Source organism: Orcinus orca, chromosome 7 (assembly GCF_937001465.1).
Source record: "Orcinus orca chromosome 7, mOrcOrc1.1, whole genome shotgun sequence".
Lineage (NCBI taxonomy): Eukaryota > Metazoa > Chordata > Mammalia > Artiodactyla > Delphinidae > Orcinus > Orcinus orca.
Window position 1 is genome coordinate 24,903,667 of NC_064565.1, and position 288,358 is coordinate 25,192,024.

The 288,358-nt window shown below is 43.6% G+C and overlaps 2 long non-coding RNA genes across 5 annotated transcripts; one reads left to right on the forward strand and one right to left on the reverse strand.

Moving 5' to 3' along the window:
- Positions 1-36,242: 36,242 nt before the first annotated feature.
- Positions 36,243-208,115, reverse strand: LOC125965018 (uncharacterized). Of its 4 annotated transcripts, none has more exons than XR_007478451.1 (3): positions 207,970-208,115; positions 53,874-53,940; positions 36,243-36,336 (listed from the first exon to the last, which is right to left on the reverse strand). It is a non-coding gene; the product is annotated as an uncharacterized LOC125965018 (long non-coding RNA). The 4 variants fall into 4 exon arrangements; XR_007478450.1 differs by lacking the exon at positions 53,874-53,940 and adding an exon at positions 99,101-99,167; XR_007478449.1 differs by lacking the exon at positions 53,874-53,940 and adding an exon at positions 103,839-103,905.
- LOC125965019 (uncharacterized) lies at positions 44,331-227,674 on the forward strand. Its single transcript, XR_007478453.1, has 3 exons — positions 44,331-44,376; positions 53,853-53,924; positions 227,610-227,674. It is a non-coding gene; the product is annotated as an uncharacterized LOC125965019 (long non-coding RNA).
- Positions 227,675-288,358: the final 60,684 nt, after the last annotated feature.

The following is a 288,358-nucleotide window of genomic DNA, read 5'->3' on the forward strand; positions in this document are numbered from 1 at the left end:
TGTTCATTGCAGTTCTACTTACAATAGCCAGGACATGGAAGCAACCTAAGTGTCCATCGACAGATGAATGGATAAAGAATATCTGGCACATATATAAATGGAATATTACTCAGCCATAAAAAGAAACAAAACTGAGTTATTTGTAGTGAGGGGGATGGACTTAGAGTCTGTCCTACACAGTGAAGTAAGTCAGAAAGAGAAAAATAAATACCGTGTGCTAACAGAGACATATGGAATCTAAAGAAAAAAGTTTATGGAGAACCTAGGGGCAGGACAGGATTAAGGACACAGACATAGAGAAAGGACTTGAGGACACGGGGAGGGGGAAGGGTAAGCTGGGACGAAGTGAGAGAGTGCCATGGACATATATACATTACCAAATGTAACATCGATAGCTACTGGGAAGCAGCCACATAGCACAGGGAGATCAGCTCGGTGCTTTGCGACCACCTAAAGGGGTGGGATGTGGAGGGTGGGAGGGAGATGTAAGAGGGAGGGGATATGGTGATATATGTATATGTATAATTGATTCACTTTGTTATACAGCAGAAACTAACACTCCACTGTAAAGCAATTATACTCCAATAAAGGTGTAAAAGGAAAATAAAAAAGAAAGAAGCCCAGAGATAAACCTACACACCTATGGTCAACTAATCTATGACAAAGTAGGCAAGACTATACAATGGAGAAAAGACAGTGTCTTCAATCAGTGGTGCTGGGAAAAATGGACAGCTACATGTAAAAGAATGAAATTAGAACACCCCCTAACACCATACAAAAAAATAAATTCAAAATGGATTAGAGACCTTAATGTAAGACCGGACAGTATAAAACTCTTAGAGGAAAACATAGGAAGAATACTCTAACATAAATCACAGCAAGATCTTTTTTGATCCACCTCCTAGAGTAATGACATAAAAAAGAAAACTAAACAAATGGGACCTAATGAAACGTAAAAGCTTTTGCAAAGCAATGGAAACTACAAACACAAAAAGACAACCCTCAGAATGGGAGAATATATTTGCAACTGAATCAATGGACAAAGGATTAATCTCCAATATATATAAACAGCTCACAGCTCAATATTAAAAAAACAAACAACCCAATACAAAAATGGGCAGAAGATCTAAATAGACATTTCTTCCAAGAAGATGTAGAGATGGCCAAGGAGCACATGAAAAGCTGCTCTACATCACTAATTATTAGAGAAATGCAAATCAAAACTACAATGAGGTATCACCTCACACCTGTTAGAATGGGCATCATCAGAAAATCTACAAACAACAAATGCTGGAGAGGGTGTGGAGAAAAGGAACCCTCCTCCACGATTGGTGGGAATGTAAATTGATAGTCACTATGGAGAACAGTATGGAGGTTCCTTAAAAAACTAAAAATAGAATTACCATATGATCCAGCAACGCACTACTGGGCATATACCCAGAGAAAACCATAAATCAAAAAGACACATTCACCACAATGTTCATTGCAGCACTATTTACAATAGCCAGGTAATGGAAGCAACCTAAATGCCCACAGACAGACGAATGGATAAAGATGTGGTACATATATAAAATGGATTATTAGCCATAAAAAGGAATGAAATTGGGTCATTTGTAGAGACGTCGATGGATCTAGAGACTGTCATACAGAGTGAAGTAAGTCAGAAAGAGAAAAACAAATATTGTATATTAACTCATATATGTGGAATCTAGAAAAATGGTACAGATGAACCGGTTTGAAGGGCAGAAATAGAGACACAGATGTAGAGAACAAATGTATGGACACAAAGAGGGGAAAGCCATGGGGGGGTGGCGGTGGGAGGAGTTGGGAGATTGGGATTGACATGTATACATTTATATGTATAAAATAGATAACCAATAAGAACCTGCTGTATAAAAAATAAATAAAATAAAAGGAAAAATAAAACTTTTTAAAAAACGGAAAAAAGTTATTCCCTTCACATACATGTATTTATATGAATGAATTATTTCCATGCTTACATCCATAAGTACAAAAAAGAGGAATAAAACCTACCTTGAAACAAAAAAGAAAAAAACAAAACAGAACACACCAGTTATACAGATGAAAACCCTATCAGGGCACTTGCTCCAGTGGTAGACAATTCTGAAGTTGGTCAGAGGTGGGGAATAGTCTCGCATGCAGCCAGCAGCACCCCCGCAAGGACTGTCCTCATTACAAGCCTGGGGGACCGTGCCGAGGCATCTGTGAGTAAACGTGAGATGAGCCCCAGGCCAGCTGCTGCTGAACTGTTCCCAACCTTCCCAGGTAAAACAACTGAATATGTACAAGGACTTGAAAGCCTAGAGGAAGGGCCATGGAGCCACACGAGTGACAGCATGCCAGCCGACTTGGTGCCTGCAGGCCAGCCAGGATGGTCCTGGCCCTGGGTGCTCTTCTGGAAGATTTCCATTTCCCTGCCTGAGATACCCGTTCTGTCCCCGCCCCCACTGCTTTTTTCCTTCCTCACCTCTGCCCAGGGAGAAATTCCAGCAGCAGGTATGGGTGACACATCCTCTTCTTTAGCAGGTGGCAGCCTGGCAACTGCTGCAGAAAGTCCAGCAGAGCCCCATTCACACTGGGCCACCCACAAAGCTGTGGCCTCTCACTCCCTCCCACCAGCCCAGCCCCGAGACTGCTGACAGGGCAGAGAAAATGGCGTCAGGCACAGCTGCAGGGGCTCTTGCTGCCTGGAGTGGTATTTATATTGATCTCAACCCAGGCACACCTGGGGAGGGCTGGCCGGCACGGTAAGGCTGCCCAGGTCAGCCAATCATCACCCCTCAGGGGCTCACAGTTGCAGAAAATGGAACTTGCTGAACCAGCCAGGTCCAAGGAACAGGTGTGGGCTCCTGAGAGTCAGGATAGACAAGGGGCTGCAGCTTTGGCTTGTTTTCTAATCATTTTATCTGGCCCATGAGTGGGAGACAACTTCAAGAAAACCCTCTCCTAATGAGAGGAACCCAGGAGTCAGGGAGAGGAGGGGTGGGTGGTGGTTGGAGACAGAGGCCTGGTGCCCGGGATGCAGTGGAAGTCTCTGGAAGACCAGGTGGAGGGAGGACTCATGGAGTGATGCCCAGGGTCAAAGACCTGTCACAGCTGCTGTTTGTTAGTTCAAGTCCTGCTCTGAGGTGCTCTGTGTCAGCTCTGAGTGACAGGTGAGCTGGGGGTGCTCTGCAATGAGGGCTATGTGCACGGTTCCTGTGTGCCCAGCCCTGCCACTGTACCTGCAAGGGTAGCTCTGTATCCTGGGAGTGGCCTGACCACGAGAGCCCTGTGGGCTGGGGTGGGGGTGGGGTACCTGCCCAGGTGAGCTCCATATTCTGGGATTGGTCTGACCACGAGAGCCCCATGGGCTGCTGGGGACCTGGTAAAGGATGTCAGGACAGTCAGTGAAGCCACCGAGGATATACCTCCAGTTGCTCCTAATTCCTACCCCTGCTGGTCATTCTACCAACCACCAGACATGGTATTCTGTATTAGTCTTCAATGATGCCTTATTTTGTATTCCATTAGTCCCAGAGTCACAAGAAATTTTGGCTTGTGAGTGGCAGGACTCAACATACAACTAAAACAATACTTCCGGGCCGTCTGGCCCCAAGGGTGCAAAAATTCCCACACCATCTTTGGGGAAAGCTTAGCTAAAGACCTAAAAGTTCTACCTCTGGAAAAGGAAACCCTCCTTCAATACGCAGACGACATTCTGATCGCCAGCCCTACTAAGGAGGCCTCTGAACTACCAAGCCAATAAAGGATAGAAGTTGTCCAAGAAAAAGCTCAAATATCACAGACTGCGGTGACCTGCCTGGGCTTCATTCTCACAGAAGGTCGGAGAAGCCCATCCCAGGAAAGGGAAGAAACCATTTTCAGCCTTACCCCTTTCTAAAACTAGAAGACAGCTTAGGGGTTCCTGGGCAGGCCAGGGTTTGCTGCTTCTGGATCCCTAACTACAGTCTACTAGCTGGGCCTCTATATGAAACACTGAAAGGAAAAGATGATGATCCTTTTGAATAGAATCCAGAAGTGGCCTTTCAAGAATGGAAAGAGCAGTCAATTCAGACCCTTGCCCTGGAACTCCCTAATTTAGCTAAACCCTTTGACCTTTACATTCCCGGTGAAAGGTGAATCGCCATTGGAGAATTAGTGCAAAAACTGGGACCACTTGAAATGGAACAATGCAAGAATGCCATCCAGGTAGGATAAACTACGGTCACCAAGGGGCTTGGCCCACTGCCACATCTGGCCAAGATACTGGCGGTATCTAAAAACCTGGAAATCAGCAGCCCAAAAGGCCACCTCCCTCCTAAGGGAAAAGGACCCCACGTGGTGATCCTAACCACCAACCATGCCCTGAAGTTGCAGGGTTCACTCCGACCTCGAGTGAGGAGGCCCTCCAACTCCAACATCCAGAGAGATAACCGGGGGCAACAGGGCACCATGACGACTCGTGTGAACATCACTTGACCTGGAGTTTCTCTCATAAAACAACAAGAGTGTGTCCCAAAAGAGTAGACTACTGCTTGCAGGACTTACTGCACCCAGAGGGGAGCTAATAATCTTGGCGGGGGAACCGTATATCACACTGTCACCATAGAAAAGCCTACAGACACCGTGATGATGGTGGCCAATAAGACCGGCTGGACTCTTGTTCACTTCAAAAGGCTGTTGACTCAGTGGCCATCATGGTCCTTGATCACCACTGACCCTGGACTGTCTGGGAGTTGAGCGGGCAGGGCTCTGACACCTGGTGCTGTTTGTACGTTAATTGAGGGGCCTAACTGAAGAAAGCGCAGATTACTGGTCACAGCATCTAGGCTGGCAGAAACGGTCAGCCTAAGGTGGCCGAACAAATGTGGGGCGGGGTGAAACCGGCCCCCACAGCGTCTCTGCACATCTCTTTCCTGGACCCTTAAAGGTCATTAGAATCTATAACACTTCCAATGCTGGTGCTCAGGTGGACGAGCAGGGAGGCAGGGGGCCTGGGGACAATCAACGTCACCTGGAGGCTGCTGGGGAGAAGCTGTGATCCTCGCCCCCGGGTATGAGGGCTCCCAACTCAGCACTCAGCAGTTACAGAAGAAGGGTCTGCACCCTCAGCACTCCAAGAATGAGGAACGGGACAAAAGGCAGAGGAGGGGTTTGTCCCCAGCAAAGCCCATTAAAAATCCCTGGGAGATAAAAATAGAATCTGGGCAATAAAGTCAAGTCTAACCTTTTTTATCCTTTGTGCTTTGTCTAATTTCACGTGCTCCTAGGGTCCCGCATGCAGAGGTTCCACACCCGGCACTTCAGACCAGATTTCCTAGTGCAGAATGGCTGGGTCGACACCTCAGCTCCTGGGGCCCAGTGCAGACTCCGCGATATAGAGCCTGAGCTACAGCCAACCCGGCCCTCGAGAGCTCCGCCCCCTCCCTCCCACTGACTCTGACAGGATCTCTACACAGCAGCCCAGCCCACAGCCCACGGGGTAGTGCATGCTCTCACCTCTCCATTCTCTGATCAAAATATAAAGTTTCCTTTGCTTGTAAACCAAACTCAGTCTCGATCTGTTGGCCCCAATGACACTGGGCAGGGGGACACTTGTTGGGGTCCACTCTGGAGGATCAGTAACAGAAATTGAGACTATTGTAACCTCAATGAACAGATGTGTGAGCCAAACTGTAGTTAACATAGAACAGTGTATAAGGCTCGGATAAAATAAGATGTTTCTAACACTTCCATTTGATATTTCCATCACTTTATTATAAGCAAGTTCAGTGAAAAGGTTTGTCTTATTTGTCAGGTCAATATTAGAGAAATGAAGTGATTTCTTTCCAAGGATGTACATCTAATAATCTTGGTTAGAACTTCAATCTTGTTTTAAATGCTTTTCCATTGAAAATGATACCTCTCTTTCAGCTCCCCCATTTCTGTGAAGTATAAAATCTTATAATTTATTATTACCAAAGGGGAAAGGTGGGAGGAGGGATAAATTAACAGTTTGGGATTAACACATACACACTGCTATGGATAAAATAGATCATCAACAAGGAACTACTGTATAGCACAGGGAACTACACTCAACATTTTGCAATAACCTATAAGGGGAAATAATCTGAAAAAGAATAGATATTTTTATTGACATCATCTATCAATGACAGTTAAAGTGTAACCGAAGGGAAGCTGGTGGTGAGTGCTTCTGACCCTGAAGACTTCAATCATCTAAAGTTTGGACTCTGCCTACTTCCCAAGGCCCTTAATGAACATATGTGTAGCCGTAGCTTAAAAAATTCCCCAGTTTGGGTTTCGGGGAGACACTGATTTTGAAAAAGCCCTGGTGTTCTCCTTACATGAATGGGACTCTTCCTACTGCTAAAACATGTCTGTCACACCCAGAGGATGGTATACCGTCTGATCGGGAAGTGTTTGGAAAAGGCATCTCATCTCCTCATCTCCTGGTGCTCGGGTTCACCCCTCCAGCGTCTTTACTAACAGTCTCCCCACTTGGAGATGTCAGCACTGTCAACATCCTGTTGCGTACAGTTTGGAATTTGTCCAGAGGATGAAGCGGAAGGATGAGGAACAATGAGAGACAAGTCCTAGGTGTTCAGACAGGCACATGTCACTCTAATTTCCAATCAGGAAGACGAATTGACCAAAGGCTAGGGTTGCCCATGGAAACAGTATAGGGCTTGAGGAAATCCCGCTGCTTTGTGGCCAGTTCCCATAAACACAAGTTGAACAATGGAACTCAGGGGCAGTAAAATTCACGAAACTGCAGAGTTGAAAATATCCATCACTGAAAAATGTCTTGAGGAAAGTCAGAGAAAAGGACTTGTAAGCAAGGGAGAATGGCAGGAAAGGGATTTGAGGAGGTAGAAAGGACTCGCCATTAAGCACAAGAAAAGGAGCTGAACATTGCCAACATTGCAGTTGGCCAAAAAGGGTGTATGCGTTTTTTTCTGTATATATTCAAGAAAAGGGCATACACTTTTTTAGCCAACCAAACAGGTGGGCACTGGAAGTCAATACTACAAAAGATATCACTTCGCATCAGTCAGAAGAGCCATCCTCATAAAGCGCAAACAACAGAAATGCAGGACAGGGCAAGGAGAAGAGGGAGCCCTGTGAGACTTATAGTGGAAATGTATATTGCCAACGGCCATTCTGGAGAAGTGTATTGTGTTTACTAAAGCATCTAAAAAATGAGCTACAGAGCATAGGGCACTTGCACTCATGGGCGTATATCTTGGGAAAAACAAAAATCGAGAGGACACAGGCACCCCAATGTTTACCCCCTCTCTGTTTAAAAGATCCTCGACTAGGATATAACTTAAATGTCTCTGAAGGGATAAAATGGATAGAGATGTGGTACTTAGGTAGAGTGGAATATTATTCAGCCTGGAAATCAATGAAATATGGCCAGTTGTAACAACTCCGGAGGAGTACGTATGATCATTCTATTTATTTATTTTTGGCTGTGTTGGTTCTTCGTTTCTGTGCGAGGGCTTTCTCTAATTGCGGCAAGTGGGAGCCACTCCTCATCGCGGTGCGCGGGCCTCTCACTATCGCGGCCTCTCCCATTGCGGAGCACAGGCTTCAGACGCGCAGGCTCAGTAATTGTGACTCACGGGGCTAGTTGCTCTGCGACATGTGGGATCTTCCCAGACCAGGGCTCGAACCTGTGTCCTCTGCATTGGCAGGTAGATTATTAACCACTGCGCCACCAGGGAAGCCCTACGTATGATCATTCTAAGTGACATAATTCAAAAAGAAAAAGACACATATCATAAGATATCACTTAAAGGTGGAATCCAAAATGGCTACACATGAAATAAATTACAAAACAAAAACATAGTCAAATATGTAGAAAACACGCATAAGGCTGCTAAACGGGAAAGGTGGGGAGGGGTGAGGCATCATCCAGGAGGTTGAAATTAGCAAAGATACCATTCCAAATACCAAACTGATAATCAACAAGGCCTACACGGTAGCTAAAAGAACTGCACTCAGCACACTCAAGTCACCGGAAAAGAATATATACGACTGGTAAGAATCTGAAAAAGAATTTACTGATGTCTCTCTGTACGTGAATCAAGTGGATGTACAGCAGCAAGAAACAGAGCTTTGAAAATCAGCTGTAACCAATATAGTAATAAATTGAAAAAAATAAACGACAGAGAGACAGAGAAAACCTCTTACAACTTTTCCTCAGGGACGGTGATGCAACATGGATTGAACACATCTAGACCCACAGCAGGATGAGACATAAGGCTGGAAACTGTTTGCACTAAGAGAAATGTGAGGTTGGGTGAGGAAATGCACACCCTTTAAAGTAATACTACCTGGTACCCATTCAATGGGTCCCAAATCTGCAGGTTCAAGGGATCTTCCTACAGCTAAAACATGCATGGAAAACCCAGAGGACTGTACACCATGTGATCGGGAGATGTGTCTAAAATGCAGCTCATTTATCCTCTCCTGGTGCTCCTGTTCACCATTCCAGCCACGTTACTTAGAATCTCCCCACTTGGAGAATCAGCACATTTCAACTTCTGTTTCACACATTTTGCAAATTGTGAGGAGGATGAACGGGAAGAGGGGGAACCAATGAGAGAATAGTTGTAGGGGTTTGGACGGGCACATATCACTCTAATTTCCCATTAAGAATAAGAATTGAAAAAAGGCTCAGCCCGCCTCGCCAGAGCCAAAATAGGGCCTGAAGCAATCCTGCGGGTTTGAGGCCAGCTCACAAAAGAGCAACTTAAAAAATGGAGCTCAGGGTCACTGCAATTCACAAACCTGCAGAGTTATAAATGAAAACTAACATCCAAAACTATGTTGAGGTAAGGCAAAGAAGAGGATCTGAATGCAAGACAGAATTGCAAGAAACAGATTTCAAGAGACAGATTGGACTCGTCTTTAAAGCACATGAAAAGCAGCAGAATTTCGACAATGATGCAGTTGGCCCAAAAGGGAGTATGCGTTTTTTCCTGATTATATCCAGGAAAAAACGCATACGCACTTTATGGGCAACGAAGCAAGCAAGCAATGCAAATGTGCACAACAAAGAAGTCTCATTTCCCACTGGTCAAAAGGGCCATCCTAAAAAATTGTAAAAACCAGAAATGCAGGACAGGCCATGGAGAACAGGGAGCCTTTATACGCTGATGGGCAGTGTGCGAACTGCCGAGAGCCACTCTGGAGAAGTGTATGGTGGTTCCTAAATCATCTAAAAAACAGAGCTACAGAGCATAGGACACTTCCAATCATGGGAGTATATCTAGGGAAGTCTAAAAATCAACAAGCACACCACAGTTTAGGGCTACTCTGTTTACAAGAACCTCAACTTCAGTACACCTTAAATATCCCAGGAAAGAGAACAATGGATAAAGAAGATGTGGTACTTATGTACAATGGAATATCTCTTCACCATGAAATCAATGTAATAAGGCTAGTAGAAGGATAAAGAGTGGATTTAGGTCCGATAATACTACTTGAAATAAGTCAAACAGAAAAAGAAACATATCATAAGATATCACTTATAGAGGGAGGGTAAATATGGCTGCACAAGAAATGAATTACAGAACAGAACAGTGTCTCACATTTAGAAAACACACTTATGTCAGCTTAAGGGGAAAGGAGAGGTGGGGTGATGCATAAAACCAGAGTTTGAAATTAGCACAGATACCGTTCAATAAACCAAATAGATATTAGACAAGATCTACACCTTGCTCAATGAACTGGCCTCAACACACCCTATACACCGCAGAGAAATATATCTGAGTAATAAGAATCTTAAAACCCATGTATTGATATATCTCCATAAGGGAATCAAGTGTGTGCAGAGCAGCACAAACACAGCAGTGAAAATGAGCTAAACCCCATTATAGAAATAAATTTTAAAAACAAAATGCAGAAACAATGAAAGAGAGAAAAATTCTTACAAAATTCGCTCAGGGGCTGTGATGCAACCTGGATTGGCCACATATAAACCCACAGCTGGATAAGACATAAGGCTGGACACTTGGGACTGAGAGGATTGGTGAGCTTTGGTGAGCAACTGCCAAAAGTTTAATGCAATACTTCATGCGACTCATTCCAAGGGTCCCAACACTCCAGGTTGAAGGGAATCTTCCTACAGCTAAACCATGCTTGGGAAACCCAGCGACTGGTATACCATATGATCGGGAAAGGTTTCTAAAACGCACCTCATTTTTCCTCTCCTGGGGCTCCGGATCGACATTCCACCCGCTTTACTAACAATATCCCCACATGGAGAGTCAATGCCTTTAAGTTCTGGTATTGCACAGTCTGCAGTTAGTGCGGAGGATGAATGGGAATGGGGGAACCAGTGAGAAACTAGCTGTAGCGGTTTCAATGGGCACATGTCACTCTAATTTCACATCAGTAAGAAGAATAAACCAAAGGCACAGCAAGGTGCCCCAGAAGAAGAATAGGGCCTGAAGGAATCCTGTGGTTATGAGGCAAGATCACAAAAATAAGAGCTGAAAAATGGAGCTAAGGGCCACTGCAATTCAAAAACCTGCAGAGTTATAAAGGCCAACTATTTTCAAAAAATATATTGAGGTAAGGCTATGAAGAGGCATTGAAAGCAATGCAGAATTGCAGGAAACCGATTTCAGGAGGTAGATTGGAATTGCATTTAAAATATACGAAAAGAGGCAGAACGTCGACAATGATGCACTTGGCCAAAAAGGGCGTATGCGTTTTTTCCTGAATATATTCAGGAAAAAACGCATACGCCCTTTTTGGTCAACCAAGCAAGCTTGCAAAGGAAATCTGCACTACAATGAAGTCTCACTTCCCCCCGGTCAAAAGGGCCATCTGAAAAAAGTGTAAAATCCAGAAAGGCAGGACAGGCCATGGAGAACTGGGAGCCTTGTTATGCTGATGGGCGGGATGTAAATTGCCAACAGCCACTCGGGAGAAGTGTATGGTGTTTCCTGAAACATCTAAAAAACAAAGCAACAGAGCCTAGGGCACTTCCACTTATGGTCCTATAGCTTAGGGAAATTAAAATCAGAAAGACACAGCCACCCCAAAGTTTGGGACGGCTCTGTTTACAAGAACCTCGTTTACGGGACAAGTTCAATATCGCAGAAAGTGAAAAATGGATAAAGAAGTTGTGGTACTTACGTACAATGCAATATCACTCAGCAATGACATCTATGTCATCAGGCCTGTAGCAGCATAATGAGTGGATTCAGGTATGATGATTCTAACTGAAATAAGTCACACAGAAAAAGAAACATCATAAGATATCACTAATACACGGAATGTAAACTTGGCTACACAGGAACTGAATTACAAAACAGAACAGGGTCTCAAGTTTAGAAAACCAACTTATGCTTGCTTAAGGGGGAAGGTGAGTTGGGGTGCTGCATAAAACCAGAGGTTGAAATTAGCAGAGATACCGTTCCATAAGCCAAATATGCAATAGACAAGACGTACCCCTTGCTCAACAAAATGGACTCAACAATGAGGTATCACCTCACACCTGATAGAATGGGCATCATCAGAAAATCTACAAACAAAAATTGCTGGAAAGGGTGTGGAGAAAAGGAACCCTCTTCCACTATTGTTGGGAATATAAATTGATACACTCACTATGGAGAACAATATGGAGTTTCTTAAGAAACTAACAATAGAATTACCATATGATACAGCAATCCCAGTACTGGACATATACCCAGACAAAACCATAAATCAAAAAGAGACATTCACCGCAATGTTCATTGCATCACTATTTACAATATCGAGGTAATGGAAGCAACCTAAATGCCCACAGACAGACGAATGCATAAAGCTGTGGTACATATATAAAATGGAATATTACTAAGCCATGAAAAGGAATGAAATTGGGTCATTTGTAGAGACGTCGATGGATCTAGAGACTGTCATACAGAGTGAAGTAAGTCAGAAAGAGAAAAACAAATCTTGTATATTCATGCATATATGTGGAACCTAGAAAAACTGTACAGATTAACCATTTTGCAAGGCATAAATAGAGCAACAGATGTAGACAACAAATGTATGGACAACAAGGGGGGAAAGCTGTTGGGGGGGTGGTGGTGGGAGGAGTTGAGAGACTGGGATTGGCATGTATACATTTATATGTATAAAATAGATAACCAATAAGAACCTGCTGTATAAAAATATGAAATAAAATTCAAAATTAAAAAGAAATAAAATTTAAAAAATAAAACAGAAAAACCAATTATTCCCTTCACATACATGTATTTATATGAATAAATTATTTCCATGCTTATATCTGTAAATACAAAAAAGAGGAATAAAATCTACCTTGAACCAAAAACGAAAAAGAGAAAAAAAACACAGAACCCACCAGTTCCACAGAGGAAAACCGTATCAGGGCACTTGCTCCAGTTGTAAACAATTCTGAAGTTGGTCAGTGGTGGGGAATCGTCTCCCATTCAGCCAGCAGCCCCCACGCAACAAGCGTCCTCATTGCAAAGCTGGGGCACCGTGCCGAGGCATCTGTGAGTAAACGTGAGCTGAGCCCCAGGCCAGTTGCTGCTGAACTATTCCCACCCGTCCCAGGTAAAACACCTGAATATATACAAGGACTTGAAAGCCTAGAGGAAGGGCCATAGAGCCACACGAGTGACAGCATGCCGGCCGACTTGGTGCCTGCAGGCCAGCCAGGATGGTCCTGGCCCTGGGTGCTCTTCTGGAAGATTTCCATTTCCCTGCCTGAGATACCCGTCCTGTCCCTGCCCCCACTGCTTTTTTCCTTCCTCACCTCTGCCCAGGGAGAAATTCCAGCAGCAAGTATGGGTGACACATCCTCTTCTTTAGCAGGTGGCAGCCTGGCAACTGCTGCAGAAAGTCCAGCAGAGCCCCACTCACACTGGGCCACCCACAAAGCCGTGGCCTCTCACTCCCTCCCACCAGCCCAGCCCCGAGACTGCTGGCAGGGCAGAGAAAATGGCGTCAGGCACAGCTGCAGGGGCTCTTGCTGCCTGGAGTGGTATTTATATTGATCTCAACCCAGGCACACCTGGGGAGGGCTGGCCGGCACGGTAAGGCTGCCCAGTTCAGCCAATCATCACCCCTCAGGGGCTCACAGTTGCAGAAAATGGAACTTGCTGAACCGGCCAGGTCCAAGGAACAGGTGTGGGCTCCTGAGAGTCAGGATAGACAAGGGGCTGCAGGTTTGGCTTGTTTTCTAATCATTTTATCTGGCCCATGAGTGGGAGACAACTTCAAGGAAACCCTCTCCTAATGAGAGGAACCCAGGAGTCAGGGAGAGGAAGGGTGGGTGGTGGTTGGAGACAGAGGCCTGGTGCCCCAGGTGCAGTGGAAGTCTCTGGAAGACCAGGTGGAGGGAGGCCGCACAGAGTGATGCCCAGGGTCACAGACCTGTCGCAGCTGCTGTTTGTTAGTTCAAGTCCTGCTCTGAGGTGCTCTGTGTCAGCTCTGAGCGACAGGTGAGCTGGGGGTGCTCTGCAATGAGGGCTATGTGCACGGTTCCTGTGTGCCCAGCCCTGCCACAGTACCTGCAAGGGTAGCTCTGTATCCTGGGAGGGGCCTGACCACGAGAGCCCTGTGGGCTGGGGTGGGGGTGGGGTACCTGCCCAGGTGAGCTCCATATTCTGGGATTGGTCTGACCACGAGAGCCCCATGGGCTGCTGGGGACCTGGTAGAGGATGTCAGGACAGTCAGTGAAGCCACCGAGGATATACCTCCAGTTGCTCCTAATTCCTACACCCTGCTGGTCATTCTACCAACCACCAGGACATGGTATTCTGTATTAGTCTTCAATGATGCCTTCTTGTGTATTCCATTAGTCCCAGAGTCACAAGAAATTTTGGCTTGTGAGTGGCAGGACTCAACATACAACTAAAACAATACTTCCGGGCCGTCTTGCCCCAAGGGTGCAAAAATTCCCACACCATCTTTGGGGAAAGCTTAGCTAAAGACCTAAAAGTTCTACCTCTGGAAAAGGAAACCCTCCTTCAGTACACAGACGACATTCTGATCGCCAGCCCTACTAAGGAGGCCTCTGAACTACCAAGCCAATAAAGGATAGAAGTTGTCCAAGAAAAAGCTCAAATATCACAGACTGCGGTGACCTGCCTGGGCTTCATTCTCACAGAAGGTCGGAGAAGCCCATCCCAGGAAAGGGAAGAAACCATTTGCAGCCTTACCCCTTTCTAAAACTAGAAGACAGCTTAGGGGTTCCTGGGGAGGCCAGGGTTTGCTGCTTCTGGATCCCTAACTACAGTCTACTAGCTGGGCCTCTATATGAAACACTGAAAGGAAAAGATGATGATCCTTTTGAATAGAATCCAGAAGTGGCCTTTCAAGAATGGAAAGAGCAGTCAATTCAGACCCTTGCCCTGGAACTCCCTAATTTAGCTAAACCCTTTGACCTTTACATTCCCGGTGAAAGGTGAATCACCATTGGAGAATTAGTGCAAAAACTGGGACCACTTGAAATGGAACAATGCAAGAATGCCATCCAGGTAGGATAAACTACGGTCACCAAGGGGCTTGGCCCACTGCCACATCTGGCCAAGATACTGGCGGTATCTAAAAACCTGGAAATCAGCAGCCCAAAAGGCCACCTCCCTCCTAAGGGAAAAGGACCCCACGTGGTGATCCTAACCACCAACCATGCCCTGAAGTTGCAGGGTTCGCTCCGTGGGCACACCAACCTCGAGTGAGGAGGCCTTCCAACTCCAACATCCAGAGAGATAACCGGGGGCAACAGGGCACCATGACGACTCGTGTGAACATCACTTGACCTGGAGTTTCTCTCATAAAACAACAAGAGTGTGTCCCAAAAGAGTAGACTACTGCTTGCAGGACTTACTGCACCCAGAGGGGAGCTAATAATCTTGGCGGGGGAACCGTATATCACACTGTCACCATAGAAAAGCCTACAGACACCGTGATGATGGTGGCCAATAAGACCGGCTGGACTCCTGTTTACTTCAAAAGGCTGTTGACTCAGTGGCCATCATGGTCCTTGATCACCACTGACCCTGGACTGTCTGGGAGTTGAGCGGGCAGGGCTCTGACACCTGGTGCTGTTTGTACGTTAATTCAGGGGCCTAATTGAAGAAAGCGCAGACTACTGGTCAGAGCATCTAGGCTGGCAGAAACGGTCAGCCTAAGGTGGCCGAACAAATGTGGGGCGGGGTGAAACCGGCCCCCACAGCGTCTCTGCACATCTCTTTCCTGGACCCTTAAAGGTCATTAGAATCTATAACACTTCCAATGCTGGTGCTCAGGTGGACGAGCAGGGAGGCAGGGGGCCTGGGGACAATCAACGTCACCTGGAGGCTGCTGGGGAGAAGCTCTGACCCTCGACCCCGGGTATGAGGGCTCCCAACTCAGCACTCAGCAGTTACAGAAGAAGGGTCTGCACCCTCAGCACTCCAAGAATGAGGAACGGGACAAAAGGCAGAGGAGGGGTTTGTCCCCAGCAAAGCCCATTAAAAATCCCTGGGAGATAAAAATAGAATCTGGGCAATAAAGTCAAGTCTAACCTTTTTATCCTTTGTGCTTTGTCTACTTTCATGTGCTCCTAGGGTCCCGCATGCAGAGGTTCCACACCCGGCACTTCAGACCAGATTTCCTAGTGCAGAATGGCTGGGATGACACTTCAGCTCCTGGGGCCCAGTGCAGACTCCGCGATATAGAGCCTGAGCTGCAGCCAACCCGGCCCTCGAGAGCTCCGCCCCCTCCCTCCCACTGACTCTGACAGGATCTCTACACAGCAGCCCAGCCCACAGCCCACGGGGTAGTGCATGCTCTCACCTCTCCATTCTCTGATCAAAATATAAAGTTTCCTTTGCTTGTGAACCAAACTCAGTCTCGATCTGTTGGCCCCAATGACACTGGGCAGGGGGACACTTGTTGGGGTCCACTCTGGAGGATCAGTAACAGAAATTGAGACTATTGTAACCTCAATGAACAGATGTGTGAGCCAAACTGTAGTTAACATAGAACAGTGTATAAGGCTCGGGTAAAATAAGATGTTTCTAACACTTCCATTTGATATTTCATCACTTTATTATAAGCAAGTTCAGTAAAAAGGTTTGTCTTATTTGTCAGGTCAATATTAGAGAAACGAGGTGATTTCTTTCCAAGGATGTACATCTAATAATCTTGGTTAAAGCTTCAATCTTGTTTTAAATGCTTTTCCATTGAAAATGATACCTCTCTTTCAGCTCCCCCATTTCTGAGAAGTATAAAATCTTATAATTTATTATTACCAAAGGGGAAAGGTGGGAGGAGGGATAAATTAACAGTTTGGGATTAACACATACACACTGCTATGTATAAAATAGATCATCAACAAGGAACTACTGTATAGCACAGGGAACTACACTCAACATTTTGCAATAACCTATAAGGGGAAATAATCTGAAAAAGAATAGATATTTTTATTGACATCATCTATCAATGACAGTTAAAGTGTAACCTAAGGGAAGCTGGTGGTGAGTGCTTCTGACCCTGAAGACTTCAATCATCTAAAGTTTGGACTCTGCCTACTTCCCAAGGCCCTTAATGAACATATGTGTAGCCGTAGCTTAAAAAATTCCCCAGTTTGGGTTTCGGGGAGACACTGATTTTGAAAAAGCCCTGGTGTTCTCCTTACATGAATGGGACTCTTCCTACTGCTAAAACATGTCTGTCACACCCAGAGGATGGTATACCGTCTGTTTGGGAAGAGTTTGGAAAAGGCATCTCATCTCCTCATCTCCTGGTGCTTGGGTTCACCCCTCCAGCGTCTTTACTAACAGTCTCCCCACTTGGAGATGTCAGCACGTCAACATCCTGTTGCGTACAGTTTGGAATTTGTCCAGAGGATGAAGCGGAAGGATGAGGAACAATGAGAGACAAGTCCTAGGTGTTCAGACAGGCACATGTCACTCTAATTTCCAATCAGGAAGACGAATTGACCAAAGGCTAGGGTTGCCCATGGAAACAGTATAGGGCTTGAGGAAATCCCGCTGCTTTGTGGTCAGTTCCCATAAACACAAGTTGAACAATGGAACTCAGGGGCAGTAAAATTCACGAAACTGCAGAGTTGAAAATATCCATCACTGAAAAATGTCTTGAGGAATGTCAGAGAAAAGGACTTGTAAGCAAGGGAGAATGGCAGGAAAGGGATTTGAGGAGGTAGAAAGGACTCGCCATTAAGCACAAGAAAAGGAGCTGAACATTGCCAACATTGCAGTTGGCCAAAAAGGGTGTATGCGTTTTTTTCCGTATATATTCAAGAAAAGGGCATACACTTTTTTAGCCAACCAATCAGGTGGGCACTGGAAGTCAATACTACAAAAGATATCACTTTGCATCAGTCAGAAGAGCCATCCTCATAAAGCGTAAACAACAGAAATGCAGGACAGGGCAAGGAGAAGAGGGAGCCCTGTGAGACTTATAGTGGAAATGTATATTGCCAACGGCCATTCTGGAGAAGTGTGTTGTGTTTACTAAAGCATCTAAAAAATGAGCTACAGAGCATAGGGCACTTGCACTCATGGGCGTATATCTTGGGAAAAACAAAAATCGAGAGGACACAGGCACCCCAATGTTTACCCCCTCTCTGTTTAAAAGATCCTCGACTAGGATATAACTTAAATGTCTCTGGAGGGAAAAAATGGATAGAGATGTGGTACTTAGGTAGAGTGGAATATTATTCAGCCTGGAAATCAATGAAATATGGCCAGTTGTAACAACTCCGGAGGAGTACGTATGATCATTCTATTTATTTATTTTTGGCTGTGTTGGTTCTTCGTTTCTGTGCGAGGGCTTTCTCTAATTGCGGCAAGTGGGAGCCACTCCTCATCGCGGTGCGCGGGCCTCTCACTATCGCGGCCTCTCCCATTGCGGAGCACAGGCTTCAGACGCGCAGGCTCAGTAATTGTGACTCACGGGGCTAGTTGCTCTGCGACATGTGGGATCTTCCCAGACCAGGGCTCGAACCTGTGTCCTCTGCATTGGCAGGTAGATTATTAACCACTGCGCCACCAGGGAAGCCCTACGTATGATCATTCTAAGTGACATAATTCAAAAAGAAAAAGACACATATCATAAGATATCACTTAAAGGTGGAATCCAAAATGGCTACACATGAAATAAATTACAAAACAAAAACATAGTCAAATATGTAGAAAACACGCATAAGGCTGCTAAACGGGAAAGGTGGGGAGGGGTGAGGCATCATCCAGGAGGTTGAAATTAGCAAAGATACCATTCCAAATACCAAACTGATAATCAACAAGGTCTACACGGTAGCTAAAAGAACTGCACTCAGCACACTCAAGTCACCGGAAAAGAATATATACGACTGGTAAGAATCTGAAAAAGAATTTACTGATGTCTCTCTGTACATGAATCAAGTGGATGTACAGCAGCAAGAAACAGAGCTTTGAAAATCAGCTGTAACCAATATAGTAATAAATTGAAAAAAATAAACGACAGAGAGACAGAGAAAACCTCTTACAACTTTTCCTCAGGGACGGTGATGCAACATGGATTGAACACATCTAGACCCACAGCAGGATGAGACATAAGGCTGGAAACTGTTTGCATTAAGAGAAATGTGAGGTTGGGTGAGGAAATGCACACCCTTTAAAGTAATACTACCTGGTACCCATTCAATGGGTCCCAAATCTGCAGGTTCAAGGGATCTTCCTACAGCTAAAACATGCATGGAAAACCCAGAGGACTGTACACCATGTGATCGGGAGATGTGTCTAAAATGCAGCTCATTTATCCTCTCCTGGTGCTCCTGTTCACCATTCCAGCCACGTTACTTAGAATCTCCCCACTTGGAGAATCAGCACATTTCAACTTCTGTTTCACACATTTTGCAAATTGTGAGGAGGATGAACGGGAAGAGGGGGAACCAATGAGAGAATAGTTGTAGGGGTTTGGACGGGCACATATCACTCTAATTTCCCATTAAGAATAAGAATTGAAAAAAGGCTCAGCCCGCCTCGCCGGAGCCAAAATAGGGCCTGAAGCAATCCTGCGGGTTTGAGGCCAGCTCACAAAAGAGCAACTTAAAAAATGGAGCTCAGGGTCACTGCAATTCACAAACCTGCAGAGTTATAAATGAAAACTAACATCCAAAACTATGTTGAGGTAAGGCAAAGAAGAGGATCTGAATGCAAGACAGAATTGCAAGAAACAGATTTCAAGAGATAGATTGGACTCGTCTTTAAAGCACATGAAAAGCAGCAGAATTTCGACAATGATGCAGTTGGCCCAAAAGGGCGTATGCGTTTTTTCCTGATTATATCCAGGAAAAAACGCATACGCACTTTATGGGCAACAAAGCAAGCAAGCAATGCAAATGTGCACAACAAAGAAGTCTCATTTCCCACTGGTCAAAAGGGCCATCCTAAAAAATTGTAAAAACCAGAAATGCAGGACAGGCCATGGAGAACAGGGAGCCTTTATACGCTGATGGGCAGTGTGCGAACTGCCGAGAGCCACTCTGGAGAAGTGTATGGTGGTTCCTAAATCATCTAAAAAACAGAGCTACAGAGCATAGGACACTTCCAATCATGGGAGTATATCTAGGGAAGTCTAAAAATCAACAAGACACAAGCACACCACAGTTTAGGGCTACTCTGTTTACAAGAACCTCAACTTCAGTACACCTTAAATATCCCAGGAAAGAGAACAATGGATAAAGAAGATGTGGTACTTATGTACAATGGAATATCTCTTCACCATGAAATCAATGTAATAAGGCTAGTAGAAGGATAAAGAGTGGATTTAGGTCCGATAATACTACTTGAAATAAGTCAAACAGAAAAAGAAACATATCATAAGATATCACTTATAGAGGGAGGGTAAATATGGCTGCACAAGAAATGAATTACAGAACAGAACAGTGTCTCACATTTAGAAAACACACTTATGTCAGCTTAAGGGGAAAGGAGAGGTGGGGTGATGCATAAAACCAGAGTTTGAAATTAGCACAGATACCATTCAATAAACCAAATAGATATTAGACAAGATCTACACCTTGCTCAATGAACTGGCCTCAACACACCCTATACACCGCAGAGAAATATATCTGAGTAATAAGAATCTTAAAACCCATGTATTGATATATCTCCATAAGGGAATCAAGTGTGTGCAGAGCAGCACAAACACAGCAGTGAAAATGAGCTAAACCCCATTATAGAAATAAATTTTAAAAACAAAACGCAGAAACAATGAAAGAGAGAAAAATTCTTACAAAATTCGCTCAGGGGCTGTGATGCAACCTGGATTGACCACATATAAACCCACAGCTGGATAAGACATAAGGCTGGACACTTGGGACTGAGAGGATTGGTGAGCTTTGGTGAGCAACTGCCAAAAGTTTAATGCAATACTTCATGCTACTCATTCCAAGGGTCCCAACACTCCAGGTTGAAGGGAATCTTCCTACAGCTAAACCATGCTTGGGAAACCCAGCGACTGGTATACCATATGATCGGGAAAGGTTTCTAAAATGCACCTCATTTTTCCTCTCCTGGGGCTCCGGATCGACATTCCAGCCGCTTTACTAACAACATCCCCACATGGAGAGTCAATGCCTTTAAGTTCTGGTATCACACAGTCTGCAGTTAGTGCGGAGGATGAATGGGAATAGGGGGAACATGTGAGAAACTAGCTGTAGTGGTTTCAATGGGCACATGTCACTCTAATTTCACATCAGTAAGAAGAATAAACCAAAGGCACAGCAAGGTGCCCCAGAAGAAGAATAGGGCCTGAAGGAATCCTGTGGTTATGAGGCAAGATCACAAAAATAAGAGCTGAAAAATGGAGCTAAGGGCCACTGCAATTCAAAAACCTGCAGAGTTATAAAGGCTAACTATTTTCAAAAAATATATTGAGGTAAGGCTATGAAGAGGCAATGAAAGCAAGGCAGAATTGCAGGAAACCGATTTCAGGAGGAAGACTGGAATTGCACTGAAAACATATGAAGAAAGTCAGAACCTCGACAATGATGCACTTGGCCAAAAAGGGCGTATGCGTTTTTTCCTGAATATATTCAGGAAAAAACCCATATGCACTTTTTGGCCAACCAGGCAAGCTTGCAAAGGAAATCTGCACTACAATGAAGTCTCACTTCCCCCCGGTCAAAGGGCCATCTGAAAAAAGTGTAAAATCCAGAAAGGCAGGACAGGCCATGGAGAACTGGGAGCCTTGTTATGCTGATGGGCGGGATATAAATTGCCAACAGCCACTCGGGAGAAGTGTATTGTGTTTCCTGAAACATCTAAAAAACAAAGCAACAGAGCCTAGGGCACTTCCACTTATGGTCCTATAGCTTAGGGAAATTAAAATCAAAAAGACACAGCCACCCCAAAGTCTGGCACGGCTCTGTTTACAAGAACCTCGTCTACGGTACAAGTTCAATATCACAGAAAGTGAAAAATGGATAAAGAAGTTGCGGTACTTACGTACAATGCAATATCACTCAGCAATGAAATCTATGTAATCAGGCCCATAGCAGCATAATGAGTGGATTCAGGTATGATGATTCTAACTGAAATAAGTCACACAGAAAAAGAAACATCATAAGATATCACTAATACACGGAATGTAAACTTGGCTACACAGGAACTGGATTACAACACAGAACAGGGTCTCAAATTTAGAAAACCAACTTATGCTTGCTTAAGGGGAAATGTGAGTTTGGGTGCTGCATAAAACCAGAGATTGAAATGAGCACAGATAAAGTTCCTTAAGCCAAATATGTAATAGAAAAGAGCTACTCCTTGCTCAACAAAAAGGACTCAACAACCCATATTAAACGCCTAAGAATGTACCTGACTAGTAAGTACCTTAAAACCTATGGATCGCTATGCCTCCGAAAGAGAATCAAGCATGTGTAGAGGGACATAAACGCACCAGTGATAGGATTGGAGAGGTTCGGTGAGCAAATGAAGACCCTTTGAAGTCATATTGCATGGTACCCATTCCACGGGTCTCAACTCTCCAGGTTTAAGGGATTCTTCCTTCAGCTAAAACATGCATGTGGAACCCAGAGTATGATCAACCGTGTGATCGGGAGACGTGTTCCAATATGTCTCAGTTCTCGTCCCCTGGTACTCATGTGCAACATTCCAGACGCTTTACTAACACTCTCCCGACTTGGAGAGTCAGTGACTTTAACCTCCTGTTTGGCCCAGTTTGCAATTTCTGCGAAAGATGAACACGAATAGGGAGAACAAATGAGAGACTAGCTGGAGGTGTCTGGACGGGCAAATTTAACTCTCATTTCTCACCAGGAAGAGGAATTAACCAAAGGCTCAGCTTGCCATTCCGGAACCAGATTAGGGCCTGAAGCAACCCTGCGGTGTTGCGGCCAGCTCACAAGAAAGCGAGTTGAAGAAAGGAGCTCAGGGGCACTGTAATTCACAAACCTGCAGAGTTATAAATGACAGCTATCGTCCAAAAATATACTGAAGTAAGGCTGCCAAGAGGACTTGAAAGCGGGGCAGAATTGCAGGACACCGATTTCAGGAGGTAGACTGGAATTGCATTTAAAGCATAGGAAAAGAGGCAGAACGTCGATAATGATGCACTTGGCCAAAAAGGGCGTATGCGTTTTTTCGTGAATATATTCAGGAAAAAACGCATACACACTTTTTGGCCAACCAAGCAAGCTTGCAAAGGAAATCTGCACTACAATGAAGTCTCACTTCCCCCCGGTCAAAAGGGCCATCTGAAAAAAGTGTAAAATCCAGAAAGTCAGGACAGGCCATGGAGAACTGGGAGCCTTGTTATGCTGATGGGCGGGATGTAAACTGCCAACAGCCACTCGGGAGAAGTGTATGGTTTTTCCTGAAACATCTAAAAAACAAAGCAACAGAGCCTAGGGCACTTCCACTTATGGTCCTATAGCTTAGGGAAATTAAAATCAAAAAGACACAGCCACCCCAAAGTTTGGGACGGCTCTGTTTACAAGAACCTCGTTTACGGTACAAGTTCAATATCGCAGAAAGCGAAAAATGGATAAAGAAGTTGTGGTACTTACGTACAATGCAATATCACTCAGCAATGAAATCTATGTCATCAGGCCCGTAGCAGCATAGTGAATGGATTCAGGTATGATGATTCTACCTGAAATAAGTCACACAGACAAAGAAACATCATAAGATACCACTAATACACGGAATGTAAACTTGGCTACACAGGAACTGAATTACAAAACAGAACAAGGTCTCAAATTTAGAAAACCAACTTATGCTTGCTTAAGGGGAAAGGTGAGTTGGGGTGCTGCATAAAACCAGAGATTGAAATGAGCACAGATAAAGTTCCTTAAGCCAAATATGGAATAGACAAGAGCTACTCCTTGCTCAACGAAATGGACTCAACACCCCATATTAAACGCCTAAGAATGTACCTGACTAGTAAGTATCTTAAAACCTATGGATTGCTATGTCTCCAAAAGAGAAGCAAGCGTGTGTACAGGGGCATAAACAGAGCAGTGTTAGGATTGCAGAGGTTCGGTGAACAAATGAAGACCCTTTGAAGTCATATTGCATGTTACCCATTCCACGGGTCTCAACTCTCCAGGTTTAAGGGATACTTCCTTCAGCTAAAACATGCATGTGGAACCCACAGTATGATCAACCGTGTGATCGGGAGACATGTTCCAATATGTCTCAGTTCTCGTCCCCAGGTACTCAGGTGCAACATTTCAGACGCTTTACTAACACTCTCCCGACTTGGAGAGTCAGTGCCTTTAACCTCCTGTTTGGCCCAGTTTGCAATTTCTGCGGAAGATGAACAGGAATAGGGAGAACAAATGAGAGACTAGCTGGAGGTGTCTGGACGGGCAAATTTAACTCTCATTTCCCACCAGGATGAGGAATTAACCAAAGGCTCAGCATGCCGTGCCGGAACCAGATTAGGGCCTGAAGCAATCCTGCGGTGTTGCGGCCAGCTCACAAGAAAGCGAGTTGAAGAAAGGAGCTCAGGGTCACTGTAATTCACAAACCTGCAGAGTTATAAATGACAGCTATCGTCCAAAAATATACTGAAGTAAGGCTGCCAAGAGGACTTGAAAGTGGGGCAGAATTGCAGGAAACCGATTTCAGGAGGTAGACTGGAATTGCATTTAAAGCATAGGAAAAGAGGCAGAACGTCAACAATGATGCACTTGGCCAAAAAGGGCGTATGCGTTTTTTCCTGATTATATCCAGGAAAAAACGCATACGCACTTTATGGGCAACGAAGCAAGCAAGCAATGCAACTGTGCACAACAAGGAAGTCTCATTTCCCACCGGTCAAAAGGGCCATCCTAAAAAATTGTAAAAACCAGAAATGCAGGACAGGCCATGGAGAAGAGGGAGCCTTTATACGCTGATGGGCAGTGTGTGAACTGCCGAGAGCCACTCTGGAGAAGTGTATGGTGGTTCCTAAATCATCTAAAAAACAGAGCTACAGAGCATAGGACACTTCCAATCATGGGAGTATATCTAGGGAAGTCTAAAAATCAACAAGACACAAGCACACCACAGTTTAGGGCTACTCTGTTTACAAGAACCTCAACTTCAGTACACCTTAAATATCCCAGGAAAGAGAACAATGGATAAAGAAGATGTGGTACTTATGTACAATGGAATATCTCTTCACCATGAAATCAATGTAATAAGGCTAGTAGAAGGATAAAGAGTGGATTTAGGTCCGATAATACTACTTGAAATAAGTCAAACAGAAAAAGAAACATATCATAAGATATCACTTATAGAGGGAGGGTAAATATGGCTGCACAAGAAATGAATTACATAACAGAACAGTGTCTCACATTTAGAAAACACACTTATGTCAGCTTAAGGGGAAAGGAGAGGTGGGGTGATGCATAAAACCAGAGTTTGAAATTAGCACAGATACCGTTCAATAAACCAAATAGATATTAGACAATATCTACACCTTGCTCAATGAACTGGCCTCAACACACCCTATACACCACAGAGAAATATATCTGAGTAATAAGAATCTTAAAACCCATGTATTGATATATCTCCATAAGGGAATCAAGTGTGTGCAGAGCGGCACAAACACAGCAGTGAAAATGAGCTAAACCCCATTATAGAAATAAATTTTAAAAACAAAACGCAGAAACAATGAAAGAGAGAAAAATTCTTACAAAATTCGCTCAGGGGCTGTGATGCAACCTGGATTGACCACATATAAACCCACAGCTGGATAAGACATAAGGCTGGACACTTGGGGCTGAGAGGATTGGTGAGCTTTGGTGAGCAACTGCCAAAAGTTTAATGCAATACTTCATGCGACTCATTCCAAGGGTCCCAACACTCCAGGTTGAAGGGAATCTTCCTACAGCTAAACCATGCTTGGGAAACCCAGCGACTGGTATACCATATGATCGGGAAACGTTTCTAAAACGCACCTCATTTTTCCTCTCCTGGGTCTCCGGATCGACATTCCAGCCACTTTACTAACAACATCCCCACATGGAGAGTCAATGCCTTTAAGTTCTGGTATCGCACAGTCTGCAGTTAGTGCGGAGGATGAATGGGAATAGGGGGAACCAGTGAGAAACTAGCAATAGCGGTTTCAATGGGCACATGTCACTCTAATTTCACATCAGTAAGAAGAATTAACCAAAGGCACAGCAAGGTGCCCCAGAAGAAGAATAGGGCCTAAAGAAATCCTGTGGTTATGAGGCAAGATCACAAAAATAAGAGCTGAAAAATGGAGTTAAGTGCCACTGCAATTCAAAAACCTGCAGAGTTATAAACGCCAACTATTTTCAAAAACTATATTGAGGTAAGACTATGAAGAGGCATTGAAAGCAAGGCAGAATTGCAGGAAACCGATTTCAGGAGGTAGACTGGAATTGCATTTAAAGCATAGGAAAAAGGCAGAAGGTCGACAATGATGCACTTGGCCAAAAAGTGCGTATGCGTTTTTTCCTGAATATATTTAGGAAAAAACGCACATGCCATTTTTGGCCAACCAAGCAAGCTTGCAAAGGAAATCTGCACTACAATGAAGTCTCACTTCCCCCCGGTCAAAAGGGTCATCTGAAAAAGTGTAAAATCCAGAAAGGCAGGACAGGCCATGGAGAACTGGGAGCCTTGTTATGCTGATGGGTGGGATGTAAATTGCCCACAGCCACTCGGGAGAAGTGTATGTGTTTCCTGAAACATCTAAAAATCAAAGCAACAGAGCCTAGGGCACTTCCACTTATAGTCCTATAGCTTAGGGAAATTAAAATCAAAAAGACACAGCCACCCCAAAGTTTGGGACTGCTCTGTTTACAAGAACCTCGTTTACGGTACAAGTTCAATATAGCAGAAAGTGAAAAATGGATAAAGAAGTTGTGGAACATACGTACAATGCAATATCACTCAGCAATGAAATCTATGTCATCAGGCCCGTAGCAGCATAATGAATGGATTCAGGTACAATGATTCTAACTGAAATAAGTTACACAGAAAAAGGAACATCATAAGATATCACTAATACACGGAATGTAAACTTGGCTACACAGGAACTGAATTCCAAAACAGAACAGGGTCTCAAATTTAGAAAACCAACTTATGCTTGCTTAAGGAGAAAGGTGAGTTGGTGCGCTGCATAAAACCAGAGATTGAAATGAGCACAGATAAAGTGCCTTAAGCCAAATATTGAATAGACAAGAGCTACTCCTTGCTGAACGATATGAACTCAACACCCCATATTAAACGCCTGAGAATGTACCTGACTAGTAAGTATCTTAAAACCTATGGATTGCTATGTCTCTGAAAGAGAATCAAGCGTGTGTACAGGGGCATAAACGCAGCAGTGATAACATTGGTGAAGTTCGGTGAGCAAATGAAGACCACTTGAAGTCATATTGCATGGTACCCATTCCATGCGTCTCAACTCTCCAGGTTTAAGGTATTCTTCCTTCAGCTAAAACATGCATGTGGAAACCAGAGTATGATCAACCATGTGATTGGGAGACGTGTTCAAATATGTCATTTCTCGGTCCCTGGTACTCGGGTGTAGCATTCCAGTCGTTTTACTAACACTCTCCTGACTTGGAGAGTCAGTGCCTTTAACCTCCTGTTTGCCCCAGTTTGCAATTTCTGCGGAAGATGATCAGGAATAGGGAGAACCAATGAGAGACTAGCTGGAGGTTTCTGGACGGGCAAATTTAACTCTCATTTCCCACCAGGAAGAGGAATTAACCAAAGCCTCAGTGTCCCGTGCCGGAACCAGATTAGGGCCTGAAGCAATCCTGCGGTGTTGCGGCCAGCTCACAAGAAAGCGAGTTGAAGAAAGGAGCTCAGGGGCACTGTAATTCACAAACATGCAGAGTTATAAATGACAGCTATCGTGCAAAAATATACTGAAGTAAGGCTGCCAAGAGGTCTCGAATGCGGGGCAGAATTGCAAGAAACCGATCTCAGGAGGTAGACTGGAATTGCATTTAAAGCATAGGAAAAGAGGCAGAACGTCCACAATGATGCACTTGGCCAAAAAGGGCGTATGCGTTTTTTCCTGAATATATTCAGGGAAAAACGCATACGCCCTTTTTGGCCAACCAAGCAAACTTGCAAAGGAAATCTGCAATACAATGAAGTCTCACTTCCCCCCAGTAAAAGGGCCATCTGAAAAAAGTGTAAAATCCAGAAAGGCAGGACAGGCCATGGAGAACTGGTAGCCTTGTTATGCTGATGGGCAGGATGTAAATTGCCAACAGCCACTCTGGAGAAGTGTATGGTGTTTCCTGAAACATCTAAAAAACAAAGCAACAGAGCCTAGGGCACTTCCACTTATGGTCCTATAGCTTAGGGAAATTAAAATCAAAAAGCACAGTCACCCCAAATGTTGGGACGGCTCTGTTTACAAGAACCTAGTTTACGGTACAAGTTCAATATCGCAGAAAGTGAAAAATGGATAAAGAAGTTGTGGTACTTACGTACAATGTAATATCACTCAGCAATGAAATGTATGTCATCAGGCCCGTAGCAGCATAATGAGTGGATTCAGGTATGATGATTCTAACTGAAAAAAGTCACACAGAAAAAGAAACATCATAAGATATCACTAATACACGGAATGTAAACTTGGCTACACAGGAACTGAATTACAAAACAGAACAGGGTCTCAAATTTAGAAAACCAACTTATGCTTGCTTAAGGGGAAAGGTGAGTTGGGGTGCTGCATAAAACCAGAGATTGAAATGAGCACAGATAAATTTCCTTAAGCCAAATATGGAATAGACAAGAGCTACTCCTTGCTCAACCAAATGGATTAAACACCCCATATTAAATGCCTAAGAATGTACCTGACTAGTAAGTATCTTAAAACCTATGGATTGCTATGTCTCTGAAAGAGAATCAAGCGTGTGTACAGGGGCATAAACGCAGCAGTGATAGGATTGGAGAGGTTCGGTGAGCAAATGAAGACCTTTTGAAGTCATATTGCATGGTACCCATTCCACGGGTCTCAACTCTCCAGGTTTAAGGTATTCTTCCTTCAGCTAAAACATGCATGTGGAACCCAGAGTATGATCAACCGTGTGATCGGGAGACGTGTTCAAATATGTCTCAGTTTTCGTCCCCTGGTACTTGGGTGCAACATTCCAGAAGCTTTACTAACACTCTTCCGACTTGGAGAGTCAGTGCCTTTAACCTCCTGTTTGGCCCAGTTTGCAATTTTTGCGGAAGATGAACAGGAATAGGGAGAACCAATGAGAGACTAGCTGGAGGTGTCTGGACGGGCAAATTTAACTCTCACTTCCCACCAGGAAGAGGAATTAACCAAAGGCTCAGCATGCCGTGTCGGAGCCAGATTAGGGCCTGAAGGAATCCTGCGGTGTTGCGGCCAGCTCTCAAGAAAGCGAGTTGAAGAAAGGAGCTCAGGGGCACTGTAATTCACAAACCTGCAGAGTTATGAATGACAGCTATCGTCCAAAAATATACTGAAGTAAGGCTGCCAAGAGGACTTGAAAGCGGGGCAGAATTGCAGGAAACCGATTTCAGGAGGTAGACTGGAATTGCATTTAAAGCACAGGAAAAGAGGCAGAACGTTGACAATGATGCACTTGGCCAAAAAGGGCGTATGCGTTTTTTCCTGAATATAGTCAGGAAATACGCATACGCCCTTTTTGGCCAACCAAGCAAGCTTGCAAAATATATCTGCACTACATGAAGTGTCACTTCCCCGCGGTCCAAACGACCATCTGAAAAAAGTGTAAAATCCAGAAAGGCAGGACAGGCCATGGAGAACTGGGTGCCCTGTTATGCTGATGGTGGGGATGTAAATTGCCAACAGCCACTTGGGAGAAGTGTATGGTGTTTCCTGAAACATCTAAAAAACAAAGCAACAGAGCCTAGGGACTTCCACTTATGGTCCTATAGCTTAGGGAAATTAAAATCAAAAAGACACAGCCACCCCAAAATTTGGGACGGCTCTGTTTACAAGAACCTCATTTACGGTACAAGTTCAATATCGCGGAAAGTGAAAAATGGATAAAGAAGTTGTGGTACTTACGTACAACGCAATATCACTCAGCAATGAAATCTATGTCATCAGGCCCATAGCAGCATAATGAGTGGATTCAAGTATGATGATTCTAACTGAAATAAGTCACACAGGAAAAGAAACATCATAAGATATCACTAATACACGGAATGTAAACTTGGCTACACAGGAACTGAATTACAAAACAGAACAGGGTCTCAAATTTAGAAAACCAACTTACGCTTGCTTAAGGGGAAAGGTGAGTTGGGGTGCTGCATAAAACAAGAGATTGAAATGCGCACAGATAAAGTTCCTTAAGCCATATATGGAATAGACAAGAGCTACTCCTTGCTCAACGAAATGGACTCAACACCCCATATTAAACGCCTAAGAATGTACCTGACTAGCAAGTATCTAAAAACCTATGGATTGCTATGTCTCTGAAAGAGAATCAAGCGTGTGTACAGGGGCATAAACACAGCAGTGATAACATTGGAGAGGTTCGGTGAGCAAATGAAGAACCTCTGAAGTCATATTGCATGGTACCCATTCCACGGGTCTCAACTCTCCAGGTTTAAGGTATTCTTCCTTCAGCTAAAACATGCATGTGGAACCCAGAGTATGATCAACCATGTGATCGGGAGACGTGTTCAAATATATCTCAGTTCTCGGCCCCTGGTACTCGGGTGCAACATTCCAGACGCTTTACTAACACTCTCCCGACTTGGACAGTCAGTGCCTTTAACCTCATATTTGGTCCAGTTTGCAATCTCTGCGGAAGATGAACAGGAATAGGGAGAACCAATGAGAGACTAGCTGGAGGTTTCTGGACGGGCAAATTTAACTCTCATTTCCCACCAGGAAGAGGAATTAACCAAAGGCTCAGCGTGCCATGCTGGAACCAGATTAGAGCCTGAAGCAACACTGCGGTGATGCGGCCAGCTCACAAGAAAGCGAGTTGAAGAGAGGAGCTCAGGGGCACTGTATTTCACAAACCTGCAGAGTTATAAATGACAGCTTTCGTCCAAAAATATACTGCAGTAAGGCTGCCAAGAGGAATTGAAAGCGGGGCAGAATTGCAGGAAACCGATTTCAGGAGGTAGACTGGAATTGCATTTAAAGCATAGGAAAAGAGGCAGAACGTCCACAATGATGCACTTGGCCAAAAAGGCCGTATGCGTTTTTTCCTGAATATATTCAGGAAAAAACGCATACGGCCTTTTTGGCCAACCAAGCAAGCTTGCAAAGGAAATCTGCACTACAATGAAGTCTCACTTCCCCCAAGTCAAAAGGGCCATCTGAAAAAAGTGTAAAATCCAGAAAGGCAGGACAGGCGATGGAGAACTGGGAGCGTTGTTATGCTGATGGGTGGGATGTAAATTGTCAACAGCCACTGGGGAGAAGTGTATGGTGTTTTCTGAAACATCTAAAAAACAAAGCAACAGAGCCTAGGGCACTTCCACTTATGGTCCTATAGCTTAGGGAAATTAAAATCAAAAAGACACAGCCACCCCAAAGTTTGGGACTGCTCTGTTTACAAGAACCTCGTTTTCGGTACAAGTTCAATATCGCAGAAAGTGAAAAATGGATAAAGAAGTTGTGGAACATACGTACAATGCAATATCACTCAGCAATGAAATCTATGTCATCAGGCCCGTAGCAGCATAATGAGTGGATTCAGGTATAATGACTCTAACTGAAATAAGTTACACAGAAAAAGGAACATCATAAGATATCACTAATACACGGAATGTAAACTTGGCTACACAGGAACTGAATTCCAAAACAGAACAGGGTCTCAAATTTAGAAAACCAACTTATGCTTGCTTAAGGAGAAAGGTGAGTTGGTGCGCTGCATAAAACCAGAGATTGAAATGAGCACAGATAAAGTGCCTTAAGCCAAATATTGAATAGACAAGAGCTACTCCTTGCTGAACGAAATGAACTCAACACCCCATATTAAACGCCTGAGAATGTACCTGACTAGTAAGTATCTTAAAACCTATGGATTGCTATGTCTCTGAAAGAGAATCAAGCATGTGTACAGGGGCATAAACGCAGCAGTGATAACATTGGTGAAGTTCGGTGAGCAAATGAAGACCACTTGAAGTCATATTGCATGGTACCCATTCCATGCGTCTCAACTCTCCAGGTTTAAGGTATTCTTCCTTCAGCTAAAACATGCATGTGGAAACCAGAGTATGATCAACCATGTGATTGGGAGACGTGTTCAAATATGTCATTTCTCGGTCCCTGGTACTCGGGTGTAGCATTCCAGTCGTTTTACTAACACTCTCCTGACTTGGAGAGTCAGTGCCTTTAACCTCCTGTTTGCCCCAGTTTGCAATTTCTGCGGAAGATGAACAGGAATAGGGAGAACCAATGAGAGACTAGCTGGAGGTTTCTGGACGGGCAAATTTAACTCTCATTTCCCACCAGGAAGAGGAATTAACCAAAGCCTCAGTGTCCCGTGCCGGAACCAGATTAGGGCCTGAAGCAATCCTGCGGTGTTGCGGCCAGCTCACAAGAAAGCGAGTTGAAGAAAGGAGCTCAGGGGCACTGTAATTCACAAACCTGCAGAGTTATAAATGACAGCTATCGTCCAAAAATATACTGAAGTAAGGCTGCCAAGAGGTCTCGAATGCGGGGCAGAATTGCAAGAAACCGATCTCAGGAGGTAGAGTGGAATTGCATTTAAAGCATAGGAAAAGAGGCAGAACGTCCACAATGATGCACTTGGCCAAAAAGGGCGTATGCGTTTTTTCCTGAATATATTCAGGGAAAAACGCATACGCCCTTTTTGGCCAACCAAGCAAACTTGCAAAGGAAATCTGCAATACAATGAAGTCTCACTTCCCCCCAGTAAAAGGGCCATCTGAAAAAAGTGTAAAATCCAGAAAGGCAGGACAGGCCATGGAGAACTGGTAGCCTTGTTATGCTGATGGGCAGGATGTAAATTGCCAACAGCCACTCTGGAGAAGTGTATGGTGTTTCCTGAAACATCTAAAAAACAAAGCAACAGAGCCTAGGGCACTTCCACTTATGGTCCTATAGCTTAGGGAAATTAAAATCAAAAAGACACAGTCACCCCAAATGTTGGGACGGCTCTGTTTACAAGAACCTAGTTTACGGTACAAGTTCAATATCGCAGAAAGTGAAAAATGGATAAAGAAGTTGTGGTACTTACGTACAATGCAATATCACTCAGCAATGAAATCTATGTCATCAGGCCCGTAGCAGCATAATGAGTGGATTCAGGTATGATGATTCTAACTGAAAAAAGTCACACAGAAAAAGAAACATCATAAGATATCACTAATACACGGAATGTAAGCTTGGCTACACAGGAACAGAATTACAAAACAGAACAGGGTCTCAAATTTAGAAAACCAACTTATGCTTGCTTAAGGGGAAAGGTGAGTTGGGGTGCTGCATAAAACCAGAGATTGAAATGAGCACAGATAAATTTCCTTAAGCCAAATATGGAATAGACAAGAGCTACTCCTTGCTCAACCAAATGGATTAAACACCCCATATTAAATGCCTAAGAATGTACCTGACTAGTAAGTATCTTAAAACCTATGGATTGCTATGTCTCCGAAAGAGAATCAAGCGTGTGTACAGGGGCATAAACGCAGCAGTGATAGGATTGGAGAGGTTCGGTGAGCAAATGAAGACCTTTTGAAGTCATATTGCATGGTACCCATTCCACGGGTCTCAACTCTCCAGGTTTAAGGTATTCTTCCTTCAGCTAAAACATGCATGTGGAACCCAGAGTATGATCAACCGTGTGATCGGGAGACGTGTTCAAATATGTCTCAGTTTTCGTCCCCTGGTACTTGGGTGCAACATTCCAGAAGCTTTACTAACACTCTGCCAACTTGGAGAGTCAGTGCCTTTAACCTCCTGTTTGGCCCAGTTTGCAATTTTTGCGGAAGATGAACAGGAATAGGGAGAACCAATGAGAGACTAGCTGGAGGTGTCTGGACGGGCAAATTTAACTCTCACTTCCCACCAGGAAGAGGAATTAATCAAAGGCTCAGCATGCCATGTCGGAGCCAGATTAGGGCCTGAAGGAATCCTGCGGTCTTGCGGCCAGCTCTCAAGAAAGCGAGTTGAAGAAAGGAGCTCAGGGGCACTGTAATTCACAAACCTGCAGAGTTATGAATGACAGCTATCGTCCAAAAATATACTGAAGTAAGGCTGCCAAGAGGACTTGAAAGCGGGGCAGAATTGCAGGAAACCGATTTCAGGAGGTAGACTGGAATTGCATTTAAAGCACAGGAAAAGAGGCAGAACGTTGACAATGATGCACTTGGCCAAAAAGGGCGTATGCGTTTTTTCCTGAATATAGTCAAGAAATACGCATACGCCCTTTTTGGCCAACCAAGCAAGCTTGCAAAATATATCTGCACTACATGAAGTCTCACTTCCCCGCGGTCCAAAGGGCCATCTGAAAAAAGTGTAAAATCCAGAAAGGCAGGACAGGCCATGGAGAACTGGGTGCCCTGTTATGCTGATGGTGGGGATGTAAATTGCCAACAGCCACTTGGGAGAAGTGTATGGTGTTTCCTGAAACATCTAAAAAACAAAGCAACAGAGCCTAGGGACTTCCACTTATGGTCCTATAGCTTAGGGAAATTAAAATCAAAAAGACACAGCCACCCCAAAATTTGGGACGGCTCTGTTTACAAGAACCTCATTTACGGTACAAGTTCAATATCGCGGAAAGTGAAAAATGGATAAAGAAGTTGTGGTACTTACGTACAACGCAATATCACTCAGCAATGAAATCTATGTCATCAGGCCCGTAGCAGCATAATGAGTGGATTCAAGTATGATGATTCTAACTGAAATAAGTCACACAGAAAAAGAAACATCATAAGATATCACTAATACACGGAATGTAAACTTGGCTACACAGGAACTGAATTACAAAACAGAACAGGGTCTCAAATTTAGAAAACCAACTTACACTTGCTTAAGGGGAAAGGTGAGTTGGGGTGCTGCATAAAACAAGAGATTGAAATGCGCACAGATAAAGTTCCTTAAGCCATATATGGAATAGACAAGAGCTACTCCTTGCTCAACGAAATGGACTCAACACCCTATATTAAACGCCTAAGAATGTACCTGACTAGCAAGTATCTTAAAACCTATGGATTGCTATGTCTCCGAAAGAGAATCAAGCATGTGTTCAGGGGCATAAATGCAGCAGTGATAGGATTGGAGAGGTTCGGTGAGCAAATGAAGAACCTCTGAAGTCATATTGCATGGTACCCATTCCACGGGTCTCAACTCTCCTGGTTTAAGGTACTCTTCCTTCAGCTAAAACATGCATGTGGAACCTAGAGTATGATCAACCGTTTGATCGCGAGACATGTTCAAATTTGTCTCAGTTTTCGTCCCCTGGTACTCGGGTGCAACATTCCGGATGCTTTACTAAGACTCTCCCGACTTGGAGAGTCAGTGCCTTTAACCTCATATTTGTCCCAGTTTGCAATCTCTGTGGAAGATGAACAGGAATAGGGAGAACCAATGAGAGACTAGCTGGAGATGTCTGGATGGGCAAATTTAACTCTCATTTCCCACCAGGAAGAGGAATTAACCAAAGGCACAGCATGCCGTGCTGGAATCAGATTAGGACCTGAAGCAATCCTGCGGTGTTGCGGCCAGCTCACAGGAAAGCGAGCTGAAGAAAGGAGATCAGGGGCACTGTAATTCACAAACCTGCAGAGTTATAAATGCCAGCTATCGTCCAAAAATATACTGAAGTAAGGCTGCCAAGAGGACTTGAAAGCGGGGCAGAATTGCAGGAAACCAATTTCAGGAGGTAGACTGGAATTGCATTTAAAGCATAGGAAAAGAGGCAGAACGTCCACAATGATGCACTTGGCCAAAAAGGGCGTATGCGTTTCTTCCTGAATATATTCAGGAAAAAACGCATACGCACTTTTTGGCCAACCAAGCAAGCTTGCAAAGGAAATCTGCTCTACAATGAAGTCTCACTTCCCCCCGGTCAAAAGGGCCATCTGAAAAAAGTGTTAAATCCAGAAAGGCAGGACAGGCCATGGAGAACTGGGAGCCTTGTTATACTGATGGGCGGGATATAAATTGCCAACAGCCACTCTGGAGAAGTGTATGGTGTTTCCTGAAACACCTAAAAAACAAAGCAACAGAGCCTAGGGCACTTCCACTTATGGTCCTATAGCTTAGGGAAATTAAAATCAAAAAGACACAGCCACCCCAAAATTTGGGACGGCTCTGTTTACAAGAACCTTGTTTACGGTACAAGTTCAATATCGCAGAAAGTGAAAAATGGATAAAGAAGTTGTGGTACTTATGTACAATGCAATATCACTCAGCAATGAAATCTATGTCATCAGGCCCGTAGCAGCATAAGGAGTGGATTCAGGTATGATGATTCTAACTGAAATAAGTCACACAGAAAAAGAAACATCATAAGATATCACTAATACACGGAATGAAACTTGGCTACACAGGAACTGAATTACAAAACAGAACAGGGTCTCAAATTTAGAAAACCAACTTATGCTTGCTTAAGGGGAAAGGTGAGTTGGGGTGCTGCATAAAACGAGAGATTGAAATGAGCACAGATAAATTTCCCTAAGCCAAATATGGAATAGACAAGAGCTACTCCTTGCTCAACCAAATGGATTAAACACCCCATATTAAAGGCCTAAGAATGTACCTGACTACTAAGTATCTTAAAACCTATGGATTGCTATGTCTCCGAAAGAGAATCAAGCATGTGTACAGGGGCATAAACGCAGCAGTGATAGGATTGGAGAGGTTCGGTGAGCAAATGAAGACCTTTTGAAGTCATATTGCATGGTACCCATTCCACGGGTCTCAACTCTCCAGGTTTAAGGTATTCTTCCTTCAGCTAAAACATGCATGTGGAAACCAGAGTATGATCAACCGTGTGATCGGGAGACGTGTTCAAATATGTCTCAGTTTTCGTCCCCTGGTACTCAGGTGCAACATTCCAGAAGCTTTACTACCACTCTCCCAACTTGGAGAGTCAGTGCCTTTAACCTCCTGTTTGGCCCAGTTTGCAATTTTGGCGGAAGATGAACAGGAATAGGGAGAACCAATGAGAGACTAGCTGGAGGTGTCTGGACGGGCAAATTTAACTCTCATTTCCCACCAGGAAGAGGAAATAACCAAAGGCTCAGCATGCCGTGTCGGAGCCAGATTAGGGCCTGAAGGAATCCTGCGGTGTTGCGGCCAGCTCACAAGAAAGCGAGTTGAAGAAAGGAGCTCAGGGACAATGTAATTCACAAACCTGTAGACTTATAAATGACAGCTATCGTCCAAAAGTATACTGAAGTAAGGCTGCCAAGAGGACTTGAAAGCGGGGCAGAATTGCAGGAAACCGATTTCAGGAGGTAGACTGGAATTGCATTTCAAGCATAGGAAAATAGGCAGAACGTCCACAATGATGCACTTGGCCAAAAAGGGCGTATGCGTTTTTTCCTGAATATATTCAGGAAAAAACGCATACGCCCTTTTTGGCCAACCAAGCAAGCTTGCAAAGGAAATCTGAACTACAATGAAGTCTCACTTCCCCCCGGTCAAAAGGGCCCTTTGAAAAAAGTATAAAATCCAGAAAGGCAGGACAGTCCATGGAGAACTGGGAGTCTGGTTATGCTGATGGGCGGGATGTAAATTGCCAACAGCCACTCTGTAGAAGTGTATGGTGTTTCCTGAAACATCTAAAAAACAAAGCAACAGAGCCTAGGGCACTTCCACTTATGGTCCTATAGCTTAGGGAAATTAAAATCAAAAAGACACAGCCACCCCAAAGTTTGGGATGGCTCTGTATACAAGAACCTCATTTAGGGTACAAGTTCAATACCGCAGAAAGCGAAAAATGGATAAAGAAGTTGTGGTACTTATGTACAATGCAATATCACTCAGCAATGAAATCTATGTACTCAGGCCCGTAGCAGCATAATGAGTGGATTCAGGTATGATGGTTCTAACTGAAATAAGTCACACAGAAACAGAAACATCATAAGATATCACTAATACACGGAATGTAAACTTTGCTACACAGGAACTGAATTACAAAACAGAACAGGGTCTCAAATTTAGAAAACCAACTTATGCTTGCTTAAGGGGAAAGGTGAGTTGGGGTGCTGCATAAAACCAGAGATTGAAATGAGCACAGATAAAATTCCTTAAGCCAAATATGGAATAGACAAGAGCTACTCCTTGCTCAAAGAAATGGAGTCAACATCCCATATTAAACGTCTAAGAATGTACCTCACTAGTAAGTATCTTAAAACCTATGGATGGCTATGTCTGAAAGACAATCAAGCGTGTGTACAGGGGCATAAACACAGCTGTGACAGGATTGGAGAGGTTCAGTGAGCAAATGATGACCCTTTGAAGTCATATTCCATGGTACCCATTCCACGGGTCTCAACTCTCCAGGTTTAAGGTATTCGTCCTTCAGCTAAAACATGCATGTGGAACCCAGAGTATGATCAACCGTGTGATCGGGAGACTTGTTCAAATATTTCTCAGTTTTCGTCCCCTGGTACTAAGGTGCAACATTCCAGACGCTTTACTAACACTCTCCCGACTTGGAGAGTCAGTGCCTTTAACCTCCTGTTTGGCCAAGTTTGCAATTTCTGCGGAAGATGAACAGGAATAGGGAGAACCAATGAGAGACTAGCTGGAGGTGTCTGGACGGGCAAATTTAACTCTCATTTCCCAGCATGAAGAGGAATTAACCAAAGGCTCAGCCTGCTGTGCTTCAACCAGATTAGGGCCTGAAGCAATCCTGCGGTGTTGGGACCAGCTCACAAGAAAGCGAGTTGAAGAAAGGAGCTCAGGGGCACTGTAATTCACAAACCTGCAGAGTTATAAATGAAAACTAACGTCCAAAAATATGTTGAGGTAAGGCAAAGAAGAGGATCTGAATGCAAGATAGAATTGCAAGAAACAGATTTCAAGAGATAGATTGGACTCGTCTTTAACGCACATGAAAAGCGGCAGAATTTCGACAATGATGCAGTTGGCCCAAAAGGGCGTATGCGTTTTTTCCTGATTATATCCAGGAAAAAACGCAGACACACTTTATGGGCAACGAAGCAAGCAAGCAATGCAAATGTGCACAACAAAGAAGTCTCATTTCCCACCGGTCAAAAGGGCCATCCTAAAATATTGTAAAAACCAGAAATGCAGGACAGGCCATGGAGAACAGGGAGCCTTTATACGCTGATGGGCAGTGTGTGAACTGCCGAGAGCCACTCTGGAGAAGTGTATGGTGGTTCCTAAATCATCTAAAAAACAGAGCTACAGAGCATAGGACACTTCCAATCATGGGAGTATATCTAGGGAAGTCTAAAAATCAACAAGACACAAGCACACCACAGTTTAGGGCTACTCTGTTTACAAGAACCTCAACTTCAGTACACCTTAAATATCCCAGGAAAGAGAACAATGGATAAAGAAGATGTGGTACTTATGTACAATGGAATATCTCTTCACCATGAAATCAATGTAATAAGGCTAGTAGAAGGATAAAGAGTGGATTTAGGTCCGATAATACTACTTGAAATAAGTCAAACAGAAAAAGAAACATATCATAAGATATCACTTATAGAGGGAGGGTAAATATGGCTGCACAAGAAATGAATTACAGAACATAACAGTGTCTCACATTTAGAAAACACACTTATGTCAGCTTAAGGGGAAAGGAGAGGTGGGGTGATGCATAAAACCAGAGTTTGAAATTAGCACAGATACCGTTCAATAAACCAAATAGGTATTAGACAAGATCTACACCTTGCTCAATGAACTGGCCTCAACACACCCTATACACCGCAGAGAAATATATCTGAGTAATAAGAATCTTAAAACCCATGTATTGATATATCTCCATAAGGGAATCAAGTGTGTGCAGAGCGGCACAAACACAGCAGTGAAAATGAGCTAAACCCCATTATAGAAATAAATTTTAAAAACAAAACGCAGAAACAATGAAAGAGAGAAAAATTCTTACAAAATTCGCTCAGGGGCTGTGATGCAACCTGGATTGACCACATACAAACCCACAGCTGGATAAGACATAAGGCTGGACACTTGGGGCTGAGAGGATTGGTGAGCTTTGGTGAGCAACTGCCAAAAGTTTAATGCAATACTTCATGCGACTCATTCCAAGGGTCCCAACACTCCAGGTTGAAGGGAATCTTCCTACAGCTAAACCATGCTTGGGAAACCCAGCGACTGGTATACCATATGATCGGGAAACGTTTCTAAAACGCACCTCATTTTTCCTCTCCTGGGTCTCCGGATCGACATTCCAGCCACTTTACTAACAACATCCCCACATGGAGAGTCAATGCCTTTAAGTTCTGGTATCGCACAGTCTGCAGTTAGTGCGGAGGATGAATGGGAATAGGGGGAACCAGTGAGAAACTAGCAATAGCGGTTTCAATGGGCACATGTCACTCTAATTTCACATCAGTAAGAAGAATTAACCAAAGGCACAGCAAGGTGCCCCAGAAGAAGAATAGGGCCTAAAGAAATCCTGTGGTTATGAGGCAAGATCACAAAAATAAGAGCTGAAAAATGGAGTTAAGTGCCACTGCAATTCAAAAACCTGCAGAGTTATAAACGCCAACTATTTTCAAAAACTATATTGAGGTAAGACTATGAAGAGGCATTGAAAGCAAGGCAGAATTGCAGGAAACCGATTTCAGGAGGTAGACTGGAATTGCATTTAAAGCATAGGAAAAAGGCAGAAGGTCGACAATGATGCACTTGGCCAAAAAGTGCGTATGCGTTTTTTCCTGAATATATTTAGGAAAAAACGCACATGCCATTTTTGGCCAACCAAGCAAGCTTGCAAAGGAAATCTGCACTACAATGAAGTCTCACTTCCCCCCGGTCAAAAGGGTCATCTGAAAAAGTGTAAAATCCAGAAAGGCAGGACAGGCCATGGAGAACTGGGAGCCTTGTTATGCTGATGGGTGGGATGTAAATTGCCCACAGCCACTCGGGAGAAGTGTATGTGTTTCCTGAAACATCTAAAAATCAAAGCAACAGAGCCTAGGGCACTTCCACTTATAGTCCTATAGCTTAGGGAAATTAAAATCAAAAAGACACAGCCACCCCAAAGTTTGGGACTGCTCTGTTTACAAGAACCTCGTTTACGGTACAAGTTCAATATAGCAGAAAGTGAAAAATGGATAAAGAAGTTGTGGAACATACGTACAATGCAATATCACTCAGCAATGAAATCTATGTCATCAGGCCCGTAGCAGCATAATGAATGGATTCAGGTACAATGATTCTAACTGAAATAAGTTACACAGAAAAAGGAACATCATAAGATATCACTAATACACGGAATGTAAACTTGGCTACACAGGAACTGAATTCCAAAACAGAACAGGGTCTCAAATTTAGAAAACCAACTTATGCTTGCTTAAGGAGAAAGGTGAGTTGGTGCGCTGCATAAAACCAGAGATTGAAATGAGCACAGATAAAGTGCCTTAAGCCAAATATTGAATAGACAAGAGCTACTCCTTGCTGAACGATATGAACTCAACACCCCATATTAAACGCCTGAGAATGTACCTGACTAGTAAGTATCTTAAAACCTATGGATTGCTATGTCTCTGAAAGAGAATCAAGCGTGTGTACAGGGGCATAAACGCAGCAGTGATAACATTGGTGAAGTTCGGTGAGCAAATGAAGACCACTTGAAGTCATATTGCATGGTACCCATTCCATGCGTCTCAACTCTCCAGGTTTAAGGTATTCTTCCTTCAGCTAAAACATGCATGTGGAAACCAGAGTATGATCAACCATGTGATTGGGAGACGTGTTCAAATATGTCATTTCTCGGTCCCTGGTACTCGGGTGTAGCATTCCAGTCGTTTTACTAACACTCTCCTGACTTGGAGAGTCAGTGCCTTTAACCTCCTGTTTGCCCCAGTTTGCAATTTCTGCGGAAGATGATCAGGAATAGGGAGAACCAATGAGAGACTAGCTGGAGGTTTCTGGACGGGCAAATTTAACTCTCATTTCCCACCAGGAAGAGGAATTAACCAAAGCCTCAGTGTCCCGTGCCGGAACCAGATTAGGGCCTGAAGCAATCCTGCGGTGTTGCGGCCAGCTCACAAGAAAGCGAGTTGAAGAAAGGAGCTCAGGGGCACTGTAATTCACAAACATGCAGAGTTATAAATGACAGCTATCGTCCAAAAATATACTGAAGTAAGGCTGCCAAGAGGTCTCGAATGCGGGGCAGAATTGCAAGAAACCGATCTCAGGAGGTAGACTGGAATTGCATTTAAAGCATAGGAAAAGAGGCAGAACGTCCACAATGATGCACTTGGCCAAAAAGGGCGTATGCGTTTTTTCCTGAATATATTCAGGGAAAAACGCATACGCCCTTTTTGGCCAACCAAGCAAACTTGCAAAGGAAATCTGCAATACAATGAAGTCTCACTTCCCCCCAGTAAAAGGGCCATCTGAAAAAAGTGTAAAATCCAGAAAGGCAGGACAGGCCACGGAGAACTGGTAGCCTTGTTATGCTGATGGGCAGGATGTAAATTGCCAACAGCCACTCTGGAGAAGTGTATGGTGTTTCCTGAAACATCTAAAAAACAAAGCAACAGAGCCTAGGGCACTTCCACTTATGGTCCTATAGCTTAGGGAAATTAAAATCAAAAAGCACAGTCACCCCAAATGTTGGGACGGCTCTGTTTACAAGAACCTAGTTTACGGTACAAGTTCAATATCGCAGAAAGTGAAAAATGGATAAAGAAGTTGTGGTACTTACGTACAATGCAATATCACTCAGCAATGAAATCTATGTCATCAGGCCCGTAGCAGCATAATGAGTGGATTCAGGTATGATGATTCTAACTGAAAAAAGTCACACAGAAAAAGAAACATCATAAGATATCACTAATACACGGAATGTAAACTTGGCTACACAGGAACTGAATTACAAAACAGAACAGGGTCTCAAATTTAGAAAACCAACTTATGCTTGCTTAAGGGGAAATGTGAGTTTGGGTGCTGCATAAAACCAGAGATTGAAATGAGCACAGATAAATTTCCTTAAGCCAAATATGGAATAGACAAGAGCTACTCCTTGCTCAACCAAATGGATTAAACACCCCATATTAAATGCCTAAGAATGTACCTGACTAGTAAGTATCTTAAAACCTATGGATTGCTATGTCTCCGAAAGAGAATCAAGCGTGTGTACAGGGGCATAAACGCAGCAGTGATAGGATTGGAGAGGTTCGGTGAGCAAATGAAGACCTTTTGAAGTCATATTGCATGGTACCCATTCCACGGGTCTCAACTCTCCAGGTTTAAGGTATTCTTCCTTCAGCTAAAACATGCATGTGGAACCCAGAGTATGATCAACCGTGTGATGGGGAGACGTGTTCAAATATGTCTCAGTTTTCGTCCCCTGGTACTCGGGTGCAACATTCCAGAAGCTTTACTAACACTCTTCCGACTTGGAGAGTCAGTGCCTTTAACCTCCTGTTTGGCCCAGTTTGCAATTTTTGCGGAAGATGAACAGGAATAGGGAGAACCAATGAGAGACTAGCTGGAGGTGTCTGGACGGGCAAATTTAACTCTCACTTCCCACCAGGAAGAGGAATTAACCAAAGGCTCAGCATGCCGTGTCGGAGCCAGATTAGGGCCTGAAGGAATCCTGCGGTGTTGCGGCCAGCTCTCAAGAAAGCGAGTTGAAGAAAGGAGCTCAGGGGCACTGTAATTCACAAACCTGCAGAGTTATGAATGACAGCTATCGTCCAAAAATATACTGAAGTAAGGCTGCCAAGAGGACTTGAAAGCGGGGCAGAATTGCAGGAAACCGATTTCAGGAGGTAGACTGGAATTGCATTTAAAGCACAGGAAAAGAGGCAGAACGTTGACAATGATGCACTTGGCCAAAAAGGGCGTATGCGTTTTTTCCTGAATATAGTCAGGAAATACGCATACGCCCTTTTTGGCCAACCAAGCAAGCTTGCAAAATATATCTGCACTACATGAAGTGTCACTTCCCCGCGGTCCAAACGACCATCTGAAAAAAGTGTAAAATCCAGAAAGGCAGGACAGCCCATGGAGAAATGGGAGCCTTGTTATGCTGATGGGCGGGATGTAAATTGCCAACAGCGACTCGGGAGAAGTGTATGGTGTTTCCTGAAACATCTAAAAACCAAAGCAGCAGAGCCTAGTGCACTTCCACTTATGGTCCTATAGCTTAGGGAAATTAAAATCAAAAAGACACAGGCACCCCAAAGTTGGGGACGGCTCTGTTTACAAGAACCTCGTTTATGGTACAAGTTCAATATCGCAGAAAGTAAAAAATGGATAAAGAAGTTGTGGTACTTACGTACAATGCAATATCACTCAGCAATTTAATCTATGTCATCAGGCCCGTAGCAGCATAATGAGTGGATTCAGGTATGATGATTCTAACTGAAATAACTCACACAGAAAAAGAAACATCATAAGATATCACTAATACACAGAATGTAAACTTGGCTATACAGGAACTGAATTACAAAACAGAACAGGGTCTCAAATTTAGAAAACCAACTTTTGCTTGCTTAATGGGAAAGGTGATTTGGGGTGCTGCATAAAACCAGAGATTGAAATGAGCACAGATAAAGTTCCTTAAGCCAAATATGGAATAGACAAGGGTTACTCCTTGCTCAGTGAAATGGACTCAACACCCCATATTAAACGCCTGAGAATGTACCTTACTCGTAAGTATCTTAAAACGTATGGATTGCTATGTCTCCGAAAGAAAATCAAGCATGTGTACAGGGGCATAAACGCAGCAATGATAGGATTGGAGATGTTCGGCGAGCAAATGAAGACCCTTTGTGGTCATATTGCATGGTACCCATTCACGGGCCTCAACTCTCCAGGTTTAAGGTATTCTTCCTTCAGCTAAAACATGCAAGTGGAACACTGATTATGATCAACCGTGTGATAGGGAGACGTGTTCAACTATGTCTCAGTTTTCGTACCCTGGTACTCGGGTGCAACATTCCATACGCTTTACTAACACTCTCCCAACTTGGAGAGTCAGTGCCTTTAACCTCGTGTTTGGCCCAGTTTGCTATTTCTGAGGAAGATGAACAGGAATAGGGTTAACCAATGAGAGACTAGCTGGAGGTGTCTGGACGGGCAAATTTAACTCTCATTTCCCACCAGGAAGAGGAATTTACCAAAGGCTCAGCGTGCCGTGCCGGAACCACATTAGGGCCTGAAGCTATCCTGCCGTGTTGCGGAGAGCTCACAGGAAAGCGAGTTGAAGAAAGGAGCTCAGGGGCACTGTAATTCACAAACCTGCAGATTTATAAATGACAGCTATCGTACAAAAATATACTGAAGTAAGGCTGCCAAGAGGACTTGAAAGCGGAGCAGAATTGCAGGAAACCGATTTCAGGAGGTAGACTGGAATTGTGTTTAAAGCATAGGAAAAGAGGCAGAACGTCCACAATGATGCACTGGCCAAACAGGGCATATGCGTTTTTTCCTGAATATATTCAGGAAAAAACGCATATGCCCTTTTTGGCCAACCAAGCTAGCTTGCAAAGGAAATCTGCACTACAATGAAGTCTCACTTCCCCCCTGGTCAAAAGGGCCATCTGAAAAAAATGTAAAATCCAGAAAGGCAGGACAGGCCATGGAGAACTGGGAGCCTTGTTATGCTGATGGGCGGGATGTAAATTGCCAACAGCAACTCGGGAGAAGTGTATGGTGTTTCCTGAAACATCTAAAAAACAAAGCAACAGAGCCTAGGGCACTTTCAATTATGGTCCTATAGCTTAGGGAAATTAAAATCAAAAAGACACAGCCACCCCAAAGTTTGGGACGGCTCTGTTTACAAGAACCTCGTTTATGGTACAAGTTCAATATCGCAGAAAGTGAAAAATGGATAAAGAATTTGTGGTACTTACGTACAATGCAATATCACTCAGCAATGAAATCTATGTCATCAGGCCCAGAGCAGCATAATGAGTGGATTCAGGTATGATGATTCTAACTGAAATAAGTCACACAGAAAAAGAAACATCATAAGATATCACTAATACACGGAATGTAAACTTGGCTACTTAGGAACTGAATTACAAAACAGAACGGGGTCTCAAACTGAGAAAACCAACTTATGCTTGCTTAAGTGGAAAGGTGAGTTGGGGTGCTGCATAAAACCAGAGATTGAAATGAGCACAGATAAAGTTCCTTAAGCCAAATATGGAATAGACAAGAGCTACTCCTTGCTCAACGAAATGGACTCAACACCCCATATTAAACGCCTAAGAATGTACCTGACTAGTAAATATCTTAAAACCTATGGATTGCTATGTCTCCGAAAGAGAATCAAGCATGTGTACAGGGGCATAAACTCAGCAGTGATAGGATTGGAGAGGTTCGGTGAGCAAATGAAGACCCTTTGAAGTCATATTGCATGGTACCCATTCCACGGGTCTCAACTCTCCAGGTTTAAGGTATAGTTCCTTCAGCTAAAACATGCATGTGGAACCCAGAGTATGATCAACTGTGTGATCGGGAGACGTGTTCAAATATGTCTCAGTTTTCGTCCCCTGGTACTCGGATGCAACATTCCAGACGCTTTACTAACACTCTCCTGACTTGGAGAGTCAGTGCCTTTAAACTCCTGTTTGGCCCAGTTTGCAATTTCTGTGGAAGATGAACAGGAAAAGGGAGAACAAATGAGAGACTAGCTGGAGGTGTCTGGACGGGCAAATTTAACTCTCATTTCCCACCAGGAAGAGGAATTAATGAAAGGCTCAGCGTGCCATGCCGGAACCAGATTAAGGCCTGAAGCAATCCTGCGGGGTTGCGGCCAGCTCACAAGAAAGCGAGTTGAAGAAAGGAGCTCATGGGCACTGTAATTCACAAACCTGCAGAGTTATAAATGACAGCTATCGTCCAAAAATATACTGAAGTAAGGCTGCCAAGAGGACTTGAAAGAGCGGCAGAATTGCAGGAAACCGATTTCAGGAGGTAGACTGGAATTGCATATAAAGCATAGGAAAAGAGGCAGAACGTCCACAATGATGCACTTGGCCAAAAAGTGCGTATGCGTTTTTTCCTGCATATATTTACGAAAAAACGCGTACTCCCTTTTTGGCCAACCAAGCAGGCTTGCAAAGGAAATCTGCACAACAATGAAGTCTCACTTCCCCCAGGTCAAAAGGGCCATCTGAAAAAAGTGTAAAATCCAGAAAGGCAGGACAGGCCATGGAGAACTGGGTGCCCTGTTATGCTGATGGTGGGGATGTAAATTGCCAACAGCCACTTGGGAGAAGTGTATGGTGTTTCCTGAAACATCTAAAAAACAAAGCAACAGAGCCTAGGGCACTTCCACTTATGGTCCTATAGCTTAGGGAAATTAAAATCAAAAAGACACAACCAACCCAAAGTTTGGGACGGCTCTCTTTACAGGAACCTCGTTTACAGGACAAGGTCATTATCGCAGAAAATGAAAAATGGATAAAGAAGTTGTGGTACTTACGTACAATGCAATATCACGCAGCAATGAAATCTATGTCATCAGGCCCGTTGCAGCATAATGAGTCGATTCAGGTATGATGATTCTAACTGAAATAAGTCACACAGAAAAAGAAACATCATAAGATATCACTAATACACGGAATGTAAACTTGGCTACACAGGAACTGAATTACAAAACAGAACAGGGTCTCAAATTTAGAAAACCAACTTATGCTTGCTTAAGGGGAAAGGTGAGTTGGGGTACTGCATAAAACCAGAGATTGCAATGAGCACAGATAAAGTTCCTTAAGCCAAATATGGAATAGACAAGAGCTACTCCTTGCTCAACGAAATGGACTCAACACCCCATATTAAACGCCTGAGAATGTACCTGACTAGTAAGTATCTTAAAACCTACGGATGGCTATGTCTCCGAAAGAGAATCAAGCGTGTGTACAGGGGCATAAACGCAGCAGTGATAGGATTGGAGAGGTTCGGTGAGCATATGAAGACCCTTTGAAGTCATATTGCATGGTACCAATTCCACGGGTCTCAACTCTCCAGGTTTAAGGTATTCTTCCTTCAGCTAAAACATGCATGTGGAACCCAGAGTATGATCAACCGTGTGATCGGGAGACGTGTTCAAATATGTCTCAGTTGTCATCCCCTGGTACTGGGGTGCAACATTGCAGACGCTTTATTAACCCTCTCCCGACTTGGAGAGTCAGTGCCTTTAACCTCCTATTTGGCCCAGTTTGCAATTTCTGCGGAAGATGCACAGGAATAGGGAGAACCAATGAGAGACTAGCTGGAGGTGTCTGGACGGGCAAATTTAACTCTCATTTCCCACTAGGAAGAGGAATTAAATAAAGGCTCAGCGTGACGTGCCAAAACCAGATTAGGGCCTGAAGCAATCCTGCGGTGTTTCGGCCAGCTCACAAGAAAGGAAGTTGAAGAAAGGAGCTCAGGGGCACTGTAATTCACAAACCTGCAGAGTTATAAATGACAGCTATCGTCCAAAAATATACTGAAGTAAGGCTGCCAAGAGGACTTGAAATCGGGGCAGAATTGCAGGAAACCGATTTGAGGAGGTAGACTGGAATTGCACTTAAAGCACAGGAAAAGAGGTAGAACGTCGACAAGAATGCACTTGGCCAAAAAGGGCGTATGCGTTTTTTCCTGAATATATTCAGGAAAAAACGCATACGCCCTTTTAGGCCAACCAAGCAAGCTTGCAAAGGAAATCTGCACTACAATGAAGTCTCACTTCCCCCCGATCAAAAGGGCCATCTGAAAAAAGTGTAAAATCCAGAAAGGCAGGACAGGCCATGGAGAACTGGAGGCCTTGTTATGCTGATGGGCAGGATATAAATTGCCAACAGCCACTGTGGAGAAGTGTATGGTGTTTCCTGAAACATCTAAAAAACAAAGCAACAGAGCCAAGGGCACTTCCACTTATGGTCCTATAGCTTAGGGAAATTAAAATCAAAAAGACACAGCCACCCCAAAGTTTGGGACGACTCTGTTTACAAGAACATCATTTACAGTACAAGTTCAATATCACAGAAAGTGAAAAATGGATAAAGAAGTTGTGGTACTTACGTACAAGGCAATATCACTCACCAAAGAAATCTATGACATGAGGCCCATCGCAGCATAATGAGGGGATTCAGGTATGATGATTCTAACTGAAATAAGTCACACAGAAAAAGAAACATCATAAGATATCACTAACACACGGAATGTAAACTTGGCTACACAGGAACTGAATTACAAAACAGAACAGGGTCTCAAATTTAGAAAACCAACTTATGCTTGCTTAAGGGGAAAGGTGAGTTGGGGTGCTGCATAAAACGAGAGATTGAAATGAGCACAGATAAAGTTCCTTAAGCCAAATATGGAATAGACAAGAGCTACTCCTTGCACAATGAAATGGACTCAACACCACATATTAAACGCCTAAGAATGTACCTGACTAGTAAGTATCTTAAAACCTATGGATGGCTATTTCTCCGAAAGAGAATCAAGCGTGTGTACAGGGGCATAAACGCAGCAGTGATAGGATTGGAGAGGTTCGGTGAGCAAATGAAGACCCTTTGAAGTCATATTGCATGGTACCCATTCCACGGGTCTCAACTCTCCAGGTTTAAGGTATTCTTCCTTCAGCTAAAACATGCATGTGGAACCCAGAGTATGATCAACCGTGTGATCGGGAGACGTGTTCAAATATGTCTCAGTTGTCGTCCCCTGGTACTCGGGTGCAACATTCCAGACGCTTTACTAACCCTCTCCCGACTTGGAGAGTCAGTGCCTTTAACCTCCTGTTTGGCCCAGTTTGCAATTTCTGCAGAAGATGAACAGGAATAGGGAGAACCAATGAGAGACTAGCTGCAGGTGTCTGGACGTGCAAATTTAACTCTCATTTCCCACCAGGAAGAGGAATTAACCAAAGGCTCAGCATGCCGTGCCGAAACCAGATTAGAGCCGGAAGCAATCCTGCGGTGTTGCGGCCAGCTCACAAGAAAGCGAGTTGAAGAAAGGAGCTCAGGGACACTGTAATTCACAAACCTGCAGAGTTATAAATGACAGCTATCGTCCAAAAATATACTGAAGTAAGGCTGCCAAGAGGACTTGAAAGCGGGGCAGAATTGCAAGAAACCGATTTCAGGAGGTAGACTGGAATTGCATTGCAAGCATAGGAAAAGAGGCAGAACGTCCACAATGATGCACTTGGCCAAAAAGGGCGTATGCGTTTTTTCCTGAATATATTCAGAAAAAATCGCATACGCGCTTTTTGGCCAACCAAGCAAGCTTGAAAAGGAAATCTGCACTACAATGAAGTCTCACTTCCCCCCGGTCAAAGGGGCCATCTGAAAAAGTGTAAAATCCAGAAAGGCAGGACAGGCCATGGAGAACTGGGAGCCTTGTTATGCTGATGGGCGGGATGTAAATTGCCAACAGCCACTATGGAGAAGTGTATGGTGTTTCCTGAAACATCTAAAAAACAAAGCAACAGAGCCTAGGGCACTTCCACTTATGGTCCTATAGCTTAGGGAAATTAAAATCAATAAGACACAGCCACCCCAAAGTTTGGGACAGCTCTGTTTACAAGAACCTCGTTTACGGTACAAGTTCAATATTGCAGAAAGTGAAAAATGGATAAAGAAGTTGTGGTACTTACGTACAATGCAATATCACTCAGCAATGAAATCTATGTCATCAAGCCCATAGCAGCATAATGAGTGGATTCAGGTATGATGGTTCTAACTGAAATAAGTCACACAGAAAAAGAAACATCATAAGATATCACTAATACAAGGAATGTAAACTTGGCTACACAGGAACTGAATTACAAAACAGAACAGGGTCTCAAATTTAGAAAACCAACTTATGCTTGCTTAAGGGGAAAGGTGAGTTGGGGTGCTGCATAAAACCAGAGATTGAAATGAGCACAGATAAAGTTCCCTAAGCCAAATATGGAATAGACATGAGCTACTCCTTGCTCCACAAAATGGACTCAACACCCCATATTAAACGCCTGAGAACGTACCTGACTAGTAAGTATCTTAAAAGCTATGGATGGCTATGTCTGAAAGAGAATCAAGCGTGTTTACAGGGGCATAAACGCAGCAGTGATAACACTGGAGAGGTTCGGTGAGCAAATGAAGACCCTTTGAAGTCATATTGCATGGTACCCATTCCACGGGTCTCAACTCTCCAGGTTTAAGGTATTCTTCCTTCAGCTAAAACATGCATGTGGAAACCAGAGTATGATCAACCATGTGGTCGGGAGACATGTTCAAATATGTCTCAGTTGTCGTCCCCTGGTACTCGGGTGCAACATTCCGGACGCTTTACTAACCCTCTCCCGACTTGGAGAGTCAGTGCCTTTAACCTCCTGTTTGGCCCAGTTTGCAATTTCTGCGGAAGATGAACAGGAATAGGGAGAACCAATGAGAGACTAGCTGGAGGTGTCTGGACGGGCAAATTTAACTCTCATTTCCCACCAGGAAGAGGAATTAACCAAAGGCTCAGCGCGCCGAGCCGGAACCAGATAAGGGCCTGAAGCAATCGTGCGGTGTTGCGGCCAGCTCACAGGAAAGCGAGTTGAAGAAAGGAGCTCAGGGGCACTGTAATTCACAAACCTACAGAGTTATAAATGACAGCTATCGTCCAAAAATATACTGAAGTAAGGCTGCCAAGAGGACTTGAAAGCGGGGCAGAATTGCAGGAACCCGATTTCAGGAGGTAGACTGGAATTGCATTTAAAGCATAGGAAAAGAGGCAGAACGTCCACAATGATGCACTTGGCCAAAAAGGGCGTATGCGTTTTTTCCTGAATATATTCAGGAAAAAACGCATACGCCCCTTTTGGCCAACCAAGCCAGCTTGCAAAGGAAATCTGCACTACAATGAAGTCTCACTTCCCACCAGTCAAAAGGTCCATCTGAAATAACTGTAAAATCCAGAAAGGGAGGACAGGCCATGGAGAACTGGGAGGCTTGTTATGCTGATGGGCGGGATGTAAATTGCCAACAGCCACTTGGGAGAAGTGTATGGTGTTTCCTAAAATATCTAAAAAACAAAGCAACAGAGCCTAGGGCACTTCCACTTATGGTCCTATAGCTTAGGGAAATTGAAATCTGAAAGACACAGCCACCCCAAAGTTTGGGACGGCTCTGTTTACAAGAACATCGTTTACGGTACAAGTTAAATATTTCAGAAAGTGAAAAATGGATAAAGAAGTTGTGGTACTTACGTACAATGCAATATCACTCAGCAATGAAATCTATGTTATCAGGAACGTAGCAGCATAATGAGTGGATTCAGGTATGATGATTCTAACTGAAATAATTCACACAGAAAAAGAAACATCATAAGATATCACTAATACACGGAATGTAAACTTGGCTACACAGGAACTGAATTCCAAAACAGAACAGGGTCTCAAATTTAGAAAACCAACTTATGCTTGCTTAAGGAGAAAGGTGAGTTGGGGTGCTGCATAAAACCAGAGATTGAAATGAGCACAGATAAAGTTCCTTAAGCCAAATATGGAATAGACAAGAGCTACTCCTTGCTCAACGAAATGGACTCAACACCTCATATTAAACGCCTGAGAATGTACCTGACTAGTAAGTATCTTAAAACCTAGAGATTGCTATGTCTCCGAAAGAGAATCAAGCATGTGCACAGGGGAATAAACGCAGCAGTGGTAGGATTGGAGAGGTTCGGTGAGCAAATGAAGACCCTTTGAAGTCATATTGCATGGTACCCATTCCACGGGTCTCAACTCTCCAGGTTTAAGGTATGCTTTCTTCAGCTAAAACATGCATGTGGAACTCAGAGTATGATCAAACGTGTGATTAGGAGACGTGTTCAAATATGTCTCAGTTTTCGTCCCCTGGTACTCGGGTGCCACATTCCAGACGCTTTACTAACCCTCTCTCGACTTGGAGAGTCAGTGCCTTTAACCTCCTGGTTGGCCCAGTTTGCAATTTCTGCGGAAGATGCACAGGAATAGGGAGAACCAATGAGAGACTAGCTGGAGGTGTCTTGACGGGCAAATTTAACTCTCATTTCCCACCAGGAAGAGGAATGAACCAAAGGCTCAGCATGCCGTGCCGAAACCAGATTAGGGCCTGAAGCAATCCTGCGGGGTTGCGGCTAGCTCACAAGAAAGCGAGTTGAAGAAAGGAGCTCAGGGGCACTGTAATTCACAAACCTGCAGAGTTATAAATGACAGCTATCGTCCAAAAATATACTGAAGTAAGGCTGCCAACAGGACTTGAAAGTGGGTCAGAATTACAGGAAACCGATTTCAGGAGGTAGACTGGAATTGCATTTAAAGCATAGGAAAAGAGGCACAACGTCCACAATGATGCATTTGGCCAAAAAGTGCATATGCCTTTTTTCCTGAATATATTCAGGAAAAAACGCATATGCCCTTTTTGGTCAACCAAGCAAGCTTGCAAAGGAAATCTGCACTACAATGAAGTCTCATTTCCCCCTGCTCAAAAGGGCCATCTGAAAAAAGTGTAAAATCCAGAAAGGCAGGACAGGCCATGGAGAACTGGGAGCCTTCATATGCTGATGTGCGTGATGTAAATTGCCAACAGCCACTGGGGAGAAGTGTATGGTGTTTCCTGAAACATCTAAAAAACAAAGCAACAGAGCCTAGGGCACTTCCACTTATGGTCCTATAGCTTAGGGAAATTAAAATCAAAAAGACTCAGCCACTCCAATGTTTGGGACGGCTCTATTTACAAGAACCTGGTTTACGGTACAAGATCAATATTTCATAAAGCGAAAAATGGATAAAGAAAGTGTGGTAGTTACGTACAATGCAATATCATTCAGCAATGAAATCTATGTCATCAGGCCCATAGCAGCATAATGAGTGGATTCAGGTATGATGATTCTAACTGTAATAAGTCACAGAGAAAAAGAAACATCATAAGATATCACTAATACACGGACTGTAAACTTGGCTACACAGGAACTGAATTACAAAACAGAACAGGGTCCCAAATTTAGAACACCAACTTATGCTGGCTTAAGGGGAAAGGTGAGTTGGGGTGCTGCATAAAACCAGAGATTGAAATGAGCACAGATACCGTTCCATAAGCCAAATATGGAATAGACAAGAGCTACTACTTGCTCAACGAAATGGACTCAACACCCAATATTAAACGCATAAGAATGTACCTGACTAGTAAGTATCATAAAACCTATGGATTGCTATGTCTCTGAAAGAGAATCAAGCGTGTGTCCAGTGGCATAAACGCAGCAGTGATAGGATTGGTGAGGTTTGGTTAGCAAATGAAGACCCTTTGAATTCATATTGCATGGTACCCATTCCACGGGTCTCAACTACCCAGGTTTAAGGTATTCTTCCTTCAGCTAAATCATGCATGTAGAACCCAGAGTATGATCAACCATGTGATCGGGAGACGTGTTCAAATATGTCTCAGTTCTCGGCCCTTGGTATTCGGGTGCAACATTCCAGACGCTTTACTAACACTCTCCCGACTTGGAGAGTCAGTGCCTTTAACCTCCTGTTTGGCCCAGTTTGCAATTCCTGTGGAAGATGAACAGGAATAGGGAGAACCAATGAGAGACTAGCTGGAGGTGTCTGGATGGGCAATTTAACTCTCATTTCCCACCAGGAAGAGGAATTAACCAAAGCCTCAGCGTGCCGTGCCAGAACCAGATTAGGGCCTGAAGCAATCCTGCGGTGTTGGGGCCAGCTCACAAGAAAGCGAGTTGAAGAAAGGAGCTCAGAGGCTCTGAAATTCACAATCCTGCAGAGTTATAAATGACAGCTATCGTCCAAAAATATACTGAAGTAAGGCTGCCAAGAGGACTTGAAAGAGGGGCAGAATTGCAGGAAACCGATTTCAGGAGGTAGACTGGAATTGCATTTAAAGCATAGGAAAAGAGGCAGAACGTCCACAATGATGCACTTGGCCAAAAAGGGCGTATGCGTTTTTTCCTGAATATATTCAGGAAAAAACGCATACGCCCTTTTTGGCCAACCAGGCAAGCTTGCAAAGGAAATCTGCACTACAATGAATTCTCACTTCCCCCACGGTCAAAAGGGCCATCTGAAAAAAGTGTAAAATCCAGAAAGGCAGGACAGGCCATGGAGAACTGGGAGCCTTGTTATGCTGATGAGAGGGATGTAAATTGCCAACAGCCACTGGGGAGAAGTGTATGGTGTTTCCTGAAACATCTAAAAACCAAAGCAACAGAGCCTAGGGCACTTCCACTTATGGTCCTATAGCTTAGGGAAATTAAAATCAAAAAGACACAGCCACCCCAAAGTTTGGGACGGCTCTGTTTACAAGAACCTCGTTTACGGTACAAGTTCAATATCGCAGAAAGTGAAAAATGGATAAAGAAGTTGTGGTACTTACGTACAATGCAACATCACTCAGCAATGAAATCTATGTCATCAGAAACGTAGCAGCATAATGAGTGGATTCAGGTATGATGATTCTAACTGAAATAAGTCACACAGAAAAAGAAACATCATAAGATATCACTAATACACGGAATGTAAACTTGGCTACACAGGAACTGAATTACAGAACACAACAGGGTCTCAAATTTAGAAAACCAACTTATGCTTGCTTAAGGGGAAAGGTGAGTTGGGGTGCTGCATAAAACCAGAGATTGAAATGAGCACAGATAAAGTTCCCTAAGCCAAATATGGAATAGACATGAGCTACTCCTTGCTCCACAAAATGGACTCAACACCCCATATTAAACGCCTGAGAACGTACCTGACTAGTAAGTATCTTAAAAGCTATGGATGGCTATGTCTGAAAGAGAATCAAGTGTGTTTACAGGGGCATAAACGCAGCAGTGATAACATTGGAGAGGTTCGGTGAGCAAATGAAGACCCTTTGAAGTCATATTGCATGGTACCCATTCCACGGGTCTCAACTCTCCAGGTTTAAGGTATTCTTCCTTCAGCTAAAACATGCATGTGGAAACCAGAGTATGATCAACCATGTGGTCGGGAGACATGTTCAAATATGTCTCAGTTTTCGTCCCCTGGTACTCGGGTGCAACATTCCGGACGCTTTACTAACCCTCTCCCGACTTGGAGAGTCAGTGCCTTTAACCTCCTGTTTGGCCCAGTTTGCAATTTCTGCGGAAGATGAACAGGAATAGGGAGAACCAATGAGAGACTAGCTGGAGGTGTCTGGACGGGCAAATTTAACTCTCATTTCCCACCAGGAAGAGGAATTAACCAAAGGCTCAGCGCGCCGAGCCGGAACCAGATAAGGGCCTGAAGCAATCGTGCGGTGTTGCGGCCAGCTCACAGGAAAGCGAGTTGAAGAAAGGAGCTCAGGGGCACTGTAATTCACAAACCTACAGAGTTATAAATGACAGCTATCGTCCAAAAATATACTGAAGTAAGGCTGCCAAGAGGACTTGAAAGCGGGGCAGAATTGCAGGAACCCGATTTCAGGAGGTAGACTGGAATTGCATTTAAAGCATAGGAAAAGAGGCAGAACGTCCACAATGATGCACTTGGCCAAAAAGGGCGTATGCGTTTTTTCCTGAATATATTCAGGAAAAAACGCATACGCCCCTTTTGGCCAACCAAGCCAGCTTGCAAAGGAAATCTGCACTACAATGAAGTCTCACTTCCCACCAGTCAAAAGGTCCATCTGAAATAACTGTAAAATCCAGAAAGGGAGGACAGGCCATGGAGAACTGGGAGGCTTGTTATGCTGATGGGCGGGATGTAAATTGCCAACAGCCACTTGGGAGAAGTGTATGGTGTTTCCTAAAATATCTAAAAAACAAAGCAACAGAGCCTAGGGCACTTCCACTTATGGTCCTATAGCTTAGGGAAATTGAAATCTGAAAGACACAGCCACCCCAAAGTTTGGGACGGCTCTGTTTACAAGAACATCGTTTACGGTACAAGTTAAATATTTCAGAAAGTGAAAAATGGATAAAGAAGTTGTGGTACTTACGTACAATGCAATATCACTCAGCAATGAAATCTATGTCATCAGGAACGTAGCAGCATAATGAGTGGATTCAGGTATGATGATTCTAACTGAAATAATTCACACAGAAAAAGAAACATCATAAGATATCACTAATACACGGAATGTAAACTTGGCTACACAGGAACTGAATTCCAAAACAGAACAGGGTCTCAAATTTAGAAAACCAACTTATGCTTGCTTAAGGAGAAAGGTGAGTTGGGGTGCTGCATAAAACCAGAGATTGAAATGAGCACAGATAAAGTTCCTTAAGCCAAATATGGAATAGACAAGAGCTACTCCTTGCTCAACGAAATGGACTCAACACCTCATATTAAATGCCTAAGAATGTACCTGACTAGTAAGTATCATAAAACCTATGGATTGCTATGTCTCCGAAAGAGAATCAAGCGAGTGTACAGGGGCATAAACGCAGCAGTGATAGGATTGGAGAGGTTCGGTGAGCAAATGAAGACGCTTTGGAGCCACATTGCATGGTACCCATTCCACGGGTCTCAACTCTCAAGGTTTAAGGTATTCTTCCTTCAGCTAAAACATGCATGTGGAACCCAGAGTATGATAAACCGTGTGATCGGGAGACGTGTTCAAATATGTCTCAGTTTTCGTCACCTGGTACTAGGGTGCAACATTCCAGACGCTTTACTAACACTCTCCCGACTTGGAGAGTCAGTGCCTTTAAACTCCTGTTTGGCCCAGTTTGCAATTTCTGCGGAATATGAACAGGAATAGGGAGAACCAATGAGAGACTAGCTGGAGGTGTCTGGACGGGCGAATTTAACTCTCATTTCCCACCAAGAAGAGGAATTAACCAAAGGCTCGGCGTGCCGTGCCGCAACCAGATTAGGGCCTGAAGCAATGCTGTGGTGTTGGGGTCAGCTCACAGGAAAGTGAGTTGAAGAAAGGAGCTCAGGGGCACTGTAATTCACAAACCTGCAGAGTTATAAATGACAGCTATCGTCCAAAAATATACTGAAGTAAGGCTGCCAAGAGGACTTTAAAGTGGGGCAGAATTGCAGGAAACCGATTTCAGGAGGTAGACTGGAATTGCATTTAAAGCATAGGAAAAGAGGCAGAAGGTCCACAATGATGCACTTGGCCGAAAAAGGGCGTATGCGTTTTTTCCTGAATATATTCAGGAAAAAACGCATACGCCCTTTTTGGCCAACCAAGCAAGCTTGCAAAGGAAATCTGCACTACAATGAAGTCTCACTTCCCCCCGGTCAAAAGGGCCATCTGAAAAAAGTGTAAAATCCAGAAAGGTAGGACAGGCCATGGAGAACTGGGAGCCTTGTTATGCTGATGGGTGGGATGTAAATTGCCAACAGCGACTCGGGAGAAGTGTATGGTGTTTCCTGAAACATCTAAAAAACAAAGCAACAGAGCCTAGGGCATTTCGACTTATGGTCCTATAGCTTAGGGGAATTAAAATCAAAAAGACACAGCCACCCCAAAGTTTGGGACGGCTCTGTTTACAAGAACCTCATTTACGGTAGAAGTTCAATATCGCAGAAAGTGAAAAATGGATAAAGAAGTTGTGGTATTTACGTACAATGCAATATCACTCAGCAATGAAATCTATGTCATCGGGCACGTAGCAGCATAATGAGTGGATTCAGGTATGATGATTCTAACTGAAATAAGTCACACAGAAAAAGAAACATCATAAGATGTCACTAATACACGGAATGTAAACTTGGCTACACAGGAACTGAATTACAAAACAGAACAGCGTCTCAAATTTAGAAAACCAACTTATGCTTGCTTAAGGGGAAAGGTGAGATGGGGTGCTGCATAAAACCAGAGATTGAAATGAACACAGATAAAGTTCCTTAAGCCAAATATGGAATAGACAAGAGCTACTCCTTGCTCAATGAAATGGTCTCAACACCCCATATTAAACGCCTAAGAATGTACCTGACTAGTAAGTATCTTAAAACCTAGGGATTGCTATGTCTCTGAAAGAGACTCAAGCGTATGTACAGGGGCATAAACACAGCAGTGACAGGATTGTAGAGCTTCGGTGAGCAAATGAAGACCCTTTGAAGTCATATTGCATGGTACCCATTTCATGGGTCTGAACTCTCCAGGTTTAAGGTATTCTTCCTTCAGCTAAAACATGCATGTGGAACCCAGAGAATGATCAACCGTGTGATCGGGAAATGTGTGCAAATATGTCTCAGTTTTCGTCCCCTGGTACTCGGGTGCAACATTCCAGACACTTTATTAACACTCTCCTGACTTGGAGAGTCAGTGCATTTAACCTCCTGTATGGCCAAGTTTGCAATTTCTGTGGAAGATAAACAGGAATAGGGAGAACCAATGAGAGACTAGCTGGAGGTGTCTGGACGGGCCAATTTAACTCCAATTTCCCTACAGGAAGAGGAATTAACCAAAGGCTCAGCATTCCGTGCCAGAATCGGATTAGGACCTGAAGCAACCTGCGGTGTTGCGGCCAGCTCACAAGAAAGTGAGTTGAAGAAAGGAGCTCAAGGGTACTGTAATTCACAAACCTGCAGAGTTATAAATGACAGCTATCGTCCAAAAATATACTGAAGTAAGGCTGCCAAGAGGACTTGAAAGCGGGGCAGAATTGCAGGAAACCGATTTCAGGAGGTGGACTGGAATTGCATTTAAAGCATAGGAAAAGATGCAGAACGTCCACAATGATGCACTTGGCCAAAAAGGGCGTATACATTTTTTCCTGAATATATTCAGGAAAAAACGCATACGCACTTTTTGGCCAACCAAGCAAGCTTGCAACGGAAATCTGCACTACAATGAAGTTTCACTTCCCCCAGGTCAAAAGGGCCATCTGAGAAAAGAGTAAAATCCAGAAGGGCAGGACAGGCCATGGAGAACAGGGAACCTTGTTATGCTGATGGGCGGGATGTAAATTGCCAACAGCCACGAGGGAGAAGTGTATGGTGTTTCCTGAAACATCTAAAAAACAAAGCAACAGAGCCTAGGGCACTTCCACTTATGGTCCTATAGCTTAGGGAAATTAAAATCAAAAAGACACAGCCACCCCAAAGTTTGGGACGGCTCTGTTTACAAGAACCTCGTTTACGGTACAAGTTCAATATCGCAGAAAGTGAAAAATGGATAAAGAAGTTGTGGAACATACGTACAATGCAATATCACTCAGCAATGAAATCGATGTCATCAGGCCCGTAGCAGCATAATGAGTGGATTCAGGTATGATGATTCTAAGTGAAATAAGTTACACAGAAAAAGGAACATCATAAGATATCACTAATACACGGAATGTAAACTTGGCTACACAGGAACTGAATTACAAAACAGAACACGGTCTCAAATTTAGAAAACCAACTTATGCTTGCTTAAGGGGAAAGGTGAGTTGGGGTGCTGCATAAAACCAGAGATTGAAATGAGCACAGATACCATTCCATAAGCCAAATATGGAATAGACAAGAGCTACTCCTTGCTCAACGAAATGGACTCAACACCCCATATTCAACACATAGGAATATACCTGACTAGTAAGAATCATAAAACCTATGGATTTATATATTTCTGTAAGAGAATCAAGAGTGTGTACAGCGGCATAAACGCAGCAGTGAAAATCAGCTAAATCCCATAATAAAAATAAATTTCTTAAACAAAACACAATGACAGTGAAATAGAGAGGAATACTTGAGTAATTCATCAAGGCTTGTGATGCAACCTGGATTTATCACATCTACACCCAGAGCTGGGTGACACATAAGGCCTGACACTTGGGGCTCATAGGATTGGTGAGGTTCGGTGAGCAAATGCAGACCCTTTGAAGTCATTGCATGGTACCCATTCCATTGGTCTCAACTCTCCAGGTTTAAAGGATTCTTCCTTCAGCTAAATCATGCATGGGAAACCAGAGTACGATCCACCGTGTGGTCTGGAAACGTGTCAAATGTGTCTCAGATTTCGTCCCCTGGTGCTCGGGTGCAACATTCCAGATGCTTTACTAACACTCTCCCCACTTGGAGAGTCAGTGCCTTTAACCTCCTGTTTGGCCCAGTTTGCAATTTCTGTGGAAAATGAACATGAATAGGGAGAACAAATGACAGCCTAACTGGAGGTGTCTGGACGGGCAAATTTAACTCTCATTTCCCACCAGGAAGAGGAATTAACCAAAGGCTCAGCGTGCCGAGCAGGAACCAGATTAGGGCCTGAAGCAACACTGCGGTGTTGCGGCCAGCTCACAAGAAAGCGAGTTGAAGAAAGGAGCTCAGGGGCACGGTAATTCACAAACCTGCAGAGTAATAAATCAGAGCTATCGTCCAAAAATATACTGCAGTAAGGCTGCCAAGAGGACTTGAAAGCGGGACAGAATTGTAGGAAACCAATTTCAGGAGGTAGACCGGAATTGCATTTCAAGCATAGGAAAAGAGGCAGAAGGTCGACAATGATGCACTTGGCCAAAAAGGGCGTATGCGTTTTTTCCTGCATATATTCAGGAAAAAACGCATACACACTTTTTGGCCAACCAAGCAAGCTTGCAAAGGAAATCTGCACTACAATGAAGTCTCACTTCCCCCAACTCAAAGGGCCATCTGAAAAAAGTGTAAAATCCAGAAAGGCAGGACAGGCCATGGAGAACTGGGAGCCTTGTTATGCAGATGGGCGGGATGTAAATTGCCAACAGCTGCTCTGGAGAAGTGTATGGTGTTTCCTGAAACATCTAAAAAACAAAGCAACAGAGCCTAGGGCACTTCCACTTATGGTCCTATAGCTTAGGGAAATTAATATCAAAAAGACACAGCCACCCCAAAATTTGGGACTGCTCTGTTTACAAGAACCTCGTTTACGGTACAAGTTCAATATCGCAGAAAGTGAAAAATGGATAAAGAAGTTGTGGTACTTACGTACAATGCAATATCACTCAGCAATGAAATCTATGTCATCAGGCACATAGCAGCATAATGAGTGGATTCAGGTATGATGATTCTAACTGAAATAAGTCACACAGAAAAAGAAACATCATAAGTTATCACTAACACACGGAATGTAAACTTGCCTACACAGGAACTGAATTACAGAACGGAACAGGGTCTCAAATTTAGTAAACAAACTTATGCTTGCTTAAGGGGAAAGGTGAGTTGGGGTGCTGCATAAAACCAGAGATTGAAATGAGCACAGATAAAGTTCCCTAAGCCAAATATGTAAGACAAGAGCTACTCCTTGCTCAACGAAATGGACACAACACCCCATATTAAATGCCTGAGAATGTACCTGACTAGTAAGTATCTTAAAACCTAGAGATTGCTATGTCTCCGAAAGAGAATCAAGCGTGTGTACAGGGGCATAAACGCAGCAGTGAAAGGATTGGAGAGGTTCGGTGAGCAAATGAAGACCCTTTGAAGTCATATTGCATGCTACCCATTCCACGGGTCTCAACACTCCAGGTTTAAGGTATTCTTCCTTCAGCTAAATCATGCATGTGGAACCCAGAGTATGATCAACCGTGTGATTGGGACACATGTTCAAATATCTCAGTTCTCATCCCCTGGTAAACGGGTTCAAGATTCCAGACGCTTTACTAACACTCTCCTGACTTGGAGAGTCAGTGCCTTTAACCTCCTGTTTGGCCCACTTTGCAATTTCTGTGGAAGATGAACAGGAGTAGGGAGAACCAATGAGAGACTAGCTGGAGGTGTCTGGACGGGCAAATTTAACTCTCATTTCCCACAAGGAAGAGGAATTAACCAAAGGCTCAGCATGCCAAGCCGGAACCAGATTAGGGCCTGAAGCATACTTGCGGTGTTGCGGCCAGCTCACAAGAAAGCGAGTTGAAGAAAGGAGCTCAGGGGCTCTGAAATTCACAAACCTGCAGAGTTATAAATGACAGCTATCGTCCAAAAATATACTGAAGTAAGGCTGCCAAGAGGACTTGAAAGCGGGGCAGAATTGCAGGAAACCGATTTCAGGAGGTAGACTGGAATTGCATTTAAAGCATAGGAAAAGAGGCAGAACGTCGACAATGATTCACTTGGCCAAAAAGGGCGTATGAGTTTTTTCCTGAATATATTCAGGAAAGACGCATACGCCCTTTTTGGCCAACCAAGCCAGCTTGCAAAGGAAATCTGCACTACAATGAAGTCTCACTTCCCACCAGTCAAAAGGTCCATCTGAAATAATTGTAAAATCCAGAAAGGGAGGACAGGCCATGGAGAACTGGGAGGTTTGTTATGCTGATGGGCGGGATGTAAATTGCCAACAGCCACTGGGGAGAAGTGTATGGTGTTTCCTGAAACATCTAAAAAACAAAGCAACAGAGCCTAGGGCACTTCCACTTATGGTCCTATAGCTTAGGGAAATTGAAATCTAAAAGACACAGCCACCCCAAAGTTTGGGACGGCTCTGTTTACAAGAACATCGTTTACGGTACAAGTTAAATATTTCAGAAAGTGAAAAATGGATAAAGAAGTTGTGGTACTTACGTACAATGCAATATCACTCAGCAATGAAATCTATGTCATCAGAAACGTAGCAGCATAATGAGTGGATTCAGGTATGATGATTCTAACTGAAATAATTCACACAGAAAAAGAAACATCATAAGATATCACTAATACACGGAATGTAAACTTGGCTACACAGGAACTGAATTCCAAAACAGAACAGTGTCTCAAATTTAGAAAACCAACTTATGCTTGCTTAGGGAGAAAGGTGAGTTGGGGTGCTGCATAAAACCAGAGATTGAAATGAGCACAGATAAAGTTCCTTAAGCCAAATATAGAATAGACAAGAGCTACTCCTTGCTCAACGAAATGGACTCAACACCCCATATTAAATGCCTAAGAATGTACCTGACTAGTAAGTATCATAAAACCTATGGATTGCTATGTCTCCGAAAGAGAATCAAGCGAGTGTACAGGGGCATAAACGCAGCAGTGATAGGATTGGAGAGGTTCGGTGAGCAAATGAAGACGCTTTGGAGCCACATTGCATGGTACCCATTCCACGGGTCTCAACTCTCAAGGTTTAAGGTATTCTTCCTTCAGCTAAAACATGCATGTGGAACCCAGAGTATGATAAACCGTGTGATCGGGAGACTTGTTCAAATATTTCTCAGTTTTCGTCACCTGGTACTAGGGTGCAACATTCCAGACGCTTTACTAAAACCCTCCCGACTTGGAGAGTCAGTGCCTTTAAACTCCTGTTTGGCCCAGTTTGCAATTTCTGCGGAATATGAACAGGAATAGGGAGAACCAATGAGAGACTAGCTGGAGGTGTCTGGACGGGCAAATTTAACTCTCATTTCCCACCAAGAAGAGGAATTAACCAAAGGCTCGGCGTGCCGTGCCGCAACCAGATTAGGGCCTGAAGCAATCCTGTGGTGTTGGGGCCAGCTCACAGGAAAGTGAGTTGAAGAAAGGAGCTCAGGGGCACTGTAATTCACGAACCTGCAGAGTTATAAATGACAGCTATCGTCCAAAAATATACTGAAGTAAGGCTGCCAAGAGGACTTGAAAGCGGGGCAGAATTGCAGGAAACCGATTTCAGGAGGTAGACTGGAATTGCATTTAAAGCATAGGAAAAGAGGCAGAAGGTCCACAATGATGCAGTTGGCCAAAAAGGGCGTATGCGTTTTTTCCTGAATATATTCAGGAAAAAACGCATACGCCCTTTTTGGCCAACCAAGCAAGCTTGCAAAGGAAATCTGCACTACAATGACGTCTCACATCCCCCCCTGTCAAAAGGGCCATCTGAAAAAAGTGTAAAATCCAGAAAGGTAGGACAGGCCATGGAGAACTGGGAGCCTTGTTACGCTGATGGGTGGGATGTAAATTGCCAACAGCGACTCGGGAGAAGTGTATGGTGTTTCCTGAAACATCTAAAAAACAAAGCAACAGAGCCTAGGGCATTTCGACTTATGGTCCTATAGCTTAGGGGAATTAAAATCAAAAAGACACAGCCACCCCAAAGTTTGGGACGGCTCTGTTTACAAGAACCTCATTTACGGTACAAGTTCAATATTGCAGAAAGTGAAAAATGGATAAAGAAGTTGTGGTATTTACGTACAATGCAATATCACTCAGCAATGAAATCTATGTCATCGGGCACGTAGCAGCATAATGAGTGGATTCAGGTATGATGATTCTAACTGAAATAAGTCACACAGAAAAAGAAACATCATAAGATGTCACTAATACACGGAATGTAAACTTGGCTACACAGGAACTGAATTACAAAACAGAACAGGGTCTCAAATTTAGAAAACCAACTTATGCTTGCTTAAGGGGAAAGGTGAGGTGGGGTGCTGCATAAAACCAGAGATTGAAATGAGCACAGATAAAGTTCCTTAAGCCAAATATGGAATAGACAAGAGCTACTCCTTGCTCAACAAAATGGACTCAACACCCCATATTAAACGCCTAAGAATGTACCTGACTAGTAAGTATCTTAAAACCTATGGATTGCTATGTCTCTGAAAGAGAATCAAGCATGTGTACAGGGGCATAAACGCAGCAGTGATAACATTGCAGAGGTTCGGTGAGCAAATGAAGACCCTTTGAAGTTATATTGCATGGTACCCATTCCACGGGTCTCAACTCTCCAGGTTTAAGGTATTCTTCCTTCAGCTAAAACATGCATGTGGAATCCAGAGTATGATCAACCGTGTGATCGGGAGACGTGTTCCAATATGTCTCAGTTTTCGTCCCCTGGTACTCGGGTGCAACATTCCAGATGCTTTACTAACACTCTCCCGACTTGGAGAGTCAATGCCTTTAACCTGCTGTTTGGCCCAATTTGCAATTTCTGCGGAAGATGAACAAGAATAGGGAGAACCAATGAGAGACTAGCTGGAGGTGTCTGGATGGGCAAATTTAACTCTCATTTTCCACCAGGAAGAGGAATTATCCAAAGGCTCAGCATGCCGTGCCGGAACCAGATTAGGGCCTGAAGCAATCCTGCGGTGTTGCGGCCAGCTCACAAGAAAGCGAGTTGAAGAAAGGAGCTCAGGGGCACTGTAATTCACAAACCTGCAGAGTTATAAATGACAGCTATCGTCCAAAAATATACTGAAGTAAGGCTGCCAAGAGGACTTGAAAGTGGGGCAGAATTGCAGGAAACCGATTTCAGCAGGTAGACTGGAATTGCTTTTAAAGCACAGGAAAAGAGGCAGAATGTCGACAATAATGCTCTTGGACAAAAAGGGCCTATGCGTTTTTTCCTGAATATATTCAGGAAAAAACGCATAGGCCCTTTTTGGCCAACCAAGCAAGCTTGCAAAGGAAATCTGCACTACAATGAAGTCTCACTTCCCCCCGGTCAAAAGGGCCATCTGAAAAAAGTGTAAAATCCAGAAAGGCAGGACAGGCCATGGAGAACTGGGAGCTTTGTTATGCTGATGGCTGGGATGTAAATTGCCAACAGCCACTCTGGAGAAGTGTATGGTGTTTCCTGAAACATCTAAAAAACAAAGCAACAGAGCCTAGGGCACTTCCACTTATGGTCCTATAGCTTAGGGAAATTAAAATCAAAAAGGCACAGCCACCCCAAAGTTTGGGACGACTCTGTTTACAAGCAACTCATTTACAGTACAAGTTCAATATCACAGAAAGTGAAAAATGGATAAAGAAGTTGTGGTACTTACGTACAAGGCAATATCACTCACCAAAAAAATCTATGACATGAGGCCCAGAGCAGCATAATGAGTGGATTCAGGTATGATGATTCTAACTGAAATAAGTCACACAGAAAAAGAAACATCATAAGATATCACTAACACACGGTATGTAAACTTGGCTACACAGGAACTGAATTACAAAACAGAACAGGGTCTCAAATTTAGAAAACCAACTTATGCTTGCTTAAGGGGAAAGGTGAGTTGGGGTGCTGCATAAAATCAGATATTGAAATAAGCACAGATAAAGTTCCCTAAGCCAAATATGTAAGACAAGAGCTACTCCTTGCTCAACGAAATGGACTCAACACCCCATATTAAACGCCGGAGAATGTACCTGACTAGTAAGTATCTTAAAACCTAGAGTTTGCTATGTCTCCGAAAGAGAATCAAGCATGTGTACAGGGGCATAAACTCAGCAGTGATAGGATTGGAGAGGTTCGGTGAGCAAATGAAGACCCTTTGAAGTCATATTGCATGGTACCCATTCCACGGGTCTCAACTCTCCAGGTTTAAGGTATTCTTCCTTCAGCTAAAACATGCATGTGGAACCCAGAGTATGATCAACCGTGTGATTGGGACACATGTTCAAATATCTCAGTTCTCGTCCCCTGGTACTCGGGTGCAAGATTCCAGACGCTTAACTAACATTCTCCCGACTTGGAGAGTCAGTGCCTTTAACCTCCTGTTTGGCCCAGTTTGCAATTTCTGTGGAAGATGAACAGGAGTAGGGAGAACCAATGAGAGACTAGCTGGAGGTGTCTGGACGGGCAAATTTAACTCTCATTTCCCACCAGGAAGAGGAATTAACCAAAGGCTCAGCGTGCCGAGCCGGAACCAGATTAGGGTCTGAAGCATACTTGTGGTCTAGCGGCCAGCTCACAAGAAAGCGAGTTGAAGAAAGGAGCTCAGGGGCTCTGTAATTCCCAAACTGCAGAGTTATAAATGACAGCTATCGTCCAAAAATATACTGAAGTAAGGCTGCCATGAGGACTTGAATGCGGCGCAGAATTGCAGGAAACCGATTTCAGGAGGTAGACTGGAATTGCATTTAAAGCATAGGAAAAGAGGCAGGAGGACCAGAATGATGCACTTGGCCAAAAAGGGCATATGCGTTTTTTCCTGAATATATTCAGGAAAAAACGCATACGCACTTTTTGGCCAACCAAGCAAGCTTGCAAAGGAAATCTGCACTACAATGAAGTCTCACTTCCCCCCGGTCAAAGGGGCCATCTGAAAAAGTGTAAAATCCAGAAAGGCAGGACAGGCCATAGAGAACTGGGAGCCTTGTTATGCTGATGGGCGGGATGTAAATTGCCAACAGCAACTCAGGACAAGTGTATGGTGTTTCCTGAAACATCCAAAAAACAAAGCAACAGAGCCTAGGGCACTTCCACGTATGGTCCTATAGCTTAGGGAAATAAAAATCTAAAAGACACAGCAACCCCAAAGTTTGGGACGGCTCTCTTTACAAGAACGTCGTTTATGGTACAAGTTCAATATCGCAGAAAGTGAAAAATATATAAAGAAGCTGTGTTACTTACGTACAATGCAATATCACTCAGCAATGAAATCTATGTCATCAGGCCCGCAGCAGCATAATGAGAGGATTCAGGTATGATGATTCTAACTGAAATAAGTCACACAGAAAAAGAAACATCATAAGATATCACTAATACACGGAATGTAAACTTGGCTACACAGGAACTGAATTACAAAACAGAACAGGGTCTCAAATTTAGAAAACCAACTTATGCTTGCTTAAGGGGAAAGGTGAGATGGGGTGCTGCATAAAACCAGAGATTGAAATGAACACAGATAAAGTTCCTTAAGCCAAATATGGAATAGACAAGAGCTACTCCTTGCTCAATGAAATGGTCTCAACACCCCATATTAAACGCCTAAGAATGTACCTGACTAGTAAGTATCTTAAAACCTAGGGATTGCTATGTCTCTGAAAGAGACTCAAGCGTATGTACAGGGGCATAAACACAGCAGTGACAGGATTGTAGAGCTTCGGTGAGCAAATGAAGACCCTTTGAAGTCATATTGCATGGTACCCATTTCATGGGTCTGAACTCTCCAGGTTTAAGGTATTCTTCCTTCAGCTAAAACATGCATGTGGAACCCAGAGAATGATCAACCGTGTGATCGGGAAATGTGTGCAAATATGTCTCAGTTTTCGTCCCCTGGTACTCGGGTGCAACATTCCAGACACTTTATTAACACTCTCCTGACTTGGAGAGTCAGTGCATTTAACCTCCTGTATGGCCAAGTTTGCAATTTCTGTGGAAGATAAACAGGAATAGGGAGAACCAATGAGAGACTAGCTGGAGGTGTCTGGACGGGCCAATTTAACTCCAATTTCCCTACAGGAAGAGGAATTAACCAAAGGCTCAGCATTCCGTGCCAGAATCGGATTAGGACCTGAAGCAACCTGCGGTGTTGCGGCCAGCTCACAAGAAAGTGAGTTGAAGAAAGGAGCTCAAGGGTACTGTAATTCACAAACCTGCAGAGTTATAAATGACAGCTATCGTCCAAAAATATACTGAAGTAAGGCTGCCAAGAGGACTTGAAAGCGGGGCAGAATTGCAGGAAACCGATTTCAGGAGGTGGACTGGAATTGCATTTAAAGCATAGGAAAAGATGCAGAACGTCCACAATGATGCACTTGGCCAAAAAGGGCGTATACATTTTTTCCTGAATATATTCAGGAAAAAACGCATACGCACTTTTTGGCCAACCAAGCAAGCTTGCAACGGAAATCTGCACTACAATGAAGTTTCACTTCCCCCAGGTCAAAAGGGCCATCTGAGAAAAGAGTAAAATCCAGAAGGGCAGGACAGGCCATGGAGAACAGGGAACCTTGTTATGCTGATGGGCGGGATGTAAATTGCCAACAGCCACGAGGGAGAAGTGTATGGTGTTTCCTGAAACATCTAAAAAACAAAGCAACAGAGCCTAGGGCACTTCCACTTATGGTCCTATAGCTTAGGGAAATTAAAATCAAAAAGACACAGCCACCCCAAAGTTTGGGACGGCTCTGTTTACAAGAACCTCGTTTACGGTACAAGTTCAATATCGCAGAAAGTGAAAAATGGATAAAGAAGTTGTGGAACATACGTACAATGCAATATCACTCAGCAATGAAATCGATGTCATCAGGCCCATAGCAGCATAATGAGTGGATTCAGGTATGATGATTCTAAGTGAAATAAGTTACACAGAAAAAGGAACATCATAAGATATCACTAATACACGGAATGTAAACTTGGCTACACAGGAACTGAATTACAAAACAGAACACGGTCTCAAATTTAGAAAACCAACTTATGCTTGCTTAAGGGGAAAGGTGAGTTGGGGTGCTGCATAAAACCAGAGATTGAAATGAGCACAGATACCATTCCATAAGCCAAATATGGAATAGACAATAGCTACTCCTTGCTCAACGAAATGGACTCAACACCCCATATTCAACACATAGGAATATACCTGACTAGTAAGAATCATAAAACCTATGGATTTATATATTTCTGTAAGAGAATCAAGAGTGTGTACAGCGGCATAAACGCAGCAGTGAAAATCAGCTAAATCCCATAATAAAAATAAATTTCTTAAACAAAACACAATGACAGTGAAATAGAGAGGAATACTTGAGTAATTCATCAAGGCTTGTGATGCAACCTGGATTTATCACATCTACACCCAGAGCTGGGTGACACATAAGGCCTGACACTTGGGGCTCATAGGATTGGTGAGGTTCGGTGAGCAAATGCAGACCCTTTGAAGTCATTGCATGGTACCCATTCCATTGGTCTCAACTCTCCAGGTTTAAGGGATTCTTCCTTCAGCTAAATCATGCATGGGAAACCAGAGTACGATCCACCGTGTGGTCTGGAAACGTGTCAAATGTGTCTCAGATTTCGTCCCCTGGTGCTCGGGTGCAACATTCCAGATGCTTTACTAACACTCTCCCCACTTGGAGAGTCAGTGCCTTTAACCTCCTGTTTGGCCCAGTTTGCAATTTCTGTGGAAAATGAACATGAATAGGGAGAACAAATGACAGCCTAACTGGAGGTGTCTGGACGGGCAAATTTAACTCTCATTTCCCACCAGGAAGAGGAATTAACCAAAGGCTCAGCGTGCCGAGCAGGAACCAGATTAGGGCCTGAAGCAACACTGCGGTGTTGCGGCCAGCTCACAAGAAAGCGAGTTGAAGAAAGGAGCTCAGGGGCACGGTAATTCACAAACCTGCAGAGTAATAAATCAGAGCTATCGTCCAAAAATATACTGCAGTAAGGCTGCCAAGAGGACTTGAAAGCGGGACAGAATTGTAGGAAACCAATTTCAGGAGGTAGACCGGAATTGCATTTCAAGCATAGGAAAAGAGGCAGAAGGTCGACAATGATGCACTTGGCCAAAAAGGGCGTATGCGTTTTTTCCTGCATATATTCAGGAAAAAACGCATACACACTTTTTGGCCAACCAAGCAAGCTTGCAAAGGAAATCTGCACTACAATGAAGTCTCACTTCCCCCAACTCAAAGGGCCATCTGAAAAAAGTGTAAAATCCAGAAAGGCAGGACAGGCCATGGAGAACTGGGAGCCTTGTTATGCAGATGGGCGGGATGTAAATTGCCAACAGCTGCTCTGGAGAAGTGTATGGTGTTTCCTGAAACATCTAAAAAACAAAGCAACAGAGCCTAGGGCACTTCCACTTATGGTCCTATAGCTTAGGGAAATTAATATCAAAAAGACACAGCCACCCCAAAATTTGGGACTGCTCTGTTTACAAGAACCTCGTTTACGGTACAAGTTCAATATCGCAGAAAGTGAAAAATGGATAAAGAAGTTGTGGTACTTACGTACAATGCAATATCACTCAGCAATGAAATCTATGTCATCAGGCACATAGCAGCATAATGAGTGGATTCAGGTATGATGATTCTAACTGAAATAAGTCACACAGAAAAAGAAACATCATAAGTTATCACTAACACACGGAATGTAAACTTGCCTACACAGGAACTGAATTACAGAACGGAACAGGGTCTCAAATTTAGTAAACAAACTTATGCTTGCTTAAGGGGAAAGGTGAGTTGGGGTGCTGCATAAAACCAGAGATTGAAATGAGCACAGATAAAGTTCCCTAAGCCAAATATGTAAGACAAGAGCTACTCCTTGCTCAACGAAATGGACACAACACCCCATATTAAATGCCTGAGAATGTACCTGACTAGTAAGTATCTTAAAACCTAGAGATTGCTATGTCTCCGAAAGAGAATCAAGCGTGTGTACAGGGGCATAAACGCAGCAGTGAAAGGATTGGAGAGGTTCGGTGAGCAAATGAAGACCCTTTGAAGTCATATTGCATGCTACCCATTCCACGGGTCTCAACACTCCAGGTTTAAGGTATTCTTCCTTCAGCTAAATCATGCATGTGGAACCCAGAGTATGATCAACCGTGTGATTGGGACACATGTTCAAATATCTCAGTTCTCATCCCCTGGTAAACGGGTTCAAGATTCCAGACGCTTTACTAACACTCTCCTGACTTGGAGAGTCAGTGCCTTTAACCTCCTGTTTGGCCCACTTTGCAATTTCTGTGGAAGATGAACAGGAGTAGGGAGAACCAATGAGAGACTAGCTGGAGGTGTCTGGACGGGCAAATTTAACTCTCATTTCCCACAAGGAAGAGGAATTAACCAAAGGCTCAGCATGCCAAGCCGGAACCAGATTAGGGCCTGAAGCATACTTGCGGTGTTGCGGCCAGCTCACAAGAAAGCGAGTTGAAGAAAGGAGCTCAGGGGCTCTGAAATTCACAAACCTGCAGAGTTATAAATGACAGCTATCGTCCAAAAATATACTGAAGTAAGGCTGCCAAGAGGACTTGAAAGCGGGACAGAATTGTAGGAAACCGATTTCAGGAGGTAGACTGGAATTGCATTTAAAGCATAGGAAAAGAGGCAGAACGTCGACAATGATTCACTTGGCCAAAAAGCGCGTATGAGTTTTTTCCTGAATATATTCAGGAAAGACGCATACGCCCTTTTTGGCCAACCAAGCCAGCTTGCAAAGGAAATCTGCACTACAATGAAGTCTCACTTCCCACCAGTCAAAAGGTCCATCTGAAATAATTGTAAAATCCAGAAAGGGAGGACAGGCCATGGAGAACTGGGAGGCTTGTTATGCTGATGGGCGGGATGTAAATTGTCAACAGCCACTTGGGAGAAGTGTATGGTGTTTCCTAAAATATCTAAAAAACAAAGCAACAGAGCCTAGGGCACTTCCACTTATGGTCCTATAGCTTAGGGAAATTGAAATCTAAAAGACACAGCCACCCCAAAGTTTGGGACGGCTCTGTTTACAAGAACATCGTTTACGGTACAAGTTAAATATTTCAGAAAGTGAAAAATGGATAAAGAAGTTGTGGTACTTACGTACAATGCAATATCACTCAGCAATGAAATCTATGTCATCAGAAACGTAGCAGCATAATGAGTGGATTCAGGTATGATGATTCTAACTGAAATAATTCACACAGAAAAAGAAACATCATAAGATATCACTAATACACGGAATGTAAACTTGGCTACACAGGAACTGAATTCCAAAACAGAACAGTGTCTCAAATTTAGAAAACCAACTTATGCTTGCTTAGGGAGAAAGGTGAGTTGGGGTGCTGCATAAAACCAGAGATTGAAATGAGCACAGATAAAGTTCCTTAAGCCAAATATAGAATAGACAAGAGCTACTCCTTGCTCAACGAAATGGACTCAACACCCCATATTAAATGCCTAAGAATGTACCTGACTAGTAAGTATCATAAAACCTAGGGATTGCTATGTCTCCGAAAGAGAATCAAGCGAGTGTACAGGGGCATAAACGCAGCAGTGATAGGATTGGAGAGGTTCGGTGAGCAAATGAAGACGCTTTGGAGCCACATTGCATGGTACCCATTCCACGGGTCTCAACTCTCAAGGTTTAAGGTATTCTTCCTTCAGCTAAAACATGCATGTGGAACCCAGAGTATGATAAACCGTGTGATCGGGAGACGTCTTCAAATATTTCTCAGTTTTCGTCACCTGGTACTAGGGTGCAACATTCCAGACGCTTTACTAAAACCCTCCCGACTTGGAGAGTCAGTGCCTTTAAACTCCTGTTTGGCCCAGTTTGCAATTTCTGCGGAATATGAACAGGAATAGGGAGAACCAATGAGAGACTAGCTGGAGGTGTCTGGACGGGCAAATTTAACTCTCATTTCCCACCAAGAAGAGGAATTAACCAAAGGCTCGGCGTGCCGTGCCGCAACCAGATTAGGGCCGGAAGCAATCCTGTGGTGTTGGGGCCAGCTCACAGGAAAGCGAGTTGAAGAAAGGAGCTCAGGGGCACTGTAATTCACGAACCTGCAGAGTTATAAATGACAGCTATCGTCCAAAAATATACTGAAGTAAGGCTGCCAAGAGGACTTGAAACCGGGGCAGAATTGCAGGAAACCGATTTCAGGAGGTAGACTGGAATTGCATTTAAAGCATAGGAAAAGAGGCAGAAGGTCCACAATGATGCAGTTGGCCAAAAAGGGCGTATGCGTTTTTTCCTGAATATATTCAGGAAAAAACGCATACGCTCTTTTTGGCCAACCAAGCAAGCTTGCAAAGGAAATCTGCACTACAATGACGTCTCACATCCCCCCCTGTCAAAAGGGCCATCTGAAAAAAGTGTAAAATCCAGAAAGGGAGGACAGGCCATGGAGAACTGGGAGGCTTGTTATGCTGATGGGCGGGATGTAAATTGTCAACAGCCACTTGGGAGAAGTGTATGGTGTTTCCTGAAACATCTAAAAAACAAAGCAACAGAGCCTAGGGCATTTCGACTTATGGTCCTATAGCTTAGGGGAATTAAAATCAAAAAGACACAGCCACCCCAAAGTTTGGGACGGCTCTGTTTACAAGAACCTCATTTACGGTACAAGTTCAATATTGCAGAAAGTGAAAAATGGATAAAGAAGTTGTGGTATTTACGTACAATGCAATATCACTCAGCAATGAAATCTATGTCATCGGGCACGTAGCAGCATAATGAGTGGATTCAGGTATGATGATTCTAACTGAAATAAGTCACACAGAAAAAGAAACATCATAAGATGTCACTAATACACGGAATGTAAACTTGGCTACACAGGAACTGAATTACAAAACAGAACAGGGTCTCAAATTTAGAAAACCAACTTATGCTTGCTTAAGGGGAAAGGTGAGGTGGGGTGCTGCATAAAATCAGATATTGAAATAAGCACAGATAAAGTTCCCTAAGCCAAATATGTAAGACAAGAGCTACTCCTTGCTCAACGAAATGGACTCAACACCCCATATTAAACGCCGGAGAATGTACCTGACTAGTAAGTATCTTAAAACCTAGAGTTTGCTATGTCTCCGAAAGAGAATCAAGCATGTGTACAGGGGCATAAACTCAGCAGTGATAGGATTGGAGAGGTTCGGTGAGCAAATGAAGACCCTTTGAAGTCATATTGCATGGTACCCATTCCACGGGTCTCAACTCTCCAGGTTTAAGGTATTCTTCCTTCAGCTAAAACATGCATGTGGAACCCAGAGTATGATCAACCGTGTGATTGGGACACATGTTCAAATATCTCAGTTCTCGTCCCCTGGTACTCGGGTGCAAGATTCCAGACGCTTAACTAACATTCTCCCGACTTGGAGAGTCAGTGCCTTTAACCTCCTGTTTGGCCCAGTTTGCAATTTCTGTGGAAGATGAACAGGAGTAGGGAGAACCAATGAGAGACTAGCTGGAGGTGTCTGGACGGGCAAATTTAACTCTCATTTCCCACCAGGAAGAGGAATTAACCAAAGGCTCAGCGTGCCGAGCCGGAACCAGATTAGTGTCTGAAGCATACTTGTGGTCTAGCGGCCAGCTCACAAGAAAGCGAGTTGAAGAAAGGAGCTCAGGGGCTCTGTAATTCCCAAACTGCAGAGTTATAAATGACAGCTATCGTCCAAAAATATACTGAAGTAAGGCTGCCATGAGGACTTGAATGCGGCGCAGAATTGCAGGAAACCGATTTCAGGAGGTAGACTGGAATTGCATTTAAAGCATAGGAAAAGAGGCAGGAGGACCAGAATGATGCACTTGGCCAAAAAGGGCATATGCGTTTTTTCCTGAATATATTCAGGAAAAAACGCATACGCACTTTTTGGCCAACCAAGCAAGCTTGCAAAGGAAATCTGCACTACAATGAAGTCTCACTTCCCCCCGGTCAAAGGGGCCATCTGAAAAAGTGTAAAATCCAGAAAGGCAGGACAGGCCATAGAGAACTGGGAGCCTTGTTATGCTGATGGGCGGGATGTAAATTGCCAACAGCAACTCAGGACAAGTGTATGGTGTTTCCTGAAACATCCAAAAAACAAAGCAACAGAGCCTAGGGCACTTCCACGTATGGTCCTATAGCTTAGGGAAATAAAAATCTAAAAGACACAGCAACCCCAAAGTTTGGGACGGCTCTCTTTACAAGAACGTCGTTTATGGTACAAGTTCAATATCGCAGAAAGTGAAAAATATATAAAGAAGCTGTGTTACTTACGTACAATGCAATATCACTCAGCAATGAAATCTATGTCATCAGGCCCGCAGCAGCATAATGAGAGGATTCAGGTATGATGATTCTAACTGAAATAAGTCACACAGAAAAAGAAACATCATAAGATATCACTAATACACGGAATGTAAACTTGGCTACACAGGAACTGAATTACAAAACAGAACAGGGTCTCAAATTTAGAAAACCAACTTATGCTTGCTTAAGGGGAAAGGTGAGTTGGGGTGCTGCATAAAACCAGAGATTGAAATGAGCACAGATAAAGTTCCTTAAGCCAAATATGGAATAGACAAGAGCTACTCCTTGCTCAACGAAATGGACTCAACACCCCATATTAAACGCCTAAGACTGTACCTGACTAGTAAGTATCTTAAAACTTATGGATGGCTATGTCTCCGAAAGAGAATCAAGCGTGTGTACAGGGGCCTAAACACAGCAGTGACAGGAATGGAGTGGTTCGGTGAGCAAATGAAGACCCTTTGAAGTCATATTGCATGGTACCCATTCCACGGGTCTCAACTCTCCAGGTTTAAGGTATTCTTCCTTCAGCTAAAACATGCATGTGGAACCCAGAGTATGATCAACCATGTGATTGGGAGATGTGTTCAAATATATTTCAGTTTTCGTCCCTTGGTACTTGGCTGCAACATTCCAGACGGTTTACTAACACTCTCCCGACTTGGAGAGTCAGAGTCTTTAACCTCCTGTTTGGCCCAGTTTGCAATTTCTGCGGAAGATGAACAGGAATAGGGAGAACCAATGAGAGACTAGCTGGAGGTGTGTGGACGGGCAAATTTAACTCTCATTTCCCACCAGGAAGAGGAATTAACCAAAGGCTCAGCGTGCCGTGACGGAACCAGATTAGGGACTGAAGCAATCCTGCAGTATTGCGGACAGCTCACAGGAAAGCGAGTTAAAGAAAGGAGCTCAGGGGCACTGTAATTCACAAACCTGCAGAGTTATAAATGACAGCTATCGTCCAAAATTATACTGAAGTAAGGCTGCCAAGAGGACTTGAAAGCGGGGCAGAATTGCAGGAAACCGATTTCAGGAGGTAGGCTGGAATTGCATTTAAAGCATAGGAAAAGAGGCAGAACGTCGACAATGATGCACTTGGCCAAAAATGGCGTATGTGTTTTTTCCTGAATATATTCAGGAAAAAACACATACGCCCTTTTTGGCCAACCAAGCAAGCTTGCAAAGGAAATCTGCACTACAATGACATCTCACTTCCCCCCCGGTCAAAAGGGCCACCTCAAAAAAGTGTAAAATCCAGAAAGGCAGCACAGGCCATGGAGAACTGGGAGCCTTGTTATGCAGATGGGCGGGATGTAAATTGCCAACAGTCACTTGGGAGAAGTGTATGGTGTTTCCTGAAACACCTAAAAAACAAAGCAACAGAGCCTAGGGCACTTCCACTTATGGTCCTATAGCTTAGGGCAATTAAAATCAAAAAGACACAGCCACCCCAAAGTTTGCGACGGCTCTGTTTACAAGAACCTCGTTTACGGTACAAGTTCAATATCGCAGGAAGTGAAAAATGGATAAAGAAATTGTGGTACTTACGTACAACGCAGTATCACTCAGCAATGAAATCTATGTCATCAGGCCCGTAGCAGCATAATGAGTGGATTCAGGTATGATGATTCTAACTGAAATAAGTCACACAGAAAAAGAAACATCATAAGATATCACTAATACACGGAATGTAAACTTGGCTACACAGGAACTGAATTCCAAAATAGAACAGGGTCTCAAATTTAGAAAACCAACTTATGCTTGCTTAAGGGGAAAGGTGAGTTGGGGTGCTGCATAAAACCAGAGATTGAAATGAGCACAGATAAAGTTCCTTAAGCCAAATATGGAAGAGGCAAGAGCTACTCCTTGCTCAACTAAATGGACTCAACACCCCATATTAAACGCCTAAGAATGTACCTGACTTGTAAGTATCTTAAAACCTATTGGTTGCTATGTCTCTGAAAGAGAATCAAGCATGTGTACAGGGGCATAAACACAGCAGTGATAACATTGGAGAGGTTCGGTGAGCAAATGAAGACCCTTTGAAGTCATATTGCATGGTACCCATTCCACGGGTCTCAACTCTCCAGGTTTAAGGTATTCTTCTTTCAGCTAAAACACGCATGTGGAACCCAGAGTATGATCAACCATGTGATCGGGAGACGTGTTCCAATATGTCTCTGTTTTCGTCCCCTGGTACTCCGGTGCAACATTCCAGACGCTTTACTAACCCTCTCCCGACTTGGAGAGTCAGTGCCTTTAACCTCCTGTTTGGCCCAGTTTGCAATTTCTGCGGAAGATGAACAGGAATAGGGAGAACCAATGAGAGACTAGCTGGAGGTGTGTGGACGGGCAAATTTAACTCTCATTTCCCACCAGGAAGAGGAATTAACCAAAGGCTCAGCGTGCCGTGACTGAACCAGATTAGGGACTGAAGCAATCCTGCAGTATTGCGGACAGCTCACAGGAAAGCGAGTTAAAGAAAGGAGCTCAGGGGCACTGTAATTCACAAACCTGCAGAGTTATAAATGACAGCTATCGTCCAAAATTATACTGAAGTAAGGCTGCCAAGAGGACTTGAAAGCGGGGCAGAATTGCAGGAAACCGATTTCAGGAGGTAGACGGGAATTGCATTTAAAGCATAGGAAAAGAGGCAGAACGTCAACAATGATGGACTTGGCCAAAAAGGGCGTATGCGTTTTTTCGTGAATATATTCAGGAAAAAACGCATACGCCCTTTCTGGCCAACCAAGCAAGCTTGCAAAGGAAATCTGCACTACAATGCAGTCTCACTTCCCCCCGGTCAAAAGGGTCATCTGAAAAAAGTGTAAAATCCAGAAAGGCAGGACAGGCCATGGAGAACTGGGAGCCTTGTTATGCTGATGGGTGGGATGTAAATTGCCAACAGCCACTCAGGACAAGTGTATGGTGTTTCCTGAAACATCCAAAAAACAAAGCAACAGAGCCTAGGGCACTTCCACGTATGGTCCTATAGCTTAAGGAAATTAAAATCAAAAAGACACAGCCACCCCAAAGTTTGGGACGGCTCTGTTTACAAGAACCTCGTTTACGGTACAAGTTCAATATCGCAGAAAGTGAAAAATGGATAAAGAAGTTTTGGTATTACGTACAATGCAATATCACTCAGCAATGAAATCTATGTCATCAGGGCCGTAGCAGCATAATGAGTGCATTCAGGTATGATGATTCTAACTGAAATAAGTCACACAGAAAAAGAAACATCATAAGATATCACTAATACACGGAATGTAAACTTGGCTACACAGGAACTGAATTACAAAACAGAACAGGGTCTCAAATTTAGAAAACCAACTTATGCTTGCTTAAGGGGAAAGGTGAGTTGGGGTACTGCATAAAACGAGAGATTGAAATGAGCACAGATAAAGTTCCTTAAGCCAAATATGGAATAGACAAGAGCTACTCTTTGCTCAACGAAATGGACTCAACACCCCATGTTAAACGCCTGAGAATGTACCTGACTAGTAAGTATCTTAAAACCTACGGATGGCTATGTCTCCGAAAGAGAATCAAGCGTGTGTACAGGGGCATAAACGCAGCAGTGATAGGATTGGAGAGGTTCGGTGAGCATATGAAGACCCTTTGAAGTCATATTGCATGGTACCCATTCCACGGGTCTCAACTCTCCAGGTTTAAGGTATTCTTCCTTCAGCTAAAACATGCATGTGGAACCCAGAGTATGATCAACCGTGTGATCGGGAGACGTGTTCAAATATGTCTCAGTTGTCATCCCCTGGTACTGGGGTGCAACATTGCAGACGCTTTATTAACCCTCTCCCGACTTGGAGAGTCAGTGCCTTTAACCTCCTATTTGGCCCAGTTTGCAATTTCTGCGGAAGATGCACAGGAATAGGGAGAACCAATGAGAGACTAGCTGGAGGTGTCTGGACGGGCAAATTTAACTCTCATTTCCCACTAGGAAGAGGAATTAAATAAAGGCTCAGCGTGACGTGCCAAAACCAGATTAGGGCCTGAAGCAATCCTGCGGTGTTTCGGCCAGCTCACAAGAAAGGAAGTTGAAGAAAGGAGCTCAGGGGCACTGTAATTCACAAACCTGCAGAGTTATAAATGACAGCTATCGTCCAAAAATATACTGAAGTAAGGCTGCCAAGAGGACTTGAAATCGGGGCAGAATTGCAGGAAACCGATTTGAGGAGGTAGACTGGAATTGCACTTAAAGCACAGGAAAAGAGGTAGAACGTCGACAATAATGCACTTGGCCAAAAAGGGCGTATGCGTTTTTTCCTGAATATATTCAGGAAAAAACGCATACGCCCTTTTAGGCCAACCAAGCAAGCTTGCAAAGGAAATCTGCACTACAATGAAGTCTCACTTCCCCCCGATCAAAAGGGCCATCTGAAAAAAGTGTAAAATCCAGAAAGGCAGGACAGGCCATGGAGAACTGGAGGCCTTGTTATGCTGATGGGCAGGATATAAATTGCCAACAGCCACTGTGGAGAAGTGTATGGTGTTTCCTGAAACATCTAAAAAACAAAGCAACAGAGCCAAGGGCACTTCCACTTATGGTCCTATAGCTTAGGGAAATTAAAATCAAAAAGACACAGCCACCCCAAAGTTTGGGACGACTCTGTTTACAAGAACATCATTTACAGTACAAGTTCAATATCACAGAAAGTGAAAAATGGATAAAGAAGTTGTGGTACTTACGTACAAGGCAATATCACTCACCAAAGAAATCTATGACATGAGGCCCATCGCAGCATAATGAGGGGATTCAGGTATGATGATTCTAACTGAAATAAGTCACACAGAAAAAGAAACATCATAAGATATCACTAACACACGGAATGTAAACTTGGCTACACAGGAACTGAATTACAAAACAGAACAGGGTCTCAAATTTAGAAAACCAACTTATGCTTGCTTAAGGGGAAAGGTGAGTTGGGGTGCTGCATAAAACGAGAGATTGAAATGAGCACAGATAAAGTTCCTTAAGCCAAATATGGAATAGACAAGAGCTACTCCTTGCACAATGAAATGGACTCAACACCACATATTAAACGCCTAAGAATGTACCTGACTAGTAAGTATCTTAAAACCTATGGATGGCTATTTCTCCGAAAGAGAATCAAGCGTGTGTACAGGGGCATAAACGCAGCAGTGATAGGATTGGAGAGGTTCGGTGAGCAAATGAAGACCCTTTGAAGTCATATTGCATGGTACCCATTCCACGGGTCTCAACTCTCCAGGTTTAAGGTATTCTTCCTTCAGCTAAAACATGCATGTGGAACCCAGAGTATGATCAACCGTGTGATCGGGAGACGTGTTCAAATATGTCTCAGTTGTCGTCCCCTGGTACTCGGGTGCAACATTCCAGACGCTTTACTAACCCTCTCCCGACTTGGAGAGTCAGTGCCTTTAACCTCCTGTTTGGCCCAGTTTGCAATTTCTGCAGAAGATGAACAGGAATAGGGAGAACCAATGAGAGACTAGCTGCAGGTGTCTGGACGTGCAAATTTAACTCTCATTTCCCACCAGGAAGAGGAATTAACCAAAGGCTCAGCATGCCGTGCCGAAACCAGATTAGAGCCGGAAGCAATCCTGCGGTGTTGCGGCCAGCTCACAAGAAAGCGAGTTGAAGAAAGGAGCTCAGGGACACTGTAATTCACAAACCTGCAGAGTTATAAATGACAGCTATCGTCCAAAAATATACTGAAGTAAGGCTGCCAAGAGGACTTGAAAGCGGGGCAGAATTGCAAGAAACCGATTTCAGGAGGTAGACTGGAATTGCATTGCAAGCATAGGAAAAGAGGCAGAACGTCCACAATGATGCACTTGGCCAAAAAGGGCGTATGCGTTTTTTCCTGAATATATTCAGAAAAAATCGCATACGCGCTTTTTGGCCAACCAAGCAAGCTTGAAAAGGAAATCTGCACTACAATGAAGTCTCACTTCCCCCCGGTCAAAGGGGCCATCTGAAAAAGTGTAAAATCCAGAAAGGCAGGACAGGCCATGGAGAACTGGGAGCCTTGTTATGCTGATGGGCGGGATGTAAATTGCCAACAGCCACTATGGAGAAGTGTATGGTGTTTCCTGAAACATCTAAAAAACAAAGCAACAGAGCCTAGGGCACTTCCACTTATGGTCCTATAGCTTAGGGAAATTAAAATCAATAAGACACAGCCACCCCAAAGTTTGGGACAGCTCTGTTTACAAGAACCTCGTTTACGGTACAAGTTCAATATTGCAGAAAGTGAAAAATGGATAAAGAAGTTGTGGTACTTACGTACAATGCAATATCACTCAGCAATGAAATCTATGTCATCAAGCCCATAGCAGCATAATGAGTGGATTCAGGTATGATGGTTCTAACTGAAATAAGTCACACAGAAAAAGAAACATCATAAGATATCACTAATACAAGGAATGTAAACTTGGCTACACAGGAACTGAATTACAAAACAGAACAGGGTCTCAAATTGAGAAAACCAACATATGCTTGATTAAGGGGAAACGTGAGTTGGGGTGCTGCATAAAACCAGTGATTGAAATGAGCACAGATAAAGTTCCCTAAGCCAAATATGTAATAGACAAGAGCTACTCCTTGCTCAATGAAATGGACTCAACACCCCATATTAAACGCCTGAGAATGTACCTGACTAGTAAGTATCTTAAAACCTAGAGATTGCTATGTCTCCGAAAGAGAATCAAGCATGTGCACAGGGGAATAAACGCAGCAGTGGTAGGATTGGAGAGGTTCGGTGAGCAAATGAAGACCCTTTGAAGTCATATTGCATGGTACCCATTCCACGGGTCTCAACTCTCCAGGTTTAAGGTATGCTTTCTTCAGCTAAAACATGCATGTGGAACTCAGAGTATGATCAAACGTGTGATTAGGAGACGTGTTCAAATATGTCTCAGTTTTCGTCCCCTGGTACTCGGGTGCCACATTCCAGACGCTTTACTAACCCTCTCTCGACTTGGAGAGTCAGTGCCTTTAACCTCCTGTTTGGCCCAGTTTGCAATTTCTGCGGAAGATGCACAGGAATAGGGAGAACCAATGAGAGACTAGCTGGAGGTGTCTTGACGGGCAAATTTAACTCTCATTTCCCACCAGGAAGAGGAATGAACCAAAGGCTCAGCATGCCGTGCCGAAACCAGATTAGGGCCTGAAGCAATCCTGCGGGGTTGCGGCTAGCTCACAAGAAAGCGAGTTGAAGAAAGGAGCTCAGGGGCACTGTAATTCACAAACCTGCAGAGTTATAAATGACAGCTATCGTCCAAAAATATACTGAAGTAAGGCTGCCAACAGGACTTGAAAGTGGGTCAGAATTACAGGAAACCGATTTCAGGAGGTAGACTGGAATTGCATTTAAAGCATAGGAAAAGAGGCACAACGTCCACAATGATGCATTTGGCCAAAAAGTGCATATGCCTTTTTTCCTGAATATATTCAGGAAAAAACGCATATGCCCTTTTTGGTCAACCAAGCAAGCTTGCAAAGGAAATCTGCACTACAATGAAGTCTCATTTCCCCCTGCTCAAAAGGGCCATCTGAAAAAAGTGTAAAATCCAGAAAGGCAGGACAGGCCATGGAGAACTGGGAGCCTTCATATGCTGATGTGCGTGATGTAAATTGCCAACAGCCACTGGGGAGAAGTGTATGGTGTTTCCTGAAACATCTAAAAAACAAAGCAACAGAGCCTAGGGCACTTCCACTTATGGTCCTATAGCTTAGGCAAATTAAAATCAAAAAGACTCAGCCACTCCAATGTTTGGGACGGCTCTATTTACAAGAACCTGGTTTACGGTACAAGATCAATATTTCATAAAGCGAAAAATGGATAAAGAAAGTGTGGTAGTTACGTACAATGCAATATCATTCAGCAATGAAATCTATGTCATCAGGCCCATAGCAGCATAATGAGTGGATTCAGGTATGATGATTCTAACTGTAATAAGTCACAGAGAAAAAGAAACATCATAAGATATCACTAATACACGGACTGTAAACTTGGCTACACAGGAACTGAATTACAAAACAGAACAGGGTCCCAAATTTAGAACACCAACTTATGCTTGCTTAAGGGGAAAGGTGAGTTGGGGTGCTGCATAAAACCACAGATTGAAATGAGCACAGATAAAGTTCCTTAAGCCAAATATGGAATAGACAAGAGCTACTCCTTGCTCAACAAAATGGACTCAACACCCCATATTAAACGCCTAAGAATGTACCTGACTAGTAAGTATCTTAAAACCTATGTATTGCAGGGCTTCCCTGGTGGCGCAGTGGTTGGGGGTCCGCCTGCCGATGCAGGGGACGCAGGTTTGGGCCGTGGTCTGGGGGGATCCCGCATGCCGTGGAGCAGCTGGACCAGTGAGCCATGGCCGCTGTGCCTGCGCGTCCGGAGCCTATGCTCCGCAACCGGAGAGGCCACGACAGTGAGAGGCCCGCGTACCACAAAAAAAACAAAACAAAAAAAACCTATGGATTGCTATGTCTCCGAAAGAGAATCAAACCTGTATACAGAGGCATAAACACAGCAGTGATAGGATTGGAGAGGTTCGGTGAGCAAATGAAGACCCTTTGAAATCATATTGCATGGTATCCATTCCACGGGTCTCAACTCTCCAGGTTTAAGGTATTCTTCCTTCAGCTAAAACATGCATGTGGAACCCAGAGTATGATCAACCATGTGATCGGAAGACGTGTTCAAATATGTCTCAGTTTTCATCCCCTGGTACTCGGGTGCAACATTCCAGACACTTTACTAACACTCTCCCGACTTGGAGAGTCAGTGCCTTTAACCTCCTGTATTTCCCAGTTTGCAATTTCTGCGGAAGATGAACAGGAATAGGGAGAACAAATGAGAGACTAGCTGGAGGTGTCTGGACGGGCAAATTTAACTCTCATTTCCCACCAGGAAGAGGAATTAACCAAAGGCTCAGCATGCCGTGCCGGAACCAGATTAGAGCCTGAAGCAATCTTGCGGTGTTGCACCCAGCTCACAAGAAAGCGAGTTGAAGAAAGGAGCTCAGGGGCACTGTAATTCACAAACCTGCAGAGTTATAAATGACAGCTATCATCCAAAAATATACTGAAGTAAGGCTGCCAAGAGGACTTCAAAGCGGGGCAGAATTGCAGGAAACCGATTTCAGGAGGTAGGCTGGAATTGCATTTAAAGCATAGGAAAGAGGCAGAATGTCCACAATGATGCACTTGGCCAAAAAGGGCGTATGCGTTTTTTCCTGAATATATTCAGGAAAAAACGCATACGCCCTTTTTGGCCAACCAAGGAAGCTTCAAAGAAAATCTTCACTACAATGAAGTGTCACTTCCCCCCGGTCAAAAGGGCCATCTGAAAAAAGTGTAAAATCCAAAAAGGCAGGACAGTTCATGGAGAACTGGAAGCCATGTTACGCGGATGGGCGGGATGTAAATTGCCAACAGCCACTCGGGAGAAGTGTATGGTGTTTCCTGAAACATCTAAAAAACAAAGCAACAGAGCCTAGGGCACTTCCACTTATGGTCCTATAGCTTAGGGAATTTAAAATCAAAAAGACACAGCCACCCCAAAGTTTGGGACGGCTCTGCTTACGAGAACCTCGTTTACAGTACAAGTACAATATTGCAGAAAGTGAAAAATGGATAAACAAGTTGTGGTACTTAGGTACAATGCAATATCACTCAGCAATGAAATCTATGTCATCAGGCCCGTAGCAGCATAATGAGTGGATTCAGCTATGATGATTCTAACTGAAATAAGTCACACAGAAAAAGAAACATCATAAGATATCACTAATATACGGAATGTAAACTTGGCTACACAGGAACTGAATTACAAACAGAACAGGGTCTCAAATTTAGAAAACCAACTTATGCTTGCTTAAGGGGAAAGGTGAGTTGGGGTGCTGCATAAAACCAGAGATTGAAATGAGCACAGATAAAGTTCCTTAAACCAAATATGGAATAGAGAAGAGCTACTCCTTGCTCAACGAAATGGACTCAACACCCTATATTAAACGCCTAAGAATGTACCTGACTAGTAAGTATCTTAAAACCTATGGATTGCGGGGCTTCCCTGGTGGCGCAGTGGTTGGGGGTCTGCCTGCCGATGCAGGGGACGTTGGTTCGTGCCGCGGTCTGGGGGGATCCCGCATGCCGTGGAGCGGCTGAGCCCGTGAGCCATGGCCGCTGGGCCTTCGTGTCCGGAGCCTATGCTCCGCAACCGGAGAGGCCACGACAGTGAGAGGCCCGCGTACCACAAAACAAAAAAAAAAAAAAAAAAAAAAAAAACCTATGTATTTCTATGTCTCCGAAAGAGAATCAAGCCTGTGTACAGGGGCATAAACACAGCAGTGAGAGGATTGGAGAGGTTCGGTGAGCAAATGAAGACCCTTTGAAATCATATTGCATGGTATCCATTCCACGGGTCTCAACTCTCCAGGTTTAAGGTATTCTTCCTTCAGCTAAAACATGCATGTGGAACCCAGAGTATGATCAACCATGTGATCGGAAGACGTGTTCAAATATGTCTCAGTTTTTGTCCCCTGGTACTCGGGTGCAACCTTCCAGACGCTTAACTAACACTCTCCCGACTTGGAGAGTCAGTGCCTTTAACCTCCTGTATTTCCCAGTTTGCAATTTCTGCGGAAGATGAACAGGAATAGGGAGAACCAATGAGAGAGTAGCTGGAGGTGTCTGGACGAGCAAATTTAACTCTCATTTCCCACCAGGAAGAGGAATTAACCAAAGTCTCAGCGTGCCGTTCCGGAACCAGATTAGGGCCTGAAGCAATCCTGCGGTGTTGCGGCCAGCTCACAAGAAAGCGAGTTGAAGAAAGGAGCTCAGGGGCACTGTAATTCACAAACCTGCAGAGTTATAAATGACAGCTATCATCCAAAAATATACTGAAGTAAGGCTGCGAGGAGGAATTGAAAGCGGGGCAGAATTGCAGGAAACGGATTTCAGGAGGTAGACTGGAATTGCATTTAAAACATAGGAAAAGAGGCAGAACGTCGACAATGATGCACTTGGCCAAAAAGGGCGTATGCGTTTTTTCCTGAATATATTCAGGAAAAAACGCATATGCCCGTTTTCGCCGACCAAGCAAGCTTGCAAAGAAATCTGCACTACAATGAAGTCTCACTTCCCCCCAGTCAAAAGGGCCATCTGAAAAAAGTGTAAAATCCAGAAAGGCAGGACAGGCCATGGAGAACTGGGAGCCTAGTTATGCTGATGGTCGGGATGCAAATTGCCAACAGCCACTCCGGAGAAGTGTATGGTGTTTCCTGAAACATCTAAAAAACAAAGCAACAGAGCCTAGGGCACTTCCACTTATGGTCCTATAGCTTAGGGAAATTAAAATCAAAAAGACACAGCCACCCCAAAGTTTGTGACAGCTCTGTTTACAAGAACCTCGTTTATGGTACAAGTTCAATATCGCAGAAAGTGAAAAATGGATAAAGAAGTTGTGGTACTTACGTACAATGCAATATCACTCAGCAATGAAATCTATGTCATCAGGCCCGTAGCAGCATAATGAGTGGATTCAGGTATGATGATTCTAACTGAAATAAGTCACACAGAAAAAGAAACATCATAAGATATCACTAATACACGGAATGTAAACTTGGCTACACAGGAACTGAATTACAAAACAGAACAGGGTCTCAAATTTAGAAAAGCAACTTATGCTTGCTTAAGGGGAAAGGTGAGTTGGGGTGCTGCATAAAACCAGAGATTGAAATGAGCACAGATTAAGTTCCTTAAGCCAAATATGGAATAGACAAGAGCTACTCCTTGCTCAACGAAATGGACTCAACACCCCATATTAAACGCCTAAGAATGTACCTGACTAGTAAGTATCTTAAAACTTATGGATTACGGGGCTTCCCTGGTGGTGCAGTGGTTGGGGGTCCACCTGCCGATGCAGGGGCCGCGGGTTCGTGCCGCGGTCTGGGGGGATCCCGCATGCCGCGGAGCAGCTGGACCCGTGAGCCATGGCCGCTGGGCCTGCGCGTCCGGATCCTATGCTCTGCAACCGGAGAGGCCACGACAGTGAGAGGCCCGCGTACCACAAAAAAACAAAACAAAACAAAACAAAACCTATGGATTGCTATGTCTCCGAAAGAGAATCAAGCATGTGTACAGGGGCATAAACGCAGCAGTGATAGGATTGGAGAGGTTCGGTGAGCAAGTGAAGACCATTTGAAGTCATATTGCATCGTACCCATTCCACGGGTCTCAACTCTCCAGGTTGAAGGTATTCTTCCTTCAGCTAAAACATGCATGTGGAACCCAGAGTATGATCAACCGTGTGATCGGGAGACGTGTTCAAATATGTCTCAGTTTTCGTCCTTTGGTACTCGGGTGCAACATTCCAGACGCTTTACTAACATTCTCCCGACTTGGAGAGTCAGTGCCTTTAACCTCCTGTTTGGCCCAGTTTGCAATTTCTGCGGAAGATGAACAGCAATAGCGAGAACCAATGACAGACTAGCTGGAGATATCTGGCCAGGCAAATTTAACTTTCATTTCCCACCAGGAAGAGGAATTAACCAAAGGCTCAGTGAGCCGGGCCGGAACCAGATTAGGGCCTGAAGCAATCCTGCGGTGTTGCTGCCAGCTCACAAGAAAGCGAGTTGAAGAAAGGAGCTCAGGGACACTGTAATTCACAAACCTGCAGAGTTATAAATGACAGCTATCGTCCAAGAATATACTGAAGTAAGGCTGCCAAGAGGACTTGAAAGCGGGGCAGAATTGCAGGAAACCGATTTCAGGAAGTATACTGGAATTGCATTTAAAGCATAGGAAAAGAGGCAGAACGTCCACAATGATGCACTTGGCCAAAAAGGGCGTATGCGTTTTTTGCTGAATATATTCAGGAGCAAACGCATACGCCCTTTTTGGCCAACCAAGCAAGCTTGCAAAGGAAATCTGCACTGCAATGAAGTCTCACTTCCGCCCGGTCAAAAGGGCCATCTGAAAAAAGTGTAAAATCCAGAAAGGCAGGACAGGCCACGGAGAATTGGGAGCCTTGTTATGCTGATGGGCGGGAAGTAAATTGCCAACAGCCACTCGGGAGAAGTGTATGGTGTTTCCTGAAACACCTAAAACACAAAGCAGCAGAGCCTAGGGCACTTCCACTTATGGTCCTATAGCTTAGGGAAATTAAAATCAAAAGGCACAGCCACCCCAAAGTTTGGGACTGCTCAGTTTACAAGAACCTCATTTACGGTACAAGTTCAAAATCGTAGAAAGTGAAAAATGGATAAAGAAGTTGTGGTACTTACGTACAATGCAATATCACTCAGCAAAGAAATCTATGTCATTAGGCCCGTAGCAGCATAATGAGTGGATTCAGGTATGATGATTCTAACTGAAATAAGTCACACAGAAAAAGAAACATCATAAGATATCACTAACACACGGAATGTACACTTGGCTACACAGGAACTGAATTACAAAACAGAACAGGGTCTCAAATTTAGAAAACCAACTTATGCTTGCTTAAGGGGAAAGGTGAGTTGGGGTGCTGCATAAAACCAGAGATTGAATTGAACACAGATAAACTTCCTTAAGCAAAATATGTAATACACAAGAGCTACTCCTTGCACAATGAAATGGACTCAACACCCTATATTAAACGCCTAAGAATGTACCTGACTAGTAAGTATCTTAAAACCTATGGATTGCTATGTCTCCGAAAGAGAATCAAGCGTGTGTACAGGGGCATAACTGCAGCAGTGATAGGATTGGAGAGGTTCGGTGAGCAAATGAAGACCCTTTGAAGTCATATTGCATGGTACCCATTCCACGGGTCTCAACTCTCCAGGTTTAAGGTATTCTTCCTTCAGCTAAAACATGCATGTGGAACCCAGAGTATGATCAACTGTGTGATCAGGAGACGTGTTCAAATATGTCTCAGTTTTCAACCCCTGGTACTCGGGTGCAACATTCCAGACGCTTTACTAACACTCTCCCGACTTGGAGAGTCAGTGTCTTTAACCTCCTGTTTGGCCCAGTTTGCAAATTCTGCAGAAGATGAACAGGAATACGGAGAACCAATGGGAGACTAGCTGGAGGTGTCTGGACGGGCAAATTTAACTCTCATTTCCCACCAGGAAGAGGAATTAACCAAAGGCTCAGCGTGCCGTGCCGGAACCAGATTAGGGCCTGAAGCAATCCTGCGGTGTTGCGGCCAGCTCACAAGAAAACCAGTTGAAGAAAGGAGTTCAGGGGCACTGTAATTCACAAACCTGCAGAGTTATAAATGACAGCTATCGTCCAAAAATATACTGAAGTAAGGCTGCCACTAGGACTTGAAAGCGGGGCAGAATTGCAGGAAACCGATTTCAGGAGGTAGACTGGAATTGCATTTAAAGCATAGGAAAAGAGGCAGAACGTCCACAATGATGCACTTGGCCCAAAAGGGCGTATGCGTTTTTTCCTGAATATATTCAGGAAAAAACGCATACGCCCTTTTTGGCGAACCAAGCAAGCTTGCAAAGGAAATCTGCACTACAATGAAGTCTCACTTCCCCCCCGGTCAAAAGGGCCATCTGAAAAACGTGTAAAATCCAGAAAGGCAGGACAGCCCATGGAGAAATGGGAGCCTTGTTATGCTGATGGGCGGGATGTAAATTGCCAACAGCGACTCAGGAGAAGTGTATGGTGTTTCCTGAAACATCTAAAAACCAAAGCAGCAGAGCCTAGTGCACTTCCACTTATGGTCCTATAGCTTAGGGAAATTAAAATCAAAAAGACACAGGCACCCCAAAGTTGGGGACGGCTCTGTTTACAAGAACCTCGTTTATGGTACAAGTTCAATATCGCAGAAAGTAAAAAATGGATAAAGAAGTTGTGGTACTTACGTACAATGCAATATCACTCAGCAATTTAATCTATGTCATCAGGCCCGTAGCAGCATAATGAGTGGATTCAGGTATGATGATTCTAACTGAAATAACTCACACAGAAAAAGAAACATCATAAGATATCACTAATACACAGAATGTAAACTTGGCTATACAGGAACTGAATTACAAAACAGAACAGGGTCTCAAATTTAGAAAACCAACTTTTGCTTGCTTAATGGGAAAGGTGATTTGGGGTGCTGCATAAAACCAGAGATTGAAATGAGCACAGATAAAGTTCCTTAAGCCAAATATGGAATAGACAAGGGTTACTCCTTGCTCAGTGAAATGGACTCAACACCCCATATTAAACGCCTGAGAATGTACCTTACTCGTAAGTATCTTAAAACGTATGGATTGCTATGTCTCCGAAAGAAAATCAAGCATGTGTACAGGGGCATAAACGCAGCAATGATAGGATTGGAGATGTTCGGCGAGCAAATGAAGACCCTTTGTGGTCATATTGCATGGTACCCATTCACGGGCCTCAACTCTCCAGGTTTAAGGTATTCTTCCTTCAGCTAAAACATGCAAGTGGAACACTGATTATGATCAACCGTGTGATAGGGAGACGTGTTCAACTATGTCTCAGTTTTCGTACCCTGGTACTCGGGTGCAACATTCCATACGCTTTACTAACACTCTCCCAACTTGGAGAGTCAGTGCCTTTAACCTCGTGTTTGGCCCAGTTTGCTATTTCTGAGGAAGATGAACAGGAATAGGGTTAACCAATGAGAGACTAGCTGGAGGTGTCTGGACGGGCAAATTTAACTCTCATTTCCCACCAGGAAGAGGAATTTACCAAAGGCTCAGCGTGCCGTGCCGGAACCACATTAGGGCCTGAAGCTATCCTGCCGTGTTGCGGAGAGCTCACAGGAAAGGGAGTTGAAGAAAGGAGCTCAGGGGCACTGTAATTCACAAACCTGCAGATTTATAAATGACAGCTATCGTACAAAAATATACTGAAGTAAGGCTGCCAAGAGGACTTGAAAGCGGAGCAGAATTGCAGGAAACCGATTTCAGGAGGTAGACTGGAATTGTGTTTAAAGCATAGGAAAAGAGGCAGAACGTCCACAATGATGCACTGGCCAAACAGGGCATAGGCGTTTTTTCCTGAATATATTCAGGAAAAAACGCATATGCCCTTTTTGGCCAACCAAGCTAGCTTGCAAAGGAAATCTGCACTACAATGAAGTCTCACTTCCCCCCTGGTCAAAAGGGCCATCTGAAAAAAATGTAAAATCCAGAAAGGCAGGACAGGCCATGGAGAACTGGGAGCCTTGTTATGCTGATGGGCGGGATGTAAATTGCCAACAGCAACTCGGGAGAAGTGTATGGTGTTTCCTGAAACATCTAAAAAACAAAGCAACAGAGCCTAGGGCACTTTCAATTATGGTCCTATAGCTTAGGGAAATTAAAATCAAAAAGACACAGCCACCCCAAAGTTTGGGACGGCTCTGTTTACAAGAACCTCGTTTATGGTACAAGTTCAATATCGCAGAAAGTGAAAAATGGATAAAGAATTTGTGGTACTTACGTACAATGCAATATCACTCAGCAATGAAATCTATGTCATCAGGCCCAGAGCAGCATAATGAGTGGATTCAGGTATGATGATTCTAACTGAAATAAGTCACACAGAAAAAGAAACATCATAAGATATCACTAATACACGGAATGTAAACTTGGCTACTTAGGAACTGAATTACAAAACAGAACGGGGTCTCAAACTGAGAAAACCAACTTATGCTTGCTTAAGTGGAAAGGTGAGTTGGGGTGCTGCATAAAACCAGAGATTGAAATGAGCACAGATAAAGTTCCTTAAGCCAAATATGGAATAGACAAGAGCTACTCCTTGCTCAACGAAATGGACTCAACACCCCATATTAAACGCCTAAGAATGTACCTGACTAGTAAATATCTTAAAACCTATGGATTGCTATGTCTCCGAAAGAGAATCAAGCATGTGTACAGGGGCATAAACTCAGCAGTGATAGGATTGGAGAGGTTCGGTGAGCAAATGAAGACCCTTTGAAGTCATATTGCATGGTACCCATTCCACGGGTCTCAACTCTCCAGGTTTAAGGTATAGTTCCTTCAGCTAAAACATGCATGTGGAACCCAGAGTATGATCAACTGTGTGATCGGGAGACGTGTTCAAATATGTCTCAGTTTTCGTCCCCTGGTACTCGGATGCAACATTCCAGACGCTTTACTAACACTCTCCTGACTTGGAGAGTCAGTGCCTTTAAACTCCTGTTTGGCCCAGTTTGCAATTTCTGTGGAAGATGAACAGGAAAAGGGAGAACAAATGAGAGACTAGCTGGAGGTGTCTGGACGGGCAAATTTAACTCTCATTTCCCACCAGGAAGAGGAATTAATGAAAGGCTCAGCGTGCCATGCCGGAACCAGATTAAGGCCTGAAGCAATCCTGCGGGGTTGCGGCCAGCTCACAAGAAAGCGAGTTGAAGAAAGGAGCTCATGGGCACTGTAATTCACAAACCTGCAGAGTTATAAATGACAGCTATCGTCCAAAAATATACTGAAGTAAGGCTGCCAAGAGGACTTGAAAGAGCGGCAGAATTGCAGGAAACCGATTTCAGGAGGTAGACTGGAATTGCATATAAAGCATAGGAAAAGAGGCAGAACGTCCACAATGATGCACTTGGCCAAAAAGTGCGTATGCGTTTTTTCCTGCATATATTTACGAAAAAACGCGTACTCCCTTTTTGGCCAACCAAGCAGGCTTGCAAAGGAAATCTGCACAACAATGAAGTCTCACTTCCCCCAGGTCAAAAGGGCCATCTGAAAAAAGTGTAAAATCCAGAAAGGCAGGACAGGCCATGGAGAACTGGGTGCCCTGTTATGCTGATGGTGGGGATGTAAATTGCCAACAGCCACTTGGGAGAAGTGTATGGTGTTTCCTGAAACATCTAAAAAACAAAGCAACAGAGCCTAGGGCACTTCCACTTATGGTCCTATAGCTTAGGGAAATTAAAATCAAAAAGACACAGCCAACCCAAAGTTTGGGATGGCTCTCTTTACAGGAACCTCGTTTACAGGACAAGGTCATTATCGCAGAAAATGAAAAATGGATAAAGAAGTTGTGGTACTTACGTACAATGCAATATCACGCAGCAATGAAATCTATGTCATCAGGCCCGTTGCAGCATAATGAGTCGATTCAGGTATGATGATTCTAACTGAAATAAGTCACACAGAAAAAGAAACATCATAAGATATCACTAATACACGGAATGTAAACTTGGCTACACAGGAACTGAATTACAAAACAGAACAGGGTCTCAAATTTAGAAAACCAACTTATGCTTGCTTAAGGGGAAAGGTGAGTTGGGGTACTGCATAAAACCAGAGATTGCAATGAGCACAGATAAAGTTCCTTAAGCCAAATATGGAATAGACAAGAGCTACTCCTTGCTCAACGAAATGGACTCAACACCCCATATTAAACGCCTGAGAATGTACCTGACTAGTAAGTATCTTAAAACCTACGGATGGCTATGTCTCCGAAAGAGAATCAAGCGTGTGTACAGGGGCATAAACGCAGCAGTGATAGGATTGGAGAGGTTCGGTGAGCATATGAAGACCCTTTGAAGTCATATTGCATGGTACCCATTCCACGGGTCTCAACTCTCCAGGTTTAAGGTATTCTTCCTTCAGCTAAAACATGCATGTGGAACCCAGAGTATGATCAACCGTGTGATCGGGAGACGTGTTCAAATATGTCTCAGTTGTCATCCCCTGGTACTGGGGTGCAACATTGCAGACGCTTTATTAACCCTCTCCCGACTTGGAGAGTCAGTGCCTTTAACCTCCTATTTGGCCCAGTTTGCAATTTCTGCGGAAGATGCACAGGAATAGGGAGAACCAATGAGAGACTAGCTGGAGGTGTCTGGACGGGCAAATTTAACTCTCATTTCCCACTAGGAAGAGGAATTAAATAAAGGCTCAGCGTGACGTGCCAAAACCAGATTAGGGCCTGAAGCAATCCTGCGGTGTTTCGGCCAGCTCACAAGAAAGGAAGTTGAAGAAAGGAGCTCAGGGGCACTGTAATTCACAAACCTGCAGAGTTATAAATGACAGCTATCGTCCAAAAATATACTGAAGTAAGGCTGCCAAGAGGACTTGAAATCGGGGCAGAATTGCAGGAAACCGATTTGAGGAGGTAGACTGGAATTGCACTTAAAGCACAGGAAAAGAGGTAGAACGTCGACAATAATGCACTTGGCCAAAAAGGGCGTATGCGTTTTTTCCTGAATATATTCAGGAAAAAACGCATACGCCCTTTTAGGCCAACCAAGCAAGCTTGCAAAGGAAATCTGCACTACAATGAAGTCTCACTTCCCCCCGATCAAAAGGGCCATCTGAAAAAAGTGTAAAATCCAGAAAGGCAGGACAGGCCATGGAGAACTGGAGGCCTTGTTATGCTGATGGGCAGGATATAAATTGCCAACAGCCACTGTGGAGAAGTGTATGGTGTTTCCTGAAACATCTAAAAAACAAAGCAACAGAGCCAAGGGCACTTCCACTTATGGTCCTATAGCTTAGGGAAATTAAAATCAAAAAGACACAGCCACCCCAAAGTTTGGGACGACTCTGTTTACAAGAACATCATTTACAGTACAAGTTCAATATCACAGAAAGTGAAAAATGGATAAAGAAGTTGTGGTACTTACGTACAAGGCAATATCACTCACCAAAGAAATCTATGACATGAGGCCCATCGCAGCATAATGAGGGGATTCAGGTATGATGATTCTAACTGAAATAAGTCACACAGAAAAAGAAACATCATAAGATATCACTAACACACGGAATGTAAACTTGGCTACACAGGAACTGAATTACAAAACAGAACAGGGTCTCAAATTTAGAAAACCAACTTATGCTTGCTTAAGGGGAAAGGTGAGTTGGGGTGCTGCATAAAACGAGAGATTGAAATGAGCACAGATAAAGTTCCTTAAGCCAAATATGGAATAGACAAGAGCTACTCCTTGCACAATGAAATGGACTCAACACCACATATTAAACGCCTAAGAATGTACCTGACTAGTAAGTATCTTAAAACCTATGGATGGCTATTTCTCCGAAAGAGAATCAAGCGTGTGTACAGGGGCATAAACGCAGCAGTGATAGGATTGGAGAGGTTCGGTGAGCAAATGAAGACCCTTTGAAGTCATATTGCATGGTACCCATTCCACGGGTCTCAACTCTCCAGGTTTAAGGTATTCTTCCTTCAGCTAAAACATGCATGTGGAACCCAGAGTATGATCAACCGTGTGATCGGGAGACGTGTTCAAATATGTCTCAGTTGTCGTCCCCTGGTACTCGGGTGCAACATTCCAGACGCTTTACTAACCCTCTCCCGACTTGGAGAGTCAGTGCCTTTAACCTCCTGTTTGGCCCAGTTTGCAATTTCTGCAGAAGATGAACAGGAATAGGGAGAACCAATGAGAGACTAGCTGCAGGTGTCTGGACGTGCAAATTTAACTCTCATTTCCCACCAGGAAGAGGAATTAACCAAAGGCTCAGCATGCCGTGCCGAAACCAGATTAGAGCCGGAAGCAATCCTGCGGTGTTGCGGCCAGCTCACAAGAAAGCGAGTTGAAGAAAGGAGCTCAGGGACACTGTAATTCACAAACCTGCAGAGTTATAAATGACAGCTATCGTCCAAAAATATACTGAAGTAAGGCTGCCAAGAGGACTTGAAAGCGGGGCAGAATTGCAAGAAACCGATTTCAGGAGGTAGACTGGAATTGCATTGCAAGCATAGGAAAAGAGGCAGAACGTCCACAATGATGCACTTGGCCAAAAAGGGCGTATGCGTTTTTTCCTGAATATATTCAGAAAAAATCGCATACGCGCTTTTTGGCCAACCAAGCAAGCTTGAAAAGGAAATCTGCACTACAATGAAGTCTCACTTCCCCCCGGTCAAAGGGGCCATCTGAAAAAGTGTAAAATCCAGAAAGGCAGGACAGGCCATGGAGAACTGGGAGCCTTGTTATGCTGATGGGCGGGATGTAAATTGCCAACAGCCACTATGGAGAAGTGTATGGTGTTTCCTGAAACATCTAAAAAACAAAGCAACAGAGCCTAGGGCACTTCCACTTATGGTCCTATAGCTTAGGGAAATTAAAATCAATAAGACACAGCCACCCCAAAGTTTGGGACAGCTCTGTTTACAAGAACCTCGTTTACGGTACAAGTTCAATATTGCAGAAAGTGAAAAATGGATAAAGAAGTTGTGGTACTTACGTACAATGCAATATCACTCAGCAATGAAATCTATGTCATCAAGCCCATAGCAGCATAATGAGTGGATTCAGGTATGATGGTTCTAACTGAAATAAGTCACACAGAAAAAGAAACATCATAAGATATCACTAATACAAGGAATGTAAACTTGGCTACACAGGAACTGAATTACAAAACAGAACAGGGTCTCAAATTGAGAAAACCAACATATGCTTGATTAAGGGGAAACGTGAGTTGGGGTGCTGCATAAAACCAGTGATTGAAATGAGCACAGATAAAGTTCCCTAAGCCAAATATGTAATAGACAAGAGCTACTCCTTGCTCAATGAAATGGACTCAACACCCCATATTAAACGCCTGAGAATGTACCTGACTAGTAAGTATCTTAAAACCTAGAGATTGCTATGTCTCCGAAAGAGAATCAAGCATGTGCACAGGGGAATAAACGCAGCAGTGGTAGGATTGGAGAGGTTCGGTGAGCAAATGAAGACCCTTTGAAGTCATATTGCATGGTACCCATTCCACGGGTCTCAACTCTCCAGGTTTAAGGTATGCTTTCTTCAGCTAAAACATGCATGTGGAACTCAGAGTATGATCAAACGTGTGATTAGGAGACGTGTTCAAATATGTCTCAGTTTTCGTCCCCTGGTACTCGGGTGCCACATTCCAGACGCTTTACTAACCCTCTCTCGACTTGGAGAGTCAGTGCCTTTAACCTCCTGTTTGGCCCAGTTTGCAATTTCTGCGGAAGATGCACAGGAATAGGGAGAACCAATGAGAGACTAGCTGGAGGTGTCTTGACGGGCAAATTTAACTCTCATTTCCCACCAGGAAGAGGAATGAACCAAAGGCTCAGCATGCCGTGCCGAAACCAGATTAGGGCCTGAAGCAATCCTGCGGGGTTGCGGCTAGCTCACAAGAAAGCGAGTTGAAGAAAGGAGCTCAGGGGCACTGTAATTCACAAACCTGCAGAGTTATAAATGACAGCTATCGTCCAAAAATATACTGAAGTAAGGCTGCCAACAGGACTTGAAAGTGGGTCAGAATTACAGGAAACCGATTTCAGGAGGTAGACTGGAATTGCATTTAAAGCATAGGAAAAGAGGCACAACGTCCACAATGATGCATTTGGCCAAAAAGTGCATATGCCTTTTTTCCTGAATATATTCAGGAAAAAACGCATATGCCCTTTTTGGTCAACCAAGCAAGCTTGCAAAGGAAATCTGCACTACAATGAAGTCTCATTTCCCCCTGCTCAAAAGGGCCATCTGAAAAAAGTGTAAAATCCAGAAAGGCAGGACAGGCCATGGAGAACTGGGAGCCTTCATATGCTGATGTGCGTGATGTAAATTGCCAACAGCCACTGGGGAGAAGTGTATGGTGTTTCCTGAAACATCTAAAAAACAAAGCAACAGAGCCTAGGGCACTTCCACTTATGGTCCTATAGCTTAGGGAAATTAAAATCAAAAAGACTCAGCCACTCCAATGTTTGGGACGGCTCTATTTACAAGAACCTGGTTTACGGTACAAGATCAATATTTCATAAAGCGAAAAATGGATAAAGAAAGTGTGGTAGTTACGTACAATGCAATATCATTCAGCAATGAAATCTATGTCATCAGGCCCATAGCAGCATAATGAGTGGATTCAGGTATGATGATTCTAACTGTAATAAGTCACAGAGAAAAAGAAACATCATAAGATATCACTAATACACGGACTGTAAACTTGGCTACACAGGAACTGAATTACAAAACAGAACAGGGTCCCAAATTTAGAACACCAACTTATGCTGGCTTAAGGGGAAAGGTGAGTTGGGGTGCTGCATAAAACCAGAGATTGAAATGAGCACAGATACCGTTCCATAAGCCAAATATGGAATAGACAAGAGCTACTACTTGCTCAACGAAATGGACTCAACACCCAATATTAAACGCATAAGAATGTACCTGACTAGTAAGTATCATAAAACCTATGGATTGCTATGTCTCTGAAAGAGAATCAAGCGTGTGTCCAGTGGCATAAACGCAGCAGTGATAGGATTGGTGAGGTTTGGTTAGCAAATGAAGACCCTTTGAATTCATATTGCATGGTACCCATTCCACGGGTCTCAACTACCCAGGTTTAAGGTATTCTTCCTTCAGCTAAATCATGCATGTAGAACCCAGAGTATGATCAACCATGTGATCGGGAGACGTGTTCAAATATGTCTCAGTTCTCGGCCCTTGGTATTCGGGTGCAACATTCCAGACGCTTTACTAACACTCTCCCGACTTGGAGAGTCAGTGCCTTTAACCTCCTGTTTGGCCCAGTTTGCAATTCCTGTGGAAGATGAACAGGAATAGGGAGAACCAATGAGAGACTAGCTGGAGGTGTCTGGATGGGCAATTTAACTCTCATTTCCCACCAGGAAGAGGAATTAACCAAAGCCTCAGCGTGCCGTGCCAGAACCAGATTAGGGCCTGAAGCAATCCTGCGGTGTTGGGGCCAGCTCACAAGAAAGCGAGTTGAAGAAAGGAGCTCAGAGGCTCTGAAATTCACAATCCTGCAGAGTTATAAATGACAGCTATCGTCCAAAAATATACTGAAGTAAGGCTGCCAAGAGGACTTGAAAGAGGGGCAGAATTGCAGGAAACCGATTTCAGGAGGTAGACTGGAATTGCATTTAAAGCATAGGAAAAGAGGCAGAACGTCCACAATGATGCACTTGGCCAAAAAGGGCGTATGCGTTTTTTCCTGAATATATTCAGGAAAAAACGCATACGCCCTTTTTGGCCAACCAGGCAAGCTTGCAAAGGAAATCTGCACTACAATGAATTCTCACTTCCCCCACGGTCAAAAGGGCCATCTGAAAAAAGTGTAAAATCCAGAAAGGCAGGACAGGCCATGGAGAACTGGGAGCCTTGTTATGCTGATGAGAGGGATGTAAATTGCCAACAGCCACTGGGGAGAAGTGTATGGTGTTTCCTGAAACACCTAAAAACCAAAGCAACAGAGCCTAGGGCACTTCCACTTATGGTCCTATAGCTTAGGGAAATTAAAATCAAAAAGACACAGCCACCCCAAAGTTTGGGACGGCTCTGTTTACAAGAACCTCGTTTACGGTACAAGTTCAATATCGCAGAAAGTGAAAAATGGATAAAGAAGTTGTGGTACTTACGTACAATGCAACATCACTCAGCAATGAAATCTATGTCATCAGGCCCGTAGCAGCATAATGAGTGGATTCAGGTATGATGATTCTAACTGAAATAAGTCACACAGAAAAAGAAACATCATAAGATATCACTAATACACGGAATGTAAACTTGGCTACACAGGAACTGAATTACAGAACACAACAGGGTCTCAAATTTAGAAAACCAACTTATGCTTGCTTAAGGGGAAAGGTGAGTTGGGGTGCTGCATAAAACCAGAGATTGAAATGAGCACAGATAAAGTTCCCTAAGCCAAATATGGAATAGACATGAGCTACTCCTTGCTCCACAAAATGGACTCAACACCCCATATTAAACGCCTGAGAACGTACCTGACTAGTAAGTATCTTAAAAGCTATGGATGGCTATGTCTGAAAGAGAATCAAGCGTGTTTACAGGGGCATAAACGCAGCAGTGATAACATTGGAGAGGTTCGGTGAGCAAATGAAGACCCTTTGAAGTCATATTGCATGGTACCCATTCCACGGGTCTCAACTCTCCAGGTTTAAGGTATTCTTCCTTCAGCTAAAACATGCATGTGGAAACCAGAGTATGATCAACCATGTGGTCGGGAGACATGTTCAAATATGTCTCAGTTTTCGTCCCCTGGTACTCGGGTGCAACATTCCGGACGCTTTACTAACCCTCTCCCGACTTGGAGAGTCAGTGCCTTTAACCTCCTGTTTGGCCCAGTTTGCAATTTCTGCGGAAGATGAACAGGAATAGGGAGAACCAATGAGAGACTAGCTGGAGGTGTCTGGACGGGCAAATTTAACTCTCATTTCCCACCAGGAAGAGGAATTAACCAAAGGCTCAGCGCGCCGAGCCGGAACCAGATAAGGGCCTGAAGCAATCGTGCGGTGTTGCGGCCAGCTCACAGGAAAGCGAGTTGAAGAAAGGAGCTCAGGGGCACTGTAATTCACAAACCTACAGAGTTATAAATGACAGCTATCGTCCAAAAATATACTGAAGTAAGGCTGCCAAGAGGACTTGAAAGCGGGGCAGAATTGCAGGAACCCGATTTCAGGAGGTAGACTGGAATTGCATTTAAAGCATAGGAAAAGAGGCAGAACGTCCACAATGATGCACTTGGCCAAAAAGGGCGTATGCGTTTTTTCCTGAATATATTCAGGAAAAAACGCATACGCCCCTTTTGGCCAACCAAGCCAGCTTGCAAAGGAAATCTGCACTACAATGAAGTCTCACTTCCCACCAGTCAAAAGGTCCATCTGAAATAACTGTAAAATCCAGAAAGGGAGGACAGGCCATGGAGAACTGGGAGGCTTGTTATGCTGATGGGCGGGATGTAAATTGCCAACAGCCACTTGGGAGAAGTGTATGGTGTTTCCTAAAATATCTAAAAAACAAAGCAACAGAGCCTAGGGCACTTCCACTTATGGTCCTATAGCTTAGGGAAATTGAAATCTGAAAGACACAGCCACCCCAAAGTTTGGGACGGCTCTGTTTACAAGAACATCGTTTACGGTACAAGTTAAATATTTCAGAAAGTGAAAAATGGATAAAGAAGTTGTGGTACTTACGTACAATGCAATATCACTCAGCAATGAAATCTATGTTATCAGGAACGTAGCAGCATAATGAGTGGATTCAGGTATGATGATTCTAACTGAAATAATTCACACAGAAAAAGAAACATCATAAGATATCACTAATACACGGAATGTAAACTTGGCTACACAGGAACTGAATTCCAAAACAGAACAGGGTCTCAAATTTAGAAAACCAACTTATGCTTGCTTAAGGAGAAAGGTGAGTTGGGGTGCTGCATAAAACCAGAGATTGAAATGAGCACAGATAAAGTTCCTTAAGCCAAATATGGAATAGACAAGAGCTACTCCTTGCTCAACGAAATGGACTCAACACCTCATATTAAACGCCTGAGAATGTACCTGACTAGTAAGTATCTTAAAACCTAGAGATTGCTATGTCTCCGAAAGAGAATCAAGCATGTGCACAGGGGAATAAACGCAGCAGTGGTAGGATTGGAGAGGTTCGGTGAGCAAATGAAGACCCTTTGAAGTCATATTGCATGGTACCCATTCCACGGGTCTCAACTCTCCAGGTTTAAGGTATGCTTTCTTCAGCTAAAACATGCATGTGGAACTCAGAGTATGATCAAACGTGTGATTAGGAGACGTGTTCAAATATGTCTCAGTTTTCGTCCCCTGGTACTCGGGTGCCACATTCCAGACGCTTTACTAACCCTCTCTCGACTTGGAGAGTCAGTGCCTTTAACCTCCTGGTTGGCCCAGTTTGCAATTTCTGCGGAAGATGCACAGGAATAGGGAGAACCAATGAGAGACTAGCTGGAGGTGTCTTGACGGGCAAATTTAACTCTCATTTCCCACCAGGAAGAGGAATGAACCAAAGGCTCAGCATGCCGTGCCGAAACCAGATTAGGGCCTGAAGCAATCCTGCGGGGTTGCGGCTAGCTCACAAGAAAGCGAGTTGAAGAAAGGAGCTCAGGGGCACTGTAATTCACAAACCTGCAGAGTTATAAATGACAGCTATCGTCCAAAAATATACTGAAGTAAGGCTGCCAACAGGACTTGAAAGTGGGTCAGAATTACAGGAAACCGATTTCAGGAGGTAGACTGGAATTGCATTTAAAGCATAGGAAAAGAGGCACAACGTCCACAATGATGCATTTGGCCAAAAAGTGCATATGCCTTTTTTCCTGAATATATTCAGGAAAAAACGCATATGCCCTTTTTGGTCAACCAAGCAAGCTTGCAAAGGAAATCTGCACTACAATGAAGTCTCATTTCCCCCTGCTCAAAAGGGCCATCTGAAAAAAGTGTAAAATCCAGAAAGGCAGGACAGGCCATGGAGAACTGGGAGCCTTCATATGCTGATGTGCGTGATGTAAATTGCCAACAGCCACTGGGGAGAAGTGTATGGTGTTTCCTGAAACATCTAAAAAACAAAGCAACAGAGCCTAGGGCACTTCCACTTATGGTCCTATAGCTTAGGGAAATTAAAATCAAAAAGACTCAGCCACTCCAATGTTTGGGACGGCTCTATTTACAAGAACCTGGTTTACGGTACAAGATCAATATTTCATAAAGCGAAAAATGGATAAAGAAAGTGTGGTAGTTACGTACAATGCAATATCATTCAGCAATGAAATCTATGTCATCAGGCCCATAGCAGCATAATGAGTGGATTCAGGTATGATGATTCTAACTGTAATAAGTCACAGAGAAAAAGAAACATCATAAGATATCACTAATACACGGACTGTAAACTTGGCTACACAGGAACTGAATTACAAAACAGAACAGGGTCCCAAATTTAGAACACCAACTTATGCTGGCTTAAGGGGAAAGGTGAGTTGGGGTGCTGCATAAAACCAGAGATTGAAATGAGCACAGATACCGTTCCATAAGCCAAATATGGAATAGACAAGAGCTACTACTTGCTCAACGAAATGGACTCAACACCCAATATTAAACGCATAAGAATGTACCTGACTAGTAAGTATCATAAAACCTATGGATTGCTATGTCTCTGAAAGAGAATCAAGCGTGTGTCCAGTGGCATAAACGCAGCAGTGATAGGATTGGTGAGGTTTGGTTAGCAAATGAAGACCCTTTGAATTCATATTGCATGGTACCCATTCCACGGGTCTCAACTACCCAGGTTTAAGGTATTCTTCCTTCAGCTAAATCATGCATGTAGAACCCAGAGTATGATCAACCATGTGATCGGGAGACGTGTTCAAATATGTCTCAGTTCTCGGCCCTTGGTATTCGGGTGCAACATTCCAGACGCTTTACTAACACTCTCCCGACTTGGAGAGTCAGTGCCTTTAACCTCCTGTTTGGCCCAGTTTGCAATTCCTGTGGAAGATGAACAGGAATAGGGAGAACCAATGAGAGACTAGCTGGAGGTGTCTGGATGGGCAATTTAACTCTCATTTCCCACCAGGAAGAGGAATTAACCAAAGCCTCAGCGTGCCGTGCCAGAACCAGATTAGGGCCTGAAGCAATCCTGCGGTGTTGGGGCCAGCTCACAAGAAAGCGAGTTGAAGAAAGGAGCTCAGAGGCTCTGAAATTCACAATCCTGCAGAGTTATAAATGACAGCTATCGTCCAAAAATATACTGAAGTAAGGCTGCCAAGAGGACTTGAAAGAGGGGCAGAATTGCAGGAAACCGATTTCAGGAGGTAGACTGGAATTGCATTTAAAGCATAGGAAAAGAGGCAGAACGTCCACAATGATGCACTTGGCCAAAAAGGGCGTATGCGTTTTTTCCTGAATATATTCAGGAAAAAACGCATACGCCCTTTTTGGCCAACCAGGCAAGCTTGCAAAGGAAATCTGCACTACAATGAATTCTCACTTCCCCCACGGTCAAAAGGGCCATCTGAAAAAAGTGTAAAATCCAGAAAGGCAGGACAGGCCATGGAGAACTGGGAGCCTTGTTATGCTGATGAGAGGGATGTAAATTGCCAACAGCCACTGGGGAGAAGTGTATGGTGTTTCCTGAAACATCTAAAAACCAAAGCAACAGAGCCTAGGGCACTTCCACTTATGGTCCTATAGCTTAGGGAAATTAAAATCAAAAAGACACAGCCACCCCAAAGTTTGGGACGGCTCTGTTTACAAGAACCTCGTTTACGGTACAAGTTCAATATCGCAGAAAGTGAAAAATGGATAAAGAAGTTGTGGTACTTACGTACAATGCAACATCACTCAGCAATGAAATCTATGTCATCAGGCCCGTAGCAGCATAATGAGTGGATTCAGGTATGATGATTCTAACTGAAATAAGTCACACAGAAAAAGAAACATCATAAGATATCACTAATACACGGAATGTAAACTTGGCTACACAGGAACTGAATTACAGAACACAACAGGGTCTCAAATTTAGAAAACCAACTTATGCTTGCTTAAGGGGAAAGGTGAGTTGGGGTGCTGCATAAAACCAGAGATTGAAATGAGCACAGATAAAGTTCCCTAAGCCAAATATGGAATAGACATGAGCTACTCCTTGCTCCACAAAATGGACTCAACACCCCATATTAAACGCCTGAGAACGTACCTGACTAGTAAGTATCTTAAAAGCTATGGATGGCTATGTCTGAAAGAGAATCAAGCGTGTTTACAGGGGCATAAACGCAGCAGTGATAACATTGGAGAGGTTCGGTGAGCAAATGAAGACCCTTTGAAGTCATATTGCATGGTACCCATTCCACGGGTCTCAACTCTCCAGGTTTAAGGTATTCTTCCTTCAGCTAAAACATGCATGTGGAAACCAGAGTATGATCAACCATGTGGTCGGGAGACATGTTCAAATATGTCTCAGTTTTCGTCCCCTGGTACTCGGGTGCAACATTCCGGACGCTTTACTAACCCTCTCCCGACTTGGAGAGTCAGTGCCTTTAACCTCCTGTTTGGCCCAGTTTGCAATTTCTGCGGAAGATGAACAGGAATAGGGAGAACCAATGAGAGACTAGCTGGAGGTGTCTGGACGGGCAAATTTAACTCTCATTTCCCACCAGGAAGAGGAATTAACCAAAGGCTCAGCGCGCCGAGCCGGAACCAGATAAGGGCCTGAAGCAATCGTGCGGTGTTGCGGCCAGCTCACAGGAAAGCGAGTTGAAGAAAGGAGCTCAGGGGCACTGTAATTCACAAACCTACAGAGTTATAAATGACAGCTATCGTCCAAAAATATACTGAAGTAAGGCTGCCAAGAGGACTTGAAAGCGGGGCAGAATTGCAGGAACCCGATTTCAGGAGGTAGACTGGAATTGCATTTAAAGCATAGGAAAAGAGGCAGAACGTCCACAATGATGCACTTGGCCAAAAAGGGCGTATGCGTTTTTTCCTGAATATATTCAGGAAAAAACGCATACGCCCCTTTTGGCCAACCAAGCCAGCTTGCAAAGAAAATCTGCACTACAATGAAGTCTCACTTCCCACCAGTCAAAAGGTCCATCTGAAATAACTGTAAAATCCAGAAAGGGAGGACAGGCCATGGAGAACTGGGAGGCTTGTTATGCTGATGGGCGGGATGTAAATTGCCAACAGCCACTGGGGAGAAGTGTATGGTGTTTCCTAAAATATCTAAAAAACAAAGCAACAGAGCCTAGGGCACTTCCACTTATGGTCCTATAGCTTAGGGAAATTGAAATCTGAAAGACACAGCCACCCCACAGTTTGGGACGGCTCTGTTTACAAGAACATCGTTTACGGTACAAGTTAAATATTTCAGAAAGTGAAAAATGGATAAAGAAGTTGTGGTACTTACGTACAATGCAACATCACTCAGCAATGAAATCTATGTCATCAGGCCCGTAGCAGCATAATGAGTGGATTCAGGTATGATGATTCTAACTGAAATAATTCACACAGAAAAAGAAACATCATAAGATATCACTAATACACGGAATGTAAACTTGGCTACACAGGAACTGAATTCCAAAACAGAACAGGGTCTCAAATTTAGAAAACCAACTTATGCTTGCTTAAGGAGAAAGGTGAGTTGGGGTGCTGCATAAAACCAGAGATTGAAATGAGCACAGATAAAGTTCCTTAAGCCAAATATGGAATAGACAAGAGCTACTCCTTGCTCAACGAAATGGACTCAACACCTCATATTAAACGCCTAAGAATGTACCTGACTAGTAAGTATCATAAAACCTATGGATTGCTATGTCTCCGAAAGAGAATCAAGCGAGTGTACAGGGGCATAAACGCAGCAGTGATAGGATTGGAGAGGTTCGGTGAGCAAATGAAGACGCTTTGGAGCCACATTGCATGGTACCCATTCCACGGGTCTCAACTCTCAAGGTTTAAGGTATTCTTCCTTTAGCTAAAACATGCATGTGGAACCCAGAGTATGATAAACCGTGTGATCGGGAGACGTGTTCAAATATGTCTCAGTTTTCGTCACCTGGTACTAGGGTGCAACATTCCAGACGCTTTACTAACACTCTCCCGACTTGGAGAGTCAGTGCCTTTAAACTCCTGTTTGGCCCAGTTTGCAATTTCTGCGGAATATGAACAGGAATAGGGAGAACCAATGAGAGACTAGCTGGAGGTGTCTGGACGGGCAAATTTAACTCTCATTTCCCACCAAGAAGAGGAATTAACCAAAGGCTCGGCGTGCCGTGCCGCAACCAGATTAGGGCCTGAAGCAATGCTGTGGTGTTGGGGTCAGCTCACAGGAAAGTGAGTTGAAGAAAGGAGCTCAGGGGCACTGTAATTCACAAACCTGCAGAGTTATAAATGACAGCTATCGTCCAAAAATATACTGAAGTAAGGCTGCCAAGAGGACTTTAAAGTGGGGCAGAATTGCAGGAAACCGATTTCAGGAGGTAGACTGGAATTGCATTTAAAGCATAGGAAAAGAGGCAGAAGGTCCACAATGATGCACTTGGCCGAAAAAGGGCGTATGCGTTTTTTCCTGAATATATTCAGGAAAAAACGCATACGCCCTTTTTGGCCAACCAAGCAAGCTTGCAAAGGAAATCTGCACTACAATGAAGTCTCACTTCCCCCCGGTCAAAAGGGCCATCTGAAAAAAGTGTAAAATCCAGAAAGGTAGGACAGGCCATGGAGAACTGGGAGCCTTGTTATGCTGATGGGTGGGATGTAAATTGCCAACAGCGACTCGGGAGAAGTGTATGGTGTTTCCTGAAACATCTAAAAAACAAAGCAACAGAGCCTAGGGCATTTCGACTTATGGTCCTATAGCTTAGGGGAATTAAAATCAAAAAGACACAGCCACCCCAAAGTTTGGGACGGCTCTGTTTACAAGAACCTCATTTACGGTAGAAGTTCAATATCGCAGAAAGTGAAAAATGGATAAAGAAGTTGTGGTACTTACGTACAATGCAATATCACTCAGCAATGAAATCTATGTCATCAGGCCCGCAGCAGCATAATGAGAGGATTCAGGTATGATGATTCTAACTGAAATAAGTCACACAGAAAAAGAAACATCATAAGATATCACTAATACACGGAATGTAAACTTGGCTACACAGGAACTGAATTACAAAACAGAACAGGGTCTCAAATTTAGAAAACCAACTTATGCTTGCTTAAGGGGAAAGGTGAGTTGGGGTGCTGCATAAAACCAGAGATTGAAATGAGCACAGATAAAGTTCCTTAAGCCAAATATGGAATAGACAAGAGCTACTCCTTGCTCAACGAAATGGACTCAACACCCCATATTAAACGCCTAAGACTGTACCTGACTAGTAAGTATCTTAAAACTTATGGATGGCTATGTCTCCGAAAGAGAATCAAGCGTGTGTACAGGGGCCTAAACACAGCAGTGACAGGATTGGAGTGGTTCGGTGAGCAAATGAAGACCCTTTGAAGTCATATTGCATGGTACCCATTCCACGGGTCTCAACTCTCCAGGTTTAAGGTATTCTTCCTTCAGCTAAAACATGCATGTGGAACCCAGAGTATGATCAACCATGTGATTGGGAGATGTGTTCAAATATATTTCAGTTTTCGTCCCTTGGTACTTGGCTGCAACATTCCAGACGCTTTACTAACACTCTCCCGACTTGGAGAGTCAGAGTCTTTAACCTCCTGTTTGGCCCAGTTTGCAATTTCTGCGGAAGATGAACAGGAATAGGGAGAACCAATGAGAGACTAGCTGGAGGTGTGTGGACGGGCAAATTTAACTCTCATTTCCCACCAGGAAGAGGAATTAACCAAAGGCTCAGCGTGCCGTGACGGAACCAGATTAGGGACTGAAGCAATCCTGCAGTATTGCGGACAGCTCACAGGAAAGCGAGTTAAAGAAAGGAGCTCAGGGGCACTGTAATTCACAAACCTGCAGAGTTATAAATGACAGCTATCGTCCAAAATTATACTGAAGTAAGGCTGCCAAGAGGACTTGAAAGCGGGGCAGAATTGCAGGAAACCGATTTCAGGAGGTAGGCTGGAATTGCATTTAAAGCATAGGAAAAGAGGCAGAACGTCGACAATGATGCACTTGGCCAAAAAGGGCGTATGTGTTTTTTCCTGAATATATTCAGGAAAAAACACATACGCCCTTTTTGGCCAACCAAGCAAGCTTGCAAAGGAAATCTGCACTACAATGACATCTCACTTCCCCCCGGTCAAAAGGGCCACCTCAAAAAAGTGTAAAATCCAGAAAGGCAGCACAGGCCATGGAGAACTGGGAGCCTTGTTATGCAGATGGGCGGGATGTAAATTGCCAACAGTCACTTGGGAGAAGTGTATGGTGTTTCCTGAAACACCTAAAAAACAAAGCAACAGAGCCTAGGGCACTTCCACTTATGGTCCTATAGCTTAGGGCAATTAAAATCAAAAAGACACAGCCACCCCAAAGTTTGCGACGGCTCTGTTTACAAGAACCTCGTTTACGGTACAAGTTCAATATCGCAGAAAGTGAAAAATGGATAAAGAAATTGTGGTACTTACGTACAACGCAGTATCACTCAGCAATGAAATCTATGTCATCAGGCCCGTAGCAGCATAATGAGTGGATTCAGGTATGATGATTCTAACTGAAATAAGTCACACAGAAAAAGAAACATCATAAGATATCACTAATACACGGAAAGTAAACTTGGCTACACAGGAACTGAATTCCAAAATAGAACAGGGTCTCAAATTTAGAAAACCAACTTATGCTTGCTTAAGGGGAAAGGTGAGTTGGGGTGCTGCATAAAACCAGAGATTGAAATGAGCACAGATAAAGTTCCTTAAGCCAAATATGGAAGAGGCAAGAGCTACTCCTTGCTCAACTAAATGGACTCAACACCCCATATTAAACGCCTAAGAATGTACCTGACTTGTAAGTATCTTAAAACCTATTGGTTGCTATGTCTCTGAAAGAGAATCAAGCATGTGTACAGGGGCATAAACACAGCAGTGATAACATTGGAGAGGTTCGGTGAGCAAATGAAGACCCTTTGAAGTCATATTGCATGGTACCCATTCCACGGGTCTCAACTCTCCAGGTTTAAGGTATTCTTCTTTCAGCTAAAACACGCATGTGGAACCCAGAGTATGATCAACCATGTGATCGGGAGACGTGTTCCAATATGTCTCTGTTTTCGTCCCCTGGTACTCCGGTGCAACATTCCAGACGCTTTACTAACCCTCTCCCGACTTGGAGAGTCAGTGCCTTTAACCTCCTGTTTGGCCCAGTTTGCAATTTCTGCGGAAGATGAACAGGAATAGGGAGAACCAATGAGAGACTAGCTGGAGGTGTGTGGACGGGCAAATTTAACTCTCATTTCCCACCAGGAAGAGGAATTAACCAAAGGCTCAGCGTGCCGTGACTGAACCAGATTAGGGACTGAAGCAATCCTGCAGTATTGCGGACAGCTCACAGGAAAGCGAGTTAAAGAAAGGAGCTCAGGGGCACTGTAATTCACAAACCTGCAGAGTTATAAATGACAGCTATCGTCCAAAATTATACTGAAGTAAGGCTGCCAAGAGGACTTGAAAGCGGGGCAGAATTGCAGGAAACCGATTTCAGGAGGTAGACGGGAATTGCATTTAAAGCATAGGAAAAGAGGCAGAACGTCAACAATGATGGACTTGGCCAAAAAGGGCGTATGCGTTTTTTCGTGAATATATTCAGGAAAAAACGCATACGCCCTTTCTGGCCAACCAAGCAAGCTTGCAAAGGAAATCTGCACTACAATGCAGTCTCACTTCCCCCCGGTCAAAAGGGTCATCTGAAAAAAGTGTAAAATCCAGAAAGGCAGGACAGGCCATGGAGAACTGGGAGCCTTGTTATGCTGATGGGTGGGATGTAAATTGCCAACAGCCACTCAGGACAAGTGTATGGTGTTTCCTGAAACATCCAAAAAACAAAGCAACAGAGCCTAGGGCACTTCCACGTATGGTCCTATAGCTTAAGGAAAGTAAAATCAAAAAGACACAGCCACCCCAAAGTTTGGGACGGCTCTGTTTACAAGAACCTCGTTTACGGTACAAGTTCAATATCGCAGAAAGTGAAAAATGGATAAAGAAGTTTTGGTATTACGTACAATGCAATATCACTCAGCAATGAAATCTATGTCATCAGGGCCGTAGCAGCATAATGAGTGCATTCAGGTATGATGATTCTAACTGAAATAAGTCACACAGAAAAAGAAACATCATAAGATATCACTAATACACGGAATGTAAACTTGGCTACACAGGAACTGAATTACAAAACAGAACAGGGTCTCAAATTTAGAAAACCAACTTATGCTTGCTTAAGGGGAAAGGTGAGTTGGGGTACTGCATAAAACGAGAGATTGAAATGAGCACAGATAAAGTTCCTTAAGCCAAATATGGAATAGACAAGAGCTACTCTTTGCTCAACGAAATGGACTCAACACCCCATGTTAAACGCCTGAGAATGTACCTGACTAGTAAGTATCTTAAAACCTACGGATGGCTATGTCTCCGAAAGAGAATCAAGCGTGTGTACAGGGGCATAAACGCAGCAGTGATAGGATTGGAGAGGTTCGGTGAGCATATGAAGACCCTTTGAAGTCATATTGCATGGTACCCATTCCACGGGTCTCAACTCTCCAGGTTTAAGGTATTCTTCCTTCAGCTAAAACATGCATGTGGAACCCAGAGTATGATCAACCGTGTGATCGGGAGACGTGTTCAAATATGTCTCAGTTGTCATCCCCTGATACTGGGGTGCAACATTGCAGACGCTTTATTAACCCTCTCCCGACTTGGAGAGTCAGTGCCTTTAACCTCCTATTTGGCCCAGTTTGCAATTTCTGCGGAAGATGCACAGGAATAGGGAGAACCAATGAGAGACTAGCTGGAGGTGTCTGGACGGGCAAATTTAACTCTCATTTCCCACTAGGAAGAGGAATTAAATAAAGGCTCAGCGTGACGTGCCAAAACCAGATTAGGGCCTGAAGCAATCCTGCGGTGTTTCGGCCAGCTCACAAGAAAGGAAGTTGAAGAAAGGAGCTCAGGGGCACTGTAATTCACAAACCTGCAGAGTTATAAATGACAGCTATCGTCCAAAAATATACTGAAGTAAGGCTGCCAAGAGGACTTGAAATCGGGGCAGAATTGCAGGAAACCGATTTGAGGAGGTAGACTGGAATTGCACTTAAAGCACAGGAAAAGAGGTAGAACGTCGACAATAATGCACTTGGCCAAAAAGGGCGTATGCGTTTTTTCCTGAATATATTCAGGAAAAAACGCATACGCCCTTTTAGGCCAACCAAGCAAGCTTGCAAAGGAAATCTGCACTACAATGAAGTCTCACTTCCCCCCGATCAAAAGGGCCATCTGAAAAAAGTGCAAAATCCAGAAAGGCAGGACAGGCCATGGAGAACTGGAGGCCTTGTTATGCTGATGGGCAGGATATAAATTGCCAACAGCCACTGTGGAGAAGTGTATGGTGTTTCCTGAAACATCTAAAAAACAAAGCAACAGAGCCTAGGGCACTTCCACTTATGGTCCTATAGCTTAGGGAAATTAAAATCAAAAAGACACAGCCACCCCAAAGTTTGGGACGACTCTGTTTACAAGAACATCATTTACAGTACAAGTTCAATATCACAGAAAGTGAAAAATGGATAAAGAAGTTGTGGTACTTACGTACAAGGCAATATCACTCACCAAAGAAATCTATGACATGAGGCCCATCGCAGCATAATGAGGGGATTCAGGTATGATGATTCTAACTGAAATAAGTCACACAGAAAAAGAAACATCATAAGATATCACTAACACACGGAATGTAAAATTGGCTACACAGGAACTGAATTACAAAACAGAACAGGGTCTCAAATTTAGAAAACCAACTTATGCTTGCTTAAGGGGAAAGGTGAGTTGGGGTGCTGCATAAAACGAGAGATTGAAATGAGCACAGATAAAGTTCCTTAAGCCAAATATGGAATAGACAAGAGCTACTCCTTGCACAATGAAATGGACTCAACACCACATATTAAACGCCTAAGAATGTACCTGACTAGTAAGTATCTTAAAACCTATGGATGGCTATTTCTCCGAAAGAGAATCAAGCGTGTGTACAGGGGCATAAACGCAGCAGTGATAGGATTGGAGAGGTTCGGTGAGCAAATGAAGACCCTTTGAAGTCATATTGCATGGTACCCATTCCACGGGTCTCAACTCTCCAGGTTTAAGGTATTCTTCCTTCAGCTAAAACATGCATGTGGAACCCAGAGTATGATCAACCGTGTGATCGGGAGACGTGTTCAAATATGTCTCAGTTGTCGTCCCCTGGTACTCGGGTGCAACATTCCAGACGCTTTACTAACCCTCTCCCGACTTGGAGAGTCAGTGCCTTTAACCTCCTGTTTGGCCCAGTTTGCAATTTCTGCAGAAGATGAACAGGAATAGGGAGAACCAATGAGAGACTAGCTGCAGGTGTCTGGACGTGCAAATTTAACTCTCATTTCCCACCAGGAAGAGGAATTAACCAAAGGCTCAGCATGCCGTGCCGAAACCAGATTAGAGCCGGAAGCAATCCTGCGGTGTTGCGGCCAGCTCACAAGAAAGCGAGTTGAAGAAAGGAGCTCAGGGACACTGTAATTCACAAACCTGCAGAGTTATAAATGACAGCTATCGTCCAAAAATATACTGAAGTAAGGCTGCCAAGAGGACTTGAAAGCGGGGCAGAATTGCAAGAAACCGATTTCAGGAGGTAGACTGGAATTGCATTGCAAGCATAGGAAAAGAGGCAGAACGTCCACAATGATGCACTTGGCCAAAAAGGGGGTATGCGTTTTTTCCTGAATATATTCAGAAAAAATCGCATACGCGCTTTTTGGCCAACCAAGCAAGCTTGAAAAGGAAATCTGCACTACAATGAAGTCTCACTTCCCCCCGGTCAAAGGGGCCATCTGAAAAAGTGTAAAATCCAGAAAGGCAGGACAGGCCATGGAGAACTGGGAGCCTTGTTATGCTGATGGGCGGGATGTAAATTGCCAACAGCCACTATGGAGAAGTGTATGGTGTTTCCTGAAACATCTAAAAAACAAAGCAACAGAGCCTAGGGCACTTCCACTTATGGTCCTATAGCTTAGGGAAATTAAAATCAATAAGACACAGCCACCCCAAAGTTTGGGACAGCTCTGTTTACAAGAACCTCATTTACGGTACAAGTTCAATATTGCAGAAAGTGAAAAATGGATAAAGAAGTTGTGGTACTTACGTACAATGCAATATCACTCAGCAATGAAATCTATGTCATCAAGCCCATAGCAGCATAATGAGTGGATTCAGGTATGATGGTTCTAACTGAAATAAGTCACACAGAAAAAGAAACATCATAAGATATCACTAATACAAGGAATGTAAACTTGGCTACACAGGAACTGAATTACAAAACAGAACAGGGTCTCAAATTGAGAAAACCAACATATGCTTGATTAAGGGGAAACGTGAGTTGGGGTGCTGCATAAAACCAGTGATTGAAATGAGCACAGATAAAGTTCCCTAAGCCAAATATGTAATAGACAAGAGCTACTCCTTGCTCAATGAAATGGACTCAACACCCCATATTAAACGCCTGAGAATGTACCTGACTAGTAAGTATCTTAAAACCTAGAGATTGCTATGTCTCCGAAAGAGAATCAAGCATGTGCACAGGGGAATAAACGCAGCAGTGGTAGGATTGGAGAGGTTCGGTGAGCAAATGAAGACCCTTTGAAGTCATATTGCATGGTACCCATTCCACGGGTCTCAACTCTCCAGGTTTAAGGTATGCTTTCTTCAGCTAAAACATGCATGTGGAACTCAGAGTATGATCAAACGTGTGATTAGGAGACGTGTTCAAATATGTCTCAGTTTTCGTCCCCTGGTACTCGGGTGCCACATTCCAGACGCTTTACTAACCCTCTCTCGACTTGGAGAGTCAGTGCCTTTAACCTCCTGTTTGGCCCAGTTTGCAATTTCTGCGGAAGATGCACAGGAATAGGGAGAACCAATGAGAGACTAGCTGGAGGTGTCGTGACGGGCAAATTTAACTCTCATTTCCCACCAGGAAGAGGAATGAACCAAAGGCTCAGCATGCCGTGCCGAAACCAGATTAGGGCCTGAAGCAATCCTGCGGGGTTGCGGCTAGCTCACAAGAAAGCGAGTTGAAGAAAGGAGCTCAGGGGCACTGTAATTCACAAACCTGCAGAGTTATAAATGACAGCTATCGTCCAAAAATATACTGAAGTAAGGCTGCCAACAGGACTTGAAAGTGGGTCAGAATTACAGGAAACCGATTTCAGGAGGTAGACTGGAATTGCATTTAAAGCATAGGAAAAGAGGCAGAACGTCCACAATGATGCACTTGGCCAAAAAGGGCGTATGCGTTTTTTCCTGAATATATTCAGGAAAAAACGCATACGCCCCTTTTGGCCAACCAAGCCAGCTTGCAAAGGAAATCTGCACTACAATGAAGTCTCACTTCCCACCAGTCAAAAGGTCCATCTGAAATAATTGTAAAATCCAGAAAGGGAGGACAGGCCATGGAGAACTGGGAGGCTTGTTATGCTGATGGGCGGGATGTAAATTGCCAACAGCCACTTGGGAGAAGTGTATGGTGTTTCCTAAAATATCTAAAAAACAAAGCAACAGAGCCTAGGGCACTTCCAGTTATGGTCCTATAGCTTAGGGAAATTGAAATCTGAAAGACACAGCCACCCCAAAGTTTGGGACGGCTCTGTTTACAAAAACATCGTTTACGGTACAAGTTAAATATTTCAGAAAGTGAAAAATGGATAAAGAAGTTGTGGTACTTACGTACAATGCAATATCACTCAGCAATGAAATCTATGTCATCAGGAACGTAGCAGCATAATGAGTGGATTCAGGTATGATGATTCTAACTGAAATAATTCACACAGAAAAAGAAACATCATAAGATATCACTAATACACGGAATGTAAACTTGGCTACACAGGAACTGAATTCCAAAATAGAACAGGGTCTCAAATTTAGAAAACCAACTTATGCTTGCTTAAGGAGAAAGGTGAGTTGGGGTGCTGCATAAAACCAGAGATTGAAATGAGCACAGATAAAGTTCCTTAAGCCAAATATGGAATAGACAAGAGCTACTCCTTGCTCAACGAAATGGACTCAACACCTCATATTAAACGCCTAAGAATGTACCTGACTAGTAAGTATCATAAAACCTATGGATTGCTATGTCTCCGAAAGAGAATCAAGCGAGTGTACAAGGGCATAAACGCAGCAGTGATAGGATTGGAGAGGTTCGGTGAGCAAATGAAGACGCTTTGGAGCCACATTGCATGGTACCCATTCCACGGGTCTCAACTCTCAAGGTTTAAGGTATTCTTCCTTCAGCTAAAACATGCATGTGGAACCCAGAGTATGATAAACCGTGTGATCGGGAGACGTGTTCAAATATGTCTCAGTTTTCGTCACCTGGTACTAGGGTGCAACATTCCAGATGCTTTACTAACACTCTCCCGACTTGGAGAGTCAGTGCCTTTAAACTCCTGTTTGGCCCAGTTTGCAATTTCTGCGGAATATGAACAGGAATAGGGAGAACCAATGAGAGACTAGCTGGAGGTGTCTGGACGGGCGAATTTAACTCTCATTTCCCACCAAGAAGAGGATTTAACCAAAGGCTCGGCGTGCCGTGCCGCAACCAGATTAGGGCCTGAAGCAATGCTGTGGTGTTGGGGTCAGCTCACAGGAAAGTGAGTTGAAGAAAGGAGCTCAGGGGCACTGTAATTCACAAACCTGCAGAGTTATAAATGACAGCTATCGTCCAAAAATATACTGAAGTAAGGCTGCCAAGAGGACTTTAAAGTGGGGCAGAATTGCAGGAAACCGATTTCAGGAGGTAGACTGGAATTGCATTTAAAGCATAGGAAAAGAGGCAGAAGGTCCACAATGATGCACTTGGCCGAAAAAGGGCGTATGCGTTTTTTCCTGAATATATTCAGGAAAAAACGCATACGCCCTTTTTGGCCAACCAAGCAAGCTTGCAAAGGAAATCTTACTACAATGAAGTCTCACTCCCCCCCCCCCCCCCGCTCAAAAGGGCCATCTGAGAAAAGTGTAAAATCCACAAAGGCAGGACAGGCCATGGAGAACTGTTCGCCTTGTTATGCTGATGGGCGGGATGTAAATTCTCAACAGCCACTCTGGAGAAGTGTATGGTGTTTCCTGAAATATCTAAAAAACGAAGCAACAGAGCCAAGGGCACTTCCACTTATGGTCCTATAGCTTAGGGAAATTAAAATCAAAAAGACACAGCCACCCCAAAGTTTGGGACGGCTCTGTTTACAAGAACCTCATTTACGGTACAAGTTCAATATCGCAGAAAGTGAAAAATGGATAAAGAAGTTGTGGTACTTACGTACAATGCAATGTCACTCAGCAATGAAATCTATGACATCAGGCCCGTAGCAGCATAATGAGTGGATTCAGGTATGATGATTCTAACTGAAATAAGTCACACAGAAAAAGAAACATCATAAGATATCACTAATACACGGAATGTAAACTTGGCTACACAGGAACTGAATTACAAAACAGAACAGCGTCTCAAATTTAGAAAAGCAACTTATGCTTGCTTAAGGGGAAAGGTGAGATGGGGTGCTGCATAAAACCAGAGATTGAAATGAACACAGATAAAGTTCCTTAAGCCAAATATGGAATAGACAAGAGCTACTCCTTGCTCAATGAAATGGTCTCAACACCCCATATTAAACGCCTAAGAATGTACCTGACTAGTAAGTATCTTAAAACCTAGGGATTGCTATGTCTCTGAAAGAGACTCAAGCGTATGTACAGGGGCATAAACACAGCAGTGACAGGATTGTAGAGCTTCGGTGAGCAAATGAAGACCCTTTGAAGTCATATTGCATGGTACCCATTTCATGGGTCTGAACTCTCCAGGTTTAAGGTATTCTTCCTTCAGCTAAAACATGCATGTGGAACCCAGAGAATGATCAACCGTGTGATCGGGAAATGTGTGCAAATATGTCTCAGTTTTCGTCCCCTGGTACTCGGGTGCAACATTCCAGACACTTTATTAACACTCTCCTGACTTGGAGAGTCAGTGCATTTAACCTCCTGTATGGCCAAGTTTGCAATTTCTGTGGAAGATAAACAGGAATAGGGAGAACCAATGAGAGACTAGCTGGAGGTGTCTGGACGGGCCAATTTAACTCCAATTTCCCTACAGGAAGAGGAATTAACCAAAGGCTCAGCATTCCGTGCCAGAATCGGATTAGGACCTGAAGCAACCTGCGGTGTTGCGGCCAGCTCACAAGAAAGTGAGTTGAAGAAAGGAGCTCAAGGGTACTGTAATTCACAAACCTGCAGAGTTATAAATGACAGCTATCGTCCAAAAATATACTGAAGTAAGGCTGCCAAGAGGACTTGAAAGCGGGGCAGAATTGCAGGAAACCGATTTCAGGAGGTGGACTGGAATTGCATTTAAAGCATAGGAAAAGATGCAGAACGTCCACAATGATGCACTTGGCCAAAAAGGGCGTATACATTTTTTCCTGAATATATTCAGGAAAAAACGCATACGCACTTTTTGGCCAACCAAGCAAGCTTGCAACGGAAAATCTGCACTACAATGAAGTTTCACTTCCCCAGGTCAAAAGGGCCATCTGAGAAAAGAGTAAAATCCAGAAGGGCAGGACAGGCCATGGAGAACAGGGAACCTTGTTATGCTGATGGGCGGGATGTAAATTGCCAACAGCCACGAGGGAGAAGTGTATGGTGTTTCCTGAAACATCTAAAAAACAAAGCAACAGAGCCTAGGGCACTTCCACTTATGGTCCTATAGCTTAGGGAAATTAAAATCAAAAAGACACAGCCACCCCAAAGTTTGGGACGGCTCTGTTTACAAGAACCTCGTTTACGGTACAAGTTCAATATCGCAGAAAGTGAAAAATGGATAAAGAAGTTGTGGAACATACGTACAATGCAATATCACTCAGCAATGAAATCGATGTCATCAGGCCCGTAGCAGCATAATGAGTGGATTCAGGTATGATGATTCTAAGTGAAATAAGTTACACAGAAAAAGGAACATCATAAGATATCACTAATACACGGAATGTAAACTTGGCTACACAGGAACTGAATTACAAAACAGAACACGGTCTCAAATTTAGAAAACCAACTTATGCTTGCTTAAGGGGAAAGGTGAGTTGGGGTGCTGCATAAAACCAGAGATTGAAATGAGCACAGATACCATTCCATAAGCCAAATATGGAATAGACAAGAGCTACTCCTTGCTCAACGAAATGGACTCAACACCCCATATTCAACACATAGGAATATACCTGACTAGTAAGAATCATAAAACCTATGGATTTATATATTTCTGTAAGAGAATCAAGAGTGTGTACAGCGGCATAAACGCAGCAGTGAAAATCAGCTAAATCCCATAATAAAAATAAATTTCTTAAACAAAACACAATGACAGTGAAATAGAGAGGAATACTTGAGTAATTCATCAAGGCTTGTGATGCAACCTGGATTTATCACATCTACACCCAGAGCTGGGTGACACATAAGGCCTGACACTTGGGGCTCATAGGATTGGTGAGGTTCGGTGAGCAAATGCAGACCCTTTGAAGTCATTGCATGGTACCCATTCCATTGGTCTCAACTCTCCAGGTTTAAGGGATTCTTCCTTCAGCTAAATCATGCATGGGAAACCAGAGTACGATCCACCGTGTGGTCTGGAAACGTGTCAAATGTGTCTCAGATTTCGTCCCCTGGTGCTCGGGTGCAACATTCCAGATGCTTTACTAACACTCTCCCCACTTGGAGAGTCAGTGCCTTTAACCTCCTGTTTGGCCCAGTTTGCAATTTCTGTGGAAAATGAACATGAATAGGGAGAACAAATGACAGCCTAACTGGAGGTGTCTGGACGGGCAAATTTAACTCTCATTTCCCACCAGGAAGAGGAATTAACCAAAGGCTCAGCGTGCCGAGCAGGAACCAGATTAGGGCCTGAAGCAACACTGCGGTGTTGCGGCCAGCTCACAAGAAAGCGAGTTGAAGAAAGGAGCTCAGGGGCACGGTAATTCACAAACCTGCAGAGTAATAAATCAGAGCTATCGTCCAAAAATATACTGCAGTAAGGCTGCCAAGAGGACTTGAAAGCGGGACAGAATTGTAGGAAACCAATTTCAGGAGGTAGACCGGAATTGCATTTCAAGCATAGGAAAAGAGGCAGAAGGTCGACAATGATGCACTTGGCCAAAAAGGGCGTATGCGTTTTTTTCCTGCATATATTCAGGAAAAAACGCATACACACTTTTTGGCCAACCAAGCAAGCTTGCAAAGGAAATCTGCACTACAATGAAGTCTCACTTCCCCCAACTCAAAGGGCCATCTGAAAAAAGTGTAAAATCCAGAAAGGCAGGACAGGCCATGGAGAACTGGAGCCTTGTTATGCAGATGGGCGGGATGTAAATTGCCAACAGCTGCTCTGGAGAAGTGTATGGTGTTTCCTGAAACATCTAAAAAACAAAGCAACAGAGCCTAGGGCACTTCCACTTATGGTCCTATAGCTTAGGGAAATTAATATCAAAAGACACAGCCACCCCAAAATTTGGGACTGCTCTGTTTACAAGAACCTCGTTTACGGTACAAGTTCAATATCGCAGAAAGTGAAAAATGGATAAAGAAGTTGTGGTACTTACGTACAATGCAATATCACTCAGCAATGAAATCTATGTCCATCAGGCACATAGCAGCATAATGAGTGGATTCAGGTATGATGATTCTAACTGAAATAAGTCACACAGAAAAAGAAACATCATAAGTTATCACTAACACACGGAATGTAAACTTGCCTACACAGGAACTGAATTACAGAACGGAACAGGGTCTCAAATTTAGTAAACAAACTTATGCTTGCTTAAGGGGAAAGGTGAGTTGGGGTGCTGCATAAAACCAGAGATTGAAATGAGCACAGATAAAGTTCCCTAAGCCAAATATGTAAGACAAGAGCTACTCCTTGCTCAACGAAATGGACACAACACCCCATATTAAATGCCTGAGAATGTACCTGACTAGTAAGTATCTTAAAACCTAGAGATTGCTATGTCTCCGAAAGAGAATCAAGCGTGTGTACAGGGGCATAAACGCAGCAGTGAAAGGATTGGAGAGGTTCGGTGAGCAAATGAAGACCCTTTGAAGTCATATTGCATGCTACCCATTCCACGGGTCTCAACACTCCAGGTTTAAGGTATTCTTCCTTCAGCTAAATCATGCATGTGGAACCCAGAGTATGATCAACCGTGTGATTGGGACACATGTTCAAATATCTCAGTTCTCATCCCCTGGTAAACGGGTTCAAGATTCCAGACGCTTTACTAACACTCTCCTGACTTGGAGAGTCAGTGCCTTTAACCTCCTGTTTGGCCCACTTTGCAATTTCTGTGGAAGATGAACAGGAGTAGGGAGAACCAATGAGAGACTAGCTGGAGGTGTCTGGACGGGCAAATTTAACTCTCATTTCCCACAAGGAAGAGGAATTAACCAAAGGCTCAGCATGCCAAGCCGGAACCAGATTAGGGCCTGAAGCATACTTGCGGTGTTGCGGCCAGCTCACAAGAAAGCGAGTTGAAGAAAGGAGCTCAGGGGCTCTGAAATTCACAAACCTGCAGAGTTATAAATGACAGCTATCGTCCAAAAATATACTGAAGTAAGGCTGCCAAGAGGACTTGAAAGCGGGGCAGAATTGCAGGAAACCGATTTCAGGAGGTAGACTGGAATTGCATTTAAAGCATAGGAAAAGAGGCAGGAGGACCAGAATGATGCACTTGGCCAAAAAGGGCATATGCGTTTTTTCCTGAATATATTCAGGAAAAAACGCATACGCACTTTTTGGCCAACCAAGCAAGCTTGCAAAGGAAATCTGCACTACAATGAAGTCTCACTTCCCCACGGTCAAAGGGGCCATCTGAAAAAGTGTAAAATCCAGAAAGGCAGGACAGGCCATAGAGAACTGGGAGCCTTGTTATGCTGATGGGCGGGATGTAAATTGCCAACAGCAACTCAGGACAAGTGTATGGTGTTTCCTGAAACATCCAAAAAACAAAGCAACAGAGCCTAGGGCACTTCCACGTATGGTCCTATAGCTTAGGGAAATAAAAATCTAAAAGACACAGCAACCCCAAAGTTTGGGACGGCTCTCTTTACAAGAACGTCGTTTATGGTACAAGTTCAATATCGCAGAAAGTGAAAAATATATAAAGAAGCTGTGTTACTTACGTACAATGCAATATCACTCAGCAATGAAATCTATGTCATCAGGCCCGCAGCAGCATAATGAGAGGATTCAGGTATGATGATTCTAACTGAAATAAGTCACACAGAAAAAGAAACATCATAAGATATCACTAATACACGGAATGTAAACTTGGCTACACAGGAACTGAATTACAAAACAGAACAGGGTCTCAAATTTAGAAAACCAACTTATGCTTGCTTAAGGGGAAAGGTGAGTTGGTGTGCTGCATAAAACCAGAGATTGAAATGAGCACAGATAAAGTTCCTTAAGCCAAATATGGAATAGACAAGAGCTACTCCTTGCTCAACGAAATGGACTCAACACCCCATATTAAACGCCTAAGACTGTACCTGACTAGTAAGTATCTTAAAACTTATGGATGGCTATGTCTCCGAAAGAGAATCAAGCGTGTGTACAGGGGCCTAAACACAGCAGTGACAGGATTGGAGTGGTTCGGTGAGCAAATGAAGACCCTTTGAAGTCATATTGCATGGTACCCATTCCACGGGTCTCAACTCTCCAGGTTTAAGGTATTCTTCCTTCAGCTAAAACATGCATGTGGAACCCAGAGTATGATCAACCATGTGATTGGGAGATGTGTTCAAATATATTTCAGTTTTCGTCCCTTGGTACTTGGCTGCAACATTCCAGACGCTTTACTAACACTCTCCCGACTTGGAGAGTCAGAGTCTTTAACCTCCTGTTTGGCCCAGTTTGCAATTTCTGCGGAAGATGAACAGGAATAGGGAGAACCAATGAGAGACTAGCTGGAGGTGTGTGGACGGGCAAATTTAACTCTCATTTCCCACCAGGAAGAGGAATTAACCAAAGGCTCAGCGTGCCGTGACGGAACCAGATTAGGGACTGAAGCAATCCTGCAGTATTGCGGACAGCTCACAGGAAAGCGAGTTAAAGAAAGGAGCTCAGGGGCACTGTAATTCACAAACCTGCAGAGTTATAAATGACAGCTATCGTCCAAAATTATACTGAAGTAAGGCTGCCAAGAGGACTTGAAAGCGGGGCAGAATTGCAGGAAACCGATTTCAGGAGGTAGGCTGGAATTGCATTTAAAGCATAGGAAAAGAGGCAGAACGTCGACAATGATGCACTTGGCCAAAAAGGGCGTATGTGTTTTTTCCTGAATATATTCAGGAAAAAACACATACGCCCTTTTTGGCCAACCAAGCAAGCTTGCAAAGGAAATCTGCACTACAATGACATCTCACTTCCCCCCGGTCAAAAGGGCCACCTCAAAAAAGTGTAAAATCCAGAAAGGCAGCACAGGCCATGGAGAACTGGGAGCCTTGTTATGCAGATGGGCGGGATGTAAATTGCCAACAGTCACTTGGGAGAAGTGTATGGTGTTTCCTGAAACACCTAAAAAACAAAGCAACAGAGCCTAGGGCACTTCCACTTATGGTCCTATAGCTTAGGGCAATTAAAATCAAAAAGACACAGCCACCCCAAAGTTTGCGACGGCTCTGTTTACAAGAACCTCGTTTACGGTACAAGTTCAATATCGCAGAAAGTGAAAAATGGATAAAGAAATTGTGGTACTTACGTACAACGCAGTATCACTCAGCAATGAAATCTATGTCATCAGGCCCGTAGCAGCATAATGAGTGGATTCAGGTATGATGATTCTAACTGAAATAAGTCACACAGAAAAAGAAACATCATAAGATATCACTAATACACGGAAAGTAAACTTGGCTACACAGGAACTGAATTCCAAAATAGAACAGGGTCTCAAATTTAGAAAACCAACTTATGCTTGCTTAAGGGGAAAGGTGAGTTGGGGTGCTGCATAAAACCAGAGATTGAAATGAGCACAGATAAAGTTCCTTAAGCCAAATATGGAAGAGGCAAGAGCTACTCCTTGCTCAACTAAATGGACTCAACACCCCATATTAAACGCCTAAGAATGTACCTGACTTGTAAGTATCTTAAAACCTATTGGTTGCTATGTCTCTGAAAGAGAATCAAGCATGTGTACAGGGGCATAAACACAGCAGTGATAACATTGGAGAGGTTCGGTGAGCAAATGAAGACCCTTTGAAGTCATATTGCATGGTACCCATTCCACGGGTCTCAACTCTCCAGGTTTAAGGTATTCTTCTTTCAGCTAAAACACGCATGTGGAACCCAGAGTATGATCAACCATGTGATCGGGAGACGTGTTCCAATATGTCTCTGTTTTCGTCCCCTGGTACTCCGGTGCAACATTCCAGACGCTTTACTAACCCTCTCCCGACTTGGAGAGTCAGTGCCTTTAACCTCCTGTTTGGCCCAGTTTGCAATTTCTGCGGAAGATGAACAGGAATAGGGAGAACCAATGAGAGACTAGCTGGAGGTGTGTGGACGGGCAAATTTAACTCTCATTTCCCACCAGGAAGAGGAATTAACCAAAGGCTCAGCGTGCCGTGACTGAACCAGATTAGGGACTGAAGCAATCCTGCAGTATTGCGGACAGCTCACAGGAAAGCGAGTTAAAGAAAGGAGCTCAGGGGCACTGTAATTCACAAACCTGCAGAGTTATAAATGACAGCTATCGTCCAAAATTATACTGAAGTAAGGCTGCCAAGAGGACTTGAAAGCGGGGCAGAATTGCAGGAAACCGATTTCAGGAGGTAGACGGGAATTGCATTTAAAGCATAGGAAAAGAGGCAGAACGTCAACAATGATGGACTTGGCCAAAAAGGGCGTATGCGTTTTTTCGTGAATATATTCAGGAAAAAACGCATACGCCCTTTCTGGCCAACCAAGCAAGCTTGCAAAGGAAATCTGCACTACAATGCAGTCTCACTTCCCCCCGGTCAAAAGGGTCATCTGAAAAAAGTGTAAAATCCAGAAAGGCAGGACAGGCCATAGAGAACTGGGAGCCTTGTTATGCTGATGGGTGGGATGTAAATTGCCAACAGCCACTCAGGACAAGTGTATGGTGTTTCCTGAAACATCCAAAAAACAAAGCAACAGAGCCTAGGGCACTTCCACGTATGGTCCTATAGCTTAAGGAAAGTAAAATCAAAAAGACACAGCCACCCCAAAGTTTGGGACGGCTCTGTTTACAAGAACCTCGTTTACGGTACAAGTTCAATATCGCAGAAAGTGAAAAATGGATAAAGAAGTTTTGGTATTACGTACAATGCAATATCACTCAGCAATGAAATCTATGTCATCAGGGCCGTAGCAGCATAATGAGTGCATTCAGGTATGATGATTCTAACTGAAATAAGTCACACAGAAAAAGAAACATCATAAGATATCACTAATACACGGAATGTAAACTTGGCTACACAGGAACTGAATTACAAAACAGAACAGGGTCTCAAATTTAGAAAACCAACTTATGCTTGCTTAAGGGGAAAGGTGAGTTGGGGTACTGCATAAAACGAGAGATTGAAATGAGCACAGATAAAGTTCCTTAAGCCAAATATGGAATAGACAAGAGCTACTCTTTGCTCAACGAAATGGACTCAACACCCCATGTTAAACGCCTGAGAATGTACCTGACTAGTAAGTATCTTAAAACCTACGGATGGCTATGTCTCCGAAAGAGAATCAAGCGTGTGTACAGGGGCATAAACGCAGCAGTGATAGGATTGGAGAGGTTCGGTGAGCATATGAAGACCCTTTGAAGTCATATTGCATGGTACCCATTCCACGGGTCTCAACTCTCCAGGTTTAAGGTATTCTTCCTTCAGCTAAAACATGCATGTGGAACCCAGAGTATGATCAACCGTGTGATCGGGAGACGTGTTCAAATATGTCTCAGTTGTCATCCCCTGATACTGGGGTGCAACATTGCAGACGCTTTATTAACCCTCTCCCGACTTGGAGAGTCAGTGCCTTTAACCTCCTATTTGGCCCAGTTTGCAATTTCTGCGGAAGATGCACAGGAATAGGGAGAACCAATGAGAGACTAGCTGGAGGTGTCTGGACGGGCAAATTTAACTCTCATTTCCCACTAGGAAGAGGAATTAAATAAAGGCTCAGCGTGACGTGCCAAAACCAGATTAGGGCCTGAAGCAATCCTGCGGTGTTTCGGCCAGCTCACAAGAAAGGAAGTTGAAGAAAGGAGCTCAGGGGCACTGTAATTCACAAACCTGCAGAGTTATAAATGACAGCTATCGTCCAAAAATATACTGAAGTAAGGCTGCCAAGAGGACTTGAAATCGGGGCAGAATTGCAGGAAACCGATTTGAGGAGGTAGACTGGAATTGCACTTAAAGCACAGGAAAAGAGGTAGAACGTCGACAATAATGCACTTGGCCAAAAAGGGCGTATGCGTTTTTTCCTGAATATATTCAGGAAAAAACGCATACGCCCTTTTAGGCCAACCAAGCAAGCTTGCAAAGGAAATCTGCACTACAATGAAGTCTCACTTCCCCCCGATCAAAAGGGCCATCTGAAAAAAGTGTAAAATCCAGAAAGGCAGGACAGGCCATGGAGAACTGGAGGCCTTGTTATGCTGATGGGCAGGATATAAATTGCCAACAGCCACTGTGGAGAAGTGTATGGTGTTTCCTGAAACATCTAAAAAACAAAGCAACAGAGCCTAGGGCACTTCCACTTATGGTCCTATAGCTTAGGGAAATTAAAATCAAAAAGACACAGCCACCCCAAAGTTTGGGACGACTCTGTTTACAAGAACATCATTTACAGTACAAGTTCAATATCACAGAAAGTGAAAAATGGATAAAGAAGTTGTGGTACTTACGTACAAGGCAATATCACTCACCAAAGAAATCTATGACATGAGGCCCATCGCAGCATAATGAGGGGATTCAGGTATGATGATTCTAACTGAAATAAGTCACACAGAAAAAGAAACATCATAAGATATCACTAACACACGGAATGTAAAATTGGCTACACAGGAACTGAATTACAAAACAGAACAGGGTCTCAAATTTAGAAAACCAACTTATGCTTGCTTAAGGGGAAAGGTGAGTTGGGGTGCTGCATAAAACGAGAGATTGAAATGAGCACAGATAAAGTTCCTTAAGCCAAATATGGAATAGACAAGAGCTACTCCTTGCACAATGAAATGGACTCAACACCACATATTAAACGCCTAAGAATGTACCTGACTAGTAAGTATCTTAAAACCTATGGATGGCTATTTCTCCGAAAGAGAATCAAGCGTGTGTACAGGGGCATAAACGCAGCAGTGATAGGATTGGAGAGGTTCGGTGAGCAAATGAAGACCCTTTGAAGTCATATTGCATGGTACCCATTCCACGGGTCTCAACTCTCCAGGTTTAAGGTATTCTTCCTTCAGCTAAAACATGCATGTGGAACCCAGAGTATGATCAACCGTGTGATCGGGAGACGTGTTCAAATATGTCTCAGTTGTCGTCCCCTGGTACTCGGGTGCAACATTCCAGACGCTTTACTAACCCTCTCCCGACTTGGAGAGTCAGTGCCTTTAACCTCCTGTTTGGCCCAGTTTGCAATTTCTGCAGAAGATGAACAGGAATAGGGAGAACCAATGAGAGACTAGCTGCAGGTGTCTGGACGTGCAAATTTAACTCTCATTTCCCACCAGGAAGAGGAATTAACCAAAGGCTCAGCATGCCGTGCCGAAACCAGATTAGAGCCGGAAGCAATCCTGCGGTGTTGCGGCCAGCTCACAAGAAAGCGAGTTGAAGAAAGGAGCTCAGGGACACTGTAATTCACAAACCTGCAGAGTTATAAATGACAGCTATCGTCCAAAAATATACTGAAGTAAGGCTGCCAAGAGGACTTGAAAGCGGGGCAGAATTGCAAGAAACCGATTTCAGGAGGTAGACTGGAATTGCATTGCAAGCATAGGAAAAGAGGCAGAACGTCCACAATGATGCACTTGGCCAAAAAGGGGGTATGCGTTTTTTCCTGAATATATTCAGAAAAAATCGCATACGCGCTTTTTGGCCAACCAAGCAAGCTTGAAAAGGAAATCTGCACTACAATGAAGTCTCACTTCCCCCCGGTCAAAGGGGCCATCTGAAAAAGTGTAAAATCCAGAAAGGCAGGACAGGCCATGGAGAACTGGGAGCCTTGTTATGCTGATGGGCGGGATGTAAATTGCCAACAGCCACTATGGAGAAGTGTATGGTGTTTCCTGAAACATCTAAAAAACAAAGCAACAGAGCCTAGGGCACTTCCACTTATGGTCCTATAGCTTAGGGAAATTAAAATCAATAAGACACAGCCACCCCAAAGTTTGGGACAGCTCTGTTTACAAGAACCTCATTTACGGTACAAGTTCAATATTGCAGAAAGTGAAAAATGGATAAAGAAGTTGTGGTACTTACGTACAATGCAATATCACTCAGCAATGAAATCTATGTCATCAAGCCCATAGCAGCATAATGAGTGGATTCAGGTATGATGGTTCTAACTGAAATAAGTCACACAGAAAAAGAAACATCATAAGATATCACTAATACAAGGAATGTAAACTTGGCTACACAGGAACTGAATTACAAAACAGAACAGGGTCTCAAATTGAGAAAACCAACATATGCTTGATTAAGGGGAAACGTGAGTTGGGGTGCTGCATAAAACCAGTGATTGAAATGAGCACAGATAAAGTTCCCTAAGCCAAATATGTAATAGACAAGAGCTACTCCTTGCTCAATGAAATGGACTCAACACCCCATATTAAACGCCTGAGAATGTACCTGACTAGTAAGTATCTTAAAACCTAGAGATTGCTATGTCTCCGAAAGAGAATCAAGCATGTGCACAGGGGAATAAACGCAGCAGTGGTAGGATTGGAGAGGTTCGGTGAGCAAATGAAGACCCTTTGAAGTCATATTGCATGGTACCCATTCCACGGGTCTCAACTCTCCAGGTTTAAGGTATGCTTTCTTCAGCTAAAACATGCATGTGGAACTCAGAGTATGATCAAACGTGTGATTAGGAGACGTGTTCAAATATGTCTCAGTTTTCGTCCCCTGGTACTCGGGTGCCACATTCCAGACGCTTTACTAACCCTCTCTCGACTTGGAGAGTCAGTGCCTTTAACCTCCTGTTTGGCCCAGTTTGCAATTTCTGCGGAAGATGCACAGGAATAGGGAGAACCAATGAGAGACTAGCTGGAGGTGTCGTGACGGGCAAATTTAACTCTCATTTCCCACCAGGAAGAGGAATGAACCAAAGGCTCAGCATGCCGTGCCGAAACCAGATTAGGGCCTGAAGCAATCCTGCGGGGTTGCGGCTAGCTCACAAGAAAGCGAGTTGAAGAAAGGAGCTCAGGGGCACTGTAATTCACAAACCTGCAGAGTTATAAATGACAGCTATCGTCCAAAAATATACTGAAGTAAGGCTGCCAACAGGACTTGAAAGTGGGTCAGAATTACAGGAAACCGATTTCAGGAGGTAGACTGGAATTGCATTTAAAGCATAGGAAAAGAGGCAGAACGTCCACAATGATGCACTTGGCCAAAAAGGGCGTATGCGTTTTTTCCTGAATATATTCAGGAAAAAACGCATACGCCCCTTTTGGCCAACCAAGCCAGCTTGCAAAGGAAATCTGCACTACAATGAAGTCTCACTTCCCACCAGTCAAAAGGTCCATCTGAAATAATTGTAAAATCCAGAAAGGGAGGACAGGCCATGGAGAACTGGGAGGCTTGTTATGCTGATGGGCGGGATGTAAATTGCCAACAGCCACTTGGGAGAAGTGTATGGTGTTTCCTAAAATATCTAAAAAACAAAGCAACAGAGCCTAGGGCACTTCCAGTTATGGTCCTATAGCTTAGGGAAATTGAAATCTGAAAGACACAGCCACCCCAAAGTTTGGGACGGCTCTGTTTACAAAAACATCGTTTACGGTACAAGTTAAATATTTCAGAAAGTGAAAAATGGATAAAGAAGTTGTGGTACTTACGTACAATGCAATATCACTCAGCAATGAAATCTATGTCATCAGGAACGTAGCAGCATAATGAGTGGATTCAGGTATGATGATTCTAACTGAAATAATTCACACAGAAAAAGAAACATCATAAGATATCACTAATACACGGAATGTAAACTTGGCTACACAGGAACTGAATTCCAAAATAGAACAGGGTCTCAAATTTAGAAAACCAACTTATGCTTGCTTAAGGAGAAAGGTGAGTTGGGGTGCTGCATAAAACCAGAGATTGAAATGAGCACAGATAAAGTTCCTTAAGCCAAATATGGAATAGACAAGAGCTACTCCTTGCTCAACGAAATGGACTCAACACCTCATATTAAACGCCTAAGAATGTACCTGACTAGTAAGTATCATAAAACCTATGGATTGCTATGTCTCCGAAAGAGAATCAAGCGAGTGTACAAGGGCATAAACGCAGCAGTGATAGGATTGGAGAGGTTCGGTGAGCAAATGAAGACGCTTTGGAGCCACATTGCATGGTACCCATTCCACGGGTCTCAACTCTCAAGGTTTAAGGTATTCTTCCTTCAGCTAAAACATGCATGTGGAACCCAGAGTATGATAAACCGTGTGATCGGGAGACGTGTTCAAATATGTCTCAGTTTTCGTCACCTGGTACTAGGGTGCAACATTCCAGACGCTTTACTAACACTCTCCCGACTTGGAGAGTCAGTGCCTTTAAACTCCTGTTTGGCCCAGTTTGCAATTTCTGCGGAATATGAACAGGAATAGGGAGAACCAATGAGAGACTAGCTGGAGGTGTCTGGACGGGCGAATTTAACTCTCATTTCCCACCAAGAAGAGGATTTAACCAAAGGCTCGGCGTGCCGTGCCGCAACCAGATTAGGGCCTGAAGCAATGCTGTGGTGTTGGGGTCAGCTCACAGGAAAGTGAGTTGAAGAAAGGAGCTCAGGGGCACTGTAATTCACAAACCTGCAGAGTTATAAATGACAGCTATCGTCCAAAAATATACTGAAGTAAGGCTGCCAAGAGGACTTTAAAGTGGGGCAGAATTGCAGGAAACCGATTTCAGGAGGTAGACTGGAATTGCATTTAAAGCATAGGAAAAGAGGCAGAAGGTCCACAATGATGCACTTGGCCGAAAAAGGGCGTATGCGTTTTTTCCTGAATATATTCAGGAAAAAACGCATACGCCCTTTTTGGCCAACCAAGCAAGCTTGCAAAGGAAATCTGCACTACAATGAAGTCTCACTTCCCCCCGGTCAAAAGGGCCATCTGAAAAAAGTGTAAAATCCAGAAAGGTAGGACAGGCCATGGAGAACTGGGAGCCTTGTTATGCTGATGGGTGGGATGTAAATTGCCAACAGCGACTCGGGAGAAGTGTATGGTGTTTCCTGAAACATCTAAAAAACAAAGCAACAGAGCCTAGGGCATTTCGACTTATGGTCCTATAGCTTAGGGGAATTAAAATCAAAAAGACACAGCCACCCCAAAGTTTGGGACGGCTCTGTTTACAAGAACCTCATTTACGGTAGAAGTTCAATATCGCAGAAAGTGAAAAATGGATAAAGAAGTTGTGGTATTTACGTACAATGCAATATCACTCAGCAATGAAATCTATGTCATCGGGCACGTAGCAGCATAATGAGTGGATTCAGGTATGATGATTCTAACTGAAATAAGTCACACAGAAAAAGAAACATCATAAGATGTCACTAATACACGGAATGTAAACTTGGCTACACAGGAACTGAATTACAAAACAGAACAGCGTCTCAAATTTAGAAAACCAACTTATGCTTGCTTAAGGGGAAAGGTGAGATGGGGTGCTGCATAAAACCAGAGATTGAAATGAACACAGATAAAGTTCCTTAAGCCAAATATGGAATAGACAAGAGCTACTCCTTGCTCAATGAAATGGTCTCAACACCCCATATTAAACGCCTAAGAATGTACCTGACTAGTAAGTATCTTAAAACCTAGGGATTGCTATGTCTCTGAAAGAGACTCAAGCGTATGTACAGGGGCATAAACACAGCAGTGACAGGATTGTAGAGCTTCGGTGAGCAAATGAAGACCCTTTGAAGTCATATTGCATGGTACCCATTTCATGGGTCTGAACTCTCCAGGTTTAAGGTATTCTTCCTTCAGCTAAAACATGCATGTGGAACCCAGAGAATGATCAACCGTGTGATCGGGAAATGTGTGCAAATATGTCTCAGTTTTCGTCCCCTGGTACTCGGGTGCAACATTCCAGACACTTTATTAACACTCTCCTGACTTGGAGAGTCAGTGCATTTAACCTCCTGTATGGCCAAGTTTGCAATTTCTGTGGAAGATAAACAGGAATAGGGAGAACCAATGAGAGACTAGCTGGAGGTGTCTGGACGGGCCAATTTAACTCCAATTTCCCTACAGGAAGAGGAATTAACCAAAGGCTCAGCATTCCGTGCCAGAATCGGATTAGGACCTGAAGCAACCTGCGGTGTTGCGGCCAGCTCACAAGAAAGTGAGTTGAAGAAAGGAGCTCAAGGGTACTGTAATTCACAAACCTGCAGAGTTATAAATGACAGCTATCGTCCAAAAATATACTGAAGTAAGGCTGCCAAGAGGACTTGAAAGCGGGGCAGAATTGCAGGAAACCGATTTCAGGAGGTGGACTGGAATTGCATTTAAAGCATAGGAAAAGATGCAGAACGTCCACAATGATGCACTTGGCCAAAAAGGGCGTATACATTTTTTCCTGAATATATTCAGGAAAAAACGCATACGCACTTTTTGGCCAACCAAGCAAGCTTGCAACGGAAATCTGCACTACAATGAAGTTTCACTTCCCCCAGGTCAAAAGGGCCATCTGAGAAAAGAGTAAAATCCAGAAGGGCAGGACAGGCCATGGAGAACAGGGAACCTTGTTATGCTGATGGGCGGGATGTAAATTGCCAACAGCCACGAGGGAGAAGTGTATGGTGTTTCCTGAAACATCTAAAAAACAAAGCAACAGAGCCTAGGGCACTTCCACTTATGGTCCTATAGCTTAGGGAAATTAAAATCAAAAAGACACAGCCACCCCAAAGTTTGGGACGGCTCTGTTTACAAGAACCTCGTTTACGGTACAAGTTCAATATCGCAGAAAGTGAAAAATGGATAAAGAAGTTGTGGAACATACGTACAATGCAATATCACTCAGCAATGAAATCGATGTCATCAGGCCCGTAGCAGCATAATGAGTGGATTCAGGTATGATGATTCTAAGTGAAATAAGTTACACAGAAAAAGGAACATCATAAGATATCACTAATACACGGAATGTAAACTTGGCTACACAGGAACTGAATTACAAAACAGAACACGGTCTCAAATTTAGAAAACCAACTTATGCTTGCTTAAGGGGAAAGGTGAGTTGGGGTGCTGCATAAAACCAGAGATTGAAATGAGCACAGATACCATTCCATAAGCCAAATATGGAATAGACAAGAGCTACTCCTTGCTCAACGAAATGGACTCAACACCCCATATTCAACACATAGGAATATACCTGACTAGTAAGAATCATAAAACCTATGGATTTATATATTTCTGTAAGAGAATCAAGAGTGTGTACAGCGGCATAAACGCAGCAGTGAAAATCAGCTAAATCCCATAATAAAAATAAATTTCTTAAACAAAACACAATGACAGTGAAATAGAGAGGAATACTTGAGTAATTCATCAAGGCTTGTGATGCAACCTGGATTTATCACATCTACACCCAGAGCTGGGTGACACATAAGGCCTGACACTTGGGGCTCATAGGATTGGTGAGGTTCGGTGAGCAAATGCAGACCCTTTGAAGTCATTGCATGGTACCCATTCCATTGGTCTCAACTCTCCAGGTTTAAGGGATTCTTCCTTCAGCTAAATCATGCATGGGAAACCAGAGTACGATCCACCGTGTGGTCTGGAAACGTGTCAAATGTGTCTCAGATTTCGTCCCCTGGTGCTCGGGTGCAACATTCCAGATGCTTTACTAACACTCTCCCCACTTGGAGAGTCAGTGCCTTTAACCTCCTGTTTGGCCCAGTTTGCAATTTCTGTGGAAAATGAACATGAATAGGGAGAACAAATGACAGCCTAACTGGAGGTGTCTGGACGGGCAAATTTAACTCTCATTTCCCACCAGGAAGAGGAATTAACCAAAGGCTCAGCGTGCCGAGCAGGAACCAGATTAGGGCCTGAAGCAACACTGCGGTGTTGCGGCCAGCTCACAAGAAAGCGAGTTGAAGAAAGGAGCTCAGGGGCACGGTAATTCACAAACCTGCAGAGTAATAAATCAGAGCTATCGTCCAAAAATATACTGCAGTAAGGCTGCCAAGAGGACTTGAAAGCGGGACAGAATTGTAGGAAACCAATTTCAGGAGGTAGACCGGAATTGCATTTCAAGCATAGGAAAAGAGGCAGAAGGTCGACAATGATGCACTTGGCCAAAAAGGGCGTATGCGTTTTTTCCTGCATATATTCAGGAAAAAACGCATACACACTTTTTGGCCAACCAAGCAAGCTTGCAAAGGAAATCTGCACTACAATGAAGTCTCACTTCCCCCAACTCAAAGGGCCATCTGAAAAAAGTGTAAAATCCAGAAAGGCAGGACAGGCCATGGAGAACTGGGAGCCTTGTTATGCAGATGGGCGGGATGTAAATTGCCAACAGCTGCTCTGGAGAAGTGTATGGTGTTTCCTGAAACATCTAAAAAACAAAGCAACAGAGCCTAGGGCACTTCCACTTATGGTCCTATAGCTTAGGGAAATTAATATCAAAAAGACACAGCCACCCCAAAATTTGGGACTGCTCTGTTTACAAGAACCTCGTTTACGGTACAAGTTCAATATCGCAGAAAGTGAAAAATGGATAAAGAAGTTGTGGTACTTACGTACAATGCAATATCACTCAGCAATGAAATCTATGTCATCAGGCACATAGCAGCATAATGAGTGGATTCAGGTATGATGATTCTAACTGAAATAAGTCACACAGAAAAAGAAACATCATAAGTTATCACTAACACACGGAATGTAAACTTGCCTACACAGGAACTGAATTACAGAACGGAACAGGGTCTCAAATTTAGTAAACAAACTTATGCTTGCTTAAGGGGAAAGGTGAGTTGGGGTGCTGCATAAAACCAGAGATTGAAATGAGCACAGATAAAGTTCCCTAAGCCAAATATGTAAGACAAGAGCTACTCCTTGCTCAACGAAATGGACACAACACCCCATATTAAATGCCTGAGAATGTACCTGACTAGTAAGTATCTTAAAACCTAGAGATTGCTATGTCTCCGAAAGAGAATCAAGCGTGTGTACAGGGGCATAAACGCAGCAGTGAAAGGATTGGAGAGGTTCGGTGAGCAAATGAAGACCCTTTGAAGTCATATTGCATGCTACCCATTCCACGGGTCTCAACACTCCAGGTTTAAGGTATTCTTCCTTCAGCTAAATCATGCATGTGGAACCCAGAGTATGATCAACCGTGTGATTGGGACACATGTTCAAATATCTCAGTTCTCATCCCCTGGTAAACGGGTTCAAGATTCCAGACGCTTTACTAACACTCTCCTGACTTGGAGAGTCAGTGCCTTTAACCTCCTGTTTGGCCCACTTTGCAATTTCTGTGGAAGATGAACAGGAGTAGGGAGAACCAATGAGAGACTAGCTGGAGGTGTCTGGACGGGCAAATTTAACTCTCATTTCCCACAAGGAAGAGGAATTAACCAAAGGCTCAGCATGCCAAGCCGGAACCAGATTAGGGCCTGAAGCATACTTGCGGTGTTGCGGCCAGCTCACAAGAAAGCGAGTTGAAGAAAGGAGCTCAGGGGCTCTGAAATTCACAAACCTGCAGAGTTATAAATGACAGCTATCGTCCAAAAATATACTGAAGTAAGGCTGCCAAGAGGACTTGAAAGCGGGGCAGAATTGCAGGAAACCGATTTCAGGAGGTAGACTGGAATTGCATTTAAAGCATAGGAAAAGAGGCAGAACGTCGACAATGATTCACTTGGCCAAAAAGGGCGGATGAGTTTTTTCCTGAATATATTCAGGAAAGACGCATACGCCCTTTTTGGCCAACCAAGCCAGCTTGCAAAGGAAATCTGCACTACAATGAAGTCTCACTTCCCACCAGTCAAAAGGTCCATCTGAAATAATTGTAAAATCCAGAAAGGGAGGACAGGCCATGGAGAACTGGGAGGCTTGTTATGCTGATGGGCGGGATGTAAATTGTCAACAGCCACTTGGGAGAAGTGTATGGTGTTTCCTAAAATATCTAAAAAACAAAGCAACAGAGCCTAGGGCACTTCCACTTATGGTCCTATAGCTTAGGGAAATTGAAATCTAAAAGACACAGCCACCCCAAAGTTTGGGACGGCTCTGTTTACAAGAACATCGTTTACGGTACAAGTTAAATATTTCAGAAAGTGAAAAATGGATAAAGAAGTTGTGGTACTTACGTACAATGCAATATCACTCAGCAATGAAATCTATGTCATCAGAAACGTAGCAGCATAATGAGTGGATTCAGGTATGATGATTCTAACTGAAATAATTCACACAGAAAAAGAAACATCATAAGATATCACTAATACACGGAATGTAAACTTGGCTACACAGGAACTGAATTCCAAAACAGAACAGTGTCTCAAATTTAGAAAACCAACTTATGCTTGCTTAGGGAGAAAGGTGAGTTGGGGTGCTGCATAAAACCAGAGATTGAAATGAGCACAGATAAAGTTCCTTAAGCCAAATATAGAATAGACAAGAGCTACTCCTTGCTCAACGAAATGGACTCAACACCCCATATTAAATGCCTAAGAATGTACCTGACTAGTAAGTATCATAAAACCTATGGATTGCTATGTCTCCGAAAGAGAATCAAGCGAGTGTACAGGGGCATAAACGCAGCAGTGATAGGATTGGAGAGGTTCGGTGAGCAAATGAAGACGCTTTGGAGCCACATTGCATGGTACCCATTCCACGGGTCTCAACTCTCAAGGTTTAAGGTATTCTTCCTTCAGCTAAAACATGCATGTGGAACCCAGAGTATGATAAACCGTGTGATCGGGAGACGTGTTCAAATATTTCTCAGTTTTCGTCACCTGGTACTAGGGTGCAACATTCCAGACGCTTTACTAAAACCCTCCCGACTTGGAGAGTCAGTGCCTTTAAACTCCTGTTTGGCCCAGTTTGCAATTTCTGCGGAATATGAACAGGAATAGGGAGAACCAATGAGAGACTAGCTGGAGGTGTCTGGACGGGCAAATTTAACTCTCATTTCCCACCAAGAAGAGGAATTAACCAAAGGCTCGGCGTGCCGTGCCGCAACCAGATTAGGGCCTGAAGCAATCCTGTGGTGTTGGGGCCAGCTCACAGGAAAGTGAGTTGAAGAAAGGAGCTCAGGGGCACTGTAATTCACAAACCTGCAGAGTTATAAATGACAGCTACCGTCCAAAAATATACTGAAGTAAGGCTGCCAAGAGGACTTGAAAGCGGGGCAGAATTGCAGGAAACCGATTTCAGGAGGTAGACTGGAATTGCATTTAAAGCATAGGAAAAGAGGCAGAAGGTCCACAATGATGCAGTTGGCCAAAAAGGGCGTATGCGTTTTTTCCTGAATATATTCAGGAAAAAACGCATACGCCCTTTTTGGCCAACCAAGCAAGCTTGCAAAGGAAATCTGCACTACAATGACGTCTCACATCCCCCCCTGTCAAAAGGGCCATCTGAAAAAAGTGTAAAATCCAGAAAGGTAGGACAGGCCATGGAGAACTGGGAGCCTTGTTACGCTGATGGGTGGGATGTAAATTGCCAACAGCGACTCGGGAGAAGTGTATGGTGTTTCCTGAAACATCTAAAAAACAAAGCAACAGAGCCTAGGGCATTTCGACTTATGGTCCTATAGCTTAGGGGAATTAAAATCAAAAAGACACAGCCACCCCAAAGTTTGGGACGGCTCTGTTTACAAGAACCTCATTTACGGTACAAGTTCAATATTGCAGAAAGTGAAAAATGGATAAAGAAGTTGTGGTATTTACGTACAATGCAATATCACTCAGCAATGAAATCTATGTCATCGGGCACGTAGCAGCATAATGAGTGGATTCAGGTATGATGATTCTAACTGAAATAAGTCACACAGAAAAAGAAACATCATAAGATGTCACTAATACACGGAATGTAAACTTGGCTACACAGGAACTGAATTACAAAACAGAACAGGGTCTCAAATTTAGAAAACCAACTTATGCTTGCTTAAGGGGAAAGGTGAGGTGGGGTGCTGCATAAAACCAGAGATTGAAATGAGCACAGATAAAGTTCCTTAAGCCAAATATGGAATAGACAAGAGCTACTCCTTGCTCAACAAAATGGACTCAACACCCCATATTAAACGCCTAAGAATGTACCTGACTAGTAAGTATCTTAAAACCTATGGATTGCTATGTCTCTGAAAGAGAATCAAGCATGTGTACAGGGGCATAAACGCAGCAGTGATAACATTGCAGAGGTTCGGTGAGCAAATGAAGACCCTTTGAAGTTATATTGCATGGTACCCATTCCACGGGTCTCAACTCTCCAGGTTTAAGGTATTCTTCCTTCAGCTAAAACATGCATGTGGAATCCAGAGTATGATCAACCGTGTGATCGGGAGACGTGTTCCAATATGTCTCAGTTTTCGTCCCCTGGTACTCGGGTGCAACATTCCAGATGCTTTACTAACACTCTCCCGACTTGGAGAGTCAATGCCTTTAACCTGCTGTTTGGCCCAATTTGCAATTTCTGCGGAAGATGAACAAGAATAGGGAGAACCAATGAGAGACTAGCTGGAGGTGTCTGGATGGGCAAATTTAACTCTCATTTTCCACCAGGAAGAGGAATTATCCAAAGGCTCAGCATGCCGTGCCGGAACCAGATTAGGGCCTGAAGCAATCCTGCGGTGTTGCGGCCAGCTCACAAGAAAGCGAGTTGAAGAAAGGAGCTCAGGGGCACTGTAATTCACAAACCTGCAGAGTTATAAATGACAGCTATCGTCCAAAAATATACTGAAGTAAGGCTGCCAAGAGGACTTGAAAGTGGGGCAGAATTGCAGGAAACCGATTTCAGCAGGTAGACTGGAATTGCTTTTAAAGCACAGGAAAAGAGGCAGAATGTCGACAATAATGCTCTTGGACAAAAAGGGCCTATGCGTTTTTTCCTGAATATATTCAGGAAAAAACGCATAGGCCCTTTTTGGCCAACCAAGCAAGCTTGCAAAGGAAATCTGCACTACAATGAAGTCTCACTTCCCCCCGGTCAAAAGGGCCATCTGAAAAAAGTGTAAAATCCAGAAAGGCAGGACAGGCCATGGAGAACTGGGAGCTTTGTTATGCTGATGGCTGGGATGTAAATTGCCAACAGCCACTCTGGAGAAGTGTATGGTGTTTCCTGAAACATCTAAAAAACAAAGCAACAGAGCCTAGGGCACTTCCACTTATGGTCCTATAGCTTAGGGAAATTAAAATCAAAAAGGCACAGCCACCCCAAAGTTTGGGACGACTCTGTTTACAAGCAACTCATTTACAGTACAAGTTCAATATCACAGAAAGTGAAAAATGGATAAAGAAGTTGTGGTACTTACGTACAAGGCAATATCACTCACCAAAAAAATCTATGACATGAGGCCCAGAGCAGCATAATGAGTGGATTCAGGTATGATGATTCTAACTGAAATAAGTCACACAGAAAAAGAAACATCATAAGATATCACTAACACACGGTATGTAAACTTGGCTACACAGGAACTGAATTACAAAACAGAACAGGGTCTCAAATTTAGAAAACCAACTTATGCTTGCTTAAGGGGAAAGGTGAGTTGGGGTGCTGCATAAAATCAGATATTGAAATAAGCACAGATAAAGTTCCCTAAGCCAAATATGTAAGACAAGAGCTACTCCTTGCTCAACGAAATGGACTCAACACCCCATATTAAACGCCGGAGAATGTACCTGACTAGTAAGTATCTTAAAACCTAGAGTTTGCTATGTCTCCGAAAGAGAATCAAGCATGTGTACAGGGGCATAAACTCAGCAGTGATAGGATTGGAGAGGTTCGGTGAGCAAATGAAGACCCTTTGAAGTCATATTGCATGGTACCCATTCCACGGGTCTCAACTCTCCAGGTTTAAGGTATTCTTCCTTCAGCTAAAACATGCATGTGGAACCCAGAGTATGATCAACCGTGTGATTGGGACACATGTTCAAATATCTCAGTTCTCGTCCCCTGGTACTCGGGTGCAAGATTCCAGACGCTTAACTAACATTCTCCCGACTTGGAGAGTCGGTGCCTTTAACCTCCTGTTTGGCCCAGTTTGCAATTTCTGTGGAAGATGAACAGGAGTAGGGAGAACCAATGAGAGACTAGCTGGAGGTGTCTGGACGGGCAAATTTAACTCTCATTTCCCACCAGGAAGAGGAATTAACCAAAGGCTCAGCGTGCCGAGCCGGAACCAGATTAGGGTCTGAAGCATACTTGTGGTCTAGCGGCCAGCTCACAAGAAAGCGAGTTGAAGAAAGGAGCTCAGGGGCTCTGTAATTCCCAAACTGCAGAGTTATAAATGACAGCTATCGTCCAAAAATATACTGAAGTAAGGCTGCCATGAGGACTTGAATGCGGCGCAGAATTGCAGGAAACCGATTTCAGGAGGTAGACTGGAATTGCATTTAAAGCATAGGAAAAGAGGCAGGAGGACCAGAATGATGCACTTGGCCAAAAAGGGCATATGCGTTTTTTCCTGAATATATTCAGGAAAAAACGCATACGCACTTTTTGGCCAACCAAGCAAGCTTGCAAAGGAAATCTGCACTACAATGAAGTCTCACTTCCCCCCGGTCAAAGGGGCCATCTGAAAAAGTGTAAAATCCAGAAAGGCAGGACAGGCCATAGAGAACTGGGAGCCTTGTTATGCTGATGGGCGGGATGTAAATTGCCAACAGCAACTCAGGACAAGTGTATGGTGTTTCCTGAAACATCCAAAAAACAAAGCAACAGAGCCTAGGGCACTTCCACGTATGGTCCTATAGCTTAGGGAAATAAAAATCTAAAAGACATAGCAACCCCAAAGTTTGGGACGGCTCTCTTTACAAGAACGTCGTTTATGGTACAAGTTCAATATCGCAGAAAGTGAAAAATATATAAAGAAGCTGTGTTACTTACGTACAATGCAATATCACTCAGCAATGAAATCTATGTCATCAGGCCCGCAGCAGCATAATGAGAGGATTCAGGTATGATGATTCTAACTGAAATAAGTCACACAGAAAAAGAAACATCATAAGATATCACTAATACACGGAATGTAAACTTGGCTACACAGGAACTGAATTACAAAACAGAACAGGGTCTCAAATTTAGAAAACCAACTTATGCTTGCTTAAGGGGAAAGGTGAGATGGGGTGCTGCATAAAACCAGAGATTGAAATGAACACAGATAAAGTTCCTTAAGCCAAATATGGAATAGACAAGAGCTACTCCTTGCTCAATGAAATGGTCTCAACACCCCATATTAAACGCCTAAGAATGTACCTGACTAGTAAGTATCTTAAAACCTAGGGATTGCTATGTCTCTGAAAGAGACTCAAGCGTATGTACAGGGGCATAAACACAGCAGTGACAGGATTGTAGAGCTTCGGTGAGCAAATGAAGACCCTTTGAAGTCATATTGCATGGTACCCATTTCATGGGTCTGAACTCTCCAGGTTTAAGGTATTCTTCCTTCAGCTAAAACATGCATGTGGAACCCAGAGAATGATCAACCGTGTGATCGGGAAATGTGTGCAAATATGTCTCAGTTTTCGTCCCCTGGTACTCGGGTGCAACATTCCAGACACTTTATTAACACTCTCCTGACTTGGAGAGTCAGTGCATTTAACCTCCTGTATGGCCAAGTTTGCAATTTCTGTGGAAGATAAACAGGAATAGGGAGAACCAATGAGAGACTAGCTGGAGGTGTCTGGACGGGCCAATTTAACTCCAATTTCCCTACAGGAAGAGGAATTAACCAAAGGCTCAGCATTCCGTGCCAGAATCGGATTAGGACCTGAAGCAACCTGCGGTGTTGCGGCCAGCTCACAAGAAAGTGAGTTGAAGAAAGGAGCTCAAGGGTACTGTAATTCACAAACCTGCAGAGTTATAAATGACAGCTATCGTCCAAAAATATACTGAAGTAAGGCTGCCAAGAGGACTTGAAAGCGGGGCAGAATTGCAGGAAACCGATTTCAGGAGGTGGACTGGAATTGCATTTAAAGCATAGGAAAAGATGCAGAACGTCCACAATGATGCACTTGGCCAAAAAGGGCGTATACATTTTTTCCTGAATATATTCAGGAAAAAACGCATACGCACTTTTTGGCCAACCAAGCAAGCTTGCAACGGAAATCTGCACTACAATGAAGTTTCACTTCCCCCAGGTCAAAAGGGCCATCTGAGAAAAGAGTAAAATCCAGAAGGGCAGGACAGGCCATGGAGAACAGGGAACCTTGTTATGCTGATGGGCGGGATGTAAATTGCCAACAGCCACGAGGGAGAAGTGTATGGTGTTTCCTGAAACATCTAAAAAACAAAGCAACAGAGCCTAGGGCACTTCCACTTATGGTCCTATAGCTTAGGGAAATTAAAATCAAAAAGACACAGCCACCCCAAAGTTTGGGACGGCTCTGTTTACAAGAACCTCGTTTACGGTACAAGTTCAATATCGCAGAAAGTGAAAAATGGATAAAGAAGTTGTGGAACATACGTACAATGCAATATCACTCAGCAATGAAATCGATGTCATCAGGCCCATAGCAGCATAATGAGTGGATTCAGGTATGATGATTCTAAGTGAAATAAGTTACACAGAAAAAGGAACATCATAAGATATCACTAATACACGGAATGTAAACTTGGCTACACAGGAACTGAATTACAAAACAGAACACGGTCTCAAATTTAGAAAACCAACTTATGCTTGCTTAAGGGGAAAGGTGAGTTGGGGTGCTGCATAAAACCAGAGATTGAAATGAGCACAGATACCATTCCATAAGCCAAATATGGAATAGACAATAGCTACTCCTTGCTCAACGAAATGGACTCAACACCCCATATTCAACACATAGGAATATACCTGACTAGTAAGAATCATAAAACCTATGGATTTATATATTTCTGTAAGAGAATCAAGAGTGTGTACAGCGGCATAAACGCAGCAGTGAAAATCAGCTAAATCCCATAATAAAAATAAATTTCTTAAACAAAACACAATGACAGTGAAATAGAGAGGAATACTTGAGTAATTCATCAAGGCTTGTGATGCAACCTGGATTTATCACATCTACACCCAGAGCTGGGTGACACATAAGGCCTGACACTTGGGGCTCATAGGATTGGTGAGGTTCGGTGAGCAAATGCAGACCCTTTGAAGTCATTGCATGGTACCCATTCCATTGGTCTCAACTCTCCAGGTTTAAGGGATTCTTCCTTCAGCTAAATCATGCATGGGAAACCAGAGTACGATCCACCGTGTGGTCTGGAAACGTGTCAAATGTGTCTCAGATTTCGTCCCCTGGTGCTCGGGTGCAACATTCCAGATGCTTTACTAACACTCTCCCCACTTGGAGAGTCAGTGCCTTTAACCTCCTGTTTGGCCCAGTTTGCAATTTCTGTGGAAAATGAACATGAATAGGGAGAACAAATGACAGCCTAACTGGAGGTGTCTGGACGGGCAAATTTAACTCTCATTTCCCACCAGGAAGAGGAATTAACCAAAGGCTCAGCGTGCCGAGCAGGAACCAGATTAGGGCCTGAAGCAACACTGCGGTGTTGCGGCCAGCTCACAAGAAAGCGAGTTGAAGAAAGGAGCTCAGGGGCACGGTAATTCACAAACCTGCAGAGTAATAAATCAGAGCTATCGTCCAAAAATATACTGCAGTAAGGCTGCCAAGAGGACTTGAAAGCGGGACAGAATTGTAGGAAACCAATTTCAGGAGGTAGACCGGAATTGCATTTCAAGCATAGGAAAAGAGGCAGAAGGTCGACAATGATGCACTTGGCCAAAAAGGGCGTATGCGTTTTTTCCTGCATATATTCAGGAAAAAACGCATACACACTTTTTGGCCAACCAAGCAAGCTTGCAAAGGAAATCTGCACTACAATGAAGTCTCACTTCCCCCAACTCAAAGGGCCATCTGAAAAAAGTGTAAAATCCAGAAAGGCAGGACAGGCCATGGAGAACTGGGAGCCTTGTTATGCAGATGGGCGGGATGTAAATTGCCAACAGCTGCTCTGGAGAAGTGTATGGTGTTTCCTGAAACATCTAAAAAACAAAGCAACAGAGCCTAGGGCACTTCCACTTATGGTCCTATAGCTTAGGGAAATTAATATCAAAAAGACACAGCCACCCCAAAATTTGGGACTGCTCTGTTTACAAGAACCTCGTTTACGGTACAAGTTCAATATCGCAGAAAGTGAAAAATGGATAAAGAAGTTGTGGTACTTACGTACAATGCAATATCACTCAGCAATGAAATCTATGTCATCAGGCACATAGCAGCATAATGAGTGGATTCAGGTATGATGATTCTAACTGAAATAAGTCACACAGAAAAAGAAACATCATAAGTTATCACTAACACACGGAATGTAAACTTGCCTACACAGGAACTGAATTACAGAACGGAACAGGGTCTCAAATTTAGTAAACAAACTTATGCTTGCTTAAGGGGAAAGGTGAGTTGGGGTGCTGCATAAAACCAGAGATTGAAATGAGCACAGATAAAGTTCCCTAAGCCAAATATGTAAGACAAGAGCTACTCCTTGCTCAACGAAATGGACACAACACCCCATATTAAATGCCTGAGAATGTACCTGACTAGTAAGTATCTTAAAACCTAGAGATTGCTATGTCTCCGAAAGAGAATCAAGCGTGTGTACAGGGGCATAAACGCAGCAGTGAAAGGATTGGAGAGGTTCGGTGAGCAAATGAAGACCCTTTGAAGTCATATTGCATGCTACCCATTCCACGGGTCTCAACACTCCAGGTTTAAGGTATTCTTCCTTCAGCTAAATCATGCATGTGGAACCCAGAGTATGATCAACCGTGTGATTGGGACACATGTTCAAATATCTCAGTTCTCATCCCCTGGTAAACGGGTTCAAGATTCCAGACGCTTTACTAACACTCTCCTGACTTGGAGAGTCAGTGCCTTTAACCTCCTGTTTGGCCCACTTTGCAATTTCTGTGGAAGATGAACAGGAGTAGGGAGAACCAATGAGAGACTAGCTGGAGGTGTCTGGACGGGCAAATTTAACTCTCATTTCCCACAAGGAAGAGGAATTAACCAAAGGCTCAGCATGCCAAGCCGGAACCAGATTAGGGCCTGAAGCATACTTGCGGTGTTGCGGCCAGCTCACAAGAAAGCGAGTTGAAGAAAGGAGCTCAGGGGCTCTGAAATTCACAAACCTGCAGAGTTATAAATGACAGCTATCGTCCAAAAATATACTGAAGTAAGGCTGCCAAGAGGACTTGAAAGCGGGGCAGAATTGCAGGAAACCGATTTCAGGAGGTAGACTGGAATTGCATTTAAAGCATAGGAAAAGAGGCAGAACGTCGACAATGATTCACTTGGCCAAAAAGGGCGTATGAGTTTTTTCCTGAATATATTCAGGAAAAGACGCATACGCCCTTTTTGGCCAACCAAGCCAGCTTGCAAAGGAAATCTGCACTACAATGAAGTCTCACTTCCCACCAGTCAAAAGGTCCATCTGAAATAATTGTAAAATCCAGAAAGGGAGGACAGGCCATGGAGAACTGGGAGGCTTGTTATGCTGATGGGCGGGATGTAAATTGTCAACAGCCACTTGGGAGAAGTGTATGGTGTTTCCTAAAATATCTAAAAAACAAAGCAACAGAGCCTAGGGCACTTCCACTTATGGTCCTATAGCTTAGGGAAATTGAAATCTAAAAGACACAGCCACCCCAAAGTTTGGGACGGCTCTGTTTACAAGAACATCGTTTACGGTACAAGTTAAATATTTCAGAAAGTGAAAAATGGATAAAGAAGTTGTGGTACTTACGTACAATGCAATATCACTCAGCAATGAAATCTATGTCATCAGAAACGTAGCAGCATAATGAGTGGATTCAGGTATGATGATTCTAACTGAAATAATTCACACAGAAAAAGAAACATCATAAGATATCACTAATACACGGAATGTAAACTTGGCTACACAGGAACTGAATTCCAAAACAGAACAGTGTCTCAAATTTAGAAAACCAACTTATGCTTGCTTAGGGAGAAAGGTGAGTTGGGGTGCTGCATAAAACCAGAGATTGAAATGAGCACAGATAAAGTTCCTTAAGCCAAATATAGAATAGACAAGAGCTACTCCTTGCTCAACGAAATGGACTCAACACCCCATATTAAATGCCTAAGAATGTACCTGACTAGTAAGTATCATAAAACCTATGGATTGCTATGTCTCCGAAAGAGAATCAAGCGAGTGTACAGGGGCATAAACGCAGCAGTGATAGGATTGGAGAGGTTCGGTGAGCAAATGAAGACGCTTTGGAGCCACATTGCATGGTACCCATTCCACGGGTCTCAACTCTCAAGGTTTAAGGTATTCTTCCTTCAGCTAAAACATGCATGTGGAACCCAGAGTATGATAAACCGTGTGATCGGGAGACGTGTTCAAATATTTCTCAGTTTTCGTCACCTGGTACTAGGGTGCAACATTCCAGACGCTTTACTAAAACCCTCCCGACTTGGAGAGTCAGTGCCTTTAAACTCCTGTTTGGCCCAGTTTGCAATTTCTGCGGAATATGAACAGGAATAGGGAGAACCAATGAGAGACTAGCTGGAGGTGTCTGGACGGGCAAATTTAACTCTCATTTCCCACCAAGAAGAGGAATTAACCAAAGGCTCGGCGTGCCGTGCCGCAACCAGATTAGGGCCTGAAGCAATCCTGTGGTGTTGGGGCCAGCTCACAGGAAAGTGAGTTGAAGAAAGGAGCTCAGGGGCACTGTAATTCACAAACCTGCAGAGTTATAAATGACAGCTACCGTCCAAAAATATACTGAAGTAAGGCTGCCAAGAGGACTTGAAAGCGGGGCAGAATTGCAGGAAACCGATTTCAGGAGGTAGACTGGAATTGCATTTAAAGCATAGGAAAAGAGGCAGAAGGTCCACAATGATGCAGTTGGCCAAAAAGGGCGTATGCGTTTTTTCCTGAATATATTCAGGAAAAAACGCATACGCCCTTTTTGGCCAACCAAGCAAGCTTGCAAAGGAAATCTGCACTACAATGACGTCTCACATCCCCCCCTGTCAAAAGGGCCATCTGAAAAAAGTGTAAAATCCAGAAAGGTAGGACAGGCCATGGAGAACTGGGAGCCTTGTTACGCTGATGGGTGGGATGTAAATTGCCAACAGCGACTCGGGAGAAGTGTATGGTGTTTCCTGAAACATCTAAAAAACAAAGCAACAGAGCCTAGGGCATTTCGACTTATGGTCCTATAGCTTAGGGGAATTAAAATCAAAAAGACACAGCCACCCCAAAGTTTGGGACGGCTCTGTTTACAAGAACCTCATTTACGGTACAAGTTCAATATTGCAGAAAGTGAAAAATGGATAAAGAAGTTGTGGTATTTACGTACAATGCAATATCACTCAGCAATGAAATCTATGTCATCGGGCACGTAGCAGCATAATGAGTGGATTCAGGTATGATGATTCTAACTGAAATAAGTCACACAGAAAAAGAAACATCATAAGATGTCACTAATACACGGAATGTAAACTTGGCTACACAGGAACTGAATTACAAAACAGAACAGGGTCTCAAATTTAGAAAACCAACTTATGCTTGCTTAAGGGGAAAGGTGAGGTGGGGTGCTGCATAAAACCAGAGATTGAAATGAGCACAGATAAAGTTCCTTAAGCCAAATATGGAATAGACAAGAGCTACTCCTTGCTCAACAAAATGGACTCAACACCCCATATTAAACGCCTAAGAATGTACCTGACTAGTAAGTATCTTAAAACCTATGGATTGCTATGTCTCTGAAAGAGAATCAAGCATGTGTACAGGGGCATAAACGCAGCAGTGATAACATTGCAGAGGTTCGGTGAGCAAATGAAGACCCTTTGAAGTTATATTGCATGGTACCCATTCCACGGGTCTCAACTCTCCAGGTTTAAGGTATTCTTCCTTCAGCTAAAACATGCATGTGGAATCCAGAGTATGATCAACCGTGTGATCGGGAGACGTGTTCCAATATGTCTCAGTTTTCGTCCCCTGGTACTCGGGTGCAACATTCCAGATGCTTTACTAACACTCTCCCGACTTGGAGAGTCAATGCCTTTAACCTGCTGTTTGGCCCAATTTGCAATTTCTGCGGAAGATGAACAAGAATAGGGAGAACCAATGAGAGACTAGCTGGAGGTGTCTGGATGGGCAAATTTAACTCTCATTTTCCACCAGGAAGAGGAATTATCCAAAGGCTCAGCATGCCGTGCCGGAACCAGATTAGGGCCTGAAGCAATCCTGCGGTGTTGCGGCCAGCTCACAAGAAAGCGAGTTGAAGAAAGGAGCTCAGGGGCACTGTAATTCACAAACCTGCAGAGTTATAAATGACAGCTATCGTCCAAAAATATACTGAAGTAAGGCTGCCAAGAGGACTTGAAAGTGGGGCAGAATTGCAGGAAACCGATTTCAGCAGGTAGACTGGAATTGCTTTTAAAGCACAGGAAAAGAGGCAGAATGTCGACAATAATGCTCTTGGACAAAAAGGGCCTATGCGTTTTTTCCTGAATATATTCAGGAAAAAACGCATAGGCCCTTTTTGGCCAACCAAGCAAGCTTGCAAAGGAAATCTGCACTACAATGAAGTCTCACTTCCCCCCGGTCAAAAGGGCCATCTGAAAAAAGTGTAAAATCCAGAAAGGCAGGACAGGCCATGGAGAACTGGGAGCTTTGTTATGCTGATGGCTGGGATGTAAATTGCCAACAGCCACTCTGGAGAAGTGTATGGTGTTTCCTGAAACATCTAAAAAACAAAGCAACAGAGCCTAGGGCACTTCCACTTATGGTCCTATAGCTTAGGGAAATTAAAATCAAAAAGGCACAGCCACCCCAAAGTTTGGGACGACTCTGTTTACAAGCAACTCATTTACAGTACAAGTTCAATATCACAGAAAGTGAAAAATGGATAAAGAAGTTGTGGTACTTACGTACAAGGCAATATCACTCACCAAAAAAATCTATGACATGAGGCCCAGAGCAGCATAATGAGTGGATTCAGGTATGATGATTCTAACTGAAATAAGTCACACAGAAAAAGAAACATCATAAGATATCACTAACACACGGTATGTAAACTTGGCTACACAGGAACTGAATTACAAAACAGAACAGGGTCTCAAATTTAGAAAACCAACTTATGCTTGCTTAAGGGGAAAGGTGAGTTGGGGTGCTGCATAAAATCAGATATTGAAATAAGCACAGATAAAGTTCCCTAAGCCAAATATGTAAGACAAGAGCTACTCCTTGCTCAACGAAATGGACTCAACACCCCATATTAAACGCCGGAGAATGTACCTGACTAGTAAGTATCTTAAAACCTAGAGTTTGCTATGTCTCCGAAAGAGAATCAAGCATGTGTACAGGGGCATAAACTCAGCAGTGATAGGATTGGAGAGGTTCGGTGAGCAAATGAAGACCCTTTGAAGTCATATTGCATGGTACCCATTCCACGGGTCTCAACTCTCCAGGTTTAAGGTATTCTTCCTTCAGCTAAAACATGCATGTGGAACCCAGAGTATGATCAACCGTGTGATTGGGACACATGTTCAAATATCTCAGTTCTCGTCCCCTGGTACTCGGGTGCAAGATTCCAGACGCTTAACTAACATTCTCCCGACTTGGAGAGTCAGTGCCTTTAACCTCCTGTTTGGCCCAGTTTGCAATTTCTGTGGAAGATGAACAGGAGTAGGGAGAACCAATGAGAGACTAGCTGGAGGTGTCTGGACGGGCAAATTTAACTCTCATTTCCCACCAGGAAGAGGAATTAACCAAAGGCTCAGCGTGCCGAGCCGGAACCAGATTAGGGTCTGAAGCATACTTGTGGTCTAGCGGCCAGCTCACAAGAAAGCGAGTTGAAGAAAGGAGCTCAGGGGCTCTGTAATTCCCAAACTGCAGAGTTATAAATGACAGCTATCGTCCAAAAATATACTGAAGTAAGGCTGCCATGAGGACTTGAATGCGGCGCAGAATTGCAGGAAACCGATTTCAGGAGGTAGACTGGAATTGCATTTAAAGCATAGGAAAAGAGGCAGGAGGACCAGAATGATGCACTTGGCCAAAAAGGGCATATGCGTTTTTTCCTGAATATATTCAGGAAAAAACGCATACGCACTTTTTGGCCAACCAAGCAAGCTTGCAAAGGAAATCTGCACTACAATGAAGTCTCACTTCCCCCCGGTCAAAGGGGCCATCTGAAAAAGTGTAAAATCCAGAAAGGCAGGACAGGCCATAGAGAACTGGGAGCCTTGTTATGCTGATGGGCGGGATGTAAATTGCCAACAGCAACTCAGGACAAGTGTATGGTGTTTCCTGAAACATCCAAAAAACAAAGCAACAGAGCCTAGGGCACTTCCACGTATGGTCCTATAGCTTAGGGAAATAAAAATCTAAAAGACACAGCAACCCCAAAGTTTGGGACGGCTCTCTTTACAAGAACGTCGTTTATGGTACAAGTTCAATATCGCAGAAAGTGAAAAATATATAAAGAAGCTGTGTTACTTACGTACAATGCAATATCACTCAGCAATGAAATCTATGTCATCAGGCCCGCAGCAGCATAATGAGAGGATTCAGGTATGATGATTCTAACTGAAATAAGTCACACAGAAAAAGAAACATCATAAGATATCACTAATACACGGAATGTAAACTTGGCTACACAGGAACTGAATTACAAAACAGAACAGGGTCTCAAATTTAGAAAACCAACTTATGCTTGCTTAAGGGGAAAGGTGAGATGGGGTGCTGCATAAAACCAGAGATTGAAATGAACACAGATAAAGTTCCTTAAGCCAAATATGGAATAGACAAGAGCTACTCCTTGCTCAATGAAATGGTCTCAACACCCCATATTAAACGCCTAAGAATGTACCTGACTAGTAAGTATCTTAAAACCTAGGGATTGCTATGTCTCTGAAAGAGACTCAAGCGTATGTACAGGGGCATAAACACAGCAGTGACAGGATTGTAGAGCTTCGGTGAGCAAATGAAGACCCTTTGAAGTCATATTGCATGGTACCCATTTCATGGGTCTGAACTCTCCAGGTTTAAGGTATTCTTCCTTCAGCTAAAACATGCATGTGGAACCCAGAGAATGATCAACCGTGTGATCGGGAAATGTGTGCAAATATGTCTCAGTTTTCGTCCCCTGGTACTCGGGTGCAACATTCCAGACACTTTATTAACACTCTCCTGACTTGGAGAGTCAGTGCATTTAACCTCCTGTATGGCCAAGTTTGCAATTTCTGTGGAAGATAAACAGGAATAGGGAGAACCAATGAGAGACTAGCTGGAGGTGTCTGGACGGGCCAATTTAACTCCAATTTCCCTACAGGAAGAGGAATTAACCAAAGGCTCAGCATTCCGTGCCAGAATCGGATTAGGACCTGAAGCAACCTGCGGTGTTGCGGCCAGCTCACAAGAAAGTGAGTTGAAGAAAGGAGCTCAAGGGTACTGTAATTCACAAACCTGCAGAGTTATAAATGACAGCTATCGTCCAAAAATATACTGAAGTAAGGCTGCCAAGAGGACTTGAAAGCGGGGCAGAATTGCAGGAAACCGATTTCAGGAGGTGGACTGGAATTGCATTTAAAGCATAGGAAAAGATGCAGAACGTCCACAATGATGCACTTGGCCAAAAAGGGCGTATACATTTTTTCCTGAATATATTCAGGAAAAAACGCATACGCACTTTTTGGCCAACCAAGCAAGCTTGCAACGGAAATCTGCACTACAATGAAGTTTCACTTCCCCCAGGTCAAAAGGGCCATCTGAGAAAAGAGTAAAATCCAGAAGGGCAGGACAGGCCATGGAGAACAGGGAACCTTGTTATGCTGATGGGCGGGATGTAAATTGCCAACAGCCACGAGGGAGAAGTGTATGGTGTTTCCTGAAACATCTAAAAAACAAAGCAACAGAGCCTAGGGCACTTCCACTTATGGTCCTATAGCTTAGGGAAATTAAAATCAAAAAGACACAGCCACCCCAAAGTTTGGGACGGCTCTGTTTACAAGAACCTCGTTTACGGTACAAGTTCAATATCGCAGAAAGTGAAAAATGGATAAAGAAGTTGTGGAACATACGTACAATGCAATATCACTCAGCAATGAAATCGATGTCATCAGGCCCATAGCAGCATAATGAGTGGATTCAGGTATGATGATTCTAAGTGAAATAAGTTACACAGAAAAAGGAACATCATAAGATATCACTAATACACGGAATGTAAACTTGGCTACACAGGAACTGAATTACAAAACAGAACACGGTCTCAAATTTAGAAAACCAACTTATGCTTGCTTAAGGGGAAAGGTGAGTTGGGGTGCTGCATAAAACCAGAGATTGAAATGAGCACAGATACCATTCCATAAGCCAAATATGGAATAGACAATAGCTACTCCTTGCTCAACGAAATGGACTCAACACCCCATATTCAACACATAGGAATATACCTGACTAGTAAGAATCATAAAACCTATGGATTTATATATTTCTGTAAGAGAATCAAGAGTGTGTACAGCGGCATAAACGCAGCAGTGAAAATCAGCTAAATCCCATAATAAAAATAAATTTCTTAAACAAAACACAATGACAGTGAAATAGAGAGGAATACTTGAGTAATTCATCAAGGCTTGTGATGCAACCTGGATTTATCACATCTACACCCAGAGCTGGGTGACACATAAGGCCTGACACTTGGGGCTCATAGGATTGGTGAGGTTCGGTGAGCAAATGCAGACCCTTTGAAGTCATTGCATGGTACCCATTCCATTGGTCTCAACTCTCCAGGTTTAAGGGATTCTTCCTTCAGCTAAATCATGCATGGGAAACCAGAGTACGATCCACCGTGTGGTCTGGAAACGTGTCAAATGTGTCTCAGATTTCGTCCCCTGGTGCTCGGGTGCAACATTCCAGATGCTTTACTAACACTCTCCCCACTTGGAGAGTCAGTGCCTTTAACCTCCTGTTTGGCCCAGTTTGCAATTTCTGTGGAAAATGAACATGAATAGGGAGAACAAATGACAGCCTAACTGGAGGTGTCTGGACGGGCAAATTTAACTCTCATTTCCCACCAGGAAGAGGAATTAACCAAAGGCTCAGCGTGCCGAGCAGGAACCAGATTAGGGCCTGAAGCAACACTGCGGTGTTGCGGCCAGCTCACAAGAAAGCGAGTTGAAGAAAGGAGCTCAGGGGCACGGTAATTCACAAACCTGCAGAGTAATAAATCAGAGCTATCGTCCAAAAATATACTGCAGTAAGGCTGCCAAGAGGACTTGAAAGCGGGACAGAATTGTAGGAAACCAATTTCAGGAGGTAGACCGGAATTGCATTTCAAGCATAGGAAAAGAGGCAGAAGGTCGACAATGATGCACTTGGCCAAAAAGGGCGTATGCGTTTTTTCCTGCATATATTCAGGAAAAAACGCATACACACTTTTTGGCCAACCAAGCAAGCTTGCAAAGGAAATCTGCACTACAATGAAGTCTCACTTCCCCCAACTCAAAGGGCCATCTGAAAAAAGTGTAAAATCCAGAAAGGCAGGACAGGCCATGGAGAACTGGGAGCCTTGTTATGCAGATGGGCGGGATGTAAATTGCCAACAGCTGCTCTGGAGAAGTGTATGGTGTTTCCTGAAACATCTAAAAAACAAAGCAACAGAGCCTAGGGCACTTCCACTTATGGTCCTATAGCTTAGGGAAATTAATATCAAAAAGACACAGCCACCCCAAAATTTGGGACTGCTCTGTTTACAAGAACCTCGTTTACGGTACAAGTTCAATATCGCAGAAAGTGAAAAATGGATAAAGAAGTTGTGGTACTTACGTACAATGCAATATCACTCAGCAATGAAATCTATGTCATCAGGCACATAGCAGCATAATGAGTGGATTCAGGTATGATGATTCTAACTGAAATAAGTCACACAGAAAAAGAAACATCATAAGTTATCACTAACACACGGAATGTAAACTTGCCTACACAGGAACTGAATTACAGAACGGAACAGGGTCTCAAATTTAGTAAACAAACTTATGCTTGCTTAAGGGGAAAGGTGAGTTGGGGTGCTGCATAAAACCAGAGATTGAAATGAGCACAGATAAAGTTCCCTAAGCCAAATATGTAAGACAAGAGCTACTCCTTGCTCAACGAAATGGACACAACACCCCATATTAAATGCCTGAGAATGTACCTGACTAGTAAGTATCTTAAAACCTAGAGATTGCTATGTCTCCGAAAGAGAATCAAGCGTGTGTACAGGGGCATAAACGCAGCAGTGAAAGGATTGGAGAGGTTCGGTGAGCAAATGAAGACCCTTTGAAGTCATATTGCATGCTACCCATTCCACGGGTCTCAACACTCCAGGTTTAAGGTATTCTTCCTTCAGCTAAATCATGCATGTGGAACCCAGAGTATGATCAACCGTGTGATTGGGACACATGTTCAAATATCTCAGTTCTCATCCCCTGGTAAACGGGTTCAAGATTCCAGACGCTTTACTAACACTCTCCTGACTTGGAGAGTCAGTGCCTTTAACCTCCTGTTTGGCCCACTTTGCAATTTCTGTGGAAGATGAACAGGAGTAGGGAGAACCAATGAGAGACTAGCTGGAGGTGTCTGGACGGGCAAATTTAACTCTCATTTCCCACAAGGAAGAGGAATTAACCAAAGGCTCAGCATGCCAAGCCGGAACCAGATTAGGGCCTGAAGCATACTTGCGGTGTTGCGGCCAGCTCACAAGAAAGCGAGTTGAAGAAAGGAGCTCAGGGGCTCTGAAATTCACAAACCTGCAGAGTTATAAATGACAGCTATCGTCCAAAAATATACTGAAGTAAGGCTGCCAAGAGGACTTGAAAGCGGGACAGAATTGTAGGAAACCGATTTCAGGAGGTAGACTGGAATTGCATTTAAAGCATAGGAAAAGAGGCAGAACGTCGACAATGATTCACTTGGCCAAAAAGGGCGTATGAGTTTTTTCCTGAATATATTCAGGAAAGACGCATACGCCCTTTTTGGCCAACCAAGCCAGCTTGCAAAGGAAATCTGCACTACAATGAAGTCTCACTTCCCACCAGTCAAAAGGTCCATCTGAAATAATTGTAAAATCCAGAAAGGGAGGACAGGCCATGGAGAACTGGGAGGCTTGTTATGCTGATGGGCGGGATGTAAATTGTCAACAGCCACTTGGGAGAAGTGTATGGTGTTTCCTAAAATATCTAAAAAACAAAGCAACAGAGCCTAGGGCACTTCCACTTATGGTCCTATAGCTCAGGGAAATTGAAATCTAAAAGACACAGCCACCCCAAAGTTTGGGACGGCTCTGTTTACAAGAACATCGTTTACGGTACAAGTTAAATATTTCAGAAAGTGAAAAATGGATAAAGAAGTTGTGGTACTTACGTACAATGCAATATCACTCAGCAATGAAATCTATGTCATCAGAAACGTAGCAGCATAATGAGTGGATTCAGGTATGATGATTCTAACTGAAATAATTCACACAGAAAAAGAAACATCATAAGATATCACTAATACACGGAATGTAAACTTGGCTACACAGGAACTGAATTCCAAAACAGAACAGTGTCTCAAATTTAGAAAACCAACTTATGCTTGCTTAGGGAGAAAGGTGAGTTGGGGTGCTGCATAAAACCAGAGATTGAAATGAGCACAGATAAAGTTCCTTAAGCCAAATATAGAATAGACAAGAGCTACTCCTTGCTCAACGAAATGGACTCAACACCCCATATTAAATGCCTAAGAATGTACCTGACTAGTAAGTATCATAAAACCTATGGATTGCTATGTCTCCGAAAGAGAATCAAGCGAGTGTACAGGGGCATAAACGCAGCAGTGATAGGATTGGAGAGGTTCGGTGAGCAAATGAAGACGCTTTGGAGCCACATTGCATGGTACCCATTCCACGGGTCTCAACTCTCAAGGTTTAAGGTATTCTTCCTTCAGCTAAAACATGCATGTGGAACCCAGAGTATGATAAACCGTGTGATCGGGAGACGTCTTCAAATATTTCTCAGTTTTCGTCACCTGGTACTAGGGTGCAACATTCCAGACGCTTTACTAAAACCCTCCCGACTTGGAGAGTCAGTGCCTTTAAACTCCTGTTTGGCCCAGTTTGCAATTTCTGCGGAATATGAACAGGAATAGGGAGAACCAATGAGAGACTAGCTGGAGGTGTCTGGACGGGCAAATTTAACTCTCATTTCCCACCAAGAAGAGGAATTAACCAAAGGCTCGGCGTGCCGTGCCGCAACCAGATTAGGGCCTGAAGCAATCCTGTGGTGTTGGGGCCAGCTCACAGGAAAGCGAGTTGAAGAAAGGAGCTCAGGGGCACTGTAATTCACGAACCTGCAGAGTTATAAATGACAGCTATCGTCCAAAAATATACTGAAGTAAGGCTGCCAAGAGGACTTGAAAGCGGGGCAGAATTGCAGGAAACCGATTTCAGGAGGTAGACTGGAATTGCATTTAAAGCATAGGAAAAGAGGCAGAAGGTCCACAATGATGCAGTTGGCCAAAAAGGGCGTATGCGTTTTTTCCTGAATATATTCAGGAAAAAACGCATACGCTCTTTTTGGCCAACCAAGCAAGCTTGCAAAGGAAATCTGCACTACAATGACGTCTCACATCCCCCCCTGTCAAAAGGGCCATCTGAAAAAAGTGTAAAATCCAGAAAGGGAGGACAGGCCATGGAGAACTGGGAGGCTTGTTATGCTGATGGGCGGGATGTAAATTGTCAACAGCCACTTGGGAGAAGTGTATGGTGTTTCCTGAAACATCTAAAAAACAAAGCAACAGAGCCTAGGGCATTTCGACTTATGGTCCTATAGCTTAGGGGAATTAAAATCAAAAAGACACAGCCACCCCAAAGTTTGGGACGGCTCTGTTTACAAGAACCTCATTTACGGTACAAGTTCAATATTGCAGAAAGTGAAAAATGGATAAAGAAGTTGTGGTACTTACGTACAATGCAATATCACTCAGCAATGAAATCTATGTCATCGGGCACGTAGCAGCATAATGAGTGGATTCAGGTATGATGATTCTAACTGAAATAAGTCACACAGAAAAAGAAACATCATAAGATGTCACTAATACACGGAATGTAAACTTGGCTACACAGGAACTGAATTACAAAACAGAACAGGGTCTCAAATTTAGAAAACCAACTTATGCTTGCTTAAGGGGAAAGGTGAGGTGGGGTGCTGCATAAAATCAGATATTGAAATAAGCACAGATAAAGTTCCCTAAGCCAAATATGTAAGACAAGAGCTACTCCTTGCTCAACGAAATGGACTCAACACCCCATATTAAACGCCGGAGAATGTACCTGACTAGTAAGTATCTTAAAACCTAGAGTTTGCTATGTCTCCGAAAGAGAATCAAGCATGTGTACAGGGGCATAAACTCAGCAGTGATAGGATTGGAGAGGTTCGGTGAGCAAATGAAGACCCTTTGAAGTCATATTGCATGGTACCCATTCCACGGGTCTCAACTCTCCAGGTTTAAGGTATTCTTCCTTCAGCTAAAACATGCATGTGGAACCCAGAGTATGATCAACCGTGTGATTGGGACACATGTTCAAATATCTCAGTTCTCGTCCCCTGGTACTCGGGTGCAAGATTCCAGACGCTTAACTAACATTCTCCCGACTTGGAGAGTCAGTGCCTTTAACCTCCTGTTTGGCCCAGTTTGCAATTTCTGTGGAAGATGAACAGGAGTAGGGAGAACCAATGAGAGACTAGCTGGAGGTGTCTGGACGGGCAAATTTAACTCTCATTTCCCACCAGGAAGAGGAATTAACCAAAGGCTCAGCGTGCCGAGCCGGAACCAGATTAGGGTCTGAAGCATACTTGTGGTCTAGCGGCCAGCTCACAAGAAAGCGAGTTGAAGAAAGGAGCTCAGGGGCTCTGTAATTCCCAAACTGCAGAGTTATAAATGACAGCTATCGTCCAAAAATATACTGAAGTAAGGCTGCCATGAGGACTTGAATGCGGCGCAGAATTGCAGGAAACCGATTTCAGGAGGTAGACTGGAATTGCATTTAAAGCATAGGAAAAGAGGCAGGAGGACCAGAATGATGCACTTGGCCAAAAAGGGCATATGCGTTTTTTCCTGAATATATTCAGGAAAAAACGCATACGCACTTTTTGGCCAACCAAGCAAGCTTGCAAAGGAAATCTGCACTACAATGAAGTCTCACTTCCCCCCGGTCAAAGGGGCCATCTGAAAAAGTGTAAAATCCAGAAAGGCAGGACAGGCCATAGAGAACTGGGAGCCTTGTTATGCTGATGGGCGGGATGTAAATTGCCAACAGCAACTCAGGACAAGTGTATGGTGTTTCCTGAAACATCCAAAAAACAAAGCAACAGAGCCTAGGGCACTTCCACGTATGGTCCTATAGCTTAGGGAAATAAAAATCTAAAAGACATAGCAACCCCAAAGTTTGGGACGGCTCTCTTTACAAGAACGTCGTTTATGGTACAAGTTCAATATCGCAGAAAGTGAAAAATATATAAAGAAGCTGTGTTACTTACGTACAATGCAATATCACTCAGCAATGAAATCTATGTCATCAGGCCCGCAGCAGCATAATGAGAGGATTCAGGTATGATGATTCTAACTGAAATAAGTCACACAGAAAAAGAAACATCATAAGATATCACTAATACACGGAATGTAAACTTGGCTACACAGGAACTGAATTACAAAACAGAACAGGGTCTCAAATTTAGAAAACCAACTTATGCTTGCTTAAGGGGAAAGGTGAGATGGGGTGCTGCATAAAACCAGAGATTGAAATGAACACAGATAAAGTTCCTTAAGCCAAATATGGAATAGACAAGAGCTACTCCTTGCTCAATGAAATGGTCTCAACACCCCATATTAAACGCCTAAGAATGTACCTGACTAGTAAGTATCTTAAAACCTAGGGATTGCTATGTCTCTGAAAGAGACTCAAGCGTATGTACAGGGGCATAAACACAGCAGTGACAGGATTGTAGAGCTTCGGTGAGCAAATGAAGACCCTTTGAAGTCATATTGCATGGTACCCATTTCATGGGTCTGAACTCTCCAGGTTTAAGGTATTCTTCCTTCAGCTAAAACATGCATGTGGAACCCAGAGAATGATCAACCGTGTGATCGGGAAATGTGTGCAAATATGTCTCAGTTTTCGTCCCCTGGTACTCGGGTGCAACATTCCAGACACTTTATTAACACTCTCCTGACTTGGAGAGTCAGTGCATTTAACCTCCTGTATGGCCAAGTTTGCAATTTCTGTGGAAGATAAACAGGAATAGGGAGAACCAATGAGAGACTAGCTGGAGGTGTCTGGACGGGCCAATTTAACTCCAATTTCCCTACAGGAAGAGGAATTAACCAAAGGCTCAGCATTCCGTGCCAGAATCGGATTAGGACCTGAAGCAACCTGCGGTGTTGCGGCCAGCTCACAAGAAAGTGAGTTGAAGAAAGGAGCTCAAGGGTACTGTAATTCACAAACCTGCAGAGTTATAAATGACAGCTATCGTCCAAAAATATACTGAAGTAAGGCTGCCAAGAGGACTTGAAAGCGGGGCAGAATTGCAGGAAACCGATTTCAGGAGGTGGACTGGAATTGCATTTAAAGCATAGGAAAAGATGCAGAACGTCCACAATGATGCACTTGGCCAAAAAGGGCGTATACATTTTTTCCTGAATATATTCAGGAAAAAACGCATACGCACTTTTTGGCCAACCAAGCAAGCTTGCAACGGAAATCTGCACTACAATGAAGTTTCACTTCCCCCAGGTCAAAAGGGCCATCTGAGAAAAGAGTAAAATCCAGAAGGGCAGGACAGGCCATGGAGAACAGGGAACCTTGTTATGCTGATGGGCGGGATGTAAATTGCCAACAGCCACGAGGGAGAAGTGTATGGTGTTTCCTGAAACATCTAAAAAACAAAGCAACAGAGCCTAGGGCACTTCCACTTATGGTCCTATAGCTTAGGGAAATTAAAATCAAAAAGACACAGCCACCCCAAAGTTTGGGACGGCTCTGTTTACAAGAACCTCGTTTACGGTACAAGTTCAATATCGCAGAAAGTGAAAAATGGATAAAGAAGTTGTGGAACATACGTACAATGCAATATCACTCAGCAATGAAATCGATGTCATCAGGCCCATAGCAGCATAATGAGTGGATTCAGGTATGATGATTCTAAGTGAAATAAGTTACACAGAAAAAGGAACATCATAAGATATCACTAATACACGGAATGTAAACTTGGCTACACAGGAACTGAATTACAAAACAGAACACGGTCTCAAATTTAGAAAACCAACTTATGCTTGCTTAAGGGGAAAGGTGAGTTGGGGTGCTGCATAAAACCAGAGATTGAAATGAGCACAGATACCATTCCATAAGCCAAATATGGAATAGACAATAGCTACTCCTTGCTCAACGAAATGGACTCAACACCCCATATTCAACACATAGGAATATACCTGACTAGTAAGAATCATAAAACCTATGGATTTATATATTTCTGTAAGAGAATCAAGAGTGTGTACAGCGGCATAAACGCAGCAGTGAAAATCAGCTAAATCCCATAATAAAAATAAATTTCTTAAACAAAACACAATGACAGTGAAATAGAGAGGAATACTTGAGTAATTCATCAAGGCTTGTGATGCAACCTGGATTTATCACATCTACACCCAGAGCTGGGTGACACATAAGGCCTGACACTTGGGGCTCATAGGATTGGTGAGGTTCGGTGAGCAAATGCAGACCCTTTGAAGTCATTGCATGGTACCCATTCCATTGGTCTCAACTCTCCAGGTTTAAGGGATTCTTCCTTCAGCTAAATCATGCATGGGAAACCAGAGTACGATCCACCGTGTGGTCTGGAAACGTGTCAAATGTGTCTCAGATTTCGTCCCCTGGTGCTCGGGTGCAACATTCCAGATGCTTTACTAACACTCTCCCCACTTGGAGAGTCAGTGCCTTTAACCTCCTGTTTGGCCCAGTTTGCAATTTCTGTGGAAAATGAACATGAATAGGGAGAACAAATGACAGCCTAACTGGAGGTGTCTGGACGGGCAAATTTAACTCTCATTTCCCACCAGGAAGAGGAATTAACCAAAGGCTCAGCGTGCCGAGCAGGAACCAGATTAGGGCCTGAAGCAACACTGCGGTGTTGCGGCCAGCTCACAAGAAAGCGAGTTGAAGAAAGGAGCTCAGGGGCACGGTAATTCACAAACCTGCAGAGTAATAAATCAGAGCTATCGTCCAAAAATATACTGCAGTAAGGCTGCCAAGAGGACTTGAAAGCGGGACAGAATTGTAGGAAACCAATTTCAGGAGGTAGACCGGAATTGCATTTCAAGCATAGGAAAAGAGGCAGAAGGTCGACAATGATGCACTTGGCCAAAAAGGGCGTATGCGTTTTTTCCTGCATATATTCAGGAAAAAAGGCATACACACTTTTTGGCCAACCAAGCAAGCTTGCAAAGGAAATCTGCACTACAATGAAGTCTCACTTCCCCCAACTCAAAGGGCCATCTGAAAAAAGTGTAAAATCCAGAAAGGCAGCACAGGCCATGGAGAACTGGGAGCCTTGTTATGCAGATGGGCGGGATGTAAATTGCCAACAGCTGCTCTGGAGAAGTGTATGGTGTTTCCTGAAACATCTAAAAAACAAAGCAACAGAGCCTAGGGCACTTCCACTTATGGTCCTATAGCTTAGGGAAATTAATATCAAAAAGACACAGCCACCCCAAAATTTGGGACTGCTCTGTTTACAAGAACCTCGTTTACGGTACAAGTTCAATATCGCAGAAAGTGAAAAATGGATAAAGAAGTTGTGGTACTTACGTACAATGCAATATCACTCAGCAATGAAATCTATGTCATCAGGCACATAGCAGCATAATGAGTGGATTCAGGTATGATGATTCTAACTGAAATAAGTCACACAGAAAAAGAAACATCATAAGTTATCACTAACACACGGAATGTAAACTTGCCTACACAGGAACTGAATTACAGAACGGAACAGGGTCTCAAATTTAGTAAACAAACTTATGCTTGCTTAAGGGGAAAGGTGAGTTGGGGTGCTGCATAAAACCAGAGATTGAAATGAGCACAGATAAAGTTCCCTAAGCCAAATATGTAAGACAAGAGCTACTCCTTGCTCAACGAAATGGACACAACACCCCATATTAAATGCCTGAGAATGTACCTGACTAGTAAGTATCTTAAAACCTAGAGATTGCTATGTCTCCGAAAGAGAATCAAGCGTGTGTACAGGGGCATAAACGCAGCAGTGAAAGGATTGGAGAGGTTCGGTGAGCAAATGAAGACCCTTTGAAGTCATATTGCATGCTACCCATTCCACGGGTCTCAACACTCCAGGTTTAAGGTATTCTTCCTTCAGCTAAATCATGCATGTGGAACCCAGAGTATGATCAACCGTGTGATTGGGACACATGTTCAAATATCTCAGTTCTCATCCCCTGGTAAACGGGTTCAAGATTCCAGACGCTTTACTAACACTCTCCTGACTTGGAGAGTCAGTGCCTTTAACCTCCTGTTTGGCCCACTTTGCAATTTCTGTGGAAGATGAACAGGAGTAGGGAGAACCAATGAGAGACTAGCTGGAGGTGTCTGGACGGGCAAATTTAACTCTCATTTCCCACAAGGAAGAGGAATTAACCAAAGGCTCAGCATGCCAAGCCGGAACCAGATTAGGGCCTGAAGCATACTTGCGGTGTTGCGGCCAGCTCACAAGAAAGCGAGTTGAAGAAAGGAGCTCAGGGGCTCTGAAATTCACAAACCTGCAGAGTTATAAATGACAGCTATCGTCCAAAAATATACTGAAGTAAGGCTGCCAAGAGGACTTGAAAGCGGGACAGAATTGTAGGAAACCGATTTCAGGAGGTAGACTGGAATTGCATTTAAAGCATAGGAAAAGAGGCAGAACGTCGACAATGATTCACTTGGCCAAAAAGGGCGTATGAGTTTTTTCCTGAATATATTCAGGAAAGACGCATACGCCCTTTTTGGCCAACCAAGCCAGCTTGCAAAGGAAATCTGCACTACAATGAAGTCTCACTTCCCACCAGTCAAAAGGTCCATCTGAAATAATTGTAAAATCCAGAAAGGGAGGACAGGCCATGGAGAACTGGGAGGCTTGTTATGCTGATGGGCGGGATGTAAATTGTCAACAGCCACTTGGGAGAAGTGTATGGTGTTTCCTAAAATATCTAAAAAACAAAGCAACAGAGCCTAGGGCACTTCCACTTATGGTCCTATAGCTCAGGGAAATTGAAATCTAAAAGACACAGCCACCCCAAAGTTTGGGACGGCTCTGTTTACAAGAACATCGTTTACGGTACAAGTTAAATATTTCAGAAAGTGAAAAATGGATAAAGAAGTTGTGGTACTTACGTACAATGCAATATCACTCAGCAATGAAATCTATGTCATCAGAAACGTAGCAGCATAATGAGTGGATTCAGGTATGATGATTCTAACTGAAATAATTCACACAGAAAAAGAAACATCATAAGATATCACTAATACACGGAATGTAAACTTGGCTACACAGGAACTGAATTCCAAAACAGAACAGTGTCTCAAATTTAGAAAACCAACTTATGCTTGCTTAGGGAGAAAGGTGAGTTGGGGTGCTGCATAAAACCAGAGATTGAAATGAGCACAGATAAAGTTCCTTAAGCCAAATATAGAATAGACAAGAGCTACTCCTTGCTCAACGAAATGGACTCAACACCCCATATTAAATGCCTAAGAATGTACCTGACTAGTAAGTATCATAAAACCTATGGATTGCTATGTCTCCGAAAGAGAATCAAGCGAGTGTACAGGGGCATAAACGCAGCAGTGATAGGATTGGAGAGGTTCGGTGAGCAAATGAAGACGCTTTGGAGCCACATTGCATGGTACCCATTCCACGGGTCTCAACTCTCAAGGTTTAAGGTATTCTTCCTTCAGCTAAAACATGCATGTGGAACCCAGAGTATGATAAACCGTGTGATCGGGAGACGTCTTCAAATATTTCTCAGTTTTCGTCACCTGGTACTAGGGTGCAACATTCCAGACGCTTTACTAAAACCCTCCCGACTTGGAGAGTCAGTGCCTTTAAACTCCTGTTTGGCCCAGTTTGCAATTTCTGCGGAATATGAACAGGAATAGGGAGAACCAATGAGAGACTAGCTGGAGGTGTCTGGACGGGCAAATTTAACTCTCATTTCCCACCAAGAAGAGGAATTAACCAAAGGCTCGGCGTGCCGTGCCGCAACCAGATTAGGGCCTGAAGCAATCCTGTGGTGTTGGGGCCAGCTCACAGGAAAGCGAGTTGAAGAAAGGAGCTCAGGGGCACTGTAATTCACGAACCTGCAGAGTTATAAATGACAGCTATCGTCCAAAAATATACTGAAGTAAGGCTGCCAAGAGGACTTGAAAGCGGGGCAGAATTGCAGGAAACCGATTTCAGGAGGTAGACTGGAATTGCATTTAAAGCATAGGAAAAGAGGCAGAAGGTCCACAATGATGCAGTTGGCCAAAAAGGGCGTATGCGTTTTTTCCTGAATATATTCAGGAAAAAACGCATACGCTCTTTTTGGCCAACCAAGCAAGCTTGCAAAGGAAATCTGCACTACAATGACGTCTCACATCCCCCCCTGTCAAAAGGGCCATCTGAAAAAAGTGTAAAATCCAGAAAGGGAGGACAGGCCATGGAGAACTGGGAGGCTTGTTATGCTGATGGGCGGGATGTAAATTGTCAACAGCCACTTGGGAGAAGTGTATGGTGTTTCCTGAAACATCTAAAAAACAAAGCAACAGAGCCTAGGGCATTTCGACTTATGGTCCTATAGCTTAGGGGAATTAAAATCAAAAAGACACAGCCACCCCAAAGTTTGGGACGGCTCTGTTTACAAGAACCTCATTTACGGTACAAGTTCAATATTGCAGAAAGTGAAAAATGGATAAAGAAGTTGTGGTATTTACGTACAATGCAATATCACTCAGCAATGAAATCTATGTCATCGGGCACGTAGCAGCATAATGAGTGGATTCAGGTATGATGATTCTAACTGAAATAAGTCACACAGAAAAAGAAACATCATAAGATGTCACTAATACACGGAATGTAAACTTGGCTACACAGGAACTGAATTACAAAACAGAACAGGGTCTCAAATTTAGAAAACCAACTTATGCTTGCTTAAGGGGAAAGGTGAGGTGGGGTGCTGCATAAAATCAGATATTGAAATAAGCACAGATAAAGTTCCCTAAGCCAAATATGTAAGACAAGAGCTACTCCTTGCTCAACGAAATGGACTCAACACCCCATATTAAACGCCGGAGAATGTACCTGACTAGTAAGTATCTTAAAACCTAGAGTTTGCTATGTCTCCGAAAGAGAATCAAGCATGTGTACAGGGGCATAAACTCAGCAGTGATAGGATTGGAGAGGTTCGGTGAGCAAATGAAGACCCTTTGAAGTCATATTGCATGGTACCCATTCCACGGGTCTCAACTCTCCAGGTTTAAGGTATTCTTCCTTCAGCTAAAACATGCATGTGGAACCCAGAGTATGATCAACCGTGTGATTGGGACACATGTTCAAATATCTCAGTTCTCGTCCCCTGGTACTCGGGTGCAAGATTCCAGACGCTTAACTAACATTCTCCCGACTTGGAGAGTCAGTGCCTTTAACCTCCTGTTTGGCCCAGTTTGCAATTTCTGTGGAAGATGAACAGGAGTAGGGAGAACCAATGAGAGACTAGCTGGAGGTGTCTGGACGGGCAAATTTAACTCTCATTTCCCACCAGGAAGAGGAATTAACCAAAGGCTCAGCGTGCCGAGCCGGAACCAGATTAGGGTCTGAAGCATACTTGTGGTCTAGCGGCCAGCTCACAAGAAAGCGAGTTGAAGAAAGGAGCTCAGGGGCTCTGTAATTCCCAAACTGCAGAGTTATAAATGACAGCTATCGTCCAAAAATATACTGAAGTAAGGCTGCCATGAGGACTTGAATGCGGCGCAGAATTGCAGGAAACCGATTTCAGGAGGTAGACTGGAATTGCATTTAAAGCATAGGAAAAGAGGCAGGAGGACCAGAATGATGCACTTGGCCAAAAAGGGCATATGCGTTTTTTCCTGAATATATTCAGGAAAAAACGCATACGCACTTTTTGGCCAACCAAGCAAGCTTGCAAAGGAAATCTGCACTACAATGAAGTCTCACTTCCCCCCGGTCAAAGGGGCCATCTGAAAAAGTGTAAAATCCAGAAAGGCAGGACAGGCCATAGAGAACTGGGAGCCTTGTTATGCTGATGGGCGGGATGTAAATTGCCAACAGCAACTCAGGACAAGTGTATGGTGTTTCCTGAAACATCCAAAAAACAAAGCAACAGAGCCTAGGGCACTTCCACGTATGGTCCTATAGCTTAGGGAAATAAAAATCTAAAAGACACAGCAACCCCAAAGTTTGGGACGGCTCTCTTTACAAGAACGTCGTTTATGGTACAAGTTCAATATCGCAGAAAGTGAAAAATATATAAAGAAGCTGTGTTACTTACGTACAATGCAATATCACTCAGCAATGAAATCTATGTCATCAGGCCCGCAGCAGCATAATGAGAGGATTCAGGTATGATGATTCTAACTGAAATAAGTCACACAGAAAAAGAAACATCATAAGATATCACTAATACACGGAATGTAAACTTGGCTACACAGGAACTGAATTACAAAACAGAACAGGGTCTCAAATTTAGAAAACCAACTTATGCTTGCTTAAGGGGAAAGGTGAGTTGGGGTGCTGCATAAAACCAGAGATTGAAATGAGCACAGATAAAGTTCCTTAAGCCAAATATGGAATAGACAAGAGCTACTCCTTGCTCAACGAAATGGACTCAACACCCCATATTAAACGCCTAAGACTGTACCTGACTAGTAAGTATCTTAAAACTTATGGATGGCTATGTCTCCGAAAGAGAATCAAGCGTGTGTACAGGGGCCTAAACACAGCAGTGACAGGATTGGAGTGGTTCGGTGAGCAAATGAAGACCCTTTGAAGTCATATTGCATGGTACCCATTCCACGGGTCTCAACTCTCCAGGTTTAAGGTATTCTTCCTTCAGCTAAAACATGCATGTGGAACCCAGAGTATGATCAACCATGTGATTGGGAGATGTGTTCAAATATATTTCAGTTTTCGTCCCTTGGTACTTGGCTGCAACATTCCAGACGATTTACTAACACTCTCCCGACTAGGAGAGTCAGAGTCTTTAACCTCCTGTTTGGCCCAGTTTGCAATTTCTGCGGAAGATGAACAGGAATAGGGAGAACCAATGAGAGACTAGCTGGAGGTGTGTGGACGGGCAAATTTAACTCTCATTTCCCACCAGGAAGAGGAATTAACCAAAGGCTCAGCGTGCCGTGACGGAACCAGATTAGGGACTGAAGCAATCCTGCAGTATTGCGGACAGCTCACAGGAAAGCGAGTTAAAGAAAGGAGCTCAGGGGCACTGTAATTCACAAACCTGCAGAGTTATAAATGACAGCTATCGTCCAAAATTATACTGAAGTAAGGCTGCCAAGAGGACTTGAAAGCGGGGCAGAATTGCAGGAAACCGATTTCAGGAGGTAGGCTGGAATTGCATTTAAAGCATAGGAAAAGAGGCAGAACGTCGACAATGATGCACTTGGCCAAAAAGGGCGTATGTGTTTTTTCCTGAATATATTCAGGAAAAAACACATACGCCCTTTTTGGCCAACCAAGCAAGCTTGCAAAGGAAATCTGCACTACAATGACATCTCACTTCCCCCCGGTCAAAAGGGCCACCTCAAAAAAGTGTAAAATCCAGAAAGGCAGCACAGGCCATGGAGAACTGGGAGCCTTGTTATGCAGATGGGCGGGATGTAAATTGCCAACAGTCACTTGGGAGAAGTGTATGGTGTTTCCTGAAACACCTAAAAAACAAAGCAACAGAGCCTAGGGCACTTCCACTTATGGTCCTATAGCTTAGGGCAATTAAAATCAAAAAGACACAGCCACCCCAAAGTTTGCGACGGCTCTGTTTACAAGAACCTCGTTTACGGTACAAGTTCAATATCGCAGAAAGTGAAAAATGGATAAAGAAATTGTGGTACTTACGTACAACGCAGTATCACTCAGCAATGAAATCTATGTCATCAGGCCCGTAGCAGCATAATGAGTGGATTCAGGTATGATGATTCTAACTGAAATAAGTCACACAGAAAAAGAAACATCATAAGATATCACTAATACACGGAATGTAAACTTGGCTACACAGGAACTGAATTCCAAAATAGAACAGGGTCTCAAATTTAGAAAACCAACTTATGCTTGCTTAAGGGGAAAGGTGAGTTGGGGTGCTGCATAAAACCAGAGATTGAAATGAGCACAGATAAAGTTCCTTAAGCCAAATATGGAAGAGGCAAGAGCTACTCCTTGCTCAACTAAATGGACTCAACACCCCATATTAAACGCCTAAGAATGTACCTGACTTGTAAGTATCTTAAAACCTATTGGTTGCTATGTCTCTGAAAGAGAATCAAGCATGTGTACAGGGGCATAAACACAGCAGTGATAACATTGGAGAGGTTCGGTGAGCAAATGAAGACCCTTTGAAGTCATATTGCATGGTACCCATTCCACGGGTCTCAACTCTCCAGGTTTAAGGTATTCTTCTTTCAGCTAAAACACGCATGTGGAACCCAGAGTATGATCAACCATGTGATCGGGAGACGTGTTCCAATATGTCTCTGTTTTCGTCCCCTGGTACTCCGGTGCAACATTCCAGACGCTTTACTAACCCTCTCCCGACTTGGAGAGTCAGTGCCTTTAACCTCCTGTTTGGCCCAGTTTGCAATTTCTGCGGAAGATGAACAGGAATAGGGAGAACCAATGAGAGACTAGCTGGAGGTGTGTGGACGGGCAAATTTAACTCTCATTTCCCACCAGGAAGAGGAATTAACCAAAGGCTCAGCGTGCCGTGACTGAACCAGATTAGGGACTGAAGCAATCCTGCAGTATTGCGGACAGCTCACAGGAAAGCGAGTTAAAGAAAGGAGCTCAGGGGCACTGTAATTCACAAACCTGCAGAGTTATAAATGACAGCTATCGTCCAAAATTATACTGAAGTAAGGCTGCCAAGAGGACTTGAAAGCGGGGCAGAATTGCAGGAAACCGATTTCAGGAGGTAGACGGGAATTGCATTTAAAGCATAGGAAAAGAGGCAGAACGTCAACAATGATGGACTTGGCCAAAAAGGGCGTATGCGTTTTTTCGTGAATATATTCAGGAAAAAACGCATACGCCCTTTCTGGCCAACCAAGCAAGCTTGCAAAGGAAATCTGCACTACAATGCAGTCTCACTTCCCCCCGGTCAAAAGGGTCATCTGAAAAAAGTGTAAAATCCAGAAAGGCAGGACAGGCCATGGAGAACTGGGAGCCTTGTTATGCTGATGGGTGGGATGTAAATTGCCAACAGCCACTCAGGACAAGTGTATGGTGTTTCCTGAAACATCCAAAAAACAAAGCAACAGAGCCTAGGGCACTTCCACGTATGGTCCTATAGCTTAAGGAAATTAAAATCAAAAAGACACAGCCACCCCAAAGTTTGGGACGGCCCTGTTTACAAGAACCTCGTTTACGGTACAAGTTCAATATCGCAGAAAGTGAAAAATGGATAAAGAAGTTTTGGTATTACGTACAATGCAATATCACTCAGCAATGAAATCTATGTCATCAGGGCCGTAGCAGCATAATGAGTGCATTCAGGTATGATGATTCTAACTGAAACAAGTCACACAGAAAAAGAAACATCATAAGATATCACTAATACACGGAATGTAAACTTGGCTACATACGAACTGAATTACAAAACAGAATAGGGTCTCAAATTTAGAAAACCAACTTATGCTTGCTTAAGGGGAAAGTTGAGTTGGGGTGCTGCATAAAACCAGAGATTGAAATGAGCACAGATAAAGTTCCTTAAGCCAAATATGGAATAGACAAGAGCTACTCCTTGCTCAACGAAATGGACTCAACACCCCATGTTAAACGCCTGAGAATGTACCTGACTAGTAAGTATCTTAAAACCTACGGATGGCTATGTCTCCGAAAGAGAATCAAGCGTGTGTACAGGGGCATAAACGCAGCAGTGATAGGATTGGAGAGGTTCGGTGAGCATATGAAGACCCTTTGAAGTCATATTGCATGGTACCCATTCCACGGGTCTCAACTCTCCAGGTTTAAGGTATTCTTCCTTCAGCTAAAACATGCATGTGGAACCCAGAGTATGATCAACCGTGTGATCGGGAGACGTGTTCAAATATGTCTCAGCTTTCGTCCCCTGGTACTCGGGTGCAACATTCCAGATGCTTTACTAACACTCTCCCAACTTGGAGAGTCAGTGCCTTTAACCTCCTGTTTGGCCCAGTTTGCAATTTCTGTGGATGATGAACAGGAATAGGGAGAACCAATGAGAGACTAGCTGGAGGTGTCTGGAAGGGCAAATTTAACTCTCATTTCCCACCAGGAAGAGGAATTAACCAAAGGCTCAGTGTGCCGTGCCGGAACCAGATTAGGGCCTGAATCAATCCTGCGGTGTTGGGGCCAGCTCACAGGAAAGCGAGTTGAAGAAAGGAGCTCAGGGACACTGTAATTCACAAAGCTGCAGAGTTATAAATAACACCTATCATCCAAAAATATACTGAAGTAAGGCTGCCAAGAGGACTTGAAAGCGGGGCAGAATTGCAGGAAACCGATTTCAGGAGGTAGACTGGAATTGCGTTTAAAGCAGAGGAAAAGAGGCAGAACGTCCACAATGATGCACTTGCCAAAAAGGGCGTATGTGTTTTTTCCTGAATATATTCAGGATAAAACGCATACGCCCTTTTTGGCCCAGCAAGCAAGCTTGCAAAGGAAATCTGCACTACAATGAAGTCTCACTTCCCCCTGGTCAAAAGGGCCATCTGAAAAAGTGTAAATCCAGAAAGGCAGGACAGTCCATGCAGAACTCGGAGCCTTGTTATGCTGATGGGCGGGATGTAAATTGCCAACAGCCACTCCAGAGAAGTGTATGGTGTTTCCTGAAACACCTAAAAAACAAAGCAACAGACTTAGGGCACTTCCACTTATGGTCCTATAGGTTAGGGAAATTAAAATAAAAAAGACACAGCCACCCCAATGTTTGGGATGGCTCTGTTTACAAGAACCTTGTTTACAGTACAAGTTCAATATCGCAGAAAGTGAAAAATGTATAAATAAGTTGTGGTACTTACGTACAATGCAATATCACTCAGCAATGAAATCTATGTCATCTGGCCCATAGCAGCATAATGAGAGGATTCAGGTATGACGATTCTAACTGAAATAAGTCACACAGATAAAGAAACATCATAAGATATCACTAATACACGGAATATAATCTTGGCTACACAGGAACTTAATTACAAAACAGAACAGGGTCTCAAATTGAGGAAACCAACTTATGCTTACTTAAGGGGAAAGGTGAGTTGTGGTGCTGCATAAAACCAGAGACTGAAATGAGCACAGATAAAGTTCCTTAAGCCAAATATGGAATAGAAAAGAGCTACTCCTTGCTCAATGAAATAGACTCAACACCCCGTATTAAATGCCTAAGAATGTACCTGACTAGTAAGTATCTTAAAACCTATGGATTGCTATGTCTCCGAAAGAGAATCAAGCGTGTGTCCAGGGGCATAAATGCAGCAGTGATAGGATTGGAGAGGTTCGGTGAGCAAATGAAGACCCTTTGAAGTCATATTGCATGGTACCCATTCCACGGGTCTCAACTCTCCAGGTTTAAGGTATTCTTCTTTCAGCTAAAACACGCATGTGGAACCCAGAGTATGATCAACCATGTGATCGGGAGACGTGTTCCAATATGTCTCTGTTTTCGTCCCCTGGTACTCCGGTGCAACATTCCAGACGCTTTACTAACCCTCTCCCGACTTGGAGAGTCAGTGCCTTTAACCTCCTGTTTGGCCCAGTTTGCAATTTCTGCGGAAGATGAACAGGAATAGGGAGAACCAATGAGAGACTAGCTGGAGGTGTGTGGACGGGCAAATTTAACTCTCATTTCCCACCAGGAAGAGGAATTAACCAAAGGCTCAGCGTGCCGTGACTGAACCAGATTAGGGACTGAAGCAATCCTGCAGTATTGCGGACAGCTCACAGGAAAGCGAGTTAAAGAAAGGAGCTCAGGGGCACTGTAATTCACAAACCTGCAGAGTTATAAATGACAGCTATCGTCCAAAATTATACTGAAGTAAGGCTGCCAAGAGGACTTGAAAGCGGGGCAGAATTGCAGGAAACCGATTTCAGGAGGTAGACTGGAATTGCGTTTAAAGCAGAGGAAAAGAGGCAGAACGTCCACAATGATGCACTTGCCAAAAAGGGCGTATGTGTTTTTTCCTGAATATATTCAGGATAAAACGCATACGCCCTTTTTGGCCCAGCAAGCAAGCTTGCAAAGGAAATCTGCACTACAATGAAGTCTCACTTCCCCCTGGTCAAAAGGGCCATCTGAAAAAGTGTAAATCCAGAAAGGCAGGACAGTCCATGCAGAACTCGGAGCCTTGTTATGCTGATGGGCGGGATGTAAATTGCCAACAGCCACTCCAGAGAAGTGTATGGTGTTTCCTGAAACACCTAAAAAACAAAGCAACAGACTTAGGGCACTTCCACTTATGGTCCTATAGGTTAGGGAAATTAAAATAAAAAAGACACAGCCACCCCAATGTTTGGGATGGCTCTGTTTACAAGAACCTTGTTTACAGTACAAGTTCAATATCGCAGAAAGTGAAAAATGTATAAATAAGTTGTGGTACTTACGTACAATGCAATATCACTCAGCAATGAAATCTATGTCATCTGGCCCATAGCAGCATAATGAGAGGATTCAGGTATGACGATTCTAACTGAAATAAGTCACACAGATAAAGAAACATCATAAGATATCACTAATACACGGAATATAATCTTGGCTACACAGGAACTTAATTACAAAACAGAACAGGGTCTCAAATTGAGGAAACCAACTTATGCTTACTTAAGGGGAAAGGTGAGTTGTGGTGCTGCATAAAACCAGAGACTGAAATGAGCACAGATAAAGTTCCTTAAGCCAAATATGGAATAGAAAAGAGCTACTCCTTGCTCAATGAAATAGACTCAACACCCCGTATTAAATGCCTAAGAATGTACCTGACTAGTAAGTATCTTAAAACCTATGGATTGCTATGTCTCCGAAAGAGAATCAAGCGTGTGTCCAGGGGCATAAATGCAGCAGTGATAGGATTGGAGAGGTTCGGTGAGCAAATGAAGACCCTTTGAAGTCATATTGCATGGTACCCATTCCACGGGTCTCAACTCTCCAGGTTTAAGGTATTCTTCCTTCAGCTAAAACATGCATGTGGAACCCAGAGTATGATCAACCGTGTGATCGGGAGACGTGTTCCAATATGTCTCTGTTTTCGTCCCCTGGTACTCCGGTGCAACATTCCAGACGCTTTACTAACCCTCTCCCGACTTGGAGAGTCAGTGCCTTTAACCTCCTGTTTGGCCCAGTTTGCAATTTCTGCGGAAGATGAATAGGAATAGGGAGAACCAATGAGAGACTAGCTGGAGGTGTGTGGACGGGCAAATTTAACTCTCATTTCCCACCAGGAAGAGGAATTAACCAAAGGCTCAGCGTGCCGTGACTGAACCAGATTAGGGACTGAAGCAATCCTGCAGTATTGCGGACAGCTCACAGGAAAGCGAGTTAAAGAAAGGAGCTCAGGGGCACTGTAATTCACAAACCTGCAGAGTTATAAATGACAGCTATCGTCCAAAATTATACTGAAGTAAGGCTGCCAAGAGGACTTGAAAGCGGGGCAGAATTGCAGGAAACCGATTTCAGGAGGTAGACGGGAATTGCATTTAAAGCATAGGAAAAGAGGCAGAACGTCAACAATGATGGACTTGGCCAAAAAGGGCGTATGCGTTTTTTCGTGAATATATTCAGGAAAAAACGCATACGCCCTTTCTGGCCAACCAAGCAAGCTTGCAAAGGAAATCTGCACTACAATGCAGTCTCACTTCCCCCCGGTCAAAAGGGTCATCTGAAAAAAGTGTAAAATCCAGAAAGGCAGGACAGGCCATGGAGAACTGGGAGCCTTGTTATGCTGATGGGTGGGATGTAAATTGCCAACAGCCACTCAGGACAAGTGTATGGTGTTTCCTGAAACATCCAAAAAACAAAGCAACAGAGCCTAGGGCACTTCCACGTATGGTCCTATAGCTTAAGGAAATTAAAATCAAAAAGACACAGCCACCCCAAAGTTTGGGACGGCCCTGTTTACAAGAACCTCGTTTACGGTACAAGTTCAATATCGCAGAAAGTGAAAAATGGATAAAGAAGTTTTGGTATTACGTACAATGCAATATCACTCAGCAATGAAATCTATGTCATCAGGGCCGTAGCAGGATAATGAGTGCATTCAGGTATGATGATTCTAACTGAAACAAGTCACACAGAAAAAGAAACATCATAAGATATCACTAATACACGGAATGTAAACTTGGCTACATACGAACTGAATTACAAAACAGAATAGGGTCTCAAATTTAGAAAACCAACTTATGCTTGCTTAAGGGGAAAGTTGAGTTGGGGTGCTGCATAAAACCAGAGATTGAAATGAGCACAGATAAAGTTCCTTAAGCCAAATATGGAATAGACAAGAGCTACTCCTTGCTCAACGAAATGGACTCAACACCCCATTTTAAACGCCTGAGAATGTACCTGACTAGTAAGTATCTTAAAACTTATGGATGGCTATGTCTGAAAGAGAATCAACCATGTGTACAGGGGCATAAACACAGCAGTGATAACATTGGAGAGATTCGGTGAGCAAATGAAAACCCTTTGAAGTCATATTGCATGGTACCCATTCCACGGGTCTCAACTCTCCAGGTTTAAGGTATTCTTCCTTCAGCTAAAACATGCATGTGGAACCCAGAGTATGATCAACCGTGTGATCGGGAGACGTGTTCAAATATGTCTCAGCTTTCGTCCCCTGGTACTCGGGTGCAACATTCCAGATGCTTTACTAACACTCTCCCAACTTGGAGAGTCAGTGCCTTTAACCTCCTGTTTGGCCCAGTTTGCAATTTCTGTGGATGATGAACAGGAATAGGGAGAACCAATGAGAGACTAGCTGGAGGTGTCTGGAAGGGCAAATTTAACTCTCATTTCCCACCAGGAAGAGGAATTAACCAAAGGCTCAGTGTGCCGTGCCGGAACCAGATTAGGGCCTGAATCAATCCTGCGGTGTTGGGGCCAGCTCACAGGAAAGCGAGTTGAAGAAAGGAGCTCAGGGACACTGTAATTCACAAAGCTGCAGAGTTATAAATAACACCTATCATCCAAAAATATACTGAAGTAAGGCTGCCAAGAGGACTTGAAAGCGGGGCAGAATTGCAGGAAACCGATTTCAGGAGGTAGACTGGAATTGCGTTTAAAGGAGAGGAAAAGAGGCAGAACGTCCACAATGATGCACTTGCCAAAAAGGGCGTATGTGTTTTTTCCTGAATATATTCAGGATAAAACGCATACGCCCTTTTTGGCCCAGCAAGCAAGCTTGCAAAGGAAATCTGCACTACAATGAAGTCTCACTTCCCCCTGGTCAAAAGGGCCATCTGAAAAAGTGTAAATCCAGAAAGGCAGGACAGTCCATGCAGAACTCGGAGCCTTGTTATGCTGATGGGCGGGATGTAAATTGCCAACAGCCACTCCAGAGAAGTGTATGGTGTTTCCTGAAACACCTAAAAAACAAAGCAACAGACTTAGGGCACTTCCACTTATGGTCCTATAGGTTAGGGAAATTAAAATAAAAAAGACACAGCCACCCCAATGTTTGGGATGGCTCTGTTTACAAGAACCTTGTTTACAGTACAAGTTCAATATCGCAGAAAGTGAAAAATGTATAAATAAGTTGTGGTACTTACGTACAATGCAATATCACTCAGCAATGAAATCTATGTCATCTGGCCCATAGCAGCATAATGAGAGGATTCAGGTATGACGATTCTAACTGAAATAAGTCACACAGATAAAGAAACATCATAAGATATCACTAATACACGGAATATAATCTTGGCTACACAGGAACTTAATTACAAAACAGAACAGGGTCTCAAATTGAGGAAACCAACTTATGCTTACTTAAGGGGAAAGGTGAGTTGTGGTGCTGCATAAAACCAGAGACTGAAATGGGCACAGATAAAGTTCCTTAAGCCAAATATGGAATAGAAAAGAGCTACTCCGTGCTCAATGAAATAGACTCAACACCCCGTATTAAATGCCTAAGAATGTACCTGACTAGTAAGTATCTTAAAACCTATGGATTGCTATGTCTCCGAAAGAGAATCAAGCGTGTGTCCAGGGGCATAAATGCAGCAGTGATAGGATTGGAGAGGTTCGGTGAGCAAATGAAGACCCTTTGAAGTCATATTGCATGGTACCCATTCCACGGGTCTCAACTCTCCAGGTTTAAGGTATTCTTCGTTCAGCTAAAACATGCATGTGGAACCCAGAGTATGAACAACCGTGTGATCGGGAGACGTGTTCAAATATGTCTCAGTTCTCGTCCCCTGGTACTCGGGTGCAACATTCCGGACACTTTACTAACACTCTCCCGACTTGGAGAGTCAGTGCCTTTAACTCCTGTTTGGCCCAGTTTGCAATTTCTGCGGAAGATGAACAGGAATAGGGAGAACCAATGAGAGACTAGCTGGAGGTGTCTGGACGGGCAAATTTAACTCTCATTTCCCACCAGGAGGAGGAATTAACCAAAGGCTCATCATGCCGTGCCGGAACAAGATTAGGGCCTGAAGCAATCCTGCGGTGTTGGGGCCAGCTCACAGGACAGCGAGTTGAAGAAAGGAGCACAGGGACACTGTAATTCACAAACCTGCACAGTTATAAATGACAGCTATCATCCAAAAATATACTGAAGTAAGGCTGCAAAGAGGACTTGAAAGCGGGGCAGTATTGCAGGAAACCGATTTCAGGAGGTAGACTGGAATTGCATTTAAATCATAGGAAAAGAGGCAGAACGTCGACAATGATGCACTTGGCCAAAAAAGGCGTATGCGTTTTTTCCTGAATATATTCAGGAAAAAACGCATACGCCCTTTTTGGCCAACAAAGCAAGCTTGCAAAGGAAATCTGCACTACAATGAAGTCTCACTTTCCCCCGGTGAAAAAGGCAATCTGAAAAAAGTGTAAAATCCAGAAAGGCAGGACAGGCCATGGAGAACTGGTAGCCTTGTTATGCTGGTGGGCAGGATGTAAATTGCCAACAGCCACTCGGGAGAAGTGTATGGTGTTTCCTGAAACACCTAAAAAACAAAGCAACAGAGCCAAGGGCACTTCCACTTATGGTCCTATAGATTAGGGAAATTAAAATCAAAAAGACACAGCCACCCCAAAGTTTGGGACGGCTCTGTTTACAAGAACCTCGTTTATGGTAAAAGTTCAATATCGCAGAAACTGAAAAATGGATAAAGAAGTTGTGGTATTACGTACAATGCAATATCACTCAGCAATGAAATCTATGTCATCAGGCCCGTAGCAGCATAATGAGTGGATTCAGGTATGATGATTCTAACTGAAACAAGTCACACAGAAAAAGAAACATCATAAAATATCACTAATACACGGAATGTAAACTTGGCTATATAGGAAATGAATTACAAAACAGAACAGGGTCTCAAATTTAGAAAACCAACTTATGCTTGCTTAAGGGGAAAGGTGAGTTGGGGTGCTGCATAAAACCAGAGATTGAAATGAGCACAGATAAAGTTCCTTAAGCCAAATATGGAATAGACAAGAGCTACTCCTTGCTCAATGAAATGGACTCAACACCCCATATTAAACGCCTAAGAATGTACCTGACTAGGAAGTATCTGAAAACCTATGGATTGCTATCTCTCTGAAAGAGAATCAAGCATGTGTACAGGGGCATGAACACAGCAGTGATAGGATTGGAGAGGTTTGGTGAGCAAATGAAGACCCTTAGAAGTTGCATTGCATGGTACCCATTCCACGGGTCTCAACTCTCCAGGTTTAAGGTATTCTTCTTTCAGCTAAAACATGCATGTTGAACCCAGAGTATGATCAACCATGTGATTGGAAGACGTGTTCAAATATGTCTCAGTTTTCGTCCCCTGGTACTCGGGTGCAACATTCCAAACGCTTTCCTAACACTCTCCCAACTTGGAGAGTCAGTGCCTTTAACTTCCTGTTTGGCCCAGCTTGTAATTTCTGCGGAAGATGAACAGGAATAGGGAGAACCAATGAGAGACTAGCTGGAGGTGTCTGGACGGGCAAATTTAACTCTCATTTCCCACCAGGAAGAGGAATTAACCAAAGGCTCAGCGTGCCGTGCCGGAACCAGATTAGGGCCTGAAGCAATCCTGCGGTGTTGCGGCCAGCTCACAAGAAAGCGAGTTGAAGAAAGGATCTCAGGGGCACTGTAATTCACAAACCTACAGAGTTATAAATGACAGCTATCGTCCAAAAATATACGGAAGTAAGGCTGCCAAGAGGACTAGAAAGCGGGGCAGAATTGCAGGAAACCGATTTCAGGAGGTAGACTGGAATTGCATTTAAAGCATAGGAAAAGAGACAGAACGTCCACAATGATGCACTTGGCCAAAAAGGGCGTATGCGTTTTTTCCTGAATATATTCAGGAAAAAACGCATACGCCCTTTTTGGCCCAGCAAGCAAGCTTGCAAAGGAAATCTGCACTACAATGAAGTCTCACTTCCCCCTGGTCAAAAGGGCCATCTGAAAAAAGTGTAAAATCCAGAAGTCAGGACAGGCCATGGAGAACTGGGAGCCTTGTTATGCTGATGGGCGGGATGTAAATTGCCAACAGCCACTCGGAACAAGTGTATGGTGTTTCCTGAAACATCTAAAAAACAAACCAACAGAGCCTAGGGCACTTCCACTTATGGTCCTATTGCTTAGGGAATTTAAAATAAAAAAGACACAGCCACCCCAAAGGTTGCGACGGCTCTGTTTATAAGAACCTCCTTAATGGTACAAGTTCAATATCGCAGAAAGTGAAAAATGGATAAAGAAGTTGTGGTACTTACGTACAAGGCAATATCACTCAGCAATGAAATCTATGTCATCAGGCCCATAGCAGCATAATGAGTGGATTAAGGTATGATGATTCTAACTGAAATAAGTCACAGAGAAAAAGAAACATCATAAGATATCACTAATACACGGAATGTAAACTTGGCTACACAGGAACTGAATTACAAAACAGAACAGGGTCTCAAATTTAGAAAACCAACTTATGCTTGCTTAAGGGGAAAGGTGAGTTGGGGTGCTGCATAAAACCAGAGATTGAAATGAGCACAGATAAAGTTCCTTAAGCCAAATATGAAATAGACAAGAGCTACTCCTTGCTCAACGAAATGGACTCAACACACCATATTAAACGCCTAAGAATGTACCTGACTAGGAAGTATCTGAAAACCTATGGATTGCTATGTCTCTGAAAGAGAATCAAGCGTGTGTACAGGGGCATAAACGCAGCAGTGATAGGATTGGAGAGGTTCGGTGAGCAAATGAAGACCCTTTGAAGTCATATTGCATGGTACCCATTCCACGGGTCTCAACTCTCCAGGTTTAAGGTATTCTTCCTTCAGCTAAAACATGCATGTGGAACCCAGAGTATGAACAACCGTGTGATCGGGAGACGTGTTCAAATATGTCTCAGTTTTCGACCCCTGGTACTCGGGTGCAACATTCCAGATGCTTTACTAACACTCTCGTGACTTGGAGAGTCAGTGCCTTTAACCTCCTGTTTGGCCCAGTTTGCAGTTTCTGCGGAAGATGAACAGGAATAGGGAGAATCAATGAGAGACTAGCTGGAGGTGTCTGGACGGGCAAATTTAACTCTCATTTCCCACCAGGAATAGGAATTAACCAAAGGCTCAGCATGCCGTGCTGGAACCAGATTAGGGTCTGACGCAATCCTGCGGTGTTGCGGGCAACTCACAGGAAAGCGAGTTGAAGAAAGGAGCTCACGGGCACTGTAATTCACAAACCTGCGGAGTTATAAATGACAGCTATCGTCCAAAAATATACTGAAGTAAGGCTGCCAAGAGGACTTGAAAGCGGGGCAGAATTGCAGGAAACCGATTTTAGGAGGTAGACTGGAATTGCATTTCAAGCATAGGAAAAGAGGCAGAACGTCCACAATGATGCACTTGGTCAAAAAGGGCGTATGCGTTTTTTCTGAATATATTCAGGAAAAAACGCATACGCCCTTTTTGGCCAACCAAGCAAGCTTGCAAAGGAAATCTGCACTACAATGATGTCTCACTTCCCCCCGGTCAAAAGTGCCATCTGAAAAAAGTGTAAAATCCAGAAAGGCACGACAGGCCATGGAGAACTGGGAGCCTTGTTATGCTGATGGGTGGGATGTAAATTGCCAACAGCCACTCTGGAGAAATGTATGGTGTTTCCTGAAACATCTAAAAAACAAAGCAACAGAGCCTAGGGCACTTCCACTTATGGTCTTATAGCTTAGGCAAATTAAAATCAAAAAGACACAGTTACCCCAAAGGTTGGGATGGCTCTGTTAACAAGAACCTCGTTTACAGTACAAGTTCAATATCGCAGAAAGTGAAAAATGGATAAAGAAGTTGTGGTACTTACGTACAATGCAGTATCACTCAGCAATGAAATCTATGTCATCAGGCCCATAGCAGCATAATGAGTGGATTCAGGTATGATGATTCTAACTGAAATAAGTCACACAGAAAAAGAAACATCATAAGATATCACTAATACACGGAATGTAAACTTGGCTACACAGGAACTGAATTCCAAAACAGAACATGGTCTCAAATTTAGAAAACCAACTTATGCTTGCTTAAGGGGAAAGGTGAGTTGGGTGCTGCATAAAACCAGAGATTGAAATGAGCACAGATAAATTTCCTTAAGCCAAATATGGAATAGAAAAGAGCTACTCCTTGCTCAATGAAATGGACTCAACACCCCATATTAAATGCCTAAGAATGTCCCTGACTAGTAATTATCTTAAAACCTATGGATTGCTATGTCTCTGAAAGAGAATCAAGCATGTGTACAGGGGCATAAACAGAGCAGTGATAGGATTGTAGAGGTTCGGTGAGCAAATGAAGACCCTTTGTGGTCATATTGCATGGTACCCATTCCACGGGTCTCAACTCTCAAGGTTTAAGGTATTCTTCCTTCGGCTAAAACATGCATGTGGAACCCTGAGTATGATCAACCATGTGATCGAGAGACGTGTTCAACTATGTCTCAGTTTTCGTACCCTGGTACTCGGGTGCAACATTCCAGACGCTTTACTAACACTCTCCCGACTTGGAGAGTCAGTGCCTTTAACCTCGTGTTTGGCCCAGTTTGCAATTTCTGTGGAAGATAAACAGGAATAGGGAGAACCAATGAGACACTAGCTCGAGGTGTCTGGACGGGCAAATTTAACTCTCATTTCCCGCCAGGTAGAGGAATTTACCAAAGAATCAGCGTGCCGTGCCGGAACCAGTTTATGGCCTGAAGCAATCCTGCGGTGTTGCGGCCAGCTCACAGGAAAGCGAGTTGAAGAAAGGAGCTCAGGGGCACTGTAATTCACAAACCTGCAGAGTTATAAATGACAGCTATCGTCCAAAAATATACTGAAGTAAGGCTGCCAAGAGGACTTGAAAGCGGGGCAGAATTGCAGGAGACCGATTTCAGGAGGTAGACTGGAATTGCATTTAAAGCATAGGAAAAGAGGCAGAACGTCCACAATGATGCACTTGGCCAAAAAGGGCGTATGCGTTTTTTCTTGAATATATTCAGGAAAAAACGCATACGCCCTTTTTGGCCAACCAAGCAACCTTGCAAAGGAAATCTGCACTACAATGAAGTCTCACTTCCCCCCGGTCAAAAGGGCCATCTGAAAAAAGTGTAAAATCCAGAAAGGCAGGACAGGCCATGGAGAACTGGGAGCCTTCTTATGCTGATGGGCGGGATGTAAATTGCCAACAGCCACTCGGGAGAAGTGTATGGTGTTTCCTGAAACACCTAAAAAACAAAGCAACAGAGCCTAGGGCACTTCTACTTATGGTCCTATAGTTTAGGGAAATTAAAATCAAAAAGACACAGCCACCCCAAAGTTTGGGACGGCTCTGTTTACAAGAACCTCGTTTACGGTACAAGTTCAATATCGCAGAAAGTGAAAAATGGATAAAGAATTTGTGGTACTTACGTACAATGCAATATCACTCAGCAATCAAATCTATGTCATCAGGCCCATAGCAGCATAATGAGTGGATTCAGGTATGATGATTCTAACTGAAATAAGTCACACAGAAAAAGAAACATCAAAAGATATCACTAATACACGGAATGTAAACTTGGCTACACAGGAACTGAATTACAAAACAGAACAGGGTCTCAAATTGAGAAAACCAACTTATGCTTGCTTAAGGGGAAAGGTGAGTTGGGGTGCTGTATAAAACCAGAGATTGAAATGAGCACAGATAAAGTTCCTTAAGCCAAATATGGAATAGACAAGAGCTACTCCTTGCTCAACGAAATGGACACAACACCCCATATTAAACGCCTAAGAATGTACCTGACTAGTAAGTATCTTAAAACCTATGGATGGCTATCTCTCTGAAAGAGAATCAAGCGTGTGTACAGGGGCATAAACGCAGTTTTGATAGGATTCGAGAGGTTCGGTGAGCAAGTGAAGACCCTTTGAAGTCATATTGCATGGTACCCATTCCTCGGGTCTCAACTCTCCAGGTTTAAGGTATTCTTCCCTCAGCTAAAACATGCATGTGGAACCCAGAGTATAATCAACCATGTGATCGGGAGACGTGTTCCAATATGTCTCAGTTTTCGTCCCCTGGTACTCGGGTGCAACATTCCAGATGCTTTACTAACACTCTCCCGACTTGGAGAGTCAGTGCCTTTAACCTCCTGTTTGGCCCAGTTTGCAATTTCTGCGGAAGATGAACAGGAATAGGGAGAACCAATGAGAGACTAGCTAGAGGTGTCTGGACGGGCAAATTTAACTCTCATTTCCCACCAGGAAGAGGAATTAACCAAAGGCTCAGCATGCCGACCCGGAACCAGATTAGGGCCTGAAGCAATCCTTCGGGGTTGTGGCCAGCTCACAAGAAAGCGAGTTGAAGAAAGGAGCTCAGGGGCACTGTAAGTCACAAACCTGCAGAGTTATAAATGACAGCTATCGTCCAAAAATATACTGAAGTAAGGCTCACAAGAGGACTTGAAAGCAAGGCAGAATTGCAGGAAACCGATTGCAGGAGGTAGACTGGAATTGCATTTAAAGCATAGGAAAAGAGGCAGAAGGTCGACAGCGATGCACTTGGCTAAAAAGGGCGTATGCATTTTTTCCTGAATATATACAGGAAAAAATGCATACGCACTTTTTGGCCAACCAAGCAAGCTTGCAAAGGAAATCTGCACTACAATGAAGTCTCACTTCCCCCCTGTCAAAAGGGCCATCTAAAAAATGTGTAAAATCCCGAAAGGCAGGACAGGCCATGGAGAACTGGGAGCCTTGTTATGCTGATGGGCGGGATGTAAATTGCCAACAGCCACTTGGGTGAATGGTATGGTGTTTCCCGAAACATCTAAAAAACAAAGCAACAGAGCCTAGGGCACTTCCACTTATGGTCCTATAGCTTAGGGAAATTAAAATCAAAAAGACACAGCCACCCCAAAGTTTAGGACGGCTCTGTTTACAAGAACCTCATTTACGGTACAAGTTCAATATCGCAGAAAGTGAAAAATGGATAAAGAAACTGTGGTACTTACGTACAATGCAATATCACTCAGCAATGAAATCTATGTACTCAGGCCCGTAGCAGCATAATGAGTGGATTCAGGTATGATGATTCTAACAGAAATAAGTCACACAGAAAAAGAAACATCATAAGATATCACTAATACACGGAATGTAAACTTGGCTACAGAGGAACTGAATTACAAAACAGAACAGCGTCTCAAATTTAGAAAACCAACTTATGCTAGTTTAAGAGGAAAGGTGAGTTGGGGTGCTGCATAAAACCAGAGATTGAAATGAGCACAGATAAAGTGCCTTAAGCCAAATATGGAATAGACAACAGCTACTCCTTGCTCAACGAAATGGACTCATCACCCCATATTAAACGCCTGAGAACCTACCTGACTAGTAAGTATCTTAAAACCTATGGATTGCTATGTCTCCGAAAGAGAATCAAGCATGTGTACAGGGGCATAAACGCAGCAGTGATAGGATTGGAGAGGTTCGGTGAGCAAATGAAGACCCTTTGAAGTCATATTGCATGGTACCCATTCCACAGGTCTCAACTCTCCAGGTTTAAGGTATTCTTCCTTCAGCTAAAACATGCATGTGGATCCCAGAGTATGATCAACCGTGTGATCGAGAGACGTGTTCAAATATGTCTCAGTTTTCGTTCCCTGGTACTCGGGTGCAACATTCCAGACGCTTACTAACACTCTCCCAACTTGGAGCGTCAGTTCCTTTAACCTCCTGTTTGGCCCAGTTTGCAATTTCTGCGGAAGATGAACAGGAATAGGGAGAACCAATGAGAGACTAGCTGGAGGTGTCTGGACGGGCAAATTTCACTGTCATTTCCCACCAGGAAGAGGAATTAACCAAAGGCTCAGCATGCCGAGCCGGAACCAGATTAGGGCCTGAAGCAATCCTGCGCGGTTGTGGCCAGCTCACAAGAAAGCGAGTTGAAGAAAGGAGCTCAGGGGCACTGTAATTCACAAACCTGCAGAGTTGTAAATGACAGCTGTCGTCCAAAAATATACTGAAGTGAGGCTCACAAGAGGACTTGAAAGCAAGGCAGAATTGCAGGAAACCGATTTCAGAGGTAGAATGGAATTGCATTGAAAACATAGGAAGAGAGGCAGAACCTCGACAACGATGCACTTGGCCAAAAAGGGCATATGCATTTTTTCCTGAATATATACAGGAAAAAACGCATACGCACTTTTTGGCCAACCAAGCAAGCTTGCAAAGGAAATCTGCACTACAATTAAGTCTCACTTCTCCCCAGTCAAAAGGGCCATCTAAAAAATGTGTAAAATCCAGAAAGGCAGGACAGGCTATGGAGAACTGGGAGCCTTTTTATGCTGATGGGCGGGATGTAAATTGCCAACAGCCACTCTGTAAAAGTGTATGGTGTTTCCTGAAACATCTAAAAAACAAAGCAACAGGGCCTAGGGCACTTTCACTTATGGTTCTATAGGTTAGGGAAATTAAAATCAAAAAGACACAGCGACCCCAAAGTTTGGGATGGCTCTGTTTACAAGAACCTCGTTTACGGTAGAAGTTCAATATCGCAGAAAGTGAAAAATGGATAAAGAAGTTGTGGTACTTACGTACAATGCAAAATCACTCAGCAATGAAATCTGTGTCTTCAGGCACATAGCAGCATAATGAGTGGATTCAGGTATGATGATTCTAACTGAAATAAGTCACACAGAAAAAGAAACATCATAAGTTATCACTAATACATGGAATGTAAACTTGGCTACACAGGAAATGAATTACAAAAGAGAACATGGTCTCAAATTTAGAAAACCAACTTATGCTTGCTTAAGGGGAAAAGTGAGTTGGGGTGCTGCATAAAACCAGAGATTGAAATGAGCACAGATAAAGTTCCTTAAGCCAAATATGGAATAGACAAGAGCTACTCCTTGCTCAACGAAATGGACTCAACACCCCATATTAAACGCCTAAGAATGTACCTGACATAGTAAGTATCTTAAAACCTATGGATTGCTATGTCTCTGAAAGAGAATCAAGCGTGTGTACAGGGACATAAACACAGCAGTGATAGCATTAGAGAGGTTCGTTGAGCAAATGAAGACCCTTTGAAGTCATATTACATGGTACCCATTCCATGGGTCTCAACTCTCCAGGTTTAAGGTATTCTTCCTTCAGCTAAAACATGCATGTGGAACCCAGAGTATGATCAACCATGTGATCGGGAGACGTGTTCAAATATGTCTCAGTTCTCGGCCCCTGGTACTCGGGTGTAACATTCCAGTCGCTTTACTAACACTCTCCTGAATTGGAGAGTCAATGCCTTTAACCTCCTGTTTGGCCCAGTTTGCAATTTCTGTGGAAGATGAACAGGAATAGGGAGAACCAATGAGAGACTAGCTGGAGGTGTCTGGACGGGCAAATTTAACTCTCATTTCCCACCAGGAAGAGGAATTAACCAAAGGCTCAGTGTGCCGTGCCGGAACCAGATTAGGGCCTGAAGCAATCCTGCGGTGTTGCGGCCAGTCACAAGAAAGCGAATTGAAGAAAGGAGCTCAGGGGCACTGTAATTCACAAACCTGCAGAGTTATAAATGACAGCTATCGTCCAAAAATATACTGAAGTAAGGCTGCCAAGAGGACTTGAAAGCGGGATAGAATTGCAGGAAACCGATTTCAGGAGGTAGAATGGAATTGCATTTAAAGCATAGGAAAAGAGGCAGAACGTCGACAATGATGCACTTGGCCAAAAAGGGCGTATGCGTTTTTTCCTGAATATATTCAGGAAAAAACGCATACGCCCTTTTTGGCCAACCAAGCAAGCTTGCAAAGGAAATCTGCACTACAATGAAGTCTCACATCCCCCCGGTCAAAAGGGCCATCTGTAAAAAGTGTAAAATCCAGAAAGGCAGGACAGTCCATGGAGAACTGGGAGCCTTGTTATGCTGATGGGCGGGATGTAAATTGCCAACAGCCACTCCGGAGAAGTGTATGGTGTTTCCTGAAACATCTAATAAAACAAAGCAACAGAGCCTAGGGCACTTCCACTTATGGTCCTATAGCTTAGGGAAATTAAAATCAAAAAGACACAGCCACCCCAAAGTTTGGGACGGCTCTGTTTACAAGAACCTCGTTTACGGTACAAGTTCAATATCGAAGAAAGTGAAAAATGGATAAAGAAGCTGTGGTACTTACGTACAATGCAATATCACTCAGCAATGAAATCTATGTCATCAGGCCCGTAGCAGCATAATGAGAGGATTCAGGTATGATGATTCTAACTGAAATAAGTCACACAGATAAAGAAACATAAGATATCACTAATACACGGAATGTAAACTTGGCTACACAGGAACTGAATTACAAAACAGAATAGGGTCTCAAATTTAGAAAACCAACTTATGCTTACTTAAGGGGAAAGGTGAGTTGGGGTGCTCCATAAAACCAGACATTGAAATGAGCACAGATAAAGTTCCTTAAGCCAAATATGGAATAGACAAGAGCTACTCCTTGCTCTACGAACTGGACTCAACACCCCATATTAAACGCCTAAGAATGTATCTGACTAGTAAATATTTTAAAACCTATGGATTGCTATGTCTCTGAAAGAGAATCAAGCATGTGTACAGGGGCATAAACGCAGCAGTGATAGGATTGGAGAGGTTCGGTGAGCAAATGAAAACTCTTTGAGTTCATATTGCATGGTACCCATTCTGCGGGTCTCAACTCCCCAGGTTTAAGGCATTCTTCCTTCAGCTAAAACATGCATGTGGAACCCACAGTATGATCAACCGTGTGATCGCGACACATGTTCAAATATGTCTGAGTTTTCGTCCCCTGGTACTCGGGTGCAACATTCCAAACGCTTTACTAACACTCTCCCGACTTGGAGAGTCAGTGCCTTTAACCTCCTCTTTGGCCCAGTTTGCAGTCTCTGCGGAAGATGAACAGGAATAGGGAGAACCAATGAGAGACTAGCTGGAGGTGTCTGGACGGGCAAATTTAACTCTCATTTCCCACCAGGAAGAGGAATTAAATAAAGGCTCAGCGTGCCGTGCCGGAACCAGATTAGGACCTGAAGTAAACCTTTGGTGTTGGGGCCAGCTCACAGGAAAGCGAGTTGAAGAAAGGAGCTCAGGGGCACTGTAATTCACAAACCTGCAGAGTTATAAATGACAGCTATCGTCCAAAAATATACTGTAGTAAGGCTGCCAAGAGGACTTGAAAGCAGGGCAGAATTGCAGGAAACCGATTTCAGGAGGTAGAATGGAATTGCATTTAAAGCATAGGAAAAGAGGCAGAACGTCAATAATGATGCACTTCCCGAAAAGGGCGTATGCGTTTTATCCTGAATATATTCAGGAAAAAACGCATACGCCCTTTTTGGCCAACCAAGCAAGCTTGCAAAGGAAATCTGCACTACAATGAAGTCTCACTTGCCCCCGGTCAAAAGGGCCATCTGAAAAAAGTTTAAAATCCACAAAGGCAGGACAGGCCATGGAGAACTGGGAGCCTGGTTATGCTGATGGGCGGGATGTAAATTGCCAACAGCCACTCGGGAGAAGTGTATTGTGTTTCCGGAAACACGTAAAAAACAAAGCAACAGAGCCTAGGGCACTTCCACTTATGGTCCTATAGCTTAGGGAAATTAAAATCAAAAAGACACAGCCACCCCAAAGTTTGTGATGGCTCTGTTTACAAGAACCTCGTTTACGGTACAAGTTCAATATCGCAGAAAGTGAAAAATGGATAAAGATGTTGTGGTACTTACGTACAATGCAATATCACTCAGCAATGAAATCTATGTCATCAGGGCCGTAGCAGCATAATGAGTGGATTCAGGTATGATGATTCTAACTGAAATAAGTCACACAGAAAAAGAAACATCATAAGATATCACTAATACACGGAATGTAAACTTGGCTACACAGGAACTGAATTACAAAAGAGAACAGTGTCTCAAATTTAGAAAACCAACTTATGCTTGCTTAAGGGGAAAGGTGAGTTGGGGTGCTGCATAAAACCAGAGATTGAAATGAGCACAGATAAAGTTCGATAACCCAATATGTAATAAAAAAGAGCTACTCCTTGCTCAACGAAATGGACTCAACACCCCATATTAAACGCCTAAGAATGTACCTGACTAGTAAGTATCTTAAATCCTATGGGTTGCTATGTCTCCGAAAGAGAATCAAGCGTGTGTACAGGGGCATAAACGCAGCAGTGATAGGACTGGAGAGTTTTGGTGAGCAAATGAGGACCCTTTGAAGTCATATTGCATGGTACCCATTCCACGGGTCTCAACTCTCTAGGTTTAAGGTATTCTTCCTTCAGCTAAAACATGCATGTGCAACCCAGAGTATGATCATCCGTGTGATCGGGAGATGTGTTCAAATATGTTTCAGTTTTCGTCCCCTGGTACTCGGGTGCAACATTCCAGATGCTTTACTAAACCTTTGCCGACTTGGAGAGTCAGAGCCTTTAACCTCCTGTTTGGCCCAGTTTGCAATTTCTGCGGAAGATGAATAGCAATAGGGAGAACCAATGAGAGACTAGCTGGAGGTGTCTGGACGGGCAAATTTAACTCTCATTTCCCACCAGGAAGAGGAATTAACCAAAGGCTCAGCGTGCCGTGCCGGAACCAGATTAGGACCTGAAGCAATCCTGCGGTGTTGCGGCCAGCTCACAAGAAAGCGAGTTGAAGAAAGGAGCTCAGGGGCACTGTAATTCACAAACCTGCAGAGTTATAAATGACAGCTATCGTCCAAAAATATACTGAAGTAAGGCTGCCAAGAGGACTTGAAAGCGGGGAAGAATTGCAGGAAACCGATTTCAGGAGGTAGACTGGAATTGCATTTAAAGCATAGGAAAAGAGGCAGAACGTCCACAATGATGCACTTGGCCAAAAAGGGCGTATGCATTTTTTCCAGAATATATTCAGGAAAAAATACATACGCCCTTTTTGGCCAACCAAGCAAGCTTGCAAAGGAAATCTGCACTACAATGAAGTCTCACTTCCCCCAGGTCAAAAGGGCCATCTGAAAAATGTGTAAAATCCACAAAGGCAGGACAGGCCATGGAGAACTGGGAGCCTTGTTACGCTGATGGGCGGGATGAAAATTGCCAACAGCCACGCTGGAGAAGTGTATGGTGTTTCCTGAAACATCTAAAAAACAAAGCAACAGAGCCTAGGGCACTTCCACTTGTGGTCCTATAGCTTAGGGAAATTAAAATCAAAAAGACACAGCCACCCCAAAATTTGGGACGGCTCTTTTTATAGGAATCTCTTCTATGGCACAAGTTAAATATCCCAGAGATCAAATAATGGATAAAGAAGTTGCGGTACTTATGTACAACCGAATACCACGCAGCAATGAAATCTATGTCACCAGGCCCGTACCAGGATAATGAGTGGATTGAGGCACGATGATTCTAAGTGAAATAAGTCACACAGAAAAAGAAACATCATAAGGTATCACTAATACACGGAATGTGAACTTGGCTACACAGGAACTGAATTACAAAACAGAACAGGGTCTCAAGTTTAGAAAACCGACTTATGCTTGCTTAAGGGCAAAGGTGAGTTGGCGTGCTGCATAAAAGCAGAGTTTGAAATTACCACAGATACCATTCCATAAGCCAAATATGTAATAGACAAGACCTACCCCTTGCTCAACGAAATGGATTCAACAATGAGGTATCACCTCACACCTCGTAGAATAGGCATCATAGAAAATCTACAAGCAAAAAATGCTGGAAAGGGTGTGGAGAAAAGGAACCATCTTCCACTATTGTTGGGAATATAAATTGATACAGTCACTATGGTGAACAATATGGAATTTCTTAAGAAACTAACAATAGAATTACCATATGATACAGCAATCCCAGTACTGGACATATACCCAGACAAAACCATAAATCAAAAAGAGACATTCACCGCAATGTTCATTGCATCACTATTTACAATATCGAGGTAATGGAAGCAACCTAAATGCCCACAGGCAGACGAATGCATAAAGCTGTGGTACATATATAAAATGGAATATTACTAAGCCATGAAAAGGAATGAAATTGGGTCATTTGTAGAGACGTCGATGGATCTAGAGACTGTCATACAGAGTGAATTAAGTCAGAAAGAGAAAAACAAATCTTGTATATTCATGCATATATGTGGAACCTAGAAAAACTGTACAGATTAACCATTTTGCAAGGCATAAATAGAGCAACAGATGTAGACAACAAACATATGGACAACAAGGGGGGAAAGCTGTTGGGGGGTGGTGGTGGGAGGAGTTGAGAGACTGGGATTGACATGTATACATTTATATGTATAAAATAGATAACCAATAAGAACCTGCTGTATAAAAATATAAAATAAAATTCAAAATTAAAAAGAAATAAAATTTAAAAATAAAACAGAAAAAAACAATTATTCCCTTCACATACATGCATTTATAGGAATAAATTATTTCCATGCTTATATCTGTAAATACAAAAAAGAGGAATAAAATCTACCTTGAACCACAAACGAAAAAGCGAAAAAAAACACAGAACCCACCAGTTCCACAGAGGAAAACCGTATCAGGGCACTTGCTCCAGTTGTAAACAATTCTGAAGTTGGTCAGTGGTGGGGAATCGTCTCCCATTCAGCCAGCAGCCCCCACGCAACAAGCGTCCTCATTGCAAAGCTGGGGCACCGTGCCGAGGCATCTGTGAGTAAACGTGAGCTGAGCCCCAGGCCAGTTGCTGCTGAACTATTCCCACCCGTCCCAGGTAAAACACCTGAATATATACAAGGACTTGAAAGCCTAGAGGAAGGACCATAGAGCCACACGAGTGACAGCATGCCGGCCGACTTGGTGCCTGCAGGCCAGCCAGGATGGTCCTGGCCCTGGGTGCTCTTCTGGAAGATTTCCATTTCCCTGCCTGAGATACCCGTCCTGTCCCTGCCCCCACTGCCTTTTTCCTTCCTCACCTCTGCCCAGGGAGAAATTCCAGCAGCAGGTATGGGTGACACATCCTCTTCTTTAGCAGGTGGCAGCCTGGCAACTGCTGCAGAAAGTCCAGCAGAGCCCCACTCACACTGGGCCACCCACAAAGCCGTGGCCTCTCACTCCCTCCCACCAGCCCAGCCCCGAGACAGCTGACAGGGCAGAGAAAATGGTGTCAGGCACGGCTGCAGGGGCTCTTGCTGCCTGGAGTGGTATTTATATTGATCTCAACCCAGGCACACCTGGGGAGGGCTGGCCGGCACGGTAAGGCTGCCCAGCTCAGCCAATCATCACCCCTCAGGGGCTCACAGTGGCAGAAAATGGAACTTGCTGAACCGGCCAGGTCCAAGGAACAGGTGTGGGCTCCTGAGAGTCAGGATAGACAAGGGGTTGCAGCTTTGGCTTGTTTTCTAATCATTTTATCTGGCCCATGAGTGGGAGACAACTTCAAGAAAACCCTCTCCTAATGAGAGGAACCCAGGAGTCAGGGAGAGGAGGGGTGGGTGGTGGTTGGAGACAGAGGCCTGGTGCCCCGGGTGCAGTGGAAGTCTCTGGAAGACCAGGTGGAGGGAGGCCGCACAGAGTGATGCCCAGGGTCACAGACCTGTCGCAGCTGCTGTTTGTTAGTTCAAGTCCTGCTCTGAGGTGCTCTGTGTCAGCTCTGAGCGACAGGTGAGCTGGGGGTGCTCTGCAATGAGGGCTATGTGCACGGTTCCTGTGTGCCCAGCCCTGCCACGGTACCTGCAAGGGTAGCTCTGTATCCTGGGATTGGTCTGACCACGAGAGCCCCATGGGCTGCTGGGGACCTGGTAGAGGATGTCAGGACAGTCAGTGAAGCCACCGAGGATATACCTCCAGTTGCTCCTAATTCCTACACCCTGCTGGTCATTCTACCAACCACCAGGACATGGTATTCTGTATTAGTCTTCAATGATGCCTTCTTTTGTATTCCATTAGTCCCAGAGTCACAAGAAATTTTGGCTTGTGAGTGGCAGGACTCAACATACAACTAAAACAATACTTCCGGGCCGTCTGGCCCCAAGGGTGCAAAATTTCCCACACCATCTTTGGGGAAAGCGTAGCTAAAGACCTAAAAGTTCTACCTCTGGAAAAGGAAACCCTCCTTCAATATGCAGATGACATTCTGATCGCCAGCCCTACTAAGGAGGCCTCTGAACTACCAAGCCAATAAAGGATAGAAGTTGTCCAAGAAAAAGCTCAAATATCACAGACTGCGGTGACCTGCCTGGGCTTCATTCTCACAGAAGGTTGGAGAAGCCCATCCCAGGAAAGGGAAGAAATCATTTTCAGCCTTACCCCCTTCTAAAACTAGAAGACAGCTTAGGGGTTCCTGGGGAGGCCAGGGTTTGCTGCTTCTGGATCCCTAACTACAGTCTACTAGCTGGGCCTCTATATGAAACACTGAAAGGAAAAGATGATGATCCTTTTGAATAGAATCCAGAAGTGGCCTTTCAAGAATGGAAAGAGCAGTCAATTCTGACCCTTGCCCTGGAACTCCCTAATTTAGCTAAACCCTTTGACCTTTACATTCCCGGTGAAAGGTGAATCGCCATTGGAGAATTAGTGCAAAAACTGGGACCACTTGAAATGGAACAATGCAAGAATGCCATCCAGGTAGGATAAACTACGGTCACCAAGGGGCTTGGCCCACTGCCACATCTGGCCAAGATACTGGCGGTATCTAAAAGCCTGGAAATCAGCAGCCCAAAAGGCCACCTCCCTCCTAAGGGAAAAGGACCCCACGTGGTGATCCTAACCACCAACCATGCCCTGAAGTTGCAGGGTTCGCTCCGTGGGCACACCGACCTCGAGTGAGGAGGCCCTCCAACTCCAACATCCAGAGAGATAACCGGGGGCAACAGGGCACCATGACGACTCGTGTGAACATCACTTGACCTGGAGTTTCTCTCATAAAACAACAAGAGTGTGTCCCAAAAGAGTAGACTACTGCTTGCAGGACTTACTGCACCCAGAGGGGAGCTAATAATCTTGGCGGGGGAACCGTATATCACACTGTCACCATAGAAAAGCCTACAGACACCGTGATGATGGTGGCCAATAAGACTGGCTGGACTCCTGTTTACTTCAAAAGGCTGTTGACTCAGTGGCCATCATGGTCCTTGATCACCACTGACCCGGGACTGTCTGGGAGTTGAGCGGGCAGGGCTCTGACACCTGGTGCTGTTTGTACGTTAATTCAGGGGCCTAATTGAAGAAAGCGCAGACTACTGGTCAGAGCATCTACGCTGGCAGAAACGGTCAGCCTAAGGTGGCTGAACAAATGTGGGGCGGGGTGAAACCGGCCCCCACAGCGTCTCTGCACATCTCTTTCCTGGACCCTTAAAGGTCATTAGAATCTATAACACTTCCAATGCTGGTGCTCAGGTGGACGAGCAGGGAGGCAGGGGGCCTGGGGACAATCAACGTCACCTGGAGGCTGCTGGGGAGAAGCTCTGACCCTCGCCCCCGGGTATGAGGGCTCCCAACTCAGCACTCAGCAGTTACAGAAGAAGGGTCTGCACCCTCAGCACTCCAAGAATGAGGAACGGGACAAAAGGCAGAGGAGGGGTTTGTCCCCAGCAAAGCCCATTAAAAATCCCTGGGAGATAAAAATAGAATCTGGGCAATAAAGTCAAGTCTAACCTTTTTTATCCTTTGTGCTTTGTCTAATTTCATGTGCTCCTAGGGTCCCGCATGCAGGGGTTCCACACCCGGCACTTCAGACCAGATTTCCTAGTGCAGAATGGCTGGGTCGACACCTCAGCTCCTGGGGCCCAGTGCAGACTCCGCGATATAGAGCCTGAGCTACAGCCAACCCGGCCCTCGAGAGCTCCGCCCCGTCCCTCCCACTGACTCTGACAGGATCTCTACACAGCAGCCCAGCCCACAGCCCACGGGGTAGTGCATGCTCTCACCTCTCCATTCTCTGATCAAAATATAAAGTTTCCTTTGCTTGTGAACCAAACTCAGTCTCGATCTGTTGGCCCCAATGACACTGGGCAGGGGGACACTTGTTGGGGTCCACTCTGGAGGATCAGTAACAGAAATTGAGACTATTGTAACCTCAATGAACAGATGTGTGAGCCAAACTGTAGTTAACATAGAACAGTGTATAAGGCTCGGGTAAAATAAGATGTTTCTAACACTTCCATTTGATATTTCCATCACTTTATTATAAGCAAGTTCAGTGAAAAGGTTTGTCTTATTTGTCAGGTCAATATTAGAGAAACGAAGTGATTTCTTTTCAAGGATGTACATCTAATAATCTTGGTTAAAGCTTCAATCTTGTTTTAAATGCTTTTCCATTGAAAATGATACCTCTCTTTCAGCTCCCCCATTTCTGAGAAGTATAAAATCTTATAATTTATTATTACCAAAGGGGAAAGGTGGGAGGAGGGATAAATTAACAGTTTGGAATTAACACATACACACTGCTATGTATAAAATAGATCATCAACAAGGAACTACTGTATAGCACAGGGAACTACACTCAACATTTTGCAATAACCTATAAGGGGAAATAATCTGAAAAAGAATAGATATTTTTATTGACATCATCTATCAATGACAGTTAAAGTGTAACCTAAGGGAAGCTGGTGGTGAGTGCTTCTGACCCTGAAGACTTCAATCATCTAAAGTTTGGACTCTGCCTACTTCCCAAGGCCCTTAATGAACATATGTGTAGCCGTAGCTTAAAAAATTCCCCAGTTTGGGTTTCGGGGAGACACTGATTTTGAAAAAGCCCTGGTGTTCTCCTTACATGAATGGGACTCTTCCTACTGCTAAAACATGTCTGTCACACCCAGAGGATGGTATACCGTCTGATCGGGAAGAGTTTGGAAAAGGCATCTCATCTCCTCATCTCCTGGTGCTCGGGTTCACCCCTCCAGCGTCTTTACTAACAGTCTCCCCACTTGGAGATGTCAGCACTGTCAACATCCTGTTGCGTACAGTTTGGAATTTGTCCAGAGGATGAAGCGGAAGGATGAGGAACAATGAGAGACAAGTCCTAGGTGCTCAGACAGGCACATGTCACTCTAATTTCCAATCAGGAAGACGAATTGACCAAAGGCTAGGGTTGCCCATGGAAACAGTATAGGGCTTGAGGAAATCCCGCTGCTTTGTGGCCAGTTCCCATAAACACAAGTTGAACAATGGAACTCAGGGGCAGTAAAATTCACGAAACTGCAGAGTTGAAAATATCCATCACTGAAAAATGTCTTGAGGAAAGTCAGAGAAAAGGACTTGTAAGCAAGGGAGAATGGCAGGAAAGGGATTTGAGGAGGTAGAAAGGACTCGCCATTAAGCACAAGAAAAGGAGCTGAACATTGCCAACATTGCAGTTGGCCAAAAAGGGTGTATGCGTTTTTTTCTGTATATATTCAAGAAAAGGGCATACACTTTTTTAGCCAACCAAACAGGTGGGCACTGGAAGTCAATACTACAAAAGATATCACTTTGCATCAGTCAGAAGAGCCATCCTCATAAAGCGCAAACAACAGAAATGCAGGACAGGGCAAGGAGAAGAGGGAGCCCTGTGAGACTTATAGTGGAAATGTATATTGCCAACGGCCATTCTGGAGAAGTGTATTGTGTTTACTAAAGCATCTAAAAAATGAGCTACAGAGCATAGGGCACTTGCACTCATGGGCGTATATCTTGGGAAAAACAAAAATCGAGAGGACACAGGCACCCCAATGTTTACCCCCTCTCTGTTTAAAAGATCCTCGACTAGCATATAACTTAAATGTCTCTGGAGGGAAAAAATGGATAGAGATGTGGTACTTAGGTAGAGTGGAATATTATTCAGCCTGGAAATCAATGAAATATGGCCAGTTGTAACAACTCCGGAGGAGTTACGTATGATCATTCTAAGTGACAGAATTCAAAAAGAAAAAGACACATATCATAAGATATCACTTAAAGGTGGAATCCAAAATGGCTACACATGAAATAAATTACAAAACAAAAACATAGTCAAATATGTAGAAAACACGCATAAGGCTGCTAAACGGGAAAGGTGGGGAGGGGTGAGGCATCATCCAGGAGGTTGAAATTAGCAAAGATACCATTCCAAATACCAAACTGATAATCAACAAGGCCTACACGGTAGCTAAAAGAACTGCACTCAGCACACTCAAGTCACCGGAAAAGAATATATACGACTGGTAAGAATCTGAAAAAGAATTTATTGATGTCTCTCTGTACGTGAATCAAGTGGATGTACAGCAGCAAGAAACAGAGCTTTGAAAATCAGCTGTAACCAATATAGTAATAAACTGAAAAAAATAAACGACAGAGAGACAGAGAAAACCTCTTACAACTTTTCCTCAGGGACGGTGATGCAACATGGATTGAACACATCTAGACACACAGCAGGATGAGACATAAGGCTGGAAACTGTTTGCGCTAAGAGAAATGTGAGGTTGGGTGAGGAAATGCACACCCTTTAAAGTAATACTACCTGGTACCCATTCAATGGGTCCCAAATCTGCAGGTTCAAGGGATCTTCCTACAGCTAAAACATGCATGGAAAACCCAGAGGACTGTACACCATGTGATCGGGAGATGTGTCTAAAATGCACCTCATTTATCCTCTCCTGGTGCTCCTGTTCACCATTCCAGCCACGTTACTTAGAATCTACCCACTTAGAGAATCAGCACATTTAAACTTCTGTTTCACACATTTTGCAAATTGTGAGGAGGATGAACGGGAAGAGGGGGAACCAATGAGAGAAGAGTTGTAGGGGTTTGGACGGGCACATATCACTCTAATTTCCCATTAAGAATAAGAATTAAAGAAAGGCTCAGCCTGCCTCGCCGGAGCCAAAATAGGGCCTGAAGCAATCCTGCGGGTTTGAGGCCAGCTCACAAAAGAGCAACTTAAAACATGGAGCTCAGGGTCACTGCAATTCACACACCTGCAGAGTTATAAATGAAAACTAACGTCCAAAAATATGTTGAGGTAAGGCAAAGAAGAGGATCTGAATGCAAGACAGAATTGCAAGAAACAGATTTCAAGAGATAGATTGGACTCGTCTTTAACGCACATGAAAAGCGGCAGAATTTCGACAATGATGCAGTTGGCCCAAAAGGGCGTATGCGTTTTTTCCTGATTATATCCAGGAAACAACGCAGACGCACTTTATGGGCAACGAAGCAAGCAAGCAATGCAAATGTGCACAACAAAGAAGTCTCATTTCCCACCGGTCAAAAGGGCCATCCTAAAAAATTGTAAAAACCAGAAATGCAGGACAGGCCATGGAGAACAGGGAGCCTTTATACGCTGATGGGCAGTGTGTGAACTGCCGAGAGCCACTCTGGAGAAGTGTATGGTGGTTCCTAAATCATCTAAAAAACAGAGCTACAGAGCATAGGACACTTCCAATCATGGGAGTATATCTAGGGAAGTCTAAAAATCAACAAGACACAAGCACACCACAGTTTAGGGCTACTCTGTTTACAAGAACCTCAACTTCAGTACACCTTAAATATCCCAGGAAAGAGAACAATGGATAAAGAAGATGTGGTACTTATGTACAATGGAATATCTCTTCACCATGAAATCAATGTAATAAGGCTAGTAGAAGGATAAAGAGTGGATTTAGGTCCGATAATACTACTTGAAATAAGTCAAACAGAAAAAGAAACATATCATAAGATATCACTTATAGAGGGAGGGTAAATATGGCTGCACAAGAAATGAATTACAGAACAGAACAGTGTCTCACATTTAGAAAACACACTTATGTCAGCTTAAGGGGAAAGGAGAGGTGGGGTGATGCATAAAACCAGAGTTTGAAATTAGCACAGATACTGTTCAATAAACCAAATAGGTATTAGACAAGATCTACACCTTGCTCAATGAACTGGCCTCAACACACCCTATACACCACAGAGAAATATATCTGAGTAATAAGAATCTTAAAACCCATGTATTGATATATCTCCATAAGGGAATCAAGTGTGTGCAGAGCGGCACAAACACAGCAGTGAAAATGAGCTAAACCCCATTATAGAAATAAATTTTAAAAACAAAACGCAGAAACAATGAAAGAGAGAAAAATTCTTACAAAATTCGCTCAGGGGCTGTGATGCAACCTGGATTGACCACATATAAACCCACAGCTGGATAAGACATAAGGCTGGACACTTGGGGCTGAGAGGATTGGTGAGCTTTGGTGAGCAACTGCCAAAAGTTTAATGCAATACTTCATGCTACTCATTCCAAGGGTCCCAACACTCCAGGTTGAAGGGACTCTTCCTACAGCTAAACCATGCTTGGGAAACCCAGCAACTGGTATACCATATGATCGGGAATGGTTTCTAAAACGCACCTCATTTTTCCTCTCCTGGGGCTCCGGATCGACATTCCAGCCACTTTTCTAACAACATCCCCACATGGAGAGTCAATGCCTTTAAGTTCTGGTATCGCACAGTCTGCAGTTAGTGTGGAGGATGAATGGGAATAGGGGGAACCAGTGAGAAACTAGCAATAGCGGTTTCAATGGGCACATGTCACTCTAATTTCACATCAGTAAGAATAAACCAAAGGCACAGCAAGGTGCCCCAGAAGAAGAATAGGGCCTGAAGGAATCCTCTGGTTATGAGGCAAGACCACAAAAATAAGAGCTGAAAAATGGAGCTAAGGGCCACTGCAATTCAAAAACCTGCAGAGTTATAAACGCCAACTATTTTCAAAAACTATATTGAGGTAAGGCTATGAAGAGGCATTGAAAGCAAGGCAGAATTGCAGGAAACCGATTTCAAGAGGTAGACTGGAATTGCATTGAAAACATATGAAAGGAGTCAGAACCTCGACAATGATGCACTTGGCCAAAAAGGGCGTATGCGTTTTATCCTGAATATATTCAGGATAAAACGCATACGCCCTTTTAGGCCAACCAACCAAGCTGACAAAGGAAATCAGCACAACAATGAAGTCTCACTTCCCCCCGGTCAAAAGGACCATCTGAAAAAAGTGTAAAATCCAGAATGACAGGACAGGCCATGGAGAACTGGGAGCCTTCTTATGCTGAAGGGCGGGATGTAAATTGCCAACAGCCACTCTGGAGAAGTGTATGGTGTTTCCTGAAACATCTAAAAAAAAAAGCAACATAGCCTAGGGCACTTCCACTTATGGTCTTATAGCTTAGGGAAATTAAAATCAAAAAGACACAGCCACCCCAAAGTTTGGGATGGCTCTGTTTACAAGAACCTCGTTTACGGTACAAGTTCAATATCGCAGAAAGCGAAAAATGGATAAAGAAGTTGTGGAACTTACGTACAATGCAATATCACTCAGCAATGAAATCGATGTCATCAGGCGCATAGCAGCATAGTGAGTGGATTCAGGTACGATGATTCTAACTGAAATAAGTCACACAGAAAAAGAAACATCATAAGATATCACTAATACACAGTATGTAAACTTGGCTACACAGGAACTGAATTACAAAACAGAACAGGGTCTCAAATTTAGAAAACCAACTTATGCTTGCTTAAGGGGAAAGGTGAGGTGGGGTGCTGCATAAAACCAGAGACTGAAATGAGCACAGATACCGTTCCATAAGCCAAATATGTAACAGACAAGAGCTACTCCTTGCTCAATGAAATGGACTCAACACCCCATATTCAACGCCTAGGAATATACCTGACTAGTAAGAATCATAAAACCTATCGATTTATATATCTCTGTAAGAGAATCAAGAGTGTGTACAGCGGCATAAATGCAGCAGTGAAAATCAGCTAAATCCCATAATAAAAATAAATTTCTTAAACAAAACACAATGACAGTGAAATAGAGAGGAATACTTAAGTAATTCATCAAGGCTTGTGATGCAAATGGATTTACGACATCTACACCCAGAGCTGGGTGACACATAAGGCTGCACACTTGGGGCTCATAGGATTCGTGAGGTTCGGTGAGCAAATGCAGACTCTTTGAAGTCATATTGCATGGTACCCATTCCACGGGTCTTAACTCTCCTGGTTTAAGGTATTCTTCCTTCAGTAAAACATGCATGTGGAACCCAGATTATGATCAACTGTGTGATCGCGACACATGTTCAAATATGTCTGAGTTTTCGTCCCCTGGTACTCGGGTGCAACATTCCAAACGCTTTACTAACACTCTCCCGACTTGGAGAGTCAGTGCCTTTAACCTCCTCTTTGGCTCAGTTTGCAATTTCTGCGGAAGATGAACAGGAATAGGGAGAACCAATGAGAGACTAGCTGGAGGTGTCTGGACGGGCAAATTTAACTCTCATTTCCCACCAGGAAGAGGAATTAAATAAAGGCTCAGCATGCCGTGATGGAACCAGATTAGGGCCTGAAGCATTCCTGCGGTGTTGCGGCCAGCTCACAGGAAAGCGAGTTGAAGAGGGGAGCTCACGGGCACTGTAATTCACAAACCTGCAGAGTTATAAATGACAGCTATCGTCCAAAAATATACTGAAGTAAGGCTGCCAAGAGGACTTGAAAGCGGGGCAGAATTGCAGGAAACCGATTTCAGGAGGTAGACTGGAATTGCATTTAAAGCATAGGAAAAGAGGCAGAACGTCCACAATGATGCACTTGGCCAAAAAGGGCGTATGCGTTTTTTCCTGAATATATTCAGGAAAAAACGCATACGCCCTTTTTGGCCAACCAAGCAAGCTTGCAAAGGAAATTTGCACTACAATGAAGTCTCACTTCCCCCCTGTCAAAAGGGCCATCTGAAAAAAGTGTAAAATCCATAAAGGCAGGACAGGCCATGGAGAACTGGGAGCCTTGTTATGCTGATGTGCGGGATGTAAATTGCCAACAGCCACTGGGTAGAAGTGTATGGTGTTTCCTGAAACATCTAAAAAACCAAGCAACAGAGCCTAGGGCACTTCCACTTATGGTCCTATAGCTTAGGGAAATTAAAATCAAAAAGACACAGCCACCCCAAAGTTTGGGACGGCTCTGTTTACAAGTACCTCGATTACGGTACAAGTTCAATATTGCAGAAAGTGAAAAATGGATAAAGATGTTGTGGTACTTACGTACAATGCAATATCACTCAGCAATGAAATCTATGTCATCAGGCCCGTAGCAGCATAAGGAGTGGATTCAGGTATGATGATTCCAACAGAAATAAGTCACACAGAAAAAGAAACATCATAAAATATCACTAATACATGGAATGTAAACTTGGCTACACAGGAACTGAATTACAAAACAGACAGAGTTTCAAATTTAGAAAACCAACTTATGCTTGCTTAAGGGGAAAGGTGAGTTGGGGTGCTGCATAAAACCAGAGATTGAAATGAGCACAGATAAAGTTCCTTAAGCCAAATATGGAATAGACAAGAGTTACTCCTTGCTCAACGAAATGGACTCAACACCCCATATTAACGCCTAAGAATGTACCTGACTAGTAAGTATCTTAAAACCTATGGATTGCTATGTCTCCGAAAGAGAATCAAGCGTGTGTACAGGGGCATAAATGCAGCAGTGATAGGATTGGAGAGGTTTGGTGAGCAAATGAAGACGCTTTGAAGTCATATTGCATGGTACCCATTCCACGGGTCTCAACTCTCCAGGTTTAAGGTATTCTTCCTTCAGCTACAACATGCATGTGGAACCCAGAGTATGATCAACCGTGTGATTGGGAGACGCGTTCAAATATCTCAGGTTTCTTCCCCTGGTACTCGGGTGCAACATTCCAGACGTTTTACTAACACTCTCCCGACTTGGAGAGTCAGTGCCTTTAACCTCCTGTTTGGCCCAGTTTGCAAATTCTGTGGAAGATGAACATGAGTAGGGAGAACCAATGAGAGACTAGCTGGAGGTGTCTGGACGGGCAAATTGAACTCTCATTTCCCACCAGGAAGAGGAATTAACCAAAGGCTCAGTGTGCCCATCCGGAACCAGATTAGGGCCTGAAGCAATCCTGCGGTGTTGCGGCCAGCTCACAAGAAAGCGAGTTCAAGAAAGGAGCTCAGGGCCACTGTAATTCACAAACCTGCAGAGTTATAAATGACAGCTATCGTCCAAAAATATACTGAAGTAAGGCTGCCAAGAGGACTTGAAAGCGGGGCAGAATTGCAGGAAACCGATTTCAGGAGGTAGACTGGAATTGAATTCAAAGCATAGGAAAAGAGGCAGAACTTCCACAATGATGCACTTGGCCAAAAAGGGCGTATGCGTTTTTTCCTGAATATATTCAGGTAAAAATGCATACGCCCTTTTTGGCCAACCAAGCAAGCTTGCAAAGGAAATCTGCACTACAATGAAGTCTCACTTCCCCCCGTTCAAAAGGGCCATCGGAAAAAAGTGTAAAATCCAGAAAGGCAGGACAGGCCATGGAGAACTGGGAGCCTTGTTATGCTGATGGGCGGGATGTAAACTGCCAACAGCCACTCCGGAGAAGTGTATGGTGTTTCCTAAAACATCTAAAAAACAAAGCAACAGAGCCTAGGGCACTTCCACTTATGGTCCTATAGCTTAGGGAAATTAAAATCAAAAAGACACAGCCACCCCAAAGTTTGGGACGGCTCTGTTTACAAGAACTTCGTTTACGGTACAAGTTCAATATCGCGGAAAGTGAAAAATGGATAAAGAAGTTGTGGTACTTACGTACAATGCAATATCACTCAGCAATGAAATCTATGTCATCAGGCCCGTAGCAGCATAATGAGTGGATTCAGGTATGATGATTCTAACTGAAATAAGTCACACAGAAAAAGAAACATCATAAGATGTGACTAATACACGGAATGTAAACTTGGCTACACAGGAACTGAATTACAAAACAGAACAAGGTCTCAAATTTAGAAAACCAACTTATGCTTGCTTAAGGGGAAAGGTGAGTTGGGTTGCTGCATAAAACCAGAGATTGAATGAGCACAGATAAAGTTCCTTAAGCCAAATATGGAATAGACAAGAGCTACTCCTTGCTCAACGAAATGGACTCAACACCCCATATTAAACGCCTATGAATGTACCTGACTAGTAAGTATCTTAAAACCTACGGATTGCTATGTCTCTGAAAGAGAATCAAGTGTCTGTACAGGGGCATAAACGCAGCAGTGATAGGATTGGAGAGGTTCGGTGAGCAACTGAAGACCCTTTGAAGTCATATTGCATGGTACCCATTCCACGGGTCTCAACTCTACAGGTTTAAGGTATTCTTCCTTCAGCTAAAACATGCATGTGGAACCCAGAGTATGATCAACCGTGTGATCGGGAGACGTGTTCAAATATGTCTCAGTTCTCGTCCCGTGGTACTCGGGTGCAACATTCCAGACGCTTTACTAAACCTCTGCCGACTTGGAGAGTCAGTGCCTTTAACCTCCTGTTTGGCCCAGTTTGCAATTTCTGCGGAAGATGAACAGGAATAGGGAGAACCAATGAGAGACTAGCTGGAGGTGTCTGGACGGGCAAATTTAACTCTCATTTCCCACCAGGAAGAGGAATTAACCAAAGGCTCAGCGTGCCGTGCCGGAACCAGATTAGGGCCTGAAGCAATCCTGCGGTGTTGCGGCCAGCTCACAAGAAAACCAGTTGAAGAAAGGAGCTCAGGGGCACTGTAATTCACAAACCTGCAGAGTTATAAATGACAGCTATCGTCCAAAATTATACTGAAGTAAGGCTTCCAAGAGGACTTGAAAGCGGAGCAGAATTGCAGGAAACCGAATTCAGGAAGTAGACTGGAATTGCATTTAAAGCATAGGAAAAGAGGCAGAACGTCCACAATGATGCACTTGGCCAAAAAGGGCGTTATGCATTTTTTCCTGAATATATTCAGGAAAAAACGCATAACGCCCTTTTTGGCCAACCAAGCATGCTTGCAAAGAAAATCTGCACTACAATGAAGTCTCACTTACCCCCCCCCCGCTCAAAAGGGCCATCTGAAAAAATGTGTAAAATCCAGAAAGGCAGGACAGGCCATGGAGAACTGGGAGCCTTGTTATGCTGATGGGCGGGATGTAAATTGCCAACAGCCACTCGGGAGAAGTGTATGGTGTTTCCTGAAACACCTAAAAAAAAAAGCAACAGAGCCTAGGGCACTCCACTTATGGTCCTATAGCTTAGGGAAATTAAAATGAAAAAGACACAGCCACCCCAAAGTTTGGGACGGCTCTGTTTACAAGAACCTCGTTTACGGTACAAGTTCAATATTGCAGAAAGTGAAAAATGGATAAAGAAGTTGTGGTACTTACATACAATGCAATATCACTCAGCAATGAAATCTATGTCATCAGGCCCATAGCAGCATAATGAGTGGATTCAGGTATGATGATTCTAACTGAAATAAGTCACACAGAAAAAGAAACTTCATAAGATATCACTAATACATGGAATGTAAACTTGGCTACACAGGAACTGAATTCCAAAACAGAACAGGGTCTCAAATTTAGAAAACCAACTTATGCTTGCTTAAGGGAAAGGTGAGTTGGGGTGCTGCATAAAACCAGAGATTGAAATGAGCACAGATAAAGTTCCTTAAGCCAAATATGGAATAGACAAGAGCTACTCCTTGCTCAACGAAATGGACTCAACACCCCATATTAAACGCCTATGAATGTACCTGACTAGTAAGTATCTTAAAACCTACGGATTGCTATGTCTCTGAAAGAGAATCAAGTGTGTGTACAGGGGCATAAACGCAGCAGTGATAGGACTGGAGAGGTTCGGTGAGCAAATGAAGACCCTTTCAATTCATATTGTATGGTACCCATTCCAAGGGTCTCAACTCTCCATTTTTAAGGTATTTTTCCTTCAGCTAAAACATGCATGTGGAACCCAGAGTATGATCAACCGTGTGATCGGGAGACGTGTTCCAATATGTCTCAGTTTTCATCCCCTGGTACTCGGGTGCAACAATCCAGACGCTGTACTAACACTCTCCCGACTTGGAGAGTCAGTGCCTTTAACCTCCTGTTTGGCCCAGTTTGCAATTTCTGCGGAAGATGAACAGGAATAGGGAGAACCAATGAGAGACTAGCTGGAGGTGTCTGGACGGGCAAATTTAACTCTCATTTCCCACCAGGAACAGGAATTAACCAAAGGCTCAGCGTGCCATGCCGGAACCAGATTAGGGCCTGAATCCATCCTGCGGGGTATACGGCCAGCTCACAAGAAAGCGAGTTGAAGAAAGGAGCTCAGGGGCACTGTAATTCACAAACCTGCAGAGTTATAAATGACAGCTATCGTCCAAAAATATACTGAAGTAAGGCTGACAGGAGGACTTGAATGCGGGGCAGAATTGCAGGAAACCGATTTCAGGAGGTAGACTGAAATTGCATTTAAAGCATAGGAAAAGAGGCAGAACGTTGACAATGATGCACTTGGCCAAAAAAGGCGTATGCGTTTTTTCCTGAATATATCAGGAAAAAACGCATACGCCCTTTTTGGCCAACCAAGCAAGCTTGCAAAGTAAATCTGCACTACAATGAAGTCTCACTTCCCCCCGGTCAAAAGGGCCACCTGAAAAAAGTGCAAAATCCAGAAAGGCAGGACAGGCCATGGAGAACTGGGAGCCTTGTTATGCTGATGGGCGGGATGTAAATTGCCAACAGCCACTCGGGAGAAGTGTATGGTGTTTCCTGAAATATCTAAAAAACAAAGCAACAGAGCCTAGGGCACTTCCACTTATGGTCCTATAGCTTAGGGAAATTAAAATCAAAAAGACACAGCCACCCAACAGTTTGGGACAGCTCTGTTTACAAGAACCTCGTTTACGGTACAAGTTCAATATCGCAGAAAGTGAAAAATGGATAAAGAAGTTTTGGTACTTACTTACAATTCAGTATCACTCAGCAATGAAATCTATGTCATCAGGCCCATAGCAGCATAATGAGTGGATTCAGGTATGATGATTCTAACTGAAATAAGTCACACAGAAAAAGACACATCATAAGATATCACTAATACACGGAATGTAAACTTGGCTACACAGCAAATGAATTCCAAAACAGAACAGGGTCTCAAATTTACAAAACCAACTTATGCTTGCTTAAGGGGAAAGGTGAGTTGGTGTGCTGCATAAAACCACAGATTGAAATGAGCACAGATAAAGTTCCTTAAGCCAAATATGGAATAGACAAGAGCTACACTTTGCTCAACGAAATGGACTCAACACCCCATATCAAACGCCTAACAATGTACCTGACTAGTTAGTATCTTAAAACCTATGGATTGCTATGTCTCCGAAAGAGAATCAAGCGTGTGTACAGGGGCATAAACGCAGCAGTGACAGGATTGGAGAGGTTCGGTGAGCAAATGAACACCCTTTGAAGTCATATTGCATGGTACCCATTGCACGGGTCTCAACTCTCCAGATTTAAGGTATTCTACCTTCAGCTAAAACATGCATGTGGAACCCAGAGTATGATCAACCATGTGATCGGGAGACGTGTTCAAATATGTCTCAGTTTTCGTCCCCTGGTACTCGGGTGCAACATTCCAGACGCTTTACTAACACTCTCCCGACTTGGAGAGTCAGTGCCTTTAACCTGCTGTTTAGCCCAGTTTGCAATTACTGCGGAAGATGAACAGGAATAGGGAGAACCAATGAGAGACTAGCTGGAGGTGTCTGGACGGGCAACATTAACTCTCATTTCCCACCAGGAAGAGGAATTAACCAAATGCTCAGCGTGCCGTGCCGGAACCAGATTAGGACCTGAAGTAAACCTTTGGTGTTGGGGCCAGCTCACAGGAAAGCGAGTTGAAGAAAGGAGCTCAGGGGCACTGTAATTCACAAACCTGCAGAGTTATAAATGACAGCTATCGTCCAAAAATATACTGTAGTAAGGCTGCCAAGAGGACTTGAAAGCAGGGCAGAATTGCAGGAAACCGATTTCAGGAGGTAGAATGGAATTGCATTTAAAGCATAGGAAAAGAGGCAGAACGTCAATAATGATGCACTTGCCGAAAAGGGCGTATGCGTTTTATCCTGAATATATTCAGGAAAAAACGCATAACGCCCTTTTTGGCCAACCAAGCAAGCTTGCAAAGGAAATCTGCACTACAATGAAGTCTCACTTGCCCCCGGTCAAAAGGGCCATCTGAAAAAAGTTTAAAATCCACAAAGGCAGGACAGGCCATGGAGAACTGGGAGCCTGGTTATGCTCATGGGCGGGATGTAAATTGCCAACAGCCACTCGGGAGAAGTGTATGGTGTTTCCTGAAACACGTAAAAAACAAAGCAACAGAGCCTAGGGCACTTCCACTTATGGTCCTATAGCTTAGGGAAATTAAAATCAAAAAGACACATCCACCCCAAAGTTTGGGACGGCTCTGTTTACAAGAACCTCGTTTACGGTACAAGTTCAATATCGCAGAAAGTGAAAAATGGATAAAGATGTTGTGGTACTTACGTACAATGCAATATCACTTAGCAATGAAATCTATGTCATCAGGCCCGTAGCAGCATAATGAGTGGATTCAGGTATGATGATTCTAACTGAAATAAGTCACACAGAAAAAGAAACATCATAAGATATCACTAATACACGGAATGTACACTTGGCTACACAGGAACTGAATTACAAAACAGAAGAGGGTCTCAAATTTAGAAAAGCAACTTATGCTTGCTTAAGGCGAAAGGTGAGCTGGGGTGCTGCATAAAACCAGAGATTGAAATGAGCACAGATAAAGTTCCTTAAGCCAAATATGGAATAGACAAGAGCTACTCCTTCCTCAATGAAATGGACTCAACACCCGATATTAAACGCCTAAGAATGTACCTGACTAGTAAGTATCTTAAAACCTATGGATTGCTATGACTCTGAAAGAGAATCAAGCGTGTGTACAGGGGCATAAACACAGCAGTGACAGGATTGGAGAGGTTCGGTGAGCAAATGAAGACCCTTTGAAGTCATATTGCATGGTACCCATTCCACAGGTCTCAACTCTCCAGGTTTAAGGTATTCTTCCTTCAGCTAAAACATGCATGTGGATCCCAGAGTATGATCAACCGTGTGATCGAGAGACGTGTTCAAATATGTCTCAGTTTTCGTTCCCTGGTACTCGGGTGCAACATTCCAGACGCTTACTAACACTCTCCCAACTTGGAGCGTCAGTTCCTTTAACCTCCTGTTTGGCCCAGTTTGCAATTTCTGCGGAAGATGAACAGGAATAGGGAGAACCAATGAGAGACTAGCTAGAGGTGTCTGGACGGGCAAATTTAAGTCTCATTTCCAACCAGGAAGAGAAATTAACCAAAGGCTCAGCGTGCTGTGCCGGAATCAGATTAGGGCCTGAAGAAATCCTGCGGTGTTACGGCAGGCTCACAAGAAAGCCAGTTGAAGAAAGGAGCTCGGGGCACTGTAATTCACAAACCTGCAGAGTTATAAATGACAGCTATCGTCCAAAAATATACTGAAGTAAGGCTGCCAAGAGGACTTGAAAGTGGGGCAGAATTTCAGGAAACCAATTTCAGGAGGTAGACTGGAATTGCTTTTAAAGCATAGGAAAAGAGGCAGAACGTCGACAATGATGCACTTGGCCAAAAGGGCATATGCATTTTTTCCTGAATATATTCAGGAAAAAACGCATACGCACTTTTTGGCCAACCAAGCAAGCTTGCAAAGGAAATCTGCACTACAATGAAGTCTCATTTCCCCCGGTCAAAAGGGCCATCTGAAAAAAGTGTAAAATCCAGAAAGGCAGGACAGGCCATGGAGAACTGGGAGCCTTGTTATGCTGATGGGCGGGACGTAAATTGCCAACAGCCACACGGGAGAAGTGTATGGTGTTTCCTGAAACACCTAAAAAACAAAGCAACAGAGCCTAGGGCACTTCCACTTATGGTCCTATAGCTTAGGGAAATTAAAATAAAAAAGACACAGCCACCCCAAAGTTTGCGACGGCTCTTTTTACAAGAACCTCATTTACGGTACAAGTTCAATATCGCAGAAAGTGAAAAATGGATAAAGAAGTTGTGGTACTTACGTACGATGCAGTATCACTCAGCAATGAATTCTATGTCATCAGGCCCGTAGCAGCATAATGAGTGGATTCAGGTATGATGATTCTAACTGAAATAAGTCTCACAGAAAAAGAAACATCATAAGATATCACTAACACACGGAATGTAAACTTGGCTACACAGGAACTGATTTACAGAACAGAACAGGGTCTCAAATTTAGAAAACCAACTTATGCTTGCTTAAGTGGAAAGGTGAGTTGCAGTGCTGCATAAAACCAGAGATTGAAATGAGCACAGATGAAGTTCCCTAAGCCAAATATGTAATAGACAAGAGCTACTCTTTGCTCAACGAAATGGACTCATCACCCCATATTAAACGCCTGAGAATGTACCTGATTAGTAAGTATCTTAAAACCTAGAGATTTCTATGTCTCCGAAAGACAATCAAGCGTGTGTACAGGGGCATAAACGCAGCAGTGACAGGATTGGAGAGGTTCGGTGAGCAAATGAAGACCCTTTGAAATCATATTGCATGGTAACCATTCCGCGGCTCTCAACTCTCCAGGTTTAAGGTATTCTTCCTTCAGCTAAAACATGAATGTGGAGCCCAGAGTATGATCAACCGTGTGATTGGGAGACGTGTTCAAATATCTCAGTTCTCATCCCCTGGTACTCGGGTGCAAGATTCCACACGCTTTACTAACACTCTCCCGACTTGGAGAGTCAGTGCCTTTAACCTCCTGTTTCGCCCAGGTTGCAAGTTCTGTGGAAGATGAACAGGAGTAGGCAGAACCAATGAGAGACTAGCTGGAGGTGTCTGGACGGGCAAATTTAACTCTCATTTCCCACCAGGAAGAGGAATTAACCAAAGGCTCAGCGTGCCGAGCCGGAACCAGATTAGGGCCTGAAGCATACTTGCGGTCTTTCGGCCAGCTCACAAGAAAGCGAGTTGAAGAAAGGAGCTCAGGGGCTCTGTAATTCACAAACCTGCAGAGTTATAAATGACAGCTATCATTCCAAAATATACTGAAGTAAGGCTGCCAAGAGGATTTGAAAGCGGGGCAGAAGTGCAGGAAACCGATTTCAGGAGGTAGACTGGAATTGCTTTTAAAGCATAGGAAAAGAGGCAGAACGTCCACAATGATGCACTTGGCCAAAAAGAGCGTATGCGTTTTTTCCTGAATATATTCAGGAAAAAACGCATACGCCCTTTCTGGCCAACCAAGCAAGCTTGCAAAGGAAATCTGCACTACAATGAAGTCTCACTTCCCCCCGGTCAAAAGGGCCATCTGAAAAAAGTGTAAAATCCAGAAAGGCAGGACAGGCCATGGAGAACTGGGAGCCTTGTTATGCTGATGGGCGGGATGTAAATTGCCAACAGCCACTCTGGAGAAGTGTATGGTGTTTCTTGAAACATCTAAAAAACAAATCAACAGAGCCTAGGGCACTTCCACTTATGGTCCTATAGTTTAGGGAAATTAAAATCAAAAAGACACAGCCACCCCAAAGTTTGGGATGGCTCTGTTTACAAGAACCTCGTTTACCGTACAAGTTCAATATCGCAGAAAGCGAAAAATGGATAAAGAAGTTGTGGTACTTACGTATAATGCAATATCACTCAGCAATGAAATCTATGTCATCAGGCCCGTAGCAGCACAATGAGTGGATTCAGCTATGATGATTCTAACTGAAATAAGTCACACAGAAAAAGAACCATCATAAGATATCACTAATACTCGGAATGTAAACTTGGCTACACAGGAACTGAATTATAAAACAGAACAGGGTCTCAAATTTAGAAAACCAACATATGCTTGCTTAAGGGGAAAGGTGAGTTGGGGTGCTGCATAAAACCAGAGATTGAAATGAGCACAGATACCATTCCATAAGCCAAATATGGAATAGACAAGAGCTACTCCTTGCTCAACGAAATGGACTCAACACCCCATATTCAACACCTAGGAATATACCTGACTAGTAAGAATCATAAAACCTATCGATTTATATATCTCTGTAAGAGAATCAAGAGTGTGTACAGCGGCATAAACGCAGCAGTGAAAATCAGCTAAATCCCATAATAAAAATAAATTTCTTATACAAAACACAATGACAGTGAAATAGAGAGGAATACTTAAGTAATTCATCAAGGCTTGTGATGCAACCTGGATTTACCACATCTACACCCACAGCTGGGTGACACATAAGGCTGGACACTTAGGGCTCATAGGATTGGTGAGGTTCGGTGAGCAAATGCAGACCCTTTGAAGTCATATTGCATGGTACCCATTCCACGGGTCTCAACTCTCCTGGTTTAAGGTATTCTTCCTTCAGCTAAAACATCCATGTGGAAACCAGATTATGATCAACCGTGTGATCGGGAGACGTGTTCCAATATGTCTCAGTTTTCGTCCACTGGTACTCGGGTGCAACATTCCAGATGCTTTACTAACACTCTCCCGACTTGGAGAGTCAGTGCCTTTAACCTCCTGTATGGCCCAGTTTGCAATTTCTGCGGAAGATGAACAGGAATAGGGAGAACCAATGAGAGACCTGCTGGAGGTGTCTGGCCGGGCAAATTTAACTCTCATTTCCCACCAGGAAGAGGAATTAACCAAAGGCTCAGCATGCCATGCCGGAACCAGATTAGGGCCTGAAGCAATCCTGCGGTGTTGCGGGCAGCTCACAAGAAAGCCAGTTGAAGAAAGGAGCTCAGGGGCACTGTAATTCACAAACCTGCAGAGTTATAAATGACAGCTATCGACCAAAAATATACTGCAGTAAGGCTGCCAAGAGGACTTGAAAGCGGGGCAGAATTGCAGGAAACCGATTTCAGGAGGTAGACTGGAATTGCATTTAAAGCATAGGAAAAGAGGCAGAACGTCCACAATGATGCACTTGGCCAAAAACGGCGTATGCGTTTTTTCCTGAATATATTCAGGAAAAAACGCATACGCCCTTTTTGGCCAACCAAGCAAGCTTGCAAAGGAAATCTGCACTACAATGAAGTCTCACTTCCCCCCGGTCAAAAGGGCCATCTGAAAAAAGTGTAAAATCCAGAAAGGCAGGACAGGCCATGGAGAACTGGGAGCCTTGTTATGCTGATGGGTGTGATGTAAATTGCCAACAGCCACTCTGGAGAAGTGTATGGTGTTTCCTGAAACATCTAAAAAACAAAGCAACAGAGCCTAGGGCACTTCCACTTATGGTCCTATAGCTTAGGGAAATTAAAATCAAGAAGACACAGCCACCCCAAAGTTTGGGACAGCTCTGTTTACAAGAACCTCATTCACGGTACAAGTTCAATATCGCAGAAAGTGAAAAATGGATAAAGAAGGTGTGGTACTTACGTACAATGCAATATCACTCAGCAATGAAATCTATGTCATCAGGCCCATAGCAGCATAATGAGTAGATTCAGGTATGATGATTCTAACTGAAATAAGTCACACAGATAAAGAAACATCATAAGATATCACTAATACACGGAATGTAAACTTGGCTACACAGGAACTGAATTACAAAACAGAACAGGGTCTCAAATTGAGAAAACCAACTTATGCTTACTTAAGGGGAAAGGTGAGTTGGGGTGCTGCATAAAACCAGAGATTGAAATGAGCACAGATAAAGTTCCTTAAGCCAAATATGGAATAGAAAAGACCTACCCCTTTCTCAACGAAATGGATTCAACAATGAGGTATCACCTCACACCTGGTAGAATAGGCATCATAGAAAATCTACAAGCAAAAAATGCTGGAATGGGTGTGGAGAAAAGGAACCATCTTCCACTATTGTTGGGAATGTAAATTGATACAGTCACTATGGAGAACAATATGGAATTTCTTAAGAAACTAACAATAGAATTACCATATGATACAGCAATCTCAGTACTGGACATATACCCAGACAAAACCATAAATCAAAAAGAGACATTCACCGCAATGTTCATTTCATCACTATTTACAATATCGAGGTAATGGAAGCAACCTAAATGCCCACAGACAGACGAATGCATAAAGCTGTGGTACATATATAAAATGGAATATTACTAAGCCATGAAAAGGAATGAAATTGGGTCATTTGTAGAGACGTCGATGGATCTAGAGACTGTCATACAGAGTGAAGTAAGTCAGAAAGGGAAAAACAAATCTTGTATATTCATGCATATATGTGGAACCTAGAAAAGCTTTACATATTAACCATTTTGCAAGGCATAAATAGAGCAACAGATGTAGACAACAAACGTATGGACAACAAGGGGGGAAAGCTGTTGGGTGGGTGGTGGTGGGAGGAGTTGAGAGACTGGGATTGGCATGTATACATTTATATGTATAAAATAGATAACCAATAAGAGCCTGCTGTATAAAAATATAAAATAAAATTCAAAATTAAAAAGAAATAAAATTTAAAAATAAAACAGAAAAAACAATTATTCCCTTCACATACATGTATTTATATGAATAAATTATTTCCATACTTATATCTGTAAATACAAAAAAGAGGAATAAAATCTACCTTGAACCAAAAACGAAAAAGAGAAAAAAAACACAGAACCCACCAGTTACACAGAGGAAAACCGTATCAGGGCACTTGCTCCAGTTGTAAACAATTCTGAAGTTGGTCAGTGGTGGGGAATCGTCTCCCATTCAGCCAGCAGCCCCCACGCAACAAGCGTCCTCATTGCAAAGCTGGGGCACCGTGCCGAGGCATCTGTGAGTAAACGTGAGCTGAGCCCCAGGCCAGTTGCTGCTGAACTATTCCCACCCGTCCCAGGTAAAACACCTGAATATATACAAGGACTTGAAAGCCTAGAGGAAGGGCCATAGAGCCACACGAGTGACAGCATGCCGGCCGACTTGGTGCCTGCAGGCCAGCCAGGATAGTCCTGGCCCTGGGTGCTCTTCTGGAAGATTTCCATTTCCCTGCCTGAGATACTCGTCCTGTCCCTTCCCCCACTGTCTTTTTCCTTCCTCACCTCTGCCCAGGGAGAAATTGCAGCAGCAGGTATGGGTGACACATCCTCTTCTTTAGCAGGTGGCAGCCTAGCAACTGCTGCAGAAAGTCCAGCAGAGCCCCACTCACACTGGGCCACCCACAAAGCCATGACCTCTCACTCCCTCCCACCAGCCCAGCCCCGAGACTGCTGACAGGGCAGAGAAAATGGTGTCAGGCATGGCTGCAGGGGCTCTTGCTGCCTGGAGTGGTATTTATATTGATCTCAACCCAGGCACACCTGGGGAGGGTTGGCCGGCACGGTAAGGCTGCCCAGCTCAGCCAATCATCACCCCTCAGGGGCTCACAGTTGCAGAAAATGGAACTTGCTGAACCGGCCAGGTCCAAGGAACAGGTGTGGGCTCCTGAGAGTCAGGATAGACAAGGGGCTGCAGCTTTGGCTTGTTTTCTAATCATTTTATCTGGCCCATGAGTGGGAGGCAACTTCAAGAAAACCCTCTCCTAATGAGAGGAACCCAGGAGTCAGGGAGAGGAGGGGTGGGTGGTGGTTGGAGACAGAGGCCTGGTGCCCCGGGTGCAGTGGAAGTCTCTGGAAGACCAGGTGGAGGGAGGCCGCACAGAGTGATGCCCAGGGTCACAGACCTGTCGCAGCTGCTGTTTGTTAGTTCAAGTCCTGCTCTGAGGTGCTCTGTGTCAGCTCTGAGCGACAGGTGAGCTGGGGGTGCTCTGCAATGAGGGCTATGTGCACGGTTCCTGTGTGCCCAGCCCTGCCTCAGTACCTGCAAGGGTAGCTCTGTATCCTGGGAGGGGCCTGACCACGAGAGCCCTGTGGGCTGGGGTGGGGGTGGGGTACCTGCCCAGGTGAGCTCCATATTCTGGGATTGGTCTGACCACGAGAGCCCCATGGGCTGCTGGGGACCTGGTAAAGGATGTCAGGACAGTCAGTGAAGCCACCGAGGATATACCTCCAGTTGCTCCTAATTCCTACACCCTGCTGGTCATTCTACCAACCACCAGGACATGGTATTCTGTATTAGTCTTCAATGATGCCTTCTTTTGTATTCCATTAGTCCCAGAGTCACAAGAAATTTTGGCTTGTGAGTGGCAGGACTCAACATACAACTAAAACAATACTTCCGGGCCGTCTGGCCCCAAGGGTGCAAAAATTCCCACACCATCTTTGGGGAAAGCTTAGCTAAAGACCTAAAAGTTCTACCTCTGGAAAAGGAAACCCTCCTTCAATATGCATACGACATTCTGATCGCCAGCCCTACTAAGGAGGCCTCTGAACTACCAAGCCAATAAAGGATAGAAGTTGTCCAAGAAAAAGCTCAAATATCACAGACTGCGGTGACCTGCCTGGGCTTCATTCTCACAGAAGATCGGAGAAGCCCATCCCAGGAAAGGGAAGAAACCATTTTCAGCCTTACCCCTTTCTAAAACTAGAAGACAGCTTAGGGGTTCCTGGGGAGGCCAGGGTTTGCTGCTTCTGGATCCCTAACTACAGTCTACTAGCTGGGCCTCTATATGAAACACTGAAAGGAAAAGATGATGATCCTTTTGAATAGAATCCAGAAGTGGCCTTTCAAGAATGGAAAGAGCAGTCAATTCAGACCCTTGCCCTGGAACTCCCTAATTTAGCTAAACCCTTTGACCTTTACATTCCCGGTGAAAGGTGAATCGCCATTGGAGATTAGTGCAAAAACTGGGACCACTTGAAATGGAACAATGCAAGAATGCCATCCAGGTAGGATAAACTACGGTCACCAAGGGGCTTGGCCCACTGCCACATCTGGCCAAGATACTGGCGGTATCTAAAAACCTGGAAATCAGCAGCCCGAAAGGCCACCTCCCTCCTAAGGGAAAAGGACCCGATGTGGTGATCCTAACCACCAACCATGCCCTGAAGTTGCAGGGTTCGCTCCGTGGGCACACCGACCTCGTGTGAGGAGGCCCTCCAACTCCAACATCCAGAGAGATAACCGGGGGCAACAGGGCACCATGACGACTCGTGTGAACATCACTTGACCTGGAGTTTCTCTCATAAAACAACAAGAGTGTGTCCCAAAAGAGTAGACTACTGCTTGCAGGACTCACTGCACCCAGAGGGGAGCTAATAATCTTGGCGGGGGAACCGTATATCACACTGTCACCATAGAAAAGCCTACAGACACCGTGATGATGGTGGCCAATAAGACCGGCTGGACTCCTGTTTACTTCAAAAGGCTGTTGACTCAGTGGCCATCATGGTCCTTGATCACCACTGACCCTGGACTGTCTGGGAGTTGAGCGGGCAGGGCTCTGACACCTGGTGCTGTTTGTACGTTAATTCAGGGGCCTAATTGAAGAAAGCGCAGACTGCTGGTCAGAGCATGTAGGCTGGCAGAAACGGTCAGCCTAAGGTGGCCAAACAAATGTGGGGCAGGGTGAAACCGGCCCCCACAGCGTCTCTGCACATCTCTTTCCTGGATCCTTAAAGGTCATTAGAATCTATAACACTTCCAATGCTGGTGCTCAGGTGGACGAGCAGGGAGGCAGGGGGCCTGGGGACAATCAACGTCACCTGGAGGCTGCTGGGGAGAAGCTCTGACACTCGCCCCCGGGTATGAGGGCTCCCAACTCAGCACTCAGCAGTTACAGAAGAAGGGTCTGCACCCTCAGCACTCCTAGAATGAGGAACGGGACAAAAGGCAGAGGAGGGGTTTGTCCCCAGCAAAGCCCATTAAAAATCCCTGGGAGATAAAAATAGAATCTGGGCAATAAAGTCAAGTCTAACCTTTTTTATCCTTTGTGCTTTGTCTAATTTCACGTGCTCCTAGGGTCCCGCATGCAGAGGTTCCACACCCGGCACTTCAGACCAGATTTCCTAGTGCAGAATGGCTGGGTCGACACCTCAGCTCCTGGGGCCCAGTGCAGACTCCGCGATATAGAGCCTGAGCTACAGCCAACCCGGCCCTCGAGAGCTCCGCCCCCTCCCTCCCACTGACTCTGACAGGATCTCTACACAGCAGCCCAGCCCACAGCCCACGGGGTAGTGCATGCTCTCACCTCTCCATTCTCTGATCAAAATATAAAGTTTCCTTTGCTTGAGAACCAAACTCAGTCTCGATCTGTTGGCCCCAATGACACTGGGCAGGGGGACACTTGTTGGGGTCCACTCTGGAGGATCAGTAACAGAAATTCAGACTATTGTAACTTCAATGAACAGATGTGTGAGCCAAACTGTAGTTAACATAGAACAGTGTATAAGGCTCGGGTAAAATAAGATATTTCTAACACTTCCATTTGATATTTCCATCACTTTATTATAAGCAAGTTCAGTGAAAAGGTTTTTCTTATTTGTCAGGTCAATATTAGAGAAACGAAGTGATTTCTTTTCAAGGATGTACATCTAATAATCTTGGTTAAAGCTTCAATCTTGTTTTAAATGCTTTTCCATTGAAAATGATACCTCTCTTTCAGCTCCCCCATTTCTGAGAAGTATAAAATCTTATAATTTATTATTACCAAAGGGGAAAGGTGGGAGGAGGGATAAATTAACAGTTTGGAATTAACACATACACACTGCTATGTATAAAATAGATCATCAACAAGGAACTACTGTATAGCACAGGGAACTACACTCAACATTTTGCAATAACCTATAAGGGGAAATAATCTGAAAAAGAATAGATATTTTTATTGACATCATCTATCAATGACAGTTAAAGTGTAACCTAAGGGAAGCTGGTGGTGAGTGCTTCTGACCCTGAAGACTTCAATCATCTAAAGTTTGGACTCTGCCTACTTCCCAAGGCCCTTAATGAACATATGTGTAGCCGTAGCTTAAAAAATTCCCCAGTTTGGGTTTCGGGGAGACACTGATTTTGAAAAAGCCCTGGTGTTCTCCTTACATGAATGGGACTCTTCCTACTGCTAAAACATGTCTGTCACACCCAGAGGATGGTATATCGGCTGATCGGGAAGAGTTTGGAAAAGGCATCTCATCTCCTCATCTCCTGGTGCTCGGGTTCACCCCTCCAGCGTCTTTACTAACAGTCTCCCCACTTGGAGATGTCAGCACTGTCAACATCCTGTTGCGTACAGTTTGGAATTTGTCCAGAGGATGAAGCGGAAGGATGAGGAACAATGAGAGACAAGTCCTAGGTGTTCAGACAGGCACGTGTCACTCTAATTTCCAATCAGGAAGACGAATTGACCAAAGGCTAGGGTTGCCCATGGAAACAGTATAGGGCTTGAGGAAATCCCGCTGCTTTGTGGCCAGTTCCCATAAACACAAGTTGAACAATGAAACTCAGGGGCAGTAAAATTCACGAAACTGCAGAGTTGAAAATATCCATCACTGAAAAATGTCTTGAGGAAAGTCAGAGAAAAGGACTTGTAAGCAAGGGAGAATGGCAGGAAAGGGATTTGAGGAGGTAGAAAGGACTCGCCATTAAGCACAAGAAAAGGAGCTGAACATTGCCAACATTGCAGTTGGCCAAAAAGGGTGTATGCGTTTTTTTCTGTATATATTCAAGAAAAGGGCATACACTTTTTTAGCCAACCAAACAGGTGGGCACTGGAAGTCAATACTACAAAAGATATCACTTCGCATCAGTCAGAAGAGCCATCCTCATAAAGCGTAAACAACAGAAATGCAGGACAGGGCAAGGAGAAGAGGGAGCCCTGTGAGACTTATAGTGGAAATGTATATTGCCAACGGCCATTCTGGAGAAGTGTATTGTGTTTACTAAAGCATCTGAAAAATGAGCTACAGAGCATAGGGCACTTGCACTCATGGGCGTATATCTTGGGAAAAACAAAAATCGAGAGGACACAGGCACCCCAATGTTTACCCCCTCTCTGTTTAAAAGATCCTCGACTAGCATATAACTTAAATGTCTCTGGAGGGAAAAAATGGATAGAGATGTGGTACTTAGGTAGAGTGGAATATTATTCAGCCTGGAAATCAATGAAATATGGCCAGTTGTAACAACTCCGGAGGAGTTACGTATGATCATTCTAAGTGACAGAATTCAAAAAGAAAAAGACACATATCATAAGATATCACTTAAAGGTGGAATCCAAAATGGCTACACATGAAATAAATTACAAAACAAAAACATAGTCAAATATGTAGAAAACACGCATAAGGCTGCTAAACGGGAAAGGTGGGGAGGGGTGAGGCATCATCCAGGAGGTTGAAATTAGCAAAGATACCATTCCAAATACCAAACTGATAATCAACAAGGCCTACACGGTAACTAAAAGAACTGCACTCAGCACACTCAAGTCACTGGAAAAGAATATATACGACTGGTAAGAATCTGAAAAAGAATTTATTGATGTCTCTCTGTACGTGAATCAAGTGGATATACAGCAGCAAGAAACAGAGCTTTGAAAATCAGCTGTAACCAATATAGTAATAAATTGAAAAAAATAAACGACAGAGAGACAGAGAAAGCCTCTTACAACTTTTCCTCAGGGACGGTGATGCAACATGGATTGAACACATCTAGACCCACAGCAGGATGAGACATAAGGCTGGAAACTGTTTGCGCTAAGAGAAATGTGAGGTTGGGTGAGGAAATGCACACCCTTTAAAGTAATACTACCTGGTACCCATTCAATGGGTCCCAAATCTGCAGGTTCAAGGGATCTTCCTACAGCTAAAACATGCATGGAAAACCCAGAGGACTGTACACCATGTGATCGGGAGATGTGTCTAAAATGCACCTCATTTATCCTCTCCTGGTGCTCCTGTTCACCATTCCAGCCACGTTACTTAGAATCTCCCCACTTGGAGAATCAGCACATTTAAACTTCTGTTTCACACATTTTGCAAATTGTGAGGAGGATGAACGGGAAGAGGGGGAACCAATGAGAGAAGAGTTGTAGGGGTTTGGACGGACACATATCACTCTAATTTCCCATTAAGAATAAGAATTAAAAAAAGGCTCAGCCTGCCTCGCCGGAGCCAAAATAGGGCCTGAAGCAATCCTGCGGGTTTGAGGCCAGCTCACAAAAGAGCAACTTAAAACATGGAGCTCAGGGTCACTGCAATTCACAAACCTGCAGAGTTATAAATGAAAACTAACATCCAAAAATATGTTGAGGTAAGGCAAAGAAGAGGATCTGAATGCAAGACAGAATTGCAAGAAACAGATTTCAAGAGATAGATTGGACTCGTCTTTAACGCACATGAAAAGCGGCAGAATTTCGACAATGATGCAGTTGGCCCAAAAGGGCGTATGCGTTTTTTCCTGATTATATCCAGGAAACAACGCAGACGCACTTTATGGGCAACGAAGCAAGCAAGCAATGCAAATGTGCACAACAAAGAAGTCTCATTTCCCACCGGTCAAAAGGGCCATCCTAAAAAATTGTAAAAACCAGAAATGCAGGACAGGCCATGGAGAACAGGGAGCCTTTATACGCTGATGGGCAGTGTGTGAACTGCCGAGAGCCACTCTGGAGAAGTGTATGGTGGTTCCTAAATCATCTAAAAAACAGAGCTACAGAGCATAGGACACTTCCAATCATGGGAGTATATCTAGGGAAGTCTAAAAATCAACAAGACACAAGCACACCACAGTTTAGGGCTACTCTGTTTACAAGAACCTCAACTTCAGTACACCTTAAATATCCCAGGAAAGAGAACAATGGATAAAGAAGATGTGGTACTTATGTACAATGGAATATCTCTTCACCATGAAATCAATGTAATAAGGCTAGTAGAAGGATAAAGAGTGGATTTAGGTCCGATAATACTACTTGAAATAAGTCAAACAGAAAAAGAAACATATCATAAGATATCACTTATAGAGGGAGGGTAAATATGGCTGCACAAGAAATGAATTACAGAACAGAACAGTGTCTCACATTTAGAAAACACACTTATGTAAGCTTAAGGGGAAAGGAGAGGTGGGGTGATGCATAAAACCAGAGTTTGAAATTAGCACAGATACCGTTCAATAAACCAAATAGGTATTAGACAAGATCTACACCTTGCTCAATGAACTGGCCTCAACACACCCTATACACCACAGAGAAATATATCTGAGTAATAAGAATCTTAAAACCCATGTATTGATATATCTCCATAAGGGAATCAAGTGTGTGCAGAGCGGCACAAACACAGCAGTGAAAATGAGCTAAACCCCATTATAGAAATATATTTTAAAAACAAAACGCAGAAACAATGAAAGAGAGAAAAATTCTTACAAAATTCGCTCAGGGGCTGTGATGCAACCTGGATTGACCACATATAAACCCACAGCTGGATAAGACATAAGGCTGGACACTTGGGGCTGAGAGGATTGGTGAGCTTTGGTGAGCAACTGCCAAAAGTTTAATGCAATACTTCATGCTACTCATTCCAAGGGTCCCAACACTCCAGGTTGAAGGGAATCTTCCTACAGCTAAACCATGCTTGGGAAACCCAGCGACTGGTATACCATATGATCGGGAATGGTTTCTAAAACGCAACTCATTTTTCCTCTCCTGGGGCTCCGGATCGACATTCCAGCCACTTTACTAACAACATCCCCACATGGAGAGTCAATGCCTTTAAGTTCTGGTATCGCACAGTCTGCAGTTAGTGCGGAGGATGAATGGGAATAGGGGGAACCAGTGAGAAACTAGCAATAGCGGTTACAATGGGCACATGTCACTCTAATTTCACATCACTAAGAAGAATTGACCAAAGGCACAGCAAGGTGCCCCAGAAAAAGAATAGGGCCTGAAGGAATCCTGTGGTTATGAGGCAAGATCACAAAAATAAGAGCTGAAAAATGGAGCTAAGGGCCACTGTAATTCAAAAACCTGCAGAGTTATAAACGCCAACTATTTTCAAAAACTATATTGAGGTAAGGCTATGAAGAGGCATTGAAAGCAAGGCAGAATTGCAGGAAACCGATTTCAGGAGGTAGACTGGAATTGCATTTAAAGCATAGGAAAAGAGGCAGAAGGTCGACAATGATGCACTTGGCCAAAAAGGGCGTATGCGTTTTTTCCTGAATATATTCAGGAAAAGACGGATACGAAGGTTTTGGCCAACCAAGCAAGCTTGCAAAGGAAATCTGCACTACAATGAAGTCTCACTTCCCCCGGTCAAAAGGGCCATCTGAATAAAGTGTAAAATCCAGAAAGGCAGGACAGGCCATGAAGAACTTGGAGCCATGTTATGCTGATGGGCGGGATGTAAATTGCCAACAGCCACTCGGGAGAAGTGTACGGTGTTTCCTGAAACATCTAAAAACAAAGCAACAGAGCCTAGGGCACTTCCACTTATGGTCCTATAGCTTAGGGAAATTAAAATCAAAAAGACAGAGCCACCCCAAAAGTTGGGACGGCTCTCTTTACAAGAACCTCGTTTATGGTACAAGTTAAATATTGCAGAAAGCGAAAAATGGATAAAGAAGTTGTGGTACTTACGTACAATGCAATATCACTCAGCAATGAAATCTATGTCATCAGGCAGGTAGCAGCATAGTGAGTGGATTCAGGTACGATGATTCTAACTGAAGTAAGTCACACAGAAAAAGAAACATCATAAGATATCACTAACACACGGAATGTAAACTTGGCTACACAGGAACAGAATTACAGAACAGAACAGGGTCTCAAATTTAGAAAACCAACTTATGCTTGCTTAAGGGGAAAGGTGAGTTGGGGTGCTGCATAAAACCAGAGATTGAAATGAGCACAGATAAAGTTCTATAAGCCAAATATGGAATAGACAAGAGCTACTTCTTGCTCAACGAAATGGACTCAACACCCCATATTAAACGCCTGAGAATGTACCTGACTAGTAAGTATCTTAAAACCTATGGATTGCTATGACTCCAAAAGAGAATCAAGCATGTGTACAGGGGCATAAACGCAGCAGTGATAGGACTGGAGAGGTTCAGTGAGCAAATGACAACCCTCTGAAGTCATATTGCATGGTACCCATTCCACGGGTCTCAACTCTCCAGGTTTATGGTATTCTTCCTTCAGCAAAAACATGCATGTGGATCCCAGAGTATGATCAACCATGTGATCGGAAGACGTGTACAAATATCTCAGTTTTCGTCCCCTGGTACTCAGGTGCAACATTCCAGATGCTTTACTAACACTCTCCCAACTTGGAGAGTCAGTGCCTTTAACCTCCTGTTTGGCCCAGTTTGCACATTCTGCGGAAGATGACCAGGAATAGGGAGAACCAATGAGAGACTAGCTGGAGGTGTCTGGACGGGCAAATTTAACTCTCATTTCCCACCAGGAAGATGAATTAACCAAAGGCTCAGTGTGCCGTGCCGGAACCAGATTAGGGCCTGAAGCAATCCTGCGGTGTTGCGGCCTGCTCACAGGAATGCGAGTTGAAGAAAGGAGCTCAGGGGCACTGTAATTCACAAACCTGCAGAGTTATAAATGACAGCTATCGTCCAAAAATATACTGAAGTAAGGCTGCCAAGAGGACTTGAAAGCGGGGCAGAATTGCAGGAAACCGATTTCAGGAGGTAGACTGGAATTGCGTTTAAAGCATAGGAAAAGAGGCAGAACGTCCACAATGATGCACTTGGCCAAAAAGGGCATATGCGTTTTTTCCTGAATATATTCAGGAAAAAACGCATATGCCCTTTTTGGGCAACCAAGCAAGCTTGCAAAGGATATCTCCACTACAATGAATTCTCACTTCCCCCCGGTCAAAAGGGCCATCTGAAAAAACTGTAAAATCCAGAAAGGCAGGACAGGCCATGGAGAATTGGGAGCCTGGTTATGCTGATGGGCGGGATGTAAATTGCAAACAGCCACTCGGGAGAAGTGTATGGTGTTTCCTGAAACATCTAAAAAACAAAGCAACAGAGCCTAGGGCACTTCCACTTATGGTCCTATAGCTTAGGGAAATTAAAATCAAAAAGACACAGTCACCCCAAAGTTTGGGACGGCTCTGTTTACAAGAACCTCGTTTACGGTACAAGTTCAATATCGCAGAAAGTGAAAAATGGATAAAGAAGTTGTGGTACTTACGTACAATGCAATATCACTCAGCAATGAAATCTATGTCATCAGGCCCGTAGCAGCATAATGAGTGGATTCAGGTATGATGATTCTAACTGAAATAAGTCACACAGAAAAAGAAACATCATAAGATATCACTAATACACGGAATGTAAACTTGGCTACACAAGAACTGAATTACAAAACAGAACAGGGACTCAAATTGAGAAAACCATCTTATGCTTGCTTAAGGGGAAAGGTGAGTTGGGGTGCTGCATAAAACCAGAGATTGAAATGAGCACAGATAAAGTTCTATAAGCCAAATATGGAATAGAGAAGAGCTACTCCTTGCTCAACGAAATGGACTCAACAAGCCATATTAAACGCCTAAAAATGTACATGACTAGTAAATATCTGAAAACCTATAGATTGCTATGTCTCCGAAAGAGAATCAAGCGTGTGTACATGGGCATAAACGCAGCAGTGCTAGGATTGGAGAGGTTCGGTGAGCAAATGTAGACCCTTTGAGGTCATATTTTATGGTACCCATTCCAAGGGTCTCAACTCTCCAGGTTTAAGGTATTCTTCCTTCAGCTAAAACATGCATGTGGAACCCAGAGTATGATCAACCATGTGATCGGGAGACGTGTTCAATTATGTCTCAGTTTTCGTCCAGTGGTACTCGGGTGCAACATTCCAGACGCTTTACTAACACTCTGCGACCTGGAGATTCAGTGCCTTTAATCTCCTGTTTGGCCCAGTTTGCAATTTCTGCGGAAGATGAACAGGAATAGGGAGAACCAATGAGAGAGTAGCTGGAGGTGTCTGGACAGGCAAATTTAACTCTCATTTCCCACCAGGAAGAGGAATTATCCAAAGGCTCAGCGTGCCGTGCCGAACAAGTTTAGGGCCTGAAGCAATCCTGCGGTGTTGCGGCCAGCTCACAGGAAAGCGAGTTGAAGAAAGGAGCTCAGGGGCACTGTAACTCACAAACCTGCAGAGTTATAAATGACAGCTATCATTCAAAAATATACTGAAGTAAGGCTCACAAGAGGACTTGAAAGCAAGGCAGAATTGCAGGAAACCGATTTCAGGAGGTAGAATGGAATTGCATTGAAAACATAGGAAGAGAGGCAGAACCTCGACAACGATGCACTTGGCCAAAAAGGGCGTATGCGTTTTTTCCTGAATATATTCAGGAAAAAACGCATACGCCCATTTTGGCCAACCAAGCAAGCTTGCAAAGGAAATCTGCACTACAATGAAGTCTCACTTCCCCCCGTCAAAAGGGCCATCTGAAAAAAGTGTAAAATCCACAAAGGCAGGACAGGCCATGGAGAACTGGGAGCCTTGTTATGCTGATGGGCGGGATGTAAATTGCCAACAGCCACTTGGGAGAAGTGTATGGTGTTTCCTGAAACATCTGAAAAACAAAGCAACAGAGCCTAGGGCACTTCCACTTATGGTCCTATAGCTTAGGGAAATTAAAATCAAAACGACACAGCCACCCCAAAGTTTGGGACGGCTCTGTTTACAAGAACCTCGTTTACGGTACAAGTTCAATATTGCAGAAAGTGAAAAATGGATAAAGAAGGTGTGGTACTTACGTATAATGCAATATCACTCAGCAATGAAATCTATGTCATCAGGCCCATAGCAGCATAATGAGTGCATTCAGGTATGATGATTCTAACTGAAATAAGTCACACAGAAAAAGAAACATCATAAGATATCACTAATACACGGAATGTAAACTTGGCTACACAGGAACAGAATTACAGAACAGAACAGGGTCTCAAATTGAGAAAACCAACTTATGCTTCCTTAAGGGGAAAGGTGAGTTGGGGTGCTGCATAAAACCAGAGATTGAAATGAGCACAGATAAAGTTCCTTAAGCCAAATATGGAATAGACAAGACCTACTCCTTGCTCAATGAAATGGACTCAACACCCCGTATTAAACGCCTAAGAATGTACCTGACTAGTAAGTATCTTAAAACCTATGGATTTCTATGTCTCCGAAAGAGAATCAAGCGTGTGTACAGGGGCATAAACGAAGCAGTGATAGGATTGGAGAGGTTCGGTGAGCAAATGAAGACCCTTTGAAGTCATATTGCATGGTACCCATCACACGGGTCTCAACTCTCCAGGTTTAAGGTATTCTTCCTTTAGCTAAAACATGCATGTGGAACCCTGAGTATGATCAACCGTGAGATCGGGAGACATGTTCAAATATGTCTCAGTTCTCGTCCCCTGGTACTCGGGTGCAACATTCCAGACGCTTTACTAACACTCTCCCGACTTGGAGAGTCAGTGCCTTTAACCTCCTGTTTGGCCCAGTTTGCAATTTCTGCGGAAGATGAACAGGAATAGGGAGAACCAATGAGAGACAAGCTGGAGGTGTGTGGACGGGCAAATTTAACTCTCATTTCCCACCAGGAAGAGGAATTAATGAAAGTGTCAACGTGCCATGCCGGAACCAGATTAGGGCCTGAAGCAATCCTGCGGTGTTGTGGCCAGCTCACAAGAAAGGGAGTTGAAGAAAGCAGCTCAGGGACACTGTAATTCACAAACCTGCAGAGTTACAAATGACAGCTATCGTCCAAAAATATACTGAAGTAAGGCTGCCAAGAGGACTTGAAAGCGGGACAGAATTGCAGGAAACCGATTTCAGGAGGTAGACTGGAATTGCATTTAAAGCATAGGAAAAGAGGCAGAACGTCCACAATGATGGACTTGGCCAAAAAGTGCGTATGCGTTTTTTCCTGAATATATTCAGAAAAAAACGCATACGCACTTTTTGGCCAACCAAGCAAGCTTGCAAAGGAAATCTGCACTACAATGAAGTCTCACTTCCCCCCCGGTAAAAAGGGGCATCTGAAAAAAGTGTAAATCCAGAAAGGCAGGACAGGCCATGGAGAACTCGGAGCCTTGTTATGCTGATGGCAGGGATGTAAATTGCCAACAGCCACTCGGGAGAAGTGTATGGTGTTTCCTGAAACACCTAAAAAACAAAGCAACAGAGCCTAGGGCACTTCCACTTATGGTCCTATAGCTTAGGGAAATTAAAATAAAAAAGACACAGCCACCCCGAAGTTTGGGATGGCTCTGTTTACAAGAACCTCGTTTACGGTACAAGTTCAATATCACAGAAAGTGAAAAATGGATAAAGAAGTTGTGGTACTTACGTACAATGCAACATCACTCAGCAATGAAATCTATGTCATCAGGCCTATAGCAGCATAATGAGAGGATACAGGTATGATGATTCTAACTGAAATAAATCACACAGATAAAGAAACACCATAAGATATCACTAATACACAGAATGTAAACTTGGCTACACAGGAATTGAATTACAAAACACAACAGGGTCTCAAATTTAGAAAACCAACTTATGCTGGCTTAAGGGGAAAGGTGAGTTGGGGTGCTGCATAAAACGAGAGATTGAAATGAGCACAGATAAAGTTCCTTAAGCCAAATATGGAATAGACAAGAGCTACTCCTTGCTCAATGAAATGGACTCAACACCCCATATTAAACACCTAAGAATGTACCTGACTAGTATCTTAAAACCTATGGATTGCCATGTCTCCAAAATAGAATCAAGCGTGTGTACAGGGGGATAAACGAAGCAGTGATAGGATTGGAGAGGTTTTGTGAGCAAATGAAGACCCTTTGAAGTCATATTGCATGGTACCCATTCCACGGGTCTCAACTCTCCAGGTTTAAGGTATTCTTCCTTCAGCTAAAACATGCATGTGGAACCCAGAGTATTAGAAACCGTGTGATCAGGAGACGTGTTCAAATATGTCTCAGTTCTCGTCCCCTGGTACTCGGGTGCAACATTCCAGAAGCTTTACTAACACTCTCCCGACTTGGAGAGTCAGTGCCTTTAACCTCCTGTTTGGCCCAGTTTGCAATTTCTGCGGAAGATGAACAGGAATAGGGAGAACCAATGAAAGACTAGCTCGAGGTGTCTGGACGGGCAAATTTAACTCTCATTTCCCACCAGGAAGAGGAATTAACCAAAGGCTCAGCGTGCCGTTCCGGAACCAGATTAGGGCCTGAAGCCATCCTGTGGTGTGGCGACCAGCTCACAAGAAAGCGAGTTGAAGAAAGGAGCTCAGGGGCACTGTAATTCACAAACCTGCAGAGTTATAAATGACAGCTATTGTCCAAAAATATACTGAAGTAAGGCTGCCAAGACGACTTGAAGCGGGGCAGAATTGCAGGAAACCGATTTCAGGAGGTAGAGTGGAATTGCATTTAAAGCATAGGAAAAGAGGCAGAACGTCCACAATGATGCACTTGGCCAAAAAGGGCGTATGCCTTTTTTCCTGAATATATTCAGGAAAAAACGCATACGCCCTTTTTGGCCAACCAAGCAAGCTTGCAAAGGAAATCTGCACTACAATGAAGTCTCACTTCCCCCCGGTCAAAAGGGCCATCTAAAAATTGTGTAAAATCCAGAAAGGCAGGACAGGCCATGGAGAACTGGGAGCCTTGTTATGCTGATGGGCGGGATGTAAATTGCCAACAGCCACTCGGGAGAAGTGTATGGTGTTTCCTGAAACATCTAAAAAACAAAGCAACAGAGCCTAGGGCACTTCCACTTATGGTCCTATAGCTTAGGGAAATTAAAATCAAAAAGACACAGCCACCCCAAAGTTTGGGACAGCTCTGTTTACAAGAACCTCGTTTACGGTACAAGTTCAATATCGCAGAAAGTGAAAAATGGATAAAGAAGTTGTGGTACTTACGTACAATGCAATATCACTCAGCAATGAAATCTATGTCATCAGGCCCATAGCAGCATAATGAGAGGATTCAGGTATGATGATTCTAACTGAAATAAGTCACACAGATAAAGAAACACCATAAGATATCACTAATACACGGAATGTAAACTTGGCTACACAGGAACTGAATTACAAATCAGAACAGGGTCTCAAATTTAGAAAACCAACTTATGCTTTCTTATGGGGAAAGGTGAGTTGGGGTGCTGTTTAAAACGAGAGATTGAAATGAGCACAGATAAAGTTCCTTAAGCCAAATATGGAATAGACAAGAGCTACTTCTTGCTCAACGAAATGGACTCAACACCCCGTATTAAACGCCTAAGAATGTACCTGTCTAGTAAATATCTTAAAACCTATGGATTTATATATCTCTGTAAGAGAATCAAGCGTGTGTACAGCGGCATAAACGCAGCAGTGAAAATCAGCTAAATCCCATAATAAAAATAAATTTCTTAAACAAAACACAATGACAGTGAAATAGAGAGGAATACTTAAGTAATTCATCAAGGCTTGTGATGCAACCTGGATTTATCACATCTACACCCAGAGCTGGGTGACACATAAGGCTGGACACTTGAGGCTCATAGGATTGGTGAGGTTTGGTGAGCAAATGCAGACCTTTTGAAGTCATTGCATGATACCCATTCCATGGGTCTCAACTCTCCAGGTTTAAGGGATTCTTCCTTCAGCTAAATCATGCATGTGGAAACCAGAGTACAATCCACCGTGTGGTCTGGAAACGTATTCAAATGTGTCTCAGTTTTCGTCCCCTGGTACTCATGTGCAACATTCCAGATGCTTTACTACCACTCTCCCCACTTGTAAAGTCAGTGCCTTTAAACTCCTGTTTGGCCCAGTTTGCAATTTCTGTGGAAGATGAACAGGAATAGGGAGAACAAATGACAGCCTAGCTGGAGGTGTCTGGACGGGCAAATTTAACTCTCATTTCCCACCAGGAAGAGGAATTAACCAAAGGCTCAGCGGAACCAGATTAGGGCCTGAAGCAAAACGGTGGTGTTGTGGCCCGCTCACAAGAAAGCGAGTTGAAGAAAGGAGCTCAGGGGCACTGTAATTCACAAACCTGCAGAGTTATAAATGACAGCTATCGTCCAAAAATATACTGAAGTAAGGCTGCCAAGAGGACTTGAAAGCGGGGCAGAATTGCAGGAAACCGATTTCAGGAGGTAGACTGGAATTGCATTTAAAGCATAGGAAAACAGGCAGAACGTCCACAATGATGCACTTGGCCAAAAAAGGCGTATGCCTTTTTTCCTGAATATATTCAAGAAAAAATGCATACGCACTTTTTGGCCAACCAAGCAAGCTTGCAAAGGAAATCTGCACTACAATGAAGTCTCATTTCCCCCGTGTCAAGAGGGCCATCTGAAAAAAGTGTAAAATCCAGATAGGCAGGACAGGCCATGGAGAACTGGGAGCATTGTTATGCTGATGGGCAGGAAGTAAATTGCCAACAGCCGCTCTGGAAAAGTGTATGGTGTTTCCTGAAACATCTAAAAAACAAATCAACAGAGCCTAGGGCACTTCCACTTATGGTCCTATAGCTTAGGGAAATTAAAATCAAAAAGACACAGCCACCCCAAAGGTTGGGACGGCTCTGTTTACAAGAACCTCATTTACGGTACAAGTTCAATATCGCAGAAAGTGAAAAATGGTTAAAGAAGTTGTGGTACTTACGTACAATGCAATATCACTCAGCAATGAAATCTATGTCATCAGGCTCGTAGCAGCATAATGAGTGGATTCAGGTATGATGATTCTAACTGAAATAAGTCACACAGAAAATGAAACATCATACGATATCACTAATACACGGAATGTAAACTTGGTTACACAGGAACTGAATTACAGAACAGAACAGGGTCTCAAATTTAGAAAACCAACTTATGCTTGCTTAAGAGGAATGGTGAGTTGGGGTGCTGCATAAAAGCAGAGATTGAAATGAGCACAGATAAAGTTCCTTAAGCCAAATATGGAATAGACAAGAGCTACTCCTTGCTAAATGAAATGGACTCAACACCCCTTATCAAACGCCTAAGCATGTACCTGACTAGAAAGTATCTTAAAACCTATGGATTGCTATGTCTCTGAAAGAGAATCAAGCGTGTGTAGAGGCGCATAAACGCAGCAGTGATAGGATTGGAGAGGTTCGGTGAGCAAATGAAGACTCTTTGAAGTCATATTGCATGTTCCCCATTCCACGGGTCTCAACTCTCCAGGTTTAAGGTATTCTTCCTTCAGCTAAAACATGCATGTGGAATCCAGAGTATGATCAACCGTGTGATTGGGAGACATGTTCCAATATGTCTCAGTTTTTATCCCCTGGTACTCGGGTGCAACATTCCAGACGCTTTACCTACACTCTCCCGACTTGGAGAGTCAGTGCCTTTAACCTCCTGTTTGGCCCAGTTTGCAATTTCTGCAGAAGATGAACAGGAATAGGGAGAACCAATGAGAGACTAGCTGGAGGTGTCTGGACGGGCAAATTTAACTCTCATTTCCCCCCAGGAAGAGGAATTAACCAAAGGCTCAGTATGCCGTGCCGGAACCAGATTAGGGCCTGAAGCTATCATGCGGTGTTCCGGCCAGCTCACAGGAAAGCGAGTTGAAGAAAGGAGCTCAGGGGCACTGTAATTCACAAACCTGCAGAGTTATAAATGACAGCTATCGTCCAAAAATATACTGAAGTAAGGCTGCCAAGAGGACTTGAAAGCGGGGCAGAATTGCAGGAAACCAATTTCAGGAGGTAGACTGCAATTGCACTTAAAGCATAGGAAAAGAGGCAGAAGGTCGACAATGATGCACTTGGCCATAAAGGGCGTATGACTTTTTTCCTGAATATATTCAGGAAAAAACGCATACGCCCTTTTTGGCCAACCAAGCAAGCTTGCAAAGGAAATCTGCACTACAATGAAGTCTCACTTCCCCTGGTCCAGAGGGCCATCTGAATAAAGTGTAAAATCCAGAAAGGCAGGACAGGCCATGGAGAACTGGGAGCCTTGTTATGCTGATGGGCGGGATGTAAATGGCCAACAGCCACTCAGGAGAAGTGTATGCTGTTTCCTGAAACATCTAAAAAACAAAGCAAAAGAGCCTACGGCACTTCCACTTATGGTCCTATAGCTTAGGGAAATTAAAATCAAAAAGACACATCCACCCCAAAGTTTGGGACAGCTCTGTTTACAAGAACCTCGTTTACAGTACAAGTTCAATATCGCAGAAAGTGAAAAATGGATAAAGAAGTTGTGGTACTTATGTACAATGCAATATCACTCAGCAATGAAATCTATGTCATCAGGCCCGCAGCAGCATAATGAGTGGATTCAGGTATGATGATTCTAACTGAAATAAGTCACACAGAAAAAGAAACATCATAAGATATCACTAATACACGGAATGTAAACTTGGCTACACAAGAACTGAATTACAAAACAGGACAGGGTCTCAAATTGAGAAAAGCAACTTATGCTTGCTTAAGGGGAAAGGTGAGTTGCAGTGCTGCATAAAACCAGAGATTGAAATGAGCACAGATAAAGTTCCTTAAGCCAAATATGGAATAGACAAGAGCTACTCCTTGCTCAACGAAATGGACTCATCACCCTATATGAAACGCCTGAGAATGTACCTGACTAGTAAGTATCTTAAAACCTATGGATTGCTATGTCTCCGAAAGAGAATCAAGCGTGTGTACAGGGGCATAAACGCAGCAGTGATAGGATTGGAGAGGTTCGGTGAGCAAATGAAGACCCTTTGAACTCATATTGCATGGTACCCATTCCACGGGTCTCAACTCTCCAGGTTTAAGGTACTCTTCCTTCATCTAAAACATGCATGTGGATCCCATAATATGATCAACCGTGTGATCGGGAGACGTGTTCAAATATGTCTCAGTTTTCGTCCCCTGGTACTCGGGTGCAATATTCCAGACGCTTTACTAACACTCTCCCGACTTGGAGAGTCAGTGCCTTTAACCTCCTGTTTGGCCCAGTTTGCAATTTCTGCGGAAGATGAACAGGAATAGGGAGAACCAATGAGAGACTAGCTGGAGGTGTCTGGACGGGGAAATTTAACTCTCATTTCCCACCAGGAAGAGGAATTAACCAAAGGCTCAGCGTGCCGTACCGGAACCAGATTAGTGCCTGAAGCAATCCTGCGGTGTTGCGGCCAGCTCAGAAGAAAACGAGTTGAAGAAAGGAGCTCGGGGCACTGTAATTCACAAACCTGCAGAGTTATAAATGACAGCTACCGTCCAAAAATATACTGAAGTAAGGCTGCCAAGAGGACTTGAAAGCGGGGCAGAATTGCAGGAAACCGATTGCAGGAGGTAGATAGGAATTGCATTTAAAGCATTGGAAAAGAGGCAGAACGTACACAATGATGCACTTGGCAGAAAAGGGCGTATGCATTTTTTCGTGAATATGTTCAGGAAAAAACGCATACGCCCTTTTGGCCAACCAAGCAAGCTTGCAAAGGAAATCTGCACTACAATGAAGTCTCACTTCCCCAGTCAAAAGGGCCATCTGAAAAAAGTCTAAAATCCAGAAAGGCAGGACAGGCCATGGAGAACTGGGAGCCTTGTTATGCTGATGGTCGTGATGTTAATTGCAAACAGCCACTTGGGAGAAGTGTATGGTGTTTCCTGAAACATCTAAAAAACAAAGCAACAGAGCCTAGGGCACTTCCACTTATGGTCCTTTAGCTTAGGGAATTTAAAATCAAAAAGACACAGCCACCCCAATTTTTTGGGACGGCTCTGTTTACAAGAACCTCGTTTACGGTACAAGTTCAATATCGCAGAAATTGAAAAATGGATAAAGAAGTTGTGGTATGACGTACAATGCAATATCACTCAGCAATGAAATCTATGTCATCAGGCCGTAGCAGCATAATGAGTGGATTCAGGTATGATGATTCTAACTGAAACAAGTCACACAGAAAAAGAAACATCATAAGATATCACTAATACACGGAATGTAAACTTGGCTACATAGGAAATGAATTACAAAACAGAACAGGGTCTCAAATTTAGAAAAACCAACTTATGCTTGCTTAAGGGGAAAGGTGAGTTGGGGTGCTGCATAAAACCAGAGATTGAAATGAGCACAGATAAAGTTCCTTAAGCCAAATATGGAATAGACAAGAGCTACTCCTTGCTCAATGAAATGGACTCAACACCCCATATTAAACACCTAAGAATGTACCTGACTAGTAAGTATCTTAAAACCTATGGATTGCTATGTCTCTGAAAGAGAATCAAGCGTGTGTACAGGGGCATAAACACAGCAGTGACAGGATTGGAGAGGTTCGGTGAGCAAATGAAGACCCTTTGAAGTCATATTGCATGGTACCCATTCCACGGGTCTCAACTCTCCAGGTTTAAGGTATTCTTCCTTCAGCTAAAACATGCATGTGGAACCCAGAGTATGATCAACCGTGTGATCGGAAGACATGTTCAAATATGTCTCAGTTTTCGTCCCTGGTCCTCGGGTGCAACATTCCAGACGCATTACTAACACTCTCCCGACATGGAGAGTCAGTGCCTTTAACCTCCTGTTTGGCCCAGTTTGCAATTTCTGCGGAAGATGAACAGGAATAGGGAGAACCAATGAGAGACTAGCTGGAGGTGTCTGGACGGGCAAATTTAACTCTCATTTCCCACCAGGAAGAGGAATTAACGAAAGGCTCAGCGTGCCATGCCGGAATCAGATTAGGGCCTGAAGCCATCGTGCAGTGTTGCGGCCAGCTCACAAGAAAGCGAGTTGAAGAAAGGAGCTCAGGGGCACTGTAATTCACAAACCTGCAGAGTTATAAATGACAGCTATCGTCCAAAAATATACTGAAGTTAGGCTGCCAAGAGGACTTGAAAGCGGGGCAGAATTGCAGGAAACCGAATTCAGGAGGTAGACTGGAATTGCATTTAAAGCACAGGAAAAGAGGCAGAATGTCGACATGATGCATTTGGCCAAAAAGGGCGTATGCGTTTTTTCCTGAATATATTCAGGAAAAAACGCATACGCCCTTTTTGGCCAACCAAGCAAGCTTGCAAAGGAAATCTGCACTACAATGAAGTCTCACTTCCTCCCGCTCAAAAGGGCCATCTGAAAAAAGTCTAAAATCCAGAAAGGCAGGACAGGCCATGGAGAACTGGGAGCCTTGTTATGCTGATGGGCGGGATGTAAATTGCAAACAGCCACTGGAGAGAAGTGTATGGTGTTTCCTGAAACACCTAAAAAACAAAGCAACAGAGCCTAGGGCACTTCCACTTATGGTCCTATAGCTTAGGGAAATTAAAATCAAAAAGACACAGCCACCCCAAAGTTTGGGACGGCTCTGTTTACAAGAACCTCGTTTACAGTACAAGTTCAATATCGCAGAATGTGAAAAACGGATAAAAAGTTGTGGTATTACGTACAATGCAATATCACTCAGCAATGAAATCTATGTCATCAGGCCCGTAGCAGCATAATGAGTGGATTCAAGTATGATGATTCTAACTGAAACAAGTCACACAGAAAAAGAAACATCATAAGATATCACTAATACACGGAATGTAAACTTGGCTACATAGGAAATGAATTACAAAACAGAACAGCGTCTCAAATTTAGAAAACCAACTTATGCTTGCTTAAGGGGAAAGGTGAGTTGGGGTGCTTCATAAAACCAGAGATTGAAATGAGCACAGATAAAGTTCCTTAAGCCAAATATGGAATAGACAAGAGCTACTCCTTGCTCAACTAAATGGACTCAACACCCCAAATTAAACGCCTAAGAATGTACCTGACTAGTAAGTATCTTAAAACCTATGGATTGCTATGTCTCCGAAAGAGAATCAAGCGTGTGTACAGGGGCATAAACGCAGCAGTGATAGGATTGGAGAGGTTCGGTGAAAAAATGAAGACCCTTTGAAGTCATATTGCATGGTACCCATTCCACGGGTCTCAACTCTCCATGTTTAAGGTATTCTTCCTTCAGCAAAAACATGCATGTGGAACCCAGAGTATGATCAACCGTGTGATCGGGAGACCTGTTCAAATATGTCCAGTTTTCGTCCCCTGGTACTCGGGTGCAACATTCCAGACGCTTTACTAACACTCTCCCGACTTGGAGAGTCAGTGCCTTCTACCTCCTCTTTGTCCCAGTTTGCAATTTCTGCGGAAGATGAACAGGAATAGGGAGAACCAATGAGAGACTAGCTGGAGGTGTCTGGACGGGCAAATTTAACTCTCATTTCCCACCAGGAAGAGGAATTAACCAACGGCTCAGCGTGCCGTACCGGAACCAGATTAGTGCCTGAAGCAATCCTGCGGTGTTGCGGCCAGCTCACAAGAAAACGAGTTGAAGAAAGGAGCTCAGGGGCACTGTAATTCACAAACCTGCAGAGTTATAAATGACAGCTATCATCCAAAAATATACTGAAGTAAGGCTGCCAAGAGGACTTGAAAGCGGGGCAGAATTGCAGGAAACCGATTTCAGGAGGCAGACTGGAATTGCATTTAAAGCATAGGAAAAGAGGCAGAACTTCGACAATGATGCACTTGGCTAAAAAGGGCGTATGCGTTTTTTCCTGAATATATTCAGGAAAAAAAGCATATGCACTTTTTGGCCAACCAAGCAAGCTTGCAAAGGAAATCTGCACTACAATGAAGTCTCACTTCCCCCCCGGTCAAAAGGGCCATCTGAAAAAAGTGTAAAATCCAGTAAGGCAGGACAGGCCATGGAGAACTGGGAGCCTTGTTATGCTGATGGGCGGGATGTAAATTGTCAACAGCCACTCCGGAGAAGTGTATGGTGTTTCCTGAAACATCTAAAAAACAAAGCAAGAGAGCCTAGGGCAGTTACCCTTATGGTCCTATAGCTCAGGGTAATTAGAATCAAAAAGACAGAGCCACCCAAAAGTTTGGGACGGCTCTGTTTACAAGAACCTCGTTTATGGTACAAGTTCAATATCGCAGAATTTGAAAAATGGATAAAGAAATTGTGGTACTTTCGTACAATGCAATATCACTCAGCAATGAAATCTATGTCATCAGGCCCGTAGCAGCATAATGAGTGGATTCAGGTATGATGATTCTAACTGAAGTAAGTCACACAGAAAAAGAAACATCATAAGATATCACTAATACACGGAATGTAAACTTGGCTACACAGGAACTGAATTACAAAACAGAACAGGGTCTCAAATTGAGAAAACCAACTTATGCTTGCTTAAGGCGAAAGGTGAGTTGGGGTGCTGCATAAAACCAGAGATTGAAATGAGCACAGATAAAGTTCCTTAAGCCAAATATGGAATAGACAAGAGCTACTCCTTGCTCTACGAAATGGACTCAACACCCCATATTAAACGCCTAAGAATGTACCTGACTAGTAAGTATCTTAAAACCTATGGATTGCTATGTCTCTGAAAGAGAATCAAGCGTGTGTACAGAGGCATAAACGCAGCAGTGACAGGATTTGAGAGGTTCGGTGAGCAAATGAAGACCCTTTGAAGTCATATTGCATGGTACCCATTCCACGGGTCTCAACTCTCCAGGTTTAAGGTATTCTTCCTTCAGCTAAAACATGCACGTGGAACCCAGAGTATGATCAACCGTGTGATCGGGAGACTTGTTCAAATATGTCTCAGTTTTCGTCCCCTGGTACTCGGGTGCAACATTCCAGACGCTTTACTAACACTCTCCCGACTTGGAGAGTCAGTGCCTTTAACCTCCTGTTGGCCCAGTTTGCAATTTCTGCGGAAGATGAACAGGAATAGGGAGAACCAATGAGAGACTAGCTGGAGGTGTCTGGACGGGGAAATTTAACTCTCATTTCCCACCAGGAAGAGGAATTAACCAAAGGCTCAGCGTGCCGTACCGGAACCAGATTAGTGCCTGAAGCAATCCTGCGGTGTTGCGGCCAGCTCAGAAGAAAACGAGTTGAAGAAAGGAGCTCGGGGCACTGTAATTCACAAACCTGCAGAGTTATAAATGACAGCTACCGTCCAAAAATATACTGAAGTAAGGCTGCCAAGAGGACTTGAAAGCGGGGCAGAATTGCAGGAAACCGATTGCAGGAGGTAGATAGGAATTGCATTTAAAGCATTGGAAAAGAGGCAGAACGTACACAATGATGCACTTGGCAGAAAAGGGCGTATGCATTTTTTCGTGAATATGTTCAGGAAAAAACGCATACGCCCTTTTTGGCCAACCAAGCAAGCTTGCAAAGGAAATCTGCACTACAATGAAGTCTCACTTCCCCCAGTCAAAAGGGCCATCTGAAAAAAGTCTAAAATCCAGAAAGGCAGGACAGGCCATGGAGAACTGGGAGCCTTGTTATGCTGATGGTCGTGATGTTAATTGCAAACAGCCACTTGGGAGAAGTGTATGGTGTTTCCTGAAACATCTAAAAAACAAAGCAACAGAGCCTAGGGCACTTCCACTTATGGTCCTTTAGCTTAGGGAATTTAAAATCAAAAAGACACAGCCACCCCAATTTTTGGGACGGCTCTGTTTACAAGAACCTCGTTTACGGTACAAGTTCAATATCGCAGAAATTGAAAAATGGATAAAGAAGTTGTGGTATGACGTACAATGCAATATCACTCAGCAATGAAATCTATGTCATCAGGCCCGTAGCAGCATAATGAGTGGATTCAGGTATGATGATTCTAACTGAAACAAGTCACACAGAAAAAGAAACATCATAAGATATCACTAATACACGGAATGTAAACTTGGCTACATAGGAAATGAATTACAAAACAGAACAGGGTCTCAAATTTAGAAAACCAACTTATGCTTGCTTAAGGGGAAAGGTGAGTTGGGGTGCTGCATAAAACCAGAGATTGAAATGAGCACAGATAAAGTTCCTTAAGCCAAATATGGAATAGACAAGAGCTACTCCTTGCTCAATGAAATGGACTCAACACCCCATATTAAACACCTAAGAATGTACCTGACTAGTAAGTATCTTAAAACCTATGGATTGCTATGTCTCTGAAAGAGAATCAAGCGTGTGTACAGGGGCATAAACACAGCAGTGACAGGATTGGAGAGGTTCGGTGAGCAAATGAAGACCCTTTGAAGTCATATTGCATGGTACCCATTCCACGGGTCTCAACTCTCCAGGTTTAAGGTATTCTTCCTTCAGCTAAAACATGCATGTGGAACCCAGAGTATGATCAACCGTGTGATCGGAAGACATGTTCAAATATGTCTCAGTTTTCGTCCCTGGTCCTCGGGTGCAACATTCCAGACGCATTACTAACACTCTCCCGACATGGAGAGTCAGTGCCTTTAACCTCCTGTTTGGCCCAGTTTGCAATTTCTGCGGAAGATGAACAGGAATAGGGAGAACCAATGAGAGACTAGCTGGAGGTGTCTGGACGGGCAAATTTAACTCTCATTTCCCACCAGGAAGAGGAATTAACGAAAGGCTCAGCGTGCCATGCCGGAATCAGATTAGGGCCTGAAGCCATCGTGCAGTGTTGCGGCCAGCTCACAAGAAAGCGAGTTGAAGAAAGGAGCTCAGGGGCACTGTAATTCACAAACCTGCAGAGTTATAAATGACAGCTATCGTCCAAAAATATACTGAAGTTAGGCTGCCAAGAGGACTTGAAAGCGGGGCAGAATTGCAGGAAACCGAATTCAGGAGGTAGACTGGAATTGCATTTAAAGCACAGGAAAAGAGGCAGAATGTCGACATGATGCATTTGGCCAAAAAGGGCGTATGCGTTTTTTCCTGAATATATTCAGGAAAAAACGCATACGCCCTTTTTGGCCAACCAAGCAAGCTTGCAAAGGAAATCTGCACTACAATGAAGTCTCACTTCCTCCCGCTCAAAAGGGCCATCTGAAAAAAGTCTAAAATCCAGAAAGGCAGGACAGGCCATGGAGAACTGGGAGCCTTGTTATGCTGATGGGCGGGATGTAAATTGCAAACAGCCACTGGAGAGAAGTGTATGGTGTTTCCTGAAACACCTAAAAAACAAAGCAACAGAGCCTAGGGCACTTCCACTTATGGTCCTATAGCTTAGGGAAATTAAAATCAAAAAGACACAGCCACCCCAAAGTTTGGGACGGCTCTGTTTACAAGAACCTCGTTTACAGTACAAGTTCAATATCGCAGAATGTGAAAAACGGATAAAAAGTTGTGGTATTACGTACAATGCAATATCACTCAGCAATGAAATCTATGTCATCAGGCCCGTAGCAGCATAATGAGTGGATTCAAGTATGATGATTCTAACTGAAACAAGTCACACAGAAAAAGAAACATCATAAGATATCACTAATACACGGAATGTAAACTTGGCTACATAGGAAATGAATTACAAAACAGAACAGCGTCTCAAATTTAGAAAACCAACTTATGCTTGCTTAAGGGGAAAGGTGAGTTGGGGTGCTTCATAAAACCAGAGATTGAAATGAGCACAGATAAAGTTCCTTAAGCCAAATATGGAATAGACAAGAGCTACTCCTTGCTCAACTAAATGGACTCAACACCCCAAATTAAACGCCTAAGAATGTACCTGACTAGTAAGTATCTTAAAACCTATGGATTGCTATGTCTCCGAAAGAGAATCAAGCGTGTGTACAGGGGCATAAACGCAGCAGTGATAGGATTGGAGAGGTTCGGTGAGCAAATGAAGACCCTTTGAAGTCATATTGCATGGTACCCATTCCACGGGTCTCAACTCTCCATGTTTAAGGTATTCTTCCTTCAGCAAAAACATGCATGTGGAACCCAGAGTATGATCAACCGTGTGATCGGGAGACCTGTTCAAATATGTCCAGTTTTCGTCCCCTGGTACTCGGGTGCAACATTCCAGACGCTTTACTAACACTCTCCCGACTTGGAGAGTCAGTGCCTTCTACCTCCTCTTTGTCCCAGTTTGCAATTTCTGCGGAAGATGAACAGGAATAGGGAGAACCAATGAGAGACTAGCTGGAGGTGTCTGGACGGGCAAATTTAACTCTCATTTCCCACCAGGAAGAGGAATTAACCAACGGCTCAGCGTGCCGTACCGGAACCAGATTAGTGCCTGAAGCAATCCTGCGGTGTTGCGGCCAGCTCACAAGAAAACGAGTTGAAGAAAGGAGCTCAGGGGCACTGTAATTCACAAACCTGCAGAGTTATAAATGACAGCTATCATCCAAAAATATACTGAAGTAAGGCTGCCAAGAGGACTTGAAAGCGGGGCAGAATTGCAGGAAACCGATTTCAGGAGGCAGACTGGAATTGCATTTAAAGCATAGGAAAAGAGGCAGAACTTCGACAATGATGCACTTGGCTAAAAAGGGCGTATGCGTTTTTTCCTGAATATATTCAGGAAAAAAAGCATATGCACTTTTTGGCCAACCAAGCAAGCTTGCAAAGGAAATCTGCACTACAATGAAGTCTCACTTCCCCCCCGGTCAAAAGGGCCATCTGAAAAAAGTGTAAAATCCAGTAAGGCAGGACAGGCCATGGAGAACTGGGAGCCTTGTTATGCTGATGGGCGGGATGTAAATTGTCAACAGCCACTCCGGAGAAGTGTATGGTGTTTCCTGAAACATCTAAAAAACAAAGCAAGAGAGCCTAGGGCAGTTACCCTTATGGTCCTATAGCTCAGGGTAATTAGAATCAAAAAGACAGAGCCACCCAAAAGTTTGGGACGGCTCTGTTTACAAGAACCTCGTTTATGGTACAAGTTCAATATCGCAGAATTTGAAAAATGGATAAAGAAATTGTGGTACTTTCGTACAATGCAATATCACTCAGCAATGAAATCTATGTCATCAGGCCCGTAGCAGCATAATGAGTGGATTCAGGTATGATGATTCTAACTGAAGTAAGTCACACAGAAAAAGAAACATCATAAGATATCACTAATACACGGAATGTAAACTTGGCTACACAGGAACTGAATTACAAAACAGAACAGGGTCTCAAATTGAGAAAACCAACTTATGCTTGCTTAAGGCGAAAGGTGAGTTGGGGTGCTGCATAAAACCAGAGATTGAAATGAGCACAGATAAAGTTCCTTAAGCCAAATATGGAATAGACAAGAGCTACTCCTTGCTCTACGAAATGGACTCAACACCCCATATTAAACGCCTAAGAATGTACCTGACTAGTAAGTATCTTAAAACCTATGGATTGCTATGTCTCTGAAAGAGAATCAAGCGTGTGTACAGAGGCATAAACGCAGCAGTGACAGGATTTGAGAGGTTCGGTGAGCAAATGAAGACCCTTTGAAGTCATATTGCATGGTACCCATTCCACGGGTCTCAACTCTCCAGGTTTAAGGTATTCTTCCTTCAGCTAAAACATGCACGTGGAACCCAGAGTATGATCAACCGTGTGATCGGGAGACTTGTTCAAATATGTCTCAGTTTTCGTCCCCTGGTACTCGGGTGCAACATTCCAGACGCTTTACTAACACTCTCCCGACTTGGAGAGTCAGTGCCTTTAACCTCCTGTTGGCCCAGTTTGCAATTTCTGCGGAAGATGAACAGGAATAGGGAGAACCAATGAGAGACTAGCTGGAGGTGTCTGGACGGGGAAATTTAACTCTCATTTCCCACCAGGAAGAGGAATTAACCAAAGGCTCAGCGTGCCGTACCGGAACCAGATTAGTGCCTGAAGCAATCCTGCGGTGTTGCGGCCAGCTCAGAAGAAAACGAGTTGAAGAAAGGAGCTCGGGGCACTGTAATTCACAAACCTGCAGAGTTATAAATGACAGCTACCGTCCAAAAATATACTGAAGTAAGGCTGCCAAGAGGACTTGAAAGCGGGGCAGAATTGCAGGAAACCGATTGCAGGAGGTAGATAGGAATTGCATTTAAAGCATTGGAAAAGAGGCAGAACGTACACAATGATGCACTTGGCAGAAAAGGGCGTATGCATTTTTTCGTGAATATGTTCAGGAAAAAACGCATACGCCCTTTTTGGCCAACCAAGCAAGCTTGCAAAGGAAATCTGCACTACAATGAAGTCTCACTTCCCCCAGTCAAAAGGGCCATCTGAAAAAAGTCTAAAATCCAGAAAGGCAGGACAGGCCATGGAGAACTGGGAGCCTTGTTATGCTGATGGTCGTGATGTTAATTGCAAACAGCCACTTGGGAGAAGTGTATGGTGTTTCCTGAAACATCTAAAAAACAAAGCAACAGAGCCTAGGGCACTTCCACTTATGGTCCTTTAGCTTAGGGAATTTAAAATCAAAAAGACACAGCCACCCCAATTTTTGGGACGGCTCTGTTTACAAGAACCTCGTTTACGGTACAAGTTCAATATCGCAGAAATTGAAAAATGGATAAAGAAGTTGTGGTATGACGTACAATGCAATATCACTCAGCAATGAAATCTATGTCATCAGGCCCGTAGCAGCATAATGAGTGGATTCAGGTATGATGATTCTAACTGAAACAAGTCACACAGAAAAAGAAACATCATAAGATATCACTAATACACGGAATGTAAACTTGGCTACATAGGAAATGAATTACAAAACAGAACAGGGTCTCAAATTTAGAAAACCAACTTATGCTTGCTTAAGGGGAAAGGTGAGTTGGGGTGCTGCATAAAACCAGAGATTGAAATGAGCACAGATAAAGTTCCTTAAGCCAAATATGGAATAGACAAGAGCTACTCCTTGCTCAATGAAATGGACTCAACACCCCATATTAAACACCTAAGAATGTACCTGACTAGTAAGTATCTTAAAACCTATGGATTGCTATGTCTCTGAAAGAGAATCAAGCGTGTGTACAGGGGCATAAACACAGCAGTGACAGGATTGGAGAGGTTCGGTGAGCAAATGAAGACCCTTTGAAGTCATATTGCATGGTACCCATTCCACGGGTCTCAACTCTCCAGGTTTAAGGTATTCTTCCTTCAGCTAAAACATGCATGTGGAACCCAGAGTATGATCAACCGTGTGATCGGAAGACATGTTCAAATATGTCTCAGTTTTCGTCCCTGGTCCTCGGGTGCAACATTCCAGACGCATTACTAACACTCTCCCGACATGGAGAGTCAGTGCCTTTAACCTCCTGTTTGGCCCAGTTTGCAATTTCTGCGGAAGATGAACAGGAATAGGGAGAACCAATGAGAGACTAGCTGGAGGTGTCTGGACGGGCAAATTTAACTCTCATTTCCCACCAGGAAGAGGAATTAACGAAAGGCTCAGCGTGCCATGCCGGAATCAGATTAGGGCCTGAAGCCATCGTGCAGTGTTGCGGCCAGCTCACAAGAAAGCGAGTTGAAGAAAGGAGCTCAGGGGCACTGTAATTCACAAACCTGCAGAGTTATAAATGACAGCTATCGTCCAAAAATATACTGAAGTTAGGCTGCCAAGAGGACTTGAAAGCGGGGCAGAATTGCAGGAAACCGAATTCAGGAGGTAGACTGGAATTGCATTTAAAGCACAGGAAAAGAGGCAGAATGTCGACATGATGCATTTGGCCAAAAAGGGCGTATGCGTTTTTTCCTGAATATATTCAGGAAAAAACGCATACGCCCTTTTTGGCCAACCAAGCAAGCTTGCAAAGGAAATCTGCACTACAATGAAGTCTCACTTCCTCCCGCTCAAAAGGGCCATCTGAAAAAAGTCTAAAATCCAGAAAGGCAGGACAGGCCATGGAGAACTGGGAGCCTTGTTATGCTGATGGGCGGGATGTAAATTGCAAACAGCCACTGGAGAGAAGTGTATGGTGTTTCCTGAAACACCTAAAAAACAAAGCAACAGAGCCTAGGGCACTTCCACTTATGGTCCTATAGCTTAGGGAAATTAAAATCAAAAAGACACAGCCACCCCAAAGTTTGGGACGGCTCTGTTTACAAGAACCTCGTTTACAGTACAAGTTCAATATCGCAGAATGTGAAAAACGGATAAAAAGTTGTGGTATTACGTACAATGCAATATCACTCAGCAATGAAATCTATGTCATCAGGCCCGTAGCAGCATAATGAGTGGATTCAAGTATGATGATTCTAACTGAAACAAGTCACACAGAAAAAGAAACATCATAAGATATCACTAATACACGGAATGTAAACTTGGCTACATAGGAAATGAATTACAAAACAGAACAGCGTCTCAAATTTAGAAAACCAACTTATGCTTGCTTAAGGGGAAAGGTGAGTTGGGGTGCTTCATAAAACCAGAGATTGAAATGAGCACAGATAAAGTTCCTTAAGCCAAATATGGAATAGACAAGAGCTACTCCTTGCTCAACTAAATGGACTCAACACCCCAAATTAAACGCCTAAGAATGTACCTGACTAGTAAGTATCTTAAAACCTATGGATTGCTATGTCTCCGAAAGAGAATCAAGCGTGTGTACAGGGGCATAAACGCAGCAGTGATAGGATTGGAGAGGTTCGGTGAGCAAATGAAGACCCTTTGAAGTCATATTGCATGGTACCCATTCCACGGGTCTCAACTCTCCATGTTTAAGGTATTCTTCCTTCAGCAAAAACATGCATGTGGAACCCAGAGTATGATCAACCGTGTGATCGGGAGACCTGTTCAAATATGTCCAGTTTTCGTCCCCTGGTACTCGGGTGCAACATTCCAGACGCTTTACTAACACTCTCCCGACTTGGAGAGTCAGTGCCTTCTACCTCCTCTTTGTCCCAGTTTGCAATTTCTGCGGAAGATGAACAGGAATAGGGAGAACCAATGAGAGACTAGCTGGAGGTGTCTGGACGGGCAAATTTAACTCTCATTTCCCACCAGGAAGAGGAATTAACCAACGGCTCAGCGTGCCGTACCGGAACCAGATTAGTGCCTGAAGCAATCCTGCGGTGTTGCGGCCAGCTCACAAGAAAACGAGTTGAAGAAAGGAGCTCAGGGGCACTGTAATTCACAAACCTGCAGAGTTATAAATGACAGCTATCATCCAAAAATATACTGAAGTAAGGCTGCCAAGAGGACTTGAAAGCGGGGCAGAATTGCAGGAAACCGATTTCAGGAGGCAGACTGGAATTGCATTTAAAGCATAGGAAAAGAGGCAGAACTTCGACAATGATGCACTTGGCTAAAAAGGGCGTATGCGTTTTTTCCTGAATATATTCAGGAAAAAAAGCATATGCACTTTTTGGCCAACCAAGCAAGCTTGCAAAGGAAATCTGCACTACAATGAAGTCTCACTTCCCCCCCCCCCGGTCAAAAGGGCCATCTGAAAAAAGTGTAAAATCCAGAAAGGCAGGACAGGCCATGGAGAACTGGGAGCCTTGTTATGCTGATGGGCGGGATGTAAATTGTCAACAGCCACTCCGGAGAAGTGTATGGTGTTTCCTGAAACATCTAAAAAACAAAGCAAGAGAGCCTAGGGCAGTTACCCTTATGGTCCTATAGCTCAGGGTAATTAGAATCAAAAAGACAGAGCCACCCAAAAGTTTGGGACGGCTCTGTTTACAAGAACCTCGTTTATGGTACAAGTTCAATATCGCAGAATTTGAAAAATGGATAAAGAAATTGTGGTACTTTCGTACAATGCAATATCACTCAGCAATGAAATCTATGTCATCAGGCCCGTAGCACCATAATGAGTGGATTCAGGTATGATGAATCTAACTGAAGTAAGTCACACAGAAAAAGAAACATCATAAGATATCACTAATACACGGAATGTAAACTTGGCTACACAGGAACTGAATTACAAAACAGAACAGGGTCTCAAATTGAGAAAACCAACTTATGCTTGCTTAAGGCGAAAGGTGAGTTGGGGTGCTGCATAAAACCAGAGATTGAAATGAGCACAGATAAAGTTCCTTAAGCCAAATATGGAATAGACAAGAGCTACTCCTTGCTCTACGAAATGGACTCAACACCCCATATTAAACGCCTAAGAATGTACCTGACTAGTAAGTATCTTAAAACCTATGGATTGCTATGTCTCTGAAAGAGGATCAAGCGTGTGTACAGAGGAATAAACACAGCAGTGACAGGATTTGAGAGGTTCGGTGAGCAAATGAAGACCCTTTGAAGTCATATTGCATGGTACCCATTCCACGGGTCTCAACTCTCCAGGTTTAAGGTATTCTTCCTTCAGCTAAAACATCCATGTGGAACCCAGAGTATGATTAACCGTGTGATCAGGGGACGTGTTCAAATATGTCTCAGTTTTCATCCCCTGGTACTCGGGTGCAACATTCCAGATGCTTTACTAACACTCTCCCGATTGGAGAGTCAGTGCCTTTAACCTCCTGTTTGGCCCAGTTTGCAATTTCTGCGGAAGATGAACAGGAATAGGGAGAACCAATGAGAGACTAGCTGGAGGTGTCTGGACGGGCAAATTTAACTCTCATTTCCCACCAGGAAGAGGAATTAATGAAAGGCTCAGCGTGCCGTGCCGGAACCAGATTAGGACCTGAAGCCATCCTACGGTGTTGCGGCCTGCTTACAAGAATGCGAGTTGAAGAAAGGAGCTCAGGGGCACTGTAATTCACAAACCTGCAGAGTTATAAATGACAGCTATCGTCCAAAAATATACTGAAGTAAGGCTGTCAAGAGGACTTGAAAGCGGGGCAGAATTGCAGGAAACTGATTTCCGGAGGTAGACTGGAATTGCATTTAAAGCATAGGAAAAGAGGCAGAACGTCCACAATGATGCACTTGGCCAAATAGGGCGTATGCGTTTTTTCCTGAATATATTCAGGAAAAAACGCATACGCACTTTTTCGCCAACCAAGCAAGCTTGCAAAGGAAATCTGCACTACAATGAAGTCTCACTTCCCCCCGGTCAAAAGGGCCATCTGAAAAAAGTGTAAAATACAGAAAGGCAGGACAGGCCATGGAGAACTGGGAGCCTTGTTATGCTGATGGGCGGGCTGTAAATTGCCAACAGCCAATCGGGAGAAGTGTATGGTGTTTCATGAAACATCTAAGAATGAAAGAAACAGAGCCTAGTGCACTTCCACTTATGGTCCTATAGCTTTTGGTAATTAGAATCAAAAAGACACAGCCACCCCAATGTTTGGGACGGCTCTGTTTACAAGAACCTCGTTTACGGTACAAGTTCAATATCGCAGAAAGTGAAAAATGGATAAAGAAATTTTGGTATTACGTACAATGCAATATCACTCAGCAAAGAAATCTATGTCATCAGGGCTGTAGCAGCATAATGAGTGGATTCAGGTATGATGATTCTAACTGAAATAAGTCACACAGAAAAAGAAACATCATAAGATATCACTAATACACGGAATGTAAACTTGGCTACACAGGAACTGAATTACAAAACAGAACAGCGTCTCAAATTTAGAAAACCAACTTATGCTTGCTTAAGGGGAAAGGTGAGTTGGGGTGCTGCATAAAACCAGAGATAGAAATGAGCACAGATAAAGTTCCTTAAGCCAAATATGGAATAGACAAGAGCTACTCCTTGCTCTACGAAATGGACTCAACACCCCATATTAAACACCTAAGAATGTACCTGACTAGTAAGTATCTTAAAACCTATGGATTGCTATGTCTCTGAAAGAGAATCAACCGTGTGTACAGGAGCATAAACGCAGCAGTGACAGGATTGGAGAGGTTTGGTGAGCAAATGAAGACCCTTTGAAGTCATATTGCATGGTACCCATTCCACGGGTCTCAACTCTCCAGGTTTAAGGTATTCTTCCTTCAGCTAAAACATGCATGTGGAACCCAGAGTATGATTAACCGTGTAATCGGGGGATGTGTTCAAATATGTCTCAGTTTTCGTCCCTGGTACTCGGGTGCAACATTCCAGACGCTTTACTAACACTCTCCCGACTGGGAGAGTCAGTGCCTTTAACCTCCTGTTGGCCCAGTTTGCAATTTCTGCGGAAGATGAACAGGAATAGGGAGAACCAATGAGAGACTAGCTGGAGGTGTCTGGACGGGCAAATTTAACTCTCATTTCCCACCAGGAAGAGGAATTAACCAAAGGCTCAGCGTGCCGTACCGGAACCAGATTAGTGCCTGAAGCAATCCTGCGGTGTTGCGGCCAGCTCACAAGAAAACGAGTTGAAGAAAGGAGCTCAGGGGCACTGTAATTCACAAACCTGCAGAGTTATAAATAACAGCTATCGTCCAAAAATATACTGAAGTAAGGCTGCCAAGAGGACTTGAAAGCGGGGCAGAATTGCAGGAAACCGATTGCAGGAGGTAGATAGGAATTGCATTTAAAGCATTGGAAAAGAGGCAGAACGTACACAATGATGCACTTGGCCGAAAAGGGCGTATGCGTTTTTTAGTGAATATGTTCAGGAAAAAACGCATACGCCCTTTTTGGCCAACCAAACAAGCTTGCAAAGGAAATCTGCACTACAATGAAGTCTCACTTCCAGGGGTCAAAAGGGCCATCTGAAAAAAGTCTAAAATCCAGAAAGGCAGGACAGGCCATGGAGAACTGGGAGCCTTGTTATGCTGATGGGCGTGATGTAAATTGTAAACAGCCACTTGGGAGAAGTGTATGGTGTTTCCTGAAACATTTAAAAAACAAAGCAACAGAGCCTAGGGCACTTCCACTTATGGTCCTTTAGCTTAGGGAATTTAAAATCAAAAAGACACAGCCACCCCAATTTTTGGGACGCCTCTGTTTACAAGAACCTCGTTTACGGTACAAGTTCAATATCGCAGAAAGTGAAAAATGGATAAAGAAGTTGTGGTATTACGTACAATGCAATATCACTCAGCAATGAAATCTATGTCATCAGGCCCGTAGCAGCATAATGAGTGGATTCAGGTATGATGATTCTAACTGAAACAAGTCACACAGAAAAAGAAACATCATAAGATATCACTAATACACGGAATGTAAACTTGGCTACATAGGAAATGAATTACAAAACAGAACAGGGTCTCAAATTTAGAAAACCAACTTATGCTTGCTTAAGGGGAAAGGTGAGTTGGGGTGCTGCATAAAACCAGACATTGAAATGAGCACAGATAAAGTTCCTTAAGCCAAATATGGAATAGAAAAGAACTACTCCTTGCTCAATGAAATGGACTCAACACCCCATATTAAACACCTAAGAATGTACCTGACTAGTAAGTATCTAAAAACCTATGGATTGCTATGTCTCTGAAAGAGAATCAAACGTGTGTACAGGGGCATAAACACAGCAGTGACAGGATTGGAGAGGTTCGGTGAGCAAATGAAGACCCTTTGAAGTCATATTTCATGGTACCCATTCCGCGGGTCTCAACTCTCCAGGTTTAAGGTATTCTTCCTTCAGCTAAAACATGCATGTGGAACCCAGAGTATGATCAACCGTGTGATCGGAAGACATGTTCAAATATGTCTCAGTTTTCGTCCCTGGTACTCGGGTGCAACATTCCAGACGCATTACTGACACTCTCCCGACATGGAGAGTCAGTGCCTTTCACCTCCTGTTTGGCCCAGTTTGCAATTTCTGCAGAAGATGAACAGGAATAGGGAGAACCAATGAGAGACTAGCTGGAGGTGTCTGGACGGGCAAATTTAACTCTCATTTCCCACCAGGAAAAGGAATTACCAAAGGCTCAGCGTGCCGTGCCCGTACCTGATTAGGGCCTGAAGCAATCCTGCGGTGTTGCGGCCAGCTCACAAGAAAGCGAGTTGAAGAAAGGAGCTCAGGGGCACTGTAATTCACAAACCTGCAGAGTTATAAATGACAGCTATCGTCCAAAAATATACTGAAGTAAGGCTGCCAAGAGGACTTGAAAGCGGGGCAGAATTGCAGGAAACCGATTTCAGGAGGTAGACTGGAATTGCATTTCAAGCATAGGAAAAGAGGCAGAATGTCCAGAATGATGCACTTGGCCAAAAAGGGCGTATGCGTTTTTTCCTGAATATATTCAGGAAAAAACATATACGCCCTTTTTCGCCAACCAAGCAAGCTTGCAAAGGAAATCTGCACTACAATGAAGTCTCACTTCCCCCTGGTCAGAAGGGCCATCTGAAAAAAGTGTAAAATCTAGAAAGGCAGGACAGGCCATGGAGAACTGGGAGCCTTGTTATGCTGATGGGTGGGATGTAATTTGCCAACAGCCACTGGGGAGAAGTCTATGGTGTTTCCTGAAACATCTAAAAAACAAAGCAACAGAGCCTAGGGCACTTCCACTTATGGTCCTATAGCTCAGGCTAATTAGAATCAAAAACACAGAGCAACCCAAAAGTTTGGGAAGGCTCTGTTTACAAGAAACTCATTTACGGTACAAGTTCAATATCGCAGAAATTGAAAAATGGATAAAGAAGTTGTGGTACTTACGTACAATGCAATATCACTCAGCAAAGAAATCTATGTCATCAGGCCCGTAGCAGCATAATAAGTGGATTCAGGTATGATGATTCTAACTGAAATAAGTCACACAGAAAAAGAAACATCATAAGATATCACTAATACACGGCATGTAAACTTGGCTACACAGTAACTGGACTAAAAAACAGAACAGGGTCTCAAATTGAGAAAACCAACTTATGCTTGCTTAAGGGGAAAGGTGAGTTGGGGTGCTGCATAAAAACAGAGATTGAAATGAGCACAGATAAAGTTCCCTAGGCCAAATATGGAATAGACAAGAGCTACTCCTTGCTCAACGAAATGGACTCAACACCCCATATTAAACGCCTGAGAATGTACCTGACTAGTAAGTATCTTAAAACCTATGGATGGCTAGGTCTGAAAGAGAATCAAGCGTGTGTACAGGGGCATAAACGCAGCAGTGATAACATTGGAGATGTTCGGTGAGCAAATGAAGACCCTTTGAAGTCATATTGCATGGTACCCATTCCACGGGTCTCAACTCTCCATGTTTAAGGTATTCTTCCTTCAGCTAAAACATGCATGTGGAACCCAGAGTATGATCAACCATGTTATCGCGAGACGTGTTCCAATATGTCTCAGTTTTCGTCCCCTGGTACTCGGGTGCAAAATTCCAGATGCTTTACTAACACTCTCCAGACTTGGAGAGTCAGTGCCTTTAACCTCCTGTTTGGCCCAGTTTGCAATTTCTGCGGAAGATGAACAGGAATAGCGAGAACCAATGAGAGACTAGCTGGAGGTGTATGGACGGGCAAATTTAACTCTCATTTCCCACCAGGAAGAGGAATTAACCAAAGTCTCAGCGTGCCGTGCCGGAACGAGATTAGGGCCTGAAGCAATCCTGGGGTGTTGGGGCCAGCTCACAGGAAAGCGAGTTGAAGAAAGGAGCTCAGGGACACTGTAATTCACAAACCTGCAGAGTTATAAATGACAGCTATCATCCAAAAATATACTGAAGTAAGGCTGCAAAGAGGACTTGAAAGCGGGGCAGAATTGCAGGAAACCGATTTCAGGAGGTAGACTGGAATTGCATTTCAAGCATAGGAAAAGAGGCAGAACATCGACAATGATGCACTTGCCAAAAAGGGCGTATGCATTTTTTATTGAATATATTCAGGAAAAAACGCATACGCCCTTTTTGGCCAACCAAGCAAGCTTGTAAAGGAAATCTGCACTACAATGAAGTCTCACTTCACCCCGGTAAAAAGGGTCATCTGAAAAAAGTGTAAATCCAGAAAGGCAGGACAGTCCATGGAGAACTCGGAGCCTTGTTATGCTGATGGGCGGGATGTAAATTGCCAACAGCCACTCCGGAGAAGTGTATGGTGTTTCCTGAAACACCTAAAAAACAAAGCAACAGAGCCTAGGTCACTTCCACTTATGGTCCTATAGCTTAGGGAAAGTAAAATCAAAAAGATACAGCCACCCCAAAGTTTGGGTTGGCTCTGTTTACAAGAACCTCGTTTACGGTACAAGTTCAATATCGCAGAAAGTGAAAAATGGATAAAGAAGTTGTGGTACTTACGTACAATGCAATATCACTCAGCAATGAAATCTATGTCATCTGGCCCATAGCAGCATAATGAGAGGATTCAGGTATGACGATTCTGACTGAAATAAGTCACACAGATAAAGAAACATCATAAGATATCACTAATACACGGAATGTAAACTTGGCTAAACAGGAACTGAATTACAGAACAGAACAGGGTCTCAAATTGAGAAAACCAACTTATGCTTACTTAAGGGTAAAGGTGAGTTGGGGTGCTGCATAAAACCAGACATTGAAATGAGCACAGATAAAGTTCCTTAAGCCAAATATGGAATAGACAAGAGCTACCCCTTGCTCAATGAAATGGACTCAACACCCCGTATTAAACGCCAAAGAATGTACCTGACTAGTAAGTATCTTAAAACCTATGGATTGCTTTGTCTCCGAAAGAGAATCAAGCGTGTGTACAGGGGCATAAACGCAGCAGTGATAGGATTGGAGAGGTTCAGTGAGCAAATGAAGACTCTTTGAAGTCATATTGCATGGTACCCATTCCACGGGTCTCAACTCTCCAGGTTTAAGGTATTCTTCCTTCAGCTAAAATATGCATGTGGAACCCAGAGTATGATCAACCGTGTGATCGGGAGACGTGTTCAAATATGTCTCAGTTCTCGTCCCCTGGTACTCGGGTGCAACATTCCAGACGCTTTACTAACCCTCTCCCGACTTGGAGAGTCAGTGCTTTTAAACTCCTGTTTGGCTCAGTTTGCAATTTCTGCGGAAGATGAACAGGAATAGGTAGAACCAATGAGAGACCACCTGGAGGTGTCTGGACGGGCAAATTTAACTCTCATTTCCCACTAGGAAGAGGAATTAACCACAGGCTCAGTGTGCCATGCCGGAACCAGATTAGGGCCTGAAGCAATCCTGCGGTGTTGCGGCCAGCTCACAAGAAAGCAAGTTGAAGAAAGGAGCTCAGGGGCACTGTAATTCACAAACCTGCAGAGTTATAAATGACAGCTATCGTCCAAAAATATACTGAAGTAAGGCTGCCTAGAGGACTTGAAAGCGGGACAGAATTGCAGGAAACCGATTTCAGGAGGTAGACTGGAATTGAATTTAAAGCATAGGAAAAGAGACAAAAAGTCCACAATGATGCACTTGGCCAAAAAGGGCGTATGCGTTTTTTTCTGAATATATTCAGGAAAAAACGCATACGCCCTTTTTGGCCAACCAAGCAAGCTTGCAAAGGAAATCTGCACTACAATGAAGTCTCACTTCCCCCCGCTCAAAAGGGCCATCTGAAAAAAGTGTAAATCCAGAAAGGCAGGACAGTCCATGGAGAACTCGGAGCCTTGTTATGCTGATGGGCGGGATGTAAATTGCCAACAGCCACTCGGGAGAAGTGTATGGTGTTTCGTGAAACACCTAAAAAACAAAGCAACAGAGCCTAGGGCACTTCCACTTATGGTCCTATAGCTTAGGGAAATTAAAATCAAAAAGACACAGCCACCCCAAAGTTTGGGATGGCTCTGTTTACAAGAACCTCGTTTACGGTACAAGTTCAATATCGCAGAAAGTGAAAAATGGATAAAGAAGTTGTGGTACTTACGTACAATGCAATATCACTGAGCAATGAAATCTATGTCATCAGGCCCGTAGCAGCATAATGAGTGGATTCAGGTATGATGATTCTAACTGAAATAAGTCACACAGATAAAGAAACATCATAAGATATCACTAATACACGGAATGTAAACTTGGCTACACAGGAAGTGAATTACAGAACAGAACAGGGTCTCAAATTGAGAAGACCAACTTATGCTTGCTTAAGGGGAAAGGTGAGTTGGTGTGCTGCATAAAACCAGAGATTGAAATGAGCACAGATAAAGTTCCTTAAGCCAAATATGGAATAGACAAGAGCTACTCTTTGCTCAACCAAATGGACACAACACCCCATATTAAACGCCTGAGAATGTACCTGACTCGTAAGTATATTAAGACCTACGGATAGCTATGTCTCCGAAAGAGAATCAAGCGTGTGTACAGGGGCATAAACGCAGCAGTGATAGGATTGGAGAGGTTCGGTGAGCAAATGAAGACCCTTTGAAGTCATATTGCATGGTACCCATTCCACGGGTCTCAACTCTCCAGGTTTAAGGTATTCTTCCTTCAGCTAAAACATGCATGTGGAACCCAGAGTATGATCAACCATGTGATCGGGAGACGTGTTCAAATATGTCTCAGTTTTCGTGCCCTGGTACTCGGGTGCAACATTCCAGACGCTTTACTAACCCTCTCCCGACCTGGAGAGTCAGTGCCTTTAACCTCCTGTTTGGCCCAGTTTGCAATTTCTGCGGAAGATGAACAGGAATAGGGAGAACCAATGAGAGACTAGCTGGAGGTGTCTGGACGGGCAAATTTAACTCTCATTTCCCACCAGGAAGAGGAATTAACCAAAGGCTGAGCGTGCCATGTTGCAACCAGATTAGGGCCTGAAGCAATCCTGCGGTGTTGCGGCCAGCTCACAAGAAAGCGAGTTGAAGAAAGGAGCTCAGGGGCACTGTAATTCACAAACCTGCAGAGTTATAAATGACAGCTATCGTCCAAAAATATACTGAAGTATGGCTGCCAAGAGGACTTGAATGCGGGACAGAATTGCAGGAAACCGATTTCAGGAGGTAGACTGGAATTGCATTTAAAGCATATGAAAAGAGGCAGAACGTCGACAATGATGCACTTGGCCAAAAAGGGCGTATGCGTTTTTTCCTGAATATATTCAGGAAAAAAGGCATACGCACTTTTTGGCCAACCAAGGAAGCTTGCAAAGGAAATCTGCAATACAATGAAGTCTCACTTCCCCCCGGTCAAAAGGGCCATCTGAAAAAAGTGTAAATCCAGAAAGGCAAGACAGGCCATGGAGAACTGGGAGCCTTGTTATGCTGATGGGCGGGATGTAAATTGCCAACAGCCACTCAGGAGAAGTGTATGGTGTTTCCTGAAACACCTAAAAAACAAAGCAACAGAGCCTAGGGCACTTCCACTTATGGTCCTATAGCTTAGGGAAATTAAAATAAAAAAGACACAGCCACCCCAAAGTTTGGGACGGCTCTGTTGACAAGAACCTCGTTTACGGTACAAGTTCAATAGCGCAGAAAGTGAAAAATGGATAAAGAAGTTGTGGTACTTACGTACAATGCAATATCACTCAGCAATGAAATCTATGTCATCTGGCCCGTAGCAGCGTAATGAGTGGATTCAGGTATGATGATTCTAACTGAAATAAGTCACACAGAAAAAGAAACATCATAAGATATCACTAACACACGGAATGTATACTTGGCTACACAGGAACTGAATTACAGAACAGAACAGGGTCTCAAATTGAGAAAAGCAACTTATGCTTGCTTAAGGGGAAAGGTGAGTTGGGGTGCTGCATAAAACCAGAGATTGAAATGAGCACAGATAATGTTCCCTAAGCCAAATATGGAATAGACAAGAGCTACTCCTTGCTCAACGAAATGGACTCAACACCCCATATTAAACGCCTAAGAATGTACCTGACTAGTAAGTATCTTAAAACTTATGGATGGCTATGTCTGAAAGAGAATCAAGCGTGTGTACAGGGGCATAAACGCAGCAGTGATAGGATTGGAGAGGTTCGGTGAGCAAATGAAGACCCTTTGAAGTCATATTGCATGGTACCCATTCCACGGGTCTCAACTCTCCAGGTTTAAGGTATTCTTCCTTCAGCTAAACCATGCATGTGGAACTCAGAGTATGATCAACCGTGTGATCGGGAGACGTGTTCCAATATGTCTCAGTTTTCATCCCCTGGTACTCGGGTGCAACATTCCAGATGCTTTACTAACACTCTCCCGACTTGGAGAGTCAGTGCCTTTAACCTCCTGTTTGGCCCAGTTTGCAATTTCTGCGGAAGATGAACAGGAATAGGGAGAACCAATGAGAGACTAGCTGGAGGTGTCTGGACGGGCAAATTTAACTCTCATTTCCCACCAGGAAGAGGAATTAACCAAAGGCTCAGCGTGCCGTGCCAGAACCAGATTAGGGCCTGAAGCAATCCTGCGGTGTTGGGGCCAGCTCACAGGAAAGCGAGTTGAAGAAAGGAGCTCAGGGACACTGTAATTCACAAACCTGCAGAGTTATAAATGACAGCTATCGTCCAAAAATATACTGAAGTAAGGCTGCCAAGAGGACTTGAAAGCGGGTCAGAATTGCAGGAAACCGATTTCAGGAGGTAGACTGGAATTGAATTTAAAGCATAGGAAAAGAGGCAGAACGTCCACAATGATGCACTTGGCCAAAAAGGGCGTATGCGTTTTTTCCTGAATATATTCAGGAAAAATCGCATATGCACTTTTTGGCCAACCAAGCAAGCTTGCAAAGGAAATCTGCACTACAATGAAGTCTCACTTCCCCCTGGTCAAAAGGGCCATCAGAAAAAAGTGTAAAATTCAGAAAGGATGGACAAGCCATGGAGAACTGGGAGCCTTGTTATGCTGATGGGCTGGATGTAAATTGCCAACAGCCACTCTGGAGAAGTGTATGGTGTTTCCTGAAACACCTAAAAAACAAAGCAACAGAGCCTAGGGCACTTCCACTTATGGTCCTATAGATTAGGGAAATTAGAATCAAAAAGACACAGCCACGCCAAAGGTTGGGAAGGCTCTGTTTAAAAGAACCTGGTTTACAGTACAAGTTCAATATCGCAGAAAGTGAAAAATGGATAAAGAAGTTATGGTACTTACGTACAATGCAATATCACTCAGCAATGAAATCTATGTCATCAGGCCCATAGCAGCATAATGAGAGGATTCAGGTATGACAATTCTAACTGAAATAAGTCACACAGATAAAGAAACATCATAAGATATCACTAATACATGGAATGTAAACTTGGCTACACAGGAACTGAATTACAATACAGAACAGGGTCTCAAATTGAGAAAACCAACTTATGCTTACTTAAGGGGAAAGGTGAGTTGGGGTGCTGCATAAAACCAGAGATTGAAATGAGCACAGATAAAGTTCCTTAAGCCAAATATGGAATAGACAAGAGCTACTCCTTGCTCAATGAAATGGACTCAACACCCCGTATTAAAGGCCTAAGAATGTACCTGACTAGTAAGTATCTTAAAACCTATGGATTGCTATGTCTCCAAAAGAGAATCAAGCGTGTGTACACGGGCATAAACGCATCAGTGATAGGATTGGAGAGGTTCGGTGAGCAGATGAAGACCCTTTGAAGTCATATTGCATGGTACCCATTCCACGGGTCTCAACTCTCCAGGTTTAAGGTATTCTTCCTTCAGCTAAAACATGCATGTGGAACCCAGAGTATGATCAACCGTGTGATCGGGAGACGTGTTCCAATATGTCTCAGTTCTCGTCCCCTGGTACTCGGGTGCAACATTCCAGATGCTTTACTAACACTCTCCCGACTTGGAGAGTCAGTGCCTTTAACCTCCTGTTTGGCCCAGTTTGCAATTTCTGCGGAAGATGAACAGGAATAGGGAGAACCAATGAGAGACTAGCTGGAGGTGTCTGGACGGGCAAATTTAACTCTCATTTCCCACCAGGAAGTGGAATTAACCAAAGGCTCAGCGTGCCGTGCCGGAACCAGATTAGCGCCTGAAGCAATCCTGCGGTGTTGCGGCCAGCTCACAAGAAAGCGAGTTGAAGAAAGGAGCTCAGGGGCACTGTAATTCACAAACCTGCAGAGATATAAATGACAGCTATCGTCCAAAAATATACTGAAGTAAGGCTGCCAAGAGGACTTGAATGTGGGGCAGAATTGCAGGAAACCGATTTCAGGAGGTAGACTGGAATTGCATTTAAATCATAGGAAAAGAGGCAGAACGTTGACAATGATGCACTTGGCCAAAAAGTGTGTTTGCGTTTTTTCCTGAATATATTCAGGAAAAAAAGCATACGCCCTTTTTGGCCAACCAAGCAAGCTTGCAAAAGAAATCTGCACTACAATGAAGTCTCACTTTCCCCCGATCAAAAGGGCCATCTGAAAAAAGTGTAAAATCCAGAAAGGCAGGACAGGCCATGGAGAACTGGGAGCCTTGTTATGCTGATGGGCGGGATGTAAATTGCTAACAGCCACTCCGGAGAAGTGTATGGTGTTTCCTGAAACATCTAAAAAACAAAGCAACAGAGCCTAGGGCACTTCCACTTATGGTCCTATAGCTTAGGGAAATTAAAATCAAAAAGACACAGCCACCCCAATGTTTGGGATGGCTCTGTTTACAGGAACCTCGTTTACGGTACAAGTTCAATATCGCAGAAAGTGAAAAATGGATAAAGAAGTTGCGGTACTTACGTACAATGCAATATCACTCAGCAATGAAATCTATGTCATCAGGCCCATAGCAGCATAGTGAGTGGATTAGGTATGATGATTCTAACTGAAATAAGTCACACAGAAAAAGAAACATCATAAGATATCACTAATACACGGAATGTAAACTTGGCTACACAGGAACTGAATTACAAAACAGAACAGGGTCTCAAATTTAGAAAACCAACTTATGCTTGCTTAAGGGGAAAGGTGAGTTGGGGTGCTGCATAAAACCAGAGATTGAAATGAGCACAGATAAAGTTCCTTAAGCCAAATATGGAATAGACAAGACCTACTCCTTGCTCAATGAAATGGACTCAACACCGCATATTAAACGCCTAAGAATGTACCTGACTAGTAAGTATCTTAAAACCTATGGATTGCTATGTCTCCGAAAGAGAATCAAGCATGTGTACAGGGGCATAAACGCAGCAGTGATAGGATTGGAGAGGTTCGGTGAGCAAATGCAGACCCTTTGAAGTCATATTGCATGGTACCCATTCCACGGGTCTCAACTCTCCAGGTTTAAGGTATTCTTCCTTCAGCTAAAACATCCATGTGGAACCCAGAGTACGATCAACCGTGTGATCGGGAGACGTGTTCCAATATGTCTCAGTTTTCATCCCCTGGTACTCGGGTGCAACATTCCAGATGCTTTACTAACACTCTCCCGACTTGGAGAGTCAGTGCCTTTAACCTCCTGTTTGGCCCACTTTGCAATTTCTGCGGAAGATGAACAGGAATAGGGAGAACCAATGAGAGACTAGCTGGAGGTGTCTTGACGGGCAAATTTAACTCTCGTTTCCCACCAGGAAGAGGAATTAACCAAAGGCTCAGCGTGCCGCCCCAGAAACAGATTAGGGGCTGAAGCAATCCTGCGGTGTTTCGGCCAGCTCACAGGAAAGTGAGTTGAAGAAAGGAGCTCAGGGGCACTGTAATTCACAAACCTGCAGAGTTATAACTGAGAGCTATCAACCAAAAATATACAGAAGTAAGGCTGCCAAGAGGACTTCAAAGCGGGGCAGAATTGCAGGAAACCGATTTCAGGAGGGAGACTGGAATTGCATTTAAAGCATAGGAAAAGAGGCAGAATGTCCAAAATGATGCACTTGGCCAAAAAGGGCGTATGCGTTTTTTCCTGAGAAAAAAACGCATACGCCCTTTTTGGCCAACCAAGCAAGCTTGCAAAGGAAATCTGCACTACAATGAAGTCTCACTTCCCCCGGTCAAAAGGGCCATCTGAAAAAAGTGTAAAATCCAAAAAGGCAGGACAGGCCATGGAGAACTGGGAGCCTTGTTATGCTGATGAGCGGGATGTAAATTGCCAACAGCCACTCTGGAGAAGTGTATGGTGTTTCCTGAAACATCTAAAAAACAAAGCAACAGAGCCTAGGGCACTTCCACTTATGGTCCTATAGCTTAGGGAAATTAAAATCCAAAAGACACAGCCACTCCAAAGTTTGGGACGGCTCTGTTTACAAGATCCTCGTTTACGGTACAAGTTCAATATCGCAGAAAGTGAAAAATGGATAAAGAAGTTGTGGTACTTACGTACAATGCAATATCACTCAGCAATGAAATCTATGTCATGAGGTCCGTAGCAGCATAATGAGTGGACTCAGGTATGATGATTCTAAATGAAATAAGTCACACAGAAAAAGAAATATCATAAGATATCACTAATACAAGGAATGTAAACTTGGCTACACAAGAACAGAATTACAAAACAGGACAGGGTCTCAAATTTAGAAAAGCAACATATGCTTGCTTAAGGGGAAAGGTGAGTTGGGGTGCTGCATAAAACCAGAGATTGAAATGAGCACAGATAAAGTTCCTTAAGCCAAATATATAATAGACCAGAGCTACTCCTTGCTCAACGAAATGGACTCAACACCCCATATTAAACGCCTAAGAATGTACCTGACTAGTAAGTATCTTAAAACCTATGGATGGCTATGTCTGAAAGAGAATCAAGCGTGTGTACAGGGGCCTAAACACAGCAGTGACAGTATTGAAGAGGTTCGGTGAGCAAATGAAGACCCTTTGATGTCATATTGCATGGTACCCATTCCACGGGTCTCACCTCTCCAGGTTTAAGGTATTCTTCCTTCAGCTAAAACATGCATGTGGAACCCAGAGTATGATCAACCATGTGATCGGGAGACGTGTTCCAATATGTCTCAGTTTTCGTTCCCTGGTACTCGGGTGCAACATTCCAGACGCTTTACTAACACTCTCCCGACTTGGAGAGTCAGTGCCTTTAACCTCCTGTTTGGCCCAGTTTGCAATTTCTGCGGAAGATGAACAGGAATACGGAGAACCAATGAGAGACTAGCTGGAGGTGTCTAGACGGGCAAATTTAACTCTCATTTCCCACCAGGAAGAGGAATTAACCAAAGGCTCAGCATGCCGTGCCGGAACCAGATTATGGCCTGAAACAATACTTCGGTGTTGCAGCCAGCTCGCAAGAAAGCGAGTTGAAGAAAGGAGCTCAGGGGCACTGTAATTCACAAACCTGCAGAGTTATAAATGACAGCTATCGTCCAAAAATATACTGAAGTAAGTCTGCCAAGAGGACTTGAAAGCAGGGCAGAATTGCAGGAAACCGATTTCGGGACGTAGACTGGAATTGCATTTAAAGCATAGGAAAAGAGGCAGAACGTCGACAAAGATGCACTTGGCCAAAAAGGGCGTATGCGTTTTTTCCTGAATATATTCAGGAAAAAACCCATACGCCCTTTTTGGCCAACCAAGCAAGCTTGCAAAAGAAATCTGCACTACAATGAAGTCTCACTTCCCCCGGACAAAAGGGCCATCTGAAAAAAGTGTAAAATCCAGAAAGTCTGGACAGGCCATGGAGAACTGTGTGCCTTGTTATGCTGATGGGCAGGATGTAAATTGCCAACAGCCACTCAGAAGAAGTGTATGGTGTTTCCTGAAACATCTAAAAACAAAGCAACAGAGCCTAGGGCACTTCCACTTATGGTCCTATAGCTTAGGGAAATTAAAATCAAAAAGACACAGCCCCCCAAATGTTGAGACGTCTCTCTTTACAAGAACCTCGTTTACGGTACAAGGTCACTATCGCAGAAAGTGAAAAATGGATAAAGAAGTTGTGGTATTACGTACAATGCAATATCACTCAGCAATGAAATCTATGTCATTAGGCACGTAGCAGCATAATGTGTGGATTCAGGTATGATGATTCTAACTGAAACAAGTCACACAGAAAAAGAAACATCATAAGGTATCACTAATACATGGAATGTAAACTTGGCTACACAGGAACTGAATTACAAAACAGAACAAGGTCTCAAGTTTAGAAAACCAACTTATGCTTGCTTAAGGGGAAAAGTGAGTTGGGGTGCTGCATAAAACCAGAGATTGAAATGAGCACAGATAATGTTCCTTAAGCCAAATATGGAATAGACAAGAGCTACTCCTTGCTCAACGAAATGGACTCAACACCCCATATTAAACGCCTAAGAATGTACCTGACTAGTAAGTATCGTAAAACCTATGGAAGGCTATGTCTCCAAAAGAGAATCAAGCGTGTGTAGAGGGGAATAAATACAGCAGTGATAGGATTGGAGAGGTTCGGTGAGCAAATGAAGACCCTTTGAAGTCATATTGCATGGTACCCATTCCACGGGTCTCAACTCTCCAGGTTTAAGGTATTCTTCCTTCACCTAAAACATGCATGTGGAACCCAAATATGATCAACTGTGTGATCGGGAGACGTGTTCAAATATGTCTCAGTTTTCGTCCCCTGGTACTCGGGTGCAACATTCCAGACGCTTTACTAACACTCTCCCGACTTGGAGAGTCAGTGCCTTTAACCTCCTGTTTGGCCCAGTTTGCAATTTCTGCGGAAGATGAACAGGAATAGGGAGAACCAATGAGAGACTAGCTGGAGGTGTCTGGACGGGCAAATTTCACTCTCATTTCCCACAAGGAAGAGGAATTAACCAAAGGCTCAGCATACCGTGCCGGAACCAGATTAGGGCCTGAAGCAATCCTGCGGTGTTGCGGCCAGCTAACAGGAAAGCGAGTTGAAGAAAGGAGCTCAGGGGCACTGTAATTCACAAACCTGCAGAGTTATAAATGACAGCTATCGTCCAAAAATATACTGAAGTAAGGCTGCCAAGAGGACTTCAAAGCGGGGCAAAATTGCAGGAAACCGATTTCAGGAGGTAGGCTAGAATTGCATTTAAAACATAGGAAAAGAGGCAGAACATCGACAATGATGCACTTGGCCAAAAAGGGTGTATGCGTTTTTTCCTGAGAAAAAACGCATACGCCCTTTGTGGCCAACCAAGCAAGCTTGCAAAGGAAATCTGCACTACAATGAAGTCTCACTTCCTCCCGGTCAAAAGGGCCATCTGAAAAAAGTGTAAAATCCAGAAAGGCAGGACAGGCCATGGAGAACTGGGAGCCTTGTTATGCTGATGGGCGGGATGTAAATTGCCAACAGCCACTCAGGAGAAGTGTATGGTGTTTCCTGAAACATCTAAAAAACAAAGCAACAGAGCCTAGGGCACTTCCACTTATGGTCCTATAGCTTAGGGAAATTAAAATAAAAAAGACAGAGCCACCGAAATGTTCGGGACGGCTCTGTTTACAAGAAACTCATTTACGGTACAACTTCAATATCGCAGAAAGTGAAAAATGGATGAAGAAGTTGTGGTACTTACGTACAATGCAATATCACTCAGCAATGAAATCTATGTCATCAGGCCCATAGCAGCATAATGAATGGATTCAGGTATGATGATTCTAACTGAAATACGTCACACAGAAAAAGAAACATCATAAGATATCACTAATACACGGAATGTAAAAATGGCTACACAGGAACTGAATTACAAAACAGAACAGGGTCTCAAATTTAGAAAAGCAACTTATGCTTGCTTAAGGGGAAAGGTGAGTTGGGGTGCTGCATAAAACCAGAGATTGAAATGAGCACAGATAAATTTCCTTAAGCCAAATATGGAATAGACAAGAGCTACTCCTTGCTCAACGAAATGGACTCAACACCCCGTATTAAACGCCTAAGAATGTACCTGACTAGTAAGTATCTTAAAACCTATGGATTGCGGGGCTTCCCTGGTGGCACAGTGGTTGGGGGTCCGCCTGCCGATGCAGGGGACGCGTGTTCGTGCCGCGGTCTGGGGGGATCCTGCATGCCGCGGAGCGGCTGGGCCCGTGAGCCATGGCCACTGGGCCTGCGCGTCCGGAGCCTATGCTCCGCAACCGGAGAGGCCACAACAGTGAGAGGCCAGCGTACCACCAAAAAACAAACAAACAAACAAACAAAAAAAAACCTATGGATTTCTATGTCTCCGAAAGAGAATCAAGCCTGTGTACAGGGGCATAAACGCAGCAGTGATAGGATTGGAGAGGTTCGGTGAGCAAGTGAAGACCTTTTGAAGTCATATTGCATGGCACCCATTCCACGGGTCTCAACTCTCCAGGTTTAAGGTATTCTTCCTTCAGCTAAAACATGCATGTGGAACCCAGAGTATGCTCAACCGTGTGATCGGGAGATGTGTTCAAATATGTCTCAGTTCTCGTCCGCTGGTAAATGGGTGCAACATTCCAGACGCTTTACTAACACTCTCCCGACTTGGAGAGTCAGTGCCTTTAACCTCCTGTTTGGCCCAGTTTGCAATTTCTGCGGAAGATGAACAGGAATAGGGAGAACCAATGAGAGAGTAGCTGGAGGTGTCTGGACGGGCAAATTTAACTCTCATTTCCCACCAGGAAGAGGAATTAACCAAAGGCTCAGCGTGCCGTGCCGGAACCAGATTAGGGCCTGAAGCAACCCTGTGGTGTTGCGGCCACCTCACAAGAAAGCGAGTTGAAGAAAGGAGCTCAGGGGCACTGTAATTCACAAATCTGCAGAGTTATAAATGACAGCTATCGTCAAAAAATATACTGAAGTAAGGCTGCCAAGAGGACTTGAAAGCGGGACAGAATTGCAGGAAACCGATTTCAGGAGGTAGACTGGAATTGCATTTGAAGCATAGGAAAAGAGGCAGAACGTCCACAATGATGCACTTGGCCAAAAAGGGCGTATGCGTTTTTTCCTGAATATATTCAGTAAAAAATGCATACGCCCTTTTTGGCCAACCAAGCAAGCTTGCAAAGGAAATCTGCACTACAATGAAGTCTCACTTCCCCCCTGTCAAAAGGGCCATCTGAAAAAAGTGTAAAATCCACAAAGGCAGGACAGGCAATGGAGAACTGGGAGCATTGTCATGCTGATGGGCAGGATGTAAATTGCCAACAGGAACTCGGGGGAATTGTATGTTATTTCCTGAAACATCTAAAAAACAAAGCAACTGAGCCTAAGGCATAGCCACTTATGGTCCTATAGCTTAGGGAAATTAAAACAAAACACACACAGCAACCCCAAAGTTTGGGACGGCTCAGTTTACAAGAACCTGGTTTACGGTACAAGTTCAATATCGCAGAAAGTGAAAAATGGATAAAGAAATTGTGGTACTTACGAACATTGCAATATCACTCAGCAATGAAATCTATGTCATCAGGCCCGACGCAGCATAATGCGTGGATTCAGGTATGATGATTCTAACTGAAATAAGTCACACAGAAAAAGAAACATCATAAGATATCACTAATACACGGAATGTAAACTTGGTTACACAGGAACTGAATTACAAAGAAGAACAGGGTCTCAAATTTAGAAAACCAACTTGTGCTTGCTTAAGGGGAAAGGTAAGTTGGGGTGCTGCATAAAACCAGAGACTGAAATGAGCACAGATAAAGTTCCTTAAGCCAAATATGGAATAGACAAGAGCTACTTCTTGCTCAACGAAATGGACTAAAGACCTCATATTAAACGCCTAAAAATATAACTGACTAGTAAGTATCTTAAAACCTATTGATTCCTATGTCTCCGAAAGAGAATCAAGCCTGTGTACAGGGGCATAAACACAGCAGTGATAGGATTGGAGAGGTTCGGTGAGCAAATGAAGACCTTTTGAAATCATATTGCATGGTATCCATTCCACGGGTCTCAACTCTCCAGGTTTAAGGTATTCTTCCTTCAGCTAAAACATGCATGTGGAACCCAGAGTATGATCAACCATGTGATCGGAAGACGTGTTCAAATATGTCTCAATTTTCGTCCCCTGGTACTCGGGTGCAACATTCCAGACGCTTTACTAACACTCTCCCGACTTGGAGAGTCAGTGTCTTTAACCTCCCGTATTTCCCAGTTTGCAATTTCTGCGGAAGATGAACAGGAATAGGGAGAACCAATGAGAGACTAGCTGGAGGTGTGTGGATGGGCAAATTTAACTCTCATTTCCCACCAGGAAGAGGAATTAACCAAAGTCTCAGCATGCCGTGCCGGAACCAGATTAGGGCCTGAAGCAATCCTGCAGTGTTGCGGCCAGCTCACAAGAAAGCGAGTTGAAGAAAGGAGCTCAGGGGCACTGTAATTCACAAACCTGCAGAGTTATAAATGACAGCTATCGTCCAAAAATATACTGAAGTAAGGCTGCCAAGAGGACTTGAAAGCGGGGCAGAATTGCAGGAAACCGATTTCAGGAGGTAGACTGGAATTGCATTTAAAGCATAGGAAAAGAGGCAGAACGTCGACAATGATGCACTTAGCCAAAAAGGGCGTATGCGTTTTTTCCTGAATATATTCAGGAAAAAACGCATACGCCCTTTTTGGCCAACCAAGCAAGCTTGCAAAGGAAATCTGCACTACAATGAAGTCTCACTTCCCCCTGCTCAAAAGGGCCATCTGAAAAAAGTGTAAAATCCAGAAAGGCAGGACAGGCCATGGAGAACTGGGAGCCTTCTTATGCTGATGGGCGGGATATAAATTGCCAACAGCCACTCAGGAGAAGTGTATGGTGTTTCCTGAAACACCTAAAAAACAAAGCAACAGAGCCTAAGGCACTTCCACTTACGGTCCTATAGCTTAGGGAAATTAAAATCAAAAAGACACAGCCACCCCAAAGTTTGGGATGGCTCTGTTTACAAAAACCTCGTTTACGGTACAAGTTCAATATCACAGAATGTGAAAAATGGATAAAGAAGTTGTGGTACTTACGTACAATGCAGTATCACTCAGCAATGAAATCTATGTCATCAGGCCCGTAGCACCATAATGAGTGGATTCAGGTATGATGAATCTAACTGAAGTAAGTCACACAGAAAAAGAAACATCATAAGATATCACTAATACACGGAATGTAAACTTGGCTACACAGGAACTGAATTACAAAACAGAACAGGGTCTCAAATTTAGAAAACCAACTTATGCTTGCTTAAGGGGAAAGGTGCGTTGGGGTGCTGCATAAAACCAGAGATTGAAATGAGCACAGATAAAGTTCCTTAAGCCAAATATGGAATAGACAAGAGCTACTCCTTGCTCAACGAAATGGACTCAACACCCCATATTAAACGCCTAAGAATGTACCTGACTAGTAAGTATCTTAAAACCTATGGATTGCTATGTCTCTGAAAGAGAATCAAGCGTGTTTACAGGGGCATAAACGCAGCAGTAATAACATTGGAGAGGTTCGGTGAGCAAATGAAGACCCTTTGAAGTCATATTGCATGGTACCCACTCCACGGGTCTCAACTCTCCAGGTGTAAGGTATTCTTCCTTCAGCTAAAACATGCATGTGGAACCCAGAGTACGATCAACCATGTGATCTGGAGACGTGTTCAAATATCTCTCAGTTCTCGGCCCCTGGTACTTGGGTGTAACATTCCAGTCACTTTACTAACACTCTCCTGAATTGGAGAGTCAGTGCCTTTAAACTCCTGTTTGGCCGAGTTTGTAATTTCTGCGGAAGATGAACAGGAATAGGGAGAACCAATGAGAGACTAGCTGGAGGTGTCTGCACGGGCAAATTTAACTCTCATTTCCCACCAGGAAGTGGAATTAACCAAAGGCTCAGCATGCCGTGCCGGAACCAGATTAGGGCCTGAAGCAATCCTGAGGTGTTGCGGCCAGCTCACAAGAGAGCGGGTTGAAGAAAGGAGCTCAGGGGCACTGTAATTCACAAACCTGCAGAGTTATAAATGAAAACTAACATCCAAAAATATGTTGAGGTAAGGCAAAGAAGAGGATCTGAATGCAAGACAGAATTGCAAGAAACAGATTTCAAGAGATAGATTAGACTCGTCTTTAACGCACATTAAAAGCGGCAGAATTTCGACAATGATGCAGTTGGCCCAAAAGGGCGTATGCGTTTTTTCCTGATTATATCCAGGAAAAAAAGCAGACGCACTTTATGGGCAACGAAGCAAGCAAGCAATGCAAATGTGCACAACAAAGAAGTCTCATTTCCCACCGGTCAAAAGGGCCATCCTAAAAAATTGTAAAAACCAGAAATGCGGGACAGGCCATGGAGAACAGGGAGCCTTTATACGCTGATGGGCAGTGTGTGAACTGCCGAGAGCCACTCTGGAGAAGTGTATGGTGGTTCCTAAATCATCTAAAAAACAGAGCTACAGAGCATAGGACACTTCCAATCATGGGAGTATATCTAGGGAAGTCTAAAAATCAACAAGACACAAGCACACCACAGTTTAGGGCTACTCTGTTTACAAGAACCTCAACTTCAGTACACCTTAAATATCCCAGGAAAGAGAACAATGGATAAAGAAGATGTGGTACTTATGTACAATGGAATATCTCTTCACCATGAAATCAATGTAATAAGGCTAGTAGAAGGATAAAGAGTGGATTTAGGTCCGATAATACTACTTGAAATAAGTCAAACAGAAAAAGAAACATATCATAAGATATCACTTATAGAGGGAGGGTAAATATGGCTGCACAAGAAATGAATTACAGAACAGAACAGTGTCTCACATTTAGAAAACACACTTATGTCAGCTTAAGGGGAAAGGAGAGGTGGGGTGATGCATAAAACCAGAGTTTGAAATTAGCACAGATACCGTTCAATAAACCAAATAGGTATTAGACAAGATCTACACCTTGCTCAATGAACTGGCCTAAACACACCCTATACACCGCAGAGAAATATATCTGAGTAATAAGAATCTTAAAACCCATGTATTGATATATCTCCATAAGGGAATCAAGTGTGTGCAGAGCGGCACAAACACAGCAGTGAAAATGAGCTAAACACCATTATAGAAATAAATTTTAAAAACAAAACGCAGAAACAATGAAAGAGAAAAATTCTTACAAAATTCGCTCAGGGGCTGTGATGCAACCTGGATTGACCACATATAAACCCACAGCTGGATAAGACATAAGGCTGGACACTTGGGGCTGAGAGGATTGGTGAGCTTTGGTGAGCAACTGCCAAAAGTTTAATGCAATACTTCATGCTACTCATTCCAAGGGTCCCAACACTCCAGGTTGAAGGGAATCTTCCTACAGCTAAACCATGCTTGGGAAACCCAGCGACTGGTATACCATATGATCGGGAAAGGTTTCTAAAACGCACCTCATTTTTCCTCTCCTGGGGCTCCAGATCGACATTCCAGCCACTTTACTAACAACATCCCCACATGGAGAGTCAATGCCTTTAAGTTCTGGTATCGCACAGTCTGCAGTTAGTGCGGAGGATGAATGGGAATAGGGGGAACCAGTGAGAAACTAGCAATAGCGGTTTCAATGGGCACATGTCACTCTAATTTCACATCAGTAAGAATAAACCAAAGGCACAGCAAGGTGCCCCAGAAGAAGAATAGGGCCTGAAGGAATCCTGTGTTTATGAGGCAAGATCACAAAAATAAGAGCTGAAAAATGGAGCTAAGGGCCACTGCAATTCAAAAACCTGCAGAGTTATAAACGCCAACTATTTTCAAAAACTATATTGAGGTAAGGCTATGAAGAGGCATTGAAAGCAAGGCAGAATTGCAGGAAACCGATTTCAGGAGGTAGACTGGAATTGCATTGAAAACATATGAAGAGAGTCAGAACCTCGACAATGATGCACTTGGCCAAAAAGGGCGTATGCGTTTTTTCCTGAATATATTCAGGATAAAACGCATACGCCCTTTTAGGCCAACCAACCAAGCTGGCAAAGGAAATCAGCACTACAATGAAGTCTCACTTCCCCCCGGTCAAAAGGACCATCTGAAAAAAGTGTAAAATCCAGAATGACAGGACAGGCCATGGAGAACTGGGAGCCTTCTTATGCTGATGGGCGGGATGTAAATTGCCAACAGCCACTCTGGAGAAGTGTATGGTGTTTCCTGAAACATCTAAAAAAAAAAGCAACAGAGCCTAGGGCACTTCCACTTATGGTCTTATAGCTTAGGGAAATTAAAATCAAACAGCCACAGCCACCCCAAAGTTTGGGATGGCTCTGTTTACAAGAACCTCGTTTAGGGTACAAGTTCAATATCGCAGAAAGCGAAAAATGGATAAAGAAGTTGTGGTACTTACGTACAATGCAATATCACTCAGCAATGAAATCTATGTCATCAGGCACGTAGCAGCATAGTGAGTGGATTCAGGTACGATGATTCTAACTGAAGTAAGTCACACAGAAAAAGAAACATCATAAGATATCACTAATACACGGTATGTAAACTTGGCTACACAGGAACTGAATTACAAAACAGAACAGGGTCTCAAATTTAGAAAACCAACTTATGCTTGCTTAAGGGGAAAGGTGAGGTGGGGTGCTGCATAAAACCAGAGACTGAAATGAGCACAGATACCGTTCCATAAGCCAAATATGTAATAGACAAGAGCTACTCCTTGCTCAACGAAATGGACTCAACACCACATATTCAACACCTAGGAATATACCTGACTAGTAAGAATCATAAAACCTATGGATTTATATATCTCTGTAATAGAATCAAGAGTGTGTACAGCGGCATAAACGCAGCAGTGAAAATCAGCTAAATCCCATAATAAAAATAAATTTCTTAAACAAAACACAATGACAGTGAAATAGAGAGGAATACTTAAGTAATTCATCAAGGCTTGTGATGCAAATGGATTTACCACATCTACACCCAGAGCTGGGTGACACATAAGGCTGGACACTTGGGGCTCATAGGATTGGTGAGGTTCGGTGAGCAAATGCAGACCCTTTGAAGTCATATTGCATGGTACCCATTCCATGGGTCTCAACTCTCCAGGTTTAAGGGATTCTTCCTTCAGCTAAATATGCATGTGGAAAGCAGAGTACGATCCACCGTGTGATCTGGAAACGTGTTCAAATGTGTCTCAGTTTTCGTCCCCTGGTACTCGGGTGCAACATTCCTGATGCTTTACTAACACTCTCCCCACTAGGAGAGTCAGTGCCTTTAACCTCTTGTTTGGCCCAGTTTGCAATTTCTGTGGAAGATGAACAGGAATAGGGAGAACCAATGAGAGACTAGCTGGAGGTGTCTGGACGGGCAAATTTAACTCTCATTTCCCACCAGGAAGACGAACTAACCAAAGGCTCAGCATGCAGTGCCGGAACCAGATTAGGGCCTGAAGAAATCCTGCTGTGTTGGAGCCAGCTCAGAGGAAAGCGAGTTGAAGAAAGGAGCTCAGGGGCACTGTAATTCACAAACCTGCAGAGTTATAAATGACAGCTATCGTCCAAAAATATACTGAAGTAAGGCTGCCAAGAGGACTTGAATGCGGGGCAGAATTGCAGGAAACTGATTTCAGGAGGTAGACTGGAATTGCATTTAAAGCATAGGAAAAGAGGCAGAACGTCGACATTGATGCACTTGGCCAAAAAGGGCGTATGCGTTTTTTCCTGAATATATTCAGGAAAAAACGCATACGCCCCTTTTGGCCAACCAAGCAAGCTTGCAAAGGAAATCTGCACTACAATGAAGTCTCACTTCCCCCCCGTCAAAAGGGCCATCTGAAAAAAGTGTAAAATAAACAAAGGCAGGAGAGGCCATGGAGAAATGGGAGCCTTCTTATGCTGATGGGCGGGATGTAAATTGCCAACAGCCACTCGGGAGAAGTGAATGGTGTTTCCTGAAACACCTAAAAAACAAAGCAACAGAGCCTAAGGCACATCCAGTTATGGTCCTATAGCTTAGGGAAATTAAAATCAAAAAGACACAGCCACCCCAATGTTTGGGATGGCTCTGTTTACAAGAATCTCGTTTACGGTACAAGTTCAATATCGCAGAAACTGAAAAATGGATAAAGAATTTGTGGTACTTACGTACAATGCAGTACCATTCAGCAATGAAATCTATGTCATCAGGCCCGTAGCAGCATAATGAGTGGATTCAGGTATGATGATACTAACTGAAATAAGTCACACAGAAAAAGAAACATCATAAGATATCACTAATACACGAAATGTAAACTTGGCTACACAGGAACTGAATTAAAAACAGAACAGGGTCTCAACTTTAGAAAACCAACTTATGCTTTCTTAAGGGGAAAGGTGAGTTGGGGTGCTGCATAAAACCAGAGATTGAAATGAGCACAGATAAAGTTCCTTAAGCCAAATATGGAATAGACAAGAGCTACTCCTTGCTCAACGAAATGGACTCAACACCCCATATTAAACGCCTAAGAATGTACCTGACTAGTAAGTATCTTAAAACCTATGGATTGCTATGTCTCTGAAAGAGAATCAAGCGTGTTTACAGGGGCATAAACGCAGCAGTAATAACATTGGAGAGGTTCGGTGAGCAAATGAAGACCCTTTGAAGTCATATTGCATGGTACCCACTCCACGGGTCTCAACTCTCCAGGTGTAAGGTATTCTTCCTTCAGCTAAAACATGCATGTGGAACTCAGAGTACGATCAACCATGTGATCTGGAGACGTGTTCAAATATCTCTCAGTTCTCGGCCCCTGGTAGTTGGGTGTAACATTCCAGTCACTTTACTAACACTCTCCTGAATTGGAGAGTCAGTGCCTTTAAACTCCTGTTTGGCCCAGTTTGTAATTTCTGTGGAAGATGAACAGGAATAGGGAGAACCAATGAGAGACTAGCTGGAGGTGTCTGCATGGGCAAATTTAACTCTCATTTCCCACCAGGAAGAGGAATTAACCAAAGGCTCAGCGTGCCGTCCCGGAACCAGATTAGGGCCTGAAGCAATCCTGCGGTGTTGCGGCCAGCTCACAAGAGAGCGAGTTGAAGAAAGGAGCTCAGGGGCACTGTAATTCACAAACCTGCAGAGTTATAAATGACAGCTATCGTCCAAAAATATACTGAAGTAAGGCTCACAAGAGGACTTGAAAGCATGGCAGAATTGCAGGAAACCGATTTCAGGAGGTAGAATGGAATTGCATTGAAAACATAGGAAGAGATGCAGAACCTCGACAATGATGCACTTGGGCAAAAAGGGCGTATGCATTTTTTCCTGAATATATACAGGAAAAAACGAATACGCACTTTTTGGCCAACCAAGCAAGCTTGCAAAGGAAATCTGCACTACAATGAAGTCTCACCTCCCCCCGGTCAAAAGGGCCATCTGAAAAAAGTGTAAAATCCACAAAGGCAGGACAGGCCATGGAGAACTGTGAGCCTTATTATGCAGATGGGCGGGATGTAAATTGCCAACAGCCACTCTGTAGAAGTGTATGGTGTTTCCTGAAACATCTAAAAAACAAAGAAACACAGCCTAGGGCACTTCCAAATATGGTCCTATAGCTTAGGGAAATTAAAATCAAAAAGACACAGTCACCCCAAATGTTGGGACGGCTCTGTTTACAAGAACCTCGTTTACAGTACAAGTTCAATATCGCAGAAAGTGAAAAATGGATAAAGAAGTTGTGGTACTTACGTACAATGCAATATCACTCAGCAATGAAATCTATGTCTTCAGGCACATAGCAGCATAATGAGTGGATTCAGGTATGATGATTCTAACTGAAATAAGTCACACAGAAAAAGAAACATCATAAGATATCACTAATACATGGAATGTAATCTTGGCTACACAGGAAATGAATTACAAAACAGAACAGGCTCTCAAATTTAGAAAACCAACTAATGCTTACTTAAGGGGAAAGGTGAGTTGGGGTGCTGCATAAAACCAGAGATTGAAATGAGCACAGATAAAGTTCCTTAAGCCAAATATAGAATAGACAAGAGCTACTCCTTGCTCAACGAAATGGACTCAACACCCCATATTAAACGCCTAAGAATGTACCTGACTAGTAAGTATCTTAAAACCTATGGTTTGCTATATCTCCGAAAGAGAATCAAGCGTGTGTACAGGGGCATAAACACAGCAGTGATAGGATTAGAGAGGTTCGGTGAGCAAATGAAGACCCTTTGAAGTCATATTGCATGGTACCCATTCCATGGGTCTCAACTCTCCAGATTTAAGGTATTCTTCCTACAGCTAAAACATGCATGTGGAACCCAGAGTGTGATCAACCATGTGATCAGGAGACGTGTTCAAATATGTCTCAGTTCTCGCCCCATGGTACTCGGGTGTAACATTCCATTCGCTTTACTAACACTCTCCTGAGTAGGAGACTCAGTGCCTTTAACCTCCTGTTTGGCCCAGTTTGCAATTTCTATGGAAGATTAACAGGAATAGGGAGAACCAATGAGAGACTAGCTGGAGGTGTGTGGACGGGCAAATTTAACTCTCATTTCCCACCAGGAAGAGGAATTAACCAAAGTCTCAGCATGCCGTGCCGGAACCTGATTAGGGCCTGAAGCAATCCTGCAGTGTTGCGGCCAGCTCACAAGAAAGCGAGTTGAAGAAAGGAGCTCAGGGTCACTGTAATTCACAAACCTGCAGAGTTATAAATGACAGCTATCGTCCAAAAATATACTGAAGTAAGGCTGCCAAGAGGACTTGAAAGCGGGGCAGAATTGCAGGAAACCGATTTCAGGAGGTAGACTGGAATTGCATTTAAAGCATAGGAAAAGAGGCAGAACGTCGACCATGATGCACTTGGCCAAAAAGGGCGTATGCGTTTTTTCCTGAATATATTCAGGAAAAAACGCATACGCCCTTTTTGGCCAACCAAGCAAGCTTGCAAAGGAAATCTGCACTACAATGAAGTCTCACTTCCCCCGGGTCAAAAGGGCCATCTGAAAAAAGTGTAAAATCCAGAAAGGCAGGACAGGCCATGGAGAACTGGGAGCCTTCTTATGCTGATGGGCGGGATATAAATTGCCAACAGCCACTCAGGAGAAGTGTATGGTGTTTCCTGAAACACCTAAAAAACAAAGCAAGAGAGCCTAAGGCACTTCCACTTATGGTCCTATAGCTTAGGGAAATTAAAATAAAAAAGACACAGCCACCCCAAAGTTTGGGATGGCTCTGTTTACAAAAACCTCGTTTACGGTACAAGTTCAATATCACAGAAAGTGAAAAATGGATAAAGAAGTTGTGGTACTTATGTACAACGCAGTATCACTCAGCAATGAAATCTATGTCATCAGGCCCGTAGCACCATAATGAGTGGATTCAGTTATGATGAATCTAACTGAAGTAAGTCACACAGAAAAAGAAACATCATAAGATATCACTAATACACGGAATGTAAACTTGGCTACACAGGAACTGAATTACAAAACAGAACAGGGTCTCAAATTTAGAAAACCAACTTATGCTTGCTTAAGGGGAAAGGTGAGTTGGGGTGCTGCATAAAACCAGAGATTGAAATGAGCACAGATAAAGTTCCTTAAGCCAAATATGGAATAGACAAGAGCTACTCCTTGCTCAACGAAATGGACTCAACACCCCATATTAAACGCATAAGAATGTACCTGACTAGTAAGTATCTTAAAACCTATGGATTGCTATGTCTCTGAAAGAGAATCAAGCGTGTGTACAGGGGCATAAACGCAGCAGTGATAACATTGGAGAGGTTCGGTGAGCAAATGAAGACCCTTTGAAGTCATATTGCATGGTACCCATTCCACGGGGCTCAACTCTCCAGGTGTAAGGTATTCTTCCTTCAGCTAAAACATGCATGTGGAACCCAGAGTATGATCAACCATGTGATCTGGAGACGTGTTCAAATATCTCTCAGTTCTCGGCCCCTGGTAGTTGGGTGTAACATTCCAGTCACTTTACTAACACTCTCCTGAATTGGAGAGTCAGTGCCTTTAAACTCCTGTTCGGCCCAGTTTGCAATTTCTGCGGAAGATGAACAGGAATAGGGAGAACCAATGAGAGACTAGCTGGAGGTGTCTGCACGGGCAAATTTAACTCTCATTTCCCACCAGGAAGAGGAATTAACCAAAGGCTCAGCATGCCGTGCCGGAACCAGATTAGGGCCTGAAGCAATCCTGCGGTGTTGCGGCCAGCTAACAGGAAAGCGAGTTGAAGAAAGGAGCTCAGGGGCACTGTAATTCACAAACCTGCAGAGTTATAAATGACAGCTATCGTCCAAAAATATACTGAAGTAAGGCTGCCAAGAGGACTTCAAAGCGGGGCAAAATTGCAGGAAACCGATTTCAGGAGGTAGGCTAGAATTGCATTTAAAACATAGGAAAAGAGGCAGAACATCGACAATGATGCACTTGGCCAAAAAGGGTGTATGCGTTTTTTCCTGAGAAAAAACGCATACGCCCTTTGTGGCCAACCAAGCAAGCTTGCAAAGGAAATCTGCACTACAATGAAGTCTCACTTCCTCCCGGTCAAAAGGGCCATCTGAAAAAAGTGTAAAATCCAGAAAGGCAGGACAGGCCATGGAGAACTGGGAGCCTTGTTATGCTGATGGGCGGGATGTAAATTGCCAACAGCCACTCAGGAGAAGTGTATGGTGTTTCCTGAAACATCTAAAAAACAAAGCAACAGAGCCTAGGGCACTTCCACTTATGGTCCTATAGCTTAGGGAAATTAAAATAAAAAAGACAGAGCCACCGAAATGTTCGGGACGGCTCTGTTTACAAGAAACTCATTTACGGTACAACTTCAATATCGCAGAAAGTGAAAAATGGATGAAGAAGTTGTGGTACTTACGTACAATGCAATATCACTCAGCAATGAAATCTATGTCATCAGGCCCATAGCAGCATAATGAATGGATTCAGGTATGATGATTCTAACTGAAATACGTCACACAGAAAAAGAAACATCATAAGATATCACTAATACACGGAATGTAAAAATGGCTACACAGGAACTGAATTACAAAACAGAACAGGGTCTCAAATTTAGAAAAGCAACTTATGCTTGCTTAAGGGGAAAGGTGAGTTGGGGTGCTGCATAAAACCAGAGATTGAAATGAGCACAGATAAATTTCCTTAAGCCAAATATGGAATAGACAAGAGCTACTCCTTGCTCAACGAAATGGACTCAACACCCCGTATTAAACGCCTAAGAATGTACCTGACTAGTAAGTATCTTAAAACCTATGGATTGCGGGGCTTCCCTGGTGGCACAGTGGTTGGGGGTCCGCCTGCCGATGCAGGGGACGCGTGTTCGTGCCGCGGTCTGGGGGGATCCTGCATGCCGCGGAGCGGCTGGGCCCGTGAGCCATGGCCACTGGGCCTGCGCGTCCGGAGCCTATGCTCCGCAACCGGAGAGGCCACAACAGTGAGAGGCCAGCGTACCACCAAAAAACAAACAAACAAACAAACAAAAAAAAACCTATGGATTTCTATGTCTCCGAAAGAGAATCAAGCCTGTGTACAGGGGCATAAACGCAGCAGTGATAGGATTGGAGAGGTTCGGTGAGCAAGTGAAGACCTTTTGAAGTCATATTGCATGGCACCCATTCCACGGGTCTCAACTCTCCAGGTTTAAGGTATTCTTCCTTCAGCTAAAACATGCATGTGGAACCCAGAGTATGCTCAACCGTGTGATCGGGAGATGTGTTCAAATATGTCTCAGTTCTCGTCCGCTGGTAAATGGGTGCAACATTCCAGACGCTTTACTAACACTCTCCCGACTTGGAGAGTCAGTGCCTTTAACCTCCTGTTTGGCCCAGTTTGCAATTTCTGCGGAAGATGAACAGGAATAGGGAGAACCAATGAGAGAGTAGCTGGAGGTGTCTGGACGGGCAAATTTAACTCTCATTTCCCACCAGGAAGAGGAATTAACCAAAGGCTCAGCGTGCCGTGCCGGAACCAGATTAGGGCCTGAAGCAACCCTGTGGTGTTGCGGCCACCTCACAAGAAAGCGAGTTGAAGAAAGGAGCTCAGGGGCACTGTAATTCACAAATCTGCAGAGTTATAAATGACAGCTATCGTCAAAAAATATACTGAAGTAAGGCTGCCAAGAGGACTTGAAAGCGGGACAGAATTGCAGGAAACCGATTTCAGGAGGTAGACTGGAATTGCATTTGAAGCATAGGAAAAGAGGCAGAACGTCCACAATGATGCACTTGGCCAAAAAGGGCGTATGCGTTTTTTCCTGAATATATTCAGTAAAAAATGCATACGCCCTTTTTGGCCAACCAAGCAAGCTTGCAAAGGAAATCTGCACTACAATGAAGTCTCACTTCCCCCCTGTCAAAAGGGCCATCTGAAAAAAGTGTAAAATCCACAAAGGCAGGACAGGCAATGGAGAACTGGGAGCATTGTCATGCTGATGGGCAGGATGTAAATTGCCAACAGGAACTCGGGGGAATTGTATGTTATTTCCTGAAACATCTAAAAAACAAAGCAACTGAGCCTAAGGCATAGCCACTTATGGTCCTATAGCTTAGGGAAATTAAAACAAAACACACACAGCAACCCCAAAGTTTGGGACGGCTCAGTTTACAAGAACCTGGTTTACGGTACAAGTTCAATATCGCAGAAAGTGAAAAATGGATAAAGAAATTGTGGTACTTACGAACATTGCAATATCACTCAGCAATGAAATCTATGTCATCAGGCCCGACGCAGCATAATGCGTGGATTCAGGTATGATGATTCTAACTGAAATAAGTCACACAGAAAAAGAAACATCATAAGATATCACTAATACACGGAATGTAAACTTGGTTACACAGGAACTGAATTACAAAGAAGAACAGGGTCTCAAATTTAGAAAACCAACTTGTGCTTGCTTAAGGGGAAAGGTAAGTTGGGGTGCTGCATAAAACCAGAGACTGAAATGAGCACAGATAAAGTTCCTTAAGCCAAATATGGAATAGACAAGAGCTACTTCTTGCTCAACGAAATGGACTAAAGACCTCATATTAAACGCCTAAAAATATAACTGACTAGTAAGTATCTTAAAACCTATTGATTCCTATGTCTCCGAAAGAGAATCAAGCCTGTGTACAGGGGCATAAACACAGCAGTGATAGGATTGGAGAGGTTCGGTGAGCAAATGAAGACCTTTTGAAATCATATTGCATGGTATCCATTCCACGGGTCTCAACTCTCCAGGTTTAAGGTATTCTTCCTTCAGCTAAAACATGCATGTGGAACCCAGAGTATGATCAACCATGTGATCGGAAGACGTGTTCAAATATGTCTCAATTTTCGTCCCCTGGTACTCGGGTGCAACATTCCAGACGCTTTACTAACACTCTCCCGACTTGGAGAGTCAGTGTCTTTAACCTCCCGTATTTCCCAGTTTGCAATTTCTGCGGAAGATGAACAGGAATAGGGAGAACCAATGAGAGACTAGCTGGAGGTGTGTGGACGGGCAAATTTAACTCTCATTTCCCACCAGGAAGAGGAATTAACCAAAGTCTCAGCATGCCGTGCCGGAACCAGATTAGGGCCTGAAGCAATCCTGCAGTGTTGCGGCCAGCTCACAAGAAAGCGAGTTGAAGAAAGGAGCTCAGGGGCACTGTAATTCACAAACCTGCAGAGTTATAAATGACAGCTATCGTCCAAAAATATACTGAAGTAAGGCTGCCAAGAGGACTTGAAAGCGGGGCAGAATTGCAGGAAACCGATTTCAGGAGGTAGACTGGAATTGCATTTAAAGCATAGGAAAAGAGGCAGAACGTCGACAATGATGCACTTAGCCAAAAAGGGCGTATGCGTTTTTTCCTGAATATATTCAGGAAAAAACGCATACGCCCTTTTTGGCCAACCAAGCAAGCTTGCAAAGGAAATCTGCACTACAATGAAGTCTCACTTCCCCCTGCTCAAAAGGGCCATCTGAAAAAAGTGTAAAATCCAGAAAGGCAGGACAGGCCATGGAGAACTGGGAGCCTTCTTATGCTGATGGGCGGGATATAAATTGCCAACAGCCACTCAGGAGAAGTGTATGGTGTTTCCTGAAACACCTAAAAAACAAAGCAACAGAGCCTAAGGCACTTCCACTTACGGTCCTATAGCTTAGGGAAATTAAAATCAAAAAGACACAGCCACCCCAAAGTTTGGGATGGCTCTGTTTACAAAAACCTCGTTTACGGTACAAGTTCAATATCACAGAATGTGAAAAATGGATAAAGAAGTTGTGGTACTTACGTACAATGCAGTATCACTCAGCAATGAAATCTATGTCATCAGGCCCGTAGCACCATAATGAGTGGATTCAGGTATGATGAATCTAACTGAAGTAAGTCACACAGAAAAAGAAACATCATAAGATATCACTAATACACGGAATGTAAACTTGGCTACACAGGAACTGAATTACAAAACAGAACAGGGTCTCAAATTTAGAAAACCAACTTATGCTTGCTTAAGGGGAAAGGTGCGTTGGGGTGCTGCATAAAACCAGAGATTGAAATGAGCACAGATAAAGTTCCTTAAGCCAAATATGGAATAGACAAGAGCTACTCCTTGCTCAACGAAATGGACTCAACACCCCATATTAAACGCCTAAGAATGTACCTGACTAGTAAGTATCTTAAAACCTATGGATTGCTATGTCTCTGAAAGAGAATCAAGCGTGTTTACAGGGGCATAAACGCAGCAGTAATAACATTGGAGAGGTTCGGTGAGCAAATGAAGACCCTTTGAAGTCATATTGCATGGTACCCACTCCACGGGTCTCAACTCTCCAGGTGTAAGGTATTCTTCCTTCAGCTAAAACATGCATGTGGAACCCAGAGTACGATCAACCATGTGATCTGGAGACGTGTTCAAATATCTCTCAGTTCTCGGCCCCTGGTACTTGGGTGTAACATTCCAGTCACTTTACTAACACTCTCCTGAATTGGAGAGTCAGTGCCTTTAAACTCCTGTTTGGCCGAGTTTGTAATTTCTGCGGAAGATGAACAGGAATAGGGAGAACCAATGAGAGACTAGCTGGAGGTGTCTGCACGGGCAAATTTAACTCTCATTTCCCACCAGGAAGTGGAATTAACCAAAGGCTCAGCATGCCGTGCCGGAACCAGATTAGGGCCTGAAGCAATCCTGAGGTGTTGCGGCCAGCTCACAAGAGAGCGGGTTGAAGAAAGGAGCTCAGGGGCACTGTAATTCACAAACCTGCAGAGTTATAAATGAAAACTAACATCCAAAAATATGTTGAGGTAAGGCAAAGAAGAGGATCTGAATGCAAGACAGAATTGCAAGAAACAGATTTCAAGAGATAGATTAGACTCGTCTTTAACGCACATTAAAAGCGGCAGAATTTCGACAATGATGCAGTTGGCCCAAAAGGGCGTATGCGTTTTTTCCTGATTATATCCAGGAAAAAAAGCAGACGCACTTTATGGGCAACGAAGCAAGCAAGCAATGCAAATGTGCACAACAAAGAAGTCTCATTTCCCACCGGTCAAAAGGGCCATCCTAAAAAATTGTAAAAACCAGAAATGCGGGACAGGCCATGGAGAACAGGGAGCCTTTATACGCTGATGGGCAGTGTGTGAACTGCCGAGAGCCACTCTGGAGAAGTGTATGGTGGTTCCTAAATCATCTAAAAAACAGAGCTACAGAGCATAGGACACTTCCAATCATGGGAGTATATCTAGGGAAGTCTAAAAATCAACAAGACACAAGCACACCACAGTTTAGGGCTACTCTGTTTACAAGAACCTCAACTTCAGTACACCTTAAATATCCCAGGAAAGAGAACAATGGATAAAGAAGATGTGGTACTTATGTACAATGGAATATCTCTTCACCATGAAATCAATGTAATAAGGCTAGTAGAAGGATAAAGAGTGGATTTAGGTCCGATAATACTACTTGAAATAAGTCAAACAGAAAAAGAAACATATCATAAGATATCACTTATAGAGGGAGGGTAAATATGGCTGCACAAGAAATGAATTACAGAACAGAACAGTGTCTCACATTTAGAAAACACACTTATGTCAGCTTAAGGGGAAAGGAGAGGTGGGGTGATGCATAAAACCAGAGTTTGAAATTAGCACAGATACCGTTCAATAAACCAAATAGGTATTAGACAAGATCTACACCTTGCTCAATGAACTGGCCTAAACACACCCTATACACCGCAGAGAAATATATCTGAGTAATAAGAATCTTAAAACCCATGTATTGATATATCTCCATAAGGGAATCAAGTGTGTGCAGAGCGGCACAAACACAGCAGTGAAAATGAGCTAAACACCATTATAGAAATAAATTTTAAAAACAAAACGCAGAAACAATGAAAGAGAAAAATTCTTACAAAATTCGCTCAGGGGCTGTGATGCAACCTGGATTGACCACATATAAACCCACAGCTGGATAAGACATAAGGCTGGACACTTGGGGCTGAGAGGATTGGTGAGCTTTGGTGAGCAACTGCCAAAAGTTTAATGCAATACTTCATGCTACTCATTCCAAGGGTCCCAACACTCCAGGTTGAAGGGAATCTTCCTACAGCTAAACCATGCTTGGGAAACCCAGCGACTGGTATACCATATGATCGGGAAAGGTTTCTAAAACGCACCTCATTTTTCCTCTCCTGGGGCTCCAGATCGACATTCCAGCCACTTTACTAACAACATCCCCACATGGAGAGTCAATGCCTTTAAGTTCTGGTATCGCACAGTCTGCAGTTAGTGCGGAGGATGAATGGGAATAGGGGGAACCAGTGAGAAACTAGCAATAGCGGTTTCAATGGGCACATGTCACTCTAATTTCACATCAGTAAGAATAAACCAAAGGCACAGCAAGGTGCCCCAGAAGAAGAATAGGGCCTGAAGGAATCCTGTGTTTATGAGGCAAGATCACAAAAATAAGAGCTGAAAAATGGAGCTAAGGGCCACTGCAATTCAAAAACCTGCAGAGTTATAAACGCCAACTATTTTCAAAAACTATATTGAGGTAAGGCTATGAAGAGGCATTGAAAGCAAGGCAGAATTGCAGGAAACCGATTTCAGGAGGTAGACTGGAATTGCATTGAAAACATATGAAGAGAGTCAGAACCTCGACAATGATGCACTTGGCCAAAAAGGGCGTATGCGTTTTTTCCTGAATATATTCAGGATAAAACGCATACGCCCTTTTAGGCCAACCAACCAAGCTGGCAAAGGAAATCAGCACTACAATGAAGTCTCACTTCCCCCCGGTCAAAAGGACCATCTGAAAAAAGTGTAAAATCCAGAATGACAGGACAGGCCATGGAGAACTGGGAGCCTTCTTATGCTGATGGGCGGGATGTAAATTGCCAACAGCCACTCTGGAGAAGTGTATGGTGTTTCCTGAAACATCTAAAAAAAAAAGCAACAGAGCCTAGGGCACTTCCACCTATGGTCTTATAGCTTAGGGAAATTAAAATCAAACAGCCACAGCCACCCCAAAGTTTGGGATGGCTCTGTTTACAAGAACCTCGTTTAGGGTACAAGTTCAATATCGCAGAAAGCGAAAAATGGATAAAGAAGTTGTGGTACTTACGTACAATGCAATATCACTCAGCAATGAAATCTATGTCATCAGGCACGTAGCAGCATAGTGAGTGGATTCAGGTACGATGATTCTAACTGAAGTAAGTCACACAGAAAAAGAAACATCATAAGATATCACTAATACACGGTATGTAAACTTGGCTACACAGGAACTGAATTACAAAACAGAACAGGGTCTCAAATTTAGAAAACCAACTTATGCTTGCTTAAGGGGAAAGGTGAGGTGGGGTGCTGCATAAAACCAGAGACTGAAATGAGCACAGATACCGTTCCATAAGCCAAATATGTAATAGACAAGAGCTACTCCTTGCTCAACGAAATGGACTCAACACCACATATTCAACACCTAGGAATATACCTGACTAGTAAGAATCATAAAACCTATGGATTTATATATCTCTGTAATAGAATCAAGAGTGTGTACAGCGGCATAAACGCAGCAGTGAAAATCAGCTAAATCCCATAATAAAAATAAATTTCTTAAACAAAACACAATGACAGTGAAATAGAGAGGAATACTTAAGTAATTCATCAAGGCTTGTGATGCAAATGGATTTACCACATCTACACCCAGAGCTGGGTGACACATAAGGCTGGACACTTGGGGCTCATAGGATTGGTGAGGTTCGGTGAGCAAATGCAGACCCTTTGAAGTCATATTGCATGGTACCCATTCCATGGGTCTCAACTCTCCAGGTTTAAGGGATTCTTCCTTCAGCTAAATATGCATGTGGAAAGCAGAGTACGATCCACCGTGTGATCTGGAAACGTGTTCAAATGTGTCTCAGTTTTCGTCCCCTGGTACTCGGGTGCAACATTCCTGATGCTTTACTAACACTCTCCCCACTAGGAGAGTCAGTGCCTTTAACCTCTTGTTTGGCCCAGTTTGCAATTTCTGTGGAAGATGAACAGGAATAGGGAGAACCAATGAGAGACTAGCTGGAGGTGTCTGGACGGGCAAATTTAACTCTCATTTCCCACCAGGAAGACGAACTAACCAAAGGCTCAGCATGCAGTGCCGGAACCAGATTAGGGCCTGAAGAAATCCTGCTGTGTTGGAGCCAGCTCAGAGGAAAGCGAGTTGAAGAAAGGAGCTCAGGGGCACTGTAATTCACAAACCTGCAGAGTTATAAATGACAGCTATCGTCCAAAAATATACTGAAGTAAGGCTGCCAAGAGGACTTGAATGCGGGGCAGAATTGCAGGAAACTGATTTCAGGAGGTAGACTGGAATTGCATTTAAAGCATAGGAAAAGAGGCAGAACGTCGACATTGATGCACTTGGCCAAAAAGGGCGTATGCGTTTTTTCCTGAATATATTCAGGAAAAAACGCATACGCCCCTTTTGGCCAACCAAGCAAGCTTGCAAAGGAAATCTGCACTACAATGAAGTCTCACTTCCCCCCCGTCAAAAGGGCCATCTGAAAAAAGTGTAAAATAAACAAAGGCAGGAGAGGCCATGGAGAAATGGGAGCCTTCTTATGCTGATGGGCGGGATGTAAATTGCCAACAGCCACTCGGGAGAAGTGAATGGTGTTTCCTGAAACACCTAAAAAACAAAGCAACAGAGCCTAAGGCACATCCAGTTATGGTCCTATAGCTTAGGGAAATTAAAATCAAAAAGACACAGCCACCCCAATGTTTGGGATGGCTCTGTTTACAAGAATCTCGTTTACGGTACAAGTTCAATATCGCAGAAACTGAAAAATGGATAAAGAATTTGTGGTACTTACGTACAATGCAGTACCATTCAGCAATGAAATCTATGTCATCAGGCCCGTAGCAGCATAATGAGTGGATTCAGGTATGATGATACTAACTGAAATAAGTCACACAGAAAAAGAAACATCATAAGATATCACTAATACACGAAATGTAAACTTGGCTACACAGGAACTGAATTAAAAACAGAACAGGGTCTCAACTTTAGAAAACCAACTTATGCTTTCTTAAGGGGAAAGGTGAGTTGGGGTGCTGCATAAAACCAGAGATTGAAATGAGCACAGATAAAGTTCCTTAAGCCAAATATGGAATAGACAAGAGCTACTCCTTGCTCAACGAAATGGACTCAACACCCCATATTAAACGCCTAAGAATGTACCTGACTAGTAAGTATCTTAAAACCTATGGATTGCTATGTCTCTGAAAGAGAATCAAGCGTGTTTACAGGGGCATAAACGCAGCAGTAATAACATTGGAGAGGTTCGGTGAGCAAATGAAGACCCTTTGAAGTCATATTGCATGGTACCCACTCCACGGGTCTCAACTCTCCAGGTGTAAGGTATTCTTCCTTCAGCTAAAACATGCATGTGGAACTCAGAGTACGATCAACCATGTGATCTGGAGACGTGTTCAAATATCTCTCAGTTCTCGGCCCCTGGTAGTTGGGTGTAACATTCCAGTCACTTTACTAACACTCTCCTGAATTGGAGAGTCAGTGCCTTTAAACTCCTGTTTGGCCCAGTTTGTAATTTCTGTGGAAGATGAACAGGAATAGGGAGAACCAATGAGAGACTAGCTGGAGGTGTCTGCATGGGCAAATTTAACTCTCATTTCCCACCAGGAAGAGGAATTAACCAAAGGCTCAGCGTGCCGTCCCGGAACCAGATTAGGGCCTGAAGCAATCCTGCGGTGTTGCGGCCAGCTCACAAGAGAGCGAGTTGAAGAAAGGAGCTCAGGGGCACTGTAATTCACAAACCTGCAGAGTTATAAATGACAGCTATCGTCCAAAAATATACTGAAGTAAGGCTCACAAGAGGACTTGAAAGCATGGCAGAATTGCAGGAAACCGATTTCAGGAGGTAGAATGGAATTGCATTGAAAACATAGGAAGAGATGCAGAACCTCGACAATGATGCACTTGGGCAAAAAGGGCGTATGCGTTTTTTCCTGAATATATTCAGGAAAAACACATACGCCCTTTTTGGCCAACCAAGCAAGCTTGCAAATGAAATCTGCACTACAATGAAGTCTCACTTCCCCCCACTCAAAAGGGCCATCTGAAAAAAGTGTAAAATCCAGAAAGGCAGGACAGGCCATGGAGAACTGGGAGCCTTGTTATGCTGATGGGCGGGATGTAAATTGCCAACAGCCACTTGGGAGAAGTGTATGGTGTTTCCTGAAACACCTAAAAAACAAAGCAACAGAGCCTAGGGCACTTCCACTTATGGTCCTATAGCTTAGGGAAATTAAAATCAAAACGACACAGCCACCCCAAAGTTTGGGACGGCTCTGTTTACAAGAACCTCATTTACAGTACAAGTTCAATATCGCAGAAAGTGAAAAATGGATAAAGAAGTCGTGGTACTTACGTACAATGCAGTATCACTCAGCAATGAAATCTATGTCATCAG